Raw genomic sequence first — 266358 nt, 5'->3', positions numbered from 1 at the left:
GTTCTTGTTAGAATCATTAATGACTTCAAATTTCCTAACCCAATTATCAATTTTATACACTTTCTCACTCTTTCTTCATGATATGCTTAGAGACACACCTAACTCTTTTTTGGTTCTCCTCCTACCTCACTGCCTGTTCCCTGTTAGTCTGCTTTATTGGTTACTTGTCATCTTCCCAACCTCTGCTTGGAGTTTCTCCATGCTTAGTAATCCTCTATTCTTTCTCTACGCTCATTTGCTGGGTGATCCCATGCAGCCTCTAGCTTTAAATATTATATCTAAACGAATGGCTCCCAAAGTTGTATCTTTATCTCAGACCTCTTCCTGAACTCTAGACTCACATACCAGCTGCGACTTGATATTCCACTTGAATGTCTAAGAGGTATGTCAAACTCAAAACATCTACAGTATGCCGAATAATGGCCTGCACAGCTATCCAGATCTTAATCCCTGGCTCTAGTAAATGTTACCTTCTGTGGCAAAAGAAACTTTGCAGATGTGATTAAGTTAAGGTTTCTGAGATGGGAAAATTATCCTGAATTAGCCGAATTGACCCTAATTATCATCTCAAGTGTTCTTATAAAAGGGAAAGGACTGCAGATGAAGGCAATCACATACTGACTAAAGTTCTCTAACATAAAAAGCTGACTTTGAAGATGGAGGAAAGGGCCACAAGCTAAAGAATGAATGCAAGTAATGCAGTTCCAAAAGCTGGAAAAGGCAAGGAAACAGATTCTTCCTTAGAGTCTCTAGAGGCAGTGTGGCCCTGCTGACACCTTGATTTTGGCCCAGTAAAACTGTTCTCAGACTTCTGACCTCTAGAATTGTAAGGGAATACAGCTGTGTTTTTCTTGTTTGTTTGTTTGTTTGTTTGTTTTGTTTTGAGACGGAGTCTCGCTCTGTCACCCAGGCTGGAGTGCAGTGGCACAATCTTGGCTCACTGCAAGCCCCCCCTCCCGGGTTCACGCCATTCTCCTGCCTCAGCCTCCTGAGTAGCTGGGCCTACAGGCGTCCACCACCACACCCGGCTAATTTTTTGTATTTTTTAGTAGAGACAGGGTTTCACCGTGTTAGCCAGGATGGTCTCGATCTCCTGACCTCATGATCTGCCCACCTCGGCCTTCCAAAGTGCTGGGATTACAGGCGTGAGCCATCGCGCCCGGCCAGCTGTGTTGTTTTAAGCTGCTAAATTTGTGGTAATGTGCTACAGGAGCAGTAGGAAACTGATACCACGTCCTGAAGTGAACTCCAATCTCTTGCCTCCAAATCTCCATACCATTCTCATTCTCAGTAGATGGCTCAGGCCAAAAAACTTCTAGATACACATTCTATAAGGAAACAGACTTTGTTTTATGCACTGCCATATCTCTAAGCATAAAATAATGCCAAAGTAGGAATTCAACAGTCATTTGCTGAACAAATAAATGAGTGCAGAAAACAGAAGATCAATATAAAACTATCCTTAATAACTACTTTTGCATCCATGAAACAGGATTGAAGTAATGTAGTATTAAAAATCAAATATTAGTACAAAGAGGTCTTTGAAATTAATATCTTTGCTAAAGTTTTTAAAAATGCAACATAAGGGTGGGAAAAGTAGAATGAAAAAGCTAAAGACAATACTATAGCAGACTAAAAAATTAGGATTGACTGCTAATTCTTTTTCTTTCCCTTTTTTTTTTTTTTTTTTGAGACAAAGTCATGCTCTGTTGCCCAGGCTGGCATGCAGTGGTGCGATCTTGGCTCACTGCAACCTCCACCTCCTGGGTTCAAGCAATTCTCCTGCCTCAGCCTCCTGAGTAGCTGGGATTACAGGCATGCGGCACCATGCCCAGCTAATTTTTGTATTTTGAGTAGAGGCGGGGTTTCACCATGTTGGCCAGGCTGGTCTCAAACTCTTGACCTCGTGATCTGCCTGCCTTGGCTTCCTGAAGTGCTGGGATTACAGGCGTGAGCCACCGCACCTGGCCCTTGACTCCTAATTCTAATCCGAAATTACAATCAAGGCCCATGATCCAATTAACAGGCATTCCAGATGAAGAAAACAGAAAAAGGGAAGAAAGAAAATTACTAAAGAAAATAAAAGAATTTTCAAAGCTGAAGGACATAGGCCTTCATGTTGAGAGAACTCATGAGCACACATAAATTATGAAAGGACTACATAAAGGCAAGTATATAGAAGAAGATATAGAAGAAGAAAATATTCCACAAATATAAGGGCTGTGGCACAAGAGAATGTCATCCCTCAGTACCTAGGGCTGCGCGGGACCAACAGAGTGAGGACCTCGGGGAAAGGAGCCAGTGGGGTCAAAGAGAGACCACTTTCTAGCAACACCTGGCTCAGAGAGTTCATTAGTCCTCTTGTGAACAGGGTGTTGGAAACTAATAACGCCATACGTTGCTTTGTTGTTTTTAGTTTTTTGCACATGAAGTTTTACCATGGAGAAATGTGCTTATGGTTCTCGTAAACACTGGGTTCAATCATTCTCAGCAACTATCCATATCCCCCTCAGCAAGACCTGAAGTCAAGAGCCCTTCAGGTATGTCACAGTTAGAAATCTGTACTGGCCAGGGCATGATGGCTCACACCTGTAATCCCAGCACTTTGGGAGGCCGAGGCAGGCAGATCACTTGAGGCCAGGAGTTCGAGACCAGCCTGGCCAACATAGTGAAACCCCGTCTCTACTAAAAATACAAAAATTAGCCGGGAATGGTGGCAGGCACCTATAATCCCACCTACTTAGAAGGCTGAGATAGGAGACTTGCTTGAACTCGGGAGGCAGAGGTTGGAGTGAGCCAAGATCACGCCACTGCACTCCAGCGTGGGTGACAGAGACTCCATCTCAAAAAAAAAAATCTGCACTGGCCAGAACCAAGGGCAAGTTTGACACAGAGGTCCTTTGACAGAAAGCTAAAGCTGACATTAACTGAGTCATTATTTGAACCATTAAAACACACATGCACGTGCACACACACAGACTCAGTGTGTGTTCTCGAGAGGAAATTTCACCATTGTCTTCTGGCTTTTTTCACTCACTATTTGCTGTTCCTGTCTTCCTCCCTTCTTATTGTGGTTGTTGCATGCCTTTTTTAAGACTTCATTTTTTTAGAGCAGTTTTAGGTTTACAGCAAAATCAAGCAGAAGGTACAGAGATTTCCCATGTGCCCCCTGCCCCCCCACACACGGCCTCCCTGACTTTTGACATTTTACATCACAGCAGTCCATTTGTTACCATGAATGAAACTACACTGACATATCACGAACACCCAAAGTCATAGTTTACATTCTATGGGTCTGGACAAATGTATAATAACATGAATCCACCATTAGAGCATCATATGTAATAATTTCACTGCCCTAAAAATCTGGTAGCACCACTTTTTAATTGAACATCCATATTCAACTTACCTAGAACAATGATATGTAAATTGCATTGTGTGAGCTGAGCAAAAGGCACAGAATACTGTAGTACATAGACTGGAAACAACAAATTATAATAATGCCAAAACTGACTATAAAAAGAAACCTATTAGCTGGGCATGGTGGCTCATGCCTGTGATCTCAGTGCTTTGGGAGGCTGAGGTCAGAGGATTACTTGAAGCCAGGAGTTTGAGCCCACCTGTGCAACAAAGTGAGACACTATCTCTACAAAAAAAAAAAAAAAAAGTTTTTGATTATCCAGATACGGTGGCATGCACCTGCAGTCCCAGCTACTCAGCAGGCTGAGGCGGGAGGATCGCCTGAGCCCAGGAGTTTGAGGCTGCAGTGAGCTATGATCACGCCACCGCACTCCAGCCTGGGCAACAGAGGGAGATCTCATCTCAAAAAAAAAAATCTAACTGAAAATGGTTCTAATCTAATCTCAAACATATCTGAAAATTACTCTAATTTAGAAAGATCTTGCTATGTTAGAAACTTCTTAATGCTAAGGCTGTGTAGTTTATTGATATATGGCAACATCTTTATAAACATATTTTCACTGTTTATAAGGCCGCCAGGCTTGAGGGTCACCTGTAGTCCACAAATAACCTTTGACCAAAACAAATAAAAACCCTTTGTTTCAAAACAATGCACAAGTACTTTTTTAAAAACTCAAATTACGTTCAAAGAGTTGTTTGTGTAACCCAGAGGTAGTGGGGACTAAATAATTAAATGGCAAACCCAGTCTCTGAGCTTACACCAAATACCCAGAAAAACCTAGCTAGGAAGAAAATAGGTGGTAAACTATTAAACACAGATGGAGGTACTTCTAAATAAAATGGGAGACTTCTAAGAAGTTCCCAAGTTGGTTTTTTGTTTTTTTAACCTAAAATCTGGGAGGTTTCTGAAACTTCTCCTTTAACAGTTACACAAAAAGCATTTTGCAATAGGTGTAATCAGAGCCTGTCCAGCATGAAGAAGAGTCCCAGGCAACTTCAACATTGCTGTGGCCCTGAAACACCATTTCAGTCATTTCTGGCCAGTAGCCTGTAAAGAGATATTGATGGGTAATACCAAAGCAACCTAGTGAAGCCTGTGCCTCAGGAGGGGCTGCTTCGTGGGTATGCACATGTATGTCTTCACACACACAAAATTGCTCAACCGCATCTGCCTAGTTACCGTGGAATGAAGTGGCTATTACGTAGTTGGTTTTAGAGTGTGGGTTCAACTCTTTAGTGAGAGCATGGAATTATGGTTCAAGCCACACACCCCGGCACTTAGTCAACCTGGAGTCAAATCCAGCCCAGCCACGTACTTGACCTTTCTGTGCTTCTGCTTCCTTCTCTATAAAATGAGAATGAGGATATCTCTTTTACAGAGTTTTGTGAAGATTAAATGAGTGAATAAACATACAACACTTAGAACAATGCCTGGTACAGAAGAAGTGCTATATTAAGGCCTGGCTATCACTACTATTCTTGGCATCTACATTTGTTATCATAAAGTCTAAGTTAAAGAACCCACAGAAGGATTCTCAATAAACGGGAACTGAATCTGGTGGATACAATGAAACTTGAGGCCAAGACAGTTGTGTCCATGTTAGGGTGCCCAGGTAAACTGCAGCTCTAGGTTCAAATTCCAACTCCTCCATCTTTGCACTGGGAGCAATTCTTAACATTGTTGAGAATAGAAATTACTTGAGTTACACTCAACCTGAAAAATCGTGAGGGTTAAGTGAATACTATCAATATTTCACTTAGTAGCTGACACGTAGCATGTGCTTCCTGAACAGCATTTTACTTTCCATGCCCTTAAAGTGGCAACCTACTGTTCAATAAGCTCCACTGAGACTGAATCACATCATGGGCCTTGTTACCTGCCGTTATCAGTAGTGCAGTAAATAAATGATTGCAGTGAGTATGTGCTTACTTAATAGTGGTTGTATGAATGCATGAATATACCTATTAACCAATTATTGATTAATAAATGAGTGACTGTACTTGCAAAGGATATATTTCTGTGAGGGCATACCATTCCTTACAAACTGGTGTTCAAAAAGAACATTTAACTGAATTGATCTGCCCTAAGCAATAGGTATGGATGAAATTTAACGGAAATGGTGTTGGGGGTGACCAAAATGACTATAATAGTCTCAGGACCAGGGATATTGTGAAAAAATTAGAATTAACCTAAAAATTGTACAATAAATGAGATTTGAGTCCAAATACTCTCTAATAAACACTCTAATAAAATATGACATTTCCATTAGAAAGGATGGCAAAATTAAGAGTAGGGAGAGATTACAGTGATGAAAAACATTATTTTGTTGTGTAAATTAGAAACTATGTTTCTAGTCCTGAAGATGTCTGGCCTTGGAGGTAGGTGAGTCCAACAGGAATTATTCATTTTCAGGTAAGATACCAACGCTTTAGGGAATACATTCTTCTATATAGAAGGTACAAATGAGAGAATACTAGAAAACCATCCTGAGAGAGAGTAAACAAGAGGATATTAGGCATTTGTTACTCCTGGGATGATACAAAGCTCACATGATAAATGCCACCTGAAGAGCACAAGAATGCAAAAGCATACACAGAACTGAGGATTCATGGAATGGCCCCAGAATGGACTTTGTCCCATTGCAACAAGCACTGAAATAAGACCAAAAGAGGAGTTTGGAAATGTTTTGAGTCACCAAATCATTATTAAAAGAAATGCCTGGTACCCCACAGAGATTTCTTTGAAGAGCACAGTGTCTATTTAGAAGTAGATATTTCTATTTGCTTGCTAAAATTCAGTCTCTTTTTTTTTTATATTACACTTGAAGATGATTTGAGGGAAAAGTAGTATTTATTAAGGGTTGCATGACCCAAGGAAAATTTCCCACACTGGTGGGAAATGCACACTGGTGACCCAAAGTTCTGGAAGGACACAAGAAAAGGAGTGCACTAATTTTCCAAGCAAGATGCCTTAGGAAGTGGCAACAAATAATTAAGATGTGAACTCGGGACCAGGCGCAGTGGCTCATGCCTGTAATCCCAGCACTTTGGGAGGCCGAGGCGGGCAGATCACCTGAGGTTGGGAATTCTAGACCAGCACGGCCAACATGGAGAAACTCCATGTCTACTAAAAATACAAAATTAGCTGGGTGTGGTGGCAGGTGCCTGTAATCCTAGCTACTCAGGAGGCTGAGGCAGGAGAATCATTTGAACCTGGGAGGCGGAGGTTGCGGTGAGCCAATATCGCGCCATTGCACTCCATCCTGTGCAACAAGAGTGAAACTCCGACTTAAAAAAAAAAAAAAAAAAAAGATGTGAACTCGGAGAAAGAGTAATCTCAAGTACAATAATGCCTGTGTCATCATTCCAGAAAATGTATTCCAGAAATGTCTGTATGCCAAATGTACCCATGTTATGTGCCAACTTCTCCATGTCAGAACACAGCCAATTCTCAAATATTTTTGTTAAAGGACAGAATTCTGAATAATATACCTAATTTTTCATATACCTTTGTTTTCAATGAGCAGTCTAGCCTTGGGTTTTTTGTTTTTTGGGTTTTGTTTGTTTTTTAAATTATCTCCTTCTCACTATTGTTAATGATAAAAACCCCATACAAGGCTGGGCATGATGGCTCAAGCCCGTAATCCCGGCACTTTGGGAGACCAAGGTAGGCAGATCACTTGAGGCCAGGAGTTCGAGACCAGCCTGGGCAACATAGTGAAACCCCGTCTCTACTAAAAATACAAAAATTAGCCGAATGTGGTGGTGCACGCATGTAATCCCAGGTACTCAGGAGGCTGAGGTGGGAGGATCACTGAGCCTGGGAGGCAGAGGTTGCAGTGATCTGAGATCACGCCACTACACTCTAGCCTGGGCAACAGAGTGAGACCCTGTCTCAAAACAACAACAACTATAACAAACTCCATACAAAAAAGTTTACATTATTATCATCTTGTAAAAAAAAACCACATACTCAAATTTTTTTTTTAAATCTTGATTTCTCCCAATTCTTTGAGGGGAAAAATACAAAGAGGAGCATTGCTTTGATATCTTCTGATCTTCTACACACAAGGTGGCTGGGAAACGGAGTCACTTAAATAACAGCTCAGACTGCTTTCCCTCACAAAACAGAATAATAGTAGGAACGTTTCTGTGACTCCAAGAAAGCAAATGTTTCTAATTAGTGAATAAGCTCAGCAGCGGTAGCTGCTCTGGGTATCAGCGCCTCTCGTTAGGGGCTCTGTCCTGTTGACAATCTAAGCAACAAAATCGCCTGAATTCTGTTTGTGAAGGTTGCCACCTACTGAAGAACATGCAGTACTACAGCTGGCTTCACGGGGAAAGAATGCTAGGGGAGTAAGGAAAAAGCAGTTGGTAATCCTGGGAGCACGAGGAGTTTCCACGCCAAAGATGTCAGAAAGGGGGTATGCACCGACCTGGCAGGGCACAGCTACGGGTACGGGAGGGGTGAGTCTGGAAGGCTTTGTGTAGAGCAGGTACTTAACTGTGCCTTAAGGAGTCTTAGGGTTTGGCAAAGGAGTGAGGGTTGTATACAAAGTGGAAGCATTTGGGGCTCAGACACCACAGAGAGAAAAGCCACCATAATGACAGGGTCCAGAAAGGAGATGTCACTGGCTGTAGAAGATCGTCTGCAATGGAACTTATGGGAAATGCGATTAGATACTGAGGGCCTTCGATTGATGAATTAGGACTTCTATTAAGGCCTCGGTAAACGACCCTTAATTCAGAACAAACGGAATAGGGAAACAGCTCAGTTAGAAATTACTGCATGGATTGCACACCCCCTTTTTTTTTTTTTTTTTTTTTTTTTTTTTTTTTTGACAGAGTCTCGCACTGTCGCCCAGGCTGGAGTCTGCAGTGCAGCGGCAGGATCTCGGCTCACTGCAACCTCCGCCTCCGCCTCCCTGGTTCAAGCCATTCTCCTGCCTCAGCCACCCGAATAGCTGGGATTACAGGAGCCCGCCACCACGCCCAGCTAATTTTTGTATTTTTAGTAGAGACGGGGTTTCACCGTGTTGGCCAGGCTGGTCTTGAACTCCCGACCTCGTGATTCGCCTGCCTCGGCCTCCCGAAGTGCTGGGATTACAGGCATGAGCCACCGCGCCCGGACTGCGCACCTCTTGACTCTTTGGAAATTGCCTTAAAGGAAACTTCAGAGTAAAGATTGAGATGAGAACTTTATAGGTAACCTGCACCCTGGGCAACCACCCTCCTCCCAGCACTCAGAGCTACAGCAGCCATGGCTACCCCAAGATCTGTCAGTATTGGAGCCCCAACCCTGCCCCCCAGGACACCAAAGCCTACAAAGTACCTCAGTACTTCACTGCTTAACAAGTAGAACATCAACTGTGATACTAAGCAGCATTGATTAATGATAAAGATGACCCTTGGTTGGTAAATTGCATCTGGACTAACCAACTCCATTTTGCTTCTAACCACCAAGCTGTCCTTGTTCATTCCTGGGCATAGGCTGAATTAACTTTGAGAGGAACTTGTTTATAGTTTATAGTTTAAAACAAAGGTGTTAACAGGCTTTTCCCAGGGAAAATCTCCTTCTTGCCTGGGGACTAGACCGCCTTTGCAGGACTAAGAAATTAGCCACAAGATTAGAAATTTCGGTTTAGGAGTCATGCAGCTGGAGGCTACAAGATTCTGACACTACCTAAACTGCTCCTAAGATCAGTGCTTGAGATATTTTGCAGACCCAGCACTTGAAGGATCAGCTGACACCACCTGGATCAATAAACTGGCTCATCTGATCTTGTGCCTCCCACCCAGGAACTGACTCAGCACAAGAAGACAGCTCGACTCCCTATGATTTCACCTCTGACCTGACCAATCAGCACTCCCGGCTCACTGGCTTGCCCCCACCCACCAAGTTGTCCTTAAAAACTCTGATCCCCAAATGCCTGGGGAGACTGATTTGAGTAATAATAAAAGTCCAGTCTCCCGCACCGCCGTCTCTGTGTGAGTTACTCTTTCTCTATTGCAATTCCGCTGTCTTGATAAATCGGCCCTGTCTAGGCAGCTGGCAAGGTGAACCCACTGAGCGGTTACACTATGAAGTTGTTAAAAGAAGTGTTTAGCCACTGTGAAGTTTGAGGCCTCCAAGCCATGGCAGTTGCCTGACTAATGTGTTTTGCCTCTCCTTGTACCACATCTGTACTGGCAGAAGAACTCACACTGAAAAGGAATGCCTGATGCTGCCCTGTAGATGTGCTGTGGTTCCTGTCTGACACCTTCCACAGCAGCCTGGGCCAAATGCATCCTCTGATAGTCTTGAGTCTCAGTGTTTAATTGATTCTAACAAGTCCCCCTTATAGGCATTGCAGATACATAAACACACATTTATCTATCTTTACAAAAAGTGAATCATCCCATAAAGTCTGATTTGGAGTCACTTTTACCACTTAAAATATCATCGCCATTTTTCTGCTGTTAAATATTCTATATTATTTATAATAATTGCATAATATCTATTATGAACATATAATTTACTAAACCTGGTATTGAACATGAAGACTGTTTTTTTTCCTTTTTTTGTTTTTTTTTTTAATTTCAAACCACACCTTAAGAAATATGGGCTGGGTGTGGTGGCTCATGCCCATAATCCCAGCACTTTGGGAGGCCAAGGTGGAGGACAGCTTGAGCTCAGGAGTTTGAAACCAACCTGGGTGACATAGCAAGATGCCATCTCTATAAAAAAGAAAGAAATACAACTGAGCTCAGTGGCTCATGCCTATCATTCCAGCACTTTGGGAGGCCGAGGCAAGAGGATTGATCACTTGAGTTTGAGACCAGCCTGGGCAAGACAGCAAGATCCTGTCTGTACAAAAAATTTAAAAATTAGCTAGGCATGGTGGCATATACCTGCAGTCCAAGCTACTCAGGAGGCTGAGGCTGGAGGATTGCTTGTGCCCGGGAATTCAAGATGGTATAAACACCCATCAGGTTCTTCCTGATCACTGCACAAACGAAATCAATTCACAGAGACTATGGCACCGCAGTAAAGAAAGAGTTTGACTGATACAGGGCCAGCCACACCTGGGACTGGGAGATGGAGTCATTATTCAAATCAATCTCCCTGAGCATTTGGGGGCTAGCAGCATTTTCAAAGGTAGTTTGGGGGAAGAGGTGGGGTGCTAGGCAATAGGTATCTGCTGTTGATTGGTTGGGGGTGCAGTCCTAGGGGTATGGGAAGTTGTCACCCTGCATGCTGAGTTGCTTCTGGGTGGGGCCACAGGAGAGACTGGCAAGTCCAGGTTGAGCCATCAGTTTCAGACATGCAAAAATCCTGAAAAGATATCTCCAAAGGCCAATCTGAGGTTCTACAATAGTGATGTTATCTGCAGGAGTAATTGGGGAAGTTGCATATCTTGTGGCCTGCAGAATAATAGCTGGTAATTGTTTATGTCTACCCCTTAGCAGAATTCAGGCTCCTCTATCCTCCTAGCCTGCTGGTCTCTCATTACCTTTACAAAGGCAGTTGAGTTTTGCGGAAGGGCTATTACCATTTAAATTATAAACTAAATGTCCCCCAAAGTTATCCTGGCCAAAACACAGGAATAATTAAAGGCAGCTTGAAGGCCAAAGGCAAGATGGGAATTGGTTAAATCAGATCTCCTTTAACCGCCATAATTTTCTCACCATTACAATTTTTGTGAAGGTGGTTTAGGCAGCAATGATCTATGATAGTGCCACTGCACTCCAGCCTGGGTGACAGAGCGAGACCTTATTTTAATAGAAAAAAGAAAGAAAAGAAGAAATATGTGTAAGATGTCAAATAATTTAATATATCTATGATTATTTCAAGGATATGTTCACAGAAATGAAAAAGTCATATATATTCTGCTTGCATTCAGACTAATTTTGAAATTACTACAAAAACCTTCTGTGACTATTTCTTTTTTTTTTTCTTTTCCTTTTTTTTGAGACGGAGTTTCGCTCTTGTTGCCCAGGCTGGAGTGCAATGGCGTGATCTCGGCTCACCACAACCTCCACCTTCCAGGTTCAAGCGATTCTCCTGTCTCAGCCTCCTGAGTAGCTGGGATTACAGGCATGCACCACAATGCCTGGCTAATTTTGTATTTTTAGTAGAGATGGGGTTTCTCCATGTTGAGGTTGGTCTCGAACTCCTGACCTCAGGTGATCCGCCCCCCTCAGCCTCCCAAAGTGCTGGTGAGAGAAGAGAGACAGACCCTCTCATATTGTTTTATATTGTTTTATACTCAGAAAAGAAAATAAAAGCAAAACAAAATGCAGGCAGCCCGGCGCCTAAGAACCAGACCGGAAACCAGGCCTGGGCCTGCCTGACCTAAGCCTGGTAGTTAAAGATCGACCCCTGACCTACCCGGTTATGTTATCTATAGATTCCAGATATTGTATAGAAAAGACATCATGAAACTTCCCGGCCTGTTCTGTTTCACTCTGACCACCGGTGCATGCAGCCCCTGTCACGTACCCCTTGTTCAATCGATCACGACCCTCTCACACGGACCCCCTTAGAGTTGTGAGCCCTTAAAAAAGACAGGAATTGCTCACTCGGGGAGCTTGGCTCTTGAGACAGGAGTCTTGCCTGATGCTCCCGGCCGAATTAAACCACTTCCTTCTTTAACTCGGTGTCTGAGGAGTTTTTGTCTGCGGCTCGTCCTGCTACACTAGGATTACAAGGCATGAGCCACGGTGCCCGGCCACCTTCTGTGACTATTTCTTTGATATAAGTGCTTTTTTCAGCTCTTCAATTCACTAGGTGAAGACCTTATCCATATCTATTTTTCAATGATCTAGTATTTATAATGTAAAATATGTAGTAATTATTATTTTTCAGAGATTTTCCATAAAATAAATCCACTTGATAATGGTAAGTATACTGCTTTATAAATCTAACAGTCATAGTTTTTTGGTTAAAGAATAAAATGAATTTATAGCCTATACATTTCTTTTTTCTTGCCAGTGAAATGGAGACAAGAAGTTTCCTCAGTTGCTGAAGCATGTTTATAAACCTCTTCTAAAATTAGAAGTAATTTATGAGTAAATGTTCTGTGTGATACAGCTGTGTATCCATCTGGCCCTGGTGCTTTATTACCTGATATGTCTTGTAGGGCACTTTTTAAACATTTCTTTTCAACCACAGAGCATATTTAATTTCCCTTTGCATCTGGCCTCAATAATTCCAAAACTCTATTTCATCCTCATAGCAAATACACAAAATAAATCCCATAATCCTACATGTTATTTTCCAGGGGTTATACTTGTAAGGCTCATAAATCAATGAGAAGCTTCAAAAAGGAATTTTCTTAAAGTCTATGTAGAATTTGCTTATCTTGTCCGTGAGACAAACTTTAAATAATATTGAAAATCAGCTTTCATCTCATCAGTATATGTCCTTTTAGAATCACAGACATATCTACAAAGAAGTTGCCAATGTCCTACAGAATTTCTTTTCAAAGAAGAGACCATTTCTAAGGAGTTACTCATAATATCTCAAAGGGCAATCTGGATAAGTCAATTAAACAAGCAATTGGTAGGCCTTCTCTGACTTTAGACTTGAGAGTAATAAGGAAAGAATGGTTGCCTTTGTTGGATCCCAACAAAACTAATATGGAGGGCTATCTCCTGAGAACACTGGGAATCCTGAGCCACAGCTACCAAGGTGTATGCTGTGGTAAATTATTAGAGTGGAGACAGGTGAGTGCCTTTCGTCCAGGGTAAGTATCTAGAGAGAGACTTTGAGGGCCCTCACTCCCATACTCCACTGCATCTGAGACTTGAGGGCACAACCAAGACAGAGGTAATGGGAGGGGATTATTTTTAATGTCCTTTGTATTAATAAGTCCAAATAAGGGGAACCCCATACCCACTGTGAATGTAAAAAGGCACGATGCTTGTGAAATGGCATAACCTGGATACTGAACTCAGGCAAACCCTGAGAAAACTGCACTGATGTCCTTGGAGAGGTGCTGGGTCCAAATGAGAGACTGAAGGAAAGTCTGTGACCTGCTCAAGTCACTCCATTGGCCACATCTCCAACAATAAAACCAAATCACCAATTGGCCTTGATGCCAAAGATCACAGTGATGATCATAATGATCTCCCCTTAAAAGCAGATGAGTTCCCCAAGTTTAGGAAAGAGGAGGGTGTGGTGGGGTGCTTCCCATAGCTCTGGGGTACAAAGCCTCACTTTCTACAGTGAACGTTGATCACAAGATTGAAAACCATCTACTTGAGGTTTGTTTTTAGTCTTCTTAGGAGACATGGCAAAGAAGTTGGAAGGGTCTAAATTATCTACGATGCTCTCTTCAACTCAAAGCATTTAACTAAGTACCTAACAGTGCCTGCTATTACTTACTTAAGGTAGTACCTGATTCTAGAAACAGTGCTAAGCATATCACAGGTAACACACTCACTTACTAAATATTGGATGTAACAGAGTATAAGAATTAAGTAGCATAAGACGTAGGATTTGCATCTACATTTCCTTTTCATCAAGAACTATGTCTTATTTGTCTTTGCATCCTTGGGAGAGTACTGGGCACACAATGGGCACTCCACAGATATGAAACAATCTAAAGCTGTAACTATTTCAAGCAGTGAGAAATTTTCCAAAGAGAAGAAAGCCTTTCAATTTTTTCAGTAATTCAGCAAAAAGTTATATCACCTATGTATTATTCTGTTTGCTTTAAGTATGACATTTCAGAATACAAAAACCAAAGCCTGGGCTTGTTCTAGAAGAGTTTTACCTCCTTGGTGAGAGTGTATTTACAAACCTCTCCTGGAGCAGCAACAGTCCCCAAAGTATTCCACAGAGCATCAGTTCTGCAGGCCTCTAGGTCATGTGCATAATCAGCAACGGCATTAAAGTGGATCTGTGGTCAAAGCAGAGTAGGGGATACTGGGCTAAGAAAGGGTAAACCCGTTTCTTTACAGGAACGCGTATTAGAACCCTGACTGCACTTCATACCTTGTAAACCTCCCTCAAAGAGCATATGGGCTGTGGCATTTCTCAAGTCCACTTTTGCATGGAACTGCTTCTTCATGGTATGTCTTCAGGAGCAACCGTTTACTGAACCCTCCTGCCTACCCATGTCTCCAGTGGTTTGCTTTTGGTTCTGCTTTTCCTCCTTGCCATCAGTTTTTAGTAGGTGAGACTCTTCTTCTGTTTGTGGTCTAGAACATTAGGAGTAGAGGCAAGAAACCAGGTTCCAGAATCCTAACTTCTAGATCACCAATTGCTCCTGATGGAACTAAGAAATGCCTTCAAAGCTACTTGGAACTACGGGTAAAGGTGAAAAGATAATTAAGGCAAAGAAGAAAGAAGGCAGGGGGACACAAGAGAAGAGGAAGGCAGAGTAAAAAATAAAAAGACAACACAAGAAGAAATACATGGTGAGAAAGGATGCAAAACCACAAGTAACACTCCACCTTCCACTTTAACACAAAAACCTCAGAGATGAGTCAAATTCCAACCATCAAGGAGGTAGTATTCCTGCAGGAGTAGTGGACCGGTGACCTGAAGAGCAGCCTTTTTCTGGGACCTCAGCCTCTTACCCTCGTTAGCCAAGGGAAGTTATCCAAGCACACAGCAAATCTTTGCCATCACTCTGATGTATTCTTCATGTTTCTCACCATTAGGGTTTCTGCTATTTTGAATGCATAATATACTGTCTACTAAAATTCTTTGATCTTAACAAAAACAAAAGCACACAAATGTTGAGTGGTGGGCAGAGACCATCTCTATTTGGCTTAGAATCACAGATTCACAGATGTTCAGAGACTTAGAGACTTTAGAGGCAAGGTTGTTTTGGTGACTGTCTTGCAAGTAGCCCACAGAGATGTGTGTTTTTATAAACCTTGCTCTCTTTTCCAGCAGTTCATTAAAAGTAAACCATCCAAGTCACCTGTTCACTGTGGCTTCCTGTCAGGAGGGACAGTTTAGATGACTTCTTGGAGCCTGTCAACTCGTACTGCACTGACGGTATCAGATGCAAGCTGGGGGATTTGGAATGCTATCTGCAATAGTGACATCTGGTGGCTTCTAAGTTCTACTGCACCTCCTTAAGGCAGGAAAGCAAGCCTGGCTTTTAAGCAGTATTTGTGAAAAAATAAAGGAATTACATGAGTTCTGGAAAAGGACCTCAGAAATGGTATCATTTAACAATCTCCACTTGAATGCTTATGTTACTCGCTATATTAAAAATTATGCTGCTTGTTTCAGGAGCACACACACTAAAATTTTGAAAACTACAGAGATTAGCATGTGCAAGGATGACACACAAATTCGTGCAGTGTTCCATATTTTAAATTTTATATATGTACGTTTTTTTGAGACAGGATCTCACTTCTGTCACCCAGGCTGGAGTGCAGTGGTGCCATCATGGCTCACTGCAGCCTCGACTTTCTGTGTTCAAGCGATTCTCTTGCCTCAGCCTCCCAAGTAACTGGGACTACAGGTGTGCACCACCACGCCTGGCTAATTTTTGTATTTTTTGGTAGAGACAGGGTCCCACTATGTTGCCCAGGCTGGTCTCAAACTCCTGGGCTCAAGTGATCCTCCTGCCTTGGCCTCCCAAAGTGCTGGGATTACAGGTGTGAGCCACCATCCCCAGCTTATGTAATTATTTTTAGAAAAGATAAAAAGAAAAAATTATGATGAAAGAACTATTATGATATGAATCCTTGTTTCTAAAGGAGAAGCAGCTAGAAAAATATTGAATTATTTGGATTGCAAAGGGTCTTGCATGTCTCTGAGTGGGGTTTTGAGTTGGTTTTCCATGTCTGCTCTGTGGTGTCCCTCATCCACACACCTGATAAATGGGTGATGAGCCAGGCAACCCCACCCTGTAGCCCCTGCACCATGATTTTAAAAATGAAATGAACAATAAACATTCTCTTTTAAGAATTCTGAAATTGGGAGAATCAAAGATATTGTTATTTATCTAGGGAATTGAAGGTGGAAGTATCCCATGAGGTAGTGGGGTAACAAAAATGGACCCTCTACAAGATGAAGTTTTGAAGAAGCAAGAATCTATGAAGACATGAAACTGCTTTCTTCCAGACATGAGAAGAATGGAATAAATGTGCAAAGACAGGCCACGAAGCATGAAGGAAAGATAGGGAAATCAATGGAGAGGGAGGCAGAGAGTGAGGCAGACGGTGAGGCAGTGGGGCTTGATCCTGGGGCTAACTTGGTTGCTGCCCTTCCTTGGGCTTAATTGCTCTTTAATTGAAAAAAGAAAAAGTCCCAGAGGACACCTGAGTGATTTCCTAGACATAAAAAGAGACTTGACTACTCCTAATTAAAATATCAAGTTTTTTCACAAATCTGAATTTTGCTTTTCATACTGCACTAATTCCTAAGTACTCATTGCCTGTTTTCTCTATTTGTCAGTGCTCAGCAGCCCTGACAGAGGGGGCTTCTGGATTGAAACTATATTAGACATGTTGCTTCCACATTTATGCATTAAAGGCTTGGCCACCTGAGAAAAATGTAACCTGTGGACTCCTTTGTCTTCTACTCTTCAGCACCGCACAGGTGCCCAATTCAGTTCTGCACAGGTGCTAGCTTAGAGTCAAACTTGACATGTTCAACTCGGCTTACTCATCATCCCCACTCATCCTGCCAACCCACTCATCCCCGTATCGCCGACTTTCTTCCAGGAATCTGTGCCAAAAAACTGGGAGTCATTCTAGTCCCTCTTTCACACCCCAGATCAAATTTGGTGTCACTAAATTTGTTTAACTTAAAATTGCAGAAGCATAATCTTAGCCATCAACTTGCTTTGTGTAGTTTCCTTATGCATTGCTTCATTCCTTTGGTCTAAATTAGAAATGCTTCTTAAAGAGTAAACACATTAAATCTAATCAACTCTATTACCATTGTTGACAGTCAACACCAATGGGTGTTTTTTCCTGTTGTAAACTGGTTTGGCAATAAGTCAAAATTGTTTTAGTCCTGAGTCAACATTTACTTCTCCAACAAATACTTTGACTAAATAATACATGTTGGGGATGCTGCTGGACAGGATAGAAATGTGATTAACTTAAATAACTTAACTCATGTTTTGAAAACACATACTTTCAAATTAACTGTAAGTAAATGATATGCATATTGTAATACACAGATGGAAAATATCAGGTAACAGAGGAAGAAATAAGGAGTCTTACCCAAGGAATAGAGATGTGAAAACGATATGAACCTAGTCAAGTAAATATCACAAAACAAAATGTAAGGAATATAACTGTGCCAACTGTTAAGAAATAAGGAAAAATTCGTAATACACAATTTATGTACAAATAATATGTGACTACATTCAAGGAAACATTACTTCCAAGCTTTTTTAGTGCCACCTCATAAAAACAGAGGCAAAACAGGGATGAGATCTGGCTTTCCCAGGAGAAAGGTGGTATGGCCAGTAAGGTAAAGTGGTAAGGCCAGTAAAAAAATTCTCAAAATTCTTCCATCACCAGGACAGGAGGCAGAATGGATGGGGCATGTGCTGAGCTGGCCTCAGGTGCTACACCCCTACCCCCACCCCCACCTTCACCCCCAACCCAGCCTGGGCCCATGCCAAAATGTCTCCGATGTTCATATGCCCATCATAATAATGGACAGAGAATTTAGCAACCTTGCATAAGGATGGAGGTGTACAAGAAAAATCTTGCCCACTGACAAAGGCAGAACAAATCACTTGAGAATCTTCTCATGAATAGAACCACAGGGGACAAATTGCCACTGCCAAGCCATGTTTTCCTTGTTGGGCAGTTTTGTGTGAAAATGGACAGCAAAGAAAAAGGACACAAAGAACACAGTATTTTGCACCAGGAGTGTTTTCTCAGAGGAACAGACAACTTACTGACCTCCACTTTCTCTCACCAGGTTCAAGGGCACCTCGGTAGGAGGGTGGCTTCCTCCTCCTTCTTCCAACAGGCCCAACATGGCGGGTTCTTTACCTGTTCCAAGATCGCAGTTCCCAGAACAACATCAAAAGCAGTAATGTAAAGTCTGTTTTCTTTCTAAAAAGAAAACTCAGGAGGTAAGGAGAGGCAAGGCCTCTCCAAATAAAGCCTCCTTTATTTGGAATACTAAATTGCACCTGAGGCATACTCAATTGAGACTTTCTCTCCCACCTTTGGAGATCTTACTCCGTTGGAGTGGGAAGACGGCAACTCACATAGTAATATGGAATTTGAATAGAAAATCAATTGTGCTGAATCTCACGTATGATGTCCTAAACGTGTCCAAAATGATGTCATTAAAAAGGCAGGGAGGGGGACTGCAATTAGATGGATGAGGAAGACGCAGTTGAGAAAACAGATTAATGATGCCGTTGACACAATCAGCCTGTGAGGAATACTGGTTTCTATGACAACCAAACCACTTAACCTCAATTAACAAAGCTGTTCAAAAAGAAAAACTTGAAAGATGGGGAGGGGAAAAGCCAGCGGATCTGGGGGAATGAAGTAGCCTGTCCCCTCAGCGCCTGTGAGACAAGCGTGTATTAACTACATATCCGCAGGGTGCGTATCCTCTTACACTCTCCAGTTCCCAGTAATTAGTTTTCAGAAGCAGCCCAAAGATGTTGAGAAATTGCAACTCATTAGCGCAGTTTTCTGACAGAAGAGACTTATTATCCTGATTGAGCTTTAACTAAACAGCACGGACAGGAGGAGACAAAAGGCTACCTCTTGCTTTTCCCAAACTCGGTGTTGCTGTTCACACACACCAAGTTCCCAGCATCTCCCAGGAACCCCTTTCTGAGAATTAGGCAGGTCAGGCTGGATTCTGGACTTTAGTTTGTAGCAGAGAATCGTTGTTGTTAGAACGAAACACCCAGGCCATTCACAATAAAACAATGTCAAAATCAAATAACCGAAAATTTATGCAGTTTAACGTCCTCCATGTAACGAAGGGAACTGGATTTTCCAGAGTCGCTCTTAAGTCAGTGGAGAACTATCTTCATACTTTCCTGGGTCTGAGATGCGTTTGTCTGGGTTGCAATGGGCATAAATAAAGTGAGTCTAACAGAAAGGAGGTGGGGGGAACAGCAGAAGGGTTCATCTTTCTTAGCATGTCATCCATTACCAATCCTACATCGCTCTGTCACCCTCTACAGACCCTGAAAGTGGTAGGAAATGGAGACTTTTGTTGGACTGCCTCTTGATTGTTTCTGATGAAAATATATCTAGTTACTGATATTCTACTATCAACACAAATAGGAAGGACAAAAAATAGAAACCCTAACAATATCAAGAGCATTGCCAGTTTTAGCATTTTGTATAGGTGTTTCTTGCCGGTTTTATTAGAAAAAAAAGTAAGTATTAGAAGGAGAAATTAATTTACAATGAACCCTTGTTAACATACGTTAAATTTTGTAAAAAACTAATAATACATTGGAGTTATAAAAAATAAAACCAGTTTCTATCAAGCTAAATTTTAATAATTAAATCTAAAAGGCAAAAACATGCACCTTGAAATTTTTTAAAAAATATAAATAGCCACACACATCTACATAGGAATATCTCCTGTTTCACAACTTTGTTGTAAATTTTGACTCATATTTTGCCTCCGATGCTGGGGATGTACAAAAAGTCAGCCTGACTATAAATAGAAGCACTGACAGTCTGACAGAAGAGTATCTCATAGTTTAAACTTTGTCTTTTACTTTTCAAATGCTAGTGATGATGGGCTGGGTGCAGTGGCTCATGCCTGCAATCCCAGCACTTTGGGAGTCCAAGGCTGGCAAATCACTTGAGGTCAGGAGTTCGAGACCAGCCTGGCCAACATGGTGAAACCCCATCTCTACTAAAAATACAAAAATAGCTGGGCCTGGTGGTGGGCGCCTGTAATTCTAGCTACTCAGGAGGCTGAGACACGAGAATCACTTGAACTCAGGAGGCGGAGGTTGCAGTGAGCCGAGATCATGATGCTGCACTCCAGCCAGGGCGAAGGAGCGAGACTCCATCTCAAAAAAATAAAAATAAAAAAGTTAGTGATGATGCATATTTCTTCTTTCTTGAATTGCCTATGTCCATTTTTTCCTGCTAGAGTTTTAGAATTTTTCTTACGCTACTGAGATTTTGAAAGAGAAAAACTATTAACATTATTCTTGCTATATTTATGAAAAATACCATCCTAGATTATTACTTTTAAATTTTATGATGTTTTAGCATACAAAAGTTTTCTTTTTTTGTAGTAAAATCTGCTAATATTTTCCTTTGAGGTTTTACCTATTACTTTTATCCATTGAAACTTCACAGTCTGGCCAGGTGCAGTGGCTCACGCCTGTAATCCCAACACTATGGGAGGCCGATGTGGGTGGATCACTTGGACCCAGGAGTTGGAGACCAACCTGAGCAACATGGTGAAACCCCATCTCTACAACAACAACAACAAAACAACAACAAAATAAGTTAGCTGGGCATGGTGGCGTACACCTGTAGTCCCAGCTATTCAAGAGGCTGAGGTGAGAGGATCACCTGGGCCTGGGAGGCAGAGGTTGCAGTGAGCTGAGATCTTGCCATTGCACTCCAGCCGGGGCGAAAGAGCGAGACCTTGTCTCAAAAAAAAAAAAAGAAAGAAAAAGAAAACAAAGAAACTTCACAATCCTCAGAGCAGCTCAATATTCATGTACATTTAATGTAAGGATTTATGTCTCTAACTTGATATGATTATCTGCATAATCAATTTTTCCAATACTTTTTTTTTTTGAGACTTAATCTCACTCTGTCATCAGGCTGGAGTACAGTGGCACCACCTAGGTTCACTGCAATCTCCACCTCCCAGGTTTAAGCGGTTCTCCTGCCTCAGCCTCCTGAGTAGCTGGGATTACAGGTGCATGCCACGACACCCAGCTAATTTTCGTATTTTTGGTAGAGACGAGGTTTCACCATGTTGGCCAGGCAGTACTTGATCTCCTGACCTCGTGATCTGCCTGCCTTGGCCTCCCAAAGTGCGAGGATTACAGGCGTGAGCCACTGAGCCCAGCCCAATACTTTTTTATTGAGCTATAAATGTGCACAATGTAAAATTTACCATAAATTTTTTTTTTTTTTGAGACGAAGTCCACTCTGTCACCCAGGCTGGAGTACAGTGGCACGATCTTGGCTCACTGCAACCTCCATCTCCAGAGTTCAAGCGAGTCTCCTGTCTCGGCCTCCCAAGTACCTAAGATTGCAGGTGCATGCCACCATGCCTGGCTAACTTTTTATATTTTTAGTAGACACAGGGTTTCATCATATTGGCCAGGCTGGTCTTGAAATCCTGACCTCAAGTGATCCACCTGCCTTGGCCCCCCAGTGTGCTGAGATTACAGGCCTGAACCACTGTGCCCAGCTCATAAAATTTTGAAGTGTTACAATTTAATGATTTGTAGTAGATTCACACAAAGTTGTGCAACTGTCACCACTATCAAATTCCAGAATTCTTTTCATCATCCTCAAAAGAAACTCTGTGCCTATTAGGAGTCACTCCCCATTCCACTGTCCCCTCATCTCCTGGCAACCACTAAGCTACTTCCATCTATTCTGGGAATTTCCTGTTAATGGAATCATTTATGTGGTCTTTCATATCTGGCTTCTTTCACTTAGCATAATGTTTTCAAAATTCATCCATGTAGCAGCATGAATCAGTACCTCCTGACTTTTTTTTTTGGCTAATATCCCAACGTATTAGTACACTGTATTTTATTATCCATGTATCAGTTGATGGACATTTAAACATTCATGTACAAGTTTCTGTGTGGATGTACATCTTTAACTCTCTTGGGTATCTACCTAGGAGTGAAACTCCAATACTTTTTGTTTAATAATGCCTTTCCCAGTGATTGATGATTCTTTCTTTATCATACATTAAATTCCTTGTTTCAGGGCTTTCCCATCTGTTCTGCTGTCCTGTCACTTCTTTTGCAAATACAAGACCTTTCCAGTTTTAGTAGATGTATGTTTTATGCGCTCATAGGGCAAGACACCCCTAACTTTCCTTTCTTAAATTCTCTTATTGCTGCTTATTCTTCCCTCTTAGCTTTAGAATCTATTTGTCATACCACTGGTATTTTGACTGGAGATGGGAAATTGATTTGGGAAAAACTGATATATTTGCAATATTTTATCTTTCTATCCACAGATATGGTCTCTCTTCTTTTACTCAAGTCTTCTACTATACCTCCCACTAAATTTTGTGACTTTCCTCATACAGGACTCACCCATTTTTTGTTAAGGAATAACTAGATAATCTAGCCTCTGAGGGGGTGACAGCTGGACTCAACTGATGAGAAGAAGTGAAGCAAGCAAAGACTTGAGGGAAGTCAACTCCAGGCACAGCAAAGGATGAGTGCAAAGGCTATGAGGTGAGCCCAGTTGGCAGGAATAGGGAGAAGGTGAGTGTGGCTGGGACAAAGTGATCAAGGAAGAGTAGAAGAAGTTGAAGTTGGACTTAGGCAGGCCCAGATCAAATAGAGACATAGAGGCCACATGATGAGCTTAGACTTTTGCCTTATGCAAATTGAAAGCCATGGGAGACTTTAAAGCAAGCACTGACATGGACTTGCATGAGGGCAACTACCCCTGGTCTAGCTAGGAAGTTGCCCTCTCAATGTGACCATGTGGCTTCCTGACCTGTGGTCAGTACCAAGACCTAACAGACAGACAGGAACTTGAGAGAGCTAGAAGAAGTGAGTCCATAAATACCTGTGAGTGGCTCATCAGGATCACTACCCCCACAAGCCACACACTTATTGTGCTAGAGGCTGGTCCTGAACTCACCAGCACCACCAAAGGGAACTGGAGGTCCCAGAGAAAGGCAACCCTAATTCCCCATCTACCTTCACATGCCTACAAAAAAGCCCACATGATGACTGTAGCCATGAACACTTCTGGAGAGAAAGTAGCAGGCAAATACCCTCCTCCCACCAGCCTGCCCACCCTTCTCCCTCAAAGCTGCTACCAGAAAAAGTGTTGTGGGATGGGCATTTCCAATACCAAGGAAGGTGCCAGGAGTCACCAAACCACCCACAAATCTTAAGGGGATTGTCGTGGCCTCTTAGTCACCCAGCTGGAAGCTGCTATCTTCCTGGCAGGAATTGCCTCCCCCTCTACCCCTGCTATTGTGCCAGATGTTCAGGTTGCCTGAATACGTCTGCCCTGGTGGATTACTTCAGGCACCCCTGCCCAAGAACATTCATGGATGCCACACCTGGAACCTACTTGACCAACACTTCTAATGATTTTGTAAGCACCTAATTTCCTGTATTAAATTCTTTTCTTCTTAAAGTACCTAGAGTGATTTCTGTTGAACACTGACTAATATTCAAATAGCAGCACCAACACTCTGCCATGAGAGATGCAGCATGAGTTCGTGTCCTCAGCAGTCTCTATCATCTTCCACTCCATCTATTCACCTTGCTCTGTGAAACCATTCTGCCCAGCCACTGTCCTGGTGAGGCAACTGCCTCCACTTGCAACCTTCCCCTCTCTATGCTAAGGCTTAGTCCTGTGTTAAACCCATAAGAATCTTTTAGATTTCTTTTCTGTCTATTCTCTGTGGCCCTCCCAGAAGGCAACACAACCTGAGGTCCCCAGCAGAGGCAAGTCCACGAAAGGACTTCTGACACCAGCAATCCACAGGTTCATTCAACACATACTGAAGGTCTATGTTTTGCCAAGGCTGTTTGCAAGAGACCACAAAATTTCTGAAAGTCCCTGCATCAGCAAATGATTGATATAAAGGTAATCCTGCAGGGTACCAAAAGGTAGCCAAATTGTCCTTTCCAATCAACTTTCCATTGACATTTGAAAAAGGAAAAGAGGGCTGGGCACAGTGGCTCATGCCTGTAATCCCAGCACTTTCGGAGGCCATGGTGAGCAGATCATGAAGTTAGGAGTTCGAGACCAGCCTGGCCAACATGGCAAAACTCCGTCTTTACTAGGGATACAAAAATTAGCTCGGCATGGTGGCGGGCACCTGTAATCCCAGCTACTCGGGAGGCTGAGGCAGGAGAATCACTTGAACCCAGGAGGCGGAGGTTGCAGTGAACTGAGATCCCACCACTGCACTCCAGCCTGGGCGACAAGAGCAAGACTCCATCTCAAAAAAAAAAAAAAAAAAAAAAGGAAAAGAGGACGTCAGTGTTTTGCCCCTACTGCAGCATGCCAAGTTGTCTGGAGTACAGCCGAAAGCTTGGCAAAGTGGATTGAAGCACTTGCCTGAGCCTGCTGCTCCTGCACCTCCAAAACCAAATGGGAGATTTTCAGTGGGGCAGACCCCTCTCATGGATGAACTTCACACAGGTGGAAGACAAGGTGGGAAAGTGGGAAAGCTCATTCAATCTTGAAACAATCAGAATATTTCTGCACAAGGCAAAGAGACTCGTCCTTTGTGTGCTGTGTGTGCATACAAGAACACACACACATATATACACTGCCTTAGTAGTCTTGGGGGAAAGCAATCTCTCGTGGTGCCTTGGAACTTCAAGCAAATGCTACCTGGTGCTGTGGATTTTGCCCTTTGGCCAACAGACTATCTTCTGAATTGGTTCAAGTCTACGTAGGGTTTAGTATACAAAAAAAAACAAAGATATTTTATTGGTTAAAGTGCAGTGAGTGGAATTTCATTTAATTATTAGTGAAACTGGTTTTTTTAGTACTTTTTTTGTATTGGTCTGCTCCAATAAAGCCTAGCCACTCTACATAAGTGCTCTGACTACCCCCAGCCTCGCTCAGAAGGAGCCTTTCTCTGGCCTTCCCCTGGGGCATCTGGAAACAACAGACTCTGGTCCACGCTATTATATGATCTGCCCAAAGTCCCACCAGGAGCATTGTTATCCCTCCTGAGCAGATGGGGCTGACAGTGCCCACCTCTGAGGTTTGCAGCATGACAGCCACCCTCCCCAGACAGATCTCCACAATGCAGTTCTTGGCCTTGAAGCATGAGTGCCAGGACCTTAATTCCCTCCTTTTTCCCTTTCCCCACTCAGTCAAAGGGTGGAGGTAAATGGCTATAAAGCTTGTTTTCTTGCACTTATATCTAATAAGCTGGGTTCTCTGAATTAGGCCTACTTAGAAAAGAAGTTTTAGAACTTAGACACCTATGCCCACTGGAAATGCACAGAAAATGTTGCATGAGGGCCTTTCCCCAAACTAAAGAATGGAATGTCCTATTAGCAGACTTTCTACTCTTTTCTTAATATTTCATTTTTGGTATCTGTGTTTCTTCCATTAATTGCCATTTTCATCCTTTTAATTTTGTATAATTGCCTACCATTTAAAACCCTTCCTATTTCAGTAGGTGCCCGGTCATTGATACTCAACATTATGTGAACAATTTGGTATAACAAAACAAATAAAATATACCATAGAGAAGAAAAAAGTGTACATTCGCTTGGAATAACAACAAAAATGACATCCATTGCAATCATCAATCGTCCACATTACACATGAACTGAGGTCTGAACCCAGAGACTTCAGAATGGGATGAAAGGCCTAGGAGGTTCCCAGCTTTCCTTCTATCTATCATTCTCAGCCAGTGAAGACTGAAAGCATGACATACCTTCCTGAGTTTGCCAAGGAAAAGTCCAACAGAATCTCCTTTGGTCATTTGAAATCCTGTTTTAAGGCTAAACAAACGTCCAAGCCACAAACCAGGATAAAGAAGCACAACCTCAATGACTGTCCCAGGTGACAGCTTGGAAGCCCAACCTGAGTTTAATCTCCAGCTCAAATGTGAGTTACCTGTGTTGTTTTATTGCAACACATCCAACAAAGATAGGGAACAACGCAGCCTTAGCATCATCTCCAGGTCCTTCCCAAAAAGGGGCTACTGTCAGAAGAGCTAACAGTGGCTGGAAAGCTAGAGACTGTTAGCAGCATCCATAAGAGAGTCAACAAAAGGCTGTAACAAGAGGCCAGTTGGTGGCTGGCTGGCTACTAGAGGCCACGTGGAGGAAGAAATTTGCTGGCCTTGGAATAGGAGTCTTTTCCTTTGGACTAAGCTTTAAAGAGTCTTCCTTTGGAGAGCAGAAGTTTGCTCAAATAAAGAAAGAAACCAGGTTTATTAAAAAAAAAAAAAAAAAAACAGATGAGAAAGGAACAAGATGAAATCAAATCTATTATGCTTCCTAAGATTTTGGAAGACTTCCAGGGACCAATGTTAGGGAAAATGAAAATTGAGCATCAAATGTTAATGGAAAAGTCACTATCAGGGATGTGGAAAAATAAAGTTAATCTGGAAGGAAAAATGGAACAAATGTTGAATGTGTGGGCTTCCCAGTGGCTTGTATAAGAGCCACGAAAATGGATTTTAAGTATAGAAGATTCTGTTGACCTGGTATTGACTTGTTGCTCCATGACCAAATGGGGGACACAGGGTTTTAGCATCAGTTATTGAGATTTTGTGCTCCCTCAGTCCCCTCATTCGCCCCAACAATATCGCCCAAGAATGATTATCCAGCCAAGGATTATTTTGATAATCAAAATCATGGACACTTACTATTTTTTGTGTGTTTGTGTAAACTAAGTCTAGGGACACAGAGCTTATCTAGGAAGATGAGGGGGAGGGCATCCTAAAGGTACATGGTAGTGCTCCAGTCTGAAATACCGTCCCTCCCCGCACCCTCACGCCATCTCACTTTCTGCTTAGACAGCAAGAACGGGTAAAAATAGCTCTGGTGCTGCCTCTCCACCTCATCCTCCCCATTCCCCGAAAAAAGATTTGTAGAATTTAAGATGTGAAAAGCTGGGAACCACTGCACTAAACCACATTGTATCCAGTACTCCATACACAGATTGCCAAATGGCTGAAGAACAAGGTCTGGCCCTTAAAACGAATGAAGCTGGACGGCTAAAAGAGCATTGCAACAGAAATCTTTGCTCTACAAATGAACTGAACCTACCCAGACGGTCCTAACCATAAGGCCTATGGCATCCTTTCTAAGAGCCACAGTTTTGTTGACAAGGAACACCATGCTACTATTTTTAAAGGAAGCATTCATCTTTCTGACAGCTAGTCAGTAAGTCAGCTTTTGTGGTCAAACTTTGCGTGATTTGGCCTTAGGAAGCTCACCTGGGAGAGAAAGGGTAGGGGAAGAATGTGTCCTTCTTCCTACTGGATAAAAGCTATGCATAAATCTCAGACAAAAATTAGAGAAAAAAAAAGAATCCCCCATGGCGCTAAAATGTCAGAATATACATTTCCTAATAGATTAACAAGTACTATAAATATTTACATGAGCTGCTGATATACCTAACTTGTAGGGGGAATATGGGAACAGGGGAAGAAGCAGCCAGATAAATATTAAAGGGTATTTTTAAAATAATTATGCTGTAATCATTTTTTTTAATCTATTTTTCTGAAATAAGGGATTCCGTCTCTTTTCGGAGAAGCCATTTAATAGCCAAATTAAAGAGAGGTTAGCTCCATCACTACACTGGTTCCCTTATCACCACTCTAATCTCCATGGTCACCCAGAGTTTGCCAACTAGAATTTTGGATGAATTAAGATTTGTTTATTTAATAATGTAGAGGAGATCAGGAAATAGCTGGTGTCTCAAGACTTTAAATGAACACATGCCTTCAGTCTGGGTTTTAAGAAGTTTTATTGTTGTAAGTAACTTCAGACACAGAAATAAAAAGAAAAAAGAGAAATGTTTTTCTCTTTTAATAAAGAAAAATATAAAGCCTCCAACATATTATTAAAATGACTTTGCTTTTAATTTCAACACAGAAGTTCTCTGTTTAAAACTATTAATAGTTTATTAACATAAATCTTTAGTGAGTGAAGAAAAAAATGAGATGGAAAACTTTCAGGGCTGGAATGAGCTCTTATTTTCCATTTAATATTTGGGTAGGAACAATTCTTGGAAATGATCACAAACGCAATAATTACTGGCTTAATCCTAAATAGATTTGCAGCCGTTTCTTTTCGTGTTATTTTTGGCATGCTGGCTGTGGCATGCTGTAATGTTGACATAACTGGTTTCTCAGAAAACAAGATTTGTGACAATTTGCTCCATTCTGCTCCAAAGACAATCAATCTGAGGCTTTCAAAGCAGGGCTAAAAATGCACACAAATCTCCCCCCTCGCAGCTGCTTCTTGTTTAACATTGTCAAATTTTCTTAATTAAAATTTGAGATTTTATGCTTGGCTTCCTCTCCCCTTCCTCTAAAGCTCGAATGACACTTTGCCTTTTTTAGCTATATGGAAGTCTACAAAAAGCCAGACAAAGGCCCTAATTGTTTTATCAGAAGACCTCATTTTTAAGTTTGTGCTTAGTATTTTTCATCTATATTACATTTTATCCAATCTGAATCTTAGCAGGCTTAATTCAGCTTTGAGGGTGAACAGAACATGTATTTTACCCAAAATCATAATTACTGAGGAAATATTGGAGGCATTTCCTGAGGTTTTCTCATAAGTCTTCAGTCACATGGCTTTCAGTGCCATCTGTATACCAAAGACTCACAACTTTTTATCTCATCCCAAGCCTCTTTTCCAAATTCCAGTGTCATTTATCTAATTGCCCTCTCAACATCAAGATGTCTTATAAGATCCTTAATAAGGATCTTAAACTCATTATGTCCATAATGCCTTCTGAGCATTCCTCCAAAACCTGCTCAGTCTGCCACTTTGCCCATCTCAGCTGATGCAACTCCACCCTTCTGGTCATTCAGGCCCAAACCCCAGACATCATACTATGGTCTGGGTCACTGTGATGGCCTCGTCTCCTGCTTCTACCTCATCCACCTCACCCTACCCTCAACATCCAGTCTTTTCAAAACATGTTAGCCCATGCCACTCCTTTGCTGAAAACTGCAATGGTTGCTCATTTCACTCAGGGTAAAAGTCAAAGTTTTTTAAATGGCCCCATTACCTTCTGAAGATTACTTATAAATCTGCCATTCAGAGACAATATTATAGTTCTCTTGCTTTTCTGCATACCTCAAAGAAAAGGCACCGACTGGCTTTGTTCCAGACTAGCTTTTCAAAACTGTTTGGAAAAGCAGCTTTGTAAGATATAGTGTCTCCCTCCAGAGAAGAAGGCAGGTTTGCTTACTGATCAGTGTGAGGCAAAGAGAATGTCTATCTTCCGAGGAAAGGGCAAGAAAGTTTGCTTGCAGTCTGTTATAAAAGATTCAGGTTTGGCCGGGCGTGATGGCTCATGCCTGTAATCCCAGCACTTTGGGAAGCCGAGGCGGACGGATCACAAGGTCAGGAGTTCGAGACCAGCCTGGCCAACATGGTGAAACCCTGTGTCTACTAAAAATACAAAAATTAGCCAGGCGTGGTGTCAGGCACCTATAACCCCAGCTACTCGGGAGGCCTTGGCAGGCAAATCACTGAAAACCGGAAGGCAGAGTTTGCAGTGAGCCCAGATTGCACCACTGCACTCCAGCCTGGGAGAAAGAGCAAAACCCCATTTCAAAAAAAAAAGATTCAGGTTTCCTGAGAGGCTCCTCTGCTGTGACACAAACCCATTGAGGGTGCAGCAGCCACCTGAGCCCCTCCACATCACCCTTGTGGGACTTGGCAGGCAAGGGGAATTGACACAAATGTGCCAGTGTTCATGCCGCTTGTTGTGCCGTGAGTAATAAAGCATTTTTTTCTCTGACCCAGGATTCTCATGTCTTCTGCCAGAATCCACAAAACTGTGCAGGCTAACCTTGTTAGCTTGCAAGAAGAGTAAAATCTGACTTTAGTCAGTACTTACCACCTATGTGACTCATCTCTTTCTACTGTCCCCTCAGTGCCTCAGGCCAGCCACATGGTCTCCTTGATGTCCTCAGAACACATTTGGCACACCCTTTCTTAAAGCCTTTGTATGGGCTTTTGTTTACTTCCTGAAATGCTCTTCCCCCAGATATCAATTTAGCTCCCTCCCCTCTGTCAAGTCTTTGCTCTAACTTGACCTTCTTGATGAAGCCAACTGTAACCATCTTTTTTAAAACTACAACTGACATCCTTCCCCACCTCAGCATCCCCAGGTCCCCTTACTTGGATACTTTTTCTCTTTCCAAATGCACCTATCACCTTCTACAGATTATTTAGGGGTCAGTGAATGTTTTTTTAACAAGTCAGATAGTAAATATTTTAAGTTTGTTTGCCTTAGATATCTGTTGCAACTATCCAACTCTGCTGGTGTATTGAGAAAGCAGCTGTAGATAATATGCAAATGAATGGGCATGGCTGTGTTCTAGAACACTACTTATAAAATAGGCAGTCTGCCTGAGGGCCTTAAATTGCCAACCCCTGCATTATATAATTTACTTATCCCATTTATTGTGTAATGCCTGACCCATCCCATTAGAATATAAGCTCCAAGAAGGACACAATCTGTTTATTCACCAGTATTTTCGAAGTGCCTGGAGCCGTCTGACAGGAAATAGTAGGAACTCAATCAACATTTGCAAACAAAAGTGTCATCAGGGAACATATAGTTGTGGATCACTTTTCAAGTAACCTAAACCAGAGTTAGATTCCAAATGATAGATGATATTTTGGGGGTAACTTACCTGGGTTATGACCACTTACCCTTAACTATCCCACTCACCAGTCCGTAGGGTGAACTTCCAGCAGCCATGTTTGTTCCAAATGACCCTGTTTTCTTAGTTACAATTGTTTGAAGGGAGGGTCACCACACCTCTCCCAAGCTAGGCCAATAAAAACTCCCCCTATGAGGACTTGTAACCTGTACTGAGAAAGAGGGTCACAGAATTCTAACATGTGAAATCAGAACCATGGATAGATGTGGTAGAATTGTACCTACCTGTCTCCTTGAATCTGGGCATAGCCACATGACTTGCTTAGACCAATGAAATATGGATGGAAGTGATCCATGTGAAAATTCTGAATGGAAGCTTTAAAAGTCAATGTGATTTTCAATAAATGGTGATGGGACAACAGGATATCCACATGCAAAAGAAAGAAGTTGAACCTCTACCTCACATCATATACTCAAATTACTTCAAACTGGATCAAAGACCCAAATTTAAGAGTTAAACTATACAACTCTTAGAAGAAAACATAGGTATAAATCTGTATGACCTTGGATTAGGCAATGGACTTTTAGATATGATACTAAAATCACAAGCAACCAAAAAAACAAAAACAAAAACAAAACAGATAAATTGGACCTCACAAAAATTAAAAACTTTTATGTCAAAGGACACTATCAAAAAAATGAAAAGACAAATCACAGAACAAAATATTTGCAAATCACGTATCTGATAAAGATGTAGTAAGAAAACCAAATTTTAAAATGGGCGAAAGCTTTGAATAGCTTTTTCTCTCCAAAGCAAATATATAAATGGTCAAAAAGTATGTGAAAAATGCTCAATATCATTAGTCATTAGAAAAATACAAATCAGGCTGGCGTGATGGCTCATGCCTGTAATCCCAGCACTTTGGGAGGCCAAGATGGGTGAATCACCTAAGGTCAGGAGTTTGATGCCAGCCTGGCCAACATGATGAAACCCTATCTCTACTAAAAATACAAAAATTAGCTGGGCGTGGTGGCGCATGCCTGTAATCCCAGCTACTTGGGAGGCTGAGGCAGGAGAATCACTTGAACCCGGGAGGCAGAGGTTGCAGTGAGCCAAGATCACACCACTGCACTCCAGCCTGGGTGACAGAGCAAGACTCCATCTCAAAAAAAAAAAAAAAAAAAAGAAAGAAAGAAAAAAGAAAAATACATATCAAAAACCACAGTGAGATACCACTCATTATCTTGTATTTTAATACAAAGTAAATTTCGTATTAAAGGCAAAATTACAGCTGTAAATAGGTCAGTGTTTGCCTGGGCCTAAGAGGTTGAGTTTAGGGATTGACAGCAAAGGGACAAGAGGGAACTTTTTGAGGTGATAGGTGCGTTCTAAAACTGGATTATGGTGATGGCTGCACAAAAGTACACATTTACTAAATGTAGACCTGTTTTTAAAAGGAGTAAATTTAATGGTATTTAAATTATACCTCAATAAAGGCATTCTTTTTTTTTTAAAGCCAGTATGCAATTTGCCAAACTTCTCTTTGCTATGGCAATGAGTATAATCCTAGATGGTGAGGGTCCAATGGCCTCCACAGTGCAGAACAAGGTTCTCTACTGACCAAAAATGCACATGTAGTGTGAGCAAGAAAAAAACTGTTATTTTAAGCCGCTGAGACATGTGGGGCTGTTTGTTACTGTCGCATATGCTAGCCCATTCTAACTAATACAGAAATCAGTCCAGAGATGATATTGGCTCAAGTTAATATTAAGTTTCATTAATTAAGGCAACAGGAATGAGTAATGTCTTAGACATACTGTGGTGTGGTTATTTGGCATATGATGCTGTATCAAATAGAATAAATTTTTTAGAAAATTGTACTACTGAAGAACCACCTGCACTGAAAAAGGCTGATTTTTGAAACTTAAAATGATCCTTTGGCCCCAGTGTGAGGCAGGAAAGGTTGAGAAAGTTGTTCCGCTCCTGGGAAGGGCAATTTCTTTGACAGTCTCTTCAGATATGGCCAAGAAAAATTACAGAAAATAAAAAAAATCTCTCAGAAGGTGAACCCAGATGCCACAGAGACTAATGAACAAGAGCACTACTCCAGGAAATGGGCTCAAGGCCCAATCAAAGAACATTCTCTATTCTCAAGATATGGAAGCTCAAAACATGAGATTTCAGAATCATTACAGACCAGTGCTCACTGTGGTTTCCCATGCTTCACTTTTCATCTTCTAAATGGGAGTGTTCACTGTGGTTATCCCACTTCTGTTCAATCAGTGTCTTAGTTCATTCTGTGTTGCTATAATGGTATGCCACAGACTTGTAATTTATAAACAAATTTCTTCCTTAGTCCTGGAGGCTGGGAAGTCCAAGGTCAAGGGGCCCGCATCTGGTAAGAGCCTTCATGCTGTGTCATCCCAAAGTGGAAGGCAAAAGGGCAAGAGAGTGCAAGAAAGCAAGAAGGTAAGAGAGCAAGAGAGGGCCAGACTTGCTTTCACAAAAACCCACTCCTGCAATATCAAACCCTCTCCCAAGATAACATTAATCCATTCATGAGGATGGGCCCTCTTCACAGTCCTACCTCTTAATACCATCACTATGGCAATTAAATTTCAATGAGTTTTACTGGGCACATTCAAACCACAGAAACCAGTACATACATTGTGTGTTGAGGGCAAATAACTGTTAAGCTCCCGGTGTCCAGATCAATTGGAGCCACATTTGGATTCAAAGTAAGACAAGAGGGCATGCCACAGAGATGTTACAACCAGAAGGGATTTTTTTTCCCCAAGATGGAGTCTCACTGTGTTGCCCAGGCTGGAGTGCAATGGCACGATCTCAGCTCACTGCAACCTCCACCTCCTGGGTTCAAGCAATTCTCCTGCCTCAGCTTCCCGAGTAGCTAGGATTACGGGCACCTGAAACCATGCCCAGCTAATTTTTGTATTTTTAGTAGAGACAGGGTTTCACCTTGTTGGCCAGGCTGGTCTCGAACTGCTGACCTCAGGCAATCTGCCCACCTCAACCTCCCAAAGCACTGGGATTACAGGCATGAGCCACTTCGCCTGGCCCCAGAAGGGATTTTTGTTTTTACATCCCTTGGTGGAGAAGTGAGTGTATTTTGTGTGTAGGAAAAAGAGTGAATCAGATATCTGGCAACCAGAAAGACAGTCATTTGTGCTACTCACCATCTACTTCTGGTGCTTCTTCCAGACACATTAGCATTGTACTTTCCTGCTCAGTTGAAGTTAGGTAAAGCTGTGTCATTTGCTTCGGACATGAAATATATGTCACTTCCAGGTGGAAGCTGTAAGACTAAGACAGCCAGTTAAAAGGGGTCACTGGAGAACCTCCAACCAGCCTGGGCACTGTGAGGAGTATACACTGGGGTGGAGCCTCGGGAAGCTCACGCTATTTGCAGTGGGGAAGAGCCTGGCCTCTCCTGTTCCGAGGTGGTACATGGGATTCGATCTGTGAGGCGGGAAGCCTGCTAGCAGGACTCTTGCTTTGCCAAGCATCCCTGTTTCCTCTTTTTTTTTTTTTTTTTTCCTTTTCACCTAATAAACCCTGCCGTTCTCACCCTTCGAAGTGTCTGCGAGCCTAATCTTTCAAGGTAGTGTAACAAGAACCCGGCTTTTAACAGAACTAAGGAGAAAGTTCTACAAGAAGAGCATTTTGTATACACCATGCCTCCTTCCTCTTCTCATTCTAGATTGTGCAGTCTCTGGCAATCCAGGGCCCTGTGCGAGGATAATATGGAGCTGATCCCTCCCTGGCCTGAATGGAGCACACATGCTCTTCTCATTCTAGATAGTGCAGTCTCTGGCAATCCAGGGCCCTGTGCGAGGATAATATGGAGCTGATCCCTCCCTGGCCTGAATGGAGCACACATGCTCTTCTCATTCTAGATAGTGGAGTCTCTGGCAATCCAGGGCCCTGTGTGAGGATAATATGGAGCTGATCCCTCCCTGGCCTGAATGGAGCATGAGAGGAAAATAAGGCTTCACTGTTGTGGACATATTCCTCCCATCGAGTCTCTTCAGGAAGCACAGGAGAGACAGAAGAAATACTCTCCAAGTCTCTAAAGCTTTTCTATTCTGAATTTAAATACTTCCTGAGTATCTCCCACATTCTTGCCCCTGAATTCCACAGGCACCCTTTATCCATTTACTAGATAGCTGTTCAAGTTTTTGTTTTTAAACAAGCTCAAGTTGATTACACTGAGTTGTAACTGATGCATTCATAAATCTATCAAGCTTCTCATGCCAAAGAACAAAGGAAAGACAAGCAGGAAGGCATGGGACACGTTGGGAGAATCACAGTGGACCCGGCCCAAGTGGGAATGTGGCAGAGACAAGCTAACTGTTCACCATACCCATTGCCTCTTTTTCCTGAGCCCATGGCTAGACTATATTCCTCTGCCTCTTTTGTCATGAGGTAAAGCAGTGACTGAGTTCTAGCTAATGGAACTTAAACAGATATGTACCACCTTCCTCACACACCCCTCCATGCTTTGTCCCCTTCAATAGCTTGATGCAAAAGACCACAGTGACCTTAGCAGATGTGTGAAGGCAGCAGAGCCACAAGACTGAAAGGACCGCGATTACTGAATCACATCATGAAAACCCACCCTCTGACAGAAACAACTGGTTTGTGATGGGCATCTGTTTGCCTTATCTCACATACGGGAGGAGGGGAAGAATTTAAGCTTGGATTAGCCCTTTGTGGTTTTGCATACCCCCTTCTCTGATCCTCCTTAGAGGTGAATAAAGTAGTGGAATGGTCCCCATTTTACAGCTGCGTTAGGCAAAGTTCAGAGAAGTTAATGGCTAGGGAGGGGGAGCACAGGCCACAGTCTAGCCAAAGCCAGCCTCAAATATAGATCTCCTGATTCCCAGAGCCTATTACTTCTTCCACTGTGCTATACCCTGAATGCTGAAGATTCCTCCTTAAACTGAACATGTCAGCAGCTAATCTTTGAGCTATTAAATAAATTACAAAAAGATGATATAAAAGGCAATCCTTCCTTGAGACAACTGTACCATCCCATTTATCTCTTCATGCCCAGGACTTGGCCAAGAACTTGGTACCGAGAAGGGCCTTCATAACTGTATGTTATGATTTTTAAAAAAAGTCTTACCAAGAAACAAAAATTCAAGTTTATATCACATTGACAACTAAAGACCAGCAAAACAGATGTCGTGTACTGCTTCCACATGTAGACCAACCAGAATAAGACTGCAATTCCATCAAATGTAATTTATTTAAATAACAATTCAATTCCATGTTAAGTAAACCAGTTGTAGCAATATAAAAATACAGAATTTCGAGAAAATCTGGCAAATTAAACCTGTATCTAAATGCAGCATATTCTGTGATACTACGGAATGAAAAATAAAATGTGTTGACTTTCAAGTCAGGATGATTTATTTGCACTTAAAAATATAATTTCTAAGATGACATCTGTTTTCAAAAACATCCTAATGGTAAAAACAGGCTACAGGAATTGTTGTCATCATGTTGAAATTTTAGATTTTATATTAGCATTAGCTTAAAAATCATAGACGATAACATTAACACAAAATCAGCAAGAGAACACTCATTGGGAACAGTTTTTATGTTAAAAATATCAGAAGTTCACAGTTTTCTTCTTTTTTCTTGACTTACATTGATAAAATGCTTTGATAGCTACAATCAATTTCACCTTCTAGTACCAGATCCAATGCCTACTTGATCAGCAGATGGATGTTACTAACACATTCATTTTATATAGAACTCACACATATTCAGTTTCTAAAAATGTTTTGCTCTGCAAAACTGTGACTGCTGAGAGTGGGAAAGATTGGAGACTAAAATGTAATGAGAAGAGAAAAAGATAAAATGCTGAAAATTTTTACTAACAGAACATTAAATTATAAAGTACATACAGGTAGCTTTTATGATTCAACAAGAAACTTCACATTAGTTTACAAAGTGCTATGGCCTCTAATTTTATTTTTGTTTAATCCAAACAAAAGTGAAAACCACACATTATCAAAGAATTCTGAACTCCTTCTACATGTCAAGTTAACAGAGGTTTTGAGGTGGGCAGACCACAAGACAGGTTTATTTTGTATGTTTTAAGGCAAAGCAAAATCTCCCAAATGAAACATCTACAAAATACATTTGCTTTGAGAATAAATTTCAGTAATAAAAAAATACTTCTCATTTATTAAATATACATATTTGCCTTTACATTTGATTTAGCAATGTGAATCAAAAAATGCAAGTGTTCTGTGAACATCTGCAAATCAATATTTTTAAACACCAATACAGAAATGAGTCAGTTTTCATTCAGGTGTTTGGATCTTAACAGTCAGCAAAAGAAAAAAAAAAATGGACTACTTATGGAATTTTCCCTAACACAATATGAGAAAGCAACATATTTTTGAGAATTAAGTAATTTTTCTGGACCATACATATCAGTGAAACACATATGTTCTCCTTCTGCAAATATTAATTAAAGAGAACCCAACAGTGCTTAAACCATTAAATTTAACCAACAGCCTAAGATTTAAAATGTTTACCATAATCTCTGTTTATGTAAATTATTTTCTTAAAGAAAAAACAAAACACTCTATAGAACATAACTGTCTACTTTGAAGAATAAATCACTTTGGGGAAAAAATGTGAATAAAAGCTGAACTCGGCCGGGCATGATGGCTCACGCCTGTAATCCCAGCACTCTGGGAGGCTGAAGTGGGCGGATCACCTGAGGTCAGGCGTTCGAGACCAGCCTGACCAACATGGAGATACCCTGTCTCTACTAAAAATACAAAAACTAGCCGGGTGTGATGGCACATGCCTGTAATCCCAGCTACTTGGGAGCCTGAGGCAGGAGAATTGCTTGAACCCAGGAGGCAGAGGTTGTGGTAAGCCAAGATCATGCCATTAAACTCCAGCCTGGGCAACAAGAGCAAACTCTGTCTCAGGAAAAAAAAAGAAAAAAAAAGGGTGAACTCATTTATTATCCCCAAAATTGCTACCTGGACGTTTGTCTACATTAAAAATAGGAATGACTTAAAATGTCTACATGATTTCCAAAGCAAAGAGTGTCATAACTTCAAATTGAGTAAGACCATTGTATTCGTCCATTCTCACACTGCTATGAAGAAATATCTGAGACTGGATAATTTATTTAAAAAAGAGGTATAATTGACTCACAATTCTGCATGGCTGAGAAGGCCTCAGGAAACTTAGAATAATGACGGAAGGCAAAGGGAAAGAAAGGCACCTTCTTCTTCACAGGGCGGCAGGAAAGAGAAGTGCTGAGCAAAGGGGGAAAAGCCCCTTATAAAACCATCAAATCTCGTGAGAACTCACTCACTATCATGAGAATAGCATGGGGAAAACTGCCCCCATGATTCAGTCACCTCCCACTGGGTCCCTCCCATGTGGGGATTATGGGAACTACAATTCAATAAGAGATTTGGGTAGAGACACAACCAAACCATATCAACCATGCAGCACTTCAAAATAATACAATTCCTTTAAAAATGAAATAATATTCTTTATTATACTCATTTTTTATTCAAAGTTTTTGGCTACAAGTCTGCTACACTGAGACCAATTTATTTCTTTCCCAAATGGTGCCCAACAGACTACCAATAATTAAAACTAATTTACTAGAAAATACTAAGCAGCAATAAAACTGAAGGTGTCACTGGGATATGCCAGCATCCCTTAAATTTGTTGTTTAAATTAGTGTTTCTAAAAACTATGGCATTAATATACAAGGTATATTGTATGTTAATATTCAACAAGTTTCACATAATGAAGTTTGTTATTAAAGTGCCTTAATTTTCCCTATTAAATATCCAATCTGTAGGCATTCTTTTCAGTTAAATACAGTGAGCCAGCTGCTTTGATTTTTCCATGCAATGTCCTGTTACAGTATTACTGTGCTAAACACATATCATGGGTACATTGTAAGCAGAAGGGAATGGGGTGTAGACTTCCTCTGAAGCTAGATCCACCTATCTCCTCTGGATAATTCAGGCCAAGAACCTGCTCAGCCATCTCAGTCCACTAAACAGTCCTTGCATCATTTCTTTCTGCAGTTATGAAGTTACAAAATGACTAGAATGGACTTCAACAGTCCTCTAAGAGGACAGTCTGTCAAGATCAGATACCAGCTGCTCAACATAAAAGATATCTTCCCTGATGATAAATTCTGATGTGTCCTTTTCATTACATTTCAAGTTCAACATTTCAAAATAACTAAATCTAACAGCAAATGTGTAAAAGACAAAACTACCAACAATAGGCAGCAGAAACAAGCAATCTAACACTTAAAGACAAAAATATGTAAATAACTGGACTCGGGGAGGAAGGACTTGGAGAAAAAATCCTGCATTTCTTTGGAAAGAACTGTATAAAACAATGTCTATTTATTATTTGTAAGTAGTTTTGTATATAGCTATCTATAGATACATGTATCTTATGAAGAAATATCTGAAGAGATTTAAAATGTCTTAATTATATATATGCATATCACTTAGGTATCATACACATTCAAAAATAAATTATTCTCTAAATGGGTAACATGTGTCCACAAACCTTTATTTTATATATATATATATATATATATATATATATATATATATTTTTTTTTTTTTTTTTTTTTTTTTTTTTTTGAGACAGGGTCTCACTCTGTCACCTGGGGTGGAGTGCAGTGGCATGATCTTAGCTCACTGTAGCCTCAAACTCCTGGGATCAAGCAATTATCCCACCTAAGTCTCCCTAGTAGCTAGGACTACAAGTGCACTCCACCATGCACGGCTCATTTTTTTTTTTTTTTTTTTTTTTTTGTAAAGACAGGGTCTCACTATATTGCCCAGGCTGGCCTCAAACCCCTGGTCCCAAGTGATGCCCCCCAACTTTGGCTTCCCAAAGTTTTAGGATTACAGGTGTGAGCCACCATTGCCAGCCTCTAAAAACCTTTAAATAGTAATACTGGCCTAGTTGAGAAAGTCAGTGTTGAAACATTAATAACAAAGCAATGGAAAAGATTCTACTAGATTTCTCAGAATAATTTTATCTTAGAAAATATTGGGCCAGGCATGGTGGCTCACGCCTGTAATCCCAGCACTTTGGGAGGCCAAGGCGGCCAGATCACCTGAAGTTGGGAGTTCGAGACAGACTGACCAACATGGAGAAACCCCATCTCTACTAAAAATACAAAATTAGCTGGGCATGGTGGCACATGCCTGTAATCCCAGCTACTTGGGAGGCTGAGGCAGGAGAATTGCTTGAACCTGGGAGGCAGAGGTTGCAGTGAGCCTAGATCGTGCAATTCCACTCCAGCCTGGGCAACAAGAGTGAAACTCTGTCTCAAAAAATATATATATTAATCATGAAATCTATCTTCTCAAAGATGTGAATCACTCTTCTATAACTCTAACAACTGTACTTTGTAAAAAAGAATGTCTGTAAAATCAAATTAAAATCATCATCTCAAAAATAAAATTTCTTAATCTAGTACATAAGGAGTTTGGCGGAGGGAGGGCAGAATAATGTTCAAATATGCCAATGACACTGATCATCTGCAGATAAACACGATCAAATGAAAGTTTAAGGGCACTTTAAATAGAAAAAGCAAACTTCACAGATATGTATGTGAAGCACAAATCAGGTGATCATAGTAGACAGCAAGTAAAAGCCAGAACTCCGGAAAGCAGGCTATTGGGAGGCCTTTAAGAAGTGCAGCACGTATGAGTGAATGCTTCCTCAGCATTCAGCACCATTCCCACATGTGCTGTAAGCCATTCCGGGTGCTCTGCAGCCATGTGTGGCGAGGGGCTACTGTACTGGACAGAGCAAGACTGAGGGGAAACAACACGGTTTACAGGCTCATGAGGACAAGGTAATTTTCTAAGATCCATTCCAGGCCCAAGGAATCACAAAATCTTAGGGTATTAAAACATCACTGGAGTCTTCATCAACTCATTTTAACTAAATGTATTTGAATTTAAGATTTCTAAATATGCAGAGTATAAATACAAAAAAAAAAAAAAAAAACAGAAATGGAGGGAAATAAATGAAGCATTAGATAATTCCAGAAGATTTTCCAGTTGGCCACAAAGACCTTTTTAAAAATTATTTTTAATGTCCAAGCTGGAAGAAAACCCTCCTATTTATGAAGATCAACAGACTAGACTCACTTTAAAAAGGAGTGGATCACGAGTTCAGGAGATCGAGACCATCCTGGCTAACACGGTGAAACCCCGTCTCTACTCAAAATACAAAAAATTAGCCAGGCGTGGTGGCGGGCACCTGTAGTCCCAGCTACTCGGGAGGCTGAGGCAGGAGAATGGCGTGAACCTGGGAGGAGGAGCTTGCAGTGAGCCGAGATTACGCCACTGCACTCCAGCCTGGGTGACAGAGCGAGACTCTGTCTCAATAAAATAATATTAAATTAAAATAAAATAAAAGGAGTGGAAAGTATTAACACCGGGGATTGTTAGTGTCTATCACAACTACCTCTAATAGTAGCTTTGAAAGAGAAAACATTCACTTTTATTTGAAATGGTGGGGGGGAGCATTTTTTCTTTACACACTCCCTGCTGATTTGAAGCCCTAATAAAAGAATCATAGAGTGACCTCAAAGTTCAACTAGTCTAAGCTTGTAGGACAGGCAGAAATGACAGTCACATTAGCCCTGCTTAAACTCACCCCTTTGCAGAAGAACTGGTTATTGATTTTAGACTGTTGGGTTTTCCGATAATGAAAAATCTTCCTTGGCACTGATTAATCTGGAATTCAGCTTCCTACAGCCTTTATCCACTTGTCTCATTTCTGCCCTCTGAGGATAAAGACAGGATCAATGGACTTAATTTTCCTATATAACTTGGAAACTTCTTGTATCAGGGAGCATAGAAAACATTAACATATATGTCCAGATAAGAGCTGATACAGTTCACCTTTCATTCCTTGTCAGGGAGAAATCATGCCTTCCTTGTCACCATTCCTACAAAGCACAAAGTTACTTGAATTTATACAGCAACAATCAGAACCCTGCCTCTCCATTAAGAAAAAAAAAAAGGCAATTATGCCAGGAACTACATGAATTGCACTGTCAGACACAATGGCAACCCAACCCCATCATAAATGCCCCTCAAAAAACTAGATAAAACTGTCACTTCAGTATTCATTCTTCACAGAACACCCTAATGACTCCAAAATGCAATATTAGCTGATGCCCAAGAAGTTGGTGCCACTACAATATCTTGAACATAGCAGGAAACATAAATATCTGTAGCATTTTGATATTACAGGACTAAAAGATCCACTGGATATACTGTCCATAGTATCAGGTAACTGCATAAAGAATAGGAAACAAAAATAAAACAAAATATAAATAACAAAAAAGATTTTTAAATGGAGATGAATTTCTTTTATATTTGTTTAGTAATGCAGAGCTAAAATAAAAATGGCCACTCTAAGCTTAAAACTGTTTCATTTTATCCCCAAAAGAGAATTTGTTACTGACTTGCAGCACTGACTTGCAGCTTCTCACAGTAACAATGTAAGAATATATGCTCAGTATACCCACAGTCACAACGTGGGTGTACGCTTTCAAAAGTAATGTTACCAAAGCTCTTCTAAGAACTTTATAAACTTTTTTCCAAAGCTATACACAAATAATTTTTAATGTATTTTCCACTACTAATTATAATGACAGTTAATTTTATTTTCTATTTTGTCTGTACCTAAAGTTGTATTATTAATAACACATTGATATCTACCGCCATAGTATCTGAAGGGGTGGTAATCTGACTTGAGTTCTAATAATCATCTTTCGTTGGATATACATCCTCAGTGTTGGTCAAGAATCAGTACCTTGAAGAAAACAAGCCACACACTGCTTGATACAGGTCCATGTGGCAGGGAACGGCAGGAGCAGGTTCATATAACCTGGGTAGCCTACTGTCAACATCAAACACATGAATACACAGTAAGGTATTTGAATTTCTACACTTCTTTCATTTTACAACACAGACCACAGTATCAGCCAATACTTTTGTGTTGATACTGTAATCCAGACATAAAAAACCATAATTATTATAATAATTCATACTTTTGTATAGCCTTTTACAGTTTACAAAAAGCTATCATATGTTTTATCTAATTGAGCCCTCACAAGTACCAAATACTACACCGCTATCCATAGTGGGGTAACTGAACCCCTGAAAAGCTGAGCTACGTACTCCGTGTCATGGAACTATTAACCCACAGAGATGAACTCGTGACTCCCAATATGTGGCTCCTTCTGTTAAACTGCAGAGGCTTCTATGACAAGTTATTCTTCAAAATGGAAATAGAAATAAGGCCCAGATTCATCGACTCATAAATTGTCTTTTCTCACTCTGGATGCCACAACACATATATATGGGGAGTTGGGGGCAATGATGATGATTGAAAAATAAAATACTCCAAGTGGGAATGGTTTGCATTTGACATTTTAAAGTCATTTGTTGAAAATAAATACCTAATACATAGACTCACAGTTATAAAACTGAAAAAGACTTTGAAAGTCATCTGTTCTTTAATCTAGATTTCACAGAAGAAAATATGGTGACACACAGGGCACAGTGGACTCCCTAAAGGTCTCCTCACTAATCGCTAATGGGTAGCAGAACCAGGACCATATGGAGTGTCAAGCTCTCTTCTGCTCTATGCCCTGATTCTGTTTCCCAACTAAAGGACTAAGCAAGGTCCAGATTATCTATAAGGAGACATCACAGTGCTAAAGAGATTAGAAAACTAGGTCTTACCAACATCTTAAGTGTAAAAATTATTGATATTTTACAGATCATTTAAAGCAGCAGGAAATTTACTTCCTAGAAGAAAAATAATCCATGTATGTATTTTAGGCTCTCATTGCTAAGGTTAAGAAAAATTCCTAAAATATGACACTTCCTTCCCTTTAGATACATAGAGGTTTTGAATTTTGTTATTATAATAGACTTAAGTACATTCAAAATCAGTCTCTCCAAAACATCACCACCTTTAATCAAATGAAGAGTAAAAAACCACTAACTGAATACTGCATCATCCTTTATAGAGACAGGTCTCTTCAACCCATGAAGTACATTATATCGATCCGTGTTCATGTTCTCAGACTGTCTTTTTCAGAAGTCTTCTGAAGGTCACTGTTAAGCTATTTTAAATGAAATGATATTTATTTATCTTCTGAAATTTAAATACAGGCAACAAAATATCTCTGAAGTTTAACTACCCAACAAATCCAAAATTGGCTCAACTTGTAAGCTATTTGCTAAACAATATTAATTTTCACATTAAAAAAATAAATAATCTAATTAGACTATTGCATCTGCAAGTCTTTCAAAAGACTTCTTCACCCCCTAATTCAAATAATATGAAATTCTTTTGGGGGAGGCAAAATATAAGAATTTTCTAGATAATATAGAATGCCATTCCATAGGAAAAAAAATTATGTAGACCAACAGTAAATCTCTCAGACGATAGAAAATATTGACAAAAAAAACTGTTTTTTTGTCTCTTATTCACAAGATCATTTTTCCACTTTAATATAAGGTTGAATCTATAGCAGATGCCGATGCTAATTGAGGAAAAATTCCATCCTTCAAGTTCTGATCAATCTGAGGAAGGTTTTCTCCAGAGGTGAAGAGCTGCCTGAATTCTGAAGTGTAGTCTGGACTCCAGGGAGTAATCTTTGTAGTTGTTCCTGAAGACAATAACAATAAAATTGTACAGTCAAAATGTCCTTATATACCAGGTACCACCACTCTCCCATTCCTCTCTCTGATCTACTCACTTACTTTCAAACTCTAACATACATAACAGTAGATCTTAGAAAAATGCAGATTCTGGTTCTGTTGGGGGGTTTTGGGGGGAAACTGCAATAATCTGCATTTCTAGAAGCTTCCTGGTGGTCATCTAAAGGTCATACTTTGAGTAGCAAGGTTCTGCTTAATTACCAAATCATTCACAAGCATAGCAAGAAGTTGTGAGAAGGGCTGTACAAATTTTGTGAACTAGTCCTAAATAATTAGACTTCCTTTTTTATATTGGAAAATTTTAAGGTAGGTGCATATAAACATGGTTAGCATGATCACATGATCGATCACTCAAGAAACTCAAATGAAACAACTGCAACAAAGGCAGCAGAATTACTTAATGACGTCAAAATTAGTTATCCCAATTCTCACATGTAAATATCAGTGGTTTGGCCAATAATTACATAATAATTAGGCCAATGTCTTTAAAGGGGGCCATAGAAATCCAAAGATTATTTAAAACCTGCCTAAGAGCATTTATGTTGACCTCCCTTTACCAGAATTGTTAAGAATCAGAAAAATGGAATACTTTTACATACTGCCTTCGCCCATGGGTGAGCTATAACTGCTTTCTTACAGTGGCACTTATTCCTATAGCCCTTCATTTTGAACAGGTATAAGGGCTACTCACTGGTAATCTTGATGAGGGTTAGTAAAATGTATTATTCATAAACTAAAATCAATATGTTACTGGAGTTTACCAACGGATGGAATTGAGTATTTTCCTAAATGCCACCAATGTGGGCAACTTTGCAAAGCTCCTAATACATAAAGGGAAAGTGCAGATAATAGTCTTGGAATTACTGGGAAGTATCTTTATGTTTGAATTGTCAGTATTGTCTTGAGTTAGTGGAGGCTTTTCATTGCTTTTTAGCAGTGAGTTACTAGTCTTTTATTTTTATCATTATAAAGTTGCCTTATTATACATTGTATATTCAAATAATGAATATTTGGAACAGCAGCATTTATAATCCATAATTTTCCAATAGCTGGATTTGAAGATATCTATATCTAACATATGAAATATTGGTCATACTCCCAACAAATTAACTTTAAAAGCAACTTGCTCTCATATCACCTATATATAAATATTTTAAGGAAGCCCTTCTTGGCTCTACCATGCCCGTAAAGCTTTTGCCCCATTACGATGTTCTATTCACAGCAAACATCCTAAAAGAGTTGCCTAAAGTAGCGGACTCCATTTTGTTTGTCACCTCATTTGTCAAGGTCACCAATGATACTCATGCTGCCAAATTCAGCAGCCACTTTTCTGGTCTTAACTTGTTTGACCTCTTAGTTGCTGCCCTCATAACTGACCATGCTCTTCTTTTTGAAACACTATTTGGTTGGCTTTCCTAGATGTCTTCCTAACTCTCTTAATCTTCTTAATCTTATCATTTAATGTCTAAGAAGATGGCATATCCCAGACATTGTGCTAGACCTCTTTCTGTAGCTATATAACATTCACAAAATGACTTCATCACACGCCATTGCTTTAAATATTACTGTCTCTGTGCTGTTGACTGCAATCTCTACATTCAGCCCTGACCTTACCACTGAACTTCATGCTAAGTATGAACGCCAATTTGCCATCTACCTAATATGAGTACCTAATAGCCATCTTAAAGAATCATGGTCTGAACAGAAGTATGTTTCGTTCTCTCCCCAAATACATTCTTCTAAGCATTCCCCAGCACAGCAAAAAGCATCATCATTGACCCAGTGGCTCAACCTCCGCAACGCAGATGTTCACTAACTGTGACTTCTGTCAGGAATGCTCCCTACCTAGTTGGTTGATTTCTGATGACTGATCTCAAGATTGGCTTTAATTATGCAAATCTCAGCTACAATATCATTTCCTCAAGGAAATATTTCAGAATCAATCTATCCTGAAGTAACACCCAGGCACCATGTATCATATTATAAATCTCAGCAAACATATACCACTGATATTTTTCTTGTCTATTTAGTATCTCCCTCTGGCTAACAGAGCAGAAATATTGCCTGCTTAGTTTATAGTTGTCTCTCTAAAGCCTTTACTAGTGTCTGACACATAATAGGTGCTCAGTGAATAACTGCTGAATTTGAATAAATGGACAAATCACTGTTTATGACCTAGAGCTAGTCTGGCATTCTTTCTCTACTGCAGAAAGTGTTCAAGGCAAACAGGCCACAGGGTTTTTGCCTTACCTAAGTGATCCACGACCACAGGTCTAAAAGCTATTGTCTACCAGAATGATAAAAATGCTTTGAAACTGCCGCAATAAACAGAAAAAACAGAGAGTCTGGGTAAGATCTGCAAGCTTCACAAGATCAATGGCTCTTCAAGGAAATAATAGGTATGGCTGAATACAATGAAGGTTGGCAAACTAGGACCCAAGGGCCAAATCTAAACATACCCATCTGTTTACATATTACCTTCTATGACTTCTTTTGATATAATGGAGTAGTTGCAATGGAGACTTTATGCTATAAAGCTAAAAATATTTACTATCTAGCCATTTACACAAAAAGCTGGCCAACCCCTGATATAGAATAAAATAAGTTAGAAATCTTTCAAATAGATGCCCATAATCATACCTGTAAACAGTCACAGGGTGAGGCAGTAAGAGGGTTGGAAACAGCACAATTACAGCAAAAGCCATGAGCATAAATCAACCAGAAGTTAGCAAAAGTAGCATTATTACTAATTTGACATTGTTAATTTTTAAGTATATAATGTTACTGCTGTTGTTAGAGCAGTATTGACATTACTGACTCCATAACAATCAAGGAAAAGCTGCCTTCAACACTTACCTTGCAGTTTCGAGGAACTTTATGGCCTTGTCAATTTCCCCCTGGCTTTTATACAAAGATGCCAATTCAAATAGAGTGAACGGCACTAGGTAGTGGTCATACTTCAGTAGCTTTTCACTGAAAGAGCAGAGGAAAAGCAAGTAAATCTTAACAGAACAAGAAATACACATTTTTCTAAATATATATTATTCCCATTCTTCAGAAAACATGTGCAGGACTAAGTCTATTATCATAGAAAGGCGGCCATTGTATAGTTATGGAACTCATTAAACTATGGCAATAAATAATGTTCTTTTCCTATATTAATCTTTTATTCCTTAATGTAAACCCAGCACTGATGGTTGATCGCTGTCTCTTAAGTAAATCAGCGCATACGGATCTTTAAAGATTAACCCTAGAAATGGCAAGATCATCTTTCTGAACACAAATGTGTTCAGAAAATGACTCCATTTAGAAATAAGAAAGTTGTATTATTTTTAAACTAAGGTTCAACTCCCTTTGTATTTTAAAGTCTTATAATACTTTAAAAGGCCAATAAAGAAATGGTCAACACTTCTGTTTTCAGCACTATTAGGAGAACTCTCTGGTTATAAAACATGTAAAAGCAATGAAAAAAAATATAACTAACACCATTTCAAATGCATAGCTTAGCTCACCAGAACATAAGAAAAAACCCTCAAGTGCCAAAAACAGCTAGAATTGAAAAAGTGAGACTCCACATATGTGGGATGATGCTGAATGAGCCCTGTGGTCTACCTCCAACTGAGTCAAGGGCTTTGTATCCTAATGTCCATGCAGGAGATGAGGCCTTGGGCCCACAGAAAGCAGGGAGCTGAAACTGAGACCTCTATTGAAAGCTGGGATCCTTACAGGACTACTCCTTAAGAGAAAGGCAGGTTAGAACAAACCCACTCACTGGCAAAGGAGGAAGACAAAGACAGTTGTCTCCTTGGCCAGCACTTTCAATGAGAAGAAAAAAGAATTCCTTAGGAAATCAATAACCAATAGGCCTGCCCACATTGAATGTGCAATTCATATTTACATTGTCTAAATGATCCAAGAAGTAAGCAATGAAATTAACATGAAAGAGGCCCTGGGCAGAAAAAACCTTTAGGGTACCTGACAGAAATAAAATGCAAAATCACTGTAGAGCAACTCTTCTTCAGTATAGCCTCATAGGAATCTCAAGATAAAACTCCAATGAAGGTGAGTTCACAATCCACAATTATCAAGCACATGAGCAAACAATTCACTATGAGATTCACATACAAAAAAACAGCACAATACGTCATCCTTTTGATCATCCTTTTAATCCTTATAGAAACACTAATAAAATAGAATTCAATAGATATTTCTTTAACATGTTTACTAATTACAGAATATTACTAAAGACAGTACATTTGGGAAGTAGATATTTTCTCTTTATTCTTACAGGGGCACAAGTCCTCCTATATTCCCATCAATACTGTCAGGAAGAAGGGGATCAGGTGGCCACGGATGGAAGGGCACATGACACAGAGCACAGGATGTCCACCAGCAGTCTATAGCTGTGATTGTTTTGGCTTGCAGAATATTTTCAAAAAATTTGAGCCAATATTTTAAAATCAGGTGATTTTACATGATATCCAGATTCCAGGCTTCTCATGAAAAATGGTAGGGATTATTGCTATTGGGCCCACACTGTGCAAAGCAATAATCAAATAGAGCTGTGGAGTGTGGCTACACCCTTCAGAGAAAACACCCTGACCTATAGAGCCTACCAATCCTATTCCTGCCACCACTCAGCCGGCCTTATTAAGTAAGGTTACATATCTGGCCCCTGTAAATACTGCATTTGTGATACAGAGAAAAGGGCCAGGCATCAGTACCCTGATTCAACCCTATGGTTAGTAATGGAGCAGGACATCATCATCAATGCTACTGAGGGGGAATAAAACCAGAACAAAACTCAATTATATACAGAAGAACTGCCCTTTGCCAAAAGAGAGACAGAGTGCTCATCACATGCCTCTCTTTCCTGCCAAATTATTATCACGGTGATGGCAAGTCTGTTTACTCAGCTCTGAATCCTTAGAATCCAGCACAGTCTCTGGCATATAGTGGGTGCTCAAATATCCATGGAATAAATGAATGGACAAATAAATGTATGAATTAAATTAGTATCAGAAGCCAGGCATAGTAGTGCACACTTGTAGTCCCAGCTACTCAAGAGGCTAAGCTGGGAGTATCTCTTAAGCTCAGGAGTTCCAGGCTGCAGTGAGCCATGATTGTACTACTTGCACTCCAGTCTGGACAACAAGGAAAGTCTCCCATCTCTTAAAAAAAAAGAAAAGAAAAGAAAAACTAAAGAAATATGTAAAAAATAAAAAAATTAATGAGTAGCAGAGATTCAGTATGATGCTGCCAGAGTTTGGCTAGACACCTGTTAGTTGAGCTATAAATACAGTTTTTGTAAGTCATCTTAAAACACCAAGTAGAAATACATAAAGTCATGTTCCACCCAGACCATAATTTTGTTCACGAGGAAGAACAACAACAACACAGTACTGGATTTTCTTTCTGGTAACACCAAGTAAGAGTTTAGCAGTAAGAGATGAAAGCATTTTGCATCACTTTCTCACAGCAATTCCCCAGAAACCACAATTTGCACTTGGGCTGGTTTTATTGTTTGGTCTTACCTTTCCACAACATGATTGTAACATAGTTCAGCTTGCAAGGGCCGCTGTAAGTTCTTGAGGCAACATCCTTTAAGTAACTTCACTAAGCACTCATCATCCACAGAGAAGCTGTTAAAATCTTAAAACAAAAAACATACAAAGAAAACACACAAAGAAAAATACTTTTTAAGATCTTTTTTTTTTTTTTTTTTGAGACGGACTCTCGCTCTCTCACCCAGGCTGGAGTGCAGTGGCGCAATCTCGGCTCACTGCAAGCTCCGTCTCCCGGGTTCACGCCATTCTCCTGCCTCAGCCTCCTGAGTAGCTGGGAGTACAGGTGCCCACCACCACGCCCGGCTAATTTTTTGTATTTTTAGTAGAGATGGGGTTTCACCATGTTAGCCAGGATGGTCTCGATCTCCTGACCTCATGATCCGCCCACCTCGGCCTCCCAGAGTGCTGGGATTACAGGCGTGAGCCACCGTGCCCGGCCTTAAGATCTTAATTAAGAGAAAGAACAAAGTTTCAGAGGGATCATTTACAAATAAGGAAAACTTTTTAGCATTTGTTATGCCTTACTAACTAAAATACAATGAAATTATTTTAAATGAAAAGAGCTGGGCACAGTGGCTCACATCTGTAATCCCAATGCTTTGGGAGGTCAAGGTGGGAAGCTCACTTGAGCCCAGGACTTCAGGACCAGCCTGGGCAATACAATGAGACCCCGTCTCTACAAAAAAAAATTTTTTTAATTACTGGGCATGATGGCACATGCCTGTAGTCCCAGCTACTCAGAGATAGAGGCAGGAAGATCATTTGAGCCCAGCAGTTGGAGGCTGCAGTGAGCTATGATGGCGCCACTGCACTGCAGCCTGGGTGAAAGAGCAAGGCCCCATCTGATATATACATACATTCCTACAATGCTGAATTTACTATATCAGAACATCATTTTATTAAGGAGTTCACTCTATTCACTTTAAAATATTCTTCAGGTGGTCACGCTCTGAGCTTTGTGACCTTAGATACAACAACCAAAAATCTGAGCTCTAAATAAAGAGCTTTATTAATTCTATAAAAGGTAAAGCCATGAGGAACAAGAAGGCTGCCTCCTCCTGTTGTTTGGCTTCTGTGTTGGCTTCAATACAGGAGAGGATAACACTTCCATATGGAGAAGCAGATGGCCTTATCCCCATTAAAAATTCAGGAAGTAGAATACCCTCTCCAGATCATTATGTTTACAACTTATCAATTCTCCCAGGTTGTGTTCTTTTTGGGGGAAACTATGCCATAAGATTTAACAAAACGGTTCTGAAGTACATGAAAGGCACCTAAAATCTCCACAAACTTCTAACTGCTTGAGGAAAATGTCAAGGATTTTTTCACCACTTTTTCCCTTTTGAAAATGCTCTCTGCCTTCTACAGCCCAAGGCAAATGTGTGTTAAACAGAAGGAACCATATTATGTGTGACATCTGACAAAGGTAGCCATTCCACATTTACACTTTTGAAATTTTTTTGCAAGTTACAGGCAAGTACAACGTTATTCCAAGACAGAATGACAATTTACACATTTCAGGCTGTGACAGTAGAGAGGACGGCAGTAAAGGGAACATACAAGGCCCTGGGAGTCCCTCCTATTGAAATCCTCCTGCTTTCAGCACAAACCTCAGAAATCATCATTAACACATGCTGGCAGTTAAGATGGTAAACCACTTGACTATGGAGATTAACGATGCTACTTAACCAACCAGAAAGGGGTTACTTCTAGGTGCTGAAAACTGAATATTCACCTCTAACTTTCAAGCTCTGATAGGTCATTCACCCAGAAAACCACAGGTATCAATAACACATTACCTTTTCTATTATTTATTTAGAATCATTTTTCTACCAAAATAAAATTCTATCCATTGCTTTTAATCACGGATGTTAAAACAGACATTCAAGAAGTAATATCTTTTAGGACCTAGAACCAAAACCAAAGGGTCCATATTGGATGCTAGCTTGTAGTATCATTTTTATGCATTCTACTGAGTTTCCTGTAGCATTGTATCGACAGTTTGTGTTATGACAACATTCTGGTGCTCTGTGAATGATGATTTTGTTGAGGAACAGACTTAACATCATGGGAAGTTAAAATACTAGTAAAGCCGCATGTAACTTCTATGACGAACTTGAGTTAGGCATATGGCAAGTGGGTTCAAAAATACTATATTCCTCCAAAAACCTTAGATGGCAAAATCATTATTTCCTCCAACTACAGACCATTATCTAGCAGATGATTATTTTCCCTTGAAGTATAAATGCTTTGTCATGATTTTCAACCTCATGAATGTGTTCATAGATGAACATTTCGACACACAACACACATGTAATATGTTTCCATTTAACATTCAAAGAAAATTACATGATAAAGCTACTAGAGTACAATTTTACGACAAAAGATCTGCTGAACTTTTATGGTGGATAGGCTGAGAAACAGGGAAGTTTGAAGCCCAAACTACAAAAAGTATCTATGCTGAAATTTTTAGAAGCTAGCTGAAATGGCCCCAAGAGAAAAATCTGAAAATAGATTTAGAAAGTAAAAAGTCATAAAGTCAGTATCACTTTCCCTTTTACATAACTCTCATAATGTTTGCTATATAATTTCATTAAGCAAATTAGTCAAAGTGGAACTTCTGGTTACATGTTGAATTTAGTTAGATTTCAAATGAAACACTATTGGAATTAATACCAAATGCTGACTCCAGGGATGTCACCAAATTCTGTTCTGTCTTCAAAGTTCTATCTTTTGTATCAATGGCCAGCATTTAATAACTATGGCCAGAGTATTGCAGAGTAGATCAGTTGTATCCTCTACCATCTTTTACTTTAGACACACTTGCAAAGCTAGGAGAAGCCAATACACATCCAGTTTCCAATAATGGGGGTGGGGGATGGGGTGGAAGATGAGGTAACCTCAGGTTTACAACTTCTCCCCATTTTCCAACTTCTCTCCATTTTCCAACTTCTCTCCATTTTCCAATTATGGACTTTTTCTTCCCTGCTCTGAAGGATAGGAGCTTAATTACTAAACTGTCCTAACAGTTCAAGGTGGGAAGGAGAACAGGAGATAATCTTGCATAAAAGAAGTCCTAGAAGAGGTCATCATAAGTTTCACATGAAATATCTGGCAAAGGTGATCTTCAGAAAATAAACTAATTATTTCACCCAGAGAGAGGACACACAAAGCCAAAACTGTAGGTAAGTATGGCATGTCTGTCTGTCTGTCTGTCTCAGTATCCCCCTGCCCTGCTTAAATATCTCTAAAGCCTATCATCTCAGCATGTCATTAAGAGAAAAAGGAATGGGTGGAGGAGAGTGACTTGGTTTTCTAAATTTCCACTGCATTTTACTAGCATAGTCTGATAAAATATATTTCCCCTTGAATTTTGCCCCCAACCAATGGGCGGCTGGGGGTGGTGAAGAGCTTGCTCAAATAGACAGTAGGCTGGGCTCCTGGAGTGCCCATCTTTTTCCAGTTAAGAAAAATGAGTTAACTGTTAAAATGTTTCCCCACCATTCCTGAATTTCTATGCCCTTTACCATGTTTATCATCACAGAAGTTTTCATTTTACTTATGTGGTTAGAATATTACAAAAGACCATTTCTCTAGGGGTAATACCTAAGTGACTTGGCATTGAAAAGAAATACAACAAAGGCTATCACTTATGGCATGGTTTACCCCTCTTAAAAATACAGAATCACAAAATGTCAGGGCAAGGAAACAACTTTGGATAGCATCTGGTCCAACACTCCTCCCACTTCACGAGAAAACAGAGGTGTTACCCAGAGTCTGATGGCAGAGCTGGGACTATAAGCCCAGACTGCCTGATTCTGATACTCCTTTTACCACATCAGCTGCTTCCGGTAAACTGAAATGTGGACTCTAGCACAACCAAATGTAATGGGTAGAATAAATTGTGATAACATTTCACCTTGAAAACTATTCCCTGTGTCTGCAGAAACACACTAATGGTTAGACAGCAATAAGGAGGCATAGAAAGAGTCGCAGCAAACTCAACCCAGAGGGAAGTGCACGTTTCCTTGTGCTGCTCTAAAATTCCAATGCTGGGCTTCTTCCCTTCATCTTTTTTGTCATAGTTTTAAGATATAGTTCACATGCCATACAATTCACCCATTGAGAGTTACCATTCAATGGTTTTTAGCATATTCACAGAGTTGTACAGCCAGCACCACAGTCAACTGCAGAACACTGTCATCACCTCCCTCCCCAGAAAGCTATCATAACTCCTAACTTCCATACTCCATCCCTAGGCAACCACTCATCTGCTGTCTGTCTTTATAGATTCCCCTATTCTGAGTATCGTGTAAAGGGAATCATATAATATGTGGTCTTTTATGGCTGGCCTGGCCTTTTTCCCTTAGCAAGCTGTTTCCAAGGTTCATGCAGTTGCAGTGTGTATCATTCCTCCCTGCATTTGACTGCAATCACCCAGACCCCTGCAGCTCAAGCTCTTTGTCCTTGTGATGTACACAAATTAATGTAGGCAGATGTGCACAGGGAAAAGACAGGAGAACAGTCACGGAGCAGAGACAAAGGCTCCTCGGTGCTTACTGTGTATACTTACTTTGACTTTGTAAAGCTGCCTCAGCTTTTTCAACAGTTACCAACAGATTTTCAGAAAGGTCTTTTCTTTTGCTCACTATTGAAAAACCATTCCAGACATACATCATTTCCTAATGAGGAAAAATGAAAACCATTTGCAGTTATATGAGGTTATTCAATGTCCTTTATGATCCCCAAACAATGTTCATGTGTTTTGCCTTGGTTTCTAGAAACCTCAAGACAATATTTACAGATCATTTTCCTTTGCTTTTGCCTTTTATACTGTGAAGCAATTCAGTATATATATTTTTACCAAAAATTTAAACTCATTCATATAACAAATATTTATTAAATATCTACAAGCATTTAATTCTTTTGGAAGGTAATAGAATACAGATACAGAAATAAATATTTTAAACCAATACTATGAATAATAATTCTGTTTAATGTAAACTTTTGTTGTTACTTTTAAGTAAAGAAAAATATTTTTAAATGTCTGCCAGTTGTTTACATAAAATGTTTCCAAGAATATCACTGGATATAAACACTGGAATATTTCACTGGGCTTAGGATCTTTCATACAATTAGAAACATGTGACGGTCCAGTAATGTAATCCAATATGCAGAAAATGTATTCATTTAAAAGCCATATGGCTGAATGACAGCTCCTAAAATGTAAACTAATGATTTCTCATTACAGATTATATTTAATGGGCTACCAGATGAGAATTTTTTTGGATCAAAAGCAAATGTGCTTTTGCTTGAAAATATTTTTCTAATGTTCCTGATAGTGCAGTTCGTATTTTGAAGGGTATGAAGTAAGCAGGGTAATTAGTATCTTCTTGGAAATAAATTTTAAGATATGATAAAAATATAGCTTGAAAAGCCTCTTAGCAGGAGGTAGTGGAAATGAGGACGACACACTCAAGTAGAATGGCAGCAAAGGTATCTTTATCTTATGGCACCGAAAACTAAGATCATGACACACTACCTTCAATTTTACATGTAACAATTTATTGCTGCTAGTAGAGTAAGAGTTCAATTCAATAACAGAATCTTTTTTAAATTGATGATGATCTTTTAAAAATTCCTTTTATTGATAAAATCTTTTTATCAGAAGGAGGCAAGCTCATATCTGAGACTTTATGAAAAACAGGCTTTTGGTAAAATTCCTAGGTACAAAAAAAAAAAAAAAAAATCCCAGTACTAATATTTCAAGCCAATTTCCTGTACATTCTACTTCCATAGACCTGGAGAAAGAAGTGCAGGGAGTTAACCTTCCCTGTGGTTCTTAACAGTCAAAGCAGGATACACTTACGTATACACTGGTATCTAAGTATTAAGGCAAAGAAAGATGATAGTCTAGAAAATTTTCAGTAGAGTTCTGTGAGACAGAAAAACCTTCCCAGTGCAAATCACTTAATAAAAATGAATCAGGCATGGAGCTAAGGCTCTAATTGGTTAAGCAACAGAAGGCTCTCATGTGAGCTGGGAGAGGGAGATGTTTGGTTATTTGTGTGATTTACACAGTGTTCTTGTTTTTATTTGTGCTCAGACACGATTACAGAGTGGTCATATTTTTGTCTTGCTCCGTCACAGTCACAGAATGGGCCTGTCTGATGCTGAAGTTCTCTGAGTTCGTGTTAGGTAGGAAACACCTGGACCTAGGTGCTAGGCGCAGGCTAACTCCTGTCTGACCCCTGTCAGGGAGGGGCTGCATTGTTCTTTCTCATAGAATGTATAAAGGGCTCCCATAAGTCACTAAGAAAACAATCAACAACCCAATGAAAAATTAGGAAAGAATATGAACAACAATTTACAAAAGAAAAAATAAAAATGAAGAAACACATGAAAAGATGCTCCACCACATCCACAAGGAAATGCAAATTAAAATGGTAAAATACTGTCGGTACTTATTTAAATTGGTAGAGCTTTTTTTGAGGGGAATTTAACAATATCTACCAAAATATTAAATGTATATATTCCCTTGAACCAGGAATTCCATTTTTAAAAAATCTTTCACAGAGAATTATATGAACATGTACAAAAAGAGGATATTCATTGCAGTGTGTAATTGTAAAAACTGGAAAAATCTAAATAACTGTCAAAGAGGAATGATGAAATAAACTCTGAATTTAAAAAAAAAAAAACACCTCAGGAAACCCCAGAGTGGAGGACTGCAGACATCGGTTACACTGAACAGCTTTCCTGTGCTGACTATCTATATAAAAACTAAAGCACCAGAAGAGTCATAGTAACTTGATATATTCAGTATTTTTTGAAGAACACTTCATTAAGAAAATTTAAGTTGAAATTGTGTTTTTCACAGAAGGCTTGCCTAAATGGCATAAAGTTTAAGAATGTGAGCTGGAGCTAGAATACAACAGCCAGTAGCCAGTTATGGCTCTTGAGCACTGGAAATACAGCTAGACCAAACTAAGATGTCCTCTAAGTGTAAAAGACACACTAAATTTCTAAGACTTGGTTCAATATGAAAGAATGTATATATCTCATGGATAAGCTTCTATTAATTACATGTTGAAATGACAAAATTTTGCATATACTGGGTTAAAATATATTCTTGAAATTCATTTCTATTTCCTCTTACTTTTTTAATGTGGCTATTAGAAAAGGTAAAATTACATAATGTGGCTTGCATTAGAATTCAACTCAACTTCAATGGAATCAACTTCTTTCTGTCTAAATTTCTTCATCTAAAAAATGGGGCTAAGAGTTAACTATACTCAAAAAGTTATAAGAATAAAACGATACATTTTTAGTAGCCTTTATCGTAATGCCTGGAGCATACTAACTAGTCAAAAACCATTAGCTACAGTTTTTATTTATTAATTATTTATTTAGAAATGTTCAACTTACAACAAAACTTACAATGGTTTTTAAATGAGCTAAACTTCATAACCAAATTTAGATATGCTCCCTGCTGCTGTGAGTAGGTAATTTATTTCTAGTACATGAAAAGAAAATAAAAGCAGATACCAGGGCAGGTAAGATGAGCTTCACAGGTGCAGGTAAGGAGGCGGAGTAACGCCGAGCCTTCCTCACAGCAAACTTCTCAGTAGGGATAGATTTCCCGGCAATTCTCTGCTTCAAGCTGTCCACCTGTCTGTGAAGAGCCCCAGCCCAGCCCCAGAGAAAGGTCATGGCAACACATACATTATTTGTACCTGTGGTTTTCACAGTGAACTTCACAGACCACCAGCAGCAGCAGCAGCATCACCTGGGAACCTATTTGAAATGCCAATTTTCAGGCCCTACTCTAGACCTACTGAATCAGCAACTCCAGGGCCGGGGCCGAGCAATCTAGATTTTGATAGGCCCTCCAGGTGATTCTGAGGCACACTCAAGATTGAGAACCACTGATTGACACATATTTCTTTCCAGTCAACTTAGCTGATGTCTTAAATCTATCAAACGCAGTCCAGGAAATCTAGGTATGCAACTGGCGATTTCTACAAGTAAGCAGGAAAGAGTCCAAAGTATTTACTTATGTTGTGGATACTCAGGGAGAGAGAAGAGGGTACACTGGTATATGGCCTATTCCTATTTGCAAGTATTACACAGATCTATAAAATAATATGGCTCAAAAGATAGCCAACAATTAACGTATAATTTAAGAAAATGTTTCCCAAGCACAGGTTGTTTGGGAAATAATCAGCTTAGGATGTGTACCATGTTTAGAAACTTCCTTTTAAAATTCTACAGAATTCCAATTATGAAATTCATAAGCAGGTAAAAATGACAGTAGGATGGGGAGACTACATGTTCCTGGGAGCACTTTCTTATGCATAATTTTATGGATGCATCAAACAAGTTGCTGAGAAAGAATTCAAGGCAATACTCAATTACATCACTGAAAGAAAAAATAACATGAAATAATATGCCTCCAATATGAGTCAAGCTTATGTTAGGTTAATTCCGGGCAAAATATGGAGCTATGGATTTTAAACTAGAGTGTCTCATCATTTTTGTTCATTACCGTCAGTGGAAAAGGCAGTGGAAATGTGAGGTGGGGGTCAGAGGAAGGGGTCAGAAGCATGTCTCAGACAGGAACCCTTGTAGTTTAAAGGTAACAGCATCTTTATGAAGAGACCATTCATTGTTAGAACTCTCATTATCCCAACAACCTAGAAGCTATGACAGAGCAAGACCTCAAAGCTTTCTCCTGAAAAAAAAAATGATCACATCTTTCACATAAATTGTTTTGATATGGAGAAAACTTAATCTGCAGTGGAAGAAAGAGAAGGAGATTTAAAAGATTTTAATGTATCTTAATACTCCCTTCCATTAATTGTTGTTTCCATAAAATAAGGAAATGAACTTTACAGTAAAAAGTGACATTTATCATGCCATGGCTTTTACTAATGTTGATGTTGATGCTACAGTTAATATACATGGTTTTTTTTTTGTTTTTTTTTTTTTGGAGTCAGAGTCTCACTCTGTCTGTCACCCAGGCTGCAGTGCAATGGCATTATTTCAGCTCACTCTCAACCTCCACCTCCCAGGCTTAAGCAATCCTCCCACCTAAGCTTCCCAAGTAGCTGGGACAACAAGCACATGCCACCATGCCCAGCTAATTTTTTGTATTTTCAGTAGAGATGAGATTTTGCCCCTTTATACCCTCAGGGCCTTTGTTATAGGAATAGTGTCTCACATACCTGAATAAAGTTACCACATTCTCATTAGTTGCTACTACATCCTCCTCTGGAAGCATACTCAAAATTGCCGCTTTCAAGAACACATAAGTTGCCTTGAGAAAAAGAAGGAGCTTATTACAGAACATCCCTAGGTAAATGACATTTCTACCTTTCAAATCAGGAATGACCAACAAGTCTTCCAGATACAAAATCAGAGGCAGTAAAGAAATCAGAGGAAATGAAATCTTATATTCCCTGTTCAAAATGAGAACAACTCTTTTCAATTACCAGTAATTTAAACCATTTTCCTATTATACAACTACAGCATTCATAGGTGAGAAAGTGGACAGAATGAACAAGAAAAAATTATCTCATTGCCCTCCAACTTCTCATAAGTGGATCAGAATTAATTTTCATTATCATGAAAAGCCTGGGCATCAGGGCACTGGAAAGTCTACACAAAATTACCACCATGATTAAGATTTCATAACTTTATAAGTACAACTCATTTTCAGAGATAAAACCTCATGTTTAAAATAACTCTTTGTTGTTGTTTGAGAGAGGGTCTCACTCTGTCACCAGGCTGGAGTGCAGTGGTGTGATCATAGCTCACTGTAGCCTCGAACTCTTGGACTCAAGCTATCCTCCTGCCTCAGCCTCCCACGTAGAAGGGACTATAGACATGTACCACCATGCCTGGCTAATGTTTTTATTTTTTACAGAGATAAAATCACACCATGTTGCCCTGGCTAATATCAAACTCCTGGCCTCAAGCCATCTTCCTGCCTTAGCCTCCCAAAGGGCTGGGATTACAGGCATGCGCCATCGCATTTGGCCCTGAAAAGAACTGTAGATGGCTTTTAAAGCATGCAATGCTGAGGACAGTACCTATAAATAGTGGGTACTTAAGGCACATTTCCTCCTTTTGTGGATCTCTAAGTTGAGAAAACACTGTGGTATCATACTACTGAGCAAACAGTCCTAAATGAAAATCATCCTGGCCATGTATTAGCAAACAGATGACATTAATGAAAGAATTGCACTTTACCTTGGACCATTTACTCTCTTTGCAAAGCAGATCTGAATAGTAATATGCCTGCATCCAGTTTTGTTGGAAAACATTAATCCACATTAGCTCCCAGTAGCAGAGATGGTGAAACTGTTTCCATTCTTCTTGAACTGAAACGCATTTTCGAAATACTTCTTGTGCCTGTAAATCAAGTACATAAAGTTGATCGTCCAGATATTAGACAAGGAGATAATAACCTAATGGAAAAATACATAAAACACTTAGTACAAAAAGGACAAAATTATCACTCATTAAAGCTCTCAATATGATGATATGTTCTTTTCCTTACAGGCAATGATACAGTTAAGTTCTGCCTCTTTCTTTAATTTTGTGAGAGGGCCTTGACACTTTGTAATGTGGGAGTGGGGAGGTTCCATTCCAAGGAAGATATCAAATGCAGAAATCATTTAAGAAAAGACTGACAATAAAGTTAGAACTTCCATAGGACAAAACACTGTAGGCAGAGTTACAGGCAACAGACAGGAAGAAGATGTCACTATCTACGTAATTGGCAAAAGGTTAACTCTTTTATCATTCATCAATTTAATAAAATTCTGTAAGAAAAAGAAAACTCAACAGGAAACAGGCAAAGATGTAAATAGGCAAATCAGAAAAAAATATATAAATGACAGATATACATGTGGAGAAATTTGTAAACTAGGCAATATAAACTTAAAAATTAGATTCTCATTTTTAGCCATCACGTAATGTCCTGAGCCAGCAAAGAGCAATGGAAAAAAATATTTTTTTATGTTTACTGGAGTTTACACTGGAATAATCTTAAGTGAGGAGGACAATTTGGCTGGGTTTATAAAAATGCAACCACCTTTTGGCCCAGGAATTCTACTAATCATAATCTGTCTTCTATAAATGTACCTGTGCACAGAAATATACATACAATGATGTTCACAACAGTTTGTAGTGGCCAAATGTCTATGGACCACTTTAATAGGTATAGTATATCCATCCCATGAAATGAAACCCAGCCATCAAAAAGAATAGGAGACATTTAGGCATACTGATCTGGAAAGAGATCCAAGACATATTGTAAACAGAGAAAAAAAAAAGTCACAGAAAAATACATTTTGATCCCATTTGTGTGGAAAAAATGGTTTGTGAATGTATATACATAAATGGCTCCTTACTTTTCTACTTCTGACCTCGACGCTTCGTTTTTGAGGGAATTCGTTTTTTGAGGGGTCCTTTGATACGGAGCCCACACGTAGTAGACCTGCATGTCACACAGGGGCTAGATTCCAAAGTCAGTGTGTAATGCAGAAATTGGTAACAGTCACAGTTTCTTGAAAATCCCTGAGCTTGTTATTTGGTATATATTACCCTAAAGTGCTTAATGTACTCTATGTATAAATGTAGACTATATTCAGTAATCCACTGCACAGATTGTATATAATAGAATGTATATACAAGTTAAAAGTTTTGGCTTTTTACTTATATATTTTTTTCTTTATTTTTGTCTAGTCCATATAGCCAAGTTTACTTTTGTTGAATGAGTAGGTCGCAGCGACTCATGTAGGAGTCGCCATACAGACAACTCCCCCAAATAACTCCCACCTAATAAATTACCTCTTCAAGATTCCCTTTCAGCAACTCTATTCGGGCATGATAAAACAACACGAGTGAGCCCTGCAGAGCAAGGAAGAAAACACACTGTTCAACAGTCAACACTGGCTGATTAATTATGGTTGAAACATACACTTTGAAATACTGAGCGTACATTTGGAAACTGCTGGAGGAAGGGTGCCAGGAGACGCTCTGCTTCCGCAACATTCACTTCTCCTGTACCTAGAAATTTAACAGGAAAAGACTCAGTCTTCATAAGACATGGGGATATTTATAACCAGCTCTCCAAATTTCATTAACATACAGTAAAGACCTACTCATGGAAAAGATGAAAACTATTATTTCATCATTTTTATATCTGGGGAATAAAATAAAGACCAGTCTCACCTATAACTTTAGTTTAAGAAAGCTCTAGGACACACTAATTCTTAAGAATGCAGGTGGCTGTCTCAGATTCCTAATTGGAATTTCTGATTTTAACAGCAATATTAACTTATTTAGCCCAAAATTTCATTTTCTGCAAAGAAAAAAATCTCATATATGATAAAATAGATCACCTTAATATGGAAATTTTAGCTGAGAACAGATGAAAATTATTTAATGAAAGAAACTACCCTACTCCCTCTGCTAAATGTCACTATGACAAAGGACACTATTTTCTACCTTTATTCAAAAAAAAAAAGTAAACAGATATGAACTACTAGCTCTTGCTGATTTTTCTAAATTTTTACTTACTCAGATTAAAAATAATCAACTTTATGTTTTGTCTTGTTTTGTTTTTTTAATTTAGAGACAGGATCTCGCTCTGTGGCCCAGGCTGGATCCAGTGCAGTGACATGATCATAGCTCACTGCAGCCTCAAACTCCTGAGTTCAACTGATCCTCCCACCTCAGCCTCCCAAGTAGCTGGGATTACAGGTGTAACCCACCATGTCTGGCCAAGATAATCAATGTTCAATGAAACAATCTAATCCAGATCTTACCAAGTATTAGGGAGATGTAAGTATGAAAAGCTAAGATGGTTAAGCAGCACAGTGCAGACCTCATGCTCCTTCCTGAAGCACCTTCACGTAACTGCAGGAGGCCCAACTCCTATGGGAATCAAATGCATTTTAGAAAGAGAACATGACTGGAAAATCATATTCAGAAACTTTTTAAACATGTTTATATATTAGGGGGGTTACAAGTACAGATTTCATATATTATGCCGTGGTGAAGTCTGGGCTTTTAGTGTCCCTATCACCGCAAGAGCGAACATCATACCCAACAGGTAGTTTTTCAACCCTCTCTTCCCCCACCCCTCCCATCTTTGGTCAACTATTAAGAAAGCATAGGAAACCACGTGAGAGTAATAAGATCTAGCAAGAAGCAATATTAGCAACACATAATTTTTCATCCAAGAATTTGGATAACAAGGGTGAACATTTTTAACTTTCATCAGAAAAACTATGTCTAAGTCCTGAAAAACATGATCAAGAATCAAAGGCTTATTTTCTGTCCTACAAACAAATTGCCAATAATTGTCAAGGTAGTTATGCAGACATGTTGCATTGCCCTCATATTCAATAAATAATGTCTTATCTTCCCTGTCAAAATTAAGATAAAATTAAATTTGTACCCTATTCCCAGAAAATCCAATAAATTCTAGTAGTCTGATAATCCTTGCTGGTAAAAGGGACAGCATCTGTAAGAAAAAAATATACAGTGTACTTATGTGTTAGTGTTTCTAACTGCAAACAAATCTAAACTAACAACTTACAGTTTTAATGCTTCAATAACATGAGAAATGGGGAACAAGTTTTAACCACCAGATATTTCTGTTACCACATACTGTAACAATCATTTATGAATTAATTTCATTTAGCTAAGACAAGGAACCTTTAAAAAGTTTTTTTAAAGCCTGTTCTTTCCAGGGTTCTCTATAGAATACTGGGACCTTTGATGTGGTGTGATGAAGTGACAAGAAGGTAACCCCTCAAAGCCCACGTCCAGGCAAGGTTTCTTAGTTTCCTTTCCCAGAAGCAAAAATCAGTCATAGTCTGTGTGATGTGTAGACACCACCCAGAAGTGGACAGCTGCAGCACTACCACTTCTCTCTGGGATATTCCTGAAGGACAGTGGTGAGGGAATATCCTTCCAGTGGGCAGAACCCTGGGCAGTGCACCCGGTTATGCACTATGCTTGAAAGGAGAAATGGCCAGATGTGCAATTATATGCTGATTCAGGGGATGTAGACAATGCTTTGGTTGGAAGGGCAGGGGCTTGGAAGGATCATGATTGGAAAATTGGTGACAAAGAGGTCTGGGGAAGAAGTACGTGGTCAGATCTTTCTGAATGGGCAGAAAATGTAAAGATATTTGTGTCCCATGTGGATACACACCAAAGGATGACCTTAGCAGAAGAGGATTTTAACAACCAATTGGATAAGATGGTCCATTCTGTGGGTACCAGTCAGCCTCTTTCCCATTTATCACCCCACAGGCTATAAGCAAAGTGGCCATAGTGGCACATTCACTCATATGTATACTTCTCTTGATCACTTCATTTTCTCACTAATTCCAGTGAACCATCAATAAAATTTAAAAATCTCTTAATCACATATTGGAATTTGACAGATTACTACTCAGACTTCCATCTCCTCAGGAATCATCAAAAATCATTCCTCAAGTTATACTGGTCCCTCACACATTTTCAATTCCAGAGCCGTCATTGTCATTGCAACAATATTTCTGCTGTGGAAATGGAAATGGATTCCACTGTTCCTTGTTACCAAAAACCTTACTAGTCTATTCAGAGTACCACACGCTTCCCTTACATTTTACAATCCAAAGCTACTCTGAGCATGTGTGGAACTTTATAACACACTGGGTCACAATGCCAGAAAACTCAACCCAAGGAAAGGTTCAGGATGAGGTTCAAATGCAGTGGAGAAGGCACAGAAAACCTTAGGTTCTTCTACAAAAGTTCTGGTTTCTATACAGTGATTTCCTTACCAAATTAAAGGCCCCAGTGCCAAGCTTGACACCCCCTTCAAACTCATAGAAGAATTCCTGCTGAAGTTTGTTCTTCTGAATTTCATGCAGGATAGAAAGACATTCTCTGGGTTGAAGAAAAAAAGTGACAGCGTAAGTTGACCATGACTCTGAAAATAAATATTAAATCAAATTTTACACTTACGTGCTATAAAATAAGTGTCATTAATTAAAATACCATCAAAATTTTAAAGGATGATGCTGTGCTGAGTTTACTCTTAAGGATACCAGGTAATAATCATCAAAGAAAAAGGAGATGCTCATTTTTACAGTGTCTAGCAGGACAAGTGTTTCTGGGCTTAAAGAGAGGGTTCATCCATTGGCAAGCACCAGCCAGGAGTCGCAGGACCACAGGCTGCCATCCCACAGCTTCCAGCAGCATCTCACAGCGGACTCCCTGCGAGGGCTCAGCTCCTCCACCACTGCACACACTGCAGCAACCTGAGGAAATGAAATGCTACTGGCAAGAAGATCTGAATTTCAGTGTGACTGCCATCGTCTCAAACAGACCAAATAAATTAGGGCTTGGGACCAGGACAGACTGAAACAAGAAAGCAAAGGCCATCACAATGGCCCCATCTGTCCTCTGCTTTCTTCCTGCTCCAGCCATGAAAATCTTTCCAACTTCTCACTTTACTTTCTATGTATTTCTCTCTTGCCTGTTCACATCATCTTCAAAAGGCAAATATTTAACCAAAGAAATACAAATTAAAACAATGACAAAAATATAAAAATTGATAATACCTGGGAATTGCTTATTAAATTGACAAATATATTTTTTAATAATAAGGAATAATGAGATATCATGAATCACTTGGTGTGATGCAATTATAAAATGTGCAACTACACTTGTGATCCAGTCTAGCCAAATATTTTTAATCTGAATCTAGCAAGCCTATAGACCTAACTTCCAGTTTACAAAAAATGTAAGGGTTTAGAGAGTCAATTCAGATGCCTACAAGCATCCCCTGCTGTCATTTCCCCTGGGTCATTTATTTTTTATTATGGTGCATTTTGCCAAGATAAAATGATGAATGTTTATTTGGTCAGCTCAATCAATTTCTTCTGATTTCTGATTTTATGCCATGGTTAAAAGGCCTTTGAAACTGACATCATGTACCTAATGATATCATTTCTAAGGTATTTTTGCCATAGAGTCATAATCTGAATTTAATCATGAAGAAACATTAGAAAAGTCCATATTGAAAGATGTTTTACTAAATAATTGGCCAGTTTATTCTTTTAAAACGTCAACATCATTAAAGACAAAGACTGAGGAACTATTCCGAATGAAAAGAGACTAAGGAGACATGACAGCTAACCTCGATATCCAGGATCCCGGGTTGGATCCTGAGCCAGAAAAAGGGCATTGATGAGACAACTGGAGAAATGTGAGTAAAGGCCATGGAGTAAATATTAATACTGTATCCATGTCAGTTTCCTGATTTTAATAATTGTGCTGTGCTTCTGCAGAATATTAATATTTGTAAATCTGAGTGAAGATTTACAATCTTCCATACAAGTGATGGAAATTTTTTGTAATAATTTTCAAATTATTTCAAAGTGAAAAAATAAAAAACAAAAAAGTTTAAAGCCTTTATATTTAAGAATTATAAAAGTACTTTCTTATGTTTCCTGCTAGAATTCTTTTTAAATCTTTTAATATTAAACCTATATGGACTTTTTTCATCTTAATGATTTTTCTATAAAATGAACAATTTTCCCAAAAACATTTACTAAAGTACCTATCTTTCTTCACTGTTTTGAAAGGGCCTATCTATATAAAGGAATTTAGTATATTTTGAATTCCCAGGTAAGTATGTGCGTGTGTGTGTAAGTCCATGTGTGTGCACACACACACGCTGTCTCTTTCAAAAAACCCCGCGGTTCATTTCACTGATATGCAAAGGCATACCTTGTTTTACTGCAATTTGTGGATACTGCATTTTTTACAAATTGAAGATTTGTGGCAACTCTGTGTTGAGCAAGTCTATCGACGCCATTTTTCCAACAATATGTGCTCACTTTGTGTTTCAGGGTCACATTTCAGTAATTCTCATAAAATTTCCAAACTTTTTAGTTATTACTGTATCTGTTAATGGTGACCTGTGATGGGAGATCTTAAATGTTACTACTACAGTAATTGTTTCAGGGTGCCCTGAACCACACCCATATAAGAGCGAAAGTTATCAATAAATGTTGTGTGTGTTCTGACTGCTCTACTGACAGGCTGTTCCTCCATCTCTCTCCTCCTCAGGCCTCCCTATTCCCTCAGACAAAACAATATTGAAATTAGGCCAGTTGGTAACTCTACAGTGGCCTCTCAGTGTTCAAGCGAAAGGAAGATTCGCACCTCTCATTTGAAATCAAAAACTAGAAATAATTAAGCGTAGTGAGGAAGGCATGTCAAAAGCCAAGACAGGCTGAAAGCTAGGCCTCTTGTGCCAAACAGTTAGTCAACTTGTAAGTGCAAAAGAAAAGTTCTTGAAGAAAATTAAAAGTGCTACTTCAGTGAATGCACAAATGATAAGAAAACAAAACAGCCCTATTGCTGATATGGAGAAAGCTGTAGTGGTCTGGATAGAACAAACCACCCACAACACTCCCTTAAGCCAAAGCCTAATCCAGAACAAGACCCTAACTCTTCAACTCTATAAAGGCTGAGAGAGGTGAGGAAGCTGAAGAAAAAAATGTTGGAAGCTAACAGAGGTTGTTTCATGAATTTAAGGAAAGACACCATCTCTATAACAAAAAAGTGCAGCCGGGCACGGTGGCTCACACCTGTAATCTTAGCACTTTGGGTGGCCAAGGTGGGCGGATCATGAGGTCAGGAGTTTGAGACCAGCCTGGCCAAGCATGGTGAAACCTTGCCTCTACTAAAAATACAAAAATTAGCCAGGCACGGTGGCGCACACCTGTAGCCTCAGCTACTCAGGAGGCTGAGGCAGGAGAATCACTTGAACCTGGGAGACGGAGGTTGCAGTGAGCTGAGATCGTGCCACTGCACTCCAGCCTGGGTGACAAAGGGAGACTCCATCTCCAAAAAAAAAAAAAAAAAGTGCTAAGTGAAGCTGCAAGTGCTTATGTAGAAGCTGTAGCAAGTTATCCAGAATATCTAGCTAAGATCACTGACGAAGGTGGCTGCACTAAACAACAAATTTTCAATGTAGACAAAATGGCCTTCTATTGGAAGAAGATGGTATCTAGAACTTTCATATCTAGAGAGGAGAAGTCAATGCCCGGCTTCAAAACTTCAAAGGTCAGGCTGACTCTTGTTAGGGACTAATGGAACTGGTGACTTTAAATGGAAGCCAATGTTCACTTACCATTCCAAATATCCTAAGGCCCTTAACAATTATCCTAAATCTACTCTGCCAGTGCTCTATAATTAAAACAACAAAGCCTGGATGATAGCACATCTGTTTACAGCATGGTTTACTAAATATTTTCAGCCTACTGTTGAGATCCACTGCTCAGAAAAAAAACATTTATTTCAAAGTATTATTGCTCACTGAAAATGCACCTAGTCACCTAAGAGTTCTGAAAGAGATGTATGCAAGGATTATATTGTTTTCATGCCTACTAACACAACATCCATTCTGCAGCCCATGGATCAAGAAGTAATTTTGACCTTCCAGTCTTATTATTTAAGAAGTACATTCTATAAGGCTATTGCTGCCATAGTGATTCCTCTAATGGATCCAGGGAAAGGCAACAGAAAACCTTCTGGAAAGGATTCATCATTCTACCTATCATAGAGAACATTCGTGATTCATGGAAGGAAGTCAAAATGTCCACATTAACAGGAGTTTGGAAGAAGTTGATTTCAACCCTCATGGATCATTCTGAGGGGTTCAAGACTTCAGTGGAGAAAGTAACTACAGAGGTGTTAGAAACAGAAAGAGAACTAGAATTAGAAGTGGAGCCTGAAGATGAGACTGACTGCTGCCATCTCATGATGACACTTTAATGGATGAGGAGTTGCCTCTTATGGATGAGCAAGAAAGCAGTTTATTGAGATGAAATCTATTCCCGGTAAAGATGCCATAAACATTGTTGAAATGACAACAAAGGATTTGGAATATTAAATAAACTTAGCTGATAAAGCAGCAGCAAGATTTGAGAGCATGGATCTAACTCTGAAAGAAGTTGTCCTGTGGGTAAAGTGCCATCAAGTGGTATTGCATGCTATAGAAAAATCTTTTATGAAAGGAAAAGTCAATAGGTATGGCAAACTTCACTGCTGTCCTTTTGTAAAAAATTGCCATAGCCACCCCAACCTTCAGCAACCACCACCCTGAACGTCAGCAGCCATCAACATGGATGCAAGACCTCCACCAACAAAAAGATTATGACTTGCTGAAGGCTGAGATAATTGTTAGCATTTTTTAGCAAAAAAGTGTTTATCAATTAAGGTATGTATATTTTTTAGACATAATGGTATTGGCTGACTTAACAGAATACAGTACAGTATCAACGTAACTTTTATATGCAGCAGGAAACCAAAAAGTTTGTGTGACTCACTTTATTGCAATAGTTACTTTATTGTAGTGGCCTGGAACCCAAAATATCTCTGAGGTATACCTGTATGTCTTTGCCTCTACAGTCCTATTTTAATCCTTTAGTATTTTTAGGTTTTGATGACTAAAACAGCAATTAGCATTGAATTTAACATTCGTTTATACCTTCTAAAAATATTTCACAAAGAAATCTATACAACAGCATGTCAGGTACCCAAGATCTACCACCCCCTTCCAGGATTTTGAATGAAACACAGTTTTGTGAAAGGATTTTCAGTGAAAGTACCTCTTAAAATACTAAATTTTGGTTCTGCTACCAGTAATGGTAGGGTAGCTTATGTCAGATTAACTTTCCCACAAGTAACTATTACAAATTGTGGAAAAATCAAAATATACATTTAAAACATATTTTTACACAGTGGAAAATGAAGGGAAAAAAGTAGGAGTCTCAGGAGAGAAGAAAGTAAGAATGGGGCCGAAAAAAAAAGTTTGAAAAATTATGACCACAAATTTCTCAAAACCACACTTAGGCACATCATAGTCAAACTACTGAGACCCAAAGATACAAACTAGTCAATCTTTAAAAAAGCCAGAAGAAAAGACACATTATATATAGGGGAACAATAATACAAATGAAAAACTGAATAACACAGGCTTTAATACAATAGGAAGCCAGTTTTAAAGGGCTGAAAGAAGGAAAAAAACCCATCGACTCAGAATACTATAGTTAGCAAAAATAACCTTGAAAAGAAAAAGTAAAAAGTAAATATATTTTAAGATAAATGAAAAGAGAATTTGTTGAAAGCTGACACCCTATAAGAAATGCTAAAGGAAGTTCTTTAGTCTGAAAGTAAACAGGAAATATATTTACCATTTTGAATAAGAATATGAAAAATGGTAAGAATATGGGTAAAGAGAGAAGACTACAACATATAACTGATTAAAGAGAAAGTCTGACACCGCATTGTAGGGTTTAAAATATATGTAAATCTGCTATACATCATAAAAATAGCACAAAGGACCAGGCGCAGTGGCTCATGCCTGTAATCCCAGCGCTTTGGGAGGCCAAGGCGGGTGGATCACGAGGTCAGGAGTTCGAGACCAGCCCGGTCAATATGGTGAAACCCCCGTCTTTACTAAAAATACAAAAATTAGCTGGCCGTGGTGGTATGTGCCTGTAGTCCTAGCTGCTCGGGAGGCTGAGTCAGGAGAGTTGCTTGAACCCAGGAGGCAGAGGTTGCAGTGAGCTGAGATCACACCACTGCACTCCAGCCTGGGCAACAAAGCAAGGTCTCGGTCGCAAAAAAAAAAAAAAATATATATCATAAAGGGCAAAATGTGGTAAATGAAATTACACTTTTGCAAACTTCTTATAATTTATGTCCAGTGCTACAATATTAACTCTAAGTTGACTGTAATAACTTAAAAAGAATATTATAAACACTAGAGCAACCACAAAAAAATTAGAGTACAGCTAAGAGAACAACAGTTTTAAAAATGTTATTAAAGCAAAAGAAGACAGGAAAAAAGGGGGAGAGAACAGATGAGGCAAAGAGAAAAAGCAAAATGGTAGTCACAAGTGCAAACATTCAACTGCCCAGCTATGTGACTCTACAAGAAATATAATTTAAATGTTTAAAAATACAATTTAAATATGAAAACAAAAATAGGTTTAAAGTAAAAGAATATATCCCATGCAAAGACTAATTATAAAAAGCGTAAGTGCCTATATGAATATTAGATATAACAGATTTCAAGACAAGGAATATCACCAAAATTAAACAGAGACATTTCAAGATGATGAAAAGGTTAATTCATTAGGAAGACAGAAGAATTATAAATACATATTATAAAAGCCTAACAACAGAGCTCCTAAATATATGAGGCAAACACTGACAGAACTAAAGGAAGAAAGGGATGACTCCAGATTCAAACTTAGAGCCTTTAACACTCTGAGTAAATAACAGACAACTGGATAAAAATCAATAAGGATATGAACAACGCTACGGCCACCTCAGCTGAACATTTCCATTTATTGCAGAAAGTTCTACTGGGCAGTGCTGCTCTGGAGTCTGAACCAAAGATATTACTATAATTTTAAGTTTATAAACTGTTCTAAGGAGAGAGAAAACTAAAATTATCTAATCAGAAATTATGTCAGTAGCTTTATTTTCAGCTAGCTCTTAAAATTGTATTTAAACTTAAATTCTGTTGTCCTATAACACTGAATACACACTCAACAAAAAATTAAGTTCATTTTTACCAACACCAAATAAAAAATCCTAGTCAGGCCAGGCGCGGTGGCTCACGCGTGTAATCCCAGCACTTTGGGAGGCTGAGGCAGGTGGATCACGAGGTCAGGAGATCGAGACCATCCTGACTAACACAGTGAAACCCCATCTCTACTAAAAATACAAAAAATTAGCCGGGCGTGGTGGCGGGCGCCTGTAGTCCCAGCTACTCGGGAGGATGAGGCAGGAGAATGGCGTGAACCCGGGAGGCGGAGCTTGCAGTGAGCCGAGATTGCGCCACTGCACTCCAGCCTGGGTGACAGAGTGAGACTCCGTCTCAAAAAAAAAAAAAAAATCCTAGTCAAACTTAATTTAGGAGAACTGTGAAGAACAAAGGAGTATACAGCACAAAATTATTTACAAACCACATCTTACTTTTTAACTTACTTATATATTTGGTAACTTGTTCTAATTTTGAGTCCACCTTTGATGAAGTTGATCATATTTTCATCCTGAAAATAATTCAGTTAAAAAATTAGATTATTTAGCAAAAAATTTTAAATTGTCCCCACAGTTGTGTGTTTGTGTGATTAGAAAAACAAAAACAAACAAACAAAAAATATTTTGAGGACATAATTTTGAAATTAACACATACTCTTGCTTTACATTTAAAAGTTTTGGGGGTAATTTTTCTTCCACATTAGAGGACAACAAAAAGAAACTACTTGTAAAATCCTTCAATTATTTTATATTACTAAGGAGGTAATCCTCACCAATTAGGGGCCATATGCGGTCCAAATTATTTTAATAAACATTGACATCTACTGAGCAATTTTCTTCTGGGTTTAATAGAATGTAAAATGGATGACTTTAACAATCTGCTCTAAGGCCAAACCTTCCAGTACATTACACCCAGTAAATGGGACAATGGTCCTTCTTTCACAGAGTACTTTAGCAGCCAGAGTCTTTTTAATGTTGCGAATTTTACTCACACACATTTCTAGGCCCAAAATAACTGGTCTGGTTTCTGAAGTGGCTGTCACTACCATACAATTTTGTTTTAGGAAAACACCACCACTTCAATTCTGTTTATCTGATTGTCATCGACCATAAAATTGAGGCTGTTGGCCTAGATGAATGGCATTTTCGGGGTCAGCATTCTAGGATTCTAAGACAATAAATTACATCAAATAACCACTTGAAGGAAGTTACTCTAATAGATGGTACTAGTGGAGACAGTCCTACATTTTGCATATACAGAGAGAAAGTTTTTCTAGTCTATTGATATCAGAAAGATGCTCTGGCTGGGCGTGGTGGCTCACGCCTATAATCTCAGCACTTTGGGAGGCCGAGGCGGGTGGATCACCAGGTCAGGAGATCAAGGCCATCCTGGCCAACATGGTGAAACCCCGTCTCTACTAAAAATTCAGAAATTAGCCGGGCATGGTGGCGGGTGCCTGTAGTCGCAGCTACTCAGGAGGCTGAGGCAGGAGAATCACTTGAACCTGGGAGGTGGAGGTTGCAGTGAGCCAAGATCGCACCACTGCACTCCAGCCTGGTGACAGAGCGAGACTCCATCTCAAAACAATAAATAAAAAGAAGAAAAAAGAAAGATGCTCTGATATGTATTTCTCGTGTACTTAAGCATCCTTCTGTAGCAAAAGAAAAACTGAATTTCATTTACTAATTTCATTAATTGCTTAAATATTTAATGTTCTAATTATTATAAGAATCAATAGATATGAAATTCAATGTTTATCTTCTTAAATTAAGGAATCTTATGATTACATAAAATCCAATACCAACCAGAAAAGAATTTCTTAAATTAGCTTGAAATATACCTCAAAAAAAAAAAAAAAACACATATTTCATTTCAGGATTCATCAAACTTAAACTTAATGCCTATTTTATACCAGGCACCCAAATGCAAAAACAGATGAAAGTAATACAATATGTTAAGGGAGGGCATCAAGCACGGGGAGGGAGCCATGCACGGGGACGGGATCATGCATGGGATGTCATGAGAACACAAAGTAGTGGCATGGAAAGGGCCAGACATGCCTCCTGGAAGCATTGGTGCTTTAAGCACAAAAATAATTAGAAACTGGACAGGTATAGAAAGGCAAAGCAGATGTGAATTTTGTAAGCAAAGTAAAACTCAAGTGGAAAGACAGGGTGGCATTAAGGATCATGATGGGTTTGGCCATGTGTGCATATGTAATTCCACACTGCTGAAGAATCTATTGCAAAGAGAATGACCAAGGAGTTAAGAAAGCTACCTCCAGCCATGCTACTCAAGTATGCAACCCCGTCAGTGGCTTTCAAGGACACCTGTAAGGTGCAGGGGGCGGGTAGGGAACATAGACAGGAGGTACCAGTTTTGTTTGAAAAAGTACCCCCCTCATTTGTGACATTCTGATACAGAATACTGCCATACTCAATCAATCAGAGCTACTGAATGCTGAAGCAGAGAAGTGACCAGGTCAGAGACTCATTTTTAAGAGGTTACTCAACCCTCAACTGCAGAATAGGGAATGAGCTGAAGGTAAAAGAAATTAGAGAGGGAGAGTCACTAGGTTGCTGTGCAGTCCAGAAAAGAGTAGATAAGCACTTCTTCCAGAACAATGATAGGAAGAGACGGAGCTGCACAATCTTTAAAAGGCTAAAGCAGCATGAATATAAAGGTGACTGGGTGGGAGTCAGGAGGAAGAGGGGACAAACATGGATATCTCTTTAATTTCAAATCCCCAAATATAAAATAAGCCTTCAAATCCCAGATTTGATTGCCAAATCCCTGTTTGGAAAACAGAAAAAAACTAGGGCCTCCATGACTATCATTATGATGCTTACTGAGGCAGTAAGACTGTTGTTATCAACCAGTCTTTGTAATGTCTGGGTTTTAGGAAACAGGGTCATGGGCTACAGTGATTCCGTTTTACTAAACCAGAATCCAACCCAAGAGGTAAACCTCCAGGAAAAGAAAGAAGCAACTGTCAAATAATTTAAAAGATTGTGGCCGGGCTCAGTGGCTCACGTCTATAATCCCAGCACTTTGGGAGGCCGAGGTGGGTGGAACACCTGAGGTCAGGAGTTCGAGACCAGCCTGACCAATATGGTGAAACCCTGTCTCTACTGAAAATACAAAAATTAGCCAGGCATGGTGGCACACGTCTGTAATCCCAGCTACTCGGGGGGCTGAGACAGAAGAACTGCTTGAACCCAGGAGGCAGACGTTGCAGTGAGCCGAGATCGTGCCACTGTACTCCAGCCTGGGTGACAGAATGAGGCTCCAACCACCCTGCCACCCCTCCCCCACCAAAAAAAAAAAAAAAGATTGTGAGTGAGGGAAGATTTTCCATTTCACAGCTGAATTTCTTTCTGATTTCTTACAATCTCTACCCCACCTCACCCTCACTGTAGCCATCACTACCACCCATGAAGCCATTATGTGAAAGTTTATGTTTTACAGAAGCATTGGAAGATACAGAAATAGGCAAGGTACTGACTGTATCAGTTCCCAGAGGTGAAATTAAAATGGATCATAAGAAAAGGATTAATTGTTTAGTGACTTCTAAAAACTGCTCTTCCAAAGGAAGAAATAAAAGAAAGGAGAATGAGAATATAGAAAGAAGGGGAAAAATAAAATTTGAAGTATACGTGCTATGCATGCACAACTGAACTTGACTGAGGCAAGTGGTGTAACAGGGGACACTTCCTCTGCCCGGGCCACTCCCATGTGCGGACTCTACCAGTAGAAAGCGCAAAGGAGAATACTCTCCCGGTTTTCACACAGATGCATCTTAAAATTAGATGTGACGGTTGCAAAGCAGTTTCTTTAAAGTTTCTTTTTTGTTTTCGAGACAAAGTCTTGCTCTGTCACCCAAGCTGAAGTGCAGTGGTAGGACCTCGGCTCACAGAAATCTCCACCTCCCAGGTTCAAGTGATTTTCCTGCCTCAGCCTCCCGGGTAGCTGGGATTACAGGCGCCCGCCACCATGCCTGGCTAATTTTTTTTTTTTCTGTATTTTCAGTAGAGACAGGGTTTCACCATGTTGTCCAGGCTTGTCTCGAACTCCGGACCTCAGGTGATCCGCCCACCTCAGCCTCCCAAACTGCTAGGATTACAGGCGTGAGCCACCCTGCCTGGCCTAAAGTTTCTTTAAAGACACAGTCTTTAAAGGGCAATGATTCCCAGTGGAGTGCAATTTGAAATAGATTCTTAAGTGCAGTAGAGGAGGAACAAAGCTCTCTAGCATCTTTTTTCAGCCAAAGTTTATCAGAATAACAAATATTTGCCATTACAACTCTAAGTCAAAAGAACTGAAGCTTTGACATAGAATGCACCACATTTTTCTATGCAGCACTGGCAGTCTTCCCAGCCAATACGAATTCCAAGCCAAATATTCATTACCTGCACAAACGTGAGTGCAGCTTTCTGTAGGAGACACTCGGCATAACAGATTTCAGCATGCATTTCCTCTACAAAAAACAAATAAAATTATATTAAGTAAAATCACACATCCAAAGTGATTGCTCTGTGATGTTCAGGAAAGACTGGCAGAAAAATGAACCCAAGAGAGACCCCAAAACTTAGATTGCCCTTGTGCTTCCACAAAAGTGGAATGATAACCCCAGTTCTCACTTTGTCAGGAAGATTTTCCTGGAATGTGTGAAGTGTTCAGGGAAGTCATCCCCATTCAAATGTAACTGCAAAGAGTCAGTCACTTCGTATGACTGACTCAAGACGCAAACTCAACTCACAAGGGGAAATGAACATTTAAAAGCACTTTTTAAAAAAAGGAAACCACTTATTTTTTAACTTAATTAGTAACATAAAACTTTGGCTGTGCGTGGTGGTTTACGCCTGTAATCCCAGCACTTTGAGAGGCCGAGGTGGGTGGATCACCTGAGGTCAGGAGATCGAGACCAGCCTGACCAACAGGCAGAAACCCCATCTCTACTAAAAATACAAAAATTAGCCAGGCGTGGTGGCACATGCCTGTAATCCCAGCTATTCGGGAGGCTGAGGTAGGAGAATCACTTGAACCCGGGAGGTGGAGGTTGCAGTGAGCCGAGATTGCGCCATTGCACTCCAGCCCGGGCAACAAGAGTGAAACTCCATCTCAAAAAGAAAAAAAAAAAAAACTTTCACACAGTTTTAAAAGTTGAAAAACACTAAATTAAATGTATGAATGCTAGCTTCTAAAATATGAAGGTATGGTAACCATGACACTAACCAGACACATTAGCTACCTGAAAAGAAAGCAGCAATTCTCTAGAGCTCGGTGAAAAAGAAACGTCCTGCACGGCCACGTTAAGACTCCTCACACATGAAGACCTGATATAGAAAGAGGCAGCACTACCCCAGTTTCAGGCTAATTTGATCATGTAGATGTCTAGCACAAGAACAAGGTACTCACAAAAAGGGGTGAGGTGGGGCTCTGTGCATCCCAGGGACCTGCGGAGTACCCCAGAACACACACCCTAGCTTCCCAACCACCCATTATACTTGCAGAGGATGGAGAGACAAATCTCTGCTTCTTTCCATACACAAGTCAGCAGATTCTTGCTCTATCCATGGGATGCAAAGTGGCATGATATTTAAGTAAATGAGCCTGGGGTATTTAGGAGCCTGGGCTGCTAAAAAGGCTCTGCCATGTATGAGCTATAGGACCTCGTCCCCTCTCTGCTGGTTTCCTCATTTATAAAGGCCACTAGCACCGCCTCTAGTTCACAGCTGAAGGATCAAATGAAGTGCTGCACATAGAGTTCATGATACAGAGTGAGCACTGGATCAGTGCTAACTACGTGCACTGAGATCACTGCCCATGATCCATGTCACTGCTTTTTGGTAAAAGCTCAGAAAGCAGAAAGCATTTTTATGTGGAGTGTGACTGAAAATAGGGTATTTCTTATTATTGGGATTAGTGCTAAATAGACTTAGATGACAACAAGTACTTTCTTGCACTTATACACATAGATGCCACCCCCACCCTACACACACATACAACCCACTGGTTCTCATAAATTGGTTCAAGTTCTTGCCATGCTCATATTCCAATGTTTAATTTACAAAGAAGCACCTCTGCAGCTAAGGTCTTCAACAGTACACAGAAAGATGGGGCCAAAGCCATTAACAGACCAAACTTGAGGAGTTAGAGCCTGCACATCCACAGTCAGGGTCTCAGTCCTTCAGAACACCTCTCCTCAAAGTGTGCCTAGTGATTTTCTAGCTGTGTTCAGCGGGATACCAACTGGTAACTTATTTTTACCCAGTCACCTGAATATCCTCTTCCTAGGTAATTCTGTAACAGAGTGAGAACCAGGAATTATGAGCTATGAAAGTCTGCCCAGGAATACAGATTACTGGCTTGGGGTACATGCAGAGGGGATGAAGTCCGTGGTGGTGATGGCAGCGGTGGGGGAGGGGGGGCGGAGGGGAGTGTGCTGGTAACAGGAGCAAGGAAAGCCAAGAGCACCTTCAGGAAAAGCCAGTCAAGGGAGGAGACATCAATGAGGCTGGAAGGGCTCAGTCAAGGCTCAATTATAAATGGCCTTGAATGTTAGAGTCTGCACTTGATTCAGGAAGCAACAGTGAGTCAGTCCCTGCAGAGATCTGAGCAGACGGGTGGGCAGATCAGGGTTAAGTGAAAGATGAACAAATTTAAGAGCAGCATGGGGATGTGACAACAAGGCAGACAGAAAAGGCATGAGAGTTTGAACTTTGTATTCTGCAAATAAGTATCTGTCATATTAAATCCCTTTCACATCCTAGGCACTCATTGCATTTAAATATCTGTTTGTAAAGGCAATTTGAAACCCATTTGGGGCAATCCGCCAGGCACAAGAGAAAAGAACTAGTATGTTCCACATTAAACCCATGAAAAGTTTAATGAAATATACTCACTCCTGTAGACAACCAGACACTCAAGGATGTAAATGAAAATTACCAAGAGGAAAAACAAATCACACACTAAAGCTACAATGTTTTGACATGCTCCCTTGAACACAAAGTCTGTTTGGGTTGCAGTTGACAGCCAAACTCACTAAGAATAAAATACAGCTTAATTTATAAAAGTCTTATTCTTTCACTGTGGTTGATTTACACTGCATAGTTCTTTAGTTCTCAAAATTAGCCATTAGGCACTTATGAGTAGGTAACTACCAGAATATCTCTTAATTATAAATTCCTTAGTCCACAGGAGTAAATATCTTCATGATGCACTGAAATAATGTTAGCTAAGCACTGCTTTTAGATATGAAAGTCTAAATAAACCTGTATGTCATAATAGGCTATAGTCACAAGTTTATTAGTTTATTTTTTTTATTTATGTAGAGACAGGGTCTTGCTCTGTCACCCAGGGTGGAGTACAGGGGCATGATCTGCACTCACTGCAACCTCTGTGATATGGTTAGGCTTTGTGTCCTCATCCAAATCTCATCTTGAATTGTAATCCCCATAATCCCCTTGTATCAAGGATGGGAACTGGTGGGAGATGTTTGGATCATGGGGGTGGTTTCTCCCATGCTGTTCTCATGACAGTGAGTGAGTTCTCACGAGATCTGATGGTTTTATAAGTGTTTGACAAGTTCCTCCTACATGCACTTCTCCTTCCTGCCACCTTGTGAAGAAGGTACCTTGCTTCCTCTTTGCCTTCTGCCATGATTTTAAGTTTCCTGAGGTCTCCCCAGCTATGCAGAACTATGAGTCAATTAAACCTCTTTCCTTTATAAATTACCCAGTCCTGGGCAGTTCTTTAGAGTAGTGTGAAAATGGACTAATACACTCCACCTCCTGGGCTCAAGGGATCCTCCCACCTTAGCCTCCCAAGTAGCTGGGATTACAGGCACAAGCCACCAGGCCCAGCCTACTTTTTATAATTAGTAAAAAGTAATTTTCTCCCTTATTCCAGATTTCCTAAAGTGCCATTGTTCAAAGACATTATAAAAATATAACAACACAGTATCATCTATTTTCAAGATGACTAACACAGAAATAATTCATTATTTCCTTCATCCGTATATGACACAATTCATGCCCTTCTCTACTTGCCTACAGGAGAAAGTGTGGGTTACAGTGGAAGAGTTGTGGCTTAGGGAAAGGCAGATGATCAGTTAACCCTACTCTGCTAGGTGGCGAATCCTGGCCATTTGTTTATAACTCTGATCAGTTCCAAGTCTACAAAGAGGAGGTTAGATTGGTTAACGTTAAGAAAAGCAACAAGGACAGTATATGGCACATACAGGATGCTTTTTAAAAATGGAGGATTATCAGCTGGGCACGGTGGCTCACACCTGTAATCCCAGTACTTTGGGAGGCTGAGGCGGGCGGATCACGAGGTCATGAGATTGAGACATCCTGGCTAACGTGGTGAAACCCCGTCTCTACTAAAAATACAAAAAATTAGCCGGGCATGGTGGCGGGCACCTGTAATCCCAGCTACTCGGGAGGCTGAGGCAGAAGAATGGTGTGAACCTGGGAGGCGGAGCTTGCAGTGAGCTGAGATCCTGCCACTGCACTCCAGCCTGGGTGACAGAGTGAGACTTGGTCTCAAAAAAAAAAAAAAAAAAAAAAAAAAAGGAGCATTATCATCTTATTTTTCAAATTATTATTATTATTTTTGAGACAGAGTATCACTCTGTCACCCAGGCAGGAGTGCAGTGGCGCGATCTCGGCTCACTGCAACCTCCACCTCCTGGGTTCAAGCTCCTGCCTCAGCCTCCTGAGCAGCTGGGACTACAGGTGTGCGCCACCATCCCTGGCTAATTTTTATATTTCTAGTAGAGACGGGGTTTCACCATGTTGGCCAGGCTCGTCTGGAACTCCTGACCTCGTGATCCACCCGCCTCGGCCTTCGAAAGTGCTGGGATTACAGGTGTGAGCCACCACACCCGGCCAAATTATTATTATTATTTATACTCATATAAAAAATACCATGTCATTCATGCCAAAATGCAGCTAAAAAAAATCTCAAATATCAGCCTTCATACTAAAAGGAAAAAGGGAGGCAGAGGTCAATGGGCCACTAGAGGGAAACCATAGAGAGAGTAACAGAAAGGAGAATACAACAAAAGGGTTCAATTTCTTTTGGGCCTATTTGATTTCTCATTAACCCATTTTAGTGAACTTTAGGTCTAATGGGACTAATTTACATAAGCAGCTCAAAGATGGAAAATATGCAGACACATTCTATCCGAAGTCAAGGGGATAAATACATTCTTACAAATAGTTGGAGGTCAGTTTCTGGAGAAAAAGATGATGGGTTTCAGCTGCCTAGAATGACCAATGAAATGCCATTCTGTTTGACCATGGTTTTGGGGTCAACATCATGCCCCTTTGAAATAAGTCCCAAAGATGTGAAATGTCTCATAATTCCTCTCCTATAATCAATACTCTAGCTTCACATCATGCAAATGTTCCCAAGTTCTCCAACGTCCATAACAAGTTGATAATACTCATCTAACAAAATAAACAAAACTTCCTAATAAAACACACTCAAAAATATGTCTGACATACACTTGACCATTAGAAACTACTCTGACAGCAATATCCAGAATTGCTCTTGCTCTAATCAGCCAAAGCTACTTCTAGTAGCTTTGTATTTTGTGTTCTCTAGTATGGTATATTCTAGTATTTTGTGTTACCTCTTCAGAGAACATGTTTGACAATGGCAATACAGGCACAGATTCTCCTGGGATGGCAAAAGCTTTATTCTACAATAGTGACATTTGAAGGACTTTTTTTTTTCCTTCTACAGGAATATTTAGATGCTCCTTTCTTGTAAACTATTGTGGACTAGAGTGTAACAATGAAAAGACAGAACTGATCATGAACCTTCTGCCCTAGTCCCAGGGGGCACGTCAAGCAATTGACAGCAACAGGGGTCATTTCCTCCCATCTATCTGATCAGGGTGCCACAGCCAGCCATTCCTGGATTCTTGAATATTCCTAAATGTCCACAAACCAAGCATCTTCCATACTGTGAAACATTATCATTTTTAAAAGATATCAAAATTACTTTCACTTTGAAAAAAATTTTTAATAGCTTGTGGAAAACTGAAACTCTCAAAGATGAATGCTAAGAATATAAACTGACCTATATGTAGAAAAAAACTGGGAATACCTATAAATATTGTAAGTTTCCAAACTGTCAGTCCTGGTTCTTCCACTTTTAGGAATCTATCTTATGAAATAACTTTTTAAAATGCATGAATCCATATGTATAAGGATTCTAGGACACCATTATTCATATCAGTGAAAAAATAAAAACCATAGAGAAAAGCCAAGTACAGTACAGTATATCAATCCTATGGAATACCACACAGCTGTTAAACACTCACATGTAACGATCTGGGGAAGTGTCAATGTCAAATTCACATTGTAGGACAACACCTATTATGTGATTCTATGCTTGCAAAAAAAAAAATGAACAATCCATGAGCAACAACAAAAACCTTACGTGTACCTTACTTATGTATTTGAGTATGTACACAGAAAAGGCTTCAAAATGAACTATTAACAATGGTTGCTTCCGGAGGGTGAGTATGATAGGGAAGAGAAAAAGACATTCCATTTACTTTATATACTTCAGTATGGAATTTTATGAGATGATCATTTAAGTATTAAAATCAAGGAAAAACGTGATCTTTTAAATGACTTTTACCTTCACTCAGTTGCTCCAGGGATCCTCTAGAAAGAAGACTTGAGAAAGATTCTACAACTGTGTATTTTTTCCTGTATCTACATTGAATAAATAAAAAGGGAGATAGAAAATAGAAAAAAAAAAAATCAGGCTGAGCTCATTTTCATTTGACATTCATTTCAGTCACTATCACACCAAAGAGTCAAAAAGCTGAAACTCTAAAACCTGAAGTCTATAGGACACAGATCATCCTTTTCCAACACTCTACATGCAGCACTGGCTAGCCATTTGCGGGAACTCAGTCTGTGCTACTGAACACCACGTGGGGAAAACCACACACACCAATGAAAACTAACCTCCAAAGTACCTTCCCTTATCCCTATAACTAAAATCAGTATTTGTGGTAAAATTCTCCACAGGTTAAAAATGAAGTTAAAGTGCAATATTTGGAAGCTCTCTTCATTTGAGGAGCTTACAACACAATTACATCAGGATGTAATTTCACCCATGTTAACCTTCTGATCATGAACCTTCTGCCCTAGTCCTATGGGAGCACATCAAGTAATTGACAGCAACAGGGGTCATTTCCTCCCATCCATCTGATCAGGGTGCTGCAGCCAGCCATTCCTGGATTCTTGAATATTCCTAAATGTCCACAAACCAAGCATCTTCCATACTGTGAAACATCTATCATTTTTTAAAAGATATCAAAATAACTTACCCCTTGAAAAAAATTTTGATAGGGTCTTCCTATACACACAAAGTAAAGCTTAAAATAAAACTAAAAATCTATCTCATTTTCACCAAACAAAAGTGTTCAAAAACAGGTCCTTCTTAAACAAATAAAACATTCCCTCATGAATTTGCATCTCCCACTTAAAACAAGAATGTTCCTTGTGTGGCTTGGTTTGGCATGCAGTACCTAATGTCATCCACATTGAGAGATGCTTGCTGCTAATCCCACTGAAATCCCCCCGAAATCCCCCCCAGATCTCTGTAGCTCAGACCCCAGGCTATCAAAAAGAAAAGTGGAATATATAGATGCCAAATGGGAATCCTTCAGCTTCGAGGCTGAATTTCTTTTCTGTAGCTGTGGCCGATTTCAAACACAGAGCTTTTGGTAAGGCAAATGACATTATTTTTGTCACACAGGCATAAAAGTTTGCCGTCACATCTTAAGTATTTAATGACTCATCATACTTTTGGCAGGTTTGTAAAGCGTCCTTCATGGCAGAAATGCCGTTCTGGATGTCCTGTTGCTCGAAGGTCAGGACAGCCTGCAACACCACAATGGTACTGTAGCCCAAGGCATGGTACATACTCTCCTTAGCCCTGGGAAGAACACAGGGAATTCAGACATTTTAATTCAATGGAAATACTGATCATAAGAAATCCTAGTAAATGCATGTCCTGACTTGCACAGTAACCTTTATTCCTTCACCATAATCACCGAAATTATATGGGTGGTGAAAAGTAACCTCTTAAAAACTCAAGTACCAAGGACTTTCCAATGTAAACCCACACAGGCAGAACAAAATGTTCCAGGTTGAAGGGGACAATATGCATTTCCCTATTTCAACACAAGAGGGCAGCCTGCAGGCAGATTGCAAGCAAACTGTTTTCTGTTGGAAAAGGGGCAGCATACGGCCTTTGGCTCTGAAATAAGTGCTAAAATAAAGGCCGCTGGAAACATTTTTTGACAGAGAGATTCTGATATATTTTTTCAAAAATAAAGGCTTATATAAAATAATCCCTCTCCTCGCCAGCCAAAGGCCAAGAGCAAACAAGATTTTGGAATAAGTTAGGCTGGTCACAAGAGCCATGACCAAAGTAGTTGTCAGACCTTGTATCTAGTCTAATCCCACTATCTGAAGTTCCTGATTAAAGTTCTTGATATTTCAAATCATCAAGTTACAGTGAGAACTGCTTCAGGATTCTTAAGGATGTCAACTAGAACTAGTCCTAACAGATGGCAGACATCCACATTTTCGGGCTATGAGAACATCATTTATTTTCTCAAAACTTCTTAAGCTGTATTAATTATTTATAAGGTTTAAAATGGTAATGCATGGTTTTGTTTTTAATTTAAATATTAATGCATAACAGCCTGCTGCCATGCAAAACAAATGCAAGCCACATTATTCTTTGCCTCCATGGAAATAGTCTAAACATCCTTTGGTAATTTGCAGCTTGTCCTGAACATTGAGGGCACTATCTGTTCAAAAGAACCACAAGGAATCAGAGCAGCCCAAAGTTAATCATTAATTGTGGTTTCAAACCTCACATTTTTAACTGAAAGCTCTTTCAAGAAGCAAAAAAAAAAAAAAAATGATTCAAGTGAGGGAAAAGTATTTTTATTTATTTAATTTTTTTTGAGACAGAGTTTCGCTCTTGTTGCCCAGGCTGAAGTGCAATGGCACAATCTCGGCTCACCACAACCTCCGCCTCCCGGTTTCAAGTGATTCTCCTGCCTCAGCCTCCCGAGTAGCTGGGATTACAGGCATGCACCACCATGCCTGGCTAATTTTTTGTATTTTTAGTAGAGACAGGGTTTCTCCCTGTTGGTCAGGCTGGTCTCGAACTCCCGACCTCAGGTGATCCATCTGCCTCGGCCTCCCAAAGTGCTGGGATTACAGGCGTGAGCCATTTAAACACTGAAACATGTACAAAAATCGGAGACTAACCTGACTGAATACAACACTAAATCATTTATTTTCATTCCATGTTATGACCAGCTGTGTGTCAGTGGCAGAGAAAGATTTGTTTGAATAAAAATCAAAGGAGATAATGGATACAAAAATACAGTTAAATGGAAGCAATAACTTCTAGTATTTAATAATAGAGAAATTATAATTAACAATAATTTATCATTATTTCAAAATAGCTAGAAGAGAATAATTATAAATGTTCCTGACACTATGAACAGATAAATGTTTGAGGTGATGGATAACCCAGTTAACCTGATTGATCACTGAACACTGTATACAGGTAAGGAATTATCACATGTACTCCAAAAATAGGTACAACTATGGCTCATCAATAAAAGCATTTAAAAACCCAAAGAAGACAGGCAAGTAGGCTGAGAAAAGAGACAGAAGGAGAGACCGAGAGAGGGAACGACAAGCAGACAAAAGGAGGTAGAGACAGGAGACAAAGAAGTCTGAGGGACAGAGGAGGACAGAAGGAAAAAAGCAGAGGACAGGCAAGGTGGAGATTGTGAGGCAAATATTGAAGACAACACTGGAAAATTTCCTTAGACTACAGGGCTTCACCATCGATTTCATCATTTGTTCTTAACCTGTGAAACGATAGCTGACCCATCTTGATTACAGCTATTCTAAATCTTAACAGAATTACCATAGCAGCTCCTCAGCAGGTCAGTCAATCTCTAAGATTCACATGACCAGAGTCCAGTCACCCTGGTAACCACTCAAAGTAAGGAACGAGATTGCCGACTTTTATGCCCAAGTAATCTTGGAAATTATCATATGAGGTCTAAGCTTCATCTAAGCAAGTGTTTGAGGGCACAATGTACGATTATTCTTGTCAAGACAAAGGCCGAGTAAACAGGCAAGCACAGGTTTTATTGCCACGTCTGAAAACTTAACAGGTACTATTAATTGAAATTAAATTGCTTGTTTGTCGAACAAATAGAGAACCCCAATAATAATCTTCTTATCTTAAATTTCTTTATAGCATTGAGATCAGCATATTCTGGTTCTTCCCCTCCCCATTTCAAAGGAAAATTTTCTCAGTAATATTTAAAAGGAACAAACATAAAAACATTTCACTGAAGAAAGCAAAATTGAAGCCTTATAAAACTACTTATAAGATGACAATATCTGAACAAGAAAGATTAAAATATGCAAAACAATCAGAAATTTTCTACTAATTATATTTGAAAACTCAGATTTCTAAACTGAATTTTAAAAGTGACCAAAGAGGTCTGAACTAAATTAGCTTATCAATATTCAGATGGGAACAGCTAAATTAATTTACAAGCATGACGTCAAAGAATCATCAGAAACATCTGAAAGATATTTTATCTAAAAGACACAAAGTAAATTACCAGGGGCGAAGCAATTCTAAGGCGTCTGTAAATTTGTTGCTTAGAAATAAGTTCAATGCCACAGCACATTCTTCGAGGCCACTCTTGAGATCCACCTTGGTTGATGATGAACTAAAGATCAAGAAAAAAGCACAGAGAATTTCTATAGCTTTACGATCAGCAAGTTGTCCCCAGGGAGTGTGTGTGTGTGTGTGTGTGTGTGTGTGTGTGTGTGTGTGTGTGTGTGTGTGTGTATTCTGGAGACAGGACAGGCTGGTTATACATAGGAAAAAAATGTGCTTCATTGGAAAACCATGCACTGTTGAGACTCTAGAGGAGACCTCTACAGGTAATTAGATTCTCATTCTCAGGGAAATTACAACTCTGTAAATTGTAGGTAACTAATAGCAGTGCAAAATAACTGTTGTCTATAGGCATGTTAATTTTGTCCTGGCCAGTAGAGGTTCAACTAACTTCCCTCCCCGACCGTGGAATAAGTTAGTTTTCCAGAATTTGCATATTAATTTCAACAGTACTTTACTTCACAGAAATTTGTTCTGTTTTGATTTCTCCTTTGAACCTGTTAAAACATCTGCCAAATGGCCTCATCTATAATTAATAATCAGTGATTAAATAAAATCCTTAACATGTTCATTTTTGTATCTATATGAGAGTCATGATTTTATCCTTTTTTGAAAATTATATATTAATCATTTATGATTGACAGAGATTTTGTTCTTTAAAGCCATCTCTAAAATGTTTTGTGTAACGACTTGTAAAAGGGAAATATTTCAGTAAGTAAATGAGCAGTAGGATGATTTGGCAAACAAAAATGCTGATAAGAAACAAACCAGCAGGCATGTTTGGCTCATGCCCAGCACTTTAGGAGACTGAGGCAGGAGGAATGCTTGAGGCCGGGAGTTCAAGACCAGCCTGGGCAACAGAGTGAGCACTCGTCTCTATAAAAAAGTTTTTTTAAACAGCCAGGCATGTGGTGTGTGCCTGTAATCCCAGCTACAGGCATTGCAGTGGGAGGATGCTTGAGCTCAGGAGTTTGTGGCTGTAGTGAGCCATGATCACGCCACTGTACTCCAGCCTGAGCGATAGAGACTTTGTCTCAAAAAAATAAAATGAGGCTGGGCGTGGTGGCTGATTACAGGCTCAAAGTGCCTGTAATCCCAGCACTTTGGGAGGCCAAGGTAGGTGAATCACTTGAGGTCAGGAGTTAGAGACCACCCTGACCAACATGGTGAAACCCCGTCTCTACTAAAAATACAAAACTAGCCGGGTGTGGTGGCACATGCCTGTAATCCCAGCTACTTGGGAGGCTGAGGCAGGAGAATCACTTGAACCCAGGAGGCGGAGGTTGCAATGAGCCAAGATTGCACCATTGTACTCCAGCCTGGGCGACAAGAGTGAAACTCCATCTCAAAAAAAATAAATAAATGAGACAGGCATGGTGGCTCATGCCTCTAATCCCAGCACTTTGGGAGGCCGAGGCAGGTGGATCATTTGAGGTCAGGAGTTTGAGACCAGCCTGGCCAACATGGTGAAACCCCGTCTCTACTAAAAATACAAAAATTAGCTAGGCTGGGTGTGGTGGTGCATTCTTTATAATCCCAGCTACTCAGGAGGCTGAGGCAGGAGAATTGCTTGAACCTGGAAGGCAGAGGTTGCAGTGAGCCAAGACCATGCCACTGCACTCCAGCCTGGGCAACAGAACGAGACGCTATCTCAAAAACTAAATAAATAAATAAATAAAATGAAATAAAAATAAATAAACTTGATAAGTATTTGAAGTTGAGCTTCCATCCCACCAACCTCTTCAATTTCATTCTTTAAAACATGAAAGCAAAGTGCCCCTTCAGTGACTCTTCTAGCAGGAATAGGTTATGAAGGCAAGGCCAGAACCCCCCTCTCCTCGCAGGTCTTCTCATGGCTCCTTCTTGTTATTCAGATCTAATCTAACGCAGAGCAGCCTGGCTGACCCCATCCCATCCTGTCTCAGGGTTTTTTCTCCCACCATTATTACCATCCAAAAGTATCTTGTGCATGTAGCATTTGTAGACATGCTTGTCTGTCTTTCCTCTCTAGGACATAAATGCAAGGAGGTTGTTTTAGTCATTCCTGTGCACCAGTGCCTTCGACAATACCTAGAACATATTACGTGCTCAAAAAATATGTTGAGTGGTGAATGGGCGGATGGACGGGTACAACTGCTCTGAGTAGAAACAGAGACTTCTTCATGCCTAGAGTTTGAGACACCTCCTCTAGGATGGAGTAGAACCGAGGCAAGCTCTTGATGGAGGGCTAAGAATTGCTTTGCCCTTAAGTTTCCAGTGAATGAAGAGATCGAGTAAGAATGCTAGGAGTTCACAAACCTCTCACAGCAAGATTTTTCATAAGAAAGTTGCCTGACGCCTCCTATAACAGTCCATCACGAAATTTTGTCAGTGTTACATTCTGAACATCTCTTGAATTTATCCCGTCTCATCTCTACCGTCCAATCCAGGTTGGTCACCGTGTGTTGCCTGGGGTCTATAGACCCATTTCTTTCCCCATCGCCTACCTCTGTCCCCCTCATCAAATATTTGCCTAAAGCCCTTTCAACTAATATTTATGCTAAATATGTGCCAGGTACTCTTCCAGGTGCTGGCAATACAGCAATGAACAAGACACACAGGATCCCAGGCTCTCAAAGAGCTTTCATTCTACTGGAGAAGGGAAGACAGATTTGCACAAGTAGACCAAGAACTGACCAGGGTCATCCCTGATTGGGATAAGTGGTCTGGAAGAGAACCTAGTTTTGGTGGGAGGCAGGGGTGAGGAGAAGGCCCAACATTACTGAGGATGGTCAGGAAAAGCTCTCCAAAAAGGTGACATCCAATTGCTGTATAATGGAGCCAGCGATGGGAATATCTAGGTTGAGGGCAGAGGGGGGATTCTAAACTGGGAATGTGATGAGCAAGGCAGAGAATGAGAGAAAATGAGGACAGAAAACAGGCAAAAGCCAGAAACCATAGTGGCAGAGAGGATGTATTTTATTCCTTGAACAAAAGAAAATACATCAGCTCTGAAATCCTCACTCTTTTTCTCAACATCCGTTCCCTTCGAATATCAGGTGCTCCCATTTTAACTCCTGCCAATTCTCGCTAAGGTTACACCTCATCCTTCATTACCAGGAAACAGACTGTGAACACATATTAGTCCTCTTGCCAAACATCCACCTCTGCATCTCAGCTGGCCACACTGTCACCTGGGAGGATACACTATACACACCCCCACTTAGATACACAAAGTGGGAGCTCAGCACCTCCGAGCACGTAAACTCAGCTCTTCTGAGTGGTTTACGATGATGCTCACCTGGAATTAACACCCCTCTCCAGCACACTAGGGCTACCATGGGTTCTGTAAGGAATGACCAGGAGAGCAACTTTCACCATGGCCAAGACTTCTGTCAAGTATCTCTCGGACACACGTGTTCCCCTTCATTTCCACTACCATCACATTAATTGAGACTCTCATCACTTCAGATCTGAATTCTGAAATGCTCTCCAAGAATGCCTTCCTATTACTGCTTTGACTCCATGGTTCTCAAACTCCAGCACACATCAGACATACTGGGATACCACTCTCAGGTTACTCTTCTCTTCCTAAAACAGATGCTCATCATTCTGCCTCCTCAGATTAAGAACCTAAAGTAGCTACCCACACCTACCACATGAACTGGAAATTGGCTCACCATACCTGTCCAACCAGACTGGAATGATGAGCAAGGCAATTTAAAAACAGTCCAGTATAGCCAGGTGCGGTGGCTCACGCCTGTAATCCCAGCACTTTGGGAGGCCGAGGTGGGTGGATCACGAGGTCAGGAGCTCCAGACCAGCCTGGCCAACATGGTGAAACCCCGTCTCTACTCAAAATACAAAAATTAGCTGGGCATGGTGGCCCACACCTGTAATCCCAACCACTGTGGAGGTTGCAGTGAGCTGAGATCGCGCCACTGCATTCCAGTCTGGCAACAGAGCGAGACTCTGTCTCAAAAAAAAAAAAAAAAAAAAAGCACTCCAGCATTTTTTGCAAGAGGCTCGTCAGCATAGCATCCCCCTCAAGTATAGCATGATGTAAATAATGAAAAGATTCCTGGACTGGAAATTAGAAGTCAGCCAAGCCATTCTCTAGCCTTGTGACCTTCACAATGTCCCTTAACTTCCCTGAGTCCCTAGGCTCATCTTTGAAGTGCTCTCACTTCACAATGTCTGCAGAAGCAAAGGCAATGGTTATTATGAGTGTGTTTTGTGAACTTTCAAGCCCTATGCAAGTTAACAACCATGTCTAACTCTCCAAAAACTGTGGTGCTCAGCCCACATATTCATATTCCTGCCCTGCTAGAGACATGCCCGAGTGCCCTTCATAATATATATCTTCAGTGAGGTGACGACTCCTCATGTTTCTAATTTAAAAGATATGTTAAGTTAAGGCAGGATGAATTTTTTAGTCTATTTAAAAAAAATATATATATATATATATAAAATGAACACATAACTTATAAAAATTTGGAACTATACTATATCATTATCACTTACATTCCAATTCTTACTTTAGTAATTACTTTATAAGCTTGGTTACAAAAAAAACTTCATAGTAAATGAGCATCTGGGCTCTGGAATCAGATCCTTTTATTCACTTCCTGACTCCCTTTTGCCTCAAGAGAAGTCAAATGTTTCCCACAATATATTGGTTCCACTGAAACTGTGATCCTAGAGAACTAGGCTGCAGCCTCCCAAGGCCATTTTCTATTACTTTTCTGGAGGTTTTGTCTCTTTCCTCTAGAAATCATAATTTTTACTCGCTTATGTTAGACAGGGAAATAACTGGTGACTTTTTTCTCCTCTTTCCAAATTATCTGAACTCTGCTCACATTACTTTTATAATGAAAAACTGATTTATAAAAATTTTGAAACATAAAAGTAGTATTTTAAATAAGAACAAAGGAAAAGTCTTTTCTCTACCACTTCCCAGTTCTGTAACCCTGAACAACTCACTTTACCTCTGTAAGTCTCAGCTTCCTTATCTGTAAGATAGGGATCATTAAGTCTGCAGTTACTACTATAAAAAGTAGTTGTAAAGATGGAGGAAGCTCCTGGAATTAAAAGTATAAGCATTTATATACATTGAGGCATTACTACAATTCTCCAGAAGTGTCAACCTGCCCCAACTCCCCTGCTAAGAACCACATATGCACACATACATGGTGACCTGGCAGTTTCTCTGCACTTTGCTCATAATCTGATGACCTTCTACTATTAATATATCTGATTCATGAGATCTATTGATTAAAAGGTAAAAAAGGGATTTTATTGTGTTACAATAAATAAAAGTCTACAAAACCAATATATAATAATCATATCCCCTCACCCTTCTCCCCTGAAGCAGGTGACAAGACCCTCATCCAAGAGGTGCCCTTCCTGTACCCTGAGGAAAGGAACATCCTTATCTCCGACACCTCGGACTTCCCTGAGTAGGGACTTCACTAGATGAATGCTCCTGGACTTTCCTCTCCCTCCTCCCCTCTTCATTCCTCCTCTGAGAAAGGAATTAATTATCTGATTGGTGAGTTGGAAAGAAACACAGGGCATAAATGGCCCAGACCCTTTCTTACAGGGAAAGAGGGTGCAGAAAAGTCTATTCTCTCAGCGATGCAGTGAGCTAGTAGGGCAGGCTCTACTGCCCCACACCGCCCAACCATGACCCTCACAAGGGAGGCCTGCACTTTAGGGCTGAAATTCCATTCAGAGCTATGTCAAAAAGAAGCCCATTTTTCCACGCATCTAAGCTATAATACATTCTCCAACATAGTCTTTGTGAATAACGAAGCTGAGAATTTGATCTCCATAGGTCTGACTCTTGCATCAATATTTCAACTTAGGCCAAAAAGGAACCTTTTTTCCAAAGTGAGAACTAAACACTTAGAATCTGTATGCACAGAATGATGGGCAGACAAGTTTACTCTTCAGAGACTTTTACTAATTTGTGTGGAAGTATACAGGGTTCTTTTGCAAGCCAATCCAAATCCAAGTCCCCTGCACCTGTGGACTCCAGACCTCCCTGCCCTCAAGAGCTCCATGGCAAGAAGTCTCAGGTCTATTGATTCAGCTGTGTGGAGTCCAGAATCTCAGAAGCAACTGTGGCTGGACAGCCAGACTACAGAAACTCCTGCTACCATTTCTCATTAGTTATCCAAGGGAGAGGAGGGACCCCATAAGCTCATAGTCTACAGTGGGCTGTGTTAGATGGCGAGACTTCCAAGAAAGTCATTAACCTCTCCAAATCTTTGTTTCCTCAGTTATGAAAAGTATATGAGGATATGACAATATCCACCCAACAGGTATTATTAACATTGCCGTTATGAGCATCAGAAAAGATAAAAATGCAGATGTAAAAGGTAAAAATGCAAATACATAATGCAATAAAAGGAATGATATAAATATTACATCTAAGAAAGAATAATAGGGTGCTCATCCTTCAGACTCAAATGGGGAAGCAGAGTTTTTTTTTTTTCTTTTCATTTCCAAATAATTTCAGGCTTCCAAAAAGTTGGAAAAATAGGACAGAGTTTGTATAACCAGTTCCCCTAGATAACATCTTACATAACACTTTTGAAGGGTGCTGGCAATTATTTTGCAGCATGGCCCTTTGGTCTGTCTGACGTTTCCTCATGATCAGATTCAGGCTACACATTTTGGGCAAGAGTCTACAGCCACATCACCCTGAACACACCCGATCTTGTCTGATTTTGGAAGCTAAGCAAGGTCGAGCCTGGTTAGTACTTGGACAAGAGACATTTTGGGCAAGAAAACCACAGCAGTGATGCCGAGTTCTCAGTGCATGATATCAGGGCTACGAGCTGCATGCACATATCTGGTGATGACCGCATAGCTAGGGTGGTCTCTACTGTGAGGTTACTACTGTTCCCTTGGGAGTCACTAAGCATCTTCAGGGGAGGTTCTCAAGACTCTGCAGGTACCCCATTTCACAACACACATTGCCCCCTAACTTTAGTGTCCACTGAGTGTTCTTGTCTGTACCCATTACCATTGTGGTTTGTCAAACAGCAATTTTCCGTTCCCATCACTTCTTCTACATTAGTCAGAATGAGTAGGGAAGAGCTCTCCCTCCCACCACTGACATGTTTACCCAATTATTTATATACTATGAACACATTCATATTAATTGATTCTGTGGGCTATATAACTCATTACAGTCATTATTTATTTTCTTTCTCAAATTGTCCCGGATTTGGCAATTGGAAGCTCCTTTATGTTGCTCCCATGTTCTTTCGACGAGCCCTGTCCTTTTTTTCAGCAATTCTTTACTTTCTGGCACAAGATCTTCTAGGTTCATCTTGTACTTTCCCTGCCCTGGTGCTGGAATGAGCCAGGAGCCTTGGTCTCTTTTGTTAGAGAATGGCATCAGAACTGAGGCCTTGGGTGCCAGGGGTCTCTGCGTCTAGGCCCTAGAAGAGCAGAGTTCTGACCCAGAGCCACCCCTGTGTGCTGCAGTGCTTCAAGCTATGTATACTTTAGTAGATCTGTTAATTAACAGAAAGAGTTGGGTTTTGTTCATTTTTTTAAAAAAGCACTTAGTCTACATAACCAAAACATGATATATAAATTCCTTTAAATTATTATACCTTAATGCCCCTTCTTCCTATCCTGATTTGTTAATGAGCACAATTATAATAAGTTGCTTTTCAGTATTGCATTGTTACATATGGTAATACTTTTACATTGCCCAATATGTCTCTAATAAAAATAGCTTATTTTGAAATGGCTTCTTGGCAAACACTGGTAACTACTCTGGTTAAGCAACTAAGCCAGATCATTAGGTGAAGGCTAAATGAATTCGGAAGAAGCAAGAAAGAGTAACATAAGTACAGTCAGAAGGTGGGATGTATTCCCAAAAACCTGCCTCAGCTTTCCCGAGCTCAGTCAAGGGTTTCTTTTGTCGTAGTTGTTAAACTAAGAGGGATAGTTCCAAGACGGAATGGTACAGATGTGATAATGGCATGGAAAATACACCTGGCACTCTTCTAACACAAAGGAGGTAAAAGCTAGACTTTATGTAATAACAGCTGGGAAATCTGTCCTGCATTCTTTTTTTTAATTGTGGTAAAATACACATAGCATAAAATTATCATCTTAACCATTTTAAAGCACACAGATCAGTGGTGTTAAGTATATTCACACAGTGTGAACCACACAGGTGTGGTTCATCACTTCAATCTTTAGAACTTTTTCATCTTGCAAAGCTGAAACTCTGTACTCATTAAACAACTCCCTCTATCCTACATTCTTTACTAACCAATCCAAGGGAGAGTCACCCTCTTCTCTCAAAAGCCCTTGGCCAACATTTTGCCGTAACCTTCATGATTGAGCCATTTGGACAACTCATCCCACTAAACCAGTCTCTGGAACTCAGTCTCCTGAGCAGCCAGAACTCCCTGTGTAATTCTGGGATTTCCCAATGCCAACCTTGATTTGGTAACTAAAGCTACCAAAGTTCTGTACCCACACTGGGCTGACATATCTAGGCTTGGTAAGTGAACTACAAAGAAGTCTATGAAAGGTTTTCTCTCCGTTCCTTTAATTCTAAGGCCCTAGACCCCTGTTCTGTTTTGATGACTTTCTCAAGTAAATAAAAAAGACACACTTTATCTTAGAGACTGTAAATTGAGTAACCTTGTGTTCAGCCCATTTCCTATGGAAAAATACATATTTGATGAGCCAACAACAGGTCTCCCCCCTCTAATGAAGAGATGTGGTAAAAGGAGAAAGTAAAGTGATGACAAAGCTCTGGCCCGGGTGCAGAGTCTTTCCTCATTTTTCCAGTGACCTTAACACAGTTGTTTCAACAACTAGTTTGTAAACAGATTTGAAGTGATGAACACAAAACTGTCAAACGTCTTAAAGTTTGTCACTGGTGCCCTTTAAGGACAATGGCAGGAAATTCTAATTCCAAGAATTTGAGAGTGACAAGGCATTTTAGCTGATCATGTACTTCTCTGGATATGAGGATCCTTTTGTGGGAAGATTCTCTCTTGGCTCTTTCAAGGTTGGAGGGAGAATCGAAAGAAACCATGGTTGTCAGAACACTCTGTAAGACTAAACAAGTGAAAGGGATTATAAGCAAGGAGGCAAATGAGTTTCTTAAAGGTGCACCAGCCCAGAAATTAGAAGGTGGAGCATCAAGATGTAATTCCACCACCGCCTGGCTGTGGCACTTGGCTATGTCACTTGACATCCGGGGTGTCTCACTTGTTAAATGGTGACCCAAACTCTCTCCTTGGCTGCCTCACAACTTTGTGTTAAGAAGCAAATAGCTGGTTGTGGAATGAGGAGTACCAGGAGGAGTAACATATGAGGTATGGCACTATCATTTTCTGTTCAGACTAACTCCATAAGAGCCACACTTCTTGTCCACACCCAAGCTTCCTCCACTTTGCAAGTGTCATTTTAGGCTGCTTCACATTATGTTTATTCTTTGACACATGCATTAGAAGACCTGTCAATTAAAAGGCAGAGTGAGAATGTCTATTGTTTAGTTTTTAAAAAGAAAAAGACTATGAAAACTGCAAATGTGAGTACAGGTTGAGCAACCCTAATCTGAAAATCCAAAATTGAAATGCTCCAAAATCTGAAACTTTTTGAGCACCCACATGACACAAAAAAAACAAAAAAAATGCTCACTAGAGTATTTTGGATCTTTGGATTAGGGATGTCCACCCTGTGCTATCATGAAAACACACTTCTCAATTATTTCTTATATTTCACCTCCATTTCCTCTTTTATATAACTTTAACCTCTTCCTCTCTTTGATTCCTTCCCGACTCAGAAATATACACAAATCTCATTCATTTCTATTTAAAGTAAAACTAGCAAGAAAGATAACTCCCTCAATCTTGCTTTCTCTCCTAACACACCCTTCTCCCACTCCTTCTATTCACAGGCAGGAGCTTCAGAAAACAACTGATGCTCACTCTCCCTACTTCCCCACCTCCCACTGACCTTTAGCCATGCTGCCTGACTCCTGCCTCAACTTCCCTAAAACCTTATGAGCTAAAGGTCTCCAATGACCTAACTATGAAATGCAAAGGATACTTTTCCACCTGTATCCGTGAAGACCTCTTTGCCACACCTGGCTCTGCTGACTGCATTCCAGAACTCACCCTTCCCCCAAGTCCCTTGCCTGTCCTGTGGCCACCAACTTGTAGAGTCTTCCTCTCTCACACATCTATGTAGCTCTTGTTTGAATGGTCACTGTCCCAGCCATGCTTCAATGTTCTGTGTTCCCAAAAGGTTCCTTCCTCCATTCTCTTCTCTTTTGTTATGGCTCTCCGGGAAATACAGGTGTTCTTCATCACTTCAACAACTACGTGCATGCTAAAGACTTCCAGTCTACAGATGCAGCTTGTTGCTGCCTGTGCGTGTCATGCCCTTATTTATTAATGCTTTCAGTAATTTTTATTTATTTTATTAGAGCTTTCAAACTCAGCATTATAAGTGTTGATACAGTAGTTACTTAGGAAACTATCGAATGAGTTAGAGGATAACTATGAAGGAAGAGCACTTCTTTTTGAAGAAAACACAAAATTCCATGAGCAGGGACACACACAGTAAAAAAAAGGATATGGAAAATAAATGCCTTAAGATCCTTAGAAGTTATTTTCACTTTATCTCCATTCTGTAACCTTTTCTATATATTGCGAGGGTAGAATCCTAAGACAAACTACCAAACCCATGAGTATAAAGAACACACGCATAGCTGAAATTTCAAATGCAAAATCCAAAATGCTAAGGATCTGCTGTATAATTTTAAAAGTTTAATAAACCTCTACGGATGGATGAAAAGTACTTTCTCATGTACTAAAACAGCTTTAACAGAGCTGCCTTAATAACTCATTAAAAAAACCTTCATGTTCAAAGAGAGAATCTGTTAATTCTAAAATGATCTGGAAAGGAACAAAAATTAACCAAGTATGATACCACAGAAAAATATCTAATGGAAGGGGAAAATATCACGATATATTAAATTTTAAGAAGTAGCTTACTGAACAGTATATTTAATATGATTCCAATTAAGAAAAAAATTTAATATCTCTATATATGAGGAGAAAAAGAATACACACAAAAATAATCAGGATTATAGTAATACATATTTCATTCTCTTTCTGCTTTCTATAGCTCTGAATTTTCTACAATGAACACTTCTTAAAATATATTTTTAAACCAAGATTATGCGAAAAATGTAAGAAAGAAATAATCATAATATAATATTTGACGAAAAAATCTATTATGGTTACAACTGTATCAAGAAGCACATGCCTAGGGAAAAGACTGGAAGGAAATACACCAAAATTCTGTATTCAAGTGGTCATCATTACGGTTGTTTCTCCTTTCCTCCATTTTCCCCAATGTTTGGCAGTGTGATTTATTATTTTATAATAAAAATAATAGCTAAAAATATTTAAAGATAAAAGCGACTTGAAAGGGAGTTGTGCCCCAAAGTTGAATTTTGTTTTGCTTTCATGTAACAGTGCCACCTATTCACTGAGTCCGTGAGCAGCCACCGTATCTCCTTCCCTGATTTATAAAATGGGCACTCTACTTGCCTAGGCCTCTCCTGACCTCACTGGTTTGTCAAACGCAATGCACTATGCAAATATCAGTATCATATTCCTTCAAGGGTGGGACTGTCCTCCCCTCTTCCCCCAGGAATGCCCACAACCCTTCCTGACCTGCTCACAGTAGACGCTCCGCGCTGTCTGGGCGCCTGTTGTGTATCACATGATGCAAAGTGAAGGCTGCTTGTTGCCATATCTGAGTGAGAAGATCTGTTAATTAAAAAGGCAGAGTGAGGTTTTTTATTTCTTTGTCCTGTGAGAAAAGTCTACACCAGTGCAATTACACAACATAAGGCTTCCAATTATTTTTATACATCTTACCTCCATTTCTTATCAATTTTAAAAATCAAGTAACAAAAATCTACTGTTATGTGTCAAACATTCCTGAAATACAGCCCTAATAACTTTATTTTTTCATTCTAGTACACAAAAAATAAGTTAACTGAAATTACTCCACAGGTCTCCACCCAAAGATAGGGTTGTATCTTGTATATATCCTTCCAGGTTTTTTCCCAAGTAAATCTATACATATTTTAATAAAACTTTATTAAAGATACTTATTATAATGGGTTATGGTATACAGTATAATGGATTATATATAGGAATTATTCTGAATCTTTTCTTCTCAATAAATACAGAGTTGCTTTATCATAGCATCTGCAACATGCTGCTGACTGGAAATAATGATAATTTGTTACCTGTCCCTCATTTTCAGGCATGTAGGTTACTCCCAAAGTTTTGGCATTACAAACTACTGTTAATAAGCCCCTTTACTCACTTGCCTAATTATTTCCAAAAAATACATTCCCAAAGGCAATGGTACTTATTTTGTAAAGTACTTTATTTTTAATAAACTGTCTAATTTCCCACTAAATACACACCACAGAAAGCTGAAGTAACATAAAGAAGGTAAGGACCAATCTGCCTTGCAGAATCTTCGGCCAGTTTGTTGACCCACAGATATCTGACAGGCACACAATGGGGGCAGGTCCACTCAGAGAAGGAAATTTCCAGAAAGAGGTTAAGAGTAAGTCCTGCCCTGTATTACAATAGAATTGCCAATCTCCTCCCATTTCCACTCACCTTAACAGTACACATCTCACAGAGAAGAGCTAGAGTCATTAAAAAAAGAGGTAAAGTCATTAAAAAAAGAGGAGAAGTTTTGCGTGGTTTTTTGTGGTTGTTTTTTGTTTTTGTTTTTGTTTTTGTTTTTTAATTCTAAGATGTACAATGGGTGCGGTGGCTCACGCCTGTAATCTCAGCACTTTGGGAGGCCGAGGCAGGTGGATCACCTAAGGTCAGGAGTTCGAGACCAGCCTGGCCAACATGGTGAAACTCCGTCTCTACTAAAAATACAAAAATTAGCCAGGTATTGTGGCGCATGCCTGTAATCCCAGCTACTCGGGAGGCTGAGGCAGGGAGAATCACTTGAACCCAGGAGGCGGAGGTTGTGGTGAGCCAAGATCGCGCCATTGCACTCCAGCCTGGGCGACAAGAGCAAAACTCCATCTCAAAAAAAAAAAAAAAAGTGCAGTGTCCTCAATTAAGTGGAGTTTTGTTTTTTGGTTTTTTTCCCCCATTGGAAGTTCAGACTTCCCAATGCACTCTAATATTTTACACTAGACATTCATTTTTATCTTGGATATATCAAGTTCCCTAAATTTTTCACATCACATAGGGGAAAACTGAAGTTGTTCTTACAAGAGTGGTTAGGTGTGGGTGGTGGGAGGGAAGAAAACTTCACAGGTAAGGGAAAATGTCATTAGAAGACAAGTTATTTCCATCACAAAAACTTCTTATTCTGAGAATACAGGTACCACTTCCATAAATAAGACTCTGGGCAGTGACCATCAGCTCCGTTTACAAGCAGGGAAAGAGGGAGTGACCTACTGAAAAGGCTATCTACCCATTTGGACCATTCTTGCCCATCTGTTCACTTACAGACTCATTTTCAAGGGCTAGAAACATACAGTCTCTGAAACGTACTGTTAAAATATCCCCTTTTCACATTTGCCTTTAGCTTTAATAAAAGTCTCCCCAATATTGAAATTTTTACTTAGTCGTAACTATCACCCTTTTCTTTAACATTCCTGATTTTGAGGGCATACTTAGAAAAACCTTCCCTCTACAAAGATTATATAACATAGTTTTACCTGTGTTTTACTTTTTAACATGTCATATTTAATCGTTTATAATTTAAATAAATGGTACAAGATAGTGCTGTGTAATTTTTTCCCTGATCTTTTGCCATGTTTCCCAAGATTGTTTTTAAAAAACCACATCTTTTCCCCCAATGATTTGACATGCCATATATAACACACTAGATATAAACATAAAGTTGGTGTGCCAGGTAAATATTATATGTTTCAAAGTGCTAAAATAATTGGGACTGGGCACGGTGGCTCACGCCTGTAATGCCAGCACTTTGGGAGGTTGAGGCAGGCAGATCACTTGAGGTCAGGAGTTTGAGACCAGCCTGGCCAGCATGGTGAAACCCCGTCTCTACTAAAAATACAAAAATTAGCCAGGTGTGGTGGCGGGCGCCTGTAATCCCAGCTACTCGGGAGGCTGAGACAGGAGAATTGCTTGAACCCAGGAGGCGGAGGTTGCAGTGAGCCAAGATTGCACCACTGCATTCCAGCCTGGGTGACAAGAGTGACACTCCATCTCAAAAAATAAAAATAGTAATAATGAATTGGGAGGCCTTCAGCAAAGATGGTTCCTATACAAGCAAATGGAAACTCAACTCACTGTAAACAGTAAAACCAAACTTAAGCTTAGCCAATCAGAAACCGCCAACTCACCTCTAACTAGGAACTTCCCACTTGTTCCAGTCAAGTATTTTATTTGCCTTGCTTCTTTAAATACTTCATAAGTTTCCCCCTCCCACTCCTTAGGTAGAACACTGAACTGCTTGTGTTCTAATGATATTCAATTCAGGAATCACTTATGCTCAAACAAACTAGTTAAAATATTACTGTGCCTAAATTAATCTGTTAATAAAAGCTAAAATTATTGTATCTTTACCTGGCACAACAGACTTGACTTTAGCAGAATATAATAATTATTAACAAAATAATGTTACATTTTATTCATCTTTTCTGAGGTATAAAAGATTAGATTCAGATTCTTCAAGTCCTTCATGTTTGTATACACATGTACATGAATTCATGGAAATTCTATAGTATTTCTAGATTTATGTTAATATCACAATAAGCATATCATGCCACAAACTAATTTTTTTATTAAACAGGATTTTTTTAGATATAGACATAACTCATTTATTGAAAGTACTGTCTAGTGTTTTAAGAATGCATTTTCTCATTTCATTAATAAGAAATGCTTCAAATACATAAAGTAGAGAAAATACTATTGCAAACACACAAATATAATCTAGAATCCATTTTTGTGTACAGTCTGAGCTACATTTAATTCTTTCCTGCATGGATAAGCAAGAAATAACTCATCTACTTGTTATAAGAGCTTGGAAACAAGGCAAAAGGAAGACTGCATGTCCTCTCAAGGTCACCTTGGAGCACGGTCTGACAGGCCCACCCAAGGAACATTTAATTCCCTAGGGAGTATATATCTTGTTTGGCTTGCTATTTACTATTAAAACCTATACTCTGTAAAATTATGTTAACTTGTAGATTTTTTAATCTGGTAGATATGCAAATAATTTCTGTGTGGTAAGATTATGGTTTTATTACCTTGCCGGAGGTTAACCAGTGTTGTGCATAACAAACCTTATTTCAACACTTTTTCTTTCCTCAGTTCTCCAAATGCTGTTACCAGTTTTACCATCTTGCTGATTTCTTCACTGACATGCGTTGATTCCATAATTATGATACTTTGACATACTGGATTATTCTGCAATCTCTTACACACAGGAATTTTCCATACATGCTCAGGTCTGCTTCTGGGCATTCTTTTGTTCCATCACATATTTGCCTCTCTCTGCACTAGTCACACCGTTTTTATTATAATGGCTTTCCGAGACCTGTAAGCCAACTGGGGCAAGTTCTCTACTTTATTAAATACTCTTTTTGTGGGGTTGTTATTATTACACCTACATTCTTATTTATGAATTTCAGAGTTAGTCATTATAACATTACAAGCAAGTCCTGCTGGAGTTTTGACTGGGAATTCATTACATTATTAGGAAATCTACAGAGAATTGTTGTCTTTATAACATTGCATCTTCACATCTTTACACATTTATTCAGGTCTTCTCTTATTTCCTTCAATAAAGGCTTTTAATATCTGAACACTACACTGATATGCATGTACCCTTGCAAAAGAGCCATGCTAAATCTTTATACTGGAGGCTACAAAAAATAACACACCAAACTTCAATTACAGCTATTAGTACATTGGAATATATGCCCTTATTTTGCCCTGTTTTAACGGCTCTAACTTTTAAGTTTTTAGACAGCTTTATTGAGACATAATTCACAGACCATAAAATTCACCCAATTAATGTTTACAATCAATGGTTTTTAGTATATTCACAGACTATCACCACAATCTAATTTTATAACATTTTGTCACCAAAATGTATCCATATATTAGCAGTCACTCCTCATTCTCCACTCCACCTCCTCTAGTCCTAAACAACCACTAATCTACTTTCTGTGTCTATAGATTTGCCTATTCTGGACATTTCATATCAATGGAATCATAAAAAGTATGGTCTTTATGCTTGGCTTTTTCAGTTAGCATGTTTTCAAGATTCATTCATGTGGTATCATGTAACAGTACTTTATTCCTTTTCATTACCTAATATTATTCCATTGTATAGCTATACCACATTTTGTTAATCATTTGTTGATAATATATGAATAATTTGCATTTTGTGGCCATTACGAATAATGCTGTTATGAACATTCATGTACAAGTTCTTGGCCAAGGCATGGTGGCTCACTCCTGTAATCCCAGCAGGACTTTGTGAGGCCGAGGCGGGCAGATCACTTGAGGTCAGGAGTTCAAGACCAGCCTGGCCAACATGGCAAACTCCATCTCTACTAAAAATACAAAAATTAGCCAGGCATGGTGGTGCACACCCGTAATTCCAGCTACTCGGGAGGCTGAGGCAGGAGAATTGCTTGAACCCGGGAGGCGGAGGTTGCAGTGAGCCAAGATTGTGCCACTGCACTCCAGCCTGGGTGACAGAGTGAGACTCCATCTCAGAAAAAAAAAAAAAACAAGTTATTGTGTGGACATGTATTTTCATTTCTCTTAATTATATATCTAGCATTGCTATGGAATGCTAAATTATGGTATGTGGAATTGCTACATTATGTGGTAACTCTATGTTTGACATTTTGAAGAACTACTAGACTGTTTTCCAAAGTGGCTGTGTGATTTTTCCGATTTTTTTAATTTTTATTTTTTGTAGAAATGGTGCCTTGCCATCTTGCCCAGGCTGGTCTTGAACTCCTAGGCTCAAGCAATCCTCCTACCCCAGCCTCCCAGAGTGCTTGGATTACCAGCATGAGCCACCATGCCCGGCCAGCTATGTGATTTTATATTCCCACCAATAATGTACTAGAGTCCCAATTTCTTAACAGCTTGGCCAATACTTGTTTTTGTCCATGAGATATGGTGGTATCTCACTGTAGTTTTTGGTGTGCATTTGCTTAATGACTAATAATGTTGAGAATCTTTTTTAAGCACTTAATGGCCAATTGTATGTCTTCTTTGGAGTAATGTCTATTCAGATTATTTTCCCATTTTTAATTGAGTTACTTATCTTTTTATTATTCATTTGAATACTGCTCTAATTTTAATCACTAGGTAGAACTATTTTCGAGGGTAAAGCTTACAGCTATCTTTGTTTATACTTTTTCTCTCAATCAAATCATAGATAGCAGAGCCAATTCAAATTTAACTTCCCCAATAAATCCAACACAATATGCTATGTTCCTGTGCAATGAGATAAAAGCTAGTCCATATTTAAAACTAAAATAAAATTTCAAAAATGAATAAAAATATGTCCTTCAAGGTTTTCCATCAACGTTAATATCTCTCCTTAGGGGAGAAAAGGAATGAGTGTAGACAGGCCAACTGATGTGCTCTGGAAGCCACCATGTTTGTAATCTAGAGTCGAAATGGTATCCATCAAGCCAGTGGAGCCCTCTCAAATCCTGCAGAGACCTTCGCACATCTCACCAGGAGCTCCCCCGAGTCACCCCCACCAGGGCTGGAGCTTGACCTCGTCACTGTGATACTCATGGGCAAGCTAGGGAATCCAGTTCTGCCCAGCTATGTCTCCCCTCCCCAACCTGAACAGGAACCTCAAGGCACCAGGCACTCCTCTGTCCAGCTCATCACCTAAAACAACAGAGGGCTCATCACAGTAAATAAAAGTCAAGTATATACCCATCTGCTTGTGCGGCAACTGGCTCTTACCCATAAGCGCCACCTACTGACCTCCAAGTCAAACTGCACAGACCAATATAAAACCTGCAGACAGAATCGCGCAGGGCCTTAGAAGCGAACCCAAAAGACCGTACCCAACATACTTACGCTATAGGTACACCCCTAGAAGAGGTGGAAATGGGAGGTGGGGGGGACGCGATCTAAATGAAAATAAATTCAAAAAGAAAAAGTAGTAGCCTCTCTAGATGAGAAGAAACCAACATAAAAATTCTGGCACCATGAAAAATCTAAATGTTGTGACATCACCAAAGGGTCACACTAGCTGTCTAGCAACAGACCCTAACCAAATAAAAACTCAGAAACGGCAGATAAATAATTCAGCGTATGGACTGCAAGCAAGCTCAATGAGATCCAAGAGAAGGTTGAAAACTCAACACAATGAAACCATGAAAGTAATCCAAGAAATGAGGGAAGAGACTAATATCCTTTAAAAAACAAAAACAAAACAAAACAAAAAACAGAACTTCTGGAAATGAAAAATTCACTTAAGAAATTTCAAAATACAGTTGAAAGTTTTAACAATAGACTGGACCAGGCAGAAGAAAGAATTTCAGAGCTTAAAGACCTCCAATTCATATAACCAACTAATAATTTTTTAAAAAATAGCTTGAAGACCAATCTTTCAAATTAACCCAAACAAAAATAAAGAAAAAAGAATTTTTAAAAATGAACAAAGCATTTCAGACATACAGGATTGTGCAAAGCAACCAAACCTATGGCTTATAGGCATTCCTGAGAAGGAAGAAGAAAAAGTAAGCAACCTGGAAAATATATTTGAGGGAATAATTCAGGAAACTCCCTAATCTTTCTAGAGAGGTGAACATGCAGATACAAGACATTCAGAGAACACCTGCAAGATACTATGCAAGATGAACTTCACCAAGGCATATAGTCATCAGACTATCCAAGGTCAACACTAAAGAAAAAATTTTAAAGGCAACTAGAGAGAAGGGTCAAATCATCTACAAAGGAAAACCCATCAGACTAACAGCAAACTTCTCAGCAGAAACCCTACAAACCAGAAGAGATTGGGGTCTATTTTTAGCATCCTTAAAGAAAAAAAAAATGCCACCCAAGAATTTCACATCCTGCCAAACTAAGCTTCATCAATGAAGAAGAAATAAAAAATTTTCTAGACAAGCAAATACTAAGGGCATCTGTCACCACAAGACCTATCCTACAAGAAATGCTGAAGGGAATTCTAAACATGGAAATGAAAGGACAATACTCACCATCATAAAAGAACACATAAGTGCAAAGCTCACAGATCTTATAAAACAATTACACAATTGAAACTCCAAAACAGCTAGCTAACAACACTATGACAGGAATAAAATCTCACGTATCAATAGTAACCTAAATGTAAATGACCTAAATGCCCCACTTAAAAGATACGGAGTAGCAAACTAGTTTTTAAAAAAAAAATACAAGACCCAACCATCTGCTGCCTACAAGTGACCCACCTACTGGCTAAAGATACCTTTCGACTCAAAGTAAAAGGGAGAAAAAAGACATAAAATGAGAATGGAAAACAAAAGTGAGCAGGAGTGACTATTCTCATATCAAGTAAAACAGACGTAAACCAATTAACAGTAAAAAAAGACAAAGAAGGACATTATGTAAAATGATAAAGGAGTCAATATAACAAGAAGATTTAACTATTCTAAATATACATGCAACCAATACTGGGGCACCCAGATTTATCAAACAAATGCTACTAGACCTAAGAGAATAGACTGATATCAATACAATTATAGTGAGGGACTTCAACACCTCCACTGACATCACTAGACAGATCATCGAGGCAGAAAATCAACAAAGAAACTTGGGACTTAACTGGGTTACAGACCAAATGGACCTAAAAGACATTTATAGAACATTCTACCGAACAACCACAGAATATATACTCTTTTCATTTGTGCATGGAACATTCTCCAGAATCAACCATATACTCAGCCACAAAGCAAGTCTCAATAAAATCAAATAAATAAAAATCATATCAAGTATTTTCTCATACCAGAGTGGGATGAAATTAGAAATCAATCCCAAGAAGAACTCTCAAAACTATACAGGTACATGGAACCTAAACAACTTGCTCCTGAACAACTCTTGGGTAAACAATGAAATTAAGGCAGAAATAAAAAAATTCTTTTAAATGAATGAAAACAAAGACACAACATACTAAAACCTCTGGTACACAGCAAAAGCAGTGCTGAGAGGAAAGTTTATAGCATTAATTAAACGCCTACATCAGAAAGACAGAAAGACCTCAAATTAACAACCTAACATCACAACTCAAGGAACTAGAAAAACAAGAACAAACCAACCCAAAGCTAGCAGAAGAAAAGAAATAACAAAGATCAGAACAAAACTAAATGAGATTGAGACAAAAAAAAAAAGGCAAGGACTCAATAAACTGGCTGGGCACAGTGGCTCATGCCTGTAATCCCAGCACTTTGGGAGGCCCAGGCGGGTGGATCACCTGATGTCAGGAGTTTGAGACCAGCCTGGCCAACATGGCGAAACGTCATCTCCACTAAAAATACAAAAATTAGCAGGGCATAGTGGTGCATGCCTGTAGTCCCAGCTACTTGGGAGGCTGAGGCAGGAGAATTACTTCAACCCGGGAGGCGGAGGTTGCAGTGAGCCAAGATCATGCCACTGTATTCTAGCCTGAGCAACAAAGCAAGACTCCACCTCAAAAAAGAAAAGAATCAACGAACCGAAAAGTCGGTTCTTGAAAAGGATAAACCAATTGGCAGACCATTAGCTAGACTAACCAAGAAAATAAAAGAGAAGATTCAAATAAGCATAATCAAAAATGATAAAGGTGATATTACAACCAATACCACAGAAATACAAATGATCATAAGAGACTCCTATGAACTCAATTATGCACACAAATTAGAAAACCTAGAGGAAATGGATAAATTCCTGAAAACATACAAACTCCCAAGATTGAAACAGAAAGAAAAAGAAATCCCAAGCAGACCAATAATAAGTAAGTAACGAAATTAAACTAGTAATAAAAAATATTCTGGAAAAAAAAAAAAAAGCAGCTCAGGACCAGATGCATTCACAGCCAAATTTTACCAGACATATAAAGACAAGCTACTACCAATCTTAGTGAAACTATTACAAAAAATTTGAGGAGGTGCAATAACACCTTCTGTGAATCCAGGATCACCCTGATACTAAAATCAGACAAGGACACAACAAAAAGAGAAAACTACCAACCAATATCCCTGAGGAACACAGATGCAAAAATCCTCTACAAAATACTAGCAAACTGAATCCAACACACATCAAAAATATAATTCATCACAATCAAGTGAGCTTTATTCCAGGTATGCAAGGATGGTTCAACATATGCAAATCAATAAACTAAAAACAAAAATCATATGATTATCTCAATAGACACAGAAAAAACAACTGATAAAATCCAACATGCCTTCCTGATAAAAACCTTCAACAAACCAGGCATCGAAGGAACATACCTCAAAATAATAAGAGCCATATATGACAAACCCACAGCCAACATCATATGGAATTGGGAAAAGTTGAAACATTTCCCCTAAGGACTGAAACAAATGAGGACACCCACTTTCACCACTCTTATTCAACATAATAGTGGAAGTCCGAGCCAAAGAAATCAGGCAAGAGAAAGATATAAAAGGCATCCAAATTGGAAAAAAGGAAGTCAAATTATCTTTGTTAATTGATGACATAATCATATACCTAGAAAGCCCCAAAGACTCCTCCCAAAAGACAGAAAACCCCGAAGACTCCTCCAAAAGACTCCTAGATTTGATAAACAACTTCAGTAAAGATACAAAATCAACATACAAAAATCAGTAGCATTTCTATATACCAATTATGTTCAAGCTGAGAACCAAATCAAGAACTGAATCCCATTTATGTTAGCCACAACAAAAATCCTTGGAATACATTTAACCGAGGAGGTAAAAGATCTCTACAAGAAGAACAACAAAACACTGATGAAAGAAATCACAGATCATACAAACAAATGGAAAAAACATCCCATGCACACGGACTGGAAGAATCAGTATCATTAAAATGACCATATTGGCTGGGTGTGGTGCCTCATGCCTGTAATCCCAGCACTTTTGGAGGCTGAGACGGGCTGATCACTTGAGCTCAGAAGTTTAAGACCAGCCTGGGCAACACGACAAAACCCTGTCTCTACAAAAAATATGAAAATTATCTGGGCGTGGTATCACATGCCTGTAGTCCTAGCAACTAAGGAGGCTTAAGTGGAAGGATCACTTGAGTCTGGGAGGCATAGGTTGCAGTGAGCCAAGATCGCACCACTGCACTCAGCCCAGGTGACAGAGTGAGACCCTGTCTCAAAAATAAGAAAGTATTTGCAGACTATGCCTCTGACAAAAGACTAACATCCAGAATCTACAAATAACTCAAACAACTCAACAAGAAAGAAACAACACCATTAAAAACTGGGCAAAAGGCCTGAACAGATATTTCTTAAATAAAATAATACAAGAGGCCAACAAACACATGAAAAAAAAAAAAGCTCAACATCACTAATCATCAGAGAAACACAAATTAAAACCACAATGAGATATCATCTTATACCAGTCAGAATGGCTATTATTAAAAAATAAAAAAACAACAGATGTTGGATTGCCTGTGGAGAAAAGGGAACACTTGTACACTGTTGGTGGGAACAAACGTTGCTTCAACCTCTATGGAAAACAGTATGAAGATATCTCAAGGAGCTAAAAATAGTGCTACCATTTGAGACAGCAATCCCACTGCCTGGTATCTACCCAAAGGAAAAGAAATCATTATATAAAAAAGACTCCTGCACTCATATGTTTATCACAGTACTATTCACAATAGCAAAGTCATAGTACCAACCTAGGTGTCCATCAATGGTTGACTGGATAAAGAAAATGTGGAATAGATACAGAATGGAATACTATGTAGCCACAAAAAGGAATGAAATCATCTTTGCGGCAACTCGAATGGCTAGAAGCCATTATCCTAGGTGAAATAAGTCAGAAGCAGAAAATCAAATACCATGGGTTCTCACTTCTGAAAGCTAAACAATAGGTACAAATGCAAATAAAGATGGAAATAACAGACACTTGGCACTCCAAAAGAGGGGAGGGAGGATGGAGGTGAAGGTTGAAAAATTACCTTTTAGATACAACGTTCAATATTTGCGTGATGAGTACACTAGAAGCTCAATCCCCACCATTATGCAATATACCCATGTAACACATGCACATGTAGCTTCAAATCTAAAACTTTAAAAATAAAAAATGGTATCCACTAGAATTATGAAATGCAGGACTCTGACACACCACTGGAAATCTATTGCTTAATAGTATTGGCTACATAGACAACATTTGTCTTTCTTACTAAAAAAACCTGCTTCCCAGACCAAATTCTGCCCAAGGATGATTCCTCAAAGAGCTGTTCTCATGGCCGATGACCAGAGGCAGGAGGAGGTGCTGCTGCTGACAATGAGAAAGCAAGAACAGCCCAAAAATAAAAAGATACTCCCCAGGTATCATTTTACTGCCAACTCCAATCCCATTTTGCCAGGCCTGTCACCAGTGCATTCAGAATCAAAGGAATATACTTTCAACTTTTTCTCTCCACTCTGGCCCTGTTCCTTATGATGGAAAAACTAAACAGCTGAAAAAGGCCAAAGGGCAAGCACCAACAAAGGATATAACTGTTCTATTAAATGAGAAACTGGCGAATAGATAAACTAGATAAACTTCTCCCTAAATAACCTATGCTTAGACTTCTTACAAAGCCTTCCTCAATCAAAACTGTAACCCTTAGTATTATCTGTAGGGCGTGGGTAATCTTTAGATTCTTTGTACTTTTCTATTTTTTTTTCAATTTTTTTCAAAAATGATAATGTAGCATTTTAACAATAATGAAAAAAGTTAAGCATATATTTTGAGTAATTTAAGTCTATATTCATGAAGGGAATATTCAAATATTAATTTAAGGAAATACCCTCTGATCATCCCTTTTTATCACACATAACTCAAAATAGTTATCTAAGAAATATGCAAGAACAGTATAATTTATTATTTTTAGCCCTCCCCACATGAAGAAGTCAGAATACATCACTACTCAATGTGTTTCTCATGTTATTTTAGACCTTTTAGAAGTCTTCCAACCTTTCACTACTTTAAAAAAGTCAGTTCTTGAATGTGGTTTTTCTAATTTTATCTTTTCTATTTCCTGCATTCATAACATGCTTCAATAGGTCTACTATTATATTCCTGAACTGCTTTCAAACTTATTACTTTATGCGTATTTACCATCTCAATCTGGTCCTTCATGCATCTACCTTTGCTAAAAACGAACAATGATTCATGCCTTATTGAAGGAATCAGCCCTCATAGGAAGCTAAGAGACGGCGCTCTCACGAGTTCTCTAATACCAGCCGTGTTTCCCATCTTTGGCAGATGAGAAAAATGTAGCACATGAGGCCCATGTGAATGTGATATTTGCCAAGTGTCCCTTAGCTCTGTATGGAAAATGGGGAATGACAAGCTCATTCAAATAGATGGATTCATAACTGTTTGAACAGCTTCTCTCAAAAGGTACTTCCCTTTATCATGTGTTTTACATGTGTATCAGAAACTGGGATTAAAATAGAGAATGCAAGGTTAAAAAAAAAAAAACTCTGCAAAACAATGAAACTGGAAAAGATAGCAGTGAATGAACCACAATTTAAAAAGATAATGCTCTAAGTGGATGACTTATATTTAGTAAACTAAAATTTAATTTTTATCCATAAACATTTAGGAATGCCATATTCCAGGCATGGTATCAGATGTTAAAGCACACAAAATAATAACATGCCTGCTCTCAAAGATGATACCTGAGTGAGAATAAATTATAAATTCCTGAATTTATAATTTATAAAATCTAACTGAATAAAAACAGGATAAAAGAGATGTGACTTAAAAACATGGTAAAAAGTTGTGAATTATTTTAAATGAATTTGTGAACACAACAGAATATGAATCCTGATACAACTTAAGCTGTATTAAGAAAACTATAGCATCTAGAATGAGGAAAATAGTAATCTTTCCTAAGTTTCTTTTAATTAATTCTTTTTTTTTTTTTTTGAGACAGAGTCTAGTTCTGTCAGCCAGGCTGGAGCGCAGTAGTGGGATCTCAGCTCACTGCAATCTCTGCCTCCTGGGTTCAAGCAATTCTCCTGTGTCAGCCTCCTGAGTAGCTGGGACTACAGGCACATGCCACCACCACACCTGGCTAATTTTTGTATTTTTAGTAGAAACGGAGTTTCATCATATTGGTCACGCTGGTCTCAAACTCCTGACCTCAGTTGATCCACCTGCCTCGACCTCCCAAAGTGCTGGGATTACAGGCATGAGCCACCGCACGCAGCCTAATTAACTCTGACTTAAAAATATAATTATCTCTTAATCAGAGTACAAACTTCATAAAGGCAGGATTGTATCGCAGCACCTAGTACAGTGTCTTGCAGGTAATGATCTTCAATACCACTGTGCTGGTTGATTAAATAAATAAACAAAGGAGCAAATGAAGGATAACATCATTCTCCTCCAGTCAGACCAGTCACACCTGGCCTATCTGATGTTCTAGACATACACTTTTAAGAATATCAACAACGGGAAATGCAGGCTGGGCACAGTGGCTCATGCCTGTAATCCCAGCATTTTGCGAGGCCAAGGCAGGTGGATCACTTGAGTCCAGGAGTTTGAGACCAGCCTGGGCAACATAGGGAGACCCCATCTCTACAAAAAATACGAAAAATCAGCCAGGCCTGGTGGTGCATACCTGTAGTCCCAGCTACTCGGGCGGCTGAAGCAGGAGGATCGCTTGAAACAGGACGGTCGAGGCTGCAGTGAGCTGTGATCATGTCACTACACTCCAACCTGGGTGACAGAGCAAGACCCTAGCTCAAAAAGAAAGAAAGAAAGAAAGAAGAATTGGAAGAAAGCAGAGAAAAGAAAGGAATATGAAAGCTCCATTCACTAGAAAGATTTTGGTTCATCCTTCTAGACCACCTTCTCTGGAGCAAAATCCTATTCTCAAATGACTCAGAAAATACATAATAATGTATATACATAGAATAATAAAACAAATAAAGCAAAATGTTAAAACTGAATTAAGGGCATTCAGAAGTTCTCTGTGTTATTCTTGTACTTTTTCTGTAAGTTTGGAATTATCACAAAACAAAAATGTTTTTTTAAAAGACTGCTTATTGGCATGATGATCCTGTAACAAAGGGCAGAGACAGTGATTAAATGTGAGTGGCCGCTGGATCTCAGGAACCAGTGGGCCAACCAATGCCAGTGGAGAATGCCAAGCCCTTGGGCCACGGACACACCAACAGTCCAGAAATCCTTTGGTGGCAGAGGCAACAAGGAGAGAGGCCAATGCAAAGACAACAGGATGGGGCCCTCTACCAGGCAACAGCCCCCAGACAGGGGCCATCCGTACACCACCTCTTCCTGCACCCAACGCCACGTCAGAAGGAGGAGAGAGAGGGGAAACCTTTTAAGAAGGAAGATATAAGCCTGATACAGAGTTTAAGTTTTTACTTAACTGGGCATTTACCCCTCCCACATCTCCCAGAAAACCTGAGTCACTCCAAAACAGACTGCTGGAAATTTGAACAGATGATGTAATTTTTAATTGACCACTTAATGTGCTTTTCTGTCCCCAATGGGGATGAAAGTTCCAGAGTAAAGGAGAACAGTTGAAAAGAATACAAGTAGATTTTCACATAAAATACAAAGCATGATTCAGACCCTACTCATTAAGGGGCAGAGCAAGATGGCAGAATATAAGGCTCCACTGGTCATCGCCCCTGCAAGGAAACCAATTTAACAACTGTCTACAGAAAAAAAGCACTTTAGTAAGAACCAAAAATCAGGTGAGCACTCATAGTACCTGGCTTTAACTTCATGTCAAAGATGCTACTCACTAAGAAAATGGAAAGCAGGCTGGGTACAGTGCCTCACACCTGTAATCCCAGTGTTTTGGGAGGCTGAGGCAGGAGGATCACTTGAGCCCAGGACTTCTAGACCAGCCTGGGCAACATAGCAGTAGCCCATCTCTACAAAAAAATAAAAAATTGGACGTATGTAGTGGCATACACCTGCAGTCTTAGCTACTCGGGAGGCTGAGAGGACAGCCTGAGCCCAGGAGTTCAAAGCTGCAGTGGGCAGCACTGTGCAGTGCACAGGCTGTCGCCCAGGGTGGAGTCTCTAAAAACATTTTCTTTTCATTTAAAAAAAATTTTAGAAAGGAAATGGAAGGTAGTGCTTGCTATCTCTTTCAGCAAAAGAAACTACTCCAACAGCTGCTGTTTTCCTTGCCCATAGTCATAGCAAATTACTGACCAACTTGGAAACTTAGAACCAGAGCCTGTATCTTTTCAAATTCTTTCCTTAGGCAAGCAAATCAGACTCCTTCACATTATTTAAAACAAACAACAATGGAATGTTGGATTGGCAAGAGATAGGCACAGCTCCTGTTTCATTTTGCTAGTTCTCTTTGCTGATTTTTTAAATTAAAAACAAACAAAAATCCTTTCCCTATTGGAGGGTTCTCTTATTTCTGACTGAAAACTTCTTACCTAATCTATGAATTATCTTCTCTTACCACATGACTGGAGCGTGATTTAGGAGAGGGCATGCTGGGACACATAGCAGTCCACTGTGTTTCTGTCCTAGGTACGCCAGTCACTGGCGGGCAGTGTGGCTTTGCGCCACTCCCTCACCTCAGTGGGTCTCAGTGTCCCTATCTGCAAAAGCAAAGCAGCAATAACAACACCTGCCCTATGTCCCTCCCAGAGATACCACGAGGAAAGAACGTGCTCCATTTTGTAAAATTACTTTTTAAACTGAAACATCACATAAATGCAAGGGAATGAAGTGGTGCTGATGTTATTAGAGGAGTTATGGGAGCCAAGAACTTCCCATTAGACAGACCATTATATTCCTGCTATTCAGCAGTTCTGCTTAATGCTTCCTGCAGTCATGGGGCAGAGGCCACTGAGGCAGCATTTGCCATTTGCATTGCATTGCTCCACGTTGGAATGCAGATATTTTCAGATGTAGAGCAAATGCAGGTTTTCAGTGGGACACTGAATGGGGTGGACATTGTCTTTTCTTTTAAAATATCACCATCTAAAACAAAGAGTAACAAAGTTTTTCTAAAGACTATTCTGACAACAAGTTTTCCTTTTATTTGCCTCATGATCCATGAGAGGAAGAAAAAAAATAAGGCTTCCAAAAAGTCATTTTCTCAGGCTAGATAGTATGTTTCTTCGCTGGGTTCTCTGGTTGGAGTTTACAACTCATAGTATAATTATTGGTCTACTTTTCAATTACAGTGAGTAGCTTATGAGCTTCTTAAGAACAGGAACTATCTGTTTCTTAATCCAGATATGTTCACTGACTGCTTGATGAATGAATGACATTCTTCCTGATGCAATTAGCCCCTTGCATCAAATTCAGTCTTCCTACTTGGCATTTTATGTCACATATGTAGATCATGAAAAGCACCCATGAATATTTCATCACAGAAACCTTCATTCACAAACAAGCAGCTTTCAGCAAATATAAGGGCTCTCCCTACAAATATCTATTAGTAGGAAAAACAAACAACACTGAAGAAGGAGCATATAAATATTCAAGTAATTAAACTCTAGAGTTTTTCTTTAGTTCTTCAATATCTGGCTGTTTCCATAGTTAATGTGCTGTATTTATTCAGCCTGTGGTATCAAGCAGGCATATGAAATGGTTTTGCTATACAGGGATGCTATTACTTTAAAAAACAAAAACAAAAACACCTAAGCTAATATTAAGGAGGGGTGATGGCAAATAAACGCTATACATTGGGTCCTGGATTGCTGGAATGAAGGGCTCAAATTCTGTCCCAACTACTAACTAAGAAAACAATGACTACAGCCCCAAACCACAAGAGAAATTCAAGTCTTGGTTTCATACTTTCCTGCTTTCTAAATTACAGCCACCTATAATGACTCAAAATAAAATATTCTATAACCCATTAATCTAAAATGATCACCAAAGAAATCCATTCATACCACTTGGTCACTAAAGACTTTCCACACCTGTAGACTGATGAAACATCAAAAGAAAAGTAAACCATGCATGAAATTCACATCAAACTCATGTTCTGTTTGGTCTTCTGCAATTACCACCTAAATTTCTCTGGCTAAGTCAGAGAACTTGGGTAGAATGGCACTGTTAAGTCATTTCTTACCCAAATAAATCACCAGGCCGGGTGCGGTGGCTCACACCTGTAATCTTAGCACTTTGGGAGGCCGAGGTGGGCAGATCACCTGAGGTCAGGAGTTCGAGACCAGCCTGACCAACATGGAGAAACCCTGTGTCTAATAAAAATACAAAATTAGCTGGGCATGGTGGCACATGCCTGTAATCCTGGCTACTAGGGAGTCTGAGGCAGGAGAATCGCTTGAACCTGGGAGGCAGAGGTTGTGGTGAGCCGAGATCGCGCCATTGCACTCCAGCCTGGGCAACCAGAGTGAAAGGAAACTCCGTCTCAAAAAATAAATAGATAAATAAATCACCAGAGTCACATAACATTTTGGTTAATGTCTTGATGTTAGTCTGCAGAAGGGTCTTTCATTAAGGTGAGGAGACTCACCTTAACAAAAATTCAAATCTAACTCTTGGGGTTTTAGTTGAGGAGTTTAAGGTGTATGACTTAGCTGGAAATAGAGAGAAGGACAGAGACCAAAAATTTGGCAAGGTAGATTATAAATGGCCACAAATTCTTTGTCACCCTTCCTGTCAAGAAGTGAGGTCTATGGCCCCACTTCTTGAATCGAGGTGGTCTCTGTGACTACTTGACCAATACAACACTGTGTTAGTTTGGGGTCCAAATCTTAAAGACTAGCAGTTGCTACTTCTTGTCATTTGGAATACTAAAGCTTAGAACCACATTGCCATGCTGTGAGGAAGCTCAAGCAACAACATGGAGAAGAACAAAGCCCCTGACAACAGTTCTAGCTAAATTCCCAGCTGACAACCAATACTAACTGGCCAGCCAGGTAAGTGAACCATCATAGCAATGGCTCCTCCAGCTCCAGGTGAGCCACCCCAGGTGATTCCAAGTGGGCAGAGATGAGTCATTTCCTCTGAGACCTGCATAAATTTCAGATTTATAAGCAAATAAATGATTGTTATTGTTTTAAGTCTACTAAGCAATGTGGTGATTTGTTACACAGCTATTGATATGCAGCATAGGAAACATTAATAGAAGAATAACATTACTGCATCATGAGATGGAAATGACCCATTTGCACTCTTGGCTGACCAGACAAAACTAGAAATAGTGTCCAGTTTTGGTTGTAACCATCTAGAAACTATGACAGGTCAAATTCAAAGAGATCAGAATGGAGAGAAGCATGAAATATGTCACAGGAGAGAGAAGTGACATAACTGAGGATGTGTAGCTTGGATATACGAAGATCCACCAGGGACCGGTAGGGAGAATATTTTACATATCTGAAAGACTACTTTGTAAAAACACTAGAGTGGTTTTATCTTAAGATCAGTGGGTAGGAGGCTGTAGAGAGGTAAAGTTCATCTTAGATAAGGAAGACTTCATTCTAAGGAAGAACATTCTAACAGTCATTCAGAAAGGAAATGGACAAATGGCCTTTAGAATCAAGATGTGCTATAATATCACTCCTGAAAAGTTACTCCCTACCCTCAATTTTCAAATTTGCAAGAATTCCAACTCATTACAGGAGACAAGTCCTGTGTACAACTCTGAACATGGCAGCCCTATAGGGAATTGCTGATGTTGGTGAACAGCATTCTGGACCTAAAATTCAAGAAACCCTTGATTTTTCCATTAGCATTCCTCTTCTAGGATGTATGTTTTCCACGTTCCTTAACTGGCCTGCCACTGAAGCATAATCTGCCCATAAGTGCAATCCTGTCCTTTCTAAAGTGAACCAAAGACATAAATGTATATGTGCTGTTAACAAGTGGAAAGCAAGTGCAAAATATTAGGAAGACCTCTGGGCAGGAGGCAAAAAAAAACTAAGCATTTTCCTGTTTCATAATAGCATGATATTTAGGAGTGCACTGTGGCTTTAGGAGAAAAAAGAAGAAGAAAAATGAAAAAAAAAAAAAAAAAAAAAAAAAGGAGGGGGCTCCCCCAACCAACCTATGACTAAGGGACATAATCCAGCAGCTTCAAGGAGCACAGACTTGCCAACTTTTAGCATGATGGAGTTACAAACAGCATTCTGAGGGACCCTAGGCAACTGAGTTAGTCTTTGTGCACCTCGTTTTCCTCATTTGGAAAATGGGAGCATTAAGGTCAATCAACATGGTTGCTGTTGAAGATTTTTTTTAAAAGTCAAAAACAGATTTACCATAGATACTGGGCCTGGCACAGAAGACATTTTAAAAATAATCTAGGTTGTTTCTTCTCCAGTAAAATGGGAAACTGATGACAGAATATTCTAACATAGCCAATTTCCCTTGCTCTTCCACTAAGACTATGAGCTCCTCCAAAGCAGAACCATTTCTTACTTACTGACCTAAACTCAGCACTTACTATAGCACTGACCACATGCTTGCTGAACCAGTTAACTCATTTCCAACATCTCTTTCCAGCTTAAGCATTGTAGGGATCTGTACCTTCAGATCTGGGGCAGAATTAGTTGCAGGTATTTATATGTCATATATGTTTGGCCACAAAGTACTTACACTTCTACAGGTGAAAAATCACCACAATTTTAATGAAATTAAGTAATCAGTTTTTTAATGCCTTCTTCATCTGCTAAAAATATCTGCTCCATGAGGGCAGATACAATATTTTGTTCAGCATCATATCCCCAGAGCCTGGCAAGAGCTTCGTAACAGATGTAAACATTTTTGAATGAATGAATGAATGAATGAATGAAATGAATGAACGAATATAAGATCTTTGCAAGTTTAAGTAAGGCAGAATTTCCTAATTTTAGCAATCCTTCCTAATTAAATTCAAAGTTGCTGCATTTAGGTATGACAAAATGTTTAAAAATAAAAACAGCAGATGTTTGATCTCTGGGTGGTAGAGAAAATTTCTTTTTTTAAATCCTTGATTTATTTTACCCTGCAGGAAGTCAACCAAAATACTGGCACCCAAAAAGCTCATATAATATGTCAGCCTAAGTCAAACATATTCTGCATCTACAACGATGACTGTTACCATTTGGTGTTTAAAAGTATTTTGACTACTGATCTCTGAACATATCAACTTTTAAAAATCATTTCAGCTAATGTAATTTTAAGATAAAGGAACAAAATCAGTAGCCAAATTATATGAATCCGTTCAATAATATGACTTTTATTCAACAAAGACAAATCAGGAACATATGGGGGTTATGGTGAGAATCAAAAATTAACTTATCTTTAGAGAATGCTCAAAACTCACTCACTAATTCAGCAAGGATACAATTCTAACGTCCAGGAAATTCCAAAGGGGGAAAATGGGACACGATGACTAAGGACAGATGTTTAGACTTCAGGGTCTGCGTCACAAAAAAAAAAAAAAAAAACCCAGCATTGATTCTGATGCACAATTTTAAAAGGTGGCCATACAAAGGTCACTTTTTGGTAGCTCACATTTACTGTAATCTGCTACAAAGAGACCACTAAAGCCAGCACAGCAAGGTCAGAGGTGAGGGTCTAGGACAATCAACACATGCTATTTCTGAGGACAAGCCACTTTACCAATCTCTAAGGTTCTAATTACCTTAACAAAACAAAACAAAATGCTATAAAGAAACCAGCAGAGGACATAAGACAAACAGTAAATACAAAGTGAACCAGCATCATCCTGCCATTGTTCTGCAGCAGGAGTCTCAGCCGCCCAGACGCACACCTTGCAGCAGCAATAAACCAGCCATGGCATCCCGGGAAGACCAGATCCTCCTCCGCAGCAAGTCACACTATTTTCTTCAATTTCAGCACTCACCTTAGGAAGTTTTAAAAAGGTCGGGGGAGGGTTAGAGGGGAAGCCAAGCAGGCTTGACATGAAGCTCTTAATGAAGACAATGTCATCTAACAAAAACTGCAGGCTCCAGTGAAATTTAACTGGAGTTTAAAAAATTTACATAGCCTTCCTTAAATTAAACCCTCATAGATTTAAAGAGAACATTTGAATCATAAACCCAGGAACTGCTAAATAAATATGACATACTCACAGATTTAGAGCAGCTGTAACTTTGGAGGAATGAATATAGTCCCACTATGAAGATGTCTTTCCCTCTCTTCTACCAGATTTTTTTTAAAGCCAACTAAAAGAAGAGACAAACCTCAATTTCAAAGCCAACAAAAATCCTCAATTTCTATTTTATTCCTTGGTCTCCAATGAGACTCTCAATTCTCAGGCACAAGCAAAGTAGTTGCCGAGGCAGCTGACAGCATCCCAGGGCTTTCCAGGGCAGAATTTAAGACATGTCAGTTAAAGTGGCAGCTACACTCACTGCTGTAGCGGATGCTTCTGCAGGAAGGGATGCCGGGAGATTTTTTTTCCCCCAATCTCTGCTGCAGCCTAATTCTAATCCATCACTGTTTAATTATCTAGAGAAACAGGCAAGGAAAATACAAATGGCCTGGATTTATAAAAACCACAGAATATTTTCATGATTTTTCATCTAATCCAGGGATTCATCTCCTATCTAAAAAGGGACAATTAAGAAAAAAAAAATGAATGATCCCTTTTGTCTTAAGGAAAAATGTAGGCTGTTATTGCCGACTGAGACACAGATTTTATATCATGGACTTTTAAAAAATACTAAATAAGAGAAAATCAATTTTTCCCCTAAGTCTTTAGATTAATAAACAAAAGTTAAATCAGCAAAGGGAATTAAACACATATATGACATGACAGTCATACTAACATAGTTGGAAAACTCCACTTTTAAATTGATAATTGATCAACAATATTTGAAGTGGTTTTGATGAAACTAGAAGATAGTAGGCATAGGAAATACAAGTTCAAAGACTCTAAGATAGAACATAGTTCTAAAGTTCAGCTACACTTTTTTGGTTTAAATAGATAAAAGCTCTCCTGGGGAATAAGGTGGTCATTGACTTCACAAATTTCTTATCTTGCCTCAAGGGCTCCTGCACATGCTAGAATTGAAACGTTTTTAGTATAGGACTCACTAATTTTTCTAATTAGAAAAGTAATACCAGGGCTAGGCGCAGTGGCTCATGCCTGTAATCCCAGCACTTTGGGAGGCTGAGGCGGGCAGATCACAAGGTCATGAGTTCCACACCAGCCTGGCCAATATGCTGAAACCCCATCTCTACTAAAAATACAAAAATTAGCTGGGTGTGGCGGCGCACGCCTGTAGTCCCAGCTACTCGGGAGGCTGAGGCAGAGAATCGCTTGAACCCGGGAGGTGGAGGTTGCAGTGAGCCAAGATTGCGCCACTGCACTCTGCCCTGGATGACAGAGCGAGACTCCATCTCAAAAAAACAAAAAGTAATACCAGGTAAAATATTGTGGTATTTCCAAATTATAAAATAGTAAATTCCTTGGAAAGAGCTAAAAAACAAAGAAGAAAATTAAAGACAGCCTGTAATCCCAACACTTTGGGAGGCCAAGGTGGGTGGATCATCTGAGGTTGGGAACTCGAGACCAGCCTGACCAACATGGAGAAACCCCGTCTCCTCTAAAAATACAAAATTAGCCAGGCGTGGTGGCGCATGCCTGTAATCCCAGCTACTAGGGAGGCTGAGGCAGGAGAATCACTTGAACTGGGTAGGTGCAGGTTGCGGTGAGCTGAGTAGCGCCATTGCACTCCAGCCTGGGCAACAAGAGCAAAACTCCATCTCAAAAAAAATTAAAGCCAGCCATAATCTCATAACCCAGAGATAACCACTCTTAATGTTTTGCAATAATATACTTCTAGTTTTCTTCCTCTCTATATATACACGCACACATACACACACACACACACACACACACACACACACACACACACATATATATATAGTATATATGGAGGGGACAAGACAGCTAAATGTATTTTTGATACTACTATTTTAAATTACCCTTTTCACACAGAATTGTTATGATTATTTACCCAAAAATGTACCCTATAGTTAACCACTCATATTTCTAAAAGTTCAAAAGAGCATATGCAATGACAGTCCATTTGTATCTGTATGCCTACTATGCGCCAGGCACAGGGGATATAGCAGGGAGCAGAGCCCACAAGGTCCCTGCTCCCCTGGAGCTCTCAGTCCAGTTGGGGAGCCAGATATTCACCAAACGACAGCAAATATCATGTGCGCTGTACTACAAAAGAAAACTATAGATTCTTTAGAAACATGAAAAGACCTGGTGTTGTGAAGGTCAGGCTTTTTCAAGGAAGAAAAAGAGAACTGCAAGCCCAAATGCAAAATTGTTAGTAAAGTACATTTCACACCTTCATTTTTCCATCAATATAAATATCTCTCATCTAATTTTTCTTTTTTCCTTTCAAAATTAATTAAGTCCAGCTTCCAACTACATTTTTGTGGATAATATGTAACATGTAAGAGAATAATTGATGTAATGTGTACAGATCTTAAGTATTTAATCAATTACAACATATCCTTTAAGAAATTACAAAAGGTGGGCCGGGCGCAGTGGCTCACGCCTGTAATCCCAGCACTTTGGGAGGCCGAGACGGGCGGATCATGAGGTCAGGAGATCAAGACCATCCTGGCTAACACGGTGAAACCCCGTCTCTACTAAAAATACAAAAAAATTAGCCGGCCGTGGTGGCTTATGCCTGTAATCCCAGCTACTCGGGAGGCTGAGGCAGGAGAATGGCTTGAACCTGGGAGGCAGAGGTTGCAGTGAGCCAAGATGGCGCTATGGCACTCCAGCGTGGGCAACAAGAGTGAAACTCCATCTCAAAAAAAAAAAGGATATTAGGTAAAACCTAAGGAAATCTGAACAAAGTATGGACTTTAGTTAGTGATGTGTATCCAAAATAGTTCATAAACTTTAACAAATGTACGATACTAATATAAGATACTAATCGTAGGGGGAACTAGGTATAGGGTCTGTGGGAACTCCACTACATTTTCTAGTTTTCTGTAAATCTAAAACTGTTCTTACAAAACTGTCTACTAAAAAATCATCTTTCCAAGAGTTACTTAGCTTTTTCTGATCTCTAATAAAATATATTCCATAAAAATTCTGACAATGCAAAAGTTATATAAAAGGAACTTTTCGAAAATTATAAATACCCTGTAATCTCAACACACTGAAATAATCCCAAACATACCGTATGTATGTCCTTGCACAGGCTTCATGCATACATACACAGATAAACATATGTGTATCGTTCCACCCCACATGCTATTTGATAGGTGTGGTAGTCTGAATAATGGCACCCAAGGTTATCCAGGCCTTAATACCTATGAATGGTACCTTATATGACAAAAGAGACTTTATAGATATTAGGGATCCTGAACAGAGTCATTATTGTGGGTTATTTGAGTGGGCCCTAAAGGCAATCACAAATTTCCTTACAAGAGGGAGGTAGAGAGACACAAAAAACAGAAGGTGGTGGGACCATGGAAGGAGAGTGATCTGAAGATGCTATGCTGCTGGCTTTGAAGATGCAGGATGTGGCCATGAGCCAACGAATGCAAGGAATGTAGCTATAGATACTGGAAAAGGCAAGGAAATGGATTCTCCTCTAGAATCTCTCAAGGGAGCATGGCCATGGGACACCTTGGTTTTGACCTAGTGAAACCCATTTCAGACATCTGACCTCCAGAACTGTAAGAAAATAAACCTGTATTATGTGAAAACACCAAGTTTTAATCTGTTATAGCAGCCATAGGAAATTAATATAGCAGCCTGACGGACCTGTATTTCTTCTTTTAATTGTCTGCTTATGTCCCTTTGCCAATATTATCATCAAAGTGTTCTCTTTCTGGGTCTGTTTGCAGTGTTAACCTTCTTTCATATATGTTCAAGTATTTCTCTTTGAAATGGGCTTGTAAGGGTTTTGTCATAACAATCAAAACTATCACTCTTTTTTCCTATTGGTGCCATGTTTGAAACAGACTTCTCTACCCAAAAAAAGATAGAATTATATGCCTTAATTTGCTCTTAATATTTAAACAATAACATCTCCAACTATTGTCCTTTATTACTAAGAACCATACAAAGCAACACATCCCTGCACATGTGAACCTCTCCCCTTTGCACCCTGGCCCCTGGCTCAGTGTCAACATTGAGACTTGACTGGAGAAAAAATGTGGACTCGAGACTTCCTGGACACTCCCATTCCATACCCACATCCCCTTTGTCAAGTCTGTCCCCTTAAAATAGCTTAATGCTTGATGTAAAGGATGTGTTCAATAAAGGCTTGTTAAACCTGGGGTGTCTATAAATTCATAAAACTAGCATTAAAAAAAAAAAAAGAATCATGCAATGAAGGCATCCTCTCCTTCCTTGTCCCTGTTTTGATGGAGTAGGTCTCAGAACTGAGAAATGACCAGGGATAATTTTATTTCTTAGATATTTGTTAGATTTTTTTCAATGTGTTCTTTTTTTAAATCTTTAAAAAGTGTTTTTATAGTTTAAGGTAGGCATTGTGAGACTGTATGAAACAGCTATATCAAAATGTCTTACATCATGAAAGAAATAATGCTTTTACAAAAACAGCAGTGTTCTTCAATATATTATATGTATATACTATGTTACGTTTGCTTTACACTTTGCAGTTTTACAAAATGCTTTCAAATAAATTATTTTGTAGGTTAAATACATATTACCAAATAATTTTTACTTCTATGGGATTGTCTGAAAAGGTATCCTTATACAAGTTTAGTAACTAAGTTCTGCTGAAAATACAGGACCCATCTACTGTACCGAGACAAAGAGAATGTATCGTTTAAAATACACGTTTTAAATACCAATCGCAGGCTTAATTTTCTTACAGTGATTACACAAAATTATTTTAATCAAAGCAAACTACACATTATGGGTATAATTTCTTTCAAATTAGGCCGAAATTTTTAAACGGCAAAGAATCCCTTAAGCCAATGGGAGATCTGACACACAGAACTTTATACACACACACACACACACACACACACACACACAAACACACACACTTTTTTTTTTTGGCTGCATAAAAGTCAAGTTACTCTTGCAGAAAACTTTCCTAACTACTAAAATAAATAAAAATCAAAAGCTTATAGCTGTATTGCCTACAGGGGAGACCAAAAACTATGCCCACACCTTTGAAAAGGTTAATTCATCAGAGCTATATGGAGTTTTCACATTTTTCATTCTAACTATAACATTCTGCTCATCAGGTAATTTCAAAAGACCCCTGCTGGTATGAATATTTTCATTCTAGACAATAAAAATAAAATAAATCACATAGAAATTACTTTATACAATAATAAAAGTTAGATGTAAATCCCCAAATATCTCTTCAGTTTTAGGCAATTTCAGGGTTCTTCCAATTTGTTGATGGCTATTAAGTCTTCAGACTATTTATTAGATGTGCATCATGCATGGTACTGAACTATACACTATTCAGAAATGTACCTAAACCAAATATCACTATGCCTTTGAGGAGTTCTATTCTCTGGTCGTAGAATAATGTTCCACAAGCAGAGACAAAAGGGGGAAAGAGGGAAGAAGGAAAAAGAAAGGAGACCAGAGAGGCTGATGATTTTCGGAACACAAGCAATGAAGAAGTTTGGCGCATTTCAAAAGACAAAGCTCCCAAGTATATGCTTTTGGGTGTTTTATTAGTCATCTTAGGTTCCTATTTTTATCGTGAGGTAGATGAAAAGGGAATGGATGAAGGCGTCAGAAAAAAAAAAAGGATGTCAGGTGAAACAGGGTAAAAAGTTAACAAAAGGCAATGAGCTCACTGTATCCTTTAAGATTCTGACACTCATTTATACAAACGTCAAGTGAAAAGTGAGTCAGCCCTTCAGAGAAAAATGGCAATGGAGACACCAACAATTATGGATAGTGTTTACTATGCCCAAACATTTGGACTTTATTTAATTATGTATGCATTTGAGTTTATGAACACAATCAGCCACAGTCTTTTTTTTTAACTGTGTATTCCAAAAGATCCCTTAACTAACCATTTGAATAATCACAGCAATTATCACTGTGCCCTATACTCATTAGGAACTCAATGATGGCTACATTTTTTTCTTTAATGTACTGCAAATCCTAGCAGTCTACTCTGAGGATCCACCTATATTTTCTTAATAGTACATGCTATGGTTTAATGTTTGTGTCCCTCCAAAATTCATATGTTGAAACCTAACCCCCAAAGTGATGGGGTGGGGCCTTTGGAAGGTGATTAGGTCATGAGGGTTCCACCCTTGTAAATGGGATTAGTACCCTAACAAAAAAGCTTGAGGGAGTCTCTTTGCCCTTTTTCCTTCTTCTTTTTTTTTTCTTTCCCCTCTCTCCACTATTTTCTGCTTCCTTCTACCACGTGAGGACACAAAGAAGGCACCATCTATGAGGAATGGGCCCTCACCAGACACTCAATCTGCTGCCACTTTACTCTTGGACCTTGCGGCCTACAAAGCAGTGAGGAAATAAATTTCCATTGTTTATAAATTACCCAGTCTAATGGATTTTGTTACAGCAGCCCAAATGGACTAAGACAGTATATTAATTTCACACATTCATTTTTTCAACACATATATACTGAGCACCTACTATGTGAAAAGCATGGTGCATAGGTGCCAAGTACACCATGACAAGCAAAGTAGATCAGACCCATCGTTATAGAACTTGGAGCTCAAAAAAACAGATGATCAAAAAACAAGTAACAATTAACTGCAAAATGAGAAATGGAGTGATAGAAACAAACAAGATGCCAAGACAGAGAAATGGGGGAAGACTAACTGTTTTGGTGGAGTCACTGAGAAAGTGGGAGGACACGCCAGCTGAGAGTGGAGGATGGCCAGCAAAAAGCCCTCAAAAGAGTGAGGGCAAACACGCTCCAATCCGGAGCAGCACAGGGTTTACTCTCACAAAAAACTGTATAAGGCTTGTGGCTGGAGGGTCATGCATGAGGGCAAGAGTTGCCCTCGATGAGGCAGAAGCAGTATGTGGGAGCCCAACCACCTCAAACCTTATGAACAAAGGTAGATTGGGTCTTCAGCTTTAGACAGGAAAACTCATGGATGGATTTTAAGCAAGCAGTGACATCATCCCATTTAATTTCTAAAAGGATCACTCTTGTCCTGATTCACACAAACATACTGTTAAAAAAATAAATGAGACAGTCGGAGAAATTTGAGCACTGACCAGTTACTGGATGGATATTATCATGTTTTAGGTGTGATAACAGTCTTGTGATTTTTTAAAAAGCGACCTTTGCAAGCTAAATACAGATAAAATGATGTCATATAAAGCATACAGATTAAACTATAGCTCTATATCAATGTTAACTTCCTGATCTTGGTATCTCAATGGTAATTATGAAAGAGATTGTCTTTGTTTTGAAGAAATATATTTTAATATATTTAGAGGTAGAAATAAATTATCATGTCTAGGATTTGATTCCAAATAATCTGGGGATAGGATATGCATGAAATAAGATTGGCCTTGAGTTGACAACTACAGAAGCTAAGTGATTAGTATATAAGGTTTGGTTTACTATCCTCTTTACTTTCTGTAGATGTTCAAAATTTGTCATATTAAAATTTTATTTTTTTGAGACAGGGTCTTACTCTATCGCCCAGGCTGGAGTGCAGTGGCACCATCACAGCTCAACACAGCCTCGACTTCTGCGGCTCAAATGATCCTCTCATCTCAGCCTCCCAAGTAGCTGGAACTACAGATGTGTCACCACACCTGGCTAATTTTTTGTATTTTTTATAGAGAGGGGGTTTTGCCATGTTGGTCAGGCTGGTCTCAAACTCCTGGGCTCAAGCAATCCACCCGTTTTGGCCTCCCAAAGTGCTGCGATTACAGGCATGAGCCACTGTGCCTGACCCAAATTATCTTATTTTTAAAAATAATTTTAGGCCAGGCACGGTGGCTCACGCCTGTAATCCCACACTTTGGGAGGCCAAGGCGTGTGGATCATCTGAGATCGGGAGTTCGAGACCAGCCTGACTAACATGGAGAAACCCCGTCTCTACTAAAAATACAAAATTAGCCGGGCACGGTGGCAGGCGCCTGTAATCCCAGCTACTCAGGAAGGCTGAGGCAGGAGAATCGCTTGAACCCGGGAGGCAGAGGTTGCAGTGAGCCGAGATCGTACCACTGCACTCCAGCCTGGGCAATAAGAGGAAAACTCCATCTCAAAAAAAATAAAATAAGATAACTTGGGCTGCTGTATGGAGAGTAAGTGGGGTGCAGTTGGAAAAGTAGAGGGAGAGAACAAAAGAAGCGGGAACACACATTAATCATTAGCCAGCTCTTAAAGTAGTCCAAGCAAAATCTTATAGTCACTTAAGCTAATGTAATAGAGCGGAGAGAGAGGAAAGTGAACGGATGGGAAATATATTTTGGAGGTAGAAATCATCAGACTTGGTAATGTGGAAATTAAAAGAAAAGAAAGGAATCAAAGATGTCTCCCAAGCTTCTGACTTGAACAAATGGGTGGATGGTGGGTGGAGACATTTACAGAAAAGGCAAAGTTTTCAGATAAACAAAGGAGGTGGATACCAAGAGTTCAGTTTGAGACATAAAAATTAATGTGTTTGTGAAACATCCTAGTGAGTGATAAAAGAAGCAATGATTGGACCTCTTTCCCATTACAACTGCCAAAAGAGCCCAAGACAGCAGCAGGGAGCAGCAGCCATGTCAAGAAGGTTACTTATGGAGGAGGCAAGGAACTCAGTGTAAGAGTGAAGTCCTGGCTTTCAGACACAAGCTGAGCATTGCTACCAGGGCTGAGAAAGTCAGAGAGGATACTGAGCCTGCAGAAAGGCAACCACAATCACAAAGGTCCTGCTCATAGGGGTTCACTGGTCATTCACTTTGCACCAACAACACCCCAACCATGACTCAGTCTTCCATCTCTGCTGGGACCTCCTTGGTAAGATGAGATAATTGGACCAAAGTGTTGCTAAGGAGCTTTCCTTCAGAGGCTTTCCTTCAAGTTATGAAATCTTGTCACTCCTCATAGTGAAAAGCAGCATTTATAGGATCTATATCTTAAAACGTGTACAACACACATTCTCCTTCCCCCTGTGAATTTATATGAAGAACTTCACAGTGGCAGGTCTAAACACAACAGCAGACCATTAGAGTAGATCTAACAGGACAAAAGAAAATACAAAGAGAAGCAAGCCAAGTGGTAACAGAAACAAGGAAAAAACACCAGGAATGCTGTTTACCTTGAGCTTTTTAAAGAACTTTTATTTCCATTTACTATACCATTGACTCTATGACACACAAATTTTCATCATGGAATATCCCTAACCCCAAGACACATCTTAAAATTGACAGCAACTTTGACTGCCCTAAATCAAAGTTATGTTCTTAGGGAGAGGATCTGCATTTGCTTCTGCCAATTACCTGAGGACACCACCAACCTGATCCACTTAAAGTTAAATAACCTGCTTGAAGTTGTTGGGGGTTACACCATTTATATGTATTCAGACTCCAAACCAGCTTACAATTCAAATTCTAAAGGGCATTAAAAAGTTAAACATAGGTTCACCATGCAACTTACCAATTCCACTTCTGTGTCTTTATGGCAGATAATTTAAAACATGTTCATACAAAGACTGTACACAATTGTTTATAGCAGCATTATTCACAATAGCCAAAAACTGGAAACGGCTCAAATGCCCATCAACTGATGAACAGATAAATAAAATGTGATATATTCATATAAATGAATATTATTCAGCCATAAAAAGGAATGAAGTGCAGATGGTCCCCAACTTAGGATGGTTCAACTTGCAATTTTCCAACATTATGATGGGTTTGTCAGGGTATCCAATGCATTTTCACTTACTATATTTTTTATTTATGATGAAGTTATCAGGATGTAACCCCATCATGAGTCAAGGAGCATCTATCTGTACTACACATTCTATGACATGTGTAGACACAAAATAATACATATTAGATTATTCCATTTATATAAAATATCTACAAAAATTAAATTAGTGGTTGCCCCAGCCGAGGGTGACAGAAATTAGATTAGTGGATGCCCCAGCTAAGAGTGGGAACAGATAATGACTATAAAAAGGCACAGATTTCTTTTTCAGACGATAAAAATGTTTTGAAGTTAGATTGTGGTGATGGCTCTATAATTCTGTAAATACATTAAAATGCATTAAATCGTATAATTAAAATAGGAATATATATGAGATATAAATTAATATTGCAATAGAGCTGTTTAAAAAAATTCTCTGAGTGGGGAATCTCATTAGAGGGTTTTTTTTCCTTCCCTACCTAATACCAAGATTGAAATATACACATTTCCTTACTGTGCCTTCCTGCAAGATGATTTTATTTTTCCTTTCCTTTATGCAAGGTCTCCTACAAAATTCCTCATTGTGTTTTTTTTTTTCCTTCCTTAGGAATATATAAGATAACAATATGAATGGCATCTTAGATCCAATAAAATCACTGTCGACTTGGTTAAGAAAATCAAATTAAGAGAGGACAAAACTCCCTTTCCAGACTTGAGTAACATTTATATTATCTACAGGGGAAAATTGGGGCCGAAAAAAACAGCAGAGAAAAATGAAAACAAATCTAACTCTCCCTGTAGTTACTATTTATAACTTAACCACTCTGAAGAAAAATATCAGATGTTTTCCAACGATCATTCACCGATATTCACCCTTAATTAAAACAGGCAAAACTATTGTATCACCAATTGATCTAACCTAATGAGGGGGAAAAAAAATGGCCCTAAAAGCCTTACCTCACTCTCATCTACAATTTATGGTTCAAAAGAGAAGGTGTGGAGAAGGAAAAAGTTTGTGAGAAATGTTATAAAACAAAATATTTTTATACTACACTTGATCTTAGACAAAAGGCCAAGAAGCGATCAAAATATTTTCATTTCTATTGTAAGCTTCTAATTACCTGGCTAAAAAAATCTGCCTATTTCACCTTCTACAGGTAAGTACAAATTCAGAGCAGTTCTTGAAAATAGACACATTCATCCCCACTGTATTCACACCACCTCAGGACTCCATTGAACACATATGAGTTTCTATGTAAGGATAAATTTGAAATTTCCATAAGATGCTCTGGAATATGAAAGACCACTGCTGAGAATATATTAAACCTGCATCTGTTCTAACAGTCTTTGAACATAAGTTTGATCTGTCTCCCCTGACTTCTCTAAACTACCATGAAAAGAAAATCTTAATTAATCAGTGCCCAACCAGGACTCCCGGTTAGATTTTTGTCCCATTGCCCACAGTGGTTTTTATGAGAAAGAAGTTAATCAAAAATACCACCAGCCAGGTACAGTAGCTCATGTCTGTAATCCCAACACTATGGGAGGCAAAGGTGGGAGGATCACTTGAGTCCAGGAGTTCAAGACCAACCTGGGTAACACAGGGAGACTGCGTCTCTACAAAAAATAAAATTAGCCAGGCGTGATGGCACCTGCCTATAGTCCCAGCTACTTGGGAGGCTGAGGTGGGAGGAGCACTTGAACCCAGGAGTTTGGGGCTGCAGTGAGTTGAGAACGCGCCACTACACTCTAGCCTGGGAGACAGAGTGAGATCCTATCAAAAAAAACAAAAACAAAACACCAAATCACGATGACTGTAAGTGATTAGTCCATTCTCCCCACTGGACAAGACCAGGAATCCTCCATAACCCAACTTCATTTGTGTCCAGGGCCCCATTGGTGTTTCAAACCCACTGCTCTGTGCTCTGGCCACTGTCCTCAGAACTGTTCACCCAGCATGTCCCCACCTCTGACCCTCTGCACTGGCTCTACCAACTGAAATGCCACCCATCCCTCAAAACCCAAAGCAAATGCCAGCACCCCCATCTCCCAACCAAAAGATAGCTTTCTTTTGGAATTCCCAAAACACAATATTTACTCTCCACATGCCATATCACAGTTAATTACCAACAGATTTATTATACCCACCACTACATTGTCAGAGATGGCAACTGGGCACTAACACTGAGAAAAGGGACACTCCGTCATCAGAGCACTAGAAGTACAAACCAGCATGGAACTGTTAAATCAGGAAGCAAGAAACTATAGCTAATCTAGAACTGCATGTTATTTGTGACAAATTTCTATATATCATGCGACAGGTCTAATTTACAATTCCTCCTTAAGAGGTCACCTCCTTATGCCGAACAGGTCATAAAGTTCACAGACTATTTTAATTTTTATTTTTTATTTTATTTATTTTTTTATTATTATTATTATTTTTTGAGATGGAGTCTTGCTCTGTCACCCAGGCTGGAGTGCAGTGGCACAATCTCGGCTCACTGCAACCTCGGCCTCCCGGGTTCAAGTGATTCTCCTGCCTCAGCCTCCTGAGTAGCTGGAATTACAGGCATGCGCCACAAAGCCCAGCTAATTTTTGTATTTTTAGTACAGATGGGGTTTTGGTATGTTGGCCAGGCTGGTCTCAAACTCCTGACCTCAGGTGATCCACCCACCTCAGCCTCCCAAAGTGCTGGGATTACAGGCGTGAGCCATAGCACTTGGCCTATTTTAATTTTTAAAAAGAACATGGTCAATGTACTACTAACATTTTTTTACATCTCTAATTTTTCCTCCAGTTCTAAATGGTGGAGATTTTTGTATGACCTACCAGTTTTATTTTAACAGTTTTATTTTATTTTATTTTGTGTTATTTTAACTATTTTGAGAAACTGCTAGAAAAACTAGCAATTTCTCAAAATAGTTAAAATAACACAATCGTTACCACAAAGATCCAGAGGTAGGAAAAATCTATGTTGAGAGTGGTAAATTCATTAGGCAGAAAAAGAAAAATAAGAAACTATTTGCTTTGTGGAAACAATTTAAGGCCTCCTTCATCTGTTAGTGTGAATCCTTTCATTAGTCATTCAAGAGAAAATATTCACCGGAAGAAATTAATCATCAGGTTGGCAAGAGCACTGCATCTTGATACAGAGATTGAAGCACTTGCTCTCTGCACCAGAAACATAACATCAAAATGTATGGTTCAGTAAGTGTAAGGAAAAAGAACTCTACTAAGTTTTGCAGAATTCACAAAGGGAATGTTATAGTATCACCAATTTAAGAGGAAATGTGAGAAATATTGACAAACCCTGAAATTAGGACAAACAAAAAGTTCACATAAAAACAATTGAAGAAATTTTTTACAATTAACATGTATTTATAATCAGAGGCCTCTGACTTGGACTAGAAGTCCATCACTTCTCCTGTGTCTCCAGCTTGCCAACTGCAGAACTGGGGACTTCTCAGCCTCCATAATCACATGAGTCAATTCCTTACAGCAAATCTCTTCATATATAGACATTTTATGTCTCCTATTGGTTCTATTTGTCTGGAGAACCCACACTCTTACAAGGGAGAGCAGAAAAGTACCGATGTTCACTGAGCACTTACTATGTGTTTTACTCCCATTATCACATTTAACTTAAATTTCATTTAATCCTCTCAATAAATCTATGAGAGGAGAAAACAAGCTCAGAGAAACTGCCCAGGCCTCCCAGCCAGTAAATGGCAAACTGGGACTACAGTTCAAGTCTGACTGTCACGTGTGGTCAGTCCCGTCTCCCCAGGAAGGTACATGTAGTTGTGTGCCTGAAGGCAAAATGAAACCACACCGCTGTGCTTTGGAGTTTTATGGCTGTGTGTAATATTTTCTTTGTTCTCTCACTGCCATTTTTTGTCATCACCAACAAGCTCTGCTTCGGAAACTACCCCCCTTACAGTACCTCTCAGAACGCTGTAAGGCAAAAGTACACACAAGACCAAAAGGCAAAGTTTATTAAAATCAGATCAAAATCAACTGCAGACTCTGAATGGAGGCCTCTGCTACAAGATTCTTTGTGTATGGACTCCAGCACCTAATCTGGCTACCCCTTCTGATTTGGGGCTCTATCTCTCTCTATTAGGAGAAGGGTTCCTATAATGTGTTGCTATAACCAAGGTGAGAGGAGTGGAACAATTCAGCAACATTGAAAAGGACACACAAACGTTTAAGCGACAGTCTAAAGGACACGAGAAATAATGCACACCAGAAACCTAAAAGAGCAAGATACATTCTAAAATGGGGAAACCTTTGGATTTGTTAAACTGAGCAGGACAGGGAAGTTAAAATTAGACAAGAGGAAGAAACTGCTGGCAGATAAATACAGCCACAGAGAAGTTCTGGAGGCAATGAAGGGAGAATGCGTGGTCATTAGAAACTGAGGCAGTGTTAAGGAGCTGCAGTCTTCAGGATGAGAAAAACTATAACAGAGTTGACAGTAGAATAAAAGACACCAAGACAATGCTTCTCGAATTCCCCACTTTAAAAGTACAAGAAGGGGTTTCTCTAGCAAATATGAAGGATGAACAAGCTAAAAAATCTAATGTACAACATGAGGATTATAGTTAATAAGAAATAGTACACTGTATTCAGGATTTTTGCTAAATTAAATTAGATTTTTCCTCCTTGCCACAGGAGGAAAAAAAATGGGTAACTAGGCCAGGCGCAGTGGCTCATGCCTGTAATCCCAGCACTTTGGGGGAGGCCAAGGCAGGTGGATCACCTGAGGTCAGGAGATTGAGATCAGCCTGGCCAACACAGTGAAACCTTGTCTCTACTAAAAATACAAAAATTAGCTGGATGTAGTTGGCAGGCACCTATAATCCCAGCTACTTGGGAGGCTGAGGCAGAATTGCTTGAACCCAGGAGGCAGAGGTTGCAGTGAGGTGAGATCACACCATTGCACTCCAGCCTGGGCGACAGAGCGAGACTCTGTCTTAAAAAAAAAAAAGGGTAACTATGTGAGATGATAGATATCGTCATTTGTTCTTCCATAGTAACAATTTTACTATATATGTATCTTATAACATCATGTTGTATACCTTATATATACACAATAAAATTTATTTTAAAGCAAAAACAAAAAGTACACAAAGGGGTTTCTGATAGTCACGAATCAAAAGCATCTCCATCACAGGAGTCATTTTGGATGATGTTCTGAGAACCAGACAATGCTAATATTAAACCATCTAACTCGGTTGAACAAAAGAGTTGTTTTTGTGCAAACACAGGCATCTAGATCAAAGGAACTGAATGGAAAGCCCCAAAACAGTGTGTTATTATTTTAATGAACTTATTTGACAAAGGAGGTATCAAATATAAATTGTTTCCCTCATGGACCTAACAAATGGTGCTGGAATAGTGGGCTAGCAATTTTAGGGCTGGTGTGAGATAGGAATCTAAATTAACTTCAGCTGGGTTGAATTTAGGGCTTTTGTTTATTTCTGTGGTTTGATTTTTTTAAAAACTAATAGATGTTAAAAACTGCTTGCAATGCCTTCCTGAGGTCCCAAAGGTAAAGCCACTACCAGCCCACTGAAGCCAGTGGGAGCTCAGAGAAGCACAAGCATCAATGTGCACTGCTCACGGGTCACACTGCTCCCACTGGTCAGTGAGACCCGTCCTCCTCTGTGAGGTCTGCACCCCTCTCTGGTGTGTGTGGCATGCTAGCTCCCGCTGGGAAAAGCAGTGTCTCCTCTGGTGAACTCCAATCACCAGCCCCACGGCCCGATCCTTTTCCATCCCCTGGACTGCGATCGCCTACTATAGCCCAAGCTCAATTCCTGCCAACACCAAGGGAGGAGCAGGGTTGAATAATTGTAAGATTTCTGAATGGCGATCACTTGCCCACCATAGAAGTGATTTCTTAAAAATCACATAAACAGATTATCTTCCAAAGAGTACTGTACAAAAAGGGAGGAGGGGAAAAAGGGCAACTTCACAGTGGAAAAACCTGACAAACACTACCCATGCCATGTGGCCAAGTTCAACATCGGTAGTGCTAAGTCACATTGATATCGTGGATCTTTGCCATGATGTGATAAGAATGGCCCTTTCCATCTGGGGTCTTCTTCCCAAAAACACATGACCACAGTCAAATCATGAGGGGGAAAAAACAGACCAATCTCAATTGAGGGCCATTCTACAAAATAACTGACAGTACTCCTCAAAACTGTCAAGGTCACCAAAAACGAGAGTCTGAGAGACTGTCACAGCCAAGAGGAGCCTAAGGGGATGTGACGACTAAGTGTAAAGTGGTACCTTGGGTGGGATGCTGAGGCAGAAAAAGGACACTAGGTAAAAACTAAATAAATCTGGATAACGTATGGACTGTAGTTAACAATAATATGTCCATATTGATCATTAATTGTGAGAAATGTACCATGCTGACTTAAGAAATTAATAATAGAAAAAACCTGGGTGGGGTACACAGGAACACTCTGTACTACCTCCTCAATAATTCTGTAAGTCTGAAACTGCTCCTAATTAATAGGTTAATCCCAATCACAATTAAGTTGTTTTTTAAAAAAATCATATAAACATGAAACTTTTGGACAAAATAAAAATGTATAATACTAAAATAAAGAAAAATTGCAGTCTGGAGGAAATACCTATAGCAAATATGACAAAAGATTAGGGTATATATAATTTAAAGTCTATAAGTATGTTAAGAGAAACATTCTGAAAAAAGCTAAGAGACAAAAGAAAATTAGAAGTCATACAAAAGATGCAATGTATTTTTAAAATAATTTTAAAAAATACTAAAGTAGGTATCATTTAAGTTGCAAAACTGTTTTTGAAATAATACCCAGTGATGATAATGTGACAGTTTAAACCACTTTGCTTACATAGTATTGGTAGCCAAGTAAATTGATAATACTCTTGTGGAAATACTGTAAAACAAACGGTGCCCCTCTACCCCCACCTGTACATGCACATGTTCAAGCCCAAACCCCCAATGTGATGGAATTTAAATATGGAGCCTTTGGGAGACAATCGGATTTAAATGAGGTCAGGAGAGTGGGGTCCTCAGGATAGGATTAACACCCTTATAAGAAAGGACATCAGGCAGGGCGCAGTGGCTCACGCCTGTAATCCCAGCACTTTGGGAGGACAAGAGGGGCAGATCACGAGGTCAGGAGATCGAGACCATCCTGGCTAACATGGTGAAACCCCGTCTCTACTAAAAATACAGAAAAAATAGCCTGGCATGGTGGCAGGAGCCTGTAGTCCCAGCTACTTGGGACGCTAAGGCAGCAGAATGGCGTGAACCTGGGAGGCGGAGCTTGCAGTGAGCCGAGATCGTGCCACTGCACTCCAACCTGGGCAACAGAGCGAGACTCCGTCTCAAAAAAAAAGGACACCAGAGAGCTTTTGCTCTCACTCTCTCAGTCATGTAAGAACACAACAAGGAGGCAGTCTGCAAGCCAAGAGGAGAGCCCCTACCAGAATCCCAACCATGCTGGCACCCTTAACTCAGACTTCTAGCCTCCAAAATTGTGAGAAAATAAATTATTGTTGATTAAGCCACCCAGGCTATTGTGTTTTGTTATAGCAGCTGAAGTTAACTAACACAGGAAGGCAATTAGAGATATACAAAGAACAATAAACATATTCATCCCTTTTAATTCAGTAATCCTACATTTGTTATGTTAACCTTTAGAAATAATTCAAAATATAACAAAGCTATACACATGTAAAACTTAGTTCTACATTTTTAAGCCAGTGACAACCTAAATGTCTAACAATGGAGAAGCAGGTAAGTAAATTGTAATATTCCACTTGATCTAATATGATTTAGCAATTTAGAATTATTACAAAAACTACATAGGCTTACAGTGAATGCTTTCAATAAAATTAAGTACAAACCAAACACAAAAATCTACAAAATGAGACTGACATAAATATGAACAACTATTAAAAGAGTTAGCTATAAACAAATAATTTGTTGAGAAATATTTTATTTTGTTACAAGAAATAATACTCAGAAATGTATCTGAAAGTATTAGATAGATCCTTTCTTAAATATAATCACATCCTCTTTAATTATAGAAAAGTGACTTTTTTTTCTGAAAATAGCCATTGCAGTACTCTCCAAAAAATGAGAATGAAATATTTACTTTTGATGTAAGACAACCATCAATTTTTCCTTACTACATACTTTTTATTATGTTATTACTTACATTGAGATGGTTTCCAAGGCATCTTCGAAAATGTCCTGGGGGAAATAAAAAATACAATGAGTTTCTCAAGAATTCTCAATGGGTTTCTCAAGAATTCTAAAACAGAAAATGAATACACGCATTGGGGAGAGTGGTCCTGGCAGGAAGGTATAGCAGGCAGTAGAATCAATCAACTTAACGCTTATGGAATTCTGTTTACAGAAATCAAGCAGATACATTTCAGTGACGTTTAATTTTTTTTTTTAATAAGGCTGGTAAAATACTCAGCAAGTGATCAAACTGGCCTAATTTAAAGAGACTATGACGTCTTTTATGAAGTTACCTTTCACTCCTAAATCTCATTCTTCCCAACTATAGAGTAAAATAAATAAGAGGACTTGCCCGATGTAGTCTTTTCTTTCTCCATGGCTAGCCAAGTGAGCATCCTCTAGGCCTTCATTTCACATATTGCACCACCCTCTCAGCTCGTCTCCCTGCCACCGGCCTTTCCCCCAGTTTACTCTGTGCCACACAGGATAGCCCTTTGCTTCATGCCACTGGCCTGATCACAGCTGCAACAGGAGAGAAACACACACAGTCATATGCACTCAGAAGTCCATACACGCACTCCACACTCAGACACAGTGACTCACACACAATCTCACAGTCACACATACAAATACACATGCACTCACCCAAAAACTCACACATTCACAACAGCTCCCTCACAGCTGCAAAAACCAAACCTAAGCTCCTCATCCAGGTATCCGGGGTCCACCACAACCCAGCTTAATCTTCCAAGCATCCTTCTCTGACATCCCTACCACTCTTACCATAGCCCAAGCCACGAGACCTCCAAAGGGCCACCTCACTGGTCTCCCTACTCCTGTGCTTGACACCCTCCATTCAATTCTTCACATGACAACAATATCATTCTTTTACTTCATGTTTTTGAATAAGCATACACCATTCCAGTTTTCTAGACCTCTTCAAGAGCTTTCCATTGCACTTAGAAAAATCCCAAACTCATTCTCCCTATCTACAGAGCCCTAAAACAGCCCCGCCAGCCTCTGACCACATCCCCTTACTCACTCGACTCCAGCCACAGGTCTTTCTTTCCGTTCCTTGGACAAGTCAAACATCCCACAGCTCTCTGCACTGTCCCCTTTCTTATAATGTCCTTTGCTCGATTATTCCCATGGCTGACTCATTCTCATCCTTTGATTTTCAGCTTAGAAAGCCACCTCCTCAAGAAGAACATCTCTGATCACCCTAATTAAAATGACTAGGAATAGCAGCTTACATAAAGTTCCTCATCATTTCATTTGTTTCATTCATAGCACTTATCATAATCTCTAATGATCTTCCTTGTTTACTTGGTCACCCTCTGTCTCCATCAGAGCAGGCTCTTACATACACAGAAAAAACACCAGGGCTTCGCACCAGGGTTTGCTCAATAAATACTTGTTGCCTAATGAATGAATGAATGAATGAATGGAACCTGGACCGCCAAGGGACTTACCATATCACACCTCATTTAGAGTTATGCACAGAAATGAGGAAAGGGGGCTAGGGATCTTTTCCCTTGTGTGGCCATTAATACTGAACAAGGTTTAGACCATACTGGATTCTGCGGTGAGGCAGAAAAAACAAAAGTGTAAATACTAAAAAGAAGAACCTGGCCAGGCGCAGTGGCTCACGCCTGCAATCCCAGCACTTTGGGAGGCCGAGGCGGGTGGATCACAAGGTCAGGAGTTGGAGACCAGCCTGGCCCACATGGTGAATCCCTGTCTCTACTTAAAAATACAAAAAAATTAGCTGGGCGTGGTGACATGCACCTGTAATCCCAGCTACTTGGGAGGCTGAGGCAGGATAATCGCTTGAACCTGGGAGGCGGACGTTGCAGTGAGCCGAGATCGTGCCATTGCACTCCATCCTGGGTGACAGAGTGAGACTCCGTCTCCAAAAAAAAGAAAAAAAAAAAAAGAAGAACCGACTGGACCTGGTGGCTTACACCAGTAATCCCAACACTTTGGGAGGCCAAGGCCGGTGGATCACCTGAGGTCAGGAGTTTGAGACCAGCCTGGCCAACATGGTGAAACCCCATTCCTACTAAAAATACAAAAATTAGCCAGGCATGGTGGTGCATTTCTGTAATCCCAGCTACTTGAGGAGGCTGAGGCACAAGAATCACTTGAACTCAGGAGGCGGAGCTTGCAGTGAGTCAAGATTGCCCCACTGCACTCCAGCCTGGGCAACAGAGCAAGACTCCGTCTCAAGGAAAAAAAAAAAAGTTGTAAACAGTGGCAGAAGTGAGTTTGAATTTGGGACCCTGACCTATTAATCTACATTAATATCATACTCCATAAGGGAGGTAAAATCAAGGGCCAGCACACAGGTTATCATGTGAGTAGTTACAGAGAAGGGAGGAAAACGTATTCTCCAGGAACCCAAATCTCACTATGATAAGCCCAGCTCACAGTCCCTCCGGCAGCTCGGCAGACTCCCTCTGCACTTACCAACAATAGGGTACATGGACAGCCCACTCCTGGAAGCCTTCTGTGCCTTCTCCTCCTCCTCACAAACCTCAACATGGACACTAAAATACTTACCGAGTGAGCGACGCAAAGGATAACTTGGGAAGCCAACCCTCCGTGTAAAGAAGATAAGACTGATATTTTCATCTAAACAAGAAGTATTCCCACCCCTCCATCAAAAAAAGAATATCAAGCCAGGTGGTGCACACCTGTAGTCCCAGCTACTCGGGAGGCTGAGGTAGAAGGATGGCTTGAGTTCAGTGTGGACAGTATAGTAAGACCCTGTATCTAATAACTTTTTTATTTAAAAAAAAAACACGATTTCAAGAATATCGAAACTCTCCATTTTGTTGAAACAGTAATCACAGGCAGAGAGTTTTCTAAATAAAGCATATGTGGCCTATAAAGGCCAGACAAAAGGTGGAAGTGTCTTAATTTTAAAAAAGGAAAGGTGAAGAGAAGAACTAAGATTTACTGAGTACCTATCATGTGCCAGGCACCTTACAACCTTACAAAAGCTATCTCATGTTTTCCTCCCAACATACAGCAAGTTAAGCCAGTTGTAGTTGAATTACTTGCCAAACATTACACAGCTGGTAAGTGAAGAAACTGGGGTTCAATCTCAGGTTTAATGCCAAAGCATTTTATTAATGTCAATACAAACTATCTAAAACTTGGAAATTAGATAGTTGGGCAGGATGGGGAGGGGGTGGGAGATGAAGGGGTGCCATATCCTCTCAATGTAATATGGTAGCATTGTTTTACAAGCCTCCCAAGGATTATTTAACTCTCTAGAAGAGTGTACTTGTGTTTAATTTTGCCATCTGCTGTCTGATTGGAGTCAGCACACTGTGAAGTTACATGTTGACTTACAGGATTTTTAGTGGTGAAAAAGATTACCTCAAAGATTATGATTTTGCTGCTCTGTGAGACAGCAGTTCCCAACCTTTTTGGCACCAGGGACTGGTTTCGTGGGAGACAATTTTTCCACAGATGATGGGGGACAGTGAGGAGATGGTTTCAGGATGAAACTGTTCCACCTCAGATCATCAGACATTAGATTGTCATAAGGAGTGTGCAACCTAGATCCCTTGCATGCACATTTCACAGTAGGGTTAGCTCTCCTGAGACTCTCACGCCACCGCTGATCTAACACGGGGTGGAGCTGTGGTAATGCTCGCCCGCCCACCACTCACCTCCTGCTGTGCAGCCTGGTTCCTAACAGGCTACAGACCAGTACCAGTCCACAGCCCAGGCACTGGGGACCCCTGCTTTAAGGTATTACCCAGCTTTATGTATAACCTAGCAATCTTAATCTAACATTCTTCCTTAAGCTTATAAATACTAGTTCCTCAAATACTGTTTGGATCAATTTACCGTTTCACTGGTTTCCTAATTGGTGGATGAAATAAAATTTTGACATGTTCATTTATATCTTTATGAGACTCTTATTTCCAATTCTGGGAAATTATACTTGGACATGGAGATCGCCAACCGCTCTCTCCCTGGGTACCAGCAAATACAGTTTCCTGCATCCTTGGGAAAAGTGATGTGGGGTCCACGTGGAGGATGAAACACCAAAAGGCAGAGACTGCTCATGCCTCTGTTCCATATCCCTATGGACAGACCAGTGCTTCCTTTCCCTCCTGTCTGTCTTGGTCCCCACACTCAGTTCAAATCCTATCCCTTTTCTGCTGCTGCCTCAGGAAGCTCCTTTTCCTTGTGAGATTCCCATCAGGGCCCTTAGGTTTGGCACTGACAGCTATTCCACAGTCTCCCACCTGGCCCTCGGTAGACACGCATGTATTCTTCATGTAGCAGAACTACATGTTTCCACCAAAGTCTCTTTGCTTCTCCATACTCACCATGAATTTCCTAGTGCTCCTCCAGTGTTGGTTTCCCTTAGCTCCCCAGTACTGGTAGGCTCACCGTGTGCCCTCCAGTTACAACACGCACAGTCAGAGGAGCATCCAGACTCCTTCCAACATAAGTAAAGTAAGACAGGAGAGCTCACACTGCCAACAAATACAACGTGTTACAGGAAAGCCTCGGTGTTTAGTTCCCTCCTTAAAGGCAGCTGCATTTGCCTGCCCTACTCCCATACCAGGGCCAACCTTGAAGTGCTACTACTGTAGGGCCTGGTGTAACAGATGTTTTCATTGAACCACACCTGGCTCCCAAATCATACACTGCCTCCAAACAGTATCTAACTTGTTCAAGAGCCTATCTTGACTCTCTAGTTGGAGTCAAGCACCATTCTATTCTTTATGAATCTGCTTTCCAGCCCAGCACAGTACTCTGTACTTCATGGACTCTTAGCAAATCATGGTTAGCTAACTAACTGGCTGAGCACCCTTGTCTGGAGGTGGAAGGTCCTCACCTTGAGCAGTTTCATTTTGCACATTAAAAAATGGGCTCACCTGTTAGTTGAAGGATTCCCTAGGTGAGCTGACAGATGTAAGGCCAGCACCCAGGGCCTGCTGCCTCCTGGGAGATCAGCCTGAACCCTACCTCTGCCTCCAGATCATAGAAACTGCCATCCTGATCGTAGAACTGACACAGAGTGAGGAAAGCTGCATCACCTACTAAGGCTTTTCCAAACAACTTCCATCTTAACTCGCTAGCTTTGTCATATTCTGAGTAGCAAAAATGCATGCAAGAACATTTGAGTGGAAGAGCAGGTTCTTGATGTTCATTTAAGAATCTTAATGAAGATATTAATGACAAAAGTGTTTACATTATTTTTATCTCTGGAGAACAAAGAGTAAAGATGACAAATATGCTATTAACAGTAGTAATGTCAATACTCTCCATTAACTGCCAAAGAGACCAAATAGATTTACAAATTTTTCAGGCCTGCCTATCTGATTTTTAATTCACTTCGTGGTTTGAAAAGGAATATGTGACAAATATTACTGCAAGAAGGAAAAGGAAGTAGGAAGTAACACGACAAAAAATAACGCCAGGTACTGTAAATCCACAAAGCTGTATCACTTCTCTAGAACTCTGTTCCTCCCTCCTCCTCCGCATTCCTCCCTCCTCCTCCGCGTTCCTCCTCCTCACCCTCAGCCCTGTCCTCCATTTTACCATCTTTCTCATAGGGATGACTTCACAGGCCTGAGAACAGATTCTACCACGCTCTCATTTAACCACCACACTTTAGCAAAGATGACAAGGTTTGAGAGGGCTTGCAGATACCTTCCTCCTCAATGAAGACCACCTGCCCACCCCCACACAACCAGGCCCCTTCTCACTGGAGCTTTCCCACCCAACATTCCATTCCACTGACCAATGAAGCAGTGTGTTTGGTATCATGGACTCAAAGAATGCTACAACTGTTGAGAACTCTGGCAAGTCATGAATTCTTTTGGGGCATATCTGGACCATTCCCATGGAGATGAGACATGAAGAGGATGCCCCAACTTCCCCCCAGGACTGAGGCAGGGATTAAGAGCCATGGGTATTAGGTTCTACGGAATACAAACACGTGTCTACATGGCATCCACTCCTGTAAATAAAGATGTCCAAAATGGGAAACCAGACTGACATCAGAAGCATTATCATAGTGACTGACACACCTGGAGGATTCCTCAAATATTGAATTTCTCTCATAAAGAGAAACAGCACATTCCTAGTTAAAGGAATCATATGAGAAATGCATAAACTCAAGTCACATCACTCCCTATTAAAACTTGAATAAAGTACTGATTTTTCTAAGTCAGAATTAATTTAAAATACACCTTTATTATTGTGCAAAAATCATTTTAAAAATATATACGTACCCTGAGCTCATCTGTTAGGAATAATTTTTCATTCTGCTCACATTTATCATCCAATTCTCTGTAATCTATTTGTCAAGTTCAAAAAGTAGTCCATGGCCTTCTACAGCATTTAAACTCTCCAACTAAATCCCAAAGACTACCAACTAGTCGCATCTTATCTGCAGTGCCACATTTTTTTAAGTTTCATATTGCATGAAAGAGCATCAATGTTCTTTGATGGCAAATGTAATAATCAGCTTCAGCTCCCCCATAACCGGGTTTGCAAGGGACAAGCACCCCTCATACCCTCCTTAAAGGATTAGTATCAAAGCAAGTCCTTTGTGAAACCTTAACTGACCTACAGAACTCTTAATCAAAGGGAAAGAAAGCAACAGGGGCCCACACATTAGACACACTCACATTCCAAGTCCCCACCTGTAACGACTGTTGTTGGTCCTTGCAGGGAACAAAACATGACCTTCTCAAATTTCAAGTATCACACCAGAAAAAAAACTAACACTAAGTTTATCTTCTTAATTAGTCCAGGTTTGTCAAATTCCAGGCAATAATTTTTTTAGATTTTTTTAATAGACTTAGAAAAAACTGGAGATTTTCAAACATTTTTTCAGAAATAGGGGTTAAAAAAATAATAACAGCAAAACAACAGTAAAATCATCTGCCAAAACATAAAGCTCATGCTTTAGAAATTTTTAAACATTCATCAGTTGAGATTAAAAATAATTTTCCATGTTCTCCAGGTGTAGGATTAATATAGTTCCCTGGTTGCTCTTGTGCCAGGTAAGTGCTCTCATATAATCCCACGTAAATTCTGTTCTTTTTTTTTTCCTGAGATGGAGTTTCACTCTTGTTGTCCAGGCTGGAGTGCAATGGTGCGATCTTGACTCACTGCAACCTCCGCCCCTCCGGTTCAAGCGATTCTCCAGCCTCAGCCTCCCAAGTAGCTGAGATTACAGGCATGCATCACTACACCCAGCTAATTTTGTATTTTTAGTAGAGACGGGGTTTCTCCAGGTTGGTAAGGCTGGTCTTGAACTCCTGACCGCAGGTGATCTGCCCGCCTCGGCCTCCCAAAGTGCTGGGATTACAGGCGTGAGCCAACGCTCCCAGCCAGTTCTGTGTTCCTTTGTATTGCTTTGTTTCTCTAGGCCTTAGGATTGATGAAGTAAGGTTCTATGTTTTTTAAAGCTTCATTTTTACCAAAAAATCACAGATCTAATAGTAGAAACTGGGGATATGGAGTAACGGGCATTTTAATGGGAAAGATTACTTTCTATGCATTTAGGAACTACCAGCATCGATACGCCAAGCGCTAGAAACTGCAACAAAAGAGTCCTTGCTTTAAGGAAGTCTCCTGGGAGAAGGAGGATACACCCATGATGAAACCACCAGGTAAAGGGACCTCACTTCATCAGGAGATAGACGAAGGGAGGACATAAGGAGCTTGGTGGGGAAGGAATTAGGCAGGGGGAAATGTATAAGGTAAGGCCCCAAGGTAGAAAAGAGTTTACTACAGTCATGTTGTCTACAGTTGAGAGAACAATAATGCCCACAGAGCTCACTATTATGGATTAAAGGAGCAGAGGAGAAACGGAAACATAGTCCATCTTCACTAACAGTGTTTACAAAGTGCTAGTAATAAAGCAGCCTAAAAGTGATCTACACACAATGCCTTTAAGATCCTTTTTTGAAAAAATTTAAAAAGACCTCAGGAATACAGGAGCATTTTCAATGTCACATTTGTAAGAAACAAATGCTGATATATAAATACCATGGAACCATGACTGACTAACCAAAGTCCCCTCTGGGAGCAGGTAGTTTGCTAGTATAAAGGGCCCTGTGCCTTGATTTCAACTGTCACTATGTGGAAAAATTTAAGAAATTTAAGAGGTTATTAGTAGGACACCTTACTTAGCCTATAAAAGTCCTTTGGATTTGGCAGCAGGGTTATAATGAACTTGAAGAAAGGAGTGGGTTAATTGCACCTGCCTGGCTCACCATGTGGTTTATCAACTTCAGCATGGGAGGGCCAGATACAACACGAGTGTGCTTCAGGCCTGCTGTTCACCCATTCTCTCCTCCTTTTTCTTCCTTAGTATCCCTATAGAAAATCCTTTCCCCCTTCCACTCTGGAGTTATCTTCTGTAAATTGGAGATGCCCATAGCACCTACCCTAGGAAGCTGTTGGGAGGACCAAAGGAGATCAGAGGGGAAAGTGCCTGGCATGGAGCCAGTGCCCATCAAGGTAGTCATGACTTGATGACATGAGCCCTCCCTTCTCTCACAAGCACAAAATACTCCTGGATGTGTCCACATAGTCACGATACAAAGTCCATGTCATGTGCTCAAGTGTCTAGGAAGCAAATCTGCCTCTACTCCCTAAGTACTACGCACTATAAATAAATACACAAGTGATTTTAATTACACAGCCTGTGTAGTAGAGCGGAAAGCATAAATTTAGGCTTGGAGGTTAGACCTGTCTGGGACTGAATCCTGGCTCCACCTCTGACCCTAAGTGAGTCCAGCCTTTCAATCCTCTACTTCCTGTTGTGTACAATAAAGATTCCAGCCGCCCACTGGGATTGTAAGGATGTGAGATAACTCACAGAACAGGTCCGACTTAAAACAGGCTCAATAAATACAACTTCACAGGATATTAAATTCTCAGATATGGGACCAACCAGTAGACTCAGGAGACGGGGCTGGGATCCCTAACTATACTTCCTCAACAACTCTTTTTCACGTCAAAGATGCTGAGCCTCTTTTGCATGAGAGAAAAGCCGGGTGTGGGATATTTACAGCAAATAGGTAGTGAAAAATGTTAACTGCCTTTGCCCTCTAGCCTTTACCCTCTAGCCTTTCACTCCCAGACCTTTCTTACTAGTGGGTTGCCCAGCATAAAACACATAATTTATGGGCGGGGCGCAGTGGCTCATGCCTGAAATCCCAGCACTTTGGGAGGCAGAGGCAGGTGGATCACCTGAGGTCGGGAGTTCAAGACCAGCCTGACCAACATGGAGAAATCCCGCATCTACTAAAAATACAAAATTAGTTGGGTGTGGTGGCGCATGCCTGTAATCCCAGCTACTTGGGAGGCTGAGGCAGGAGAATCGCTTGAACCCGGGAGGCAGCGGTTGCAGTGAGCCAAGATAGCACCATTGCACTCCAGCCCAAGCAACAAGAAACTCCGTCTAAAAACAACAACAACGTAATTTATGAGCACAGAGCCCAATGCCACACTGCTCCCTGGTAGCACAAAACCCATAAGTTATGGAACCTCTGCTCACCAAGGAGCAGGTGACCTTGGCCAACATGGTGAGACCTTGGCCAACACAGTGAGACATTGCCCAACACAGTGAGACATTGGAAGACACAGTGAGACATTGCCCAACACAGTGAGACATTGGCCAACACACTCTATTTCTCAGGGCTCCAGCCTCCTCATGAGTAAAGCAGAGAGGCTGGCACAGATACCATCCCTTATTCAAAATCCTAAGTTCTCTGAATTAAAGAGACATCCTTCCCAAGACAGTGTTCGCCCATCACAAATTCTAAAATGTTCATTCATCCAAGGAAGGCTGGTGTTGCCTTCAGAGAAGGGCTGCGTCCAAATGGAGCACTGAGGTTTTCAAAGTTCAAGCCATGTCAATGGGACTAACTTGATTCTCAATAGCTAGCTAGTGTTAAATGCCAAGCAAAGCAGTTCACACAATGATTCTTCGGAATTTCCAACAACCAGCCAAGCACAGAGAAATCATGAGAATTAAAAAGGAACCACCAGATGTCACTGTCACAAAAAAAATTTGAATTGTATAGCATTGCTTTAGTTTCTACTAACACATAGATTAGAGAGCTAAAAAAGAAATGAAAAGGTTAATTAATTATCGGTTGTTTAATTTATGGAGGTGGGAAAAATGTTCCTTTTCTGCATTTCATTATAGAGTTGAGCTGCAGCTTAAGGCAGGGGTTAAGTCCTAAGGTCAGTACTTAAAAGAAAAATCGTGTATATAGTCAATCTTAACATTGAACAAATACTTTAAGTTGCCATTATCATAGAATACTCACAGTTCTGGACATAACCCCACAGAGAAATAAGTATATACAAAAAATATGCATAGTGATATATGGTATATAATAGAGTGCATATGTAAAATAAAACTTTTTTACAATTAGGTTATCACTGAAATTTAACACAAATGAGCAAATTATTTTACTCTCCTGTGCATATTTCTAAGTTACTGCTTTTATGGCTGTACAATCCACCTTGTAAATCATTTACTATGTCAAGCATACCTATCCTCTAGTGCCAACCCTATCCAATCTACCTAATTTACAGTAAACAGGAATATCTGGGGCTGTTTTTGCAGGGAGCAATTTTACCCAAAACAAACAAAAACAAACAAAACCAAGAGACTGACTTTTAATATTTTAATGTTTAATTTTAAAACCATCACCAGTGGAGATATTTTTAAATTAAAAGGAACAGAGCTTTACACAGTTTCTTCCTATAAATAATCATAAGTTCCATCCATTAACACCTAGGCACTACGTTGAATACTCACGTGCTTATTTCTAATTCACAAATACTCATAAAAAGTGAGCATTTCACCTCTACAATTACTACTATGTTCTAATAATAACAGCAACAATAACAGGTAACACTATTGAGTGCCAAACATTGCTCTGAATCCTTAACATGTGTTAACTCATTTAATCTTCATAGTGACCCTAACAGATAGGACTATCATAATGTCCACATGAGGAAACTAAGGCTCAGAGATTTAAATAACTTATCCATAACTGAGCCTCAATTTTTCCATCTGTGCAATGGGAATAATACCACTTAATTTATAGCATTGTGAGATTTTAACCAATATTATATATTTAATGCACTTAGCACAGTATCAACAAAACAGACACTTAATAAATCATCTCTACTGTTATTAAAGTGCTTCTGCAGTTGAAAGTCTCTGGTGTAGCCCAGGGATGAGCAAAAAGAAACCTCTTGCATGATCTTGCTCCACCCTTGAACTATCCAGCTGTAACAGAAAATTGGCAGAGTTAGCAGTCCCTTACTTGTAGCTCTGCTCCAAAATAAATGTCTCAAAAAGAGAACACAGAACCTTATCACTCAATATGAGTGTTCGGAAGAGGCAGTTCCCAAAGAGTAAGGCTTCAAAGATGATCTCAAACTGAGAAATCCTATAATGGGGGAGAGAGAAGGTAAAGGGACTTGAGCTCACAAGCTTAGAACCACTCTATCTGGGTTCAAATCCCAGTTTCACCACCCACTGGCTCTGTGACCTTGAGCAAGCTTTTTTCCTTAGGACCTCAATTTCCCATGTCACTCAGCTGTCCATAGATTAATGTCAGATGTGAAAAGCACTTAGAACAATGCATCCAGTAGAAAGATGAGTTATTATCACTATTATTGTTGTGGTGAGTGGCACTATGTGCTGCAGCCTGGGAAAGGTTAGGAAGTGGACCACGCACAATGCTTGGCACTAAGAATCCTAAGTCACCTTCTCTGTGGCTGACATGTCCTGATGTCCCCAAATAGATCAGTCTATTACTATTGGTGTCAGGAAACTACAAACAGGGCCAAATTCCACCTGCTGCCTCTTCTTTTTTTGTAAATAAAGTTCTTTTTTTCTTTTTCTTTCTTTTTTTTTTTTTTTGAGACGGAGTCTCACTCTGTCACCCAGGCTGGGGTGCAGTGGCATGATCTCGGCTCACTGCAACCTCCACCTCCCGGGTTCAAGCGATTCTCCTGCCTCAGCCTCCCAAGTAGCTGGGACTACAAGTACATGCCACCACATCCAGCTAATTTTTTTGTATTTTTAGTAGAGACAGAGTTTTGCCATATTGGCCAGGCTGATCTCGAACTCCTGGCCTCAAGTAATTGGCCCGCCTCGGCCTCCCAAAGTGCTGGGATTACAGGTGTGAGCCACCGCGCCCGGCCTGTAAATAAAGTGCTATTGAAACACAGCCACAACTCAATCAACTGACATATTGTCTAAGGCTGCTTTCCTGTAACAGTCACAAACTGCATAGCTGCAGCTGAGATCACAGAGTCCTCAAAGCCGAAAATATTTACTCTGTCCCTTTACAGAAAAAGTTTGCCTACCTTTGCGCAATGAATGAAACATCAGGTTTCCTTCCCTACCGCACTGGATGCTTTGAGGATAGAGTGAGAAACAAATGTTAAAAATCTATACAGTTTAAAGGGTTGGCAAATATGAGAAATTATTTAGCCCAAAAAACTCACTGCCTTCAAGATTTAAATTCAAGGGAGAAATAACACTAAGAACAAAGACTGCAGAGTCCCGCCATCAGCTCCATCACTTACCAACTACGTGTGGCCCGAACAGTGATGATGATACCCCGCTTTTGCTTAGCTGAGACCACCAAGCAGCCTCCTGGCCCTTGGTATGGTTGCTGCAGCTAGCTGGCGGAACAGGGGCCAGCAGGGGAGTTTGCTAGAAGAGGGTCAGGAGAGGCAGTGGGTATCCCTAAAAGTTAATATATTGAGAACTTAGCTTGAGTCTGGTCCTTCCCAATTCCAAAAGTAGGAGGAGTAAAGAATGGGAATGCTTGCAGTGGGGTTTAGTAGAATGCCTCTCTCAGGGCTCCCCCTACCATTTTAGAGAGTTGAGGCACCAGCCATTCTTGCTAGTCTCATCACAGTGCTTCCCAAAGAGACTGTTTTGTGTGTTGAAAAGATGAAAAACAATGCAATTATCCCAAACAGTATTGAGAAGAATAATTTATTTCTTTTTTCTTTCTTTTTCGTCTTTTTTTTTGTGTTTAAATCATCAGTCCCTATTCTGGAAGAGGTACATCCCAGCATCTAGCCCAGATGTCTTTTTATGCAATAGTTATTTTAACAAACGTTCTTTATTTCCTTCCTTTTCTCTTTCTAAACTAAAAGGAAAAAAAAACTAAAAACAACAACGACAACAACAAAAACCCACTGTGTGTGGTCTTGGGCAAGGTACTTCTCTAAGATTCATATTCATCACCTGTAAAATGGGAATAACAGTGCCATCAAACTCATGGGGTTGAAGAATTAAATGAGATGTACGTAGGGTTTAACACGATGCCTATCCACAGTAAGTACGAAATAATGTCAGCTCCCATTAAATTATTACTTTCATTATGATTACTGCAGGGAAAAGTTGTGTGTCCAAATACTGGACCACTCATATAGTGCCCTCCCTCTCTTGGTATCTATCCTCATAGGTAATTTTGGTATTAGCAAAGCAGAGATGCTGAGAAGTTAAATCTGTCCTTTTGGGGCAATCTAAGGGAGAAAAGCTTAAGACTTCTACATATTAATTTCTGCTAAGACTAAATTATCCTCCACTCCTACCAACATCCCCCCTGCGACAGCAAAAAAAAAAGGCAAAAAGCTAAATGCCTCTTCTGCATTTTTTTTTTCTTTTTGAGACAGGGTCTCACTCTGTCACTCACACTGGAGTGCAGTGGCACAATCTAGGCTCACTGCAATCTCCACCCCCAGGTTCAAGCAATTCTCCCACTTCAGCTTCCCTGAGTAGCAGGGACTACAGGCACATGCCATCTAGTCCGGCTAATTTTTGTATTTTTTGGTAGAGGTGGGGTTTCACTATGTTGGTCAGGCTGGTCTCAAACTCCTGACCTCAAGTGATCCACCCACCTCAGCCTCCCCAAGTGTTGGGATTACAGGCATGAGCCACCACACACAGACTTACCTACATATTTTATTATGTAGGAAAACAAACTTTCAATTATACTGTAAAACAAATTAACTTGTTTTACAGTTAAAAGAAATTTAACTATAAATTAATTTGTTCACCAAATTGCTATTATAAGTAAAATGCTGACATTTTGGTTTCTAACAAGAAGCAATTAAATGTAGACACTTACTCAAAACTCGCAAAAAATAGAGACTGCCAGAAGTGATAATTAGTATAACAGACCATATAACTAGTATCTCAAATTTCATATATATTATCCACCAAAAAATGAATTAAAAATTCTAAACATGTTAAAAGACAAAGACTAACACTCTGGTAAAAGAAATGCAGTAAAAGGCATTTGAAATGACTGCAGAGGGATAGATACCAAGGAACCCTGGGGGCTCATGGAAATATTCTGCCTTAGTTGTACTGGTGATTAAATGGGTGCATACATTTATAAAACTTAATCTTAACATGGTGCTACTCTTAGCACGTACTCTTACCATGGGTTTTACTGCATGTAAGTTATACCATGAGAAAGGTGGTCTTTAAAAGAATTTGGGAAAAATAAATAATTCTAAAATTCCATATGAGGTGTTAAAAATGTGGATGCTAACGAAGTCACAATAATGGCTAACACACCCTCTACAACACTCTATGAGCCAGACACTGCTCCACAAACTTTTACATATAACAACTGATTTGCTCTTCATAAAAACCCTCGGTAGTGGCTTCATACTCTACTCAGTTTACATATGATGAAACTGGAGCACAGAGAGGTTAAGTAACTCACCCAAGGTCACAAAGCATGTAAGTGGCAGAATCAGGATTTAAACCCACAGAGTCCAGCTTCAGAATCTGATCTACACTCATTCTCATTAAAGCTTTTAAAATGATGTTTGAGAAGTGAATTTTGTAAATTCAACAAACTGAGCTATTTGACAAAGTGAACTTCATCAAACTGAGCCAGAGCCATACAGACACTGTAACTTTTCTTCACACCGTATTTCTCAATCATAATTACAAAATTAGGTACAATTATTTGTTTCACGTCTGCCCTCCCTCCAGGCGGCATTTACCATAAGGCATATCTATAAGCTCTATCCACAAGCACCAAGCGCCACGCCTACCCACAGCAACCACACCAGGATACTACTGGAAGGAATCAATAAAGAAATAAATGAATGAGTACAGGAATACACTAATGTGTTTATTTAGGTATCAAGTGTAATATCACTAAAGACAGAAATTTTATTCGCATGTGTATATAAGTATGCTATTTCTTAAATGAATGCAAGGCTATTCTGATTAATAAGCTATAACACTGTCACAGAACATATCATTTCTCTGTCACTATGGAGATATACATAATATTTTGTAAGCACGTCTGTACACCAAGCATTAGCTTTTGCACCTTTATGCATTGTCTCATGTAAACTTGACATTTCTCTAAAACAGGTGCGATTATCATTCCCACAGCTAACAACTGGTTTATACACAGGCCCATTTGATTCCATAGCCTGAGTTCCTTTTCATGCCAGGAGAACTTTTTACATACAGAGAACTCAGTCAATAAAATTCACAGCAGAACTCTCAGTGGAACCTGACAAGTAGTTCTAAAGTTATCAAGAAGGAAAAAAAAATTGTAGGATTTGCCCTGAAAAATTGAAACTATGGAATTGGCACAGGAACATATATACAGATCAATAGAACATAATAAAGAATACAGACAGGAATTCCTGTGCATATCGGAATTTTATTATTCAGTTAAAATTTTACAGTAGAGAGAAAATATTTAACAATTGATGCTAAGGATATTGGTTGTCTACTAAGACAAAAATGAAATTAAACCCATATACAAGTTTCCATATAAAGAGATAAATATAAAAAATTTTTAAAATGGGTATTTTTTTAAATAATCTTAAAACAGGGACAGTCTTTCTAAGCAAAACACAAAGACCAGAAGCCTTAAAGGAAAGAGTAAAAGATTTTGCTACATAAAAATTTAAAACTTCTAAGACAAGCAACTGGCTAGGATAAAATAATTAAGGCACTTTAACAGGCAAAACAATTACTATTTAGAATAAACAAAGAACACTCCTACAGGTCATAAGAAATAGACAACCAAAAAGGACAACAGATAAAGGGTGTGACATGCACTCGTACACTGAAGAAGAAATCCACTAGCCAATAAATGTGGAAATGTGCACGTAAAAAGTCATATTATTTTTGTCCCTGTGATTGGCAAAAATTTACAAGGTTGATAATATCCACAGTTGGCAGAGATGCCGGAAAATAAGCATATACTATCATTACAGTCTGTTTAGAAGTCCGTTTTGCAGGACCTATTAAAAAATTTAAACACACATACATTGACACAGCAATACTACTTCCAGGATGCATTATTAAAATTTTCATGTACCACGGTTTCATGTACCAAGATTATGATACACACTGTGCTGCAAAAGAAATTAGAATTAGACCCAAATGATCTTCAATAGATAATTAAATAAATTATAGTACAATTACCCAACTCTCTTCAGACATTATATAAATAAAGCAAACAGTGAAAACATATCTCTAAAATATATTAAGTGAAAAACGTAATCCTGGGAAAGGTGTAGGGTACAAAATCCCATTTATTTTAATAAAAGCTGGATTTGCATTTATTTAACAAAAGCCAGATTTGCAGATTTCTATGACTAGAAAGTCACAACCAAATTCTTACTTAAGCTGGTCTCTTCTGAGGAGAGGAAGGGAGGGAATATAGTAAAGGCAAAAATCATGTTTGGCTTCTGAAGGATTTAAATCTTTTACAGTGAGAATAATTTTATGTATTACTATATATGTAAAAATAATGAACAATTTAAATAATATTAAAAAGGTTAAAGTATTACTTCGAGACAAGCAAATCGAACGTACCTAGAGAAAAATTCAAGCCAATTAAGGTAAGACAACATTTCAGCTAAATTTGTTTTATAACTAAGATCCTTTCGGCCGAGCTCGGTGGCTCACGCCTGTAATCCCAGCACTTTGGGAGGCCGAGGCGAGAGGATCACGAGGTCAGGAGATCGAGACCATCCTGGCTAACATGGTGAAACCCCGTCTCTACTCAAAATACAAAAACAAAATCAGCCGGGCGTGGTGGCGGGCGCCTATAGTCCCAGCTACTCGGGGCGGGGGCTGAGGCAGGAGAAAGGCGTGAACCCGGGAGGCGGAGCTTGCAGTGAGCCGAGATCGCGCCACTGCACTCCAGCCTGGACAACACAGCAAGACTCCGTCTCAAAAAGAAAAAAAAAAAAAGATCCTTTCATGCCCAGTGTATTTGTTTGTTTACTTTCAGTCTCCAGACAACTTTTTAAAAACTTTTTATTTAGAAATAAGTTCAAACTTACCAAAAAGTTGCCAGAATAAGAATATACACACAACGAAATGATAAATGCTTGAAGTAATAGATACCCCAATTACCCTGATGTGATTACTACACATTGTATGCCTGTAGCAAAATATCACATGTACCGTATAAATGTATACGCCTATTATGTACCCATAATTAAGAATTGTTTTAATTTTTAAAAGAATATACAGGCCGGGAGCGGTGGCTCACGCCTGTAATCCCTGCACTTCGGGAGGCCGAGGCGGGCGGATCACGAGGTCAGGAGATGGAGACCATCCTGGCTAACACGGTGAAACCCCGTCTCTACTAAAAATACAAAAAAAATAGCCGGGCTTGGTGGCAGGCGCCTGTAGTCCCAGCTACTCGGGAGGCTGAGGCAGGAGAATGGCGTGAACCCGGGAGGCGGAGCTTGCAGTGAGCCGAGATCGCGCCACTGCACTCCAGCCTGGGCGACAGAGCGAGACTCCGTCTCAAAAAAAAAAAAAAAAAAAAAAAAAAAAGAATATACAAAGGACACCTGTGTGCCATTTACCACATTTATCTATTGTGAACACTTTGCCCCATCTGCTTATAATCTGCTTTCTCACCCTCTCCACCTCCTTTTCCCTTCCTATCGATCAATCAATCTAGCCAAACAGTATTTTTTCCTGAACCATTTGAGAGCGAATTGTAAACCCTGTGGTCCTTTACCTCTAAATACTTCAGTGCATGTTTCCTAAAAATAAGGATATCCTCTTACATCGCCACAGTGGAGTTCTCTACTTCCATAAATTAAACTACTTTACACTATTGCCCACAGTCCAATTCTGTCAACTGACCCAGCAATGTCCTTCACAGCATTTTCTCCCCTACAGAACAGGAATCAGTCTAGGCTCAGCTTTCGCATCTGGCAGTCACAACTCTTTAGCCTCCTTTAATGTGAAACATTTTCACAGCCCTTATGTTTTATGATACCAGCAGTCTTGGAGACTACAGCCTTTCTCTCTTTTAAACAGTAGTATCTTCCTGTTCCTCATTTAAAGTTTCTCTGATGTTTCCTTGTGATTCGAGTCAGGTTAGACAACTACAGAATAGACAGTGTCCTCCTAAGGGCATTTATATCCAGAGGCACAGATGTTCATCTGCTTCCACCTGTGATGTTAATTTTGGTCACCTGGTCAAGGTGTTGTCCTATTTCTCCACTGCATAGTTACTGTATTTGTCTTGCAACTAATAAGAAGTCTCTGGTGAGATAGTGTAAGATAGGTAAACATCATGTTGCTCACCCAAAGTACCCCTAGATTTAGCACCTAGGGTGGTACTGCCTGACTCATTATTTACAATGACGCTGAAACTGAGCTTCCAACCTCAGCACTCCTTCCATTCCTGCCAATCTGTCTCTGGCATTCTACTAAAGCAAAAGTCTTCCATCTCCCTCATTTAGCTATCTAGTTATTTCTTTATCATCCATATGCACTCAAGGACTCCTATTACTTTCTATGGCCCGTAATACTCCACTGTTCTTAATTATTTTGTTGCTCAAATTGTCCCAAATTTGACCTGGGGAACTTTTAAATTTCTCACAATTTATCCCGTCTCAGAAAATTCTAATACCTAGAACTAGCTTATTATGAGAATTCTGTTTTGTCAAGGAATCTTAGAAGGCTAAGGAATAGCTAAACTTCAGCAATAAGACTAAATTATTTTTCTAATTCTTTTTCATTCCAAAATGGACTTTATTAAAATGAGGATATTGGGGGTCTGCTTGATTTGCCATCGTCTAAAGCTGAGTTTCATTACTAAATCTTAACTGATCTGTTTACTCTTTGCTCTAAATGCTTGGAGGGGAGCCCAAAGGGCCATCAGTATTTGTATGACAATAATAGCGTACATGGCTAAAACACAATCTCTTAAAATCATTTCTCATTAAGAGAGAGGGAGAGAAATCTATAGTGACATCTGACAAAGCTGAATGGTCAATCTGAAAATAAAGAACTGCCAAAATTAAGAAAGCTGAGAAACAGCTAGAGACAACAGAACAGGTCAATCGTAACAGAGTTACGGAAGAGATGATTGTCTCCAATTGCCACAGTTGAAATGGAATGCTTTGTGGTCTTTAACAAAGGGATGAGAGTTCATTAGGCATGTCACATGTCCCTCTGTCTTAAAATGTCGGAGCCTAATCTATTGCCATGTGGTACTCGCTTCCCCAAGCTCACAGACCTGAAGTACCCTCTTGGACTGGACTTGCATATATCAAACAGGGGCACCTTCATTTAAGTTAAAATGTAAGCTCCTCTGCCATAAACTATAAAGGGAGGTAAAGACAAGAAAACCTTTAGGGAAAAAAAAATTATTCTTTCTGGCTGGGCGCAGTGGCTCACAAGGTCAGGAGATTGAGACCATCTTGGCTAACACGGTGAAACCCCTTCTCTACTAAAAAATACAAAAATTAGCCAGGCATGGTGGCATGGGCCTGTAGTCCCAGCTACTCGGGAAGCTGAGGCAGGAGAATGGCGTGAACCCGGGAGGCGGAGCTCGCAGTGAGCCGATATGGCGCCACTGCACTCCAGCCTGGTCGACAGGGCGAGACTCCATCTCAAAAAAACAACATAAAAAAATGATTCTTTCTAAGCTAGTAGCTTTCCTTTGTAAATTTCAAATATAATTAGCTATACAATTAAGCTTGTGGAACCCGACACCTTAATAAAGTCATTTCTACCATTTGTGAAATCAAACTACATTTTGATAGATTGCCAGATGAAAAAGCATACCAAGAATCTCAATGTTTTCTATCAAAGTTGTGAGAAATACCAATACATCCATATGATATGGACAGGAGACAGGGAAATACTGGATAGAAGAGAGCAGTTCCCCAGCAAAGGCCCCATTCTCAGGCCTGGAAACCCGCAGCCCTAAATGAGAATGGGCATTCCTGTTTTTGCACCCAAAAGTTATCTTTCGGCCCACCACATCCCCTATCCTGTACCCATATAAACGCCAAAACCCCGGCTCCACAAGGAAATGAACAGAAGAGCAGAAGAATGGCAGAATGGCACAGCAAAGAGAAGAGAAGGAGTATCTGAATGTCATCGAGAGGAGTTCAGCTGGGGATGGTTGGAGAGGAGATTGGCTGCTGGACAACCACACTCCAGGGGAAGATCATCTTCCCACTCCATCCCCCTTCCAGCTCCCCATTCATCCCACTGAGAGCCACCTCCACCATTCAATAAAGCCCCCACATTCATCCTTCAAGTCCATGTGCAACCTGATTCTTCCTGGACACTGGACAAAGGCCTGGGTACCAAGAGGACACTATGCTGGTTAACACTTAAGCCATCCACGGATGGCAAGGTTAAAAGAGCTCACTGTAACACATGCCACTTGGGCTTTGGGAGTCACAGACACCCACCCCTGGATGCTGCCGTGAGGCCGGAGCCCAGGGGCACTTGCCCCAGCTTCTGCACCTGCCCATCTTTGTGCTCCCCCTCCCATAAGGGGTTTGAGCATGCACGGCAGCCGAACAGACAAGCCACACCCAGTCACACATCCCATGAGGGGAGTCAGGGAACTCTCATAGGCTATTATTACTAAATAAGCAAGTTGTTAGAAATGTGAACACCCCAGACCTCTAGGAGCACTTAATTACATGCTTTTAAAGTATAATTATCCTTATTTTTGTGAATGTTCCTTATCTACCCCAGGTAGCAAGTTGCATACATTATATCATTTAGCCCCACTGTATAAGTGAGGAAACTGTGGCTCAAAGTGCCTTGCCCTTGGTTACCTGGCTTCAGCCAGTCCTCCAAAAGGACACTTACCAGTGTTGGTAGTTTAAAATAAAAACAAAACCTTTCCTCCCAAAAATAAAATGACTATCAGTAAATGAATATTTAATACCAAAATGTTCAATATGGCTAGTTGCAGTATTTTAAATAATCTTATTATGATTCTTTCCTGCTCTGTAAAACTCTAGTCATATGAATGTACTTACAAAAAGTAAACTTTATACACAAATGCTAATTAAATTAATGGATGCAAATAAGTATTTAAAGTATGCCAGGCACTGAGGCACCAGAGCTGCACGCAGCCACTATGAGGCAGACATTAGAATCCCCATTTGATTGGTCAGGAGACTGAAGCTCACAGAGAGGTTAAGTTACTTGCTCAAAGGCACAATGCCGGCAAATGGCAGAACTCCATGTGTCTGCTACCTTGCAAGCCTACCTATATTCTTTCCTCTCTCGCACATGTCTTGCTAGGAACAGATACCACAAATCTGAAATTCAGGTATGCCGGGAAAGAGGCTGATTTTTTTTTATTCTTTGTCCTACTTGAGACTTTGGATCCAGTGATATTTCCTTTTGTTCACTCGTAATGGCTTAGAAATGCAACTGTTTTGCATACTTCCAGCAGGAACCTAAACATGTTGGACAAATAGCAGCTGCCTTAAGGAATGAATAGAAAATCAGGAAAAGTCATCATCCATATGAACTACATATCATCTGCTTTCTTGCAAATGGAACAAATTATTCATGTGGGCAGGAGTAATTCATACAGCCCTTGACCCCCCTGATGATGTCCAGTGTGAGAGCCAAAGCCAAACACTGACCCAAAAGCACCCGTGCTCTCCCGGTCTTGATTTGTGACGCCTAACACTTGTGCTTTACCCTAATCATATATAATGACTGCTCATTTTTATTTCTGTCTGGGAAATTTTACTTTCTCCTGGTGATTTTTAATTTTTTAATTATTTTAAGTATTACAAGTGTACTAAAGTGAGAAAAAAATGGTTAGAGAAATCCTTATAGGGTGATAGAAATGTTCTTAAATTGGATTGTGGTGATGGCTATGCAACTCTGTAAATTTACTAAAAATCCACTGACTTGAACACTTACATTAAAGGAAAATAAAATCTCGGGACCTAAACTCATCATGCCAAAGAGAAAATTTAAGCTTGGGAACTGAGTCACACAAAAACTTCCTCCCTTCTGTTCCTAAACAGATAGCTGCAATGATAGAAGGCCACCTATCTCCCCAGGTGGTCTCCTTCACAAATTGCTCACAAGGAAATGCCTTGTGGGCCCCAGAATCTTTACCATAAAACAGAGTTCTGTTCAATCTCACCCTGAAAATATAACTTAACAACTTATCTTCACAGGTATGGGACAAAGACAAGACTAGAAGTCATCCTACCATCCACCCAGAGACAAATGCACGTTTGACGTCTTCCTCTACTCTATGTTTACTTTGTTTTACGTAAAATGCAGATTTAAAATGCAGAATGCATAACTGACTGTTCCTCTACTCCCTCCTTTCCCATGTAACATGTGGATCCAGTGAACGCTAATCAAAGCCTCACAAGAATGTGACCCCTTACCTCACTGCATACCTACCTCTTTTTTTTCTTTTCTGCTTTCCCCTTCTGCCACTCTCCCCTTTAAATGTTGAACTCCTCAAAATCGTCTTTGGAAAATGCACAGGGCACAGATCTTACTGCAACTGTGTCTCCTTCCCAGGCATATCCTCAATCTTGGCAAAATAAACCTCTAAATTGAGATCTGTCTCAGACATTTTTTGGGTTATACCTAAAAGGAGTAATGCAAAGCACACCTTAATAAAGCTGGGCGTGTTTAAGTGTATTGAGATAATGCTAATGGATTACGGAGGTAAAGTCTCCCTCCTGACTGAGAGGATAAAACTCTCACATTGTTAGACAGCATTAAAGGAATTCCTTTGCTGCTTTCTATGGTGAAGAAGGGCCACCCTCTCTTGTGGAAACACATTGTCCACATGAATAATTTGTTCCATTTGTGATATGGTTTGGCTGTGTCCCCACCCAAATCTCATCTTGAATTGTATCTCCCACAATTCCCATGCGTTGTGGGAGGGACCCAGTGGGAGGGAATTGAATCACCAGGGCAAGTTTTTCTGTGCTATTCTCATGATGGTGAATAAGTCTCATGAGATCTGATGGTTTTAAAAATGGAAGTTTCCCTGCACAAGCTCTCTCTTTGCCTGCTGCCATGCACGTGAGACGTGACTTGCTCCTCCTTGCCTTCTGTGATGATGGTGAGGCCTCCCCAGCCACAGTGAACTGTAAGTCCATTAAACCTCTTTCTTTCATAAATTGCCCAGTCTCAGGTATGTCTTTATCAGCAGCATGAGAACGGATTAATACAATCTGCAAGAAAGCAGATGATATGTAGAGTTCATATGGATGATGACTTTTCCTGATTTTCTATTCATTCCTTAAGACAGCTGCTATTTATCCAACATGTTTAAGTTCCTGCTAGAAGGATGCACAAACAGTTGCACTTTTAAGCCATTACCAGTTGAACAAAAGGGACCGTCACTGGATCCAAAGTCTCAAGTAGGACAAAGAATTTAAAAAAAAAATCAGCCTCTTTCCTGACACACCTGAATTTCAGATTTGTGGTATCTGTTCCTAGCAAGGCATGCGGGAAAGAGGAAAGAACATGGGCAAGCTTGCAAGGCAGCAGACACAGTGGAGTTCTGCCACTTGCTGCCAATGTGCCTTTGATCAAGTAACTTAACCTCTCTGTGAGCTTCAGTCTCCTGATCAATCAAATGGGAATTCTAATGCCTGCTTCACAGTTGCTGAGTGCAGCCTGGTGCCTCAGTGCCTGGCACCCTTTAAATCCTTATTCATGGCCATTAACTTAATTAGCAAATATGTGCAAAGTTTACTTTTTGTAAGTACATTCATAAGGCTAGAATTTTACAGACAGGAAAGAATCATAGTTAATGCCCACATCCCATTCCTGTTGGATGCCACAGCATGTATGCCAAAGAAGGAATAGTTCTTCTCAAGGCAGCCAGGAATGCTAAATACAGACAAAAGCCGTGTAACTACAACAGGTCAATGATGGACCACATACACCACGGTGGTCCCGTAAGATTGGAGTGGAGCTAAAAAGTTCCTATCGCCTAGTCACAGCCATTATAACACACAGTGCAATGAGTTACCTACATATTTGTGGTGATGCTGGTATAAACAAACCTACTGCACCACCAGTTATATAAAAGTATAGCACATACAATTATGTATAGTACAGAACAATAAAAACAACTGTTACTGGTTTATGTATTTATTATACTGTACTATTAATCGTGATTTTAGAGGGTACCCTTCTCCTTCTACCTATTAAAAAAAGAAGAGTTAACTCTAAAACAGCCTCAGGCAGGTCCTTCGGGAGGTATTTCAGAAGACGGCATTGTTGTCATAGGAGATGACAGCTCCAGCCATGTTACTGCCCCTGAAGACAGTGACATTGGTGATCCTTACCCTATGTAGGCCCAGGCTAATCTGTGTGTTTATGTCTTAGTTCTTAAAAAAAGTTTACAAGTAAAAGTAAAAAACTTTTAAAATAGAAAAAAGCTTGAATAAGGATATAAAGAAAATATTTTGTATAGCTGTACAGTGTGTTTGTGTTTTAAGCTAAGTGTTATTGTAAAAGTGCCAAAAAGTTTTAAAGAATTTAAAAGTTCATAAAGCAAAAAAGTTCCATTAATCAAAGGTTTATTATTAAAGAAAAAATATAAATGTGGTGCAGCTTAAGTGTACAGTGTTCATAAAGTCTATACTAATGTGTAATAATGTCCTAGGCCTTCACATTCACTCACCACTCACTCACTGACTCACCCAGAGCAACTTCCAGTCCTGCAAGCTCCATTCATGGTAAGTGCCCCATACAGGTGTACTGTTTTTTATATTGTATACCACATTTTACTGTACCTTTTCTATGTTTAGATACACAAATACCATTGTGTTATAATGGCCTATAGTATTCAGTACAGTAACATGTTGTACAGGCTTGTAACCTGGGAGCAATAGGCCATGCCAGAGAGCCTAGGTGTGTAGTAGGCTGTACCATCTAGGATTGTGTAAGTGCACTATGATGCTGGCACAATGATGGCATTGCCTCATAACACATTTCTCAGAGAGCATATACTCATGTAATGACATATAACTAGTTACTGAGCACCTGGAGGTGGGGTGGTACCTGAGGGAGGTCTGAAATGATTCAAAAGAATTGTCCAGGTGAGGGAACAGTGTATGAAAAAGTTGGGAAGAAATGACCACCTTTTAGGAAATTGGGCATGAGAAAAGAAACCACAAGCACATCAGAATGGCTGATGTTAAAAGTCCATGTTAGGAATGCAAGATCCTAGGACCTACTGAGCAAGAATCGCTGGCGGTGAGACACAGGGATGTGCATTGTAACAGGCCACCTGTACCCCAGCCAGGTGATTTCTATGCACACTAAAATATGAGAACCACTTAGGAAGATGCTAAGAAAGGCCTTACATGTGTTAAATCAAGTTTAGCCTAAAGCTGCCTCCTTACATATTTTAAGTTTGGCCTAAAGGTTTCTCTGTACATCGTGAGCTACAAGTGGAGGTGTAAACAGACCTTACCTACACTTGTGCCAATCACCGAGTTTTGGTCCATCAAATGTAGCCAACGGTTGGAACCGTGTTCAAATAAAGTAAACTGTGGGCTGTAACCAATCCAGCTGTCTCTGTACCTCACTTCCGTTTTCTGCACGTCACTTTCCTTTCTCTGTCCATAAATCTTCTTCCACCACATGGCTGCACTGCAGTCTCCGAGCCTGCTCTGGCTCCAGAGATTAACTGATTCACGAATCTTTCATTGCTCAACTGAACTCCTTTAAATTTAATTCTGCTGAAGTTTTTTCATATGTCATGCTAAGGTATTTGCATGTTACTTTAAAGGCAATGAGAAGCTGTGCACAGATTTTAAGAGGCAAGGCGAAAATGGACTTGCATTTTAGAAAGAGCAGTCTATTGTCAGCTGCTAGCAGCTGGAAAAAAAAAAAGCAGTCTAGCACAGTACACTGCTTTAGGGCACAGCAAGAACCCTAGAGTCCCTCCAGGGCTCAGGAATGCTTGCACACTCTTACTTCCTTTACCTTTTAGCCTCTTATGTTCAGTAACTGAACACAAACATACCTTTTACAGGCCATAGTCTCCTACCAACATGTAGGTGCTACCTGAAAACCCTGTAAGAACTTTATGACATTGACCAAAATGTTTGGAGAAAACAAAGGTTACAACACCATTTATGTGTCAGCGACCAAATGCTGTTTCCAAAATATTGCTGGCATTATCACCTCCCTTGCTGACAAATATTAACACTTTTCAGTTTTAGATAGAGCTGGAACAGGTGGCCCTTTGAGCCCCTGTTTACTACTCTCTTTTGTGTGAAGTGGTTTCCCCTCCCACTCAGGAAAGGAAAGGAAAGGTGGGAGGATGTAAACTTGAAGAATTTCCCAGCTGGAGTCCTGGGTATTCGCCTGAGACGTGACTTATTTATCCTACAGGACTCCATCACAGAGGAAGGTTTTTCTGCAAGACTCTGGCTGGGCCAATCTTTACACAATGCCTGTGAGCAGCCACAGAGTGCAGCCTTGACAATGCCACAAGCCAACTTTTGGGCCCCCCACGATAAGCGCTGCATAAGCCTCCTTGAACCCTCACAACAGGTTCTATTATCGCCATTTCTCTGGTGAATATGGAATAGATAGATTGAGTAACTTATCCCAGGTTATACATGGAGGAGCAGGGATTCAAGCCCACGTCCAACTGACTCCAGAACTTACAACCAAACCAATTAATGGGATGTGTCAAGTAATTTTCTATTTTTCCTATTTTTTGATGCTTACGTGCACATGAAGGAAACAAGCACATTTAATTCATAAGGCTTACAATACATTACAAACAAACTTAAACACCCCAGAAGGTCAGAAGTTTGCTGACCACCTAGTACCAGGGTCAGCAAACTTCCTCCATAAAAGGCATATAAATATTTAGGCTGTGTGAGCCACACATCTGTTGCCCAACTGTACCACAGTAGGGCAAAAGTAGCCATAGGCAACACCTAAACAAATGGGTATGGCTGTGCTCCAATTAAACTTTATTTACAAAAATAGGCAGGAGGTGGGCAGGCTGCATTTAACCTCTTAGTCAAGTTTGAGAAGTTTGTGGCTGCTTGACCTAGTGTAAAGGGCAAAGGGTTTAGAGTTAGGGAATCTAGCTTCTAACCCTGATTCTGTGCCTAAGCCAGCTGAGTGACCTTGGGCCAATCACTTCCCTTCTGTTTCTTCTGTAGAATTCTCTTTTCAATTGACTGCAAAAATAAGGTAAAAATATATTTCAACATACTGAAATGTTAGCTGCAGATTCTTCATTAAATCCATAGATAATGAACCAGTAGCAGCAAGACTTTAAAAGCATAAAGAGAAAGTAAATTTGCATTTTAGTAGTACCTTCTATGTGTCAGGTGCTTTATAAAATATAATCTGACTTCATCCTTCATAAATGAAGAATGTCAGAAGTGAAATCACTTGTTCAAAGTCAGAGAGGAAATGGGAAGCCAGAATCTAAGCCCAGCTGGCCACTCTCTCAGAAACTCAGTGCTGCTCTGCACATGGAGGACCTGGTATGGGTCAATGAGCCCTTGATTGATGATTCTGCACAGGGGGTGACATATGAGTACTTTAGGGGGAGGATTTTGGAGTCAGGCCTCACTTCCCCCTCTTGAGGACTCTCCCTCTCTGTCCTCATTTGTCTTGTCTACCTCCTCTCAAAAAGATAATACTCCATTTGGTCTGAAAAACAATGTGAGAATCTGAGGTTTGTTTCCTTTGGTTCTGAGTGTAAAGACTGTGACTCATGGTTGTCCAGAATGCCAGGACAAAGTGGTCTGAGAAAGCAGGGAGGGAAAAAAGGAGGACCAAGCATTTCCTCAAAGAAGCTGTGACTGGTCCTGCTGCCCACGCGAGCACCGTGGCTCAAGTTGGTTTTCTATCTCAGAACTTAGTCCGAAGGTAAAAGTCTATGTGATGAAATATAAACCTGTGAAATTACCCAAGTGCCTCTGACCTTGTCTGTCTCCTTAACCACCCACTGCATTTCAGTTTACAGGCATCCGTTTAAAACTGTACCTTAGAAATGGGGTTGGGAAAGGGAAAGTGAAACCAAACAAATGGAAATCATTATTGTTGCTTCCTTTACCCCAAAAGAAGAAGAAAAGCAAAAATATTCCCCAAATACAGAAGGGTGCATGTGTGTCTCCACTGTCAAAAAAAGCAATGTTTTTTTTGAGAAGGAATTTCACTCTTTTTGCCTAGGCTGGAGCTCAATAGCTCAATCTCGGCTCACTGCAATCTCCGCCTCCCAGGTTCAAGCAATTCTCCTGCCTCACCCTCCCGAGTAGCTGGGATTACAGGCATGTGCCACCATGCCCAGCAAATTTTTGTATTTTTAGTAGAGACTGGGTTTCACCATGGTGGCCAGGCTGGCCTCAAATTCCTGATCTCAGGTGATACCCCCCTGCCTCGGCCTCCCAAAGTGCTGGGATTACAGACATGAGCCACTGCGCCTGGCCAAAAGCAAATTTTTTTAAAAGGCAGGGCCAGGCATGGTGGCTTATGCCTGTAGTCTCAGCACTTTGAGAGGCCGAGGCTGGGGGATCATGTGAGCCAAGAGGATCCCTTGAGCCCAGGGGGTCAAGTCTGCAGTAAGCCATGATCACACCACTCTAATCTAGCCTGTGTGACAGAGCAAGACCCTGTCTCTTTAAGAAAAAAGAAAAGAAAAGAAAAAAGAAAAGCCAAACTTGGTAGCTAAGCATTCAAGGCCAGATTCTGATCAATCTGGCTGGAACACACTCACAGCAGCTCTCCGGCATTAATCACTTAAAGGGGGCATATACTGTGCTCCAACCACATGGCCTCCAGCCTACTTCACCACGCCTGAGGAGCGCAGTTCCCCTGCTGTTCCCTCTGCCTGAAGGAATGAGGGGTGATCTCCTCCCTTGCTGCCTGCTGAAATTCCACCTCAAGAAGCCCAGGTCGAATGTCACCTTCTAGAAGACACATGTCAAAAACTCAAAGGAACTTTTACAGACAGATCATCAGTTTCAACTCCTTCGTGTCGCCTATGAGGAAAACAAGGCTCGAAAACATTAAGGGACTTGCTCTAAGTCACACAGCTAGTCAGTAAAGACTTGGTCTGGAAACAAGTCAGCAGGTGGGGTGGGCAGCAGGCAGGAGAGAGAATGACCAGGTGGACCACCCTGTGACAGCCCTCTTCTCCTTGGAGCACAGGACACTTGAACCCTCTCTGGACTCTACCCTGCACTCCAGGTTACAGCTGTCTGTGTCCACATTTCTGACTGTCTTTTTCAGAGGGATCCACACCATATCTTACCCATCATGTTACCTTAATTATTAGGTACCCTTGGGTCATCAGTGAGTCCCAATAATCATTCAACAAACAAAACAAAACACCAGCCTCCGTCACTCTGGGCTTGTCTACCTCCAATCAGCCTCCATGCCTTGCCAGGGAGCCACCTAAAGTACTGCTCGCTCCCCACCACTCCTCACTGAAACCCGCAGATGCACACCATGATCTCCACAATCTGACATGAAAGTCTCTGAACGGCCCTTCTTACCTGTGATGGTTAATTTTAGGTGTCAAGTTGACTGGATTAAGGGATACCCAGATAGAGAGAACAGGTAAACATTTTATTTATGGGTATGTCTGGGAGAGTGTTTCCAGAAGAGACTGGCATTTGAATCCATGAACAGGGTAAGGAAGACCTACCCTCACCCAAAGTTTTGGGTACCATCCACTCAGCAGAGGACCCAGATAGAACAAGAAGACAGAGGAAAGCCAAATTTGCTTTTTCCCTCTTCTGGAGCTGGGAAGTCCTTTTTCTCCTTCTCTTGGACATCAGAACTCAAGGTTCTCCAGCATTCGGTCTCCAGAACTTGCACCTGTAGTCCCCCAGGTTCTCAAGCCTTCATCCTCAGACTGAGTTATACCATCAGCTTCCATGGTTTTGAGGCCTCTGTGCTTGGACTGAGCCACGCTACCAGCCTCTGCAGCTCTCCAGCTTGCAGACAGCATACGGTAGGGCTTCTCACGCTCCATAATTGTATTAGTCCATTTTCGTACTGCTATGAAGAAATACCCAAGACTGCATAATTTATAAAGAAAAAGAGGTTTAATGGACTCACATTTCCACACGGCTGGGAAAGCCTCACAATCATGGTGAAAGATGAAGGAGGAGCAAAGGCACATCTTACATGGCAGCAGGCAAGAGAGTGTGTGTGGGGAAACTGCCCTTTATGAAAACATCAGATCCCATGAGACTTATTCACTGTCACAAGAAGAGCATGGGAAAACCCACCCCCATGATTCAATTACCTCCAACTGGGTCCCACCCATGACACGTGGGGATTATGTGAGCTACGACTCAAGATGAGATGTGGGTGGGAACACAGCCAAACCATATCAACAATCATGTGAGACAACTCCCATAATAAATCCCCTCTCATCTATCTATATATTATGTCCCATTTCTCTGGAGAACTAACAAAGTACCCCTCCAGCCTTGATTCCTGACACTCCACCTGTCCAGAGCACCACAGGATCTTCCTCACCTCTGCACCTTATCCCGCTATTCCCTCTCCTGGAAGACACTTCAAGAGCTCCCCCTTCCCCACATCACTTCTCCATGGCTAACCCCTACTCATTCTTCTTGACTCAGAATGTCTAAGAAATGGCCTCCTCCAGGAAATCATTCCTGACTACCCTCTCTCCCAGAAGAGGTGCCCTCCTCTGTGCTCACAAAGTACCCTGGCATCCCTCCTCCACCAGGTGGTTCTCAGAACACACATGCCCCCACTCTCCACTAGACCATAACCTGAGGCAGGAGCTGCATTTGCTTGTCCAGCACCTAACACAATACTCAACACATTAAGTCAGACTGAAAATTGTCACTCACTAGTTACCTTCAGACCCAACAAACATACAATGTATCATTTCACCAAAATATTTTAAAATACGTAGGCCCTATGTATATGACAGCATAATATCAGCAGTACCAAGGGGACACATCCACAGATCACAACGAAAAGCATTTACTACACACCTAGTCTTTAAATAAAGAGCTGAAGATGCATGATGGCATTAGGAACTGCCAGGCACTCCCCACTTCCGAAGTCCCTTTAGAGAGGTGTGATGACATCACCAATACAGCAACTGGCCGTGGTGGCTCTGGGTATAAACGGACTTGGTGCATCAGGAGGGAGCACAGATCCACGAAGCACAGGGGGAGAAAAGGAGAGTGCTGACTAAGGTGGTGGCCAATGGGAGGCTCAAAAAAGGAAAATCCCTCCCCCAGGAAGCCTCAAAAGCACCCACAGGAGTCCCCAGGTACTCATCTTTGGGAAGTGAATACAAAGTAACTTCAGGAGACTCCGCCTGAGATGCTACTGGGGCACCCAAGACTGGAGATTGGTCGGCTGTCAACAGATGGCTAGATGGAAACTCTGAGCTTCACTGAACTCACAGTATCAGATTCACACTAAATGATTGGTAACAGCACCCATGGGCAGGAAACTGAGATAAGAAGGCAAGCAGCTAGCACAGGAAGAACTGATACTTGTCTGCAGAAGCATATGGGTTACCCAGACTTGAAGGGAAGGAAGTGGGTATCCAGGTACAGGGGGAGGAAAAGTTTCACTAGAAAAACAGCTGTCAAAAAACAGGGTTTCAAAAGAGACTCAAGATTGAACATTTCAGGAAACATTTCAGGAGAATGTCTGTTTGTTAACCTGAGCTGGAGTTGGGACTGACGGTAAAGTGATGCTGCTTCCTTCCACTAACTTGCATTACCAATTTACAAACACCCTTTCTTAACTCTGCCCAAATGCATACCTTCATGAACAAATGGCCCATGCTCCGCAATCAGAAAATTCAGTGAGGCATAGGGGTTAGTTTCATCTGCTTGCTTTCCTTCCCCATCTCCTACCCAGCTGAAAGGAAACAGGAATAAACTCTACTCCTTCTCCTTAGGGGACAGCACCCCTACCCAGCCACACAAGGAACCCAGAATTATTACTCAATGGCTCCTCCCTCACTGCACCACTGACCCTCAAACTGGGGGACAGGCCACCAAGTCAAGTCCTCTTTCACGTTCTGAGAAATCCTTTAACTCTGGCCTCTTCTGTCCAATGCCACAGCCTCTACTCTACTTCATTACTCATCATCTTCCACACTAACTGTTGCAACAGCCTTTTGTCCTCCTTCTGCCACCTCCACATCCTGGCTTCATCCACTTCACCAGATTTATCTTCCTAAATCAGCAATCTTACAACAATTGCCTCATCAAAAACCTTCCATGTGGCTGGTTGCAGTGGCTCACGCCTGTAATCCCAGCACTTTGGGAGGCCAAGGCAAGTGGATCACCTGAGGTCAGGAGTTCGAAAGCAGCCTGGCCAACATGGAAAAACCCCGTCTCTACTAAAAATACAAAAATTAGCTGAGCGTGGTAGGAGGCACCTGTAATCCCAGCTACTCGGAACGCTGAGGCAGGAGAATCGGTTGAACCCAGGCTGTGGGGGCAGAGGTTGCAGTGAGCCGAGATCCCACCACTTCACTCCAGCCTGGGTGAAAGAGTAAAACTCCGTCTCAAAAAAAAAAAAAAAAAAAAAAAAAAAAACCTTCCAGGTTCCCATTTTTTAGGAGATACAACCCAAATTCCTTAGCGTGACATTCAGGACACAATGACTCACGACCCAAGCCAGCCTTTTTGGTTTCTGCCCTTGACACTCTCCTTCCCACTGTACCAAGTGCTCTCTTATTCCCGCCCATCTCAACTTCCCCCAAGGCCTTCCCACTGGGGAGCCCAACACAATCCCACTTGCCCTTTGAAACCTAGTTCAAATACCATCTCTCCTTTCAAGTCTTTGCTGGACCCTAAACAAGGGAAGCCAATCATCCCTGTTTGTACCTGTTGTCTTAGTGCAATTACTGAAAGCACTCATTTACTCAGAGTGCCCTGCTTTGAATGATAAATTATATGACCTTCCTGCCTAAAACCTACCCTAACCCAAAGATAGAAATAGTACAGTGACTTGTGTTAAGTGTTTTGCTTGACATTGTGCTCCTCAAGGGTAATAACTGTCTTGTTTCAGTGTGTATATCCAGCATTTAAAGACTGTTAGGACCTGACAGGCGTTCAATGAACATTGGTGGAATGAAAGAATAAATCTCAGCTGGGAGCAGTGGCTTACGCCTATAATCCCAGCACTTTGGAAAGCCCAGGTGGGCGAATCACCTTTAGTCAGGAGTTTGACACCAGCCTGACCAACATAGAGAAACCCCGTCTCTATTAAAAATACAAAAAATTAGATGGTCGTGGTGGTGCATGCCTGTAACCCCAGCTACTCGGGAGACTGAGGCAGGAGAATCACTTGAACCCAGGAGGCAGAGGTTGCCGTGAGCTGAGATCGTGCCACTGCACTCCAGCCTGGGCAACAGAGAGAGAGTCCATCTCAAAAACAAAAAAGAAGAAGAAGAAAAGAAAGAAAATTGTTGTAATGAATTTTATCAAAACTTCATCTAAACTTCCAAAGAGAAATTAGCCAAATCAGAATTAGATCTAAAAATTCCTGGGCCAAAAAGCAGGTGGTAAAAACATGTCACATAAGCCATTTATTTCCTAGTCAGTGTCTTAATTTTTTTCATTATCAACCCTCAAAGGAGCCTAAGTATAAAGCTTAGTTTTTTAATTCAATAACAGGATCAGAATGACTCAATAAATATTTTTAAAGTTAAGTGTAAGGTTGGGCACGGTGGCTCACGCCTGTAATCCCAGCACATTGGGAGGCCAAGGCGGGTGGATCACTTGGGGTCAGGAGTTTGAGACCAGCCTGGCCAACATGGTGAAACCCCATCTCTACTGAAAAAAATACAAAAATTAGCTGGATGTGGTGGTGGGCGCCGGCAATTCCAGCTTCTCCGGAGGCTGAGGCAGGAGAATCACTTGAGCCCGGGAGGCAGACGTTGCAGTGAGCCAAGATCATGCCACTGCACTCCAGCTTGGGTGACCAAGCAAGACTCTGTCTTTAAAAAAAAGGCCGGGCGCAGTGGCTGACGCCTGTAATCCCAGCACTTTGGGAGGTCGAGGTGGGTGGATCACAAGGTCAGGAGTTCGAGACCAGCCTGGCCAATATGGTGAAACCTCGTCTTTACTAAAAATACAAAAAAATTAGCCGGGTGTGGTGGCACATGCATCACGCCACTGCACTCCAATCTGGGTGACAGAGCGAGATTCCGTCACAGAAAAAAAAAAAAAAGCCCGTGCAGTGGCTCACACCTGTAATCCCAGCACTTTGAGAGGCCGAGGCGGGTGGATCACCTGAGGTCAGGAGTTTGAGACCGGCCTGGCCAACGTGCTGAAAGTCTGTTTCTACTAAAAATACAAAAATTAGCTGGGCATGGTGTTGGGCGCCTGTAATCCAAGCTACTCAGGAGGCTGAGGCAGGAGAATCGCTTGAACCCGGGAGGCGGAGGTTGCAGTGAGCCGAGATCATGCCATTGCACTCCAGCCTGGATGACAAGAGCAAAACTCCATCCCCCACCAAAAAAAAAAAAAAAAATGTTTAAAAAGCTATGAACATTTGGCCGGGCGCAGTGGCTCATGCCTGTAATCCCAGCACTTTGGGAGGCTGAGGCGGCCGGATCACGAGGTCAAGAGATCGAGACCATCCTGGCCAACATGGTGAAACCCCGTCTCTACTAAAAACACAAAAATTAGCTGGACGTGGTGGCACGCACATGTAGTCCCAGCTACTTGGGAGGCTGAAGCAGCAGAATCGCTTGAACCCAGGAGGCGGAGGTTGCAGTGAGCCGAGATTGTGCCACTGCACTCCAGCCTGGGCAACAGAGGGAGACTCCAACTCAAAAAAAAAAATCTATGAACATTTAACTTTATAACTGTATTTGCTGAGTGACTTTTAATATAATGTTAAATATAATGCATCAAATTATATATACAAATTATCAATTTCTATAGCTACATAATAGCAATGTAATCAACTTTTCAAAAAACATTCAAAACTGTTATTTTCCAGCAAAAGTAAAACTATTGAAAAAATCATTTTCTGAAAAGTGATTTTTTTTTTTTTTTTTTTTGAAACGGGGTCTGTCACCCAGGCTGGAGTGCAGTGGCATGATCAGAATTCACTGCAGCCTCAACCTCCTAGGCTCAAGTGATCCTCCCACGTCAGCCTCCAGAATAACTTAGGACTACAGGCGGGCACCACCATGCCCAGCTAACTATTCATATTTTTATTTTTGTAGAGACAGGGTCTCACTGCGTTACACAGGCTGAAAAGTGATTTTTAGTGAACTTCTGTTTCATATGAGAAAAAAAATTTTTTTTTTCTGAGATGGAGTTTTACTCTTGTTGCCCCCGCTGGAGTACAATGGTGCGATCTCAGCTCATGCAACCTCTGCCTCCCAGGTTCAAGCGATTCTCCTGCCTCAGCCTCCCAAGTAGCTGACATTACAGGTGCCCGCCACCACGCCCAGCTAATTTTTTTGTTATTTTTAGTAGAGACCGGGTGTCACCATGTTGGTCAGGCTGGTCTCGAACTCCTGACCTCAGGTGATCCACCCGCCTCAGCCTCCCAAAGTGATGGGATTACAGGCATGAGCCACCACACCTGGCCTCATATGAGAAAATTTTTAACTTAATTAGCTGCTAGATATTAATTCAAATACTGTCAATGTTTTCCTTTTTGGCACTTGAGATAATTATTGGTGAGCTGAATAATCTTAATTGAATTAAATAATAAAATATAAATGATTTTCATTCAATTCTCAAATCCTTATATTTGAGGGCCAAATATAAGCAAGCCACAAGGCACCCAATGGTAGCCCATAAGTATGTGAAGGTAACCAACTAAAATGACTTCAAGATCAGGCAACTAGAAAGTCTTCCAACCACAGCCATCTCTACGTTATAAATTTGTTGGATTGACCTTGAATATATTCTGTACATCTTCCATGAACCCATTATCAATGTTGCTAGTGTAATACACAAGAAAACCCAATGAGAGAAATTCAAATATTAAGAAACAAGCTTTTGTTGATTGAGCTTTAAATGGCCACACACCATTATAATATCTAAGATGCTTGTGCTCCCCAATAACCAATTTTTGCCTCCAATGAGGATGCAAGTCCTAACTTCTATGCTCCCGAATTTATCATACTAGCACCTAAAAAACACAAATTAAAAAATCAGTTTAGCCAAGAAAACCTCCATCCCACAGCTACCATGAGAGCTTCTCTACCATTATCATTCATTCCTTGGGTACTTTTAAAGAAAAAGATTTCCATATTATTAGCCCTTCTCCCAAAAGAAACTCCCTCTTCCCCAACCTCCCCCCGACCCCTCTCCCCCATCTCAATAAAAACCCAGATCTTTAGAGCTGGAAGAACACTTAGGGCTAATCCAGCCCCTCGTTCTTCAGATAAGGGAACTGAAAGAGCCCTCTGAGGTTGACAGACTTGATCAATCAAGGTCAACAGTCATGGGAAGGACCTTGTCTGTCTTGTTCACTGTTGTACCTCCAGGCTAGTACAGGGCTTGGCACGTAGTCAGCTGTTTACACACATAAGTGATGAACAAAGAGAAGAACCAGGTTACCTAAAAACCTAACCTGGTACTTTTCCAACTATATCACTTTGTCCCTTTTAACTCCCCCAGAATATCAAATAATGGCCATTAAAAACTATCAATATCAAATAAAGACTATCAGACTCTTCTTAAATACGTGAAAAGCTTCCTAGCTGAAATAAGCTATTTGCGCACCCAGTAAAATTGAAGAGCAGGGTCGTATGAACTCGAGGTTAGAGTTCTTCAAGCCCATTTACAGTAAGGGACTTTCTACAAATAAATCAAGGGTATCCAGTCTACAACACACTACTTCTTACTTGCTTACATTTACTTGAGCTCCTTTTTAGAGTTCTTGTACCCAGGTCATATCTCCCTAATCAGACTGAGAACCATAAAGAGGCAAAACTATGCCTTCTCTAAGGCACCTACCAAGTTTGAGCCCAAAGTAAATGCTTAATAAACGCTTGCTCAGTTTATAGCAATGGAAGTGGTAAACTGTGAGGGACAAAAGTAAATTTGGCATGAATAAAGAATTCAAGTTGTATTTTGCTCATCAACTAGGACTAGTACAGTACCTAGCATGTAACAGAAGCCTAATAGTTAATGAATGAAGAAAAATAAATGAATGATATGGCAAAAACTGAGTTGTTATTAAGCAACATCTTTTCTGCAGTCTTTCATTCATTCAACAAATATTTATTTACCAAGTATCTGTGTGCCAGGCTCTCTGCTACTCTGAAACCTAACTTCCACCCAGAGTTTCACCCACAGAAACCTAACTTCCCTCCTCATCGGCTAATGCATCTCAACCGTTCATCTAGTAGGCAGTGAGCATAGCTGGGGTGACCATTTGTCAAAGTATCTCCGAAACAGTCCCAGTTTACACCTATTATCCCAGTGTTAATTAATAATAGCACCGCCTCAACAATGCCCTAATCTAGAGAATTACATAGTTCTAAGCACAGCAAATCTCCTACAAACAGATCGGGATTCAAATATTTCATTCTACAGTCTTGGGATCCTCAATGCAAGGGACAGGCTGTAACCAAGGGTCTGGACAGCCCGGCTTGCCCTCTTGTCTCTCTGTCATGTAGAGGAGCTGTAGTTCAGTTTTTGTTTTTTGTTTATTTTACGGACCACATTTAAAGTATAGTATCCCTTGTCAGGAGATTCCTGGCACTAAAGAGATGGACGGGAATCTTAACCGCCTCCTCCAGATCGTCCACTATTGCATCATTTGAAACCAAAGCCTTCTAAAGGCAGCGACTCGCACAATTCAAGTCAGGTAAGATGGCAGCAACAGCAGCTGTGGGTGCTGGCTGCTGCTGGAGCCTCGGTCTCAACTTCAAGAGCAGGGAGAGCGCTGTCTCTGGAGTTGCCAGGTGCTGAAATGAATAGTCAATAAATCAACAGGTCCGGCGCGCTAACCCCTGGGTGCTCAGGCCCGGGCGCGCCACGACTGAAGGAGTGGCTAATTACTCAAACACAGTTGAAACCAAAGGAGGCCGGAGTCGGTTCTCAAAGTGGTTTCCCTCCGGCCACCACCGACTCTGAGGACCTGCTAGGGAAGTGTCCCGGCCCCGTGGAGGGAGAGGGAAGCACCACAGCCTGGGCTGCGGCTCTGGCCCTCTAGCCCCAGCCCCTGGCAGCCCTGCCCTGCTGTCGCGGCAGGTACCCCTCTACTCATTGTTCCTCAGGCTGCCCCCTCTTTTCATCAATCGTAAGCCTTTCGGTTCTGCCACCAGGAAACTTCCATAGAAGGTGAGATTCCCAGGTCGAGGGATGATTCCACGAACACCCAGAGAGCCAGTGCCAGGACTTCAGGGTCAGACTTCGTAAAGCCCAGGCGTCGCTGGGCCGGCCCGGAACAGCTCAGAGCTGCGGGTCCTATGGTCCCGCGCCATCACGCCCATCCAAGTGCTGGCAGGACGTGGGTCCTCCATCCCCACGACTCGCGGGGCCGGCGCTCCGAACCTCGGCAGTGCGTCCGCTCCGCGCGCCGCAGAGACCCTCCTAGCTCCAGCGGGGACAGACCTACCAAGGCCGGGCGCCCCCACCCGGCGCCCGCCAGCCCACCCCAGAGAGGGGACCAAGGGGGCGGGGCCTCGGCCGTCCTAGCCGGGCTCACTCTTCTCTCCCGGACTCCTGTCCAGGGCTTCAGGGGCCGGGCCCGCAATCCCCATCGGATCGTACCTCGTCCGCTTCCAGCTCCGCTCGGCTGCCTAAGAGCGCCATATTCCTCCTCTGGCTGCTGCCACCCAAAAACCAAGCAGGGAACTCAGAGCCGACTCCTGCTCTCGGCTCTGGGATCAGCCCAGCGCAAAGCAGGGCAAAAGGGGACGGCCCGGCGCTCCCTCCGGGTCTCGGGCGGAGCCTGAGTGCAGCTACTCGATTTCCCCGCCCCCGGAGCCGGCAGGCCAGCACAGCATCCATTTCCTCCCCGGACGCCGCGCCGCTGGCCGGGCCACTTGCCCGGCCCCCAGCAGGCTCGCCCCGCCCGCCCCCAGCGGGCGGCAGCCCCGCCCAAGTGGGTGGAGTCACCTCCCAGATAAAGTTTCCCGGTCTGGCACGCCCTCTGGGAGGGTTTCCTAAGGTTACCTGCCGCCTGTTCTCTGCGGTGGCTGGGCACACCTGGAAAGAAGCTAGAGAGCGCGGGGATGACGAAGCCAAGGTCAAAGCAGCGCCCCACCTGGGGTCCGTGGAAGCATCCACCTGGTCTTTGGTCCGGTGCCAGTCCTTTTCCCTCGCCAGGTGGCCACCGCATCTCGCAGATGGTGTGGCCTGAGGGCAGCCTTGGGTCACGGTCACTGGTCCCCGAGAGGCCTCTGACACACCACCCACCTGGACAGTAGGTGGAAGGACTCTGTTTGCTTCTGTGTTCAAAAAATAGAAAAAAACGCGGGACAGAGATTTATACATATTGGAACTCCTCTACTTCCCCCTACCCGGACAGTGTATTCTCCCCATAGCATCCTGTATTTTGTAACTCCAAACATAGGTGTATAATTCGTGCTTGAACTATAAACTCCATGGGGGTAGGATGCTATCTGTCTTCTTCAAGACTGTATCCCCAACACCCAGAACAGTGTCTTGCACATCGTAGGTGCTCAACAGATATTTGTTGGCTGAGTTTAGAAACTGAACCTTGCTTCTGACATGTAAAATAACTGGAAAATTAAAAGCTAGATCTTTAAGAGTTTGGGGGAGAGAGGTCAGATTTACTTTACATACAGAAAAATGCACCAAGTTAAATGTGTGATTCAATGACAAGTGTTTACAAAACATCCCAATCATAATATAGAACATCCTGAAAAGTTTTCTGTGACCCTTTGCTGTCAATTTCCTACCTCCACTCCCTAGCCTCTGTCAATCACTGATCTGCTATCAACATCGATTTGCCTTCTCTAGAATTTCATACAAATTTAATTAGAGCATGTGGTCTTCCATGTCTGGCTCATGAAAGGCTATTTAATAGACATCCAATGATAACTATAAAAACAGCTAATAGTTCTTGAGTCCTTACTATGTGCCAGGACTCTACTGAACCTCTTGCATATAGTATTTCATTTATTCTTCATAACCCCATAAAGTAGGGTGCTGTTCTCTTTCAGATGAGTAAACTGAGGCTCAGAGAGTTCAAGTAATATGCCTGAGGCCAGACAGCAGTTAAGTAAGTAGGGATGCCAGAATCTGAACCCCAGCAGTCTGACTCTAGGGCCTAGCTGATAACCATTGCTTTGTACTGTACTGGCTCTAGCAACCCTCCCTCTCTTTCTTTCTGTGTCAGTAGAGCAGTTGTCTGTACAAGTCCATTACATACATTTTCAGTGAGTCACTTTGCATCCTTAATACTTGCTGTACAATTTTAATGGCTTGGCATGTACTTTTGTACTAGAATAATAAAATGGTTTCTACACCAGAAACATTGAAAAAATGGGTTAGATCGTGCGATGGTTGCTCAACTCTCTGAATTGTCTAAAAATCCTTGAATTGTGTACTTACAATAGGTGGAACTTGTGATTATGTAAATTATATCTTAGTAAAGCTGTTTTAAAAAAACTAGCTGACACAGGCTAGGTGTGGTGGCTCACGCCTGTATGGGATTACAGCACTGGGAGACTGAGGAAGGAGGCTAACTTGAGTTTAGGAGTTCGAGACTAGCCTGAGCAACATAGCAACATAGCAAGACCCAATTTCTAAATAATAATACTTTTTTTTTTGAGAGACAGTTTCACTCTCATCTCCCAGGCTGGAGTGCAATGGCTCGATCTTGGCTCACTGCAACCTCCGCCTCCTTGGTTCCCACGAATCTGTAAATTGCTTAGAAGGAGGCACTATCTTATTCATCAGTGCAGGTACTCAATAAAAAAGCTCCGGGTGCAGTGGCTCATGCCTGTAATCCCAACACTTTGGGAGACCGAGGCGAGCGGATCACGAGGTCAGAAGTTCGAGACCAGCCTTACCGACATGGTGAAACCCAGTCTCTACTAAAAATACAAAAATTAGCTGGGCATGGTGGTATGCGCCTATAATCCCAGCTACTGAGGAGACTGAAGCAGGAGAATTGCTTGAACCCGGAAGGCGGAGGTTGCAGTGAGCCAAGATCGTGCCATTGCACTCCAGCCTGGTGAAAAGAGTGAAACTCCATCTCAAAAATAATAATAATAATAATACTTTTATTATTTAGAACACATGCTCCGAACACTTAGAATCAGATGGACCAGAAGAGACATAGAGTTTGTTTAATTCCAATACCCTTGAAAGTTTCCATTCCTTCCCAGACCCCCCAACCCACTCCTACCTCCTCCTATGTTTCACTTTCTGAGGCTAGGATTCCTGTCCAGGTCCAGATTCTACTCTGTATTACTCATGCATCATTCTGTTTTTCAAAGTTCATTGTTTCCTGAATTGATAGCACATCCTTTTGACATGAAGCCATCTCACTGGTAGCTTCTTCTCCCATATGCTGTTATTCTGCCTTTGGAATTTCAACTCTTCAAATTTTGAAGAGATCCAAACAAACTTGGCTCTAATTAGTGACAGAATTATGTTATAATGAAAATCGAGTATAATTTTTCAAAAATCTATACTTATAATTGAAGCTTGACTGGTGTTTTTGTTGTTGAATTTTTTACATATCAGGGATCAAATCTGAAGTCTCGTATGTTTTAAATTCACGGCAGGAGATAAGGAACATTCATGTTTCAATTATAAACACTGAATGAATAAATGTATTCTAGCCACTGGAACGTCTAATCAAATTTGCTTTGCTCAGGGCAGCTGTCAGCTTTGCCTATACAAGAGTGATTTTATCATGAATCACAAATATAAAAGTTTTTCCTCAAAGAACAATTAGAATGGATTTGTTGTTACACAGAATTCCCCTTGAAAGTTTGCTGACAATGTTATACTCTAGCAGTCAAGTGAGATTACTCAGATATTCCATATCCCAGAAGTAATTAGCATAGAGATCAAGCAAGAGGGTATCTGAATCATTTCATTTTGAAGCCACACCTACTGGGAGCTGTTTGTGTTTCAAAATAAATCTAATATTGTAAACAATCTAATCTTCAGTATTCCTGAACATGTTACCTTTAGCTGATAGTTTTTTGCTGGTACTTGATTTAAGTGAAAATTGAATCTTCATGATTTGTGTGGTAGGAGAAGCTCAAATCCATGAAATAAGTGCTCATTGTAAATCATGTGTTTGTCAATGACTTTGTCTCACATTCTTGTCTTAGCTCTTCAAGGAAAACGTCCCCTTCTAAAGCAGTCCCTCCCTCTCAGTCACACTCTACCACATCCTCCTGCTGGATGTATAGCACTGTTCACTACCTGGAACTTTCTTGTTCATTTGTTTACTGGTTTATGAGTATGTCCTTCAACAATGGCACCTCACACACACTATAATACAAGCTCCATGAGGGAAGGAACTTTGTGTTTTGTGTCTACAGCAAAAACCCGAATGCCCAACACATAATGACTACTTAATAAATGGCTATTGAGTGAATGAATGAAAGTATAAAAAGTTCATAGTACATTAAGCATTATTGTTTAGACCTAGCAGCCAATGTTTTAGCATAATCCAGTAATAATGAGGGAGATTTAAAGAATGCAAATCACGTGTAGTCTAAAATGTAAATTGTTTCCTAGGGTAATGTAACAGGCATGAAGATTATCTTTAATGCCTACTCAGTTTTTCAAAATTACATAAGAGCTAAGCACTTAGAGGTCCCTCAGTGACCTAAAGAAGAATAATTCACCTCCCTGGGAGAGGTTGCGATGCTAAGGGGAAAAACCTCATCGTTTAGTGGAAACTGAAATCTTCCCTTCAGAATATCCTTTTTCCAGGCACTTGGGGCTGGGTAAACATTTATTTTGCCCCACCTATTAGTTGTTTGTTAACTTTTTTGATATATATATATATACACACACACACATATATATATACACGCACACACATATATATACACACACATCAAAATATATATTATATATATATAATCTTTCCAATTGCCTTCCTGTTGATTTTCATATCTCTTTAAATTTGATTAATATCGTTTTTTCAGACAAAGAAAGTAAAACCCAAAGAAGAGAGCAACAACATGAAGAGTAACTTTGGCTATATGCAATCTCAGGGCAGAGTGTCAAAGATTTAAAAACCAGACCAAGCAGGCATGGAGGTACACCAGTAGTCCCAGCTACTCTGGAGGCTAAGGCATGAGGAGGATAACTTGAGTCTAAGAGTTTGAGTCCAGCCTGGGCAATATATCAAGACCCTCATCTGAAAGGAAGAAAGAAAGAAAGAGAGAAGGGGAGGAAGAAAGAGAGAAAGAGAGAGGAGATAGAGAAAAGAAAGAAGAGAGAAAGAGAGAGACAGAGACAAAAGAAAAGCAATATCAATAAAAATAAACAGATAATTGGCAGCTTGTTGCCACCTGCTGTTCATTCTCCCATAGCTCCATCCATAGGAGCACCTGCCTAGCTGAAAGACTACATTTCTCAGGACTCCTTTGCAATTAGCAATGGCCAGTGTAACTAAATTCTGGCCAGTGAAATTCATTTGACATCCAGGAAGGCTATTTGAAGGAAAATGACTCAACTAGGGCATGTGCCCTTTTGCCATTATTCCAGTGAACATATGAATAATAAGAAAGCAAAACAGCCTTATTGCTGATATTAAGAAAGTTGCAGTAGTCTGATCTAACCAGCCACAACATTCTCTTAACCCAAAGCCTAATCCAGAGCAAAGCTTTAACTCTTCAATTCTGTGAAGGCTGAGAGAGGTGAGAAGGCTGTAGAAGAAAAGTGGCAAGCTAGCAGAGGTTGGTTCATGATGTTTAAGGAAAGAAGCCATCTCCAAAACATAAAAGTACAAGGTGAGGCAGTGAGTATTGATGAAGAAGCTGCAGCAAGTTATCCAAAAGATCTAGCTCAGATCATTGATGAAGTTGGCTACACTAAACAAAAGATTTTCAGTGTAGACAAAACAGCCTTCTATTGGAAGAAGATGCCACATAGAATTTTCGTGGCTAGAGAGGAGAAGTCAAGGCCTGACTTCAAAGCTTCAAAGAATAGGCCGACTCTCTCATTAGAGACTAATGCAACTGATGACTTTAAATTGAAGCCAATGCTCACTTACCATTCAAAAAATACCAAGTCCCAGCCGGGCGCAGTGGCTCACGCCTGTAATCCCAGCACTTTGGGAGGCCAAGGCAGGCAGATCATGAGGTCAAGAGATTGAGACTATCCTGGCCAACATGGTGAATCCCTGTCTCTACTAAAAATATAAAAATTAGCTGAGGGTGGTGGTGCGTGCCTGTAGTCCCAGCTACTCAGGAGGCCGAGGCAGGAGAATCGCTTGAACCCGGGAGATGGCAGTTGCAGTGAGCCGAGACTGTGCCACTGCACTCCACCCTGGCAACAGAGCAACACTCCATCTCAAAAAAAAAAAAAAAATACCAAGGCCCTTAAAAGTTATATTAAATCTACTCTGTCAGTGCTCTATAAATGAAACAACAAAACTTGGATGATGGCACATCCGTTTACAGAATTGTTTACTGAATATTTTAGGATCACTGTTGAGACCTATTGCTCAGAAAAAAGATTCATTTCAAAATATTGCTCATTGACAATGCAGCTAGTTACCCAAGAATTCTGATGGAAATGTACAAGGAAATTAATGTTGTTTTCATGCCCACTAGCAAAAAATCCATTCTGCAGTCCATGAATCAAGGTGTAATTTTGACTTTCAAGACTTAGTATTTAAGAAATACATTTCATAAGGCTATAGGTTCCATAGATAGTGATTCCTCTGATGGATCTGGTAAAGGTATATTGAGAACCCATAAAGGATTCACTATCCTAGATGCCATTAAGAACATTTATAATTCATGGGAGGAGGTCAAAATATCAACATTAACAGGAGTTTAGAAGAAGTTGACTCCAGTCCTCATGGATGACTTTGAGGGGTTCAAGATTTCAGTGGAGGAAGTCACTGCAGATGTGGAAGAAATAGCAAGAGAAGTAGAATCAGAAGTGGAACCTGAAGATGTGACTAAATTGCTACACTCTCATGATGAAAATTGAATGGATAAGGTGGTGTTTTTTTTGGTTGGTTTTGTTTTGTTTTGTTTTGTTTGTTTTGTTTTGTTTTGTTTTAGAGATAGGGTCTCACTCTGTCACCTAGGCTGGAGTACAGCAGCATAATCATAGCTCACTACAGGCTCAGACTCCTGGGCTCTAACAATCCTCCCACCTCAACTTCCCAAGTAGCTAGGACAACCAGCAAGCACCACACCCAACTGATTTTTTTCCTGTAGAGATGAGATCTCACTATGTTGCCCAGACCAGTCTTAAACTCCGGGCTTTAAGCAATTCTCCTCTGTTTTAGTCCGTTTTCACACTGCTGTAATGACATGCCGGAGACTAGGTAATTTATAAAGGAAAGAGGTTTGACTCACAGTTCCGCATGGTTGGGAAGGCCTCAGGAAACTTACAATCATGGCAGAAGGGGAAGCAAGCACATCTTACATGGCAGCAGGCAAGAGAGTAAGCGTGTGTAGGAAGAGGAATAGTCAAACACTTACAAAACCATCAGATCTTGTGAGAACTCACTCACTGTCACAAGAATAGCATGGGGAAACCTCCCTCATGATCCAGTCATGTCCCAACAGGTCCCTCCCTCAACATGTGGGGATTGTGGGGATTTTGGGGATTACAATTTGAGATGAGATTTGGGTGGGGACACAGAGCCAAACCACGTCATCCTTCCTCAGCCACCCAAAGCACTGGGATTACAGGTGTGAGCCACCATGCCTAACCTGGAATTGTTTCTTATGGATGAGCAAAAACAGGGTTTTCTTGAGATGAATGTACTCCTGGTGAAGATGCTATGAACATTGTTGAAATGACATCAGCTAATTTAGAATATTACATCAACTTACTTGACAAAGCAACAGGGTTTAGGAGGATTGACTGCCATTTTGAAAGAAGTTCCACTGTGGGTAAAATGCTATCAAACAGCATGGTATGCTACAGAGAAATCTTTCTTAAAGAGTTAACTGATACCAGGCATGGTGGTTCACGGCTGTAATCCCAGCACTTTGGGAGGCTGAGGCAGGCAGATCACCTGAGGTCAGGAGTTCAAGACCAGCCTGGCCAACATGGTGAAACCCTGTCTCTACTAAAAATACAAAAAATTAGCCAGGCGTGGTGGCACATGCCTGTAATCCCAATCCCAACTACTTGGGAGGCTGAGGCAGGAAAATCACTTGAACTCAGCAGGCAGAGGTTGCAGTGAGCCAAGATTGCACCATTGCACTCCAGCCTGGGTAACAAGAGCAAAACTCCATCTCAAAAAAAAAAAAAAAAAAAAGTTAACTGGTATAGCAGATTTCATTGTTGTCTTATTTGACTAAGTTGCTGTGGCCTCCCCAGCCTTCAGCAATGACCACCCTGACTAGTCAGCAGCCATCAACAACAGGGAAACCTCTTCCACCAGCAAAAAGATTACAAGTCACTGAAGGCTCAGATGGTTGTTAGCACTGTTTAACAATAAAGTATTTTTTAACGAAAGTACATACATTTTTAAGACATAATGCTATTGCATATTTAGTAGACTAGAGTGTAGTATAAAGTTATCTTCTATATGCGCTGGTTAATCAACAACTTCGTGGGACTTACTTTATTGAAATATGTACTTTATTACAGTGGTCTGGAACCAAACCTGCGATATCTCCAAGGCATGCCTTTATGTACCGCCTCTATCCTGAGGAGACCTCCCCAGGTCTCTGATTCTGTTGTGCCTTTTATTCTGGCATCTTTCTTCTCATATTGCTAGGATCTTTTTATTGTCCCAAAAATCCAAATATTCTCTACTTTTTGGAGGATACTAGCATCTTTTAAAAATGATATTCTCATTGTATTTCCTGCATAGTTTAATAAACCAGTAATTATTTTGACCATCTTCAGCAATTCTACTCTCATTGCCTCTTTTAGGCCTAGCATTTACAACACTTCTGATTGGGCACTTTGGGTTTATATTAAGCAGCTCCTAAATTCACCTACCTATAGAAGGAGTCACAGATACAAACCTTTGTAAGAGTTACTCATAGTAACATTTATATTCTAAAATCATTAGCTGGGTGTGATGGCACGTGCCTGTAGTCCCCACCACCTTGGAGGCTGAGACGGGAGGCTTGCTTGAGCCTATCAGTTTGAAGGGCTGCAGTGAGTTATGGTCACATGACTGCCCTCCAGCCTGGGTGACAGAGTGAGACCCTGTCTAAAAAAAAAACAAAAAACAAACAAACAAAAAATCAGTTATGACTCAGCACTATAATGATTAGTTCTAAGTGTCTCTAAAAAACAATGGTTCGTTGCCGGGCGCGGTGGCTCACGCCTGTAATCCCTGCACTTCGGGAGGCCGAGGCGGGCGGATCATGAGGTCAGGAGATCAAGACCATCCTGGTTAACACGGTGAAATCCCGTCTCTACTAAAAACACACACAAAAAAATTAGCCAGGCGTGGTGGCGGGCGCCTGTAGTCCCAGCTACTCAGGAGGCTGAGGCAGGAGAATGGCGTGAACCCTGGAGGAGGAGCTTGCAGTGAGCCGAGATCGCGCCACTGCACTCCAGCCTGGGTGACAGAGCGAGACTCTGTCTCAAAAAAAAAAAAAACAATGGTTCGCAAGCTTGAACACACACCTGGAACTCGTTAAAACACAGATTTTTGGCTCCAATCCCCAGGGTCTCCAATTAGGTCAGTCTGAGGTAGGCCCCACTTGCTGCTGCTGCTGCTGCCGCTATGCAATCACGTTTTGAGAACCACTGCTCTAAATCATGGCAAGCGATTTGCACCCTTTCAAGCATAAGCAGCCTACCTGGCTTCCAGATGTAGCCCATCAACTACGAGTTCAGGAGGAAAGACTAGAAAAGTACTTTTGTGTTGTGCTATGGTTTGAATGTTTGTGTCCCCCTAAAATTCATGTTGGAACCTAATGCTCGATGTGAAAGGATTAAGAAGTGGGGCCTTTGGGGAAATGATTAAGTCATAAGTCACGAAGTCTCCATTTTTATGAATGGGAGTAGTGCTCTTATAAAAGAGGTTGAAGGGAGCTGCCTTGCCCCTTCTACCATTTGAGGACACAAAAGTAACCATCTCTAAAGCAGACGGTGGGCCTTTACCAGACACTGAATCTGTTAGCACTTTCACCTTGGCCTTCCGAGCTTCCAGAACTGTGAGAAATAAATTTCGATTATTTATAAATTAGCTAGTCTATTTTATTTTGATATAGCAGCCTTCACGGACTGAGACATGTTGCTACTTAGCACATGTGGTCTAACCTAAATGAAAAGCTGTAACAATTTTTCCCTTGGTATTTTTCCATCAATAAGGAAAAAAAATCTAAGCACTGATCTTAGGAGCAGTTTAGGGAGGGTCAGAATCTTGTAGCCTCCAGCTGCATGACTCCTAAACCATAATTTCTAATCTTGTGGCTAATGTTAATCCTACAAAAGCAACCTAGTCCCCAGACAAGAAGGAGGTCGGTTTTGGGAAACAGCTTTTGTCATCTTTGTTTTAAACTATAAATTAAGTTTCTCCCAAAGTTAGTTCAACCTAAATCCCAAAGTGCTGGGATTACAGGCATGGGCCACTGTGCCTGGTTAAAGTGAAACAATTTATGTGACTTTTTTTCATGTGACTCAATAAAACCACTTTATTTTCATAAAATTTTATTTTGTCTGATTGACTGATAAATATACGTAAAGCTTGATTCTTACTGCCCCAAGCCACAGCCTGACTCCACACAGATAACAGACCATCAGTAATAAAGCCGCATCTCCTAGTCCTTGAGACCTGGGTTTCTGACCTTGAACAGTTTACTTCCATTCTTTTCATGTCCTGTGTGTGTGTGTGTAATATAGAATGAGGGGTTAACATATATAACCTTCCATATCTTAAAGACTTTGGTTCTGGGATTCTAGAGATTAGACTGAAGGAAGACCTTCTTGATCCACAATTATAATGGAAACTGGGATGTGGTGACTGGAATTAGCCAAGAAGATGATTTAACACATTCCTAAAATGACAGATATCTTAAGTAATTTCCCCCAAATGTCATGCTAGCTACTGTGTTGGGAAGAGAAGTCTTTTTTTTTTTTTTTGAGACAGAGTCTCGCTCTGTCGCCCAGGCTGGAGTGCAGTGGCACAACCTCTGCTCACTACAGCCTCCACCTCCTGGGCTCAGGTGATCCTCCTATCTCAGACTCCTGAGAAGCTGGTACCCATAGGCATGTCCACTACAGCCTGCTAATTTTTGTATTTTTTGTAAAGATGAGATCTTGGCATGTTGATCAGGCTGGTCTCAAACTCCTGATATAACTGCCCAAGGGGTTCACCTTGCCCACTGCCTAGACAGAACCAATTTATCAAGACAACGGAACTGAGATAGAGAGTTATTCACACAGAGCCAGCTGTGTGGGAGGCCAGAGTTTTATTATTCCTCAAATCAGTCTCCCTGGGCATTCAGGGAGCAGAGTTTTTAAGGAAAACTTGGTGGGTGGGGGTAAGCCAGTAAGCCGGGAGTGCTGATTAGTCAGAAATGAAATCGTAGGGAGTCTTCAGGCTACACGTGAGGCCCATAATCACATGTAATCATAGCTGTCTTCCTGCACTGAGTCAGTTCCTGGGTCGGGGCCACAAGATCAGATGAGCCAGTTTATCGATCTGGGTGGTACCAGCTAATTCATCAAGTGCAAGGTCTGCAAAATATCTCAAGCACTGATTTTAGGAGCAGTTTAGGCAGGGTCAGAATCTTGTAGCCTCCAGCTATATGACTCCTAAACCGTAATTTCTAATCTTGTGGCTAAAGTTAGTCCTACAAAGGCAACCTAGTCCCCAGGCAAAAAGGAGGTCAGCTTTGGGAAAGGGCTGTTGTCATCTTTGTTTTAAACTATAAATTAAGTTTCTCCCAAAGTTAGTTCAACCTACTCCCAGGAATGAACAAGGACAGCTTGGAGGTTAGAAGCAAGATACGGAGTCAGCTAAGTTAGATCTCTTTCACTGTCTCAGTCATAATTTTGCAAAGGCGGTTTCAATCGGCTCAAGCAATCCACCTGCCTCAGCCTCCCAAAGTGCTGGGATGACAGGCATGAGCCATGCACTTGGTGGGAAGACATAAGGTGAAACATATTTATTTATTTATTTATTTATTTTTTAGGGATGGAGTCTCGCTCTGTCACCCAGGCTGGAGTACAGTGGCGCAATCTCAGCTCACTGCAGTTCAAGCGATTCTCCTGCCTCAGCCTCCCCAGTAGCTGGGATTACAGGCATGTGCCACATTACCTGGCTACTTTTTTGTATATTTACTAGAGATGGGGTTTCACCATGTTGGCCAGGCTGGTCTTGAACTCCTGACCTCAAGTGATCTGCCCACCACAGCCTCCCATAGTGCTGGGATTACAGGCATGAGCCACTGTGCCTGGTTAAAGTGAAACAATTTATGATGTTCTATATACTTTATACCATGTACATACATTAATGTCTTTTTTTTTTTTTTTTTGAGACGGAGTTTTGCTGTTGTTGCCCAGGCTAGAGTGCAATGGCGTGATCTCGGCTCAGGCAACCTCTGCCTCCCAGGTTCAACTGATTCTCCTGCCTCAGCCTACCTAGTAGCTGGGATTACAGGCATGCATCACCACGCCTGGCTAATTTTATATTTTTAGTAGAGACGGGGTTTCTCCATGTTGGTCAGGCTGGTCTTGAACTCCCTACCTCAGGTGATCCGCCCGCCTTGGCCTCCCAAAATGCTGGGATTACAGGGGTGAGCCACTGTGCCCAGCCATTAATGTCTTTTTTAAGTTTCTGGCTAACTCGAATTTCCCTATTAGTTTCCCAGCAGAGAGATTTATCTGGAAACACATTTAAAAGTTGGAAAGTAGACACCAGGTTGATGGGCCTCACATGTGGCCTGAGAGTCTCTGATCTGGCTCAGCAGTTACTGCTGGGCTCAGAAGAGTGTCATTTCTGTATGGATGATCTGTTTTATTATTTTCTTAGCACTTTTACAACAATCCTGTGAGATAGGCAGGGCTTACATCTTACAGAAGAGGAAACTAAGGATGCAAGATGTTACATGACTGCCAAAAGTCATTACTGAGTGAGGATAAACATGTTAAGACCCTTTTATGAAGGATATTTTATAAAGGATATAACCTTGGTCTGGAGATCATTTTTATTTTCCTTTATTTTAAAGATAGGGTCTTGCTCTGCTGCCTAGGCTAGAGTGCAGTGGCACAACTCTAGCTCACTCTAACCTAGAACTCCAGGGCTCAAGCGACCCTCCTGCCTCAGTCTCCTGAGTAACTGGGACTACAGGCATGCATCACCACACTCAGCTAATTTTTTTTCTTTTTTTTTTTTCGAGACAGAGTCTTGCTCTGTCACCCAGGCTGGAGTGCAGTGGCGCTAACTCGGCTCACCGCAACTTCTGCTTCCTGAATTCAAGTGATTCTCCTGCCTCAGCCTCCCGAGTAGCTAGGACTACAGGCACCTGCCACAACGCCTGGCTAATTTTTTGTATTTTTAGTAGAGGTGGGGTTTTGCCATATTGGCCAGGCTGGTCTCGAACTCCTGATCTTGTGATCCGCCTGCCTCAGGCTCCCAAAGTGCTGGGATTACAGGTGTGAGCCACTACACCCAGGCTTTTTTTTTTTTTTTTTTTTTTTTTTTTTTTTTTTTAGCAGATACAGGGTCTCACTATGTTGCCCAGGCTGGTGTCAAACTCCTGTCCTCAAGTGATCCTCCCTCCTTGGCTTCCCAAACTGGTAGTATTACAGACGTGAGCCATTGTGCCCAGACTGGAGTTTTTTTTGTTTTTTGTTTTTTTTGGAGAGACTAGGAAAAATATAGATACCCTCAAAGCTATCTAGTACAACAGACATATCCCAGAAGCTTGTGAGCTTCTTCTCTACCACTCACCTCCCACCGTAACTTAGTTTGTTTTGTCATTATAAGGCAGTTCTTTTTTTTTTTTTTTGAGACAGAATTTCGCTCTTGTTGCCCAGGGTGGAGTGCAATGGCACAATTTTGGCTTACCGCAACCTCTGCCTCCCGGGTTCAAGCAATTCTCCTGCCTCAGCCTCCCAAGAAGCTGGGATTACAGGTGTGTGCCATCACACTCGGCTAATTTTGTATTTTTAGTATAGACGGGGTTTCGCCACGTTGGCCAGGCTGGTTTCAAATCCCTGACCTCAGGTGATCTGCCCTCCTTGGCCTCCCAAAGTGCTGGGATTATAGGCATGAGCCACCACACCTGGCCAAGGCAGTGCTAAGATCTTTGAAGCCATAAACTCTTAGTGGACTGAAAATTTCTTTTTGTGGCACTGCTGACACACAGGGAATCTATAAAAATCATAGATGTTGTACTGTGAAGAAGGCAGAAAAGTTCATCAAATACCAAAGCATTCTTTGGAAGAAAAGATAAAAAACGTTTAGTATGTGCAAAAAGGATAGAAAACCTATATTAAAGAGAAGACAGATCTCAAATAAATAACTTAACATTCTGCCTTAAGGAGCTACAAAAAGAAGACTGAACTAAACCAAAGCTAGCGAAGGAAGGAAATGATAAAGATAAGTGTAGAGAGAAATAAAATCATAAATACAATATAAAGAAAATCAATCAAACCAAGAGCTGATTATTTGAAAAGATCAACAAAAGTGACAAATCTCTAGTTAGTCTAAGATGAAAAAGAGAAACAACTCAAATTATTAAAATCAGAAATGAAAGTGGGAACATTACTAATGACCTTGCAGAAATACAATTATAAAAGGATACTATGGGCCAGGCGTGGTGGCTCACGCCTGTAATCCCAGCACTTTGGGAGGCCAAGGTGGGTGGATCACGAGGTCAGGGGACCAAGACCATCCTGGCTAACACGATGAAACCCTGTCTCTACTAAAAACACAAAAAAATTAGCCAGATGTGGTGGCAGGCATCTGTAGTCCCAGCTACTTGGGACGCTGAGGCTGAGGCAGGAGAATGGCGTGAACCCAGGAGGTTGAGCTTGCAGTGAGCCGAGATCGTGCCACTGCACTCCAGCCTGGGCGACACAGCAAGACTCCATCTCAAAAAAAAAAAAAAAAAAAAAGGATACTACGAACAATGGTACATCAACAAACTAGAAAACCTAGGTCAGTGTTTTGTACACAGAAAGCTACAAAACATTGCTGAAAGAAATTAAAGAGGCAGGGCGCGGTGGCTCACGCCTGTAATCCCAGCACTTTGGGAGGCCGAGGCGGGCGGATCACGAGGTCAGGAGATCGAGACCATCCTGGCTAACACGGTGAAACCCCGTCTCTACTAAAAAATACAAAAAATTAGCCGGGCGTGGTAGCGGGCGCCTGTAGTCCCAGCTACTCGGGAGGCTGAGGCAGGAGAATGGCGTGAACCCGGGAGGCGGAGCTTGCAGTGAGCCGAGATCGCGCCACTGCACTTCAGCCTGGGCGACAGAGCGAGACTCCGTCTCAAAAAAAAAAAAAAAAGAAATTCAAGAAGACCTAAATAAATGGAAAGATATCCTATGCTCATAAATTGGAAGACTTAATATTATTAAAGTGTCAGAACTCCTCAAAGTGATCTACAGATTCAATGCAATCTCTATCAAAATCCCAATGGCCTATTTATGCAGAAATGGAAAAGCTAATATCAAAATTCATATGGAATTGCAAAGGGCCTTGAATAGCCAAAACAAATGATACGGTTTGGCTGTGTTCCCACCCAAATCTCGTCTTGAATTGTAGTTTCCTTAATCCCCACATGTTGTGGAAGGGACCAGGTGGAGATAACTGAATCCTGGGTGTAGTTCCCCCCATCCTGTTCTCATGATAGTGAGTTAGTTCTCTCAAGAGCTGATTGTTTGTTTTGAGACGGAGTCTCACACTGTCGTCTGGGCTGGTGTGCAGTGGTGCCATCTCAGCTCACTGCAACCTCTGCCTTCTGAGTTCAAGTGATTCTGCTGCCTCAGCCTCCCAAGTAGCTAGGATTATAGGCACCCGCCACCATGCCTGGCTAGTTTTTTAGTGTGTGTTTGTTTTGTTTTGTTTTATTATCATTTTATTTTTAGTAGAGACAGGGTTTCACTATGTTGGCCAGGCTGGTCTCGAATTCCTGACCTGGTGATCTGCCTGCCCCGGCCTTCCAAAGTGTTGGGATTGCAGGTGTGAGCCACTGCGCCTGGCTGAGCTGATTGTTTTATGAGGGGGTTCCCCCTTCTCTGGGCACCATTCTTCTTTCTGCCACCATTTGAAGAAGGACATGTTTCTTTTCCCTTCCACCATGTTTGTACGTTTGCTGAGGCCTCCCCGGCCCTGCAAAACTGTGAGTCAATTAAACCTCTTTCCTTTATAAATTACCCAGTCTCAGGTATGTCCTTATAGCAGCATGAAAACAGACTAATACAGTAAATTGGTACCAGGCAGTGGGGTGCTGCTGTAAAGATATCTGAAAATGTGGAAGCAACTTTGGAACTGGGTAACAGGCAGAGGTTGGAACAGTTTGGAGGGCTCAGAAGAAGATAGGAAAATGTGGGAAAGTTTGGAACTTCCTAGAGATTTGTTGAATGGCTTTGACTAAAATGCTGATAGTGATACAGATAATAAAGTCCAAGCAGAGGTGGTCTCAGACGGAGATGAGGAACTTTTTGGGAAATGGAGTAAAGGTCACTCTTGCTATGCAAAGAGACTGGCAGCATTTTGCCCCTACCCTAGAGATCTGTGGAACTTTGAACTTGGGAGAGATAATTTAGGATATCTGGCAGAAGAAATTTTTAAGCAGCAGACTCCAACAGGAAGCAGAGCATAAAAATTTGAAAAATTTGAAGGCTGACAATGCAGTAGAAAAGAAAAATCCATTTTGTGGGGAGAAATTCAATCCAGCTGCAGAAATTTGCATAAACAACGAGGAGCCAAATGCTAATCACCAAGACAATGGGAAAAATGTCTCCAGGGCATGTCAGAGCCCTTCGCAGCAGCCCTTCCCATCACAGGCCCAGAGACCTAGGAGGGAAAAATGGTTTCCTGGGTTGGGTCCAGGACCCCCCTGCTGTGTGCATCACTTGGTGCCCTGCATTCCAGCCATTCCAGCCATGACTAAAAGGAGCCAAGGTACAGTTCAGGCCATGGCTTCAGAGGGTGCAAGCCCCAAGCCTTGGCAGCTTCCACATGGTGTTGGGCCTGCGGGTGCACAGAAGACAAGAACTGATGTTTGGAAACTTCTGCCTAGATTTCAGAGGATGTATGAAAATGCCTGGATGTCAAGGCACAAGGTTGCTGCAAGGCTGGAGCCCTCATGGAGAACCTCGGCTAGGACAGTCCACAAGGGAAATGTGGGTTCAGAACCCCTACACAGAGTCCTCACTGAAGCACTGGCTAGTAGAGCTGTGAGAAGAGGGCCACCATCCTCCAGAATCTAGAACGGTAGATCCACTGACAGCTTGTGCCACGGGCCTGGAAAAGCCACAGACACTCAATGCCAGCCTATGAAAGCAGCCAGGAGGGAGGCTGTACCCTGCAAAGCTATAGGGGCAGAGTTGCCCAAGGCCATGAGAGCCCACCTCTGGCATCAGTGTGCCCTGGATGTAACACACGGAGTAAAAGGAAATCATTTTGGAATTTTAAGGTTTAATGACTGCCTCATTGAATTTTGGACTTTCATGGGGCTTGTAGCCCCTTCATTTTGGCCAATTTCTCCCATTTGAAATGGGTGAATTTACCCAATGCCTGTACTCCCATTGTATCTGGGAAGTAACTAATTTGTTTTTGATATTACAGGCTCATAGGCAGAAGGGACTTGCCTTGTCTCAGATGAGACTTTGGGCTTGAACTTTTGAGTTAATGCTGGAATGACTTAAGATTTTAGGGGACTGTTGGAAAGGCACTATTGTGTTTTGAAATGTGAGGACATGAGATCTGGAAGGGGCCAGGGATGGAATGATATGATTTGGCTGTGTCCCCACCCAAATCTTACCCTGAATTGTAATTCCCATAATCCCCACGTGTCATGGGAGGGACCACGTAGAGAAAATTGAATGCTGGGGGCAATTTCTCCCATCCCGTTCTCATGATAGTGAGTTCTTACAAGATCTAATGGTTTTATAAGGGGCCTCCCCTTACTGGGCACTGATTCTTCTTCTCCTTGCTGCCACCATGTGAAGAAGGATGTGTTTGCTTCCCCTTCCACCATGATTGTAAGTTTCCTGAAGCCTCCTCAGCCCTGCAGAAGTGTAAGTCAGTTAAACCTCTTTCCTTTATAAATTACCCAGGCTCTGGTATGTCCTTATAGCAGTGTGAGAGTAGACAAATACAACAATCATGAAAAAGAAGAACAAAGTTGGAGGACTCATATTTTCTGATTTCAAAACGTACTACAAAGCTGTAGTCATCAAAACACTGTGGTGTTGGCATAGAGATTGACATAAACACCAATGAAATAGAATTGAGAGCCGAAAAATAAACCTATACATCTAAGGCCAATTGATTTTTGCCAAGCATGCCAAGACCATTTAATGAAGAAAGAATAGTCTCTTCAATAAATGGTATAGGGACAAGTGGACATTTACACCAAAAGAACGAAGTTGGACCACTAACAACAACATACATAAAAATTAACTAAAAATGTATCAAAGACCTAAAAGTAAAAGCTAAAATTATAATATCCTAAGAAGAAAACATGGGGCATATCTTCAGAACCTTGGATTTCACAACTTCTTAGGTATGACACCAAAAGCATGAGCAATAAAGAAAAAATAAATTGGACCTAATCAAAAATTAAAACTGGGCATAGTGGCTCACACCTATAATCCCAACACTTTGGGAGGCTAAGGCTGGATGACTGCTCAAGCAGAGGAGTTGGAGACCAGCCTGGACAATATAGCAAGATGCTGTCTCTACAAAAAAAAATTAAAAATTATTCATGGGTCGGGTGCAGTGGCTCATGCCTGTAATCCCAGCATTTTGGGAGGCCAAGACGGGTGGATCATGAAGTCAGGAGATCGAGACCACCCTGGCTAACATGGTGAAATCTCGTCTCTACTAAAAAAAATACAAAAAACTAGCCAGGCATGGTGGCAGGTGCCTGTAGTCCCAGCTACTCAGGAGGCTAAGGCAGGAGAATGGCACGAACCTGGGAGATGGAGCCTGCAGTGAGCCGAGATCATGCCACTGCACTCCAGCCTGGGCAACAGAGCGAGACTCCATCCCAAAAAAAAAATAAATAAATTTATTAATCATTCATGGTGGCAAGTGCCTATAGTCCCAGCTACTTGGGAGGAACACATGAGCCCAGGAATTCAAAGTTACAGTGAGCTATGATTGTGCCACTGCATTCCAGGATAGGTGACAGAACAAGACTCTGTCTCCAAAAAAAAAAAAAAATTTAAAATTTAAAACTTTAGTACATCAAAAACACTACCTAGAAAGTGAACAGAAAACCTATCAAATGGCAAAAATAATTTCAGAGCCAGTGCAGTGGCTCACACCAATAGTCCCAGCTACTCATGAGGCTAAGTTGAGAGAATTGCTTGAGCCCCAAAGTTTGAGCCCAGCCTGGGCAATATAGTGAGATTCCTGGCTCTAAAATAAATACAATAAAATAAAAATTTGTTTAAATTATTTATAAACCATACATCTGATAAAGGTCAAATATCTGAAATATTTTTTTTTTAGCTCTTACAACTGGACAACAATTAGACAACCCAATTCAATAACAAGATAGAACATGAATAGACATTTCTCCAAAGAAGCTATACATGGCTAACAAGCACATGAAAAAGTGTTCTACGAAGTCATGTCTCTCACAACATGGATGGCACTGGAGGCTGTTGTCCTAAGCAAATCAATGCAGGAAAAGAAAACCAAAAACCGCATGTTCTCACTTATAAGTGGAAGCTAAACATTGAGTATACATGGACACAAAGGCAAGAACGATAGACACCAGGGCCTACTTGAGGGTGGAGGGTGGGAGGACGGTGAGGATTGAAAATCTACCTATCAGGTACTATGCTTATTACCCGGATGACTAAATAATCCATATACAAAACACCCATGACACACAATTTACCTATTGTATTAGTCCTTTTCATGCAGCTAATAAAGACATACCAGAGACTGTGCAATTTACAAAAGAAAGAGGTTTAACTGGACTCACACTTCCATGTGGCTGGGGAGGCCTCACATTCATGGCAGAAGGCAAGGAGGAGCAAGTCATGTCTTACGTGGATGGCAGCAGGTAAACAGAGAGCTTGTGCAGAGAAACTTCCATTTTTAAAACCATCAGATCTCGTAAGACTCATTCACTATCACGAGAATAGAGCAGGAAAGACCTGCCCCTATAATTCAATCACCTCCCACCGGCTTCCTCCCACAACACGTTGGAATTGTGAGAGTTACAATTCAAGATGAGATTTGAGTGGGGACACAGCCAAACAATATAATTCTGCCCCTGGCCCCTCCCAAATCCCTCGTTCTCACATTTCAAAACCAATGATGCCTTCCCAACAGTCCCCCAAAGTCTTAACTCATTTCAGCATTAACTCAAAAGTCCACAGTCCAGCATCTCATCTGAGACAAGGCAAGTTCCTTCCTCATATGAGCCTGTAAAATCAAAAGCAAGGGGATGAGTGTGGTAGCTCATGCCTGTAATCCCAGCACCTTGGGAGGCCAAGGCAGGTGAATCACCTGAGGTCAGGAATTTGAGACCAGCCTGACCAACATGGAGAAACCCCATCTCTACTAAAACTACAAAATTAGCCAGGCGTGGTGGTGCATGCCTGTAATCCCAGCTACTGGGGAGGCTGAGGACAGAGAATCATTTGAACCCAGGAGGCGGAGGTTACAGTGAGCCAAGATCATGCCATTGCACTCCAGCCTGGGCAACAAGAGCAAAACCCCATCTCAAAAATAAATAAATAAATAAATAAAAATCAAAAGCAAGTTAGTTACTTCCTAGATACAATGGGGGTACAGGCATTGGGTAAATACACCCATTTCAAATCGGAGAAATTGGCCAAAACGAAGGGGCTACAAGCCCCATGCAAGCCTGAGATTCAGCGAGGCAGTCAAATCTTAAAGCTCCAAAATGATCTCCTTTGACTCCATGTCTCACATCCAGGTTACGCTGATGCAAGAAGTAGGTTCCCATGGTCTTGGGCAGCTCCGCCCTGTGGGTTTGCAGGGTACAGCCCTCCTCCTGGCTGCTAAATAAAAGTTGGTAGGAAAAAGAGGAACAAAAAAAAGAAAAGATGTTCTAGATTATTAGTCTTTAGAGAAATGCAAATTAAAGCCACAATGAGATAGCATTTCACACCCATGAGAATGGCTATAATTTTTTTAAATGAAAAATAAGTGTTGGCAAGAATGTAGAGAAATTGGATTCATCATACGTTGCTGCTGGGAATGTAAAATGGTACAGCCACTATGGATAACACTCTGGTGGTTCTTCAATTACTTAAACATAGAATTACGATATGACTCAGCAATTCTGCTCCTAGGTATATATCCAAAAGAATTGAAATCAGATATTCAAACAAATACTTATACAGGAATGTTAATAGCAGCACTATTCACAAAAGCCAAAAGGTGGAAAAAAAACAAATATTCTTCAACAGATGAATGGATAAACAAACGTGGCATATTCATACAATGGAATCTTATTCAGCCATAAAATAAAACTGATAACATGCTACAAACATGTTTTGAATGAACTTCAAAAACATTATGTGAAGCAAAAGGTCACATCTTGCATGATTTCATTTATATGAAATATCCAGAATAGGTAAATTCATAAAGGCAGCAAGAAGATTAGTGGTTGCTTGGGCTGGGGGAGAGTGGAAACGAGGAGTGACTATTTAATAGTATAGAGTCTCTTTTGAGGGTGATGAAAATGTTTTAGAGCTTTTAATAGATAAAAAGCAATGATTGCACAACATTGTAAATGTACTAAATGCCTCAGAACTATATCATTCTAAATGGTTAATTTTATGTTACATTAATTACCCCTAAATTTAAATAAAAAAAAAAAAAAAGACAAATTGGACTTGCTTCTATATTTTCAGAAAGGCAACTGTCTTCTCTTCCCAGATCCAGTAACAAGATACAAGACTACATGGAACCTCCGTGCTTTCAGAAAACACCTGCGGCTGGGCGCGGTGGCTCACGCCTGTAATCCCAGCACTTTGGGAGGCCGAGGCAGGCGCATCACCTGAGGTCGGGAGTTCGTGACCAGCCTGACCAACATGGAGAAATCCCGTCTCTACTAAAAACACAAAATTAGCCCGGCATGGTGGCACATGTGTGTAATCCCAGCTACTCGGGAGGCTGAGGCAGGAAAATCGCTTGAACCCGGGAGGTGGAGCTTCCAGTGAGCCAAGATGGCACCACTGCACCCCAGCCTGGGCAACAAGAGCGAAACTCCGTCTCAAAAAAAAAAAAAAAAAAAAAACCCACTTCCCTACATGTATAAAAAATGACTTCATTGATTTAGCAACTACTCTGTGGAGCTGATATTCAGCTCAAACCACTATTATGGATTACACTGGTGCTGAAATGCAGGGATATTTCTGACTGCCTGAGCATTTTTTTATGCCTGTGCTATACTGGGGTTAAATACTTGACATCAGCCTGGTCACTCTGTGTCAGGCTCTGTTCTGAGCACTGAGGATATGGTAATGAACAAATCAGACAAAACTCCCAGCCCTCCTGAAGTTTACATGCCAGTGGGGGATGAGAGAAAAGAAACAATGAAAAAGTAATTGTAGCATGTTAGATATAGATGAGTTCTAAGGAGAAAAACAAATAGAAAAGGGGATAAGAACTGTTAGAAATTATGTTCCCAGTCATGGCAGAGGAGCTCCTATGAGGCTAATCCTGCTGCAGGTAACAACTGTAAATTCTGGACCAAAAAAAAAAAAAAAAAGCAGGCCGGGCGCGGTGGCTCACGCCTGTAATCCCAGCACTTTGGGAGGCCGAGGCGGGCGGATCACGAGGTCAGGAGATCGAGACCACGCTGGCTAACATGGTGAAACGCCGTCTCTACTAAATATACAAAAAAAAATTAGCCGGGTGTGGGGGCGGGCGCCTCTAGTCCCAGCTACTCGGGAGGCTGAGGCAGGAGAATGGCGTGAACCTGGGAGGAGGAGCTTGCAGTGAGCAGAGATTACACCACTGCACTCCAGCCTGGGTGACAGAGCGAGACTCTGTCTCAAAAAAAAAAAAAAAAAAAAAAAAACCCAAAAGCAACCAGACTGGAGAGAGACCCAAAAAAGGCAGATTCTGAGGGGTTTGAGAGCTGTGCACCAAGGCACAGACCAGGTGCAGTTTATTAGTTCAAAGAATCCAAGGACAGAGTTCAGAGAAACCATAGCAGCTGGAAATTGAGAAGAGAAATCCAGGAAAAGGGAGAGGTAGAGAAGAGAAGCTTCAACTTCTCTGGGTATTACCCTTTCGCTGAACCTGGCTGACGTCTGAACCAGGTACATATGCCAACTCCAAGCTGCCCAGATAAGGTTAAAATAACCAAACTAAAATTCTGCCACTCACTGCAAGGAAAAAAGTGAAACTGTTGTGTTCACCCAAGGCAACCAACTGATTTAAAAAATAAAAATAAAAAACAATACTATTCAGAGGCTCTAAAAGAATCCAACTCAAACTCTGGTGTGTTAAAAGCTATCTTCCTACCTACTGCACCTTACCTCTTTACAATCTATTTAATCTCTTTTTAAGCTTTGTTAGATGGGAATGAGAAAATTAGCACATCTTTCTGGAAAACACTCTAGCAAAAAGTAACAAGAGTTTAAAATTGTTTGTACCTTTTATCCTTCCTGGGACAAGAGGACACCTTTACAAATTCACATCTTGCTTTTAGGTAAGTAAAGGAAGGGCAGAGAACTTTTCTTGTATCTGCTTCCTCTCAATTGCCTTCAGCTCAAAATAATCTTCATGCCAAAGTGGCATATTTTGGGTTTGCATATTCTGCTACTCTTAAGTTTTTAATCATAGCACTATTTTTCATTTGTAAAATTGCATATTACCTACAAGATAGGGAAAGATTTAAAAGTTTCATAAAATGCTATGTTGGAAAGGCTTATTGTTGATATTGAGTTGTTTTTTGTTGTTGTTGTTGTTGTTGTTGTTGTTGAGACAGGATCTCACTCTGTCAACCAGACTGGAGTGCAGTGGCATGAACACAGCTCAGTGCAGCCTCAACCTCCTGGGCTAAAGTGATCCTCCCACCTCAGCCTCCCATATAGCTGGGACCACAGACATGTGCCATTACACCTGGCTAAATTTTTAAATTTTTTCTAGAGATGGGGTCTTGCCCACACCAGTCTTGAACCCCTAGACTCAAGCAATCCTCCCATCTCAGCCTCCCCAAGTGCTGGGATTACAGGTGTGAGCCACTCTGTCTGACCGATACTGAGCTTTTCATTGCAACAATTCTAATGAGGGCGATTTAGCAATAATCAACCAGAATTACAAATTTCCTGCGATTCCACATCTGGGAACTTATCCTACAAATATACTCACATATATGTGAAACTACCTATGTGCAAGGTTACTCATTGCAGTGATATTTGTAACAATGCAAATTTGGGAACTACTGAAACCATCCATCAATGAGGGATTGGTGGCCAGGTGTGGTAGTTTGTGCCTGTAATCCCAGCACTTTGGGAAGCCAAGACTGATGGATGGCTTGAGTTCAGGAATTCAAGACCAGCCTGGGCAACATGGTGAAAGCCCATCTCTACAAACAAAGTACAAAAATTAGCTGGGCATGGTGGTGCATGCCTGTAATCCCAGCTACTTGAGAGGCTGAGGTGGGAGGCTCGCTTGAGCCTGGGAGGTGGAGGTTGTGGTGAGCCGAGATCGGCCACTGCACTCCAACCTGGGTGACAGCATGAGACCACATCTCAGAAAAAAAAAAAAAAAAAGAATTGTTGATACTACAAAACAATGGAGTATTATTATTCAGCCTTAAAAAATAAAAATAAAAATGCCAGGTGCAGTGGCTCACGCCCATAATCCCGACACTTTGGGAGGCTGAGGCAGGCAAATCGCCTGAGCTCTGGAGTTCGAGACCAGCCTGAGCAACATAGTGAGACCACCGTCTCTACAAAAAATACAAAAAAAATTAGCCAGGCATGGTGGTGCATGCCTGTAGTCCCAGCTACTCGGGAGGCTGAGGCATGAGAATCACTTGAACCCAGGAGGCGGAGATTGCAGAGAGCCGAGATGGCACCACTGCACTCCAGCCTGGGGGACAGAGCGAGACTCCATCTCAAAAAAAAAAAAAAATTAAATTAAAAAATAATAAAAATAAGGATTCTCCTTAAGTACTAACATTGAATCACTGCCAAGATATATAAAGTAAAATAGGCAAGGCACAGAACAGTATTAATTGTTCCCTATTATTCTTTCTCCCTTCTTCCAAAAGTTTCAGCCAGACACATGACCATCAGGAGTAGACTACATTTTCCAGTGTCCCTTGCAGCTAAGAGTGGCTATGTGATTGAAATCTCCTCAGTGAGATATGAGCAAAACTATTATGTGGCAGCTTCCAGGTCCCTTCCTTAGACAGAGGTATTATGTGGCCTTTGTTTCTCCATTGGACACATTCTTCATTGGATATACTCCATCCTGCTCCCTGGAAAGTAGTTCTCTCATCTTGGTTCATGATTGAACTGGAAGAAAACCAAGTCCCTTTTGGAGCTCACACACCTCACAACTCTGGACCACTCTTGGAATTTCGCATGACAGTGATATAATCATCTTTTTTAAACCATTGTTATTTGGGGTTTCAGTTATTTGAAGCTGAACCCAGACCTATCTCTTACACAAGTATAAATTTTGCAAGACTTATATCTGGCTAAATTGCCTGCAGAAAGATTGTGTCAATTTGTGCTGCAATAAGTGCTACATAAATGTGTACAGAGCTTTTTTTTGCCACACTGTACCATCTCCTGGATACCAGATGCCAACTGCTCGCTGAATCTAGAGACAGGTAAAAAGAATCTACAAATGTGACCTGGATGCCAGGACAGGCAGAGGCACCAGTACCAGCAAGAAGCTTCAGAAATAGAGTAGTTATTAAAATGACCATTTGCAGTGAGAAAATAAATCACTACAAACTACCAACTACCAGAGGCTTGGAGATTCAGGTCCCTTACTTGTGACATCTCTTTAGGCAATTTATCATAAATGCTTTTATATGGATGCATCCTGCTTACAATCTGGCTTCCCCTTCCGCTTAGGTCACCCTTTAACTCTCTGTAAGTCCCAGCACCCACAGAATCCGAGCAAGTGAAGGACCAGGAATTTTAAACCTCAGTAAAGTCCATCGTGCTGTTAACGTTAATCTGCCCTGAGCAGACACACCTTGTAAATACTCTGAGAATAAGGTTCAAAGTACCAAGGGCACTTGAGGAGGACATGGCTTTGCTTCAGTCAGGGAAGATTTCCTAGAAAAGTTAATGCTTAACAGAAGCCAACAAAGAAATGAGTGAAAAACGGAAGAGGAACTAGGATTTCTGCCCAGTTGGGAATTTTGGCGTTTACAAAACACCATTGAAACACTTACTCAATTATCATCTTCCTCCTGGAAAGACAGAAGTCTTCCCTATGATGTTAAAGAGGACCCGTTTTCTTTTTTTTTCTTTCATCTAATTCTCAAAATAGTTTCTTTCTTTTATGTTTTAGATTCACTTTTTCCATCTGTTTTTTAATCTTTTCAGTATAATGCCTATTCTTAAAGACCAAGAGATTAAAATTGAACACCAGCTTTCATTAGCATCCAGGTCAAAAATATATATTAATATGTGCATTTCTAAAGGTAAAGTTCTAGTTAGGTCATGCTCTAACCTATAGACATGAACACTCATAAAAGGGAATTTGTTAGGAGGCCAAGGTGGGCGGATCACCTGAGGTCAGAAGTTTGAGACCAGCCTGACCAACATGGTGAAACCCCATCTCTACCAAAAATACAAAAACTTCGCCAGGTGTGGTGGCAGGCGCCTGCAATCCCAGCTACTTGGGAGGCTGAGGCAGGAGGATCGCTTGAACCCAGGAGGCAGAGGTTGCAGTGAGCCGAGATCGTGCCACTGCACTCCAGCCTGGGTGTGACAGAGCGAGGCTCCATCTCAAAAAAAAAAAAAAAAAAAAAAAAAAGAGGATTTATCATTGCTGAGGTCTGTGTTGTCATGGAGACAGAGGTAACGGCTCCTCTGACAGATGTTCTCGTTCCTTTTGATTCCTTACTCTTCATTCTCTTTTCTTCTCTAACTACAGGATTCCATATATACCTCCTCTGACCTAACTCCTAAAGTTTTTCTGACTTGACCCTTTTCTCATTCCATGTGCTATCTCTCTGGATAATCTTATCCACTACCCTTGTAAACTGTTATCTTTAAATAGAGGATTTTCAAGTCAACTGCTCCAGCCAGACTTCCACCCAGCTCCAAGTCTATGTTTCCATCGGCCACCTTGACATCTCCTCTCACACTTCTCCTGGTGCATCAAACCTCTCCCAGTCAGACTGGGAGAAAACTCAGTCATTATTGACTCACTCCTCTTCCTCATCGCCATATTTGATCAATCACTGAGTTCTATCATTTCACCTTTGCAATGCCTATTCTCTTCATCTGCCCAGAATATGGGCAAGCAAGCCCCAGTCATTTCTCACTCGACTTTTCAGGAATCTTGCCAACTCCAATTCCTTGCCTCATCAATGGATGCTTTTCGTTAGGGAGGCAAGATGGCACAAAGTGGCCAGGTTCCAACCTGGGTCAAATAGAATCTCTGCTCCCCTGCTTTGTGCCTCCTAGCAAGTCATCTCCTCCAGCTAAACCACAACTGCTTGATGTAGAAAATGGGGCAATAACTCATAAAGATGTGGTAAGGAGTACATAAAATAATCTATGCAAAATGTCTAGTACATACAAGTACTTAATATATTTTACCTGGTTTTTTTGTTTTGTTTTGTTTTTGTTTTTGTTTTTGTTTTGAGATGGAGTCTCGCTCTGTTGCCCAGGCTGGAGTGCAATGGCACAATCTTGGCTCACTGCAACCTCCACCTCCTGGGTTCAAGCAATTCTCCTACCTCAGCCTCCCAAGTAGCTGGGACTACAGGCATGAGCCACCACACCCAGCTAATTTTTTGTATTTTTAGTAGACACGGGGTTTCACCATCTGGCCAGGCTGGTCTTGAACTCCTCGCCTTGTGATCCGCTCACCTCAACCTCCCAAAGTGCTGGGATTACAGGCATGAGCCACTGCATCTGGCTTTATTTTACCTGTTATAGCATAACTCTTAACGTCTAACACATCATGAAGCCTGTATTTGTATAAATACAGGCTTCACCATGTGCTAGACATCACCAGTGCACACTAGGGCTTCTCGCCTTTGGGGTACATGGAAGACTTCACTTCCTAACCACCTTCCAGTTAAGTGGGACCATGTGACTAATTCTAAAAAATGAGCCAAAATGTAGATTGGGTATGAGATTTTGATTAGTTTTTTTCTCCCATTTGATGACCAAAAAGGCCATGTGTTCCAGGTGGCACTTCTACAAGATGGTAGAGGCTCCTCAGCCTGGGTCTCAAGTTGCAATAGATACCAAGTATGAGCAACTCAGACTGGGGAGCTGTTATTATCACAGCAAAGCTTAGCAGGTGGTATCCCAACTAATACAGAACATCTCATTTCCTACTTCTCAATCCTGGGGATAGGCCCTAACACGTGTAAGATTTCCTAAAACAAATGAACTAGCAGACACCAAAAGTTCTAGTTATTTGGGGACAAAGGAATGTCTGCAGTTCTCATTTATTTTCCAAAGTTATTACATCTGTATATATTTACTTGTAAGTGATTTTAAAAACCAAATGAGGCTGGCACAAGCAAAATAGGAAACTGATTAACATATGTAAATTAGAAGTCCAAGAGCCGACAAGTATTGGGCATGCTGGATGCAGGGGCTTAAGGTAGATATCAAGGATTCATTCTTGCCCTTTTCATAGCTCAGGTCTCTTTTCTTTTGTGATAGACGCATTTGCAGACAAAGTCTTCTCTTTTATTGGAAAGATGATTGCCAGCAGTTCCAAGATTACGTTGCTTTCTATTAGCTCTTACAAGTTTTCTAACTTCAGCACGAAGAGTGATTCTTTCTCCCAACCATTCTGGTAAAAAGTCCTGGGATACAATCTAACTGGACCAAAGTCAGTCATATACCCAGTGCTAAACCAGTAAATATGACCAGAGAAATAAGATATTCTGATTGGCCACTCTACACCATGTGTCTAGCCCTGACTCACAGGGTAGGGCCATCCACAGTGAAGCCACATGGACTAAAACAGAGGAATGGAGGTTCCCCAGGAAAATCAAGGAACTACTACCAAAGAAGACAGAATCGACACAGGGTAGGTAAAATGATAGATGTTCACTACAGACGTTAATACAATGCACCTGGCAATGTTGGTGAAATATGTAATCAGTTAAGGAATTTTATGAAGTCCTGATTATAAGCTTAAAATCTACCATGCCTGCCTGACCTTCAAAGGACCATCTTCCTTCCAAGTATTAGGTTGGTGCAAAAGTTAATGCGGTTTTGCACCAAAGAAATACATTGTAAGGTTCAAAATAGCCTGCTGGCTGGTCGCAGTGGCTCACGCCTGTAATCTCAGCACTTTGGGAGGCTACGGCCGGCGGATGGCTTGAGCTCAGGAGTTTGAGACCAGTATGAACAACATGGTAAAACTCCCATCTCTACAAAAAATGCCAAAAAAAAAAAAATTACCTGGGTGTGGTGGCGGGTGCCTGTGGTCCCAGCTACTTGGGAGGCTGAGGTGGGAGGATCACTTGAGCCCAAGAGCCATAGGTTGCAATGAGCCAAGATTGTGCCACTGCACTGCAGTCTGGGTGAGCGAGCCAGACCCTGGGAAGAAAGAAAGAGAAAGAGAGAGAGAGAAGGAAGGGAAGAAAAATAGCATGCTTTCAGCTACATACCACTCTCGTTACCCCCATCCCCATCTTAGTAGGCTTCTAAAATTATACTGGAAAATAATTTTAAGGATCATGGCATAGAATAGACTTCTTAGTCGAAGCTATTGTGATTTTAGATCACTTTTACATTACTTATGTTCTCAAATGTGAGTGAAACTTGAAAGAGGTGCAGCAATACATCTGGTTTTCTTTTCTGTTGTTGTGCATGTTTGCATTTTCTTTTGTTCTGTTTTTTGCCTCATGGGTGAAACTCCCATATCAGCCATTCCAGCCTCTACATCTCTCTCCCAAGCGGGTGTTCCTCTTGAGAGTTTCTGGCTTCAGCAGCTCGGGTGATGCAGTAACAGGCACAAAGTTGTATGTGAAGAGAATCACTCTCTGTCGAATTAATCTGCCTCTTTCAGTGAGTGGGGTCTTAAGAGGAGAAATGAACATCAGGAGAAATTGAAACGGGACACTACTCTTTGACTTGTCCACAGCTTGTGCAAGATGAAGGGATTTATGGATAAAACCATCTGCCCACTCAGGGTTGTGAGCTCTTCAAGGACTTAGCATGTGTCTTTTTGACATCTGTCTCCACAGCACCCAGTACTATGAGGGACAAAGAGGTGATGGACTCTGCCCAGGTTGTTCATAGTCTAGTAGAAATATTAAACTGGCACCAGGAGTTACCATAATATAAGATGGAGAATATGGACTGACACTTGAAGCACAGGCAAAGAGTTTTGGGATTTCAAAGAAGAAAGTGATTACAGCTGAATGGATAAGCAATCTTTAACAAGGAGGTAGCTTTAAAAGAGGTAAGGGAGGGATGGGCAGAGCTGGGGGCAGGAAGTGCCGGGCAGAGGAACCACTAGTAAAAGAAAACAAAAAGGTGACATTTTCAGCTTAATCACTAGTACCAGAATAGGAGAGGACATTCTTTGTTTGGAAAAATATTTTGGTGAGCTACTAGAATTTAGGGTGAGAACTTTAAATTCATGAACATGGGCCCAAGCAGAGTCATGATCCCTGCACTGTACTGGATAATACAAGAAAGGGGCTCATGCGTAGCTAGATTTGGGGACATATACCCTCCTATGTCACAATGAAATACATTAAGCATTTGGAGGAATGGCAAGGAGTTTGGAAGGGGCTGCAAATTTTGAAGTTTTTATCGTTTCAAAAACGTTATATAAGAATTATACATATGTTATTTTAGGGTATTGACTGTTTTCACTCAGAACAACTTCCTTGTGATTCATCCAAATTCTTGCATGTATCAATAGATTGTTCCTTTGTTGCTAAGTAGTATTGGGGGAATATATCTACCCTGGTTGTTTAAACATTTACCTGTTGAAAGATGTCTGGTTTGTCAATTACCCCGGAATAAGAAAAAAGGAGAAGGATATCTGAGCTATTTTCAATTTTTGGCAATTACAAATAAAACTGTATACAGGTTTTTGTGTAAGTTATAATTTCTCTGGGTTAAATGCCCAAGAGTGTCATTCCTGGGTCACATGGTCATTGCATGTTAATTTATAAGAAAGAGCCAAACTGTTCGCCCAAGTAGCTGTACTGTTTTAAAATCCTCACCAGCATTTGGCGTTTTCACCATTTTTTACTTTAGCCATTCTGAGAGGTGTGTAGTCATAATTAACTATACTTTTAATTTGCCTTCCTCTGTGGGTAATGCTGCTGGACAGCTTTCCATGCGCTTATTTGCCTCCACAGATCCTATTTGATGAAACATCTGTTCATGCCTTTGCCCCTTTCTAACTGGTTTGTTTGTATTTTTACTCTTGGGTTTTGAAATTATTCTAGATACTTGTCCTTTGTTGTATATGTCATTTGCAAATATTCTTTTCCGCTCTGTACCTTGTCTTTTCACCCTCTTCTCATGGGCTTTTACCAAACAGTTTTTAATTTTGATGATCTCAAATTGATCAATTTTTGTTTCCATGAATAGTGCTTTCATAGATCATGTATCAAATTATTGCCTAGATCTAGATACCAAAGGTATTTTTCCTATAATTTTTTTCTCAAGTGTTTATTTTATTTATTTTATTTTATTTTTGAGACAAGTTCTCACTCTGTCACCCAAGCTGGAGTGCAGTGGTGCAATCTCTCTCACTGCAACTTCTGCCTCTCAGGTTCAAGCGATTCTGTGCCTCAGCCTCCCAAGTAGCTGGGATTACAGGCGCGAGCCACCATGTCGGCTAATTTTTGTATTTTTAGTAGAAATGGGGTTTCGCCACGTTGGCTGGGCTAGTCTCAAACTCCTGACCTCAGATGATCCACCCACCTCAGCCTCCCAAAGTGCTGAGATTACAGGCGTGAGCCACCACGCCCAGCCAAGAGTTCACATTTTACATTTTACATGTAAGTTCATGGCTCATTTTGTGTTAATTTTTGTATTGAGTTTTGTTTAAGTCAAGTTTCATTGTCTGATCACGAATGTCTCATTGTTCCAGCCCATTTGTTGGAAAGGCTATGCTTCATGCATTGAATTGCTTTTGTACCCTTGTCAAAAATCAACTGGGCGGATTCTTATGGATCTATTTCTGGGTTCTCTATCTTGTTCCATTGATCTGTGTGCCTAACCCCTCACCAATATACCACGCTGTCCTGATTACTTCAGATATAGAGTAAGTCTTAGCATCAGACAGAGCAATTCCTCCCACTCTGTTCTTCTTTGTTAATATTGTTCTAGGTATTTGGGAGGCCCATGCCTTTCCATATAAATTTTGGAATAACCTTCTCTCCATCTTCAGAAAGTTTCCTAGGATTTTTACAGAAATTGCATTAAACCTATAGATCAATTTGGGAAGAATCAACATTTCTGTTATGTTGACTCTTCCAAAATATAATATAGTACATCTTTCCATTTATTTAGGTTGTCTTTAATTTTTTTAACCAGTATTTTGTAGTTTTCAGCACACAGATCTTGTACATGTTTTGTTGAACATATACCTAAGTATTTTGTTTTCTTTAGAGCAATCAAATGGTATTGCATTTTATTTTATTTTTATTACAGCAATGCCAGCCTAAGAAGGTATTGCATTTTAAAATTCAGTTTCTTCCTTTTTTCTTTTTTAGACGGAGTCTTGCTCAGTCGCCCAGGCTGGAGTGCAGTGGTGCAATCTCCGCTCACTGCAAGTTCCACCTCCCAGGTTCACGTCATTCTCCTGCCTCAGCCTCCCTAGTAGCTGGTACTACAGGTGCCAACCACCAGGCCCGGCCAATTTTTTTTGTATTTTTTAGTAGAGATGGGTTTCACCCTGTTAGCCAGTTTGGTGTCGATCTCCTGACCTCATGATCTGCCCCCTTCGGCCTCCCAAAGTGCTAGGATTACAGGTGTGAGCCACCATGCTTGGCTTAAAATTCAGTTTCTATGTGTTCACCATTAGTACACAGAAATGTGATTGATATTTGTGTTGATCTTGTATCCTGTGACCTTGCTGAACTCACTTAGTTCTGGCAGATTTTTTTTTTTCTGTAGAATCCTTGGCATTTTCTATGTTGATAATGATGTCATCTGCAAACAGTTTTATTTCTTCTTCTGTTCTTTTTTTTTTTTTTTTTGTGAGACAGAGTCTCGCTCTTTTGCCCAGGCTGGAGTGCAGTTGCGTGATCTTGGCTCACTGCTAACTCCGCCTCCCAGGTTCACACCATTCTCCTGCTCAGCCTCCCAAGTAGCTGGGACTACAGGCGCCCGCCACCACGCCCAGCTAATTTTTTTTGTATTTTTAGTAGAGACGGGGTTTCACTGTGTTAGCCAGGCTGGTCTCGATCTCCTGACCTTGTGATCAGCCCGCCTTGGCCTACCAAAGTGCTGGAATTACAGGCGTGAGCCACCATGCCGGGCCTCTTCTTCTGTTCTGATATGTATGTCCTTTCTCTTTTCCTCCCTCCCTCTCTTCCTTCCTTCCTTCCTTCCTTTCTTCTTTCTCTCTCTTTCTTCTTTCTTTCTTTCTCTCTCTTTTTTTTTCTTGCTTATTGCAGGGGCTAGAACTTTCAGTACTATGTTGAATAAGAGTGATGAGAGCTGACATCCTTGCCTTGTTCCTAATCTTAGAGCAAAAGCATTCAGTCTTTCGCAATGAAATGCGATCTTAGCTGTAGGATTTTTTTTTTTTTTTTTTTTGAGACAGGGTCATTCTCTGTTGCCGACATTGGAGTGCAGTGCCGTAATTGTGGCTCACTGCTGCCTCAGCCTCCCAAGAAGCTGGTACTACAAGTGTGCACCACCACACCTGTATAATTTTGTTTATGTTTTATAGAGACAGGGTCTCACTTTGTTGCCCAGGCTTGCTGTAGGTTTTTGTAGATGCTCTTGATCAAGTTGAGATAAATCTCTGCATTTCTAACTTGCTGACACCTTTTTTAAAATCATGAATAGATATTAGATTTTGTTAAATGCTTTCTTTGTGATATGTTTATGTGACTTTTCTTCTTTAGCTTGTTGATATGGTAGATTAATTACATTAATTGATTTCTAATGTTGAGCTGGGCTTGCATGCCTGGACTAAACCCCACTTGGTTGTAGTGAATAATTCTTCTTATACATTGTTGGTCCACATACCTTTAAAATTGAGAAACTTGTGTGTCGTGCTGAACATTTCCCTCTCCCTCTCCCTCTCCCCAACATTGCCATTGCCATGACTTTTACCCCCATTACCCTCTAGTCAAAGCCTCTACCCCCATTCACCTGTTCTACTTCGACAGCCTCCTGCTCCCCCTGCATTAATTTTTGCTTGCCTCTAGCCATTCTCCACACAGTCAAGGGTATTTTCAAAACACAAATCCAATTCTGATGCTTCTTTTCTTAAAATCCTTCAATGTTTTCATGCCACTTTTAGGTTAAAGGCTCACATCTTTAATGTGGCCTACAAGCCCCAGGGTGATGTGGCCCCGCTCTGCCTCTTAAGCCTGCTAAGCCCCACTCTGTGCATCTTCACGTGCACCTTCCTGATTCCCTCAGCATCACCTGCCATCCACCTTGGAGCCTTTGTGTGTGCGATGCCCACGCACTCCTGCCCTGCTCCTTCGTCAGGATGACTCTTTCAACTGACAAATTGCTTTCCCAGGAAAATGCTCCTGGACCATCTAGCTTGGTCAGGTCCAAGTATTTATCATAGTTTCCTAATACTTAGCATAGCTTCATAGTATTTAGCATAGCTTGTGGGTTATGCTTATTTGTATGGTTATTTGATTAGTAGTAGTTTCTCCTGAGACTGTAAAAGCTTCATCAGTGCAGGGACTATATCTGTTTTGCTCAACAAATGTATTTTGAATTAGCAAATGGAATCAACTGTCCTACTTAATTAGTTCATCAATATGTGTTTACTGACCATCATATATACCTTATCAAGTATATTAGGCCATTCTGGCACTGCTGTAAAGGAATATCTGGCCAGGCGCAGTGGCTCACGCCTGTAATCTCAACACTTTGGGAGACCAAGGCAGGAGAATCACTTGAGCCCAGAAGTCTGAGACCAGCCATAGTGAGACCCTGTCTCTATAAAACATTTAAAAATTAACTGAACTTGGTGGCATATGCCTGTAGTCCCAGCTACTCAGGAGGCTGAGGTGGGAGGATTGCTTAAGCTGGAGAGTTTGAAGCTACAGTGAGCCATGATCACGCCACTACACTCCAGCCTGGGCAACAGAGTGAGACTCTGTCGCAAAACAAAAAAAGAAAACAAAAAAAACAAAGGAATACCTGAGGCTGGGTAAGTTATAAAGACAAAAGTTTTAATTGGCTCACTGTTCTGCAGGCTTTACAGGAAGCATAGTGCTAGCATCTGCTTAGCTTCTGGGGAGGCCTCAGGGAGCTGCCAATCATGGTGGAAGGCAAAGAGGGAGCAGGCACATCACACAGCCAGAGTAGGAGGAAGAGAGGGAGAGTGAGAGGCGCCACACACTTTTAAACAACCAGATCTCATGTGAACTCACTCAGCACCAAGTGGATGGCAGTAAGCCATTCATGAAGGACACACCCTCATGATACAAACATCTCCCACCAGGCCCCACTTCCAACAACAGACATTACATTTCTTTCTTTCTTTTTTTTTTTTGCGAAGGACTTTAGCTCTTTTTGCCCAGGCTGGAGTGCAATGGCGTCATCTCGGCTCACCACAACCTCTTCCTCCTGGGTTCAAGCAATTCTCCTTCCTTAGCCTCCCGAATAGCTGGGATTACAGGCGCCTGCCACCGCACCAGACTAATTTTTTGTATTTTTAGTAGAAATGGGGTTTCTCCGTCTCTACTAAACCCAGCCACAGGCTGGTCTCGAACTCCTGACCTCTGGTGATCCTACCTGCCTCAGCCTCCCAAAGTGCTGGGATTACAGGCATGAGCCACCGCGCCCAGCCCAAGATTACATTTCAACACGAGATTTGGCAAAGACACACAGATCCAAATCATATAATCAGGAGAACAATAACTAAGGAGAGTGAAAACAAGGGAGCACAAGAGAGCAAGAGAGAGAAAAAAAAAGAGAGAACAAATGCTTACTAGGTACTATTACATATACGTGAAACAATCCTACGCACTATGTCATATAATTTTATTAGGTATAAGGATATTTTCTGCTAATTTAATTGGTAAAAGAATTACTAAGTAGCTACAGTGGTCAAAGTCATCTCTGGGTGGTAGGATTCAAAATAATTTTTATTTTCTTCTTTTTATTTCTCTTTTTTTTTTTTTTTTTTGAGACAAGGTCTCACTGTGTTGCCCAGGCTGGTCTTGAACTTCTGGGATCAAGTGATTCTCCCACCCCAGCTTCCCAAGAATGGGAGCCACCTTTGCAAAAATGATAGCAGTGAGAGAAATCTAACATAACTGATTCCATCTTGCTTCTAACTTCACAAGCTAACTGTGCTTGCTCATTCCCGGGCATAGGCCAAGCTAATTATGGGAAGAATTTAATTTACAGCTTAACCGTAGAGCAAGGATGATGATAGCCCTTCCTAAAATTACCCTGCTCCTTGTTCAGAGACTGAAACTGCCCTTTGTAAAGCTAATGAAAGGCTATAAGGTTAGAATTATGGTAGAGGCCTGAATTCTGCTAAGCCCTAGGCATAGTAAAATAGTAACTAGTCATTGTCTCCTAACTTACGTAAGTAGAAGTCATGTAGCCAGAGGTCACAAGATTTGTAACTTCTCTAATCACCCCTATAGATAACATCACTGCTGTTAAACCTGAGACTGGTGTTTGCAATATTTTTCAGACTTTGCATTCTGGTGGGCTAACACATCTGGACTCACGACCCACACAAAGGAAATGACTTAACTGGCTCCCCACTCAGAAACTGACTTAGTCCATGAAGACAGTTTCGAACCCCTATGATTTCATCCCTAACCCAAACAATCAGTCAGCATTCTCCATTCCCTAGTCCCCTGCCCACCAAACTATCCTTGAAAAACCTTAGCCTCCGAACTCTTAGGGAGGCAGACTTGAAAAACATCTCCTGTTCTCCTAGCTTGGCTAGCCTTGCTATTATTAGACTCTTTCTCCACTGCAACTCCTACTGTTCTTAGTGTCTTGGCTTTTCTGGGCAGTGGGCAAGAAGAACCCAGCTGGAGTATTACAGTCGCTGGGACAACAGGCATGTGTCACCACACCCAGCCTTCTTTAATTTGTAAGATGAACACATATTATTAGTTTATTAACGAAAAAACTATAGAGCACTCTTGAAAAATGTTCACACTTCATTCACCTTTCTTCAAAATACATAAACAAAACAAAATTTAAAAGATATAACAGGCTTGGCGCGGTGGCTCATGCCTGTAACCCAGCACTTTGGGAGGCTGAGATGGGCGGATCACCTGAGGTCGGGAGCTCGAGACCAGCCTGACCAACATGGAGAAACCCCGTCTCTACTAAAGATACAAAGTTAGCCAGGCATGGTGGTACATGCCTGTAATCCCAGCTTCTTGGGAGGCTGAGGCAGAAGAATCACTTGAACCCGGGAGGAGGAGGTTGCGGTGAGCCGAGATCGCGCCATTGCACTCTAGCCTGGGCAACAAAAGGGTAACTCTATCTAAAAAAAAAAAAAAAAAAAAAAAGTTATAACAAAAAATTATATTATTAAATGTTAGTTCTTGAAATAATGATAGGATATTAAGAATGTATATTTCTAACGATCATTTGTGTCAAAAATACTATATTATGCTTGAATTATATTGTATAAAATCCTAACACCATATTACAATTCAGAAACACCAGAAGAATACACACACACCAAACACACACACACACACACACCCCCCGCAATTCATTCTGCTGACTGGGATGAGATTGAATAATAAAGTTGTGAATCAGTTATAACACTTAATTTGCACTTTATATTATCTATACTGTGTTCATACTATCTACTTGAATATATATTGTTTTCATATTTTTAAACGAAACTACTTTTCAAAATGCATTTGGAGATAATTTTTTAGAAAAAAACAAATGAGTCCAGGCGCACTGGCTCATGCCTGTAATCCTAACACATTGAGAGGCTGAGGCAGGTGGATTGCCTGAGCTCAGTAGTTCCAGACCAGTCTGGGCAACACAGTGAAACCCCATCTCTACTAAAATACAAAAAATTAGCTAGGCGTGGTGGCGTGTGCCTGTAGTCCCAGCTACTCGGGAGGCTGAGGCAGGAGAATTGCTTGAACCCGGGAGGTGGAGGTTGCAGTGAGCTAAGATTGTGCCACTGCACTCCAGCCTGGGCGACAGAGTGAGACCCCATCTCAAAAAAAAAAAAAAAAAAAAAGAAAGAAAGAAAAAACAAATAACCTGGATCCCTGTCACCCTCCCCCACACCTCCCCCTTGTTAGCCACATTCATCAACCATCGCAAACACACATAACCACATTGCAGGCTCAAATGGAGCCATTCTATTATTATACATATGCTATAGGGGAGGAAAAGCTTTACCTCTCTATCCTTCTAGGATCTCCCACTGGGGCCCTGAAAATTAAGCTAATAAAAGACAGATTAACAAGAGAGGCCAGACATGATGGCTCATGCTTGTAATCCCAACACTTTAGGAAGCCAAGCGGGCCTATCACTTGAGCCCAAGAGTTCAAGACCAGCCTGGGCAACATGGTGAAACTCCATCTCTACTAAAAATACAAAAAATTAGCTGGGTGTGGTGGCAGGCACCTGTAGCCCCACCTACTCAGAAGTGGGAGAATCACCTGAGTCTAGGAGGTCAAGGCTGCAGTGAGCCAAGATCACACACCTGTACTCCAGCCTGGGTGAGAGTGAGACTCTGTCTCAAAAATAAATAAATAAATAAATAAATAAGAGAAAAGTTTAATTACATATGTAGGCAAAGGAGTTTCAGAAAGAAAAGTGACTCAAAGAGGTGGCCAGATAAGTGAGGCTTATTTATCATCTTAGGCTAAACAAATTGAAAGGGGTTTGGGGCTTCTGAGTCGGGGAGGCACATTATGGGAGAGAGAGGAGCGGAAATATATAATAAATAAAAGTAGTCTGGTTATGCAGCTAAGAGTCTCAGGTGATAAGAGTTGTCTGCCAGAGTACCTTTCTTCCTGGTACAGACATACTTTTACAAGTAGAAATTTTCTTTATAAATGTAAATGTATTTTACAAAAGGGGAAATGAATACTCCACTTTCATGCAGTTAGAGGGAGGTAAAGAGCTTTTCTGCATCTGCTGGTTCTCAATTGCCTTTGACTTAAAGTAATGCACATGACAAAGCAGCATACTTTGAGGAGGCATATTCTGGCATCTTTCAATGCCAACCTCAAAAACAGTAAGAAAGTGACTTCTGCTTCCCAGTAAGTTGGAGTAACAAGGCCCAGGATGACTGACATGACTGAAAAAATGGTGTGTAAACAATGGTTTTCAGACATTGGACATCAGGCAATGCAAGAAACTATTCCCTGAGAGGTGAGAAACAAACCAAGTGAACCCAGAACTGCCCAAGCTTATGGCCTGGAGAGATTTTCCAGGCTGCAGTTTAGGGTGAGGGAAACTAGACGAAGCCCAGCCCAGCTGAACTGAGATGGTGGAAGTTCAGGGAGGCCAAGGCAGCTAGAGTTCACAGGGCAGAGTACTGGAGACGAGAGAGATGCAGAGACAGATAAATCTGGAGATCTGTGAAAGATCCCTCTCCACTCCTCAGCTAATTATTTATCAGCACATGAGTCATTAGAGGGAACAGTCCTGGGAGATCACACAGATCTGGTATGTGAATAATTCATCTGCCCAACAGACAGACCAACTCACCGGACATTAAGTGGAGTACTCAGAAGAGTATTCTCTCAGTAGCGGGGCAAAATTAGCCCTTGATCAAATCCTGTTCCAGTCCACTTAGCAAAGCTTAAAAGCAAGATCCAGAAGGATACAGACATTTCCAAGTAACTAACAGTGTCCCAGAACAAAGCTCGAGAATAATTAAAAGAATATTAAAATATACAGCACTCAACAGGATAAAATTCACAATTTCTGGCATTTTATCAAAAAGTACCAGGCATGCAAAGAAGTAGGAAAACATGATTGTGATGGTTAATTCATGTGTCAACTTGATTGGCCATAGGGTGCCCCAATATTTGCTTAAACATTACTCTGAATGTGTCTGTGAGAGTGTTTCCGGATAAATATCAACAATTGAATCTGTAGCCTGAGTAAAGAAGGTTGATCTCCCCAGTGTGAGTGGGCCTCACCCAATTCAGCGAAGGCCTGAATAGACAAAATAGTTGAGTGAGGGAGAATTTACTCTCATGACACGACTGTCATCAAGCAAGAACATCAGTCTTCCCTTGCCTTTGGGCCCAGACTAGAACTGGAATTTACATCCACCTCTCCTGATTCTCAGGCCTTCAGACTTGGGCTAGAACAATATCGTTGGCTCTCCTGAGTCTCCAGCTTGCCAACTGCAGATCTTGGGACTCATCTCTGTCTCTGTAAGTGTGTGAGCCAATTCCATAAAGAAATAAATCTCCTGTTTTAGCCGGGTGTGGTGGCACGCACCTGTAATCCCAGCTGCTCAGGAGGCTGAGGGAGGAGAATCGCTTGAACCTGGTAGACTGAGGTTGCCGTGAGCCGAGACCGTGCCATGGCACTCTAGCCTAGGCGACAGAGCGAGACTCCATCTCAATAAATAAATAAATAAATATCCTGTTGATTCATTCTTTTTCTTTTGAGATGGAGTCTCACTCTGCTGCCTAGGCTGGAATGCAGTGGCATGATCTCGGCTCATTGCAACCTCCGCTTCCCTGGTTCAAGTGATTCTCCTGCTTCAGCCTCCTGAGTAGCCGGAATTACAGGCCCACGCCACCACACCCGGCTAATTCTTGTATTTTTAGTAGAGATGGGGTTTGCCATGTTGGCCAAGCTGGTCTCCAACTCCTGACCTCAAGTGATCCACCCGCCTCCGCCTCCCAAAGTGCTGGGATTACAGGCATGAGCCACCACTCCTGGCCTCCTGTTGATTCTTTCTCAGCAGTACCCTGATTAATATAAAAAAGTTAAATGTATTATTATCATTTCTATCTTATGTAAAGAAGAAATTGAGGCCACTAGAGATGTAACTGGTCCCAAATCAGACAGCTAATACATGGTGAAGGGAGGACTTGAACCCTGATTTTGGGTTTCTACATTCTGTGCCCCGCCCACACTCACTGTCATCCCTGGTTGAGTGTGATTGTGCAGCTCTCATGCTCTGGCCCTCCCTTTTTCTGGCACTGCATTATACGTTGCACCTATTGCAACTTCATATTGTAGTTTCATGGAATTATTATTATTGTCATTATTTTTAGAGACGGGGTCTTGCTGTGTTGCCTGTGCTGGAACGCAGTGGCTATTCATAGTCACAATCATAGCACGCTGCAGCCTCGAACTCCTGGCCTCAAGTGATCCTCCTGCCTCAGCTTCCCAAGTAGCTTGGACTACAGGTGTGCACCACAGTGCCCCGCTTTCATGGCGTTATTCTTAAATCCCCACCTGGCCTGCAAAGCTGAGAAGAAAGTACATGACTTCTGGAGTTAGACAGCCTTGGGTTTTAATCCTACCTCCCTCGACACTTGCTCATTTTAAGACCTTGGGCAATAACAAGAATCTCCAGTGTTTACTGAATGCTTAGTATGTTCAGTGATGCTAAGAGCTTAATATGTATTAATTTCCTCTAATCTACACAACAACTCAAGGAGGTAAAAACAATTAATATTCCCATTTTGTAGAAGAGGAAATTAAGAGAATCCGTTTTCTCTCTCTCTTTTTTTTTTTTTTTTTGAGATGGAGTTTTGCTCTTGTCACCCAGCCTGGAGTGCAATGGCACAATCTCAGCTCACTGCAACCTCTGCCTCCTGGGTTCAAGCGATTCTTCTGCCTCAGCCTCCCAAGTAGCTGGGATTACAGGCACGGGCTACCATGCCTGCTAATTTTTGTATTTTCAGTAGAGACAGGATTTCACCATGTTGGCCAAGCTGGTCTCCAACTCCTGACCTCAGGTGATCCATCCACCTCAGCCTCCCAAAGTGTTGGGATTACAGGCAGGAGCCACCACACCTGGCCGAGAATCCATTTTTTGTGTGACAACAGTCACATCTAATTTACTAGGCTATCATGAGGATTACATGAGATAACACATAGAAAGTGTCTAGAGGGTAAGAGTAGCTTTGCAACTCTTCCTCCCCTCCCTGTCACCTCCTCCATTGAGGGCAAGGACCACATCTCTGCTGCCTCTGCTTTCCCTAGTAAAGGGCAGGGGTGAGCAAGTAACAGGGGCACCAGAAATGTTATCAATGATCAATTTGAAGATTGGAACTCCCCTCGCATTTGACCTTAATTCCTCTTTCACCGAGAACACCAAACATATAGATGTCATTTGCTCTGCCTGCCACTATCCACCCAACAAATACAGCTCATGGAGCAGCTAAACTTTGCTGGTAATAACAACCACTTGATATGTTCCACCATCATGTTCTGGAACCAGCTGACTAAGGAAAACATACCTGGACTGAATAATGACCACCTGCACATTGGGTGTAACTCAGCACTTTGCTGACTGTTGTATGCCACTTTGGCTACACAAAGAATCACCCAGGATCTCTCTGAAAATACTGACACCTGGCTCCATGCCAGAGATCATGATTCATTCAATCTGAAGTGACGCCCAGGCATTAAAAATGCTTAAGTTCTAGAGATGACTCTAATGTGTCACCAGGATTACAAATAGTTGATTTACCTATATACATGAAAGGGAAATTAATTTTAGCCATTCTAATTATTATTTAGGACGGCAAATCTGTCTTTTTGCATGTGTTATTCAGACTATAACCAAATATTATAGCATGGTGCAGTAACCATACAAGGAAACTAAAAAAAAAAATTATGGTATAGACTGAGATCAGCAAATACATGGCTGCCCCTCCCTGTGTCCACAATTGCAACACTCATCTGAGTCCTGGTCTTGCATCTTTTCCCAAGAGAGCATCTTGGTGGTCACACGAGATGGAGCTTAATCTTGCACAAGGTATACACACACTTAAAAAGCTATTACGGCCAGGCACAGTGGCTCGCACCTGTAATCCCAGCACTTTGGGAGGCTGAGGCAGGCGGATCGCCTGAGGTCAGGAGTTCGAGACCAGCCTGGTCAACATGGCGAAACCCCGTCTCTACTAAAAATACAAAAATTAGCTGGGCATGGTGGTGCATGCCTGTAATCCCAGCTACTGGGGAGGCTGAGGCAGGAGAATCGCTTGAACCTGGGAGGTGGAGGCTGCAGTGAGCTGACATTGCTCCATTGCACTCCAGCTTGGGCAACAAGAGTGAAACTCCATCTCAAATAAATAAATAAATAAATAATTAAAAAGCTATTACCAGACAGTATTTATTGTATTTATTCAATAAATAGTGATCAAGAACCTACTATATGCCAGGACCTGGGTTAGCTACTAGCAATATGAAGATGGATAACATGTGGTTCCTGGCCTCAAAGAACTCAGTCTGTTGGAGGAGAGAGGATGTGGTAAGTGCTTTGTAGAATATATACACAATGCTGTTAAAACAAAGAGAACAAATCAACTATTCATGCCTGGGAGAATCAGGAAAGATGACAAGAATTGTCAACTGTGTTGGATCATAAGGGATTGAGTAGGAATTCACAAGGCCCCATTCAACTGAACCAGTATTCTAGTGAAGGATTAGCTTGTATGACTGCAGTAACATGAAATAGCTGCTGTGTTTAGTCTACAAGTGGTGTTAATAGTGTGACTGTGGCCAAAGGTGAGCATGAGGGATTGACAGAAAGTCAGGCTGGAAAAAGAAGTATCAGGGACTGTGCATGGCATTTTGGTGTTCAGGTGACAGTTAAGACTGTCCAGTGAAATTTCTGTGATGATGGAAATTAAGGGGGTAGTTCAAGTAAGAAAGAGTATAGGAATTCCAAGAATGAACCTAAACTCAAAGGGAAGGTCTTGCACTTACATCAAAAGTTTGAGAAATCAACATACTTGTATGTTTTGATCTAGATAAAATTCTTTTTTTGTTTTTTTGTTTTTTGTTGTTGTTGTTTTTTTTGAGATGGAGTCTCGCTCTGTCGCCCAGGCTGGAGTGCAGTGGCGCGATCTTGGCTCACTGCAAGCTCCGCCTCCTGGGTTCACGCCATTCTCCTGCCTCAGCCTCCCGAGTAGCTGGGACTACAGGTGCCCGCCACCACGCCAGGCTAATTATTTTTGTATTTTTAGTAGAGACGGGGTTTCACCATGTTAGCCAGGATGGTCTCAATCTCCTGACCTTGTGATCCGCCTGAGTTGGCCTCCCAAAGTGCTGGGATTACAGGCGTGAGCCACTGTGCCCGGCCCTGATATAGATACAATTCTTAAATTGCACTTGTCTTTTAAAAAATAATTATTCCCAATTCTAACAAAGTTTTTGTCTTCATAGACCAATCACCAATCCATAGAGCTTCATTTCAGTGCCACAGCTAAGGATGTGAAGATACTGTTTATGCCACGATGTTTACTCCGCAATACAATTCACCAGTACTTAAAGGAAAGTTGCTACTTCCACCCACCATTAATAACTCACTTTTTTTCTTTATCATCCCACTTTGTTTTTTATTTACTTTTTAAAAATGTTTTAAATTTTAATATATTTAAGAGATACAAGTACAGATTTCTTACAGGCTTGTACTGCATTATGGTGAAGTCTGGGCTGCTAGTGGACCCATCACCCAAATAGTGAACATTGTCCCCAATAGCTAATCTACAACCCTTACCCCACTTGCACCTAAATAACTCACTTCTGGTCCACTCTTTTCAACCTTGTGTTCACTACTTAGGCTATGTTGGTTTCAAATTTCCCAACCACCAACATTGATCCTTGTTTCCAGTATTTGTCTTTGCCTAGTGCTTTGGCCTCAGTGCTCAATCCTGTTTTTCCACCTGCAAACTCAACTTTATAGTCAATTTCTCCACCTCGCTGTGTAGTCATAGGAAAACACCCTTCCTACTTTGGATGGGCCTGAGAACCACCTATCTCAGGGCCCCCAAACTGTGATCATCCCACCAGGCTGGCTTCAGTTTCTTAAGAAGGTCAGAGAGAGCAAGAAAGGGAATCTAGACCAAAGCCTAGGACACCTGAGAGGAAACAATGAAGGACAGATTTTGGCAGGAAGATAATGAGTTCAGTTTTAGGTGTGTTCTTTTAAAAATGTTTCTGTACCATTCAAGTTGAAGCTACCTTTGCAAAAATTATAACAGTGAGAAAATTATGACAGTGCAAGTGATCTGACCTCACCAATTCCATCTTGCTTCTAACCTCTAAGCTGCCCTTGTTCATTCCTGGGCATAGTAGTGTATTCCTGAACCTTGAAATAAAGATGATAGATAATAACCGTTTCCTGGAACAAATCCTCTTCTTGCCTGGGGATCAGACTGCCTTTGTAATGAGAGAAGAGAGACAGACCCTCTCATATTGTTTTATATTGTTCTATCCTCAGAAAAGGAAAGAGAAGCAAAACTAAAGGCGGGTAGCCTGGCGCCTAGGAACCAGACCCAAAACCAAGGAACCAGACCCAAAACCAGGCCTGGGCCTGCCTGACCTAAGCCTGGTAGTTAAAATTCGACCCCTGACCTAGCAACTGATGTTATCTATAGATTATAGAAAGACACTGTAAAACTTCCCGGTCCGTTCTGTTTCATTCTGATCACCGGTGCATGCAGTCCCTGTCACATACCCCCTGCTTGTTCAACCGATCACGACCCTCTCATGCGGACCACGTTAGAGTTGTGAGCCCTTAAAAGGGACAGGAATTGTTCACTCGGGGACCTCGGCTCTTGAGACAGGAGTCCTGCCGATGCTCCCGGCCGAATAAACCTCTTCCTTCTTTAACTCGGTGTCTAAGGATTTTTGTCTGCAGCTTGTCCTGCTACAGTAAGCCTAATTAACCACAAGATTAGAAGTTATGGTTTATGGCCGGGCGTGGTGGCTCACACCTGTAATCCCAGCACTTTGGGAGGCCGAGTCGGGTGGATCGCATGGTCAGGAGATGGAGACCAGCCTGACCAATATGGTGAAACCCCGTCTCTACCAAAACTACGAAAATGAGTAGGGCGTGGGGTGGGCGCCTGTAGTCCCAGCTACTCGGGAGGCTGAGGCAGGAGAATCGCTTGAACCTGGAAGATGGAGGTTGCAGTGAGCAGAGATTGCGCCACTGCACTCCAGCCTGGGCGACAGAGCAAGATTTGGACTCAAAAAAAAAAAAAGAAGTTATGGTTTAGAAGTCATGCAGCTAGAGGCCATAATATTCTGAACTTCCCCAGTTGCTCCTAGGGATAACATCACTATTGTAAAACTTAAGACTAGTGCTTTGAGACCATTCCTACCGATGCACCAGCTGCAGCCACTCAGACCGGTAATCTAGGTCAACCAGTTCTGCAATCCCACCCAGGAACGGAAGGCAGCAAAAAGAACCCATCTTGATCCCCTATGATTTCATCTCCCACTCGACCAGTCAATACTCCCCCACTCCCTGGCTCCCCTACCTGCCAAATTATCTTTTTTTTTTTTTCTTTTTGAGATGGATTCTGGCTCTCTCGCCCAGGCTGGAGTGCTATGGTGCCATCTCGGCTGACTGCAACCTCTGCCTGCTGAGTCCAAGCGATTCTCCTGCCTCAGCCTCCCAAGTAACTGGGATTACAGACACCCACCACCACACTCAGCTAATTTTTGTATTTTTAGTAGAGACGGGGTTTCACCATGTTGGCCAGGCTGGTCACAAACTCCTGACCTCAGGTGATCCACCCGCCTCAGCCTCCCAAAGTGCTGAGATTACAGGTGTGAGCTGCCACGCCCAGCCAAGAGTTTATATTTTATATTTTACATGTAAGTTCATGGCTCATTCCATGTTAGTTTTTGTATTGAGTTTTAAGTCAAGTTTCATTGTCTGATCATGACATATCATAAGATACTTGAAGAGATTTATTCTGAGCCAAATATGAGTGACCACGGCCCATGACACAGCCCTCAGGAGGTCCTGAGAACATGGGCCCAAGGTGGTCAAGGTGCAACATGGTTTTATACATTTTAGGGAGGCATGAGACATCAACCAAATACATTTAAGTATTACATTGGTTTGGTCCAGAAAGGCAAGACAACTCAAAGGGGGTGGCGGACAGTGGGGGAGTTCTAGTTAAACATTTTCTGGTTGACAATTGGTCCAGTTTGTCTAAAGACCTGGGATCAACAGAAAGGAAATGTTCAGGTTAAGATAAAAGATTGCGGAGACCAAGGTTCTTTTGAAGTCTCATAGTGGCTGCCTTTAGAGACAACAGATGACAAATGTTTCCTGTTCAGACCTTTAAGTGGTGCTAGACTCTCAGTTAATCTCTTCAGGATTGGGAGGGCCTAGAGGAAAAAGATCTGGCTATGTTAATAGAGATTCTTTACAGATGCAAATTTTCCCCCACAAAGGGCAGCTTTGCAGGGCCATTTCAAAATGTGGCAAAGAAACACGTTTTCAGGTAAAATATTTTGATTTTCTTCTCTGTCACGTAATATTATGCCAAAGTCAGATTGGAAAGTAGTAACAATATATAGGTCTAAACAAAACTCATCTGATGAGAATTTATGGTTTGTAGGGCATGACTCCCCAAACCCCTTAGATAGGGAATTTGGGCAAGATAAGAAAAACAATCTGAGCTTAGTCCTCAGTTTGGATAAGAAAAACAGGACACCTTTGCCATAATAGGAAGAAGCGAAAGATAAGTTTTAGAGATGTTGCTCCTAAAAAGCAAGCATGGTTTCACACCCTTTACTAAATGAAGTTAAGGGTTGATGTTTCACTTTTATTAGGAAATGTCCTAAGTTGGCTAAACATACGTTTGTCAAGCTAAGTCAAACTCAAATTTCTCCTGACTTGCTTTCAGGTTTACAGGCACAATGAGTACAGTGCTCACACCATTAGTACTCAATAGACATTTAATTTGCATTTGGGAAGCTCCTGGTTAGTAATTACAGAATGAATGAAGAATAAATCTGTACAACAAACTCCCAGGACACAAGTTTACCTATGTAACAAATCTGCCCTTGTACCCCTGTAAATCAAAAATAAAATTCTAAGACCCTCCTCCCGCCCCAACCATCTGAATGCACTACCTCCTCCGCGTTAAAATTTAACCTGAAGGACTGGTTCAGGCCATGGCCGGAAGTGAGGGTCAGACAGGCCTCATTATACCTCCCTGGCATTAACATCAACACAGGCCTTAAGTCTGATAAGAAGCATTTGCAATCTATTCTCTCTGGAGCCTGCTACCTGAAGGCTTCATCTGCACAATAAAAACTTTGGCCTCCACAATTTTTCATCTTTTTTTTTTTTTTCGTTTCGCTCTTTTTTGCTGAGGCTGGAGTGTAATGGCGCGATCTTGGCTCACCGCAGCCTCCGCCTCCCAGGCTCAAGCGAATCTCCTGCCTCAGCCTCTAGAGTAGCTAAGATTATAGGCATGCACCACCGCGTCCAGCTAATTTTGTATTTTTAGTAGAGACAGGGTTTCTCCATGTTGGTCAGGCTGGTCTCAAACTCCCAAGGTGATCCGCCCACCTCGGCCTCTCAAAGTGCTGGGATTACAGGCGTGAGCCACCGCGCCCTGCCCACAATTCTTTATTTTAACCCAAATATTTCCTTTCTATTGATCCCAGGTCTTTAGATACACTCAACCAATTGTCAGCCAGAAAAATTTTAAATTTACCTGTAACCAGAAAGCCCCACCCTTCAAGTTGTCTCACCTTTCTGAACTAAACCAATGTGTTACTTGAATGTATTTGATTGAAGTCTCATGTCTCCCTAAAATGTATAAAACTGAGCCGTACCCCAACCACCTTGGACACATGTTCTCAGGACCTCCTGATGGCTGTGTTATGGGCCATCGTCACTTACATTTGGCTCAGAATAAATCTCTTCAAATATTTTACAGAGTTTGACTCTTTTTGTCAATATCCCCGAACTTAAAATAAACGTTAAAAAAAAATTGAGAAAAAGAAAAGAAAGGATAAATTAATGCAGAAAAAACACCTTTTAACTTGCCCAGGGAATATATGCCCTAATGGCAGGAAGTCAAAAGATAAACCTTTCCAAATTAAAAAGATTTACTGTAACCAACTCCACATGCTTATTTCTCATTATTACCTCTAAAAACTGAAGGAACCAATGTTTTATTAACTTCCTAAAAGCCTTGAGGAGTCGTTTAAATGTTAAAAGGCCAAGACCCATTAATTATTAGTAGATCATTTCTTAATATAAACTAATAAGTAACACAATGCAATAGGACTATCTACTGAACTTAATAGCGATGCTAACACTTTGCTACTTGGTTCACCTGCGAAAAATTCAGGAATATAATGTAAAATTAGTTACAGAGGGATTTTTATTTAGTCATTTTTCTTCTTCCTCTTTTTTTTTTTTTTTTTTTTTTTGAGAGCAGTCTCACTCTGTCATCCAGGCTGCAGTTGCCGTGGTAAAACCATAGCTCACTGCCGCCTCCACTGGGCTCAGGTGATCTTTTCGCTTCAGCCTGGCAATTAGCTGGGACTACGGGCATTGCGCCGCCATGCCCAACTAATGCAGAAGGATTTTAAAACAAACTTTTTCATATTTTTTTGCTTTGACTATGTCCTTTAGTTACTCTCTAGTTTGGTTCAGATTCTCCCAGTCATTGGTCTCATACAGCCAAATAGAGCAAGAACTTAACTTACAAGGTAATAAGAGGTCATATTCAACAGAAAACCCAATCCACCTGTTCTCAGTTGACCTAGGTTGCTACTATGGAAACAGATAAATCCACAGATACAAATAAACCACTGTGCTCTACTCAAGAATAAGAACCCCCCTACAATTCCTTTTGCTGAGACTCTTTTCTGATTTAATGTATTAAAATGTCACTATCAAGTGAATGTAATGTTGTTCTTGTCTTATTAGCTTTTTAAAAATTAAAATAACAATTGTTCTTATTACAAAATCAATACTTTGCATTACAGAGAAATCTGAAAATGCAAGATATTCAAAGAAACGAAAATTACCGCAGGTAATTGGGCTTCCTGTTAATAGGTCAGTTGGGACTTCAGTGATGAAATAAAAAAAAAAAGAGAAAAACATCTAGAGATAACTACTTTTACACTCAGTATATGTAAGTGATTTGCAAATTTTTCAAACTTGCAAAACTTCTTTAAATGAATCTTATGTAGGTTGTCAATATGTAAAACATACAATTAGGAGGTGGATGCCTGAAAACGCAACAGTTTGGTCTGCAAACACCCGCCAAGTTGAGTCCCAAAGCACCTTCTTGGCACCTCACAGTTCTTCAGAATGAAGTTTAAAATCCACTGGGATCTATTATTCTAGAAATTTTTCCTATGAATAATATTCCTATGTATCACTTTATAAAAAGATCATACAATGTATGCATTTTTACAGAGGGGAATACTATTTTCACTGCACAATGTTACAAGTCATAAACAGCTTTCCCACATCAAGATACTCCCTTCTAAGTGTCACTAAGGGTAAACCTCTTTGTCCTTGGTCAGGTCATAATTTTTTTTTTTTTTTTGAGATAAGATCTCACTGTCACCCAGGCTGGAGCACAGTGAGGAGATCATAGCTCACTGCAGCCTCAACCTCCCGTGCTCAAGTGATCCTCCCACCTCAGCCTCCCCAGTAGTTTTTGTTTTGGGGGTTTTTTGTTGTGTTTTGTTTTGTTTTCATTGCCCAGGCTGGAGTGCAGTGGCATGAACACTGCCCACCACAGCCTCAACTTCCTGGGCTCAAGTGATCCTCCTGTCTCAGCCTCCCAAGTAGCTGGAACTATGTGCTCATGCAGTCACGCCTGGCTAGTGGTTTTGTTTTTTGATTTTACGTTTTTTGTAGAGACGGTGTCTCGCCAAGTTGCCCTGGCTACTTTCAAACTCCTGTGCTTAAGCGATTCTCCCTCCTTGGCTTCTCAAAGTGCTGGAATTACAGTAGTCAGCCACCTCTTCTTGTCTAAATTTTTAACATTTAGTTTTAATAGTAAACACTGTTACTTGTTCATATGCCCTTCCTATCTCCTTGGTGGTTAGGGAAAGGCACTATTTTCATCCTTGCTTTAAAATTAACCTATAAACTAAATTCCTCCCATAGTTAACATGGCCTATGTGCAGAGATAAGGAAGGAAGTTAACCTAAAATATATAATTGGGGAGGGTAGCATTAGGAGCAAAATGGAGTTAGTCATGATAGGCCTTTTTTTCACTGTTACAATAACAAATTGTTTCAGCATCATTTATGAAACAATCCACCAATCAATTTACAACACTAACCCTATCACATATAATATTTTCATGCATGTGTATCTGTTTCTAGGCTTTTCCCCATTATTTTGGTCTGTATAATATTGTGCCAATATTATACTTTCTTGATTACTATAGCTTTGAAATAAAACTTGACTTCTTGAACTTGGGAGGACAAGTTCTCCCATCTTCTTCAAAGATCATTTTGCAAAATTTTGATAGGAAATCAACTGCTCTACTCAGATTCCAGTCTGGAGTTTTGCATTGCATCAAGTGTTGTGAATTGTTTCTACAGAATGTAAGAGAATTGCCTCTTTATTGTCACTGAATGTAATGTTTATAGATAACCTGCAAAATTTTCCTTCCATTTTTCAAAGGATTCCAGTAACAGGAATTTACTGCTCAATTTCTCAGGACAAAAGATTTTTTTTTTTTTTTTTTTTTGAGACAGAGTTTCACCCTGTCGCCCAGGCTGGAGTGCAGTGGCATGATCTCAGCTCACTGCAACTGCCTCCTGGGTTCAAGTGATTCTCCTGCCTCAGCCTCCTGAGTAGCTGGGATTACAGGCACACGCCACCACACCCGGCTAATTTTTTTATTTTTAGTAGAGATGGGTGCTGAGACCAGCTCAGTCAGGGAGACCCTAACCCAGAAGCACTAGAGGAATTAAAGACACACACACAGAAATATAGAGGTGTGAAGTGGGAAATCAGGGGTCTCACAGCCTTCAGAGCTGAGATCCCCAGAGATTTATCCACATATTTATTAACAGCAAGCAGTCATTAGCATTGTTTCTATAGCTATTAGATTGACTAAAAGTATCCCTTATGGGAAAAAAAGGGATGGGCAGAAATAAAGGGATGAGTTTGGCTAGTTATCCGCAGCAGGAGCATGTCCTTAAGGCACAGATTGCTCATGCTGTTGTTTGTGGTTTAAGAATGCCTTTAAGCAGTTTTCCACCCTGGGTGGGCCAGGTATTCCTTGCCCTCATTCCAGGTAAACCCACAACCTTCCAGCGTGGGCGTCATGGCCATCATGAACATGTCACAGTGCTGCAGAGATTTTGTTTATGGCCAGTTTGGGGGCCAGTTTATGGCGAGATTTTGGGGGGCCTATTCCCAACAGATGGGGTTTCACCATGTTGGTCAGGCTGGTCTTGAACTCCAGACCTTGTGATCTGCCCGTCTCAGCCTCCCAAAGTGCTGGCATTACAGGCATGAGCCACCGCGCCCGGCCACACTAAAGACATTTTTAAATTTATTTTTTGCATGAGTTATTCACGTGGTTCAAACACCAGGAAATATGAAAAGGCATACCGCCTCCCTTCTATATTTGTCCCCATTTGCTCAGTTCCCTCACCTCCATAGGTCATTCCTTTTCTTAGTTTCTTATGTATCTTTCCAGACTTTCTTTATGCATATATAAGCAAACATAAACATAAACTGAAATTTCTGGGTGAAGGGCTGTGCTGGTAATTTTGATAGCTATTACCAAATTCTACCCATAGACATTTTACCAGTTTGGACTCCCACCAGCAACATACAAGAATGTCCAGTTCCACACAGACGCATCCATAGAATGTCATTGCTGGTGCTCAGAAAACAATACACCAAAATGAAGGCCTCAAAAGCAAAAGTTATTTTCTGACCTTCTCCTACCCTCCTATCTCTCAGTCCCATTCTCCCTCAAGACTAGAATTCTAGAAAACTAGAATTCTAGAAACTAGAATCCTTCTTCCCCAAGGTGGGCCATAGAAACCAGTACCCCTTTTCCCCATAGAAACCAGAACCCTTTTTCCCCAATCAGCCATAAAACCTAAAAATCTTACTCTAAGTTTCCATCTGCCTTTCTTTCTAAAATCTGGCCATAAAAAAAATTATCTGACCTACCTTGTTTGACTGTAGGCCCAAAGGCCCCCAATCCAGAGAGATCTTTCCCCATACTCAGAAGGAAGGAATGCATGCTCAGGAAGGCCGAGAAGAATCTAGACAGAGAGGCCTTGCTGGGTTTCCCCACTCATTCTATTAGCATTAGATTAGACCCTCTTTGTCCAATCATTTTTCTACATGGCCGATCATACATTGTTGAACCTAAGCATAAAAATGGGCAGTTTCTCCTCTTTTCTAGCTAGAACCATAGAGGATGTCGAAGAGAAGCAGCAGCAGCTTCCCGCTGTGTCAGAAACTTAAGAAAAAACAAAGGAATTTCGCAGAACTGAAGATCAAGCGCCTGAGAAAGAAGTTTGCCCAAAAGATATTTTGAAAGGCAAAAAGGAAGCTTATCTATGAAAAAGTGAAGCACTATCACAAGGAATATAGGCAGATGTACAGAACTGAAATTCGAATGGTGAGGATGGCAAGAAAAGCTGGCAACGTCTATGTGCCTGCAGAACCCAAATTGGTGTTTGTCATCAGATTCAGAGGTATCAATGGTGTGAGCACAAGGGTCCAAAAGGTGTTGCAGCTTCTTTGCCTTCATCAAATCTTCAGTGGAACCTTTGTGAAGCTCAACAAGGCTTCAACTAACATGCTGTGGATTGTAGAGCCATACATTGCATGGAGGTACCCAAATCTGAAGTCAGTAAATGAACTAATCTACCAGCGTGGTTATGGCAAAATCAGTAAGAAGCAAATTGCTTTGACAGAAAACGCTTTGATTGCTCAATCTCTTGGTAAATATGGCACCATCTGCCTGGAGGATCTGATTCATGAGACCTATACTGTTGGAAAATGCTTCAAAGAAGCAAATAGCTTCCTGGCCCTTCAAATTATCTTCTCCAAGAAGTGGAATGAAGAAACTCATCATCTATTTTGTAGAAGGTGGAGATGCCAGCAACAGGGAGGACCAGATTAACAGGCTTCTTAGAAGAATGAACTAAGGTGTCTACCATGATTATTTTTCTAATCAGGTCAGTTAATAAACAGTACTTGCTCTCAAACTGAAGAAAAAAAATGAACAATTTCCCCTGTATTTTTTTTTTTTTTTTTTTGAGACAAAGTCTCACTCTGCTGCCCAGGCTAGAGTGCAGTGGCGCCATCTCTGCTCACTGCAAGCTCCACCTCCCGGGTTCAAGCTCCCATATAAACATGTTAAATACATTTGCACGCCTTTTATCCAAATAATCTGCCTTTTGCAAGTTAATTTTTCAGCGAAACTTCAGAGGGCTCTTGGCCCCTAAATTGTCCAATCTTGGGATTTTTGCCAACCTTCCAGGTGTACACATTCTTTACTCATTACTTAGCTGTTGTTCTTACAGAGACAGAATATGAGTTGCAAATGTGATTCCCCAGTTCCTTTTATTTTATATACTTCTTTTCCCCACCTTTTCGTTTTATTTTTGTGCTAGTTTCCGTTTTATATAGTCAAATTTATCAAGCTTTTCTTTTCTGACTTTAGGATTTTAAGGCATAGTTGCAAAGGTCTTCGTAACTGCAAGATTTTAAAGGTATTTCTTCTGCTTCTTTCAAGAACTTTTAAGTTTACAATAATAACTTATGCAAGTAGTGATAGTTTTACCTTCTCCTTTCCCAATTTTTATACTCCTACTTTCTGTCTCTTGTCTAATTGCATTGGCTAAAACCTTCAGCACCTTGTGAAATAATAGCAGTGACGACGGACATCTTTTATCTTATTCCTCACTTTATTGGAAATGTTTATAAATTCTGGCATTAAGCATGATGTTGAGCTGAGATCAATTTATCTTATCATGTTAAGGAAATATCCATCTATATCTACCTAAGTCAATATTTTTATCAAGCATGGTTGTCAAATTTGGCCAAATGTATTTTCAGCATCTATGGAGACCATTTTATGATTTTTCTTCAGATCTACCCATATGATCAGATATATTAATATACTTCCAATATCAAAATATCTAGACTAAACCTCAGAGCACATTTCATTTCTTCATGCTTTCTGGCCATCTTCTTTTTCTCACCATCTCCTATTTTTTTCTTTTTGAGACGGAGTCTTGCTTTGTCGCCCAGGCTGGAGTGCAGTGGCACCATCTCGGCTCACTGCAAGCTCCTCCTCCTCCCGGATTAAAGCAATTCTCCCGCCTTAGCCTCCTGAGAAGCTGGGACTAGAGACACTATGTTTACATTAAAAAGTCCATATACGTATATAATTTTTATATATATTATATATATTTTATATATATTATACATATTTTATATATATTTATATATAATATATATATTATATATTTTATATATATAATATATATTTTATATATTTTATATGTATTATATATTATATATATTTTATATATAATATATATATTTTATATATTTTATATATAATATATATATTTTATATATATTTTATATATAATATATATATTTTATATATATTATATATATTTTATATATAAAATATATATATAATTTTTTTTCATTAAAAGGATGCTCATGGCAGGGCACAGTGTCTCACGCCTGTAATCCCAGCACTTTGGGAGGCTGAGATGGGTGGATTACCTGAGGTCAGGAGTTCGAGACCAGCCTGGCCAACATGGTGAAAAATGCTACTGAAAATACAAAAATTAGCCAGGCATGGTGCTGGGTGCCTGTAAACTCAGCTACTCAGGAGGCTGAGGCAAGAGAATCACTTGAACCCAGGAGACAGAGGTTGCAGTGAGCCAAGATGGTGCCATTGCACTCCAGCCTGGGCAACAAGAGTGAAACTCCATCTCAAAAAATAAAAAAAGAGATGCTCATATAATTATTTTCATGTTGTTAATGATATGGGGAGGGTAGTAAACAGTAGAGAACTTTTGCTTTCTCTTACAAATGGAAATAAACTTTTTCCTTCCTATAAAGTAAAACAGTTTAATTTTTTAAATGCAGACAGTATAAACAGTATTGACTCTGTAACCCCACCATGAATAAAGAAGTTATTGCTACTTATAAAACTTTTGTTCTAGGTTTCCAAGTTTTTTTTTCTACCCTCATCTCTACACAAAGTTTTGTTCTAAGTATATACAGTCATCTGTTGGTATCAGTGGGGCTTTGGGTCCAGGACCTTCTCAGACATCAAAATACACAGATGCTTATGTTCCTGATATAAAATTATATAAAATGGCTTAGTATTTGCGTGTAACCTATGCACATCCTCTCGTATACTTTAAATCATCTCTAGATTACTTATAAGAACTGATGCAATGTAGAGTTGTGTAAATCATTGTTATATTTCATTGTTTTTTGTTTGTTTGTTTGAGACGGAGTCTCACTTTGCTGCCCAGGCTGGAGTGCAATGGCACTATCTCTGCTCACCGCAACCTCTGCCTCCCGAGTTCAAGTGATTCTCCTGCCTCAGTCTCCCAAGTAGCTGGGATTACAGGCATGTACCACGATGCCCGGCTAATTTTTATATTTTTAGTAGAGATGGGGTTTAACCACGTTGGCAGGCTAGTCTCAAACTCCTGACCTCAGGTGATCCACCCGCAGTGGCCTCCCAAGCTGCTGGGATTACATCATGAGCCATTGTGCCTGGCCAATATACGTCATTGTTTAGGGAATAATAACAAGAAAGAAACATCTGTGATGGGCATGGTGGCTCATGCCTGTAATCCCAGTGTGTCCAGAATTGGTGGGTTCTTGGTCTCACTGACTTCAAGAATGAAGCTGTGGACCCTTACCATACATAAAGATGGTATGTCCAGAGTTTGTTCCTTCAGATGTTCAGATGTGTCCGGAGTTTCTTCCTTCTGGTGGGTTCGTGGTCTCACTGACTTCAGGAGTGAAGCTGCAGACCTTTGCGGTGAGTGTTACAGCTCTTAAAGGCAGTGCATCTGGAGTTGTTTTTTCCTTCCCGTGGGTTCATGGTCTCGCCGGCCTCAGAAGTGAAGCTGCAGACCTTCGCGGTGAGTATCACAGTTCATAAAGGTGGCCCATAGGGAGTTGTTGGTTCCTCCCGTCCGGAGTTGTTCGTCCCTCCCAGTGGGTTCGTGGTCTCGCTGGCTTCAAGAGTGAAGCTGCAGACCTTCACCGTAAGTGTTACAGCTCATAAAGGCGGCGTGGACCCAAAGAGTTAGCAGCAGCAAGATTTATTGCGAAAGGCCAAAGAACAAACCTTCCACAGCGTGGGAGAAGACCTGAGAGGGTTGCTGCTGCTGGTTAGGGTGGCCTGCTTTTATTCCCTTATTTGGCCCCACCCACATCCTGCTGATTGGTCCATTTTACAGAGAGCTGATTGGTCCATTTTACAGAGAGCTTATTTGTCCGTTTTGACAGAGTGCTGATTGGTGTGTTTACAATCCTTTAGCTAGACAGAAAAGTTCTCCAAGTCCCCACCGATTAGCTAGGCACAGAGTGCTGACTGGTGCATTTACAAACCTTTAGCTAGACAGAAAAGTTCTCCAAGTCCCCACCCGATTAGCTAGGCACAGAGCGCTCATTGGTGCATTTACAATCCTTTAGCTAGACAGAAAAGTTCTCCAAGTCCCCACCCGATTAGCTAGGCACGCAGTGCTGATTGGTGCATTTACAAACCTTTAGCTAGACACAGAGTGCTGATTGGTGCGTTTACAAACCTTTAGCTAGACAGAAAAGTTCTCCAAGTCCCCACCCAATTAGCTAGACACAGAGCACTCATTGGTGCATTTACAAACCTTTAGCTAGACAGAAAAGTTCTCCAAGTCCCCACCGGACCCAGAAGCCCAGCCAGCTTCACCTCAGACACCAGCACTTTGGGAGGCCGATGCAGGTGGATCACCTGAGGTCGGGGGGTTCAAGACCAGCCTGACCAACATGGAGAAACCCCGTCTCTACTAGAAATATGAAATTGGCCAGGCGTGGTGGCACATGCCTGTAATCCCAGCTACTCAGGAGGCTGAGGCAGGAGAATCACTTGAACCTGGGAGGCAGAGGTTGCAGTGAGCCGAGATCATGCCATTGTACACCAGCAGCCTGGGCAACAAGAGCAAAACTCCATCTCAAAACAAAAACAAAAACAAAAACAAAAATTCCATCTGTACAATATGTACAGACGGTTTTTTGTTTTGAATATTTTCTATCTGTGCTTTGTTGAATCCATGGATGCAGAACCCATAGATACGGAGGGCTGACTCTACTAACAAATTATAAGCACATTCACATGTATTAAAAAAAATACAATCATAGCACATCTTCTGTTTTGTAGCCTGTTTTTCCACTTATATCACGGCCCTCTTTTTCTTTCTTTTTTTTTTTTTTTTTGAGAGGGCCATGGTGGTTTGCTGTACCTATCAACTCATCAGCTAGGTTTAAGCCCTACATGCATTAGGTATTTGTCCTAATTCTCTCCCTCCCCTTGTTCTCCAGTCCCCGACAGGCCCCTGTGTCTGATGTTCCCCTCCCTGTGTCCATGTGTTCTCATTGTTCGACTTCCACTTATGAGTGAGAACATGCGGTGTTTGGTTCTCTGTTTCTGTGTTAGTTTGCTGAGAATGATGGCTTCCAGCTTCATCCATGTCCCTGCAAAGGACATGAACTCATTCTTTCTAATGGCTGCATGGAATTCCATGGTGTATATGTGCCATATTTTCTTTATCCAGTCTATCATTGGTGGGCAATGATACATATATATACCTATGTAACAAACCTGCATGTTCTGCACATATATTCCAGAACTTAAAGTAAAATAAAAATTTTTTAAAAATTAGCCAAGCATAGCAGCCCAGGCCTGTCTCTTTTTTTTTTTTTTTTTTTTTTTTTTTGAGACAAAGTCTCTCTCTTGTCCCCCAGACTGGAGTGCAATGGCACGACCTCAGCTCACAGCAACCTCTGCCTCTCAGGTTCAGGTGATTCTCCTGCCTCAGCCTCTCGAGTAGCTGGGATTACAGGCATCTGCCACCACACCTGGCTAATTTTTGTATTTTTAGTAGAGACGGGGTTTCACCCTTTTGGCCAGGCTGGTCTCGAACTCCTGACCTCAGGTGATCCGCCCTCCTCAGCCTCCCAAAGTGCTGGGATTACAGGTGTAAGCCACCGTGCCCGGCCAGCACTGTCTCTTAAAAAAAAAAAAAAAGAAATAAACTGCAAATATTGGATGTAATCTTAAATAAATGAGGATTTATACCTATGGATAATTTCTGTTACCCCAGAAAAAACATTTATTTTACATTTTAGCCATGAAGTACTTATGTCTTTCTGGAAAAGCAGTGATTTGTTAGAACTGATTTCCTTACCAAGTCTTCCAACAGAATAGGTGAGATTATAACAGTGATCATAATATTACTGTTTTTAAGTCAAGTTCTTTGAAGTATTATTTATATTCAGTAAAACTACCATTTTTAGTATATAAATTTATGAGTTTTGACGAATACATACAGTCATGTAACAGTAATCAAGATATAGAACACTTACACCACCCAAAAAATTCCCTCATGGTCCTTTGGTGGCAATCCCACCCCTACTCCAGCCTCTGGTAACCACTGATCTACTTTCTATCTCTATACTTTTGGCTCTCCCAAAATTCTATTTAAATACACTCATGCAGGCCGGGCATGGTGGCTCATGCCTGTAATCCCAGCACTTTGGGAGGCCGAGCCGAGTGGATCATTTGAGGTCAGGAGTTTGACACCAACCTGGCCAACATGATGAAACCCCATCTCTACTAAAAATACAAAAGTTAGCCAGTCATGGTGTACACACCTGTAATCCCAGCTACTCGGGAGGCTGAGGCAGGAGAATTGCTTGAAACCAGGAGGTGGATGTTGCAGGAGCTGAGATCACACCACTGCACTCCAGCCTGGGTGACAGAGTGAGACTCCATCTAAAAAATAATAATAATAAATACACTCATGCAGATTTATTTCATTCATTATGCAGGCTTATTTCATTCAGCATAATGCTTTTGAGTTTGATCCAAGTAGTGGTGTATACCAATAGCCTGCCCATTCCTTTTTATCACTGAGTAGTATTCCACCACATGGAAGAACCACAATTTGTTCCTCCATTGAAGGACATGTAGATTGTGTTTCCATCTTGGGTGATTATAAATAAAGCTGGTGTAAACATTCATGTACACATATTTATGTGACTATAAATTTTTGTTTTTGTCTTTGTTTTTGTTTTGAGCTGGAGTCTCACTCTGTCGCCCAGGTTGGCGTGCAGTGGCACCATCTCTGCTCACCTCAACCTTCACCTCCCAGGTTCAAGAGATTTTCCTGCCCCAGCCTCTCAAGTAGCTGGGACTACAGGCATGTGCCACCACGCCTGGCTAATTTTTAAATTTTTATTTATTATTTATTTATTTATTTATTGAGATGGAGTCTCGCTCTGACGCCAGGCTGGAGTGCAGTGGTGCGATCTCAGCTCACTGCAACCTCACCTCCCAGGTTCAAGTGATCCTCCTGCCTGAGTCTGTCAAGTGGCCAGGACTACAGGCACACACCACCATACCTGGTTAATTTTTGAATTTTTAGTAGAGATGGGGTTTCACCATATTGGCCAGGCTGGTCTCAAACTCCTGACCTCGTGATCTGCCCACCATGGCCTCCCAAAGTGGTGGGATTACAGGCGTGAGCCACCATGCCTGGTATAATTTTTGTATTTTTAGTAAAGACGGGGTTTCCCCATGTTGGTCAGGCTGGTCTTGGACTCCTGACCTCATGTGATCTGCCCGCCTCAGCCTCTGAAAGTGCTAGTGTTACAGGCATTAGCCACCATGCTCGGCCAAGATCTGATGGTTTTATAAAGGGCAGTCCCTTGCACAGATTCTTTTACCTGCTGCTATGTGGGACACGCCTTTGTCCCTCCTTTGCCTTCTGCCATGATTGTGAGTCCTCCCCAGCCATGTGGAACTGTGAGTCCATTAAACCTCTTTTTCTTTGTAAATTGTCCAGTCTTGGGTATGTCTTTATTAGCAGCCTGAGAATGGACTAATACAGAGTTGATGCAGTTTTGAGTCCAAAATCTACCAAGGAGGCCGGGAGCCTGAAAGGTCAGGCAAGGTTTCTGTGTTGTAGTCTTGAGGCAGAACTGCTTCTTATTTGGGGAACCTTAGCTTTTGCTCTCAAGGTCTTCCAATGACTGGATGAGGCCCACCCATCATTAGGTAAGATCATCAGCTTTACTCAAAATCTACTGATCGTAAATGTTAATCACATCTTTAAAATATCTTCATAGCAACATCTATACTAATGCTTGACCAAAAAACTGGGTACTATAACCTAGTGAAATTGACATATAAAATTAACCATCACATATGGGCCAGGCACAGTGGGCTCACACTTGTAATCCCAGCATTTTGGGAGACTGAGAGGGGAGGATGGCTTGAGGTCAGGAGTTCAAGACCAGCCTAGGCAACATAGTAAGACTCCATAGATACAAAAAAAAAAAAAAATTTAATTAGCTGGACATGGTGGGACTCATCTGTAGTCCCAGTTATTTGGGAGACTGAGGTTGGAGGATCTCTCAAGCCTGGGAGGTTGAGGCTGCCCTGAGTCATGCTCACACCACCACATTCTAGCCTGGGTGATAGCACAACCCCGTCTCACAAAAATAAAAATTAAATTAGATCAAATTAACCGTCACTTATGGTAAGTATGTTTAACTGCCAAATTGTTTTCCAAAGCAGCTGTCCCCTTTTCATTCTCACCTCCAACGTATGAGTGTTCATGTGAGTGATTACTTATAAACATTATTGTAGCCAAAACTCTTATAGTATACATTCAATTTGCTATAGCATTGGGATATTTAAAAAAAGTCAATCTTGCTGTACAAAAGGGAAAATAATTTTCTCTCTATCCTTTGTAGTTCTTGGTTGGGACAGAGTGACAGACATCTGTAGCCAAAGACAGATTAACAAACAGGTTTATTAACATGTGTACATAGGAGATATCTGTTGAAATTGGTAAATCTCAAAGAGATGGCTTTAAATTTAGTCTTAAATACCATCGTGTGCTGAAACGAAGAAAGAATGATATTGGGAAGGCTGGTTATGTGGAGATGCTCAGGAAAAACAAGGGTAAGGTTTGTTATGCAGATTTCAGCCAGTGCCTTCTCCATTTATACACATCTTAGTGACTTTGTCATCCATCTCTTCCTGGTACAGAGAAGGAGGCAGTCTTACAAATGGAGATTCCCTTTATAGATAGAAATTTCTCTTACAAAACGGTAACTTCTAGTACTTTGTTTTCAGAATTTCTCCTGTGTCTGCAGTTTCTCAAAATAATCAGCTCAAAATAATCCTTATGCCAAAAAACCATTATTTTGGAGCAGCATATTCTGGTCCTCAGCACTGCCATCAGGAATTTGTTTGTAAACAAACATCCAGTATGAGTGTTTCGACTTTTAAGTGTTGACCTTAGGAGGAAGTACATTTATTGTAATGTAGCTTAAAAAGGGTAAGTAAGCTGTTTAATGTTACATCACTAATAAACTGGCTTACTAGCTAATATGTCTCATCCTTCAAAGACTGGCAAGTATTTTAAAATCTAACCTACCTTACGCATGCCCTCAGCAGAAACCAATATCTTAATTAGAAACAACAAATCAAAAAACCTAAATGGTGTTAAAGAGCACCCGCTTCCCAGACATTTGTTCTTAATTTCCTCCCCAGTAGGAGACGTTAGCTCTTATTAAATTTGCTTTTATTTTTTTAAGAGATGGAAGTCACAGCTCAAGAAGAGAGAGAAAATTTGCCTTCCTCAATCCTTTTGTATGTTTGCTTTTAATGAAAAGTGAGGGGTTTATGTAAATCGGCTGTGACTCCTCAGGTACAAGTAGAGGCTAAGAACAGCTACTCCTGTTCTTCAGTAGAAAGATGCTTAGCTCCATCTACACTCAGCTGGTCATCTCGTTACCATGGTAACACCATCCCTCCTTCTCACTCTCGGGAGCTTTGCCTGCCTCTGCTGATGGAAGGGCATTGCCACATTTGCATCAGAAATTAAATAATACTTTCCAGGACAGATCGTACACAAGGGCTGGGGTCACAGGGATCACCAGTATGGCCTTGATAGAGGTGAGCAGAATTAGTCCAATGGTTACAGTATTTCTCTTTAGCATCATTTCCCAAAAAAGAATGGAAAATTGATGACTCAGAACTTAGTAAGCTTGTTGATTAGCAGGGTACCAAGTGGGAGTATTCTCTCCAAAGTAACAACAAAGAGCGGGAGCTTTCAGCAGCAAGCCTGCCAGGTTTTCAGGACTGTTTCCCGCTGTGCCCCTCAGTGCATGGCCCCACACTGCCTCAGAAACCTTCTTACATTGTAGGCAGCTGCTTGTTCGGGATCTGTCTCTCTCTCTCTCTCTGGAGCCCACCTCTATCTTCTGCCTTCATTCTCATCTGTTGGCCTGCATTTCTTCTTAGGCTTGTTTTACAGTGACTGCTTGCCCAGTGATCAGTTCGTCCTGCTGGTGGACTTTGCCCCAGGATCCTTCCCCTACCCCGACCCTATCACCGGAGGTGGTTGCTGCGGTGTCTGGGAAACGAGTCCTGCCAATTCCTCTTCCTGGCACTCGTTCTCCTGGTTTCTCCCTTCTTCTTGTCCTCTTCCTCATTCCCTACTCCCACACTTCCTTTTTCTTTCTCTCTCCTGTTTTTCCTTTGCTTCTCCTCTTCTCAACCTAAAATTTAGCACCCTCCGAAACACAGCCACACATATTTCACCCTACTGGTGACACTGTAAATCAAAAATACAATTCTAATGCCCCCCAAAACCATCTGAATGGACTTCCTCCTTGGCCAGGGCACATGTTCTCAAGATCTCATGAGGGCTGTGTCACAGGCCATGGTCACTCATATTCGGCTCAGAATAAATCCCTTAAATAATTATTGTTGACTCTTTCTGTTGACAGTAATTTGGTGCCTCAGAGAAGACTCAGGACCCTGAAGGAGTTAGCCAAACTTGGAGCTAAGGTACTAGCAGGGAACCACTGAAGCCTCCCTGACTTCAAGCTTCTCCAACCAGTGGAGCTGACAAGTCCTCCTGAGCCCTGGACCTCCCTTTGGTCGACGGTCCTTAATTTGTTCTGAGCCAATTTTTTCCTCCGAGGAAGTTATTGTTTAGGATTTTTTTTTTTTGAGACAGAGTCTCACTCTGTCGCCCAGGCTGGAGTGCAGTGGCACAATCTCAGCTCACTGCAAGCTCTGCCTCCTCCCGAGTTCATGCCATTCTCCTACCTCAGCCTCCTGAGTAGCTGGGGCTACAGGCACGCACCACCACACCCAGCTAATTTTTGTATTTTTAGTACAGATGGGGTTTCACCTTCTTGGCCAGGACGGTCTCTATCTCTTGACCTCAAGATCCGCCTGCCTCGGCCTCTCAAAGTGCTGGGATTACAGGCATGAGCCACCACACCCGGCCTGTTTAGGATCTTACTTCTAGTTCGGAGGTACATTCTAACGGGGCTTCTCCATTACTTTTTCTTCCAAAAGTAATCTTGATTTGGCTTGCCCGTGCATATTTGCCTTGGGAACTGAAATGTTGTTTTCATAGGTAAATAAGAGACTGAGTTTCCTCAGCTCTGAAGAGAAGGCCATTTTGTTCCTCCCAGCCAAAAAGAACCCCTGGGTGACAGGGGGCCACATGGGAATGTCTGTGGGGTTGACCCCCGTGACATGCAGCAGTCTTCAGGGAACCCCCAACAAAATTAGTTTAAAAAGGGCTTGTCCAGTAAGTGCATATAGGACCTGGTCACTCCGTGCTTTGAGCCCTCCCAGAGGTGCTTAGACCTCTGGAGAGAGAAACTGAGACATGTAAGAGGGCGTCAAGAACTCTGTGGTGACACGGTGGAGTCCAACCCACAACCAGCACATTTAACCCACCTCACTGAACTCTAGACCACAGCTCAGCTCCTCCTTTTCAAGAAAAAAAAAGTGGGAAACAAATAATCTAAGAATGAGGAAAAAACAAGAAGAATGACAGCTTTCAGGCGCTCTGTTGGTTTTATGGTGCCACTCCTTGCAAGTGTTTGTATAAAATGAACATATTACGGTCTTTCTGCACATTTACGTCAAGGGAAAAGAGCCCAAAGTTCGAAATGTAATTATAGGGTTTCTAAGTTCTCTTTTTCTCTATTTTCTTTTCTGCCTTCTTTAAATCCACTGTTTTTTTTCTTTTTAAAAAAATTTAAAAATAATTTATTTTGATATAGGGTCTCACAATGTCACCCAGGCTGGTCTTAAACTCCGAGGCTCAAGCAGTCCTCCCACCTCAGCTTCCCAAAGTGCTGGGATTACAGGCATGAGCCACTATGCCTGGCCTGCTGTTTTCTACTGAGATAAAAACCACTGTTTGGAGCCAACCATTTTTTGTTTGTTTCTTTGTGTGTTTGCTTTTTGCAAGCCTGTGAATTTGTATTAATAACTCATGGCTAGAGTTCTGAAGTAAAAGCTATAGAATCGTGTGTGTGTGTGTGTGTGTGTGTGTATTTAAAAGGCCTTTTTGTTTTGTTTTGTTTTGTTTTTCATTTTTTCTCCTATGACCATGTTCTTACTGAGAAAGTTTTTTTTAGAAAAATAGTGTCTAACATCCTGGGATTCCTTAAAGTAAACAGAGAAGTTACCAAACTCCTTTTAAGGAAGAAACCTCTTTTTCCCTGTGGAACCCCAAGAATGTAAACAAATGTGTTTTCTCTCAGATCTTAAACTGCTTGCTTCTATATTGTGTTATCTGATTTTTTTCCAGCTAAAATAGTTATTACAACAGAGGCTACTGTTTGATGTTTAAAATAAGGGAGAATGTAGTTTAGACACTTAGAGAAATGTCTTTGTAAAAAAAAAAGTTGCACTGTAAAAGCATCATCTAGCCTCATAATTCTCTTTTTGGAGATCCAGTGCTCAGAGCTTAAAAGAAGACTTAGGGCCAGGCACAGTAGCTCACGCCTGTAATCCCAGCACATTGGAAGGCCAAGGTGGGCAGATCACCAGAGGTTAGGAGATTGGGACCAACGGGGCCAACATGGTGAAACCACGTCTCTAATAAAAATACAAAAACTAGCTGGGCATGGTGACGCACACCTGTAGTCCCAACTACTCGGGAGGCTGAGGCAGGAGAATCACTTGAACCCAGGAGGTGGAGGTGGCAGTGAGCCAAGATCATGCCACTACATCCAGCCTGGCAACAGAGCAAGACTCCATCTCAAAAATAAAAAAGAGAAGACTTAAATTAGAACTACTGAAAAATGGTGGATAGGAGACAGGACTAACATGCAGCTCCTGCTTAGACAGACAGAACAGTGTCTGGAGACTCACATTGTGAACTTTTGCTTCAAGAACCACTGCAGGAACATACCAGGAAAACCAAAAGAATTCAAAGACCCTTTGAAAGAAGTGGCTTGCTGTTGCAAACACCACAAGACAGCCAAAAAACTGTGAGTTCCCAAAGTGTGAGAGGAGGAAAAGAAAGCCTCCAAACACACATCTTCACTGGGGAAACTGAAAATCCAGGTCACAGGAGAAGGATTTAACCTTACCTACAGCTGAAACAGATTTAGGGAGCTGAGTGAAATATAAAAGCAGAAGAAGCAGTGGGAAGAGCCCTGTAGGCACTCCCAGTCTCCAGCTCAAGCCCAGTGAAGCCATTCCTGGCTTTATCTCACAGAGGTCTTTGGGGAAGTGAAGACAGCCAGTGGAACTGGGGAGGAGCCACAGAGAGAAGAAAGCTCCTAGCTGAACTTTGTAATAATTTTGACTGAGCACTAATTTTTCTGAACAGAATCAGGTGGGGCAAATGGGGAAGTGCCGATACAAGCGCAGAAGCCACAGCCTACAGTGCAGGCAGGTGGGAAGGGGTGAAGCCTGAGAGCCCTGTTTGCTTTCTCAATAGGGAGGCTTGTACCCTGGGGCAAGATCTCACCCCTGCATGCGGGCTGCTTGGATATAAACTCAGTGCGGTTGGTGGGAGCATGGTGGGAGTGAGACTGGCCCTGCTGGCTGCATGGGAGCTAGGTAAGGCCTGTCACTGCTGGCTTTCCCCCACTTACCTGGCAACCTGTATGATGCAGCAGAGGTGGCCATAATCCCCTGGGAACATAACTCCATTGCTCTGAGAAACAATCCCCTATCCCCAACAGTGGCCATAGCAAGCCCCACCCATGGGGAGTCTGATCTCAGACTCACCCAACCCTGCCCCCACCTGATGGTTTTTGTCTACCCACCCTGGTAGCCGAAGACAAAAGACATAAACTCTTGGGAGCTCAATGGCCCCACCCATCACTTGAGAAACCTGAGAACTTATCCTGGCCAATATAGAACTAGCCTATATCTCCCTTCTACTATCACAGCTGGTGCTCTCTTAAAAGTGCCACCTCCTGGTTGGAGGCCATCAACTCAAGCCATCACAGTAACACATAACAGAACAACCCAGCTCTAAAGGAGAAAACAACAGCTAATTCCACTGCCTGCAACACCCTAGCTAACCAGAGGTCCTGAGTCTGTCCACGTGACAACTTCACTGCTAGTATAATCACCATTCAAGAAAACCAGCACACTAAACAAAACTACAACCAAGGACTCGCAGAGTCCACTTCACTCCCCTTTCTTTCTTTTTTTTTTTTTTTTGAGACAGAGTCTCACTCTGTCACCCAGACTGGAGCACAGTGATGCAATCTCGGCTTGCTGCAACCTCCGCCTCCCAGGTTCAAGTGGTTCTCCTGCCTCAGCCTCCTGAGTAGCTGGGATTACAGGCACGTGCCACAACGCCCGGCTAATTTTTTTATTTTTAGTAGAGATGGGGTTTCACCATGTTGGTCAGGCTGGTCTTGAACTCCTGACCTTGTGATCTGCCCACCTCAGCCTCCCAAAGTGCTGGGATTACAGGCTTGAGCCACCATGCCTGGCCATCCACTCCCCTTTCATCTCCACTGGAGCAGGTGCTGGTAGCCATGGCTCAGGGAACTAGAGATGGATCACATTACAGGACTCTTTGCAGACCTTCCCCAGCACCAGCCTGGAGCCTGGAGCTGAGTGGCTAGACCCAGAAGAGCAATAACAATCACTGCAGTCTGGCTCGCAGGACCCCATCCCTAGGGAAAGAGGGAGTGCACCACATCAAGAGATCAAGAGCGACAAGAGCGAAACTCTGTTTCAAAAAAAAAAAAAAAAAAGAACAGAGCCTCCAAGAAATTTGGGATTATGTTAAATGACCAAACACATGAATAACTGGTGTTGCTGGGAAAGAAGAGAAATCTAAAAGTTTGGAAAACTTATTTGAGGGAATAATTGAGGAAAATTGCCTGGTCTCACTAGAGATCTAGACATCCAAATACAAGAAGCTCAAAGAACATCCGAGAAATTCAGTACAAAAAGATCATCACCTAGGCACATAGTCATCAGGTTATCTAAAGTCAAGAGGAAGGAAAGACTCTTAAGAGCTGTGAGACAAAAGCATCAGATAACCTATAAAGGAAAACCTATCAGATTAACAGCAGATTTCTCAGCAGAAACCCTGCAAGCCAGAAGAGATTGTGGTCCTATCTTTGGCTTCCTCAAACAAAACACTTACCAGGCAAGAATTTTGTATCCAGCAAAACTAAGCTGCATAAATGAAGGAGATATAATTTTTTTCAGACAAACAAATGCTGACAGAATTTGCCACTACCAAGCCAGCACTACAAGAAATGCTAAAAGACGTTCTAAATCTTGAAACAAAACCTTGAAATACACCAAAATAAACCTCCTTAAAGCATAAATCTCACAGGACCTATAAAACAATAACACAATAAAAAAAAAACAACAAGGTATTTAGGCAACAATTAGCATGATGAATAGAACAGTATCTTACATCTCAATACAAATGTTGTATATAAATGGCCTAAATGCTTCACTTAAAAGATACCAGGCCAGGCATGGCGGCTCACGCCTGTAGTCCCAGCACGTTGGGAGACCAAGGTGGGCAGATCACATGGTCAAGAGATTGAGACCATCTTGGCCAACATGGTGAAACCCCGTCTCTACTAAAAATACAAAAATTAGCTGGGCGTGGTGGTGTGTGCCTGTAGTCCCAGCTACTCGGGAGGCTGAGGCAGGAGAATTGCTTGAACTCAGGAGATGGAGGTTGCAGTGAGCTGAGATTGCACCACTGCACTCCAGAGGCCAAGCATAGTGGCTCCTGCCTACAATCCCAGCACTTTGGGAGGCCAAGATGGGCAGATCACCTGAGGTCAGGAGTTTGAGACCAACCTGGTCAACATGGCGAAAGCCTGTCTCTACTAAAATTACAAAAATTAGCCAGGTGTGGTGGTGGGTGCCTGTAATCCTAGCTACTTGGGAGGCTAAGGCAGGGAGTATTGCTTGAACCTGGGAGGTGGAGGTTGCAGTGAGCCAAGATCATGCCACTGCTAATGACACCTTTGAGGGATCTCTAAGCTGATCTCAAAGGTGCTATCACCCAAACCTAAACCTGATGCCAGAGCAGGCTGACCTCTGCCTCCATCAGTGCCACAAGCTGCAACCAGGTCCTGAAGGCCCAGTTCTTCACATCCCCAAAGTCTCTCAACAAATCAACTCCTCCAGCTTCAGGCTCAGCCCAGGCCAGAGATCTGGGCAGGAGCACACACCATACTCATCTCTGGTCTGTGTCCCTCTCTCTTCTCTGCCCCCAAAACTCCTCTCTTCTTTAATTACAAGGTAAAGTCGTCTTGTATTCACTTTTCCTTTTCCCTAAATATTTGCAACAGCAGAAGCATTCATGGAAATCACTTACACTTAAATAAAAATAATCCATATAACCTTAAATACCAAATTCCAGACCTCTCCTATAATATTCATGGGAATGCCCAATTGTAAAAAGGGCTAGAATTGCCAATTACTGTACTAACTCTGGTGGAAGGGGTATATCTGTGAAAAGAAAATGAGATCTCAGGACCCCAAACTCACTATGCCAGAGGAAAAAGTTAAGCTTGAGAACTGAGTCAATGCGAAAATTGCCTTCCTTTCATTCCCAAACACATAGCTGTAATTTCACATGCTTATTTTGTCCTATGTAAAATGTAGATTTACTGAGCCAAGAGGACTGCATAACTGACTCCTCCCCTTTCTCTTCACATGTAAAATGTAGATTCACAGAGTGCTAATCAGAGTTTCACAAGAATATAACCACTTGCCTCATTGCCTACCCCTCCTTTTTTTTTTTTCACTTTCTTCATCCTCCTGTTTGCTCTTTCCTATTTAAATACTGAAGTTTCCAAAACTCTCTTTGAAAAAAGCACAGGACACAGATCCTACTGTGACTTGTGTTTGTTGCCCCCCAGCCCCAGGCACATCCTCAACCTTGGCAAAATAAACCTCTGAATTGATTGAGATCTGCCTCGGTCACTTTTTGGTTTACGTGTCTATGAGACCCTGAAAGTGTTTTTGAGCAATTTGAAAGTTCACACTGTCTTCTCTTGCTAAGAACCGATTATAACAGAGCAAGGGTAGAAAGCATTAAAAGGTTCTCAGTTGGTTCACCTTTTTTTCCTTGAATTTTGGTCTGTCACTTCACTGATCTTGTTATTTTCCAGCTGGATTCTTTCCATCTTAAGAAATCTCTTTTCTTGGCTGGAGAGAAACACACACTAGAAGGTTCACAGTAGCTCTCTCATGGAGGAGGAATTTGGAATTGTTATTTCTTCTTTATATGTTCCTGTAATTTCCAAAGTTTTTATGATGAGACACATGAAGTGCTGAAAATAGAAAAATGCTGTTTTTAAAAAGAAGAAAATCTGTTTTCATTTTACATTTATCTTTATTAAAACCCAATTCAAATAATTGGACATTTCTATTTTTTCCTTCCTGGATGAAAAAATTAATGTCTAAGCAGCTTGCATTCATTAATACCACTAACATGATGATTATTCTCTACCCTCCTTAACACTGAAGAATTTCCCTCCACATTTTGCATCCTAGTTAAGTTAGATTTTTAAAGAAAGTATGAACATAACTTCAGCAATCTAAATCATAGAATTAAAAATAAAAATTCTGGCTCACGCCTGTAATCCCAGCACTTTGGGAGGACAAGGTGGGTGGATCACAAGGTCAGGAGATTGAGATCATCCTGGCCAACATGGTGAAACACCGTCTCTACTAAAAATACAAAAATTAGCTGGGCGTGGTGGCATGTGCCTGTAGTCCTAGCTACTCAGGAGGCTGAGACAGGAGAATTGCTTGAACCCATGTTATGTATAAAGTTTCAGTGCCACAAAAGAAATAGCACTCGAATATAAAATTTTCTTTTTAATTCTCAGCAAGGCTAGGTACTTCTATAGAAGGGTGCGCCCTTACAGATGAAGCAATGGTGAGCACGCACTTGGACAAGGGAGAGGAAGGATTTTTTTTTTTTTTTTTTTTTTTTGAGACTGAGTCTTGCTCTGTCGCCTAGGCTGGAGTGCAGTGGCGCGATCTCGGCTCACTGCAAGCTCCGCCTCCCGGGTTCATGCCATTCTCCTGCCTCAGCCTCCCGAGTAGCTGGGACTACAAGCGCCCGCCACCACACCCAGTTAATTTTTTTGTATTTTTAGTAGAGACAGAGTTTCACCGTGTTAGCCAGGATGGTCTCGATCTCCTGACCTCATGATCCACCCACCTCGGCCTCCCAAAGTGCTGGGATTAAGGGCACGAGCCACCTCTCCCGGCCAGGGGAAGGGGTTCTTATGCCTGACCCACGTGGCCCCTGCTGCTGTGTTGTTCCCCTATTGGCTAGAGTTAGACCACACAGGCTAAACTAATTCCAACTGGCTAATTAAAAGAGAGTGACAGGGTGAGTGGTTTGGTGGGAATTTTGGTTATGACAGAGTAGGTAATAGGAATGAGTCAGGGTGGAGCAGGTGATTGAAATGAGTCAGGGTGGAGCAGGTAATCAAAAAAGGTTGCTTTATGAGGAAGTTTAAAAGTAGAAGGCAAAGAATTGAACATACTGACAATTGATTCTTTGAAAAGAAATTTAGAACTCATATCTAACACCCAGGAGGCAGAGGGTGCAGTGAGCCAAGATTGCACCACTGCACTCCAGCCCGGGCAACAGAGCAAGATTCCCGTCAACATGCATCTGTATGAAGAGACCACCAAACAGACTTTGTGTGAGCAATAAAGCTTTTTAATCACCTGGGTGCAGGTGGGCTGAGTCCAAAAAGAGAGTCAGCAAAGGGTGGTGGGATTATCATTAGTTCTTATACGTTTGGGATAGGCGGTGGAGTTAGGAGCAATTTTTTATGGGCAGGGGGTGGATCTCACAAAGTACATTCTCAAGGGCAGGGAGAATATTACAAAGTACCTTCTTAAGGGCCGGGGAATATCACAAAGTACATTATTGCAAGGGTGGGGAGGGTGTATTGTCATAAGGTCAGTTGATCAGCTAGGGTGGGGCAGGAACATCACAATGGTGGAATGTCATCTTTTATGGTTCTTCAGTTGCTTCAGGCCATCTAGATGTATATGTGCAGGTCACAGGGGATATGATGGCTTAGCTTGGGCTGAGGCCTGACAACTCCGTCTCAAAAACAAAATAAAAAAAAAATAAATAAATAATAAAAATAAAAATTCTAACACCAGAAGAAACAGCAACTAAAATAAGAAAATCAATCGGAAAAATAGCTGTCAGATCATAACCTGGAGAAGCTGAGCATATGACAACATGAAACAGAATGGGCTTATTGTAAGACTGCCCAGGCAAATTTTATTACAATAGAGTTTTTGAAATCAAGAGAGAGAAAATAAATGTGTTGAAAGCCAGCTGTCTATACTGCACAGTATACTTAACATCTTGTGGGTATGAAATAACACTTGAGTTTATTTGGAATCATTTTAGAAATACTGTCTAATCTCTCTTTCCCTCAGTTTCCTCCTCTGTAAAGTGGGATAGTAACACCAGTAGAGGTGTTATCAGAATTAAAAGAGCTGTTCATTCATTTATTCAACTAGTAGTGACTTAATTTTGATGTGAATAGTTGAGGAATTGATTAACCAGTTTAAAGATTTCCCCACCCTTTTGTCTCTCACTTTTTCCCCCTCCTGTCTGGCTTTTGATAACTTCAATCCCTTTCATTTCCCCACCTCAGTGTGCAGATAGGGGTATAAAAGGAAAATCAGTCCATTTTGTTTTCTATTTCAGCAGCTTCTGGTTAGAAAGTGCTATTGAACAAATAAGGGCTTTAATTGACCAGTCTTCAGTTTCATTATCCATGCTCTCCTGGTCTTTTCAACTCTGGGATTCTTTTTTGTTTTTGTTTTTTAAGACGGAGTCTCACTCTGTCGCCCAGGCTGGAGCGCAGTGGCGCAATCTCACTTCGCTGCAACCTCCGCCTCCCAGGTTCAAGTGATTCTCCTGCCTCAGCCTCCCAAGTAGCTGGGATTACAGGCATGTGCCACCACACCAGGCTAATTTTTTGTATTTTTAGTAGAGACAGGGTTTCACCATGTTGGCCAGGCTGGTCTCAAACTCCTGACCTCAGGTGATCTCCCTGCCACGGCCTCCCAAAGTGCTGGGATTACAAGCATGAGCCACTGCGCCCAGCCAACCCTGGGATCCTTTTTACCCAGAATACTGAACCAGAATATTTGTTGGTTAAAAAAAAAAAAAAAAAAAAAAAAAAAACCAAGGTCTTGCCAAAGAGGCAGCAGCTCAACTGACTAGAGCCCAGAGCTGGGGGTGATCTCGCTGTCCCGTCTGCCTGTTCCAGGAGCTGAATTAAAAGCCTCAGAGCTACCTTTGGCTCTTCAGGCCAGAGATCACCTCAGCCTCCAGTCCAAGCCTAAACCTGTTAATAAAGATTGATCCCCTACAATGTACCTATATCCCATCTACTCTTCCACTAATCTTACCCATTTACCCTTTTCATATGAAATTGCCATTTCTGTCAACCAAAAAATGGTTGAATATCTGTAATTTCATATGGTCCATATCTGTCATTATGGTATGCCCATTTTACAGATGAGGAAACTGAGGCTCCTAAAAAAGCCCTCGATCTTTTCACTATTGCCTCCTGAGCCACTTGAAGGAAACAGTCCAGCCTGGGAAACACCATTTATAAAGGGAGGCCCCATTCTCACCATGTTAACCTCTTAACCACTGGCCCTCAGTCCTGCTCCTTCTTGCTCCCTCCAGCACCTTGTTGGCTTCATGACTTAGTCAAAAGTTGGAAATGAACATTCTGAATTAACCATTTTTAATCTGTATAAAGATCCACTTCAGGGGTGGATCACATAATCCTAGCATTTTGGGAGGCCAAGGCAGAAGGATTGCTTGAGGCTAAGAGTTTAAAAAAATTAGCTGGCCACAGTGGTACATACCTAGATTCCTAGCTACTTGGGAGGCTCAGGTGGGAGGATTGCTTGAGCCCAGGCTACAGTGAGCTATGATCCTGCCACTGCCTGGGTGACAGACCAAGACCCTGAATCTAAAAAAAAAAAAAGAACCACTTCAAAGCCTTCTTATTTTCCTCTTAAAATGTTTTCATTGGTACCACAACAATTAATAGTAAAATAATTTTGATCAAAGTTTATTAATGCCATATTTCCCCCACCTAGAATAAAAGTAATTGGATGGTTATACTTCATGTGTCCATGTATCTAAATTTGTTTAATTCGCAAATGTGTGTATTCTCTCTCTCTGTTTTTTGGAGAGCATTCTGATGGCATCCTGCTCAATGAACAAAATATGATTATTCTATTACTTGTTAAGAAAATTGTAAGACTAGAAATCCAAGTCAAAGCCCACTGGTCTTTTCTCTGAACTTGTGTAACACTTATTGTGTTGAATGAATAAATCTATTCATTTATTTATGCAACAAACATTTATTAAGCACTGTGATGATCAGTTTATGTGTCTTCTTGGCTAGTCTATGGTGCCCAGTTGTTTGGTCAAAGGCTTGTCTACATGTTGCCGTCAAGGTATTTTTGACCAAGGTATAACAATTACTATCAGTTGACTTTAAGTTAAGCAGATTATTTCAATAAAGCTTCATCCGATCAGTTGAAGGCTTCAAGGGCAAAGACTGAGGTTCCCTGAAGAAGAAGCAATTCTGTCTCAACAAAAAAGTCCTACCTGACCTTCCAGGCTGCTGGGTTCCCTGAGATTTTTCAACTCAAGGCTGCAATATTAGCTCATACCAGAATTTCCAGCCTGCAAGTTTCAGACTTGCCATCCCCCACAATGATATGAACCAATTCCTTGAAATTAATCCTAATAGTTCTGTTTCTCTGTAGAACCATAAATAATATAAGCACCCCCTATGTGGTATGCACTATGCTCATCAATGAGGACCCAGACTGGCCAGGTGCAGTGGATCACATCTGTAATTTCAGCACTTAGGGAGGCTGAGGTGGGAGGATCGCCTGAGCCCAGGAGTTCAAGACCAGCCTGGGAAATATAGTGGCACCCCATCTCCACAAAAAATTAATTAAAAAAAAAATTAGCCAGGTGTGATGGTGCATGCCTGTGGTTCCAGCTACTCAGGAGGAGGCTGAGGTGGGAGGATCCCTTAAGCCAAGGAGACCAAGGCTGCAGTGAGCTATGATCGAACCACGGCACTCCAGCCTTGGCTACAGAGTAAGACCCTGCCTCAAAAATATATATAAGTAAGTAAATAAATATGGACCCAGATAAACCTATTCAGGAGATGACCTCCCTTCAATGCAGAAGAAACATGTTAAGAGAGAAATCAGGATACCTCAAGTTAAGGGCTATGAGAGTGAGAAAAAAGTACTTGAGGAAATAAGCAAGGAGGTGGCTAATTCTGCCTGGGGGACCAGAGAAGTTATACCTAAAGAGGTGATATTTTATTTGGAACTCAGGGTGAGTAGGCATTCCCAGTGTTGATTAGGGGTAGAAGCCATTATAGGAACCAAGCCCGGAGCTTTTGTAATTCAAGAACATGTCCTAAGACCTAAATATTGCAGGAGCACATGATAAAACGCTGTAAGACCAGGATGAAAAAGATCAGGACGAAGTTGTGAAGATTATATTGAAACTGAGATGCCAACAGCTGAAAACTTCTTAGCTAATGTTGGTAGGGAAGTCTAGAATTAAGTGCTAGCTGGGACGTAGAAAGAAAAGGCAAAATAAACGTCATTTCAACATGGGAGAAAACTCTTCATTTTGTAGATAAAAGAGACTATGTCAAGAGAATGTAGCTCTTCATTCAAAAAACATTTAGTGAGTATCCTGGGCCGTGAAATGTTTTAGAGACTGGAAATATAACCATGTATGAGATATAGTCCTTAGGTTCAAGGACCATGTTGTCTAGGGGCCAGGCAGAAAGTTAATACATGCACCCCACCCACCCAAACCTGGAAAAACAGATTGCATTCACAACATCATCCATCTCCTTGTAAAGTTTCCTGGTTATTTTTAGGAACCTCAGTAGTATCTATTATTCTCTCCATGTCCGGTTCCTGTCAAAGCTGTCTGCTATTGAGGTCTCTGATACCAGGGAAATCTGCCTGTGGCCAACCCCACTGCTCCCACCCACCTCCACAGGGCACCCACCTTCAATCCAGTGTCCCAGGTGGTGGGTTGACAGACGTATACTATATTTAAAAAATCATCAAGCTGTTGTATTAGTTCCCTATGGTAGCTGTGAAATATTGCAGCATTTTAGAATTAAAATGATGAGGCCGGGAGTGGTGGCTGAAGCCTGTAATCCCAGCACTTTGGGAGCCCGAGGCGGGTAGATCACCTGAGGTCAGAAGTTCGAGACCAGCCTGGTCAATATGATGAAACCCTGTCTCTACTAAAAATACAAAAAATTAGCTCGGCGTGGTGGCAGGCACCTGTAATCCCAGCTACTCAGGAGGCTGAGGCAGAAGAATTGCTTGAACCCAGGAGGCGGAGGTTGCAGTGAGCCAAGATCACACCATTGCACTCCAGCCTAGGCAACAAGAGCAAAACTCCAACTCAAAAAAAAAAAAAAAAGAATTAAAATGATGAATAATAAGTATTGGCAAGGATATGAGAAATGAGAACACTATCGGTAGGTGACTCCTACGATCATTCTGGGGGCATAATATGGCAGTACTTAATGAAATTTAACAAATGTGTTCCCCATGTTCCAACAACTTCCTCCTGGTAAAATATACATGAGACATTCTCACACAGGTGTGCATGAGGCTATGTGTACAAGGATGTTCACTGCAATGTTTATGTGGTAAAGGGAAGTTCAAAATCCTAGGCCTGAGGCAGAAACACCTTCATGCAGCAGTTCTTAGGTTGGTGCAAAAGTAGTTGCAGTTTTAACAATGATGAACTGGTGAAAATTGCAATTACTTTTGCACCAACCTAAAATAAATGCAACTTGCTTTGATATATAAAAATATAGACTTTTTAAAGCTTAGTGCTGAGCTTTTAAAAAGATAGAAAAGAATGAGGTCCCTGGCAAAATACTAATTATGTGAATTTAAAAACATACACACAAAAATACTATGTATTTTATAAGAACACATTCAAGTTCAAGGTAGATATTAACACGTGAGAATTAGTGTCTATTGGAAGGAGGAGGAAATGGGAGTGCAGAACTAATCAACCAAAGGAGGTATTTCAAAAATGAAGTTTAAAAAAAAAAAAAAAAGGCCCAATTAAGGCGTCTCATGGCTGTAAATCCCAGCGCTTTGGGAGACCAAGGTGGGTGAATTCCCTAAGCCCAGGAGTTTGAGACTATCCTGGGCAACATGGTGAGACCCCTTTCTCTATTATTTAAAAAAAGAAAAAGAATAAATAAATAAATGTCTTTTCATTAGCACATGTAACATTCTCCTGAGACCATATCTTAGGCTACAAAACAAGCCTATTGCATTCTTTGTGATCTAAGATAAGGTGTCATTTCTTTAAAATAATTGGTTAAATCTGTAAGATGTTCTTTGTAAGCCTCATGGTAACTACAACACAAAAACCTATAATAGATTCACTAAAAATAGGAAGCAGCAAAGTATACAAATAAAGTTTGTATTATATTGTAAAGTTGCAAACAGCAGAAACTGACTCTGGTTGATTTAAACATAAGAGGAAAAAAATTAAAGGCTATTGGGTAGTTCATCAAATCACCTGCAGAGGCTATGCAGTCAAATCACTATCACAAACCACACCCCAGAATTGGTAGCATAAGGACACCACAGTTGTGGTCTCTGAAGACTGGACAATTTGCACTGCCTCAAGAAAAGAAATGCTCACTTTAGGAGGCTGAGGCAGGCGGATGATTTGAGCCCAGGAGTTCAAGACCAGCCTGGCCAACATGGCATAGCTTTGTCTCTACTAAAAATACAAAAAATTAGCCAGGCCTGGTGGTGCACACCTGTAATCCCAGCTAATTGGGAGGCTGAGGCATGAGAATCACTTGAACCCAGGGGGCAGAGGTTTCAGTGAGCCAAGATCACGCCACTGCACTCCAGCCTGGGTGACAAAGTGAGACTCTGTCTCAAAAAAAGAAGAAGAAAGGAAGAGAAGGGATGAGAAGGGAAAAGGAAAGGGAAGGGGAAGGGGAAGAGGAAGGAGAGAAATGCTGCTATCATGTTCTTCACTGTCAGAGAGAAGCCAGCTCTCCCCGATTCTTTGCATTACCAAGTATGAATTCCATGCCTGGGGCAGGTATATCAGAATGGCCAAGCCTAGGTCATAAGCAAGGCCCTAGTTGCAAAGGAGGCTGGCAATGCTGTTCTTTTTAACTTCCATAGTGAGATACGGTTTTTACCTCCCCTAAGACGCATGAAGTGGGGAAATCATGGAGCATCAGAAGAAAGTTTTATGCTGAGCAGTCAAAAGGATAATAAAAGTCCACTAATGAAAGTGTGGCCAAGAGTGGTAACTTCTGCATTGAGATAGAACAGTCCATTGACTTTTCTAACTAGAAGGCCAACGATAACATTTCTCAGAAGAGTTTCATGAAAAGCTGGGGGTGGGGGTGGGGGTGTGGGGGGAGCAGGAAGTAGATAGTAGTGATATGGTTTGGATCTGTGTCCTGTGTCCCCACTGAAATGTCTTGCTCAATTGCAATCCCCAATGTTGAAGGTGGGGCCTGGTGACAGGTGACGGGATCGTGGGGGCAGTTTCTCATGAATGGCTTAGCATCGCCCTCTCGGTGCTGTTCTCATGATAGTGAGTCAGTGAGTTATCCTACCATCTGGTTGTTTAAAAGTGTGTGGCGTTGGCTGGGCGTGGTGGCTTATGCCTGTAATCTCAGCACTTTGGGAAGCCGAGGTGGGTGGATCACGAGGTCATGAGATCGAGACCATCCTGGCGAACACGGTAAAACCCCATCTCTACTAAAAAAATACAAAAAAATTAGCCAGGCTTGGTGGCGGGCACCTGTAGTCCCAGCTACTTGGGAGGCTGAGGCAGGAGAATGGCGTGAACCCGGGAGGCGGAGCTTGCAGTGAGCCGAGATCGTATGTGGCACCTCCCTCCTCTCTTTCTTCCTGCTGCTCTGGCCATGTGAAGTTCCTCACTCCCCCTTTGCCTTTCTCCATGACTGTAAGTTTCCTGAGGCCTCCCCAGCCATGCTGCCTGTACAGCCTGCAGAACTGTGAGTCAATTAAACCTCTTTTCTTTATAAATTACCCAGTCTCAGATGTTTCTTTATAGCAGTGTGAGAATGGACTAATACAAACGGTAAGTTGGAGAATGAATGGAACGTGAAGACCGAGCTAGTAATGAGTATAGACTACTAAGGAGTTTAACTGTGAATGGAAGGTTAAAGGGGTTCATATGTAGAGGAAAATGTAGAATGAAGGAGAGGCTTTGTTTTTAGCCTGTGAAGAAGGAGCTATCAGAGAAATGTTGCCATGGCTAGAAAGAAAGGGAATGATTTTTAAAAGCAACAACCTAATTAGAGCCCAGGTAGAAGGATTAGCCTTAGAATGGCTCCTTTAAGAGAGGAGCAAAGCAGCTAGAATGCTTGTGGCTGGGAATGTTTTCAAGCTGGGAAGTGGTGGGAAATGAGTGTGCGTGGATGGCCTCTATTTTATCTAGGAAATATATAGCAAGATCATCAACTGAGGGAGGCAGAGTTGGGGGTGAGCTAGAGGCCCTGAGAAATAGTGAAATTTTCTGCTAAATAGGAGGGGAGCTGACCATGTACTGACCCTTTCAATAAAGGAATTATTGAAAGATGAGTACAGTTAAAACGGAAGATTATAAATTTGAAGTGGTTGCAATTTGCTTAATGGTTGTTTTTCCTTTAGCAGTACTCTGCCGCCAATGTGGAAGCAAGAAAGGCCAATACTGGTTTGACCCCATGGATGTGCAGGGCAGATAGATACAGAACTATAAGAAACAAGCAAGAGAGAGTGGTTGAAGTGCTAGTCCATCTGGCTATGGATTATGTAAGGAAGGAAATATGGCCAGGAGGTGTTAGATAGAGGGATCAAGGTATTTCAAATTTCCTCCGAAATTGAGAGTTAGGAATTGTAGGAAAAAAACGACGATAACTGGAAGCATGGGAATTTGTAGTCAGAGTGTGAATCTTTAGAGTTTTAGGTTTTAGAAGTGAAGCTATTTAGGTCCAAGATGTGATGATTCAAAAGCAATAACCAGTCAGGCGCAGTGGCTCATGCCTATAATCCCAACACTTTGGGAGGCTGAGGTGGGCGGATCACGATGTCAGGAGTTTGAGACCAGCCTGGCCAACATGGTGAAACCCCGTCACTACTAAAAATACAAAAATATTAGCCAGGCAATGGCACATGCCTGTAGTCCCAGCTACTTGGGAGGCTAAGGCAGGAGAATTGTCTGAACCTGGCAGGTGGAGGTTGCAGTGAGCCGAGATTGTGCCACTGCACTCCAGCCTGGGTGACAGAGCGAGACGCTGTCTCCAAAAAAAAAAAAAAAAGAGAAAAGTGCTTGAGGCCCGGAGTTCAAGACCAGCCTGGGTAACAAAGCAAGACGCTGTCTCTACAAAAAAATTAAAAAATTAAGTGGGTATAGTGGCATGCGCTTGTAATCCTAGGTACTCAGCAGGCTGAGGTGAGAGGATCGCTTGGGCCTGCAAGTTCTAGGCTGCAGTGAACTATGATCAAGCCATTCACTATAATCTAGCTTGAGTGACAGAATGAGAAATTGTCTCTAAAAAAGGAAAAAAGAAAAAGCAATAACCTTTGATATTAGGTCCAGAGGACAGAAAAAAAAAATTAGAAAAACCACCTGCAGAGAGATAAACCAACTGTCCCTCTGCTTGGAAGCCTGCAATTAAGAAGTGTTGCAGTCAGCACGATGAGTCCTGGAGATCTTGCCTCCCATCTGGTAGCCATGGGTGGTACACATGGCCAAAAACAAGGATTCCCTAAGAAGTTGGTGATAAAGGAAAAATGACTGCCCCAGATAGCTAGATTATATTGTAAGCAAAGAAATAATTGTATCAGAGATAGGCAAAGTTATGGTAAAGAGATGGATGGTAAGATTCCCAGGCCAGTAAAGTGTAACCATAACTTGAGGTATCTTTAGGGTTATCACCCCAATAGAATGTGTCTATCAGGTTGCAACTGGGTTTGTAAATGAAGCATGAAAGAGAGTTAAAGACACAGACATTGACTGTGTGCCTCTAGCATGAGTCAGGGCAGTGAGTCCCTGGCGCATGGACACAGATAGCCTGACACAGCCGGATTCCTATTATTTATCATACCCAGATGATATTAGCCATTAAAGTCATCAGTTGATTCTGCTTGTGTTCATTCTATGCTCACCAAGTAAACTCTTCCTATCAGATTCTGGCTTCCCACATAGGTTTCACAGATAGGACAAGATACATTAATCAGCAACGCAACACCTCTGGGTGACCTAACAATTGAATTTCAGAACCTAAAAAGCTAAGCATTATCTCCTGGAAAGTGGAGCTCACAAAATACAGCCACCATCTGAAGTTGGATTGGGGTGACAAGCAGTTGTTTCCCAGGCATTGCCTCTCTGACCCACTGCCCTCCTACAGATCCACCACTGACTTCTGCATGTAATCAACAGTGGCAACAACACTCATGTGATCTTTCTATCTAATCCAAGAGTACAGACCAATAGTCAAACTAATAAAGTGGGATATTATGGTCATTTGTCATGTGGTGTCATGTCATGTGGTTGCCATATAAGAATAAAAATATTATACAATGGCAGGTATATAATAAAAATTATGCTAGGGCACAATTTGGAAGGCCAAAGAGGGTGGATCACTTGAGCTCAGGAGTTCAAGACCAGCCAGGCCAACATAGTGAAACCCCATCTCTATAAAAGTACAAAAATTAGCCGGGCGTAGTGGTGCACGCCTGTAGTCCCAGCTACTCAGGAGGCTGAGCCTGGAGAATTGCTTGAATCTGGGAGGTGGAGGTTGCAGTGAGCTGAGATCATGCCACTGCACTCCAGCCTGGGTGACAGAGTGAGACTTCATCTCAAAAAAAAAATTATGCTAGGGCAAAAAAATGGGAAGAAAACATCCTCTGGTCATAAAATGATAAGGAAATGAACAAGTTCATTGCCAACCCAGTATGACAAGGTTGATGATTTAGTAACAAGGCTAGAGCCAAGTAGGCATGCAATTGAGACCCACTTCCAAGACCTTTGCTGTGCAATTAAGTCTTTCCAGAGCTGTTAATAATTACTCATACACTGGAACTATGTAAGCATTATATTGAATAGCCTGCTTCTGGTATGTAATAAAGCAAATTTATTTGCTTCTTTTAAATGTACTCATTGGGGCTTGTTCTTCCTCTTCCCTCTGGGTAAGCATTATAGCAGGCCCTATGGTTTTTCTAATTATCCATAGTTAACGCAAGGTCTTCCAGTTAATTTTTAACATATCGGCCACATGTAATAGTTCAAACTTAGAACTTCATGTGAAGCTGGGTTCTCTCCTCCTATCCTCCCAGCTCTGACTTATTGCCAGATGTTACCAGCTTCTCTCTACCACTTAGGGCTTTTATTATTCCACCTCCGTCTTGCTAGCTGTGTTTCTAATGTTTTCAGGAAAATTACTAGGGAGTGGGAAAATTATTACTTGCACTACTGTGGGTAAGTAGTTGGCACTCTTTGGAAGTGCCAGATAATTAAAGCTGTATCTTTCTCTAATGGGTGCATTTGAGAGTGTTTTGGAGACCCCTGATCAGTCAAGGTCCTAGCAGAAACTACATTTGCCCTAGATGCTTCAAACACAGAGACTCTAATGAAGGCACTGCTTATAGAAGTGTGCACAGAGTTGATGGCATATAGAAGGGACGGTGTCACATACAGATTCATAGCAGTGAGAAGCCATTACCACCCACATATAAAAGGGCAAGGGAAGGAAACAGTAATACCAGGGCCCAGTGAGGGCTGAGAGGGGAAGGAGTTGCCTGTAGTCCTGGATGGATGCAAACACTGCTAAAGACACAATGCTAATGCAGGGAGGGAATGCCTAGACTTCCCTCCATTTGCTCTGAGTTTCTGCCAGTGCCTCACACTGGCCAAACCCAACTGGTACCCAGCTAGCAAGGGAGCTCGAGTAATAATGTTGTCAGGAGAAAGCCTCCTGAGAAGAAAAATGGATCTGGGAGACAAACAGAATAACCCCGGCACACCGCCCTCACTGGGGATCTCTCATCTCTACTTCCCCTGATAGAAGCAAGTGCATCTCCATTATGCTTACTGTTTCTTCACTTTCTGGGAATTAATCCTGTAATTTTTTTTTGTTTTGTTTTGGTTTGGTTTGGTTTGGTTTTTGTTTTGGAACAGGGACTCACTCTGTCACCCAGGCTAAAGTGCAGTGGTGCAATCACAACTTACTGCAGCCTCAACCTCCTGGGCTCAAGCGATCCTCCTACCTCAGCCTCCCAAGGAGCTGGGACTACAGGTGCAAGCCACACTGCCCAGCTAATGTTTGTATTTTTTGTAGAGACAGGGTTTCACTATGTTGCCCAGGCTGGTTTCCAACTCCTGGGCTCAATCCACCTGCCTCAGCCTCCCAAATTGCTGGGATTACATGCATGAGCCATCATGCATGGGTAATCCTGTAATGTTGACAATTTACCTCTGTAGAGGTCCACAGAAAATATTCACACATCCTTTACATATAACATTTGCTATTTAATGTATTTAGCACCATGTTAGATATAATATTAACTATTCACTGAGCTACTTGGAGACAGGCATTGTGGTAGGAGTCCTGCATGCTTTTTTTTTCAAACCTCACAATGGCACACCAAGGCAGTTATAATTATTGTTAATTAAAGAGAATAATTGGCTGGGCGCGGTGGCTCATGCCTGTAATCCAAGCACTTTGGGAGGCTGAGGCAGGTGGATCATGAGGTCAGGAGTTCAAGACCAGCCTGGCCACCATGGTGAAACTCCGTCTCTACTAAAAATACAAAAATTAGCCAGGTGCGGTGGCAGGCACCTGTAATCCCAGCTACCTGGGACGCTGAGGCAGGAGAATCACTTGACCCCAGGAGGCAGAGGTTACAGTGAGCCGAGATCACCCCACTGCACTCCAGTCTGGGCGACAGAGCAAGACTCCATCTCAAAAAAATAATAATAAAAAAATAAAGAGAATAATTAAGGAAGAGAGGAGGTAGAGAATCCAACCCAGAGTAGTTAAAGTGACTTATTCCGGCCACAAAACTGCCTTTCGGTACTAATTTGCCTCTGGGAACAGAGAAAATAATACCTCTTGACATATCGTTTGTTTTTCTTTTTATCAACCTACCTTTTCCTTGAAGCTGATATCAGTATATTTAGCTTGGACACTGGAAACAACTGAGCCTGTCTCTGAGCTCTGAGATTTCCGCTGGGAATTGCTTTGCATCAGGCTAGCCAAAGAAACCAAATCCTATGTGTTCTCCTTAATTGCTGGTTCATACTTTTAGCTCTTTGGTTGTTTTATTTGGAGCCCTTTAATGAACAACTGGTAGGGCTGGGTGTGATGGCTCACACCTGTAATCCCAGCACTTTGGGAAGCCAAGGTGGGAGGATCGCTTGAGGCCAGTTAGAGACCAATCTGGACAACACAGTGACATCCTATCCCTGCAAATACAAAATAATTAGTCAGGCACCTTGGCATGCACCTGTAGTCCCAGCCACTTGGGAGGCTGAGGCAAAAGTTCCATGCTGCAGTGAGCTGTGTTTGTGCCACTGCACTCCAGCCTAGGCAACAGAGCTGGACTCTGTCTCTTTAAAAAAGAAAAAAAAAAGACTTAATTTAAATACTCCCAAAGTGTATGAGCAACATATGGTATAACTATTTTGTTCTGGAAAATTCTGAAATGGTAGCTCTTACCAAGAGACTGGTTTCTATTACAAGCTATCTTCTTTTTGGATAAGATCTTTAGTGAAGCTAAATCCGGGTCCATGTGTTCCATCCTTCAGGAGCCCTTTAGAGCCAACCCAGGACTGAACATAGCCTATGTTTCCACTTAGAAGTATGTTCTCTTGGGGCTATTCCAGGTGTGGGGGGATACCTGGCAACCCTCTTCTGATACTTTAATTTAACCAAGACATGCTCTGCAAGAGCAAGGCAGTCACCTTGACTGCCAGGTGTTGATAAATAACCCTCTATTGAAAATTCAGGGAGCACATGCCTATTGTGTAGCCACACCTGTTGATCAATTCCCAGGTGCCTATCTTCAAGCCTCTTACTAGTAAGTATTATAGAGTTTTACTCCAAGTATTATTAAACATAAATGGAAGCTTTCTATAATCATTTATCTTTCTGCCTTTCCCTCCCTCTCTTCCTTTCTTACGTCCTTCCTTTCTTTCTTTCCTTCCTTTGTAAAAGCTATAAGGTGCTTTATTTAATAAGCAAATGAAAGGTACTCCTTGTAAGGGCAATATATTTTTCCTAGAAATTGATTTTACTGATACATAATTTACATATATATATTTTGTTTGTTTGTTTGTTTCTTTGAGATGGAGTCTTGCACTGTCGCCTGGGCTGGAGTGCAGTGGCGCCATCTTGGCTCACTGCAACCTTCGCCTCCCAGGTTCACGCAATTCTCCTGCCTCAGCCTCCCGAGTAGCTGGGATTACAGGCGCACGCACACCACCATACCCGGCTAATTTTTCATATTTGTTTTTAGTACAGATGGGGTTTCACTGTGCTGACCTCGTGATCTGCCTGCCTCAGCCTCCCAAAGTGCTGGGATTACAGGCATGAGCCACCATGCCTGGCCTACTTTTTTTTTTTTTTTAAGAGAGACGGGGTCTCAGTCTGTGGCACCCAGGCTGGAGTGCAGTGGTGTGATCATAGCTCACGGCATCCTCAAACTCCTGGCCTCAAGCGATCCTCCTGCCACTGCCTCCCATGTAGTGGGACTACAGGCACAAGCCACCACACCCAACCAACGTTTAGATTTTTTTTGGAGAGACAGGGTCTGGCTCTATTGCCCAGTCTCGTCCTGAACTCCTAGCCTCAAGTGATCCTCCCACCTCGGCCTCCCAAAGTACTGGGATTACAGGCATGAGCCACTGCTCCAGCCAGTTTGATAAGTTTTGACAAATATATACTGTCTCATAATCATGACCAAAATCAAGGTATAGGACATTCCATCATGCCAAAAAGATTTCTCTTGCAAGTTTGCAATCATTCCTTTCTCCCAGCCCTCAGGCCCAGGCAGCCACTGATCTATCACAATGGTTTTGCCTTTTATAGAATTTCATATGAATAAAACTCTTGTTTTGCTTAGGAAGCTTTAATTAATATTATATTAATCAATATTTTTGCATGTATCAGTAGTGCTTTCCATCTTATTAATGACTAGTATTTTATGGAATGGAATTATCACAATTTTTTGTGATTTTTAAAAATATCACAATATGGCCAGGCGCAGTGGCTCACGCCTGTAATCCCAGCACTTTGGGAGGCCAAGGCGGGCAGATCACGAGGTCAGGAGATGGAGACCATCCTGGCTGACATGGTGAAACCCTGTCTGTACTAAAAATACAAAAAAAAAAAAAAATTAGCCAGGCGTGGTGGCAGGCGCCTGTAGTCCCAGCTGGTGGGGAGGCTGAGGCTGGAGAATGGCGTGAACCCAGGAGGCAGAGCTTGCAGTCAGCTGAGATCACACCACTGCACTCCAGCCTGGGTGATGGAGCAAGACTCCGTCTCAAAAAAATACATATATACACACATATGTATGTATATATGTATATATGTGTGTGTGTATATATATGTGTATATATATGTATATGTGTGTGTGTGTATATATATGTATATATCTATCACAATATGGCCTGGGCACAGTCACTCATGCCTGTAATCCTAGCACTTTGAGAGGACAAGGCAGGTAGATCACTTAAGCCCATGAGTTTGAGACCAGCCTGGGCAACATAGCAAGACCCCTGTCTCTACAAAAAACTTTTAAAAAAATTAGCTGGGGCCAGGAGTGGTGGTTCACACCTGTAATCCCCAGCAGTTTGGGAAGCCCAGACAGGTGGATCATCTTGAGGCCAGGAGTTCAAGACCAGTCTGGCCAAAACATGGCAAAACCTACTAAAAATACAAAATTAGCTGGGCATGGTAGCGTGTACCTGTAATCCCAGCTACTGGGAGGCTGAGGCTTGAGAATCACTTGATCCTGGGAGGCAGAGGTTGCAATGAGCAGAGATCGCACCACTGCACTCCAGTCTGGGTGACAGAATGAGACTGTCTCTAAAATTAAAAAAAAAAAATCGGTTGGGGGTAGTGGCGCACACTTGTAGTCCCAGTTCCTTGTGAGGCTGAGGTGAGATCGCTTAAGCCCAGGAGTTTGAGGCTGCAGTGAGCCATGGTAGACACCACTGCACTCCAGCCTGGGTGACAGAGCAAGACCCTGTCTCAAAAAAAAAAAAAATCACAATGTGTTTAGCCATTCAGCAGTTGGTGAACACCTGGATTTTTTCTAGTTTTTGGATGTTGTCAATAAAACTGATATGAACATCTTAGTACAGAGTTTTGAATGGATAAATGTTTTCATGTCTTTTGGGTAAATATCTAGTAGTGAGATTGCTGGTGCATATATTAAATGTATTTTAACTTAAAAAAAAAACCAACTATTATTCAGAGTAGTAGTTGCTTCATACCCTTGCCAAAAATTAGTATCATCACTCATTTAATTTTATCATTCTACTGCTTTGTAATGTTACCTTATTGTGGTTTTATTTGCATTTCCCCAATGAATAATGATGCTGAGTATCTTTTCATATGCTTATTTGCCAGTTTTAAAATATTGTTTGGGGCCGGGTGTGGTGGCTCATGCCTGTAATCCCAGCACTTTGGGAGGGTGAGGCGGGCGGATCATGAGGTCAGGGGTTCGAGACCAACCTGGCCAACATGGTGAAACCCCGTTTCTATTAAAAATACAAAAATTAGCTGGGCGGGCATGGTGGCACACACCTGTAATCCTACCTACTCAGGAGGCTGAGGCAGGAGAATTGCTTGAACCCAAGAGGCAGCGGTTGTAGTGAGCCAAGATTGCACCACTGCACTCCAGCCTGGATGACAGAGCGAGACTCCGTCTTACAAAAAAAAATAAAAATAAAATATTCTTCCATGAAAAGTCTATACTGTTTTGCCCATTTTTAACTACATTATTTATTGAATTATAAAAGATTTTTATATATTCTAGATACAAATCCTTCATAAGATATATAAATTTTTAAATATTTTCGCTGTGTGGTTTGTCGTCAGTGTTCTCAGGGTGTCTTTGGAGGAGCAAAAGTTTTCAATTTTGATGAAGTTCAACTTATGGATTCTTTTTATGGCTAATGTTTTTGTGTCCTGAGAAAACTGCCTAACCCAACATCACAAAGATTTTCTCCTTGACTTTCATCTGGAAATTTTACAGTTTTAGCTCTTATTTTTACATCTATGACACATTTCAAGTTAATTGTTGTAAATGGTATGAGGTAAAGGTCATGTTTTTTATGTATATGAATATATTCTCATGTTGATCCAGCATGCTTTAAGATTATACTGCATTGAAGCTGGGTGCTGTGGCTCACGCCTGTAATCCCAGCACTTTGGGAGGCCGAGGTGGGCGGAACACCTGAGGTTGGGAGTTCGAGACCAGCCTGACCCACATGGAGAAACCCCATCTCTACAAAAAATACAAAATTAGCTGGACTTGGTGGCACATGGCTATAATCCCAGCTACTTGGGAAGGCTGAGGCAGGAGAATCGCTTGAACCTGGGAGGTGGAGGTTGTGGTGAGCCGAGATTGTGCCATTGCACTCCAGCCTGGGCAACAAGAGCAAAACTCCATCTCAAAAAAAAAAAAAAAAAGAAAAAAGAAAAAGATTATACTGCATTGAACCTTTAAAATCAATT

At 41.0% G+C, this 266358-nt stretch overlaps 1 protein-coding gene and 1 pseudogene across 13 annotated transcripts; one reads left to right on the top strand and one right to left on the bottom strand.

Annotated features, from left to right (window-relative positions):
* Window positions 1-42919: 42919 nt before the first annotated feature.
* Window positions 42920-234366, bottom strand: TTC39B (tetratricopeptide repeat domain 39B). Of its 13 annotated transcripts, none has more exons than XM_063788720.1 (22): window positions 233847-234366; window positions 206238-206375; window positions 177492-177766; window positions 137977-138011; window positions 98412-98507; window positions 86636-86746; window positions 83767-83898; window positions 82588-82664; window positions 76335-76402; window positions 72372-72436; window positions 65135-65240; window positions 63760-63825; window positions 63125-63233; window positions 62296-62363; window positions 62145-62204; window positions 60540-60701; window positions 59513-59604; window positions 57834-57960; window positions 54859-54967; window positions 50253-50370; window positions 47575-47691; window positions 43947-44666 (listed from the first exon to the last, which is right to left on the bottom strand). In XM_063788720.1, exons 5-22 carry the CDS (start codon window positions 98489-98491, stop codon window positions 44576-44578), a joined length of 1758 nt encoding a protein of 585 aa, XP_063644790.1. In that variant the 5' UTR covers window positions 98492-98507; window positions 137977-138011; window positions 177492-177766; window positions 206238-206375; window positions 233847-234366; the 3' UTR covers window positions 43947-44575. The 13 variants fall into 13 exon arrangements, with proteins under 13 accessions (XP_528545.4, XP_063644790.1, XP_054514683.1 ...); XM_054658708.2 differs by lacking the exons at window positions 177492-177766; window positions 206238-206375; window positions 233847-234366 and adding exons at window positions 142358-142507; window positions 142913-143128; window positions 143691-143773; XM_054658706.2 differs by lacking the exon at window positions 206238-206375 and having other exon boundaries at window positions 233847-234350.
* On the top strand, window positions 230259-231170 carry LOC107976847 (large ribosomal subunit protein uL30-like; annotated as a pseudogene).
* Window positions 234367-266358: the final 31992 nt, after the last annotated feature.

Source organism: Pan troglodytes, chromosome 11 (genome assembly GCF_028858775.2).
Source record: "Pan troglodytes isolate AG18354 chromosome 11, NHGRI_mPanTro3-v2.0_pri, whole genome shotgun sequence".
Classification (NCBI taxonomy): Eukaryota; Metazoa; Chordata; class Mammalia; order Primates; family Hominidae; genus Pan; species Pan troglodytes.
The sequence above is the reverse complement of the archived record's forward strand: the minus strand, read 5'-3'. Positions and strand labels throughout refer to the sequence as shown.

Coding starts and splice junctions, on each gene's coding strand:
- TTC39B (XM_054658706.2), bottom strand. Junction 86,747..98,411: donor GGAGCGTCTACTGTGAGCAG/GTCAGGAAGGGT, acceptor CTTGATCTTTAG/TTCATCATCAACCAAGGTGG. Junction 50,371..54,858: donor GGCAGCTTTACAAAGTCAAA/GTAAGTATACAC, acceptor TTTTGTTTTAAG/ATTTTAACAGCTTCTCTGTG.